Below are 288,358 nucleotides of genomic sequence, written 5' to 3' on the forward strand. Positions count from 1 at the left end.
CGATCGCTTTTTGTATCGATCGTTTATTCGCGACGAATCCAACAAAGAGGGTTTGACTCTCTGTGGAAACCCTCAGTTGTGGATTCTTCTGCTCGTTCTTACCATGTTCACTTTTCGCAACGATCGCTTTTTGTATCGATCGTTTATTCGCCACGAATCCAACAAAGAGGGTTTGACTCTCTGTGGAAACCCTCAGTTGTGGTTCCTGCTCCTCGTTCTTACCCTGTTCACTTTTCGCTACAATCGCTTTTTTTGTATCGATCGTTTATTCGCGATGAGTCCAACAAAGAGGGTTTGACTCTCCGTGGAAACTTTCAGTTGTGGTTCCTGCTGCTCATTCTTACCCTGTTCACTTTTCGCTGCCATCGCTTTTTTCTCTCGATCTTTTATTCGCGATGAATCCCACAAAGAGGGTTTGACTCTTATTGGAAACTTTCAATTGTGGTTCCTGCTCCTCGTTCTTACCCTGTTCACTTTTCGCAACGATCGCTTTTTGTATCGATCGTTTATTCGCTATGAGTCCAACAAGGAGGGTTTGACTTTCTGTGGAAACTTTCAGTTGTGGTTCCTGCTGCTCGTTGTTACCCTGTTCACTTTTCGCTACGATCGTTTTTTTCTATCGATCTTTTATTCGCGATGAGTCCAACAGAGAGGGTTACACTCTCCGTGGAAACTTTCAGTTGTGGTTCCTGCTGCTCGTTCTTACCCTGTTCACTTTTCGCAACGATCGCTTTTTGTATCGATCGTTTATTCGCGACGAATCCAACAAAGAGGGTTTGACTCTCTGTGGAAACCCTCAGTTGTGGATTCTTCTGCTCGTTCTTACCCTGTTCACTTTTCGCAACGATCGCTTTTTGTATCGATCGTTTATTCGCGATGAATCCAACAAAGAGGGTTTGACTCTCTGTGGAAACCCTCAGTTGTGGTTCCTGCTGCTCGTTCTTACCCTGTTCACTTTTCGCTACGATCGCTTTTTTTGTATCGATCGTTTATTCGCGATGAGTCCAACAAAGAGGGTTTGACTCTCCGTGGAAACTTTCAGTTGTGGTTCGTGCTGCTCGTTCTTACCCTGTTCACTTTTCGCTATGGTCGCTTTTTCTATCGATATTTTATTCGCGATGAGTCCAACAAAGAGGGTTTGACTCTCCGTGGAAACTTTCAGTTGTCGTTCCTGGTGCTCTTTCATAGCCTGTTCACTTTTCGCTAGGGTCGCTTTCTTCTATCGATCTTTTATTCGCGATGAATCCAATAAAGAGGGTTTGACTCTCTGTGGAAACTTTCAGTTGTGGTTCCTGCTGCTCGTTCTTACCCTGTTCACTTTTCGCTACGATCGCTTTTTTTCTATCGATCTTTTATTCGCGATGAATCCCACAAAGAGGGTTTGACTCTCCGTGGAAACTTTCAGTTGCGGTTCCTGCTGCTCGTCCTGACCCTGTTCACTTTTCGCAACGATCGCTTTTTGTATCGATCGTTTATTCGCGATGAATCCAACAAAGAGGGTTTGACTCTTCGTGGAAACTTTCACTTGTACTTCCTGCTGCCCGTTCTTACCCTCTTCACTTTTCGCTACGATCACTTTTTTCTATCGATCGTTTATTCGCGATTAATCCCACAAAGAGGGTTTGACTCTTAGTGGAAACTTTCAGTTGTGGTTCCTGCTGCTCGTTCTCACCCTGTTCACTTTTCGCAACGATCGCTTTTTGTATCGATCGTTTATTCGCCACGAATCCAACAAAGAGGGTTTGACTCTCTGTGGAAACCCTCAGTTGTGGTTCCTGCTCCTCGTTCTTACCCTGTTCACTTTTCGCTACAATCGCTTTTTTTGTATCGATCGTTTATTCGCGATGAGTCCAACAAAGAGGGTTTGACTCTCTGTGGAAACTTTCAGTTGTGGTTCCTGCTGCTCATTCTTACCCTGTTCACTTTTCGCTGCGATCGCTTTTTTCTATCGATCTTTTATTCGCGATGAATCCCACAAAGAGGGTTTGACTCTTAGTGGAAACTTTCAGTTGTGGTTCCTGCTCCTCGTTCTTACCCTGTTCACTTTTCGCAACGATCGCTTTTTGTATCGATCGTTTATTCGCTATGAGTCCAACAAGGAGGGTTTGACTTTCTGTGGAAACTTTCAGTTGTGGTTCCTGCTGCTCGTTGTTACCCTGTTCACTTTTCGCTACGATCGTTTTTTTCTATCGATCTTTTATTCGCGATGAGTCCAACAAAGAGGGTTACACTCTCCGTGGAAACTTTCAGTTGTGGTTCCTGCTGCTCGTTCTTACCCTGTTCACTTTTCGCAACGATCGCTTTTTGTATCGATCGTTTATTCGCGACGAATCCAACAAAGAGGGTTTGACTCTCTGTGGAAACCCTCAGTTGTGGTTCCTGCTCCTCGTTCTTACCCTGTTCACTTTTCGCTACAATCGCTTTTTTTGTATCGATCGTTTATTCGCGATGAGTCCAACAAAGAGGGTTTGACTCTCTGTGGAAACTTTCAGTTGTGGTTCCTGCTGCTCATTCTTACCCTGTTCAGTTTTCGCTGCGATCGCTTTTTTCTATCGATCTTTTATTCGCGATGAATCCCACAAAGAGGGTTTGACTCTTAGTGGAAACTTTCAGTTGTGGTTCCTGCTGCCCGTTCTTACCCTCTTCACTTTTCGCTACGATCACTTTTTTCTATCGATCGTTTATTCGCGATGAATCCCACAAAGACGGTTTGACTCTTAGTGGAAACTTTCAGTTGTGGTTCCTGCTGCTCGTTCTCACCCTGTTCACTTTTCGCAACGATCGCTTTTTGTATCGATCGTTTATTCGCCACGAATCCAACAAAGAGGGTTTGACTCTCTGTGGAAACCCTCAGTTGTGGTTCCTGCTCCTCGTTCTTACCCTGTTCACTTTTCGCTACAATCGCTTTTTTTGTATCGATCGTTTATTCGCGATGAGTCCAACAAAGAGGGTTTGACTCTCCGTGGAAACTTTCAGTTGTGGTTCCTGCTGCTCGTTCTTACCCTGTTCACTTTTCGCTATGGTCGCTTTTTCTATCGATATTTTATTCGCGATCAGTCCAACAAAGAGGGTTTGACTCTCCGTGGAAACTTTCAGTTGTCGTTCCTGGTGCTCTTTCATAGCCTGTTCACTTTTCGCTAGGGTCGCTTTTTGTATCGATCGTTTATTCGCGATGAGTCCAACAAAGAGGGTTTGACTCTCCGTGGAAACTTTCAGTTGTGGTTCCTGCTGCTCGTTCTTACAGTGTTCACTTTTCGCTATGGTCGCTTTTTCTATCGATATTTTATTCGCGATGAGTCCAACAAAGAGGGTTTAACTCTCCGTGGAAACTTTCAGTTGTCGTTCCTGGTGCTCTTTCATAGCCTGTTCACTTTTCGCTAGGGTCGCTTTCTTCTATCGATCTTTTATTCGCGATGAATCCAACAAAGAGGGTTTGACTCTCTGTTGAAACTTTCAGTTGTGGTTCCTGCTGCTCGTTCTTACCCTGTTCACTTTTCGCTACGATCGCTTTTTTCTATCGATCTTTTATTCGCGATGAATCCCACAAACAGGGTTTCACTCTCCGTGGAAACTTTCAGTTGCGGTTCCTGCTGCTCATCCTGACCCTGTTCACTTTTCGCTACGATCGCTTTTTTGTATCGATCTTTTATTCGCGATGAATCCAACAAAGAGCGTTTGACCCTCCGTGGAAACTTTCAGTTGTACTTCCTGCTGCCCGTTCTTACCCTCTTCACTTTTCGCTACGATCACTTTTTTCTATCGATCGTTTATTCGCGATGAATCCCACAAAGAGGGTTTGACTCTTAGTGGAAACTTTCAGTTGTGGTTCCTGCTGCTCGTTCTTACCCTGTTCACTTTTCGCAACGATCGCTTTTTGTATCGATCGTTTATTCGCGACGAATCCAACAAAGAGGGCTTGACTCTCTGTGGAAACCCTCAGTTGTGGTTGCTGCTGCTCGTTCTTACCCTGTTCACTTTTCGCTACAATTGCTTTTTTTGTATCGATCGTTTATTCGCGATGAGTCCAACAAAGAGGGTTTGACTCTCCGTGGAAACTTTCAGTTGTGGTTCCTGCTGCTCGTTCTTACCCTGTTCACTTTTCGCAACGATCGCTTTTTGTATCGATCGTTTATTCGCGACGAATCCAACAAAGAGGGTTTCACTCTCTGTGGAAACCCTCAGTTGTGGTTCCTGCTGCTCGTTCTTACCCTGTTCACTTTTCGCTACAATCGCTTTTTTTGTATCGATCGTTTATTCGCGATGAGTCCAACAAAGAGGGTTTGACTCTCCGTGGAAACTTTCAGTTGTGGTTCCTGCTGCTCGTTCTTACCCTGTTCACTTTTCGCTATGGTCGCTTTTTCTATCGATATTTTATTCGCGATGAGTCCAACAAAGAGGGTTTGACTCTCCGTGGAAACTTTCAGTTGTCGTTCCTGGTGCTCTTTCATAGCCTGTTCACTTTTCGCTAGGGTCGCTTTCTTCTATCGATCTTTTATTCGCGATGAATCCAACAAAGAGGGTTTGACTCTCTGTGGAAACTTGCAGTTGTGGTTCCTGCTGCTCGTTCTTACCCTGTTCACTTTTCGCAACGATCGCTTTTTGTATCGATCGTTTATTCGCGATGAATCCAACAAAGAGGGTTTGACTCTTCGTGGAAACTTTCAGGTGTACTTCCTGCTGCCCGTTCTTACCCTCTTCACTTTTCGCTACGATAACTTTTTTCTATCGATCGTTTATTCGCGATGAATCCCACAAAGAGGGTTTGACTCTTAGTGGAAACTTTCAGTTGTGGTTCCTGCTGCTCGTTCTCACCCTGTTCACTTTTCGCTGCGATCGCTTTTTCCTATCGATCTTTTATTCGCGATGAATCCCACAAAGAGGGTTTGACTCTTAGTGGAAACTTTCAGTGGTGGTTCCTGCTCCTCGTTCTTACCCTGTTCACTTTTCGCAACGATCGCTTTTTGTATCGATCGTTTATTCGCTATGAGTCCAACAAGGAGGGTTTGACTTTCTGTGGAAACTTTCAGTTGTGGTTCCTGTGGCTCGTTCTTACCCTGTTCATTTTTCGCTATGGTCGCTTTTTTCTATCGATCTTTTGTTCGCGATGAATGCAACAAAGAGTGTTTGACTCTCCGTGGAAACTTTCAGTTGTGCTTCCTGCTGCTCGTTGTTACCCTGTTCACTTTTCGCTACGATCGTTTTTTTCTATCGATCTTTTATTCGCGATGAGTCCAACAAAGAGGGTTACACTCTCCGTGGAAACTTTCAGTTGTGGTTCCTGCTGCTCGTTCTTACCCTGTTCACTTTTCGCAACGACCGCTTTTTGTATCGATCGTTTATTCGCGACGAATCCAACAAAGAGGGTTTGACTCTCTGTGGAGACCCTCAGTTGTGGATTCTTCTGCTCGTTCTTACCCTGTTCACTTTTCGCAACGATCGCTTTTTGTATCGATCGTTTATTCGCGATGAATCCAACAAAGAGGGTTTGACTCTTCGTGGAAACTTTCAGTTGTACTTCTTGCTGCCCGTTCTTACCCTCTTCACTTTTCGCTACAATCACTTTTTTCTATCGATCGTTTATTCGCGATGAATCCCACAAAGAGGGTTTGACTCTTAGTGGAAACTTTCAGTTGTGGTTCCTGCTGCTCGTTCTCACCCTGTTCACTTTTCGCAACGATCGCTTTTTGTATCGATCGTTTATTCGCCACGAATCCAACAAAGAGGGTTTGACTCTCTGTGGAAACCCTCAGTTGTGGTTCCTGCTCCTCGTTCTTACCCTGTTCACTTTTCGCTACAATCGCTTTTTTTATCGATCGTTTATTCGCGATGAGTCCAACAAAGAGGGTTTGACTCTCCGTGGAAACTTTCAGTTGTGGTTCCTGCTGCTCGTTCTTACCCTGTTCACTTTTCGCTATGGTCGCTTTTTCTATCGATATTTTATTCGCGATGAGTCCAACAAAGAGGGTTTGACTCTCCGTGGAAACTTTCAGTTGTCGTTCCTTGTGCTCTTTCTTAGCCTGTTCACTTTTCGCTAGGGTCGCTTTTTTTATCGATCGTTTATTCGCGACGAATCCAACAAAGAGGGTTTGATTCTCTGTGGAAACCCTCAGTTGTGGTTTCTTCTGCTCGTTCTTACCCTGTTCACTTTTCGCTACGATCGCTTTTTTTCTATCGATCTTTTATTCGCGATGAATCCCACAAAGAGGGTTTGACTCTCCGTGGAAACTTTCAGTTGCGGTTCCTGCTGCTCGTCCTGACCCTGTTCACTTTTCGCAACGATCGCTTTTTGTATCGATCGTTTATTCGCGATGAATCCAACAAAGAGGGTTTGACTCTTCGTGGAAACTTTCAGTTGTACTTCCTGCTGCCCGTTCTTACCCTCTTCACTTTTCGCTACGATCACTTTTTTCTATCGATCGTTTATTCGCGATGAATCCCACAAAGAGGGTTTGACTCTTAGTGGAAACTTTCAGTTGTGGTTCCTGCTGCTCGTTCTCACCCTGTTCACTTTTCGCAACGATCGCTTTTTGTATCGATCGTTTATTCGCCACGAATCCAACAAAGAGGGTTTGACTCTCTGTGGAAACCCTCAGTTGTGGTTCCTGCTGCTCATTCTTACCCTCTTCACTTTTCGCTGCGATCGCTTTTTTCTATCGATCTTTTATTCGCGATGAATCCCACAAAGAGGGTTTGACTCTTAGTGGAAACTTTCAGTTGTGGTTCCTGCTCCTCGTTCTTACCCTGTTCACTTTTCGCAACGATCGCTTTTTGTATCGATCGTTTATTCGCTATGAGTCCAACAAGGAGGGTTTGACTTTCTGTGGAAACTTTCAGTTGTGGTTCCTGCTGCTCGTTCTTAGCCTGTTCACTTTTCGCTAGGGTCGCTTTCTTCTATCGATCTTTTATTCGCGATGAATCCAACAAAGAGGGTTTGACTCTCTGTGGAAACTTTCAGTTGTGGTTCCTGCTGCTCGTTCTTACCCTGTTCACTTTTCGCTACGATCGCTTTTTTTCTATCGATCTTTTATTCGCGATGAATCCCACAAAGAGGGTTTGACTCTCCGTGGAAACTTTCAGTTGCGGTTCCTGCTGCTCGTCCTGACCCTGTTCACTTTTCGCAACGATCGCTTTTTGTATCGATCGTTTATTCGCGATGAATCCAACAAAGAAGGTTTGACTCTTCGTGGAAACTTTCAGTTGTACTTCCTGCTGCCCGTTCTTACCCTCTTCACTTTTCGCTACGATCACTTTTTCTATCGATCGTTTATTCGCGATGAATCCCACAAAGAGGGTTTGACTCTTAGTGGAAACTTTCAGTTGTGGTTCCTGCTGCTCGTTCTCACCCTGTTCACTTTTCGCAACGATCGCTTTTTGTATCGATCGTTTATTCGCCACGAATCCAACAAAGAGGGTTTGACTCTCTGTGGAAACCCTCAGTTGTGGTTCCTGCTGCTCATTCTTACCCTGTTCACTTTTCGCTGCGATCGCTTTTTTCTATCGATCTTTTATTCGCGATGAATCCCACAAAGAGGGTTTGACTCTTAGTGGAAACTTTCAGTTGTGGTTCCTGCTCCTCGTTCTTACCCTGTTCACTTTTCGCAACGATCGCTTTTTGTATCGATCGTTTATTCGCTATGATTCCAACAAGGAGGGTTTGACTTTCTGTGGAAACTTTCAGTTGTGGTTCCTGCTGCTCGTTCTTACCCTGTTCACTTTTCGCTATGGTCGCTTTTTTCTGTCGATCTTTTGTTCGCGATGAAACCAACAAAGAGCGTTTGACTCTCCGTGGAAACTTTCAGTTGTGGTTCCTGCTGCTCGTTGTTACCCTGTTCACTTTTCGCTACGATCGTTTTTTTCTATCGATCTTTTATTCGCGATGAGTCCAACAAAGAGGGTTACACTCTCCGTGGAAACTTTCAGTTGTGGTTCCTGCTGCTCGTTCTTACCCTGTTCACTTTTCGCAACGATCGCTTTTTGTATCGATCGTTTATTCGCGACGAATCCAACAAAGAGGGTTTGGCTCTCTGTGGAAACCCTCAGTTGTGGATTCTTCTGCTCGTTCTTACCCTGTTCACTTTTCGCAACGATCGCTTTTTGTATCGATCGTTTATTCGCGATGAATCCAACAAAGAGGGTTTGACTCTTCGTGGAAACTTTCAGTTGTACTTCCTGCTGCCCGTTCTTACCCTCTTCACTTTTCGCTACGATCACTTTTTTCTATCGATCGTTTATTCGCGATGAATCCCACAAAGAGGGTTTGACTCTTAGTGGAAACTTTCAGTTGTGGTTCCTGCTGCTCGTTCTCACCCTGTTCACTTTTCGCAACGATCACTTTTTGTATCGATCGTTTATTCGCCACGAATCCAACAAAGAGGGTTTGACTCTCTGTGGAAACCCTCAGTTGTGGTTCCTGCTCCTCGTTCTTACCCTGTTCACTTTTCGCAACGATCGCTTTTGGTATCGATCGTTTATTCGCGATGAATCCAACAAAGAGGGTTTGACTCTTCGTGGAAACTTTCAGTTGTACTTCCTGCTGCCCGTTCTTACCCTCTTCACTTTTCGCTACGATCACTTTTTTCTATCGATCGTTTATTCGCGATGAATCCCACAAAGAGGGTTTGACTCTTAGTGGAAACTTTCAGTTGTGGTTCCTGCTGCTCGTTCTCACCCTGTTCACTTTTCGCAACGATCACTTTTTGTATCGATCGTTTATTCGCCACGAATCCAACAAAGAGGGTTTGACTCTCTGTGGAAACCCTCAGTTGTGGTTCCTGCTCCTCGTTCTTACCCTGTTCACTTTTCGCAACGATCGCTTTTGGTATCGATCGTTTATTCGCGATGAATCCAACAAAGAGGGTTTGACTCTTCGTGGAAACTTTCAGTTGTACTTCCTGCTGCCCGTTCTTACCCTCTTCACTTTTCGCTACGATCACTTTTTTCTATCGATCGTTTATTCGCGACGAATCCAACAAAGAGGGTTTGACTCTGTGTGGAAACCCTCAGTTGTGGTTCCTGCTGCTCGTTCTTACCCTGTTCACTTTTCGCTACAATCGCTTTTTGTATCGATCGTTTATTCGCGATGAGTCCAACAAAGAGGGTTTGACTCTCCGTGGAAACTTTCAGTTGTGGTTCCTGCTGCTCGTTCTTACACTGTTCACTTTTCGCTAGGGTCGCTTTCTTCTATCGATCTTTTATTCGCGATGAATCCAACAAAGAGGGTTTGACTCTCTGTTGAAACTTTCAGTTGTGGTTCCTGCTGCTCGTTCTTACCCTGTTCACTTTTCGCTACGATCGCTTTTTTCTATCGATATTTTATTCGCGATGAATCCCACAAACAGGGTTTCACTCTCCGTGGAAACTTTCAGTTGCGGTTCCTGCTGCTCGTCCTGACCCTGTTCACTTTTCGCTACGATCGCTTTTTTGTATCGATCTTTTATTCGCGATGAATCCAACAAAGAGCGTTTGACCCTCCGTGGAAACTTTCAGTTGTACTTCCTGCTGCCCGTTCTTACCCTCTTCACTTTTCGCTACGATAACTTTTTTCTATCGATCGTTTATTCGCGATGAATCCCACAAAGAGGGTTTGACTCTTAGTGGAAACTTTCAGTTGTGGTTCCTGCTGCTCGTTCTTACCCTGTTCACTTTTCGCAACGATCGCTTTTTGTATCGATCGTTTATTCGCGACGAATCCAACAAAGAGGGTTTGACTCTCTGTGGAAACCCTCAGTTGTGGTTGCTGCTGCTCGTTCTTACCCTGTTCACTTTTCGCTACAATTGCTTTGTTTGTATCGATCGTTTATTCGCGATGAGTCCAACAAAGAGGGTTTGACTCTCCGTGGAAACTTTCAGTTGTGGTTCCCGCTGCTCGTTCTTACCCTGTTCACTTTTCGCTATGGTCGCTTTTTCTATCGATATTTTATTCGCGATGAGTCCAACAAAGAGGGTTTGACTCTGCGTGGAAACTTTCAGTTGTCGTTCCTGATGCTCTTTCATAGCCTGTTCACTTTTCGCTAGGGTCGCTTTCTTCTATCGATCTTTTATTCGCGATGAATCCAACAAAGAGGGTTTGACTCTCTGTGGAAACTTTCAGTTGTGGTTCCTGCTGCTCGTTCTTACCCTGTTCACTTTACGCTACGATCGCTTTTTTTCTACCGATCTTTTATTCGCGATGAATCCCACAAAGAGGGTTTGACTCTCCGTGGAAACTTTCAGTTGCGGTTCCTGCTGCTCGTTCTTACCCTGTTCACTTTTCGCTACGATCGCTTTTTTGTATCGATCTTTTATTCGCGATGAATCCCACAAAGAGGGTTTGACTCTCCGTGGAAACTTTCGGTTGTGGTTCCTGCTGCTCGTTCTTACCCTGTTCACTTTTCGCTACGATCGCTTTTTTCTATCGATCTTTTATTCGCGATGAATCCAACAAAGAGGGTTTGACTCTCCGTGGAAAGTTTCAGTTGTGGTTCCTGCTGCTCGTTCTTACCCTGTTCACTTTCCGCTACGATCGCTTTTTTCTATCGATCTTTTATTCGCGATATATCCAACAAAGAGGGTTTGAATCTCCCTGGAAACTTTCAGTTGTGGTTCCTGCTGCTCGTTCTTACCCTGTTCACCTTTCGCTACGATCGCTTTTTTCTATCGATCTTTTATTCGAGATACCGAGTGTGTACATGCGTGATGACACCAACTTTAAATTAATCTTAAATTTAAATAACGGCATACAGGAGCGTATCGCCACAGGAAGAGCGGCAGGAACTGCTCTTAACTTATGGCCCTTTCTTACCAACGGTGGTTAACTTTGGACTGAGATCTAGCGTTGCGTGATCTGATGAATATTACAGTGACAGTAACTTCTTCTAGTGTAGCATAGTTAAGCGTTAAATCCAAGTTAAGGGACCGTTGTTCTCGGTTCAAATGCTAATTGGTGATGGTGAAACCGGGCCTTAGTCTATCACTGAAGGACTGGAACCGAAGCGGATATCGGTTCGGTTACGGTTCAGTGTCAGAACTCTGAAAGCGGTTACAGTTAGGAGGCCCGCCGTTTTAACGCTTGTGGTTACCGGTAACCAAGAAGTTGAACCGGTACTTTTTCGGTTTTCTCTAGGATGTATCTGCTGGCTGCGTGGATGTCGCAGAAGCACGTTGAACGCCACTAATCAGAGTTGTAAAGAAATATATATCGCATCCAAAGCTGATCGCGTTCACGGGTGAGCATATTCTTATGAACCGGTAACCGAAATCACATAATTCGGTTCAGGTTGCGGCGTTGGTTAGTTGCGAATGGTGGATTGCAGATGTGGATATGGAAGAAATTTGGGTTCCAAGTCGTCTTCGGTTTCGCCACGGTTTCAGTCCCTGCGCCCACTTCCACGTGCCAGAGCATGATTGTCTCCACTGCTGGATCGCCAATGAGTTGATTGGTTTTTTACAGCGATATGGTGGTGGTGGGGGGGGGGGGGTGAAAGGGCTCACTGTTGTCTGCCTCACAGATGTGGGCAACGTCACGACTGAAGCCCTGGAGGAAAACGCGTCCTGGGGCAACTTCAAGGGAATTGTGCGGAGATTTGTCTAAAAGTGTCTGATGAAAACCCAGGAAAAAATCCACACTGCACATCCAGCTCCGGGACTCGAACCCGGGTACCTCCCAAGTTCTCCCAGGTATGGGAGAACTTGCTTTTCAAGGACGGCGTGGTATCAAATGAAGTATCTTGTACTGTATACCAATATGTGATGCGCTCGCGTCACGCACTGCATATGCTTATGACTACTTCTACCATCGCACGAGAAAACAAAATAAACGGCGTCCATGTAAAGTATACCCCTACAAAACGGGTACAGGAGTCGATGTTGTACACTACAAATCAATATGGACGTCGAAAAGATGTACACGAGTCAATACGAACACCATCTCGTCAACCGGGCGTTTCACCTGTGAGAGGAGGAAATGGCGAGGAGGCCCCGCGGACAGCCGCTCCATAGGGATTTGGGAAAGTGATCTGGTCGCACTCTTATTAAGTAGGTCGTGGCGTCGACGCCTTTGAATCGCCCATTCTCTTCACTACCGCCAAGGCCGCAAAAAGAGTGGCGAAGAACAAGGAATGCCACGTGCGAGTGTGAGGACGTGAGCACGTGCAGGAAGGACGAGGAGGAGTGGAGCCCGTGCCTGGTGTCGGCTGGGGAACCTCGACGGGTTGCTGCAGCTTCTCACGCGCACGGAGGATCGCTAGTGTCGTCGCGCCCTTCGCGCCACCTCCTGCTTGGCGACGGTGTTTCGTCGTTTTTACTCAAAAAAATGCTCAAAAAGACAGATACAAGTTACTGAAAAAAGTAACTAAGTTACAGTTAGATGTGTGTGGTTGAAAATGCATCTAATATTTCCTCAAGATACACAAAAAGTATCTAAGTACACATACTCAGATACTTTTAACTAAGTTACTTAACAACCCTGCCAACTAACACGTGACGTAACATGCATTCGATCTTATCCGCCATTTAGAAATCAACTAAAGCACGTGTTATTTCGTAATGCATCTCGTTTGTAACCATGTCTTCGTTTTTATGCATCATTCATCTCCGTTCCGCTTGCTTTTGTTGACGGTGTACAAGTGTATAATCTTAAATTGTTTTGGTGCGCATGACTTCGATTACATTATCGTTGTGCTCTGTTAAAATACGTTCATTTAGCTATTGACGAGGAACCTTTAACCGGGAGTACTCCCTCTGGTTCCTCTATGTTTATATTCCTGTATGTATATTCATTGTTTTGGCGAAATAAATAAATGTCAAACGGCAATGTTATTCCTCCCAGAATGTATGTTGTTCACACCTTACGTGAACAAACATGTACCCTTACAGTATATTTATTCAAAACCCCGCGGTATAATTTCGGAAAGCGGGAAACATTCAATTTTTGGTGTAATATCCGATTCTACTTTCAAGTCTGCAACACATATAAAAGGAAGAGTTAATCAAGAGTAATACGCTTAAACAACAACACCTGCTACGAGAGGGAAGTAGTGGAAGAACATATTTCGACAGACGTTGAAACGCAGAAACACGCAAAAACCTACATTCACAAAGCAACTGTGTGAGGCGGAGAGGAATTACCTGTAACGTAATAAGGAATTTTGATGTACTGTCATCAAGTCGGAGCACTATCTGCGGAGGTAGTCCCCTTTCACCAGCAGACACCCCGTCTTACATGCTGTGTGTACCTAGCAGATAATAGGTCCGTGCTGTGCACCTGGCAGGTGACAACTGACCGGCGCGTTTATTACGTCGTCGTCATTGTGATGGCGTCCACAGAGGGCGCTACAATGCCATATAACATCGCTGCAAGGGGAGAATGCTTGTTTCAAGTGCAAAAAATCCTGAAGCTCCGGACGAGTCGATACGAAGGACAATAGAGTCCCAGGACAGCTACTGACAGAATTTATGCGGATGTAATGTACCAGAAATTACTGGGGTACAATGTATTGATCATGTACAGGAACACAAAACGCTCTAAAAGTACACATGTGATACGTAAGTTCCTTCTTATATGTCGTGTATGATACTTTCTTTTTCTTAATAAACATATCCCCCCCCCCCTTCTTATACCTACGGCTCATGCAGGGGATATAGCGTCTTGCAGTGCAAACGGAGAAAATAATGTCCTATGTTAAATAAAACACAAGGGTGTAAGTACGAGACAACTGATATCATGAGCGACACCACAGCGGTTGGTCTGTGGATCGCCTTTTGCACACCTGAAGGTTCTTTAGCCTGCGATGAAACCTCATCACACGGCACCCCGTACACACTAAGAATATTTACGCCCATTTAGGTGTTGAAGGGGTGTATTTTGCAATTTACACTCTAGAGCCAAGAGCCGAACACCTATCCAGGTGCAAAGATGGTGTACTGTACAGTTTACACCCCACAGTCCAAATAGCAACACCCATCTTGGTATAAAAATGGTGTACCGGCTGAGACAAAAGTTTGGGAAACGCACGAGCGGCGTCAACCCTCTACGGAGCGACATCCTGCGAAACAGGGACGTCCACTTGATCAGAGGGGGGCCAGTGGCTGTTATCACTTGCGATAAGTCTGTATATGCAACCTGCAATGCGGCATATCAACCGAACTGTGTTTAGCATATGCGTAACTGCACTTGCTGTTTTCCTTTTTATCAAGTGGATTTTTTATCATATCCCAGCTGATTGCTGCGTTTAACTTTTAGCTCATACAAAGTGATTTTTGATGAAAAAATGACCCATGGTTCCTGCACAAGCTGTGTCTAGTCAGATACTCAGTGTGATGTCTAGTCGGAAAGTCTGTTTAAACTTTGTGTCCATGCCTGAATAGTCACGAATAATATATTCAAAATGCATGCCAGCATTTTACTTCCACCACACGCATGGTTGTGGGTCCTCTGGTGGATGCACGCCTAATGGTAGCCTACTATGCAACAGAGCTTCCGCTGATGGCTCTTGATTGTACCCATCCTTGCAGTTGAAGCACAGATCACCATCGGCCATGCATCTAAAGGGTGTAATTTCTTACACCCTACTGACTTTACACCGAATTTGGTGTGAGTTATCAAACTCCAACTTTACACTCAAAAAGGTGTGATATGTTTTAGTGTGTACTTAACGGAGTGTTTCCCAAACTTTTGGCGGTGACGGACCCCCGGAAGCGATGAGAACCAATTCACGGACGCCCCCCCCCCACGCACACACACACACACACCATCACAGCCAGTGCATAACCAGCAACCTCGTCAGCTGCTGCGTGCTTTCGATACAGCTTCAGAAACGATTCCGGGCTGGTTTCTTCCTCTTGTTTGTATATGTATGACGCGGACAAACGTGCATTGCAGGACTTTTCTATCAGAAATTAGAAGCTAGCCGTTGAAGCATGCTTGCAGCAATTTTGGAAGTTCTGGGTGTTTGGAAATCGGGCAGCATGTACGAGCGCGTGTTTGTGGGGACGAAAATCCTCACTGAAATGTGAGAGACGGTCGCGGACCCCCACGGACACTCTCGCGGACCCCCAGGGGTCCGCGGACCACACTTTGGGAGACACTGACTTAACGTCCCTCGCGGAAGACGGCGTGTCTATGCTGCTTGTACCCTGCCCCCAAGATGCAGGCGTCCTCGGCCGGGTTTGAACCCGTGATTTCGGAATCACAAGGCGAACACGCTGCCAACTGAGCCACCGAGGCTGGTACGTAAGGGATAGCGTTTTTAGCCCTACGCACCCGCAATCATAAAGAGAGCTTCGCTCACTGCGCAGAACCACCAAGCTATTACTTACGTGCGTAGAGGCGATAGCGTACGATGTGCTAAAGCTTTTATTTCTGTCGTGCCGAAAGACGACGACCAGGGACTGTGTACTCAGTCGTGTCCGAACCGAGCTCTTTTACATGAAAGCTTGACGATCTCCGATTCCTTTGCTCCTTTGCGGGATTTTAGTGAAAGAAATACAAGTTTTCATTCATTTATTCATTCCATCCAACCCGTATTTACTATTAGAGGGTAAGGGTACGCTGTACGTGCCGGCAGTCGAATTTACCCCCGCTGCTATTCGAGCATTTTAGCGCATCGTACGCTATCCCCTTTGCGCACGGAAGAGATAACATAGTAGTTCTGCGCAATGTGCGAAGGTATTTATGCTTTTCGTGTGCGCAGAACCACTAACTCGAGCCGTCTTCATCTCCTCACCCGTCTTTGGAGTGACGTTTCAGAGTGGAGGAAGGAAGTGCGTACTCCTCTGTTTCCATGACGACACAGGCGCTTGTAAAACGAGAAGCCACCGCAATACGGGACACTTGATGGCGACCTCCGGGTACTTCGGGCAACCGCGCAAAGCTAAAACCTCACTTCCCGTCTGTCCACCGACCCCTCTCCATAGGGAGCCTCCATGGGTTGGTGCGGCTTCTCCGCTGAAAATGGGACGCACTTTGAGGCTCCCTATCTCTCCACTGTTCGGCGCGACTTTCAGCGGTGACTTGAAAAAAAAAATTGTAGACTTAAATACACGAGAGACCAGAAATCCGTTCAGTGAAGAATTGCGTGTCGAACCCGTGAACTGCAGCGTATGAAACGCAGCTATGCACGTGGGTTGCACATGATTTATGAGTCAATTCAACGAGACCGCCTTTTTGTAACCTCATCTAATTCCATCTGGAAGTAGGGCCACAAGTACATCAACCTTAGAAAACCGTTTTCCGCCATTAGACGCTCCCAGTAGGTCTCCAAGCTTAGGGAGTGAATACTGTGCGACAATCAACTGAGACGTCACAGTGTCACAGTTGCATTGAAGTCGCCGCGGGCCCATTCGGCTGCGGCACAACGACGATTGGAGCAGCTCTCTCCGGTAGCGCACGCATCTCTCTTTGCTAACTGTATCGGGCGTGGTTTAAACAACCTGGGTCTGCATTCACATTGAAATAAAGGTGTGCCTTGGCTTTCGAACACTTCCCTGTTCCCGCCTATAGAGCAAATCGGGGAAAGTTCGACAATATCATTTCCAATGACTAATCCGTCTGTCTTCGAAAGGCTTCAGACAAAGAGGTCGTTAAGGCCCCCACTCAACCGTCGAATCCAGCGTATGTCCAGCAAGTTGGTACAATGTCCCATGTACGTAGCGACATCTAGCTTCACCATTGATCGCCATAGCATACCTCCATGTTTGCTTAGTAGGATCTTCGAGTGGTCAGCCATTAAAGAGGCTTGATACCTTGATAACAGGCCCAGCAATACCTGCGCGTAGTAAACATCGAACCGCAAAAACTAAAAGAAAGACAGAGCGCAGTCAGGAACTAGTCGCCTATTGTTGTCGTTTGCCAAGTCAAAAGTTAAGGTGCAACGAAATTATGTCGAATTTCATGACGCGATAATTCGGAGAGGATAAATTGATAGCAACCATCGGACTAGATCCGGATAGCTAGATAAGAATGTCATTGGGGCGGCTGACACAATCCCTGGCTGTGGCAGGCGCGTGCGAGAGATACGAAAATGTAGCGGTACGCGTACCTTGCGGGCAGTCTATCTCGCCAACTCGTGAAGCTAGGACGCCGATCGAGGTATCGTTGGAAAGTGAGTGAGAAGTTCTATCTGAACCGTAAGCGATAATAACGATAATAATCCTAATTTTATAAATTAGCATATTTAAAATATGAAATTTTTGCCAGAATGTCGCGATACATCAAACTAAAGTACGATAAGAATACAAGGAAACCGTAATCGCAAGAAAGGGAACCTCGAGAGACCCCCCTCCCCCCCCCCAAAAAAAAAAGAAAAAAAAGCAGCAGTCCAGCAGTGAGCGATCCGGAGAGTTACGGGTGCACCGAAGAAGAATAGCAAGTTATAGTGCATCCTTCACTGTCGCCTTAGCGTACATGAGGTGAGAGCAAAGGAGGAGCTCGCCCAGAGTGCAAATTTCAGAGCGGAATACCTTCGTAACGCAGGATCCCAAAAACATAGTAGTAGTCGTATTAGAAATAAAATGGAGGCGATATTTTTGAACGACAGCGAAGATGAGGTGTATTACGTGAACTCCAAGGCAAATTTGTCAAACATCTGGCAAGGAATACATGTAAAAAAAGCGTCTGTAAGCTAGGCATATCAGTACCTACTCGCAAAACGTGCGCGGCTTATTTGCTGCTCGTCCGTTCCTTGCAGCGCGCAACAGAGCAAGCACGACAGAGCGGGACAAAAAAATTTCCACAAAAGTTTCACGATCGTGCTGAAATGCCCCCGACCTGCAAGGTGACACGACAGAAACCACAAAGTGGATATCCCCGAGAAGTATACCTAAAACCATGAGCAGTAATATGACGGAACTCAAACCTTCGGATTCTCATGGTCATGTGGCCTCTGAGGAGGAGGTGGACCAGATAAATATTGGGTTAGGGTTTCGGCTGTCCTGCACCCTCGATTCTCTCTTTTTATACTTCCATGCTTCAATAGCTGTATGCGGTTTGTACACTTCTGTGATGGGAGATATGCGTCTAACGCAAATGGAACCCTAGGCCAAACAGCTGTACTCCCTTCAGCTGATTTTATAACTCGAACGTCGCCATAAAAGCACTGGACAGCTGTTTCGGTCTTTCGACTGCTTAGGCCTCAGAGGTGGCATGGATTCGTTTAACTTATTAGCTCGTGCAATTCGCGCAGACTTCATCAGCTGAAGCCTCTTCAACTGTCTGTACAGGTCTGTTTGGCACGTTCAGCGAGTAATGGATTCAACTATAGGCCGGTTTCACGTAAGTTCAGACAGGAAGGTTCCATCGACCTCTTGGATTTTCATTATCTTTTTTTTATATTTAGAAGCTCATGGTACATGGTGACCAACAGCGGTAAAATGAATAATTTCTACGGAATAGTTTTCGCACAAACAAATCCAGGAAATCCGGCCCTGAATTCCAGTGTTTCAGTTTTGCCGTGTTTGCACCCGTATATCTCCCGAGTCTTAAAAGATACTCCAGTGAAATTTTTTTATGCTTTAGTATGCCTACAGGCCAGCAGTCCGAGCGCAAATTTTGGCGCGCAAGACCAACGCTTTGTAATATAAAAAATGGCGAACATGCTCTCTCGTGCGGTTTTGTTCCAACTTCGACGCGTGATTTCTCTGACTGTAAATATTCCTCACCAGTCTATTTGATATCACTTCATTCAGCTTTTAGTGCTCTTTCATCTGGTACACAGGTATCTGCTGAAACAGGCAAATATCAAGGTATATTTCGAAAAAACAAGGATTTTGAGCGTCCGTTTCTTGAAAAGGCCCCTTTTTATTTCTTTGATACTTTTCCAGGAGATGGCCCGATGTTAGACCTTTCATCTTACGTAAAAAAATTCTGCTTCAAAAGGCGTACACTGGCGATTAGCACCTTAAAACGCGGCCCTAGTCTGCGTGCGTACGTGTCGGAGCCCGGCTGTCTGTACCGCGAGATGGCGGGCATCGTGTCGATGCTCCCTATGTTTGAGCGAGGTTGTCTGGCCTCAGCCTTACCTGAGCTATTCGTTGGCAAACTTTTGACGTCCTTCTGAAGAAATAATTCACTTCTAGGAGTTAGTGATTTCCAACAAAGCATCAGAATGAGATCCTACGTTGCCGTAAAGCCGTATTTCAAAGGCTAGGTCAAAAATGGTCAGCGAAGGTAAATCTTCACTCTTGCAAGCTCCGTACACGGTGATACCAATACTGTACAAATAAATATCGAGTTAAGAATTGCTTTTTCCAGGGCTCCCGCAAGTTCCTGCGAAGCTTGCTTTACTTCATTTTACGAGGTGTGTTCAAGTCAAACTGGGACTTTCTGTCTCCTGGGTGTACACATGTCTCGCGCTACTTCTTTTTCGTCATTTTCACATGCGACAGGCTTCCGCGTTCACCACATGGTGGTACAAAGTTTGTGCAAAACAAAAGACACGTGCTGGACCAGATGGCCGACAACGAGGTGAGCGCACATATAGAACAGAGAATTGCCATGAAGTTTCTCGTGAATGAAGGCGTAAAGTCATCTGAAGTTCAGAGAAGACTCCAGGCTCAGTATGGCCACGATACACTTAGCCGCAGCAAAGTGTTTGAGTGGTGCAAACGGTTCCGAGACGGCCGTACATCGGTGCAGAACGATCCCGGCCGGGACGGCTCAGAGCCCAGTGTTAGAGTTCCTGAGAACATCCAACTTGTGGAGCGCCCGACCCTTGAGAACCGACAAATAACATGCCTCGAACTGGCTCGAAAGACGGACCTTTCTGTGGGAACGTTGAACACTATCATTCATGAACACCTCCAGTTTCGGAAAGTCGGGCCTCATCACCAAAGGAGTCCTCCTCCTACAGGACAATGCACGCCCGCATACCGCACATCTCACGACAGGCACCTTACAGGAACTTGGCTGGGAGTTGCTGCTACATCGCCCTTACAGTCCAGACCTTGCCCCCGGTCATTTCCATCTCTTCGGTCCATTGAACGCGTTCCTTGGGGGCTGCCACTTCGGCTGCGACGACGAGGTCAAGAATGCGGTCCGATCATGGCTGCTACCCGCCGGTAAGGATTTCTACGCTGCTAGCATCCAAGCCCTCGTGAAACGTTGGGACAAGTGCATTAGTGCCAGCTGGAGATTGCGTTGAAAAATAAAACTAATTTCTCGCCTCCAAGTTCATTTTACTTTTGCGAAAAATGAAAAGTCCCGGGCTGACTTGAACACCTGTCGTACAGAGGGCTTTTAGCACAAAATGCGTGTCTGTGCTGAACTTGCAGCAGTACATTTCTTCTTAGAGCTAGGGAAGTGGGCGGGTTCTCGCATTTGTCATAGTTACATTAGATACGTTCAGGGCAGAGCCATACGGGAGACGCACCTAATGGACTTCGATTTCGCTCAAAACCGGACCAGTAGCCATGCCTAGCGAAATACAAGCGTGCCACTGCGGAAAACAGATTTCCATATTCACATGTGTGGTAACAGCTGGCACGGAAACGCACAGTTTCGGTGTCGTGAGCGAAGACTTCTGTCACGATTCAGCACAGTCACTGTTAGCTTCCATAGCTATTGAAGAATGTCTTGACGAGAGTGTTCCTCTTGCAGCTAATGATTTACGTGTCAGATGGAGCGGCGAGCCATTTTAAGAATCGGCATAGGCTCTATGAGCTCTCCAAATCTACTTTTGCGAGCGCGACATGGCTGTTCAGGAACAGGCCACGACAAAAGTGCGTGTGACAGGATCGGTGCACAGGATCGGTGTGACAGGAATCAAGCACCATGCCACGACACCTAACTTGCGTTCACGCGAGCAAGACGTCATCTTGGAGTCACAAGATAAGATAACGTGCTTGCCAAAACACCTAACGCGCGTCCATTTACTCCATGCACGGGCTGAGGACGTGGCTTCTTTTAGAATGCAAAAGAAAAAGCAATGGGTTACCTATACCGCATCATAGTTGCATACAGGGTTCGCATGCGTGGCAAAGCAAGACACCGGAGAGTCTAGGCCCAGAAACATTTATAGCTAGTACGGTGGACAGTGAGTGCAGAAGAGTGACGTTTTCATAGAAAGTGAGTGAAATAATTTGTCGCTGTTATTGCAAAATACTGCTTTTTCGCAGCCTTGTAGATATATCGACATAAACTAGCACTTTTGATTACACAAAGTTGTCCCTTTCTTGTACGACATCGACAGGAGGCCCGCCACCCCGCGGTACCGGCAGCCGGGCTCCGACAAGTACGCACGCAGACTAGGGTCGCATTTTAACGTGCTAATCGCCAGTGTACGTCTTTTGAAGCAGAACTTTTTTTACGTACGATGAAAGGTCTAACATCGGGCCGTATCCTTGAAAAATATAAATGAAATAAAAAGGGGCCTTTTCGAGAAACGGACGCTCAAAATCCTTGATTTTTCGAAATATACCTTAACATTTGCCTGTTTCAGCAGATACATGTGGGGGGTATACGCACGATATACATACCAGATGAAAGACCATTAAAAGCTGAATGAAGTGATATCAAATAGGCTTCTGAGGAATATTTACAGTCAGAGACATCACGCGTCGAAGTTGGAACAAAACCGCACGAGAGAGCACGTTCGCCATTTTTTATATTACAGAGCGTTGCTCTTGTGCGCTAAAATTTGCGCTCGGGCTGCTGGCCTGTAGGCATTCTAAAGCATAAAAAAATTAATTCACTGCAGTATCTTTTAAGACTCGGGAGGTATACGCGTGGAAACACGGCAAAACTGAAACACTCGAATTCAGGGCCGGATTTCCTGGATTTTTTTGCGCGAACACTATTCCGTAGAAATTATTTATTTTACCGCTGTTGGTCATCATGTATGATAAGCTTCTAAATATAAAAAATAATGAAAATTCAAGAGGTCGATGGGACCTCCCTGCCTGAACTGACGTGAAACCGACCTATGGCTGCGTTAACACTCCGAATATGTTTTGTGTGATCTTTGTGTCAGCCCCACTGTGGTGCCGATACTGACCACATATGGCTGACGATGAAAAGCCACCAAATATATATTATCCTATATGAGACATAGGCTGCTCGGCGCAGCTTCCCATATCCGGCTATAGAGGCGGCATTGTCATCTGGATGTTTATCACGGCGTGATCAATTGATTCATTGAAATAATTGAAGAGTCATTTTAGGAATGTTTGAGCCACTCGACATATGCTTAGCATTGTACTGCGCAGTAGATGGTTAATGCTACGACGCATTTCAACATTTTTCGTTGTTGCCTTCACTCGTATATTTCCATGGGCTTCATTCGACTGCAATTATTGTTCACGTCAACCCTTGTCCTTTTGCATGTGGTACATTTCGGCTATTTTCGATGCATTCTATGACCTACCGCGCTTACCACCGACTATTCAAAAAATGAGGTCGGGATGCTCTTTGAGCAGTTAACCCAGATTTCTTACCACATCTAGATCAACTTCGTCTCGCTCCATGCACTCGATGTAGATGCGTTGCATGTGGTTCCTGTACTGTTCAGCACTCTGAAATAGTTGTCATGTGAAAGGCTCATTAAACTGAGGCATGCAGAACACGGTGATTATCCAAGGGGTAACTGGTATCACACCAGTAACTGATCATATTTAGAAGAATATTAAAGAACTCTTGTGGTAGAAGACCGGCTCTCTGTGGAATAAATAAGTGAGGCACGTTTTTGGGTTCAGGTATGCCTACGCGTCAACACTTCTATTTATGTTTTTATTTTACCCCAAGGGCCTTTACGGGCATTACATTGAGGGTGGCAGTTACAATTTCAGTATAGTTACATAAATACAGTTACAGTAAAGTAAATACAGTGTATAAAATACAAATGAAGTACAGTGCACATTTGCATGATGAGAGCACAAAACAAAGAAATGAAATAAAAGAGGACATAATACACAAGAGTTAGTGCACCATTGAATAACACGAACATACTTAGTACACTTTGCAAGTAATCTAAAAGACAAAAGCAAAAACAAACAAAGATCACTTTAGCGGGCGTATAATGTTCAAAAATTGCTGGTGGTGGTGAGCGGTGGCTATATGTTCTGGGAGATCATTCCAAATTACTATGATGGAACAAATGAATGAATTCGAGAAAGAATGCGTTTGTGTTACAGTGAAGCGCGTGATTTTACTAGTATGGTCTAGACGGGGGAATGTGATATCGGCACGAACGATTGGCGATTGATCTGTCAGAATGGTATGGAAGAATCGGTGAAAGAGGGATAACTTTGAAATGGTACGACGATGTGCTAAGGTTACCAGATGCACCCTGGAAGTCGCTGAGAAGGCGTGCTAACTTAGCTCAATTGGTAGAACCCTGGACCGGCAATCCAGATGATGTGGATTCGAGGGGGATTGGGGCGATTGGATTTGGGGTTTTTCCTGGGTTTTCCTCAGACGCTTTCAGACATATGTCGGCACAGTTCCCCTAGAAGTCGGCACAGGACGCACATTTCCCCAGGGCGTCAGTCGTGACGTTGTCCACATACGTGAGGCCGACAACGGCAAGCCCTTTCAACATCACCACCACCACCACCACCACCTGTGGATTCGAGTCCTACAGCTGGCTAACCTTTTCAGTGACTTTCATCTTTAACTTCTTAGGCAATTTGAGGCCTTGTATGTATTCGTCCCTTCTATGTTGTTCCAGCCTCAGAACATTAGTTCTTTCATGTTCAACAGTTGCCGCCTGCATCGATCCCGTCGTATAAAGTATTTTACGTGCCGGTTGTTTTCGCAAGCTATGTGTTGTGTCTGGTGACAAATAATAGACAAATCTTTGAGAAAAAAAAAACGAAGAAAGAAAGAAAACTGCCTTCTCTGCTTTCCGCATTCGTAGAGCTCAAAGCACGAAACAATGTGCTGTAATTGACTGTAATTCCGTCTTTAGTGCCTTAACAGAGGTTTGTCTAGCCTTATTCTGTACGCCTAAAACATTTTTTTTTGTTTGTGTATAAGCATCTAGGCTCTAGTCATCACAGTTGTTGCACTGCCGTTTGCGTAGTCCCTCGAACTTCTCCACTGCCAAAGAAAAAAATGGCTAGTAAGCAAGCGAGCTGGTGAAGATGATGCACAATGTAAAACCTCGTGACTAGTGAACACTAAGACTCCGTGCTGTGTCTGTGCCTTTGTGTTCCCTAGTCTCAGGGTTTGAATTCCCTCAATTCCTCCCAATTCCCTCAGCGCCTGAGGGAATTGGGACGGGGGAATCGTGCTACAATCTCCGCTTTCGCCACTTTGTGCACCGATATCAAGATGGGCAGCGTCGGCATTTTAACCTGTGGCGTCGCGCTGAAATTCTTGTGTGTTCCTAATGAATGCGGCTTTGTTTTACGGTGTGATTTCTAATAAAGTGTTCATTTTTTGTCAAATATCATCAACTTCGTTTAGTTTATCGTTTATTCGTTGTCTGCAGTAATACATACCATACAATGCTTTATGTGAGACTGCCCATGTCATCGTCGTCGCTTTATATGTGTGTGCGTGTTGGGACGAGGCTGGGACGAGCAATTCGGGGCATTGCTTTGATACTTACAACAAGGAAAACATTGCATAAGTATACTCTTTTTTTTTTTGCATATTCCTATGATTTTTAGTGTTTTGCTGCATGCATATTGCTTATTGCATGCATGCTGTACGCGCGTAAGATATTTTTAGCGGATATTTATCCGTCAGGGTTCGTTCTACCAGCAGAACGCGAGCCATTGTGGCACACGGTTGGTGGCCCTGAAAAGGGCCGTTTGTTTGCTTCCCTCTGGGTCTTCCGTTTCCTCTCCTACTGTATCCTGAAGCCACTGCAGCATACCTCACCGTGGCCGCATGTACTCTTCCAGGAACCATAGTCCCCTACGGTAGCACAACATCGGCACTTGAGAATCCGCGGGGTAATGTATCGCCGTGGAGCTGGTGCCAACGGAATGCCCTGGACGGCATTCAGGCTTCGCTGAATGCAGAAGAACAATGCGTTGATCCCATGAGAGCGACTCACGTGATAACCACTGCTGCCAGAAGCCTCCTGTTGGGTCGACCGTGTTTGAAGAACTTGAACTGAAAGTAAAACATGATTGTCAGTGGTGTGAAATTGCTGAGAACCATGAACAGGGAGTGTTTAGTTACATACCTCTGCGCTGATAATATGTATACGGCCATCAGCTTTCTTCTTCAGGAGTCGATTTAAGTGCTTGTGTTTTCGACACAACGTTTCATCTGTTCGTGCCATGAGCTGGCAAACAAAAACTGCCCTAAACTGGCCCAGCAGCCCATAGGCGAGGACCTGAAAAGGAAAAATAATGAGCGACACGAGCCCAATGGGTGGCCACTGGAACTAGAAAACTGTAGGTAATCACTCCTTTCTTTGACCCCCATTTTTCAGGGAAATCAAATAAATACAAATACAAAATGAGTAAATATAGGTAATAATAATAATAAGTGCATATGAAATAAGCAGATGTCCACTTGCCAAGAGTTCGTTTGCAACCTCGTAAGGTTCCCTTCCACTATCTATGTCATTTCCACCAAGGTAGACAACGACGCAACTCATGTTCTGTAGTTGTAGCTGGCTTAGTCGCGCTGGCGCGTCCTGCAGCCTCAACCCAGGTATTGCAAAAGTACAAATTTGAACTTCGTCGTCCAGAAGTAAGCGCTCCTGAGACAGGAACTTAAACTGAGACGATCCGAACAAAATCCCTTTCATTTTGCTAGCAGCTCTGACTGGCTCAAGACTGTCTTTATAGGCCCAGGGATGCCCCCTAAAAATCATGCTGTTGTTAATGGCCCCTGGAGTACTGAAAGGCCATCGCTCCTTATCTTGTTTCTTTTCCGTTTCTTCTTGTCCCGAATTCGTTCAAGACCAGAACAGTTTCGATTCCTTCCTTCACAGTCGTTCTAGCGACATCACAGTTTTGAGGATGTCTGGCAGGCGACCGAGAGGCGACGGTGTGTATAGCTGATATCACTTTCCAAAGGATACTTGCATGGAAACAATGCCCGACGAACAAACAGTCACACAAAAAAGGAGAGCAGAACGCCGCGTGACCTGGGCATCCTTTGTCTCTATGTTCCTTGAGAGGTGCCAAGAAGGAAATCGGTTGAAGTTCAATAAAGGTTCCAGACCCCTCTCCCGAATCACTTTAACAGTGGGCGCGCCACGCTTGCTTCGTGCATTTTTGCTGTGGCCTTCACCATGATCTGTGATTTCCTCGAATTATTCGTCGTTCTTGGAGACGATCGTCGGAGTGTTCCTGTGCCTCTAGCAAGACCCTACTGAACATCCGGAAACCAGGTTGTATACATTCATTACTTTTCCATTGTTTGTGAGTCGATAGTTCGAAACCGCGGTTTTGAGTGCCGCAGGTTTCACACATTGTCGAACGTCGGTGACAACGTCCAAAACAGCGCCTTTGAAAGTTTTCAGGTGTTCGCATTGTCCCAGCACATTTACGATAGTAAAAAACTTATATCGTCATAACCGGACAAAAGCACAACCTTGTCGCTAAAGGAGCATCATCGAATTTTTTTCTGCGATGCGAAGAACCAGCATGCGAGTTTTTCACCAGAAAGAAGGATTAGCTCCGGAACCATCTTGCAAATCAGCACAGCATTGATCTCATCGTCGTAAAGATCACGCATGGTTCCATGGAAAAGTTCCGCACCTGGCTCGATGATTTGACATCCAGCAAAAGTTCCCAGTTTTGCTTGCGAAGGGGGGCTCGGACTGAGGGTGCCTGCAAGGTCTACTCCTACCTGTGCAATCGCTCTGGCACGTACAATTGTAAATTGACTGAGGAAGATAGGTCGAGACAAATCAAATCTCAAAGCTCATGCAAAATTGGCGGCATGTGCACTTCCTACATTACAGCGAGGGTATGCTTGAGTACCGGTCAAGTTGCTGTGAGCGGATGTCTCACACACTACTACCATGAAAACGAAGTTCAACACCTTCGAATGCAACAAGCCGACAGGGCGGCTATAATTGACGACTACGTTCGGGTGTCCCAAACAAAAGGATCGTCAGGAACGTGTGAGGCAACATGCCTACACGTGTTGAAGACCTCAGACGCTCTCATCTGATAAAGACAGCGGGCGTGCGAAATATTGCCGACTCAGAAGGGCTCATGGATTGGAAGCTCGACAATGATGATGGAATCAGCGTAAAAAAATTGTTGATTTGTTCCGAGGAGACCCACAAAATTGTGTGCTGATGTACAAACAGAAAACGTGCCTCATGATGTTCCTGATGAACCCCTGCCTACAAGAGACTTCATGCTAGTGTTGCAGACGGAATTTCAGAAGCAAATGCTCACTTCATTCGGGGCGAAAGTCGTGTGCCTAGATGCCACACATGGCACAAACGGATACAATTTTTATCTTATAACTATGCTTGTGCTAGATTCGGGTGAAGGCGTTCCAATTGCATGGTGCCTTAGTAGCACAGAGACAAAGACTGCTATTTACCATTTCCTCAAATCGGTCAAACAAAATGTCGGTGAAATAGTTCCCAACTTTTTAATGACTGATGATGCAAAGCAGTACCACCAAGCGTGGTGTGAAACGTTCCAGAGCCGGCCAAGAAAACTACTGTGTAAATGGCACGTTCGCAGAGCCTGGTCAAACAAGTTGCACAGCACTGTGAAGGACGAGGGAAAAAGGAAAGAAATCGAAAGTGCCATTGACCTTCTGCTGAAACAAAAGACAGAAAATGCCTTTCGTGAGCAGATGACGAGTTTCACAGAAATGCTTCAAAGCGATGAGTCCAACCATTCGTTCCTCCACAACTTTGTATCGTACTATACCGGTCGTGCCGAAGAATGGGCGAGTTGTTTCAGGGCGGAATGTGACATCTCAACAAATATGAAGTTGGAGTCGTTTCATAAAGTTTTGAAGTACTTGTTCCTCAACAGGAAGGCTAACAAGCGCGTGGACAAATTGATTAACACGTTGTTGGCTTACTCCAACTGGAAACAATTCGACGTGTTGATAGCATCCTGCAAGGGCAAAACGAAAGGCGATGACCACAATCTATCATGCCCACATGAAGGGCAAGGACATACCGGCACATAACATAACCTGACTTGAGGGTGAGAAGTGGCGAGTTCGCGGTACGAAAGAGTACGAAGTACTTGCAAGGAATAACTGCAATGCGCCCTGCCAGCTCCGATGTAGGGAGTGTAACGTCTGCGTTCATGCCTATATTTATTCGTGCCCTTGTACACTCATGTGCAAGCATATCCATGCAGTGCACCTATATTTTGGATCCAAAGAACTGCACCCTCTCGAAACCATGCCATAAAATGTGCTGTTTGCTGCAGCAACTGACTATCCTTTAATTCCTAACTCATTGTCACTTGAACCACAGGACAGCCCCGACGAACAATCTGGTAAGTATTCCCCATCACTTATGGGTCCGCGGCTAGCCAAGACATTAAAATTAAAGTCTCTTGGCAAAATTTCTCTCAACGTAGCTCGACTTGTTTCTTCAACGACTGATGCATTGCCCAGTTCGGCTGAGGACGTATTTGCAGCAGCTAATGAAGGGATCAAAGCGGCATTGGCCCTCAGGCGAGTATTGGCCCCAGCGTCTATGCCGATGCGTCCGGATCACGACTATACATCAGCAAACAAAGGAATTGCCCCGCAACGAAAAGCGAAGAGACGCAGAAAAGCTTCAAATCGACCGAGAGAAGGAAGGTAACAATCCTCGCTTCTGAGACTGGAGAACCTGAAGTACATCCACGCGAGGAAGAAGTTGGCGAAACGGACGGAGAGGCGGAAGTAGTGGAAGTTGCGGATGAGGATTTACGACTCTTTTTCCACTTCACTGGCACGCGCATTAAGGAGAGGATACTGCTAGAGGATACGGGGAAAAGGCAGATGAAGAAGATGTTGAGTGTGTCCCAGAAAGAGTTCCTGATGAGGTAATCGACGCCGACATTTCTCGCATACAGCGTTATTTCACTCACGAAGGATGGGAGTGCGTTATGCAAGTGCTTAACGCTAAGCGCAAGCATTGGGCTTGCAACGCCTGCACCACGACCACGACAAAACTTCGAATGATCTAATGCGACTCCTGCAAGAGATGGTATCATTACAGATGCGTCCATGTGAAACGTGCTCCTCGAGGTAATTGGCACTGCAGTGCTTGTTAGGCTCACAAACTCTGTGAGGTCCTATCGAGACGCAGTGCGGCAATCGGGCGATGCTATCTGATTCTTAATCCTAGCGATTATCAATCAGTTACAGTTAATCACGAGACCACATACACGGAGGGCATATATATGTTGCTTTGTGCACTTTTGACTATGAACGCGAAAAGAAAGGTCTGGATGGACACGGGGAAAGCGTTCATTGAACACTGGTCTCTGTTGTCCATCCTATAATCCTTCTAATCCGCGTTCATTCAAAATGCAAACACGAGACGCAGCTTGACGCCGGTGGGCCTTCGGGCCACCGATTATCAATCAGTTAGTTAACCACGAGACCACAATAACAGGTAGGCATATATATATGTTGGTTATGTGTGCACGTTTGATTATATGAACGCGAAGAGAAAGTTTTAGATGGACGCAGGAACAGTATTAATTGAACACTGTTTATCCGCTTTCATTCAAAATTTAAAGGGACAGTCGCATCGACCACAGATCGATTCCGAAACCACAGTGAAATCAGATTCCCCGTCCTTCACTGACCATGACTCCAAAAGTCCCATCCCGATCGACGGAATACTTTTTGCATAATTCGTGTGTAAACGGCGCTACAGCAGACGACGGATGCGGGCGCCGAGCGGAACTCCCTGCTGAGACTCTTTAGCAACGTCACGAGGAATCTGACCAATAAGAACGCGGCGAGCCAGAGGAGTCCCCGCGGCTTGCTGCTTGCACGAGCAAGGTCAGGGAGACGAAGGCGAAGGCACATACGGAGATGGCGGACTCGGACCGCGGAAGTGGCGAATCGTGCTGTTCAAATGCCTTTAATAATAGCTCCCGTGACGAATATACATGTTTGATGACGGCCCATATTCGACGGATCCGCTCCCTCTGCAAGTCGCTGGTGATGTACGTGCCGCAGCTGCGTTAGCGCAACAGAACGAGCCTCAGGACCACTGCTTTAGGTACGTTCATGATTAGAGTGCTCAATACTTGATCCCGTGACATTCACTACGACGCAGGAAACAATCCAAGTGTTTGTGCGGCGTCTGTGCTCCCCAGGAACCCGATGAGTAGCTATATGCTGCAGTGCTGGTGAAGTGGCAGAGTTGTGCAATGACGGCGAAGTACAGTGTGTGTAAGCACGCATCACACTTTGTTCCCAGCTCTTTGTCTTCGGCCAGAACTTCTGGTGGTGTATCCACCGCAGTATTGCAGCGACAATCACAGTCTTCGCCAACTGTACCCACAATAGATCGGCACGTTGAGCCATCCTTATTTTCGTAGTTGTCGTCGTCGTTTGCACACACGACGAATGCCCAATGAAAGTTACGAAGGCTCTAACCAGCTGTGCAACTCAAGGGCCTGGTTAGAATTAGAATGATTGTCAGGAGATTAACTGTGCTACGTGTTTAGGAAAGTGTCCTTTCTTTTTACAGCTACGTCAGGTTCACTGCTTATTGTGTGTTTACAAGCTGAGTTTGGAGACCGAGAAACAGACGAGAGATACCTGGGTGTGTCGTCCGCATGATTCGCCAACGTTTTTCCATCCCGGTCGTATCAGGGCAATCATCTTTAGTGTGCCTCATTTCCTCAAACAAATTTTGATACCTGTCATTGATCCCATTTTTTTTGCACCACTGTTTTGAAAACATTTTTCAATGCTGTAACTTCAGAGATCCTTGGCAGAGCATTACCTCTTGTCTATGTATTATAATAATTATTATAATGACAGGCGGTAAGTTATGTAAATTGAATAAATCTTTGTGTTGACTGAGTGTTGACCATTCAAGAGCCATTGCACAAGTCCACATTCAACTCTCCATGCACAGATATTCATTATTTGCTATGCACAGACAGTTATCAGCGTGCACCACACTGGCAATGTCACTCGGGACCTGAAGCGAGGACTCACAAAAAAACAAAACAAACAAAAAAAAACTGCTTCGTAAGTACTTCAATTGCAATGAAAATCTGGAATTGTGTGTTCTTTACATTTCTGGACGGTTTCATGAACTTCGGGTAATTAACATGGGGTATACGAGTTCCACCTTGACTTACCTTTTCCAAACGCACAATCTTCACCGAGAACCTCAATCTTGGGGTGGTGTTGCAAAAAAAAATTGGGGCTGCGGTTAGATTATAACAGTGGTACACAGGAAAAAGAACTCGGGGTGTTGTGGGGGACCTGGATCGATCTTTGGGCACAACCAAGTGTAAAATTGTGGAAGGGTTAGTACATCCTGAAATGACCCCATTGCCTCAGACCCCACTACTGGAATAATGCACCTCTCTTTTACGGGTAGAGTTTGTGTCAATCCAAGTTGCACTTGCATGATGTTCTCATCCAGGTACACATTATCGGTGAAATGCGAGGAGCATACACGGACAGCATGAACACTCCTTGCTTCACCTGGATACCCGCTAATGATGTAGCCGCTTCCAACTTTTGCTTCGTCTGGGGTCTGCCTGTAGCTGTACCCTAGGCGTGCGAAATCAAACATTGAGATTTTCGAAGGAAGCTTTCCTGGAGTCAGGAACGCTGCGTCGGTTTCCAAACGACATCTCACGCGAAGGATGCAAGCGTAGAGATTCTCCCGATTCACAAAGAGCATCCGCTTCACTTGAAAGTGTCACATGTGAATTCGGGCGACGTGCAGGAAAAAAACCAAGCTGCCCCAGACGACAGCGGCCTTCACCGCGGATTAGCCAGATTCCACCTTGCGTCACGCGATGTTGTTGGCACTGGCGCTTTCGAGGATGAAAACGAAACCGGATCTTTTAAATTCGATTCCTCATCACCCGGGCGGTTTTGGAAAAAGAAAATTTGGCAAATAGCTCGTGGTAGTGTACCGAACACATTGGTATTGGATTCGTAACCATGGTTCCGGATGCGACAGTCCCTTTAAACAAGAGACGCAGCGTGGCGCCGGCGGGTTCTTGCAATAGGGCGCCATATATGCTGTCTGATTAACTAATTCCACAGATTACCAATCAGTTATTTAATCACGAGGCGACTAAAGGAGGGCGTATGGGTTATATACATGTGCAATTTTGATTATGAACGCGAAGAGAAAGGTCTGGATGGGCACGGGGACAGCGTTCTTCGAACATTGCTCTCCGTTGTCCATCCTATCTAAATCCTTCTAATCCGTGTCCATTCAAAATGCAATCACGAGAAGCAGCCTGGTGCCGGCGGGCCTTTGGGTTCTTGCAATAGGGCGCCATATGCTGTCTGATTATTAATCCTAGCGATTACCAATCAGTTATTTAATCACGAGGCGACTAAAGGAGGGCGTGTGGGTTACATACATGTGCAATTTTGATTATGAACGCGAAGAGAAAGGTCTAGATGGGCACGGGACAGCGGGTTCATAATTTCAAACTGACCAATGAGCGCTCGCATACCGGGGGGCGGCCGCAGGAGCGAATGGGCTGGCGGTAGAGAGTGACGGCAGAGAACTCGCGCTTCGACGTAAAAATTTTGACGTTTCATGAGCTTTGGTGACGCAAAAAGCTCGCAGACCCTCACTTTAGTCCGCAAAGGAACTCGCGAGTTTCATCCCCTTGGCGGAACTAACACCGAAATGTAAATACATAAATATGTTTCATAAACCCGGAACGACAACTGTTGGACACAAGCACTACTACTCAACGTTCTCAAGCACACAAGGAGGAATTGAGTGATATATAAGATCGAGAGATGGATTCACATACTTTTATTTTCGCAAAAGTGACCGGCCACGCCTCTCCTTTACCCTGCATGCGCGCTCCAAGCAAGAGGGCGTGGAAACTCGCTCAGTCACTTCTTGGAACTATAGGTTCCCTTAGGCGGACACAAAAAGGCGTGCTTGCATCCCACAGGGAAGGGTACGAGTATACAAGTGTACAAGTGTGAATGTACAGGTATACTAAAAACAGCGTGGCAGCAACAACTACACAACTTGGAGTTGTTCCTAGTGCAAGCATGGTGGCTGCCAGGCCACTGCATGCGCCACTGGTACACCGGAAAGCATCGCTGTGACAGATATGTCCTTGCCGAAAAGCACGTGGTCGCACTTCAATTCAATGAGTCACTCCCGTGACATCGTGCACGTAATTGTAATCGAAAAATATTTTGACACTACGCAGAAAAAATGAAAAAAGGTAAAGAAAACGTAAAAAAATGGTTTTACGAGACTACAAGCTATGCAACCTTGGCTTTTTATAACAAGGGGTGTCAGGAGTAATGTCTCCAAGTAATCGATTACTTTGAGACCAAACAACCCACATGGTTGGGGAAGACAAAACTAACTGCCCTCTGCAAATTCCACGACAGCTGTCTTATCTCTAGGATTTGTTCCGCAACGCCTGTAGCGTATTTTCGACTCCACAGTCCTCTCTCCATTCATGTGGACTATATTTCCTTAATCCGTCCTGTATATACAGTATGTCGAACTGTAGGAAGTGCCATGAACGTGAGAAGTCATGTGTGGAAGCCCCAACTGGGATTCATTTCTCTTTGTCACCAGACGACATAGGCAGAGAACACAGAACTCTTGACCCTGATAACCTATTGCAACTCTTGGGCACTGATGAGCTCCTGTTAGTATTGTACGGAGTACTGTCGATGTCACAATGATGTCGACGATTTACAATGACTTGTCGCCGTGGTCTGAGTTATCTGGCGTGCTCAGAACAGTCGAGAGAAAGGACAGCAACAACACCTTGTTCAAATGCCTGATGTGCCTTCCCAAAAACAACAACAAAAAATCATTATCGCCTTATCTGTACTTTGCAGCTTGAAGTGCGCTTCTGTTTGTACTTTTCCTCTCAGATATCAAAAGTACGTCTCAAAGTAACGAATTACTTTAATGTGACGGTAATTTGATTTTGTAACGGTAAAAATTACTGTTCTCGAAAAACGTACACAAGTTTGCTTGATTGGGTGACGCACTTCCCGTGCACTGTAGAGTCTGCACCGAAAGCTTCTTCTTTTATGTGGTGAACGTGCCCAGACTCGAAAATCTTCTACCCTTTGGCAATGTTGCTGGCATGGACGTGCTATTCAATGTCACGAACTTTCTCAAAGCCGCAACAAAGAACGACAGATATCATTTCTCTACTTCGCTACGCGACGCACTCAATGGTGACACGCTTCATTTCTGGACGCTAAAGGTAGCAACGCCAAGATTTCCCCGAGTGGGCACAACATGCTGAATACACTGACGCGCCTGGGAAGCGCATTTCGCCTCTTCGTGGGTGTTTAGTATTACGAATTTCATTTCATTTCATTTATTTCACCTTAAATGCCCTTGCGGGTTTTACATAAGGGAGTGGAGTCAATTGCACTCACTCAATTCCACTCACTAACTCGCGTGATGTTTATGTATTATTTCATCGCTACCCGTTACTCGCGCGCTGTTTCTTTTTTTCTCTTTTTTTAGGTGTGTGTGTGTACCAGTAGTTCCATCTCAAATCGAAAAATCCAGTACACTTTATGTCTCGAATGAAGGGGAAAAATATATATGTTGAAGTCATCGGTGGGTTAGGAGAAATAAACGTTTTAGAATTATCTGCCCTGTGCGGTTCGGGAAATAGGAGAGGAGGAAAAAACTGCTTCTTAGAGGACGATGTCGTCGCGCGCAGGTTTGAGCCTTCCTACAAGGCTATTTCTCGTGGAATTGTAGTAATTTCTTGATCTGGCTTTAGACCACCTAGGGCACAATAGGCTCTGCCGACACAGCACTGTCAATTCAGGAGCCTATTGTGCCCTAGGTGGTCTAAAGCCAGATCAAAAAATTACTGCAATGCGACAATAACTAGCCTTGTAGGGAGCGCTGAAACCAGCGCGCGACGTTTTCCCCCCTTTTCTATTTCCCGAATCGCGCTGCTCCCCCACGGCGTCAGTCGTGCGTTGTCCACCTCAGTGAAGCCGACAACGGTGAGCCCTTTCGCCATCATCACCACCACCACCCACCAACAGCGCAGCGCAGATAATTCCGAAAGCGTTTATTTCTCCGAACTCACCGATGGCTTCAACATATATTTTTTCCCGTTCATTCGAGACATCAAGTGTATCGGATTGTTCGATTTTAGATGGAACTAGCATATGCTCGTGTTCGTGAGGGATGAGCATGCCTTGAGTGATTTCTTCTTTCTGCCAGGTACAAGGGACGACAGTCTGATCAGTTGTGGAACGATCGACATGGAGGACAAGCAAAGTGGTGAGTGTTCCACATCACTTAAAACCAAAGCAGAAGACATCCTTGTGTACCTTCTTTGTATATCCCCAATCCAACGAAGCAATCTCACCAATGTGCGGGACGACTGCAAGAAGCTGTACAGGCACAGCTTCTTTGCGTACATAACTTGTTTAGGTCCACTGCGTCAGTATAAGTACGACGTATCTGCTTCTTTTTTCGGTGTCTCGCTTGATTCTTGTGTGCACTCTTACACATGCTTGTGGGTTTTCTTCGTGTCTTTTTCCTCTGACACATGGGCGCCGCTAGGATTTTACCCAGGGGGAGGGGGGGGGGCTATGGGTGCCGCGAGTGCAGGGCGGGAGCAGAGGTGTTCCGGCTGGTGCTCAAGGTAGGGGATATTCCTCTAGTTCTGGGTGTCGAATGCGCCCGCAACTATATTGTTTTGGCTCAGTAACCCTATGCTTCGGAATTTTTATGTTTTGCCGTTTCTCGGTAACGCAATCCCTTGTCCGTGCCAAGGCTCGCTCCTGGTTTTTTGTTTCATACTACGTTTGCCGTCGCCACTCTTGCTGCCCTTTCCGTCAGCGATGATCTCATTTCTGTTGATTTTGCAAAAACGAGAAGACACGGTGAAACAGCAGTGCCCAGTTATCACAAATTGACAATACCAAGTGGTGGTTTATTTTCAGCAGATATGAACTTCAGTATCAGTATAGACGATAATTATCTACCCTCACTCCCTAAGTCCTACACTCTTTAAACATAAACTGTAGGCGCCTTTGCTTTTCTCGCGCAAAAGAGTTGACAACGTTTTTCCCAAATGCGTTGTCGCCACTCACTTTTTCGCGATGAACCGTTAATCATACAGAAGGCGTTTAGCCGGTCCTCCGTCATTGTGGAACCGAGCCAGGTTTTTACCTTCCGCAGAGTGCTGAAAAACCGTACCACGGTACATGTTGTTGCAGGCCAACACCATGAAAGAAAAGTGTGTTGCTCCCAATACGAGCTGACCCCAGATGGACATTGTTCATCGTCGTTAAATGTGCTGGGGAATAAGGGATGAAATGCTTTGTTTGCAAGGTGCTGAACCGTGTTTACGCTGTCTGGCGAATTAGATATCGACGTTCCCACGACAGGATTTATCTGGTGCGTCCTTGGCGGCCGGAATCGTCATAATAATCCGAGACGGACATAGCGTCTGAAGAGACAAGAGACAAGGAGGCTAATCATTGTACTAATTGGATAATTGTACTAATACTGGATACTGCGTACTCAGGAAGATGAATATCCTCAGTCAGCATAATGTACAGCAGGTCATGCCACTCACCTGTAACTGCTCACATGAAAAGCCAGTCATATTAACGAGGAACAGAAAGTTCGTTACCCACCGCACTGAGCTAACCACGTAAAAAAAGAAACGAAAGAAAACGTGATGGTGTTCAAACGACCATGTTAGATGGGCCAGGGAGCCTAGGGCCAGGGGGGGGGGCAACTGCCCCCTTGCCCCCCCTCCCCCTGACGGCGCCCCTGCTCTGAGGCCTAATTTTTTTTTCATGGCGGTTCTTGTTCCCCTGACGCTATGGTGTCTCAAGTACGCGTTGTTTCCACTTTGGTCACTGGAGAAGCTGCAAAAGATTACCCAAATACGCTCGACGAATGCAGCGCATGGCAGCTAGAAGGCGATGAAATAAGGGTGAGCAGGCAAGCGAGCTGGTGAAGGTTCGACGAAGGCATACCTTGTGCTTGAGGGACGATAACGCACGAAGAAGCAGACAAGACGAGGCTCAAAGAGCCTCGTCTTGTCTACTTTTTCGTGTGTTATCGTCCCTCAAGCTCAAGGTATGCCTTCGTCGAGCTAGAAAGTGTTGGATGCGAGCGGTTGAGTAGTTCAATGATAAAGCCCGTAGCATTGAGCGACGCCTCTACGTAAAATCTGATATCCTACTGGGAATCACCATCAGATTATCTACGAGAGCTGTTTTTATGACAAAAATATCTTCCAGAGGCAAACTCTCACCTTGTTGAAGACAGTACGCCTCTAAAGTGTCACGGCAAGACGGCGATATCGAACTTGAGATATAAATGGAGCGTAAACACTCGCGCAGGACTGCCGTAATCATGCAATGAACGCCTCCTCAAATGTATTCTTTTCTAGGTGACCTTCTTCAGGCGTGCAGAGCCCTGGAGAATTAGCCGAAGTTAGAGTGCTCCGCTATTTAAGCAGGTGTGCTGGTCCAACCGTAGCATAATATCCATGGGAACCTGCAGTATGCGGACAAGGCAGGGCGATCTGTGAATATCTGGCTCGCCACGAATATTTGTACGAGGCTTTCTTGCGACAAGAGTAACAACATCAAAAAGATTAGTAACATTAAGCGATGCATCAGCATTATGCTGAATAGTTTAAGAGTCGAACTGAGATTTGTTAATTTGACAGTTAAAAACGCATATTTTAATACTAATACAGTAACACCTTGAAACCGCGTATTATAACACGTAATACAATACATATATATAATACATTGCCAATACGGAAATGTATATTCCTTTAGAGCTTACCTTTAGAAAACACCATGCACATGCAACAATTATATAAGTACCTAAATTTCCTAATACACAATTCCACAATACAAGTGGGAATTGCACAATAGGTGTTAGGTGCTTCCACACAAATTGTCTTTAAAGAAGGTAAGAACTCCTACATGCAGCTATTTGGACACGGTTGTAATATTATAATGATGATGATGATGATGATGATTGAATTTTATTAGACCAGCTGTCGTGGCATAGTGGTCAGGATGATCGCTTTCCACGCCGAGACTGGGAGGTGACACGGGTTCGAATCCTGTCACCGGCTGTGTTGCCTGAGGTTTTCTCTGGGTTTCCCGAAGACATTCCAGACGAAATTCTACACAGCTCCTCTTGAAGTCGGCCCAGGACGCTTACTAATCCCCATTGTCCCCTACCCTTTCCTGCTGTCCTCTCCCTCCATCTGTCCACGTCTCTACGCCGCTCATAGCCACAGTTTCTACACGGCGTAGGCACGGAATAAAAAAAAAAAGAATTTTATTGGTGCAAAAGCAACTCAGGCTACGGGTGTAACATCGTTCTTCCAAACCGCATAATTATATTTACACGTTCTTGTTACAATACGTTTCCTTCCTAGCGGGTGCGCGCGTTAATAGAAAAAACGCATTTTTCTCGGGATACGGGCCACAAAAAGGTACTGCCATTCACATCCTCTACCCATTCCTACGTCATTTGAAGAATTGTAGCACACAGTCATAGCGAACGCGAAGATGCAGATAACGTCATCTGCTCTAGGTCAGTGAGTAGTGTAGGACCAGTGAGAGAATGTGACGAGATCACGCGAAGTGGTAATGCAGCCTAAAATGCTGGACAGAAAATCTTGGACCGTGCAATGCACATGTGCTCGTCATCGGTTTGACACGCCTTGTTTTTTTACGATGTGGTGCAGTTCACTTTCTTCTGCCTCTGACGATGACGACAACACATATTTAGGGCATAGTAGGCATTTCATCCACAAAGAACGCGGACACCTTTCTTTATGCACACGGTTTTTGCGATAAAGCCTGGAGTATGAATATAAGAAGATAAGTGCTTACGTTGAAAAACAGTGGCGGAGCGACCGAACGGGGAACCGACAAGGTATATATATAAACAGGTAGCGAAACTCCCATAGGGCCATGCGTCTTCAGATGGCGTCATGATAGAGACTGTTAGCGCCATCCATCCGTTGCGCGGACTACTACTCTTGTAAATAAATGACGTCTCATATGACGTCAGCAGCATGAATAATAAGTAGTGCATAATTAGCCATGGCACGTTTGCATTCGCGTACTTCGTTTGCGTTGTATACCCTTCCCCTTTTCCTTACCGAACCATACTAGTCACCCAGGACAGCAATACCAGACGAGAACAGAGAGGAATAAATCACATCAGGTTTAATGATACATATCAGTTCGAAATACATAGAGTTATTACAGGTTTTGACGAAGGGTACGTGATAACCACAAATAAACAAGAAGTTTCACTTAATGTCCATTCCTAACCTAGACTTACACGTTCACGTAGTGATTAGCTGTTTGTATTTCTTCAACGAGTGGTCATAATGGGTCCGTTGCAAAAAACATGGCATTGTTGGTGCACAGCTGATTCGCTAACACTCACGCTATCATGGCCGGTCTTGCATGACGAAGCCTTTTTTTTCTCGGGGCCACGAACACGGGATCCATAGCACTTATCTGTTCACACGCGTTAATCTTGGCCTACAGCTTCGAAATGTGAACGTCGCTTCCTGTTTAATCCAAAAAGTGTACGAACTCCGCATTAGAATGCACGGGTACACGCCACGGATAAAAGAATGCACGGACAAACGAGCGTACTGCTGCACATGCGCAGTGGAGCAGGATACGGAAACGTACTCAGGTGGTAGATGATTTCGTATATGTGTACTAGTGGTGCAACAGATAGCTTTTCCTATACTTAAATTATGAATAAACTATTAGTTTATACAAGACCCATGCGCGCGTCGCAAATATTTTTTGTTTACGACCGTACCTGTGCTACCAACAGCCAGGATCGCTCGTGTCACGGAGACGACAGTGTTGCCGGGTCAGATTTGTTTTTTTTTTTTCCTGGCTTTCGCTACCTGGGTAAATTTACCTTGGAACCTAGTCGAGGTAACTGGATTGCATTGGTTGGATACGGACCTATGGGATTCATCTACACAAAAGGTGTCACAGCCAACAAGTTAAAATCGCCATTCCTACCGACACAGTCGGCGTGCCAGGTTGGTAGAGTTCATAGCCCCTTTAACACGATTTTCTCCAAAAAAGAAATATTCAAGTTCTAGTGTGTTCGGTCTAAGCCCCTGTTTTGTTCTGTTCCACTGTTCTGTTCCAAATCTGTTCCACTAGAGCAGGTGAATACAAGTTGCTGTTTACCTTGAGCGGGCACTCTTCGCGATATGAAAGAGTCCGTCATCCATAAAATAGTGCAAAAGGAACGAAATTTCCCCGTTTCGCCGTTTGTAATTAAAACGTGTATAAACGTGCCAATTTCGAGGTTCCTCTTTCCTTCCTCCGAAACGTGGAAAAAAGTCAAGGGCACGTCACCCCCAGCGCATCGAATTGTCGAAGGAAATTTGCGGGAACTGCTCCCTTCCGCAATAGTTTGTCCAGTCAACGCAGTACGGGGGGAGCTCCGACTTGGCTGTGACGCGTAGCGATACACCTCGCCGGGGCGCATGTCATATGCGTATTCTGCTGGAGTCCTGCACGGGCCCGCGTCCCCGACCTGGGTCGGCAAAAGACGCCAGCACAGAGGGCCGAGACGACAAACATGTTTCCGAGAGTCAGGACTGACGGGGTCCCTCAGCTAATTGCAGACAATTAGTCGAGATCATCGCGTGCTTGCGTTCTTCCTGTCCATATATTTGCAAAAACAAGCAAGGGATACCGCATTATGTGCATCATTCGATCCTGTGTAACATCCTCAAAGCCATTTACATTGTTTCTGACTCGTCACGTACTTCACGAACACGTTCGCAAAACTTGGCGAGAGGGGTAAAGACTGGAAGGAGTTTGTCGACAGCATCCTCTACCCCGTAAAAACTTGTAGTGTAACGGTAACGCGCTTCCCCGTGTGCGTTCTGGATTTGTCAACAACAATAAATGAAGAAGTGGTGATGACATGGGATCTTTCCCCGTGGTACCAACAGGACCCTACCTCACTTCACAGTGGTTAATATGAGAGGATGAATTATGGTGAAAGTGGCTTGAATGTAAGCAAAAAGAGAGCGAAGAGCCCGGCACTGATGCGCAGGGGAGTTCCATGGGCCAAGTACTTTGGACAAGCTGAATGGCCTATGGTCAAGAAGTGTTGGCGTCGAAGCACCCGGCGTTCACACGTCTACCGGTCGCAGTCCTCGATGATATGGATGGTCGTAACTGGGGTGTGGCAAGCTAGGCACAGTGCCATGTTACTGTAATCCAGCTTAACACGGAACACAGGGGTGAAGGGACGTTGAGTCGTAGACGGCGCAGGAGTGTCATAAAGCTGCGAGGGAAGCCACCTGGCATCCTAAATGATCATGACGGGCCCACTGCATGGAGGAGAGACCATTGAGTAATGTCATGGGGGCCATTGCTGGCGGGCCAAGGGTAACACCAACGCAGACAAATAGAAGCGCCTGTCTCCGTTGGAGAGGATAATGGGGATGGCTTTGCAGATACGGTGGGCCGCAGCCGCCGCCGAATATGCCTCTTCGTTACCCTGAATGCCAGTGTGGCCGGGGACCCACAGTAGGCCTGTTCGCCGAGAACCTTGAGCAACGTCAGGATACTAACTACCACAGGGGCCAACGAGCCGCGGATGCACACACATGCAAACACACACATCGTCCGTATATATGGAGAGATTTACTCTACTCGGTACATTCCTTGAGGTCAACCATGACAATATTTAGTACCCATGACTTGAAAACCAGAGACGAGGCAGGGACGATAACAGACAAACACAAACACGGTCTCAAAGTCTGTTATCGTCCCTACCTCGTCTCGGGTTTTCAAGTCATGGATCGTCACCACTAGCTCGCTTGCTACCTAACTTTCCTTCCTTTAACATTTAATAATAACAGGCTTGGGACACTTCATTTAGGGACACCCTGCAGTACAGCGGTCTTCTCTGTGCCACCCTCGCCTCTTCTGTCAAATAATTTCCTTTGGCTCAGGAAGTCGAATATCCATGCAAGCGCTTTCGCAGGCACTTGAGACCGGAGCAACGCATGAAGAACACCGGGGTGACTTACGGTGTTATACGCCCGCTTGACGTCCATGAAGATAGCCATCACGATTTGCTCCGGGCTTTCGCTTCCTCAACAGCAGAGACGAAATCCATCAACGACTCCCTCCATAGAACTACGATGCCTTCTTCTCTCTGATCTTCAGATCTGATCTGATGAAACAGATCTTCTCTCAAGCCTGTGCAACACCATGCGCTCTAGGACTTTGCCTAGGCAGCTGGTAAGGCTGACATGTCGAAAAGACGTCAGATCGAAGGGCTGTTTTCCCGGTTTCAGTATGGGGACCACTAGCGCCTCCTTCCACTGAGCAGAGACTTGTCCATCCCTCCATGATTTGTTGTAGATCTCTAAGAGGATCAAAAGGCAGGTGTCATTCAGGTTACGGAGCGTAGCATAGGTGACCAAGTCCGGACCAGGTGACGACTTCTTCCAAGAAAACGCATCCGTCTTGATCTCTGCAAACGGGAAGTCTGCATCCATGTCGGGGTCAGATGATGGAGGAGCTTGGTTAATAGCGCGCTGTAGCTGCAAAACGTGTTCCTGCAAGCCTGAACATTTCGCTGCCTCGGAACTCGCTGCTATGGTCTTGCAAAATTGGCATGCGACTTCCTTCTCGAGAGAGACAGAGATCGTAGGGGGGGGGGGGATTCTTCGCTGGAGGAACCTCCCTGAAACTTTGAGCAACGCGCCATACCGTCCCAGTACTGGTAAAAGGGGTCAGAGACGCACAGAACTGACGCCATCTACGTACATCCACGGCCTTCAGGGCCTTTTGTACCGTTACGTTCGCACGACGTGCATCCTGAACATCCATGAGTTGGCCAGATTGCCGAGCCTTTCGCTCCGCCCGTCTCCTATAAGCACGCCAAAGCTCCACCACTGGATCAGTACCTGCATGAGCAGCAGCGACCTTAGCAGCCATGGCGGGCGACGTTAGGCACCGCACAATGAGATCAGTAATTTCGTCTGCTGACATTCCCACCTGCGCATCTTTCTTGCTCAGGTTGCGAAAGACTGTCAATTGGTCAACCGAGCGATCCTGTGGCCTGCACCGGGAGCATACCTGGAATACGAAAGGAATATGGGGAGATGTCGCTGCCTCTGCCATCCAAATCCGTACTCCAAGTGACATGTGGAAAAACATCTCTGGAGCAGAGCGACACGTCTTGTGCGGCCGTCGAGAAGTCTCGACGCAGGAATGTTGGAGACCCATCATTCAAGACACAGAGGTCAAGATGTTCAATGACGTCGCACCACCCCTTGCCATACCATCGCGATAACGGCTTCCCCACATGGGATGGTGCGCGTTTATCTCCCCAACTACAGGCTGGGGATCACCCAATCCACCAAGAGCCGACCGCAAGTCATGCATTGTCACCGGGCCTGACGGCGGGGCATACCTACTAAGAACAGACAATGAACAGCTGACAGACAGCTGAACTCTGCAATGCACAAGGTCGAACGTTAGTGGCCCCACCGGGTGTATCTGCGTTGCAGTCAAATATCACCGCACACAGAGCACTGTTCTCCACACTGACACCCCGGGTTGACCAAAAACATTGTAGCCACTAAGACGAAAGTCCGACTTCACACATGCTTCCCTGATGGCCATAAAGGGAGTCTGATATTTCAACAGAAACAACTTGAGGTCCGGTAGCTTCGTGCGCAGACCACGCGCATTCCATAGAAGGAGAGTAGCCCGCCTATACAGATGTCCTATGCCTCGCTGTCAGCAGCCTTTCAGTCGCAAGCACGGCCTGCACCTCTGGGAGACCCGCAGCACCCGGAAAAGCTGCCAAAAGTCTCTTTAGAACCGTTATGACCAAGGGAAGTAGCACCGCTGTCGAGTCATCACGACTCGTTGCCATTCGGCTTGGTTGTTGTAGCTGGGCCGGCGTCACTCGGCTCCTACGTGTACACATCTGGGGTACCGCGGCCCGCTCTGCGACCGCAGCATAGGACTCGCGCAAAGGAGACGACGACGGGAAAGGAGTCCGAGCATCCAGCTCCAGCATGGGCTCTAGTTTGCGGTGCAGAGACCGCTGAGTCTGACCTGGGGTAGGTTTTCTCTTGCGCCGCTGCACCGCAGCAGTCGTTTGCTGTTTACACAGCGCTGCTGCAACCGGGTCATCGTTGCTACTGCTGACCACAGGACGGCCTACGCTGGGGAGTACACCCGCCTGGAAGCGCTGGATCGCCGATCTCTTCCAAGGACACCGAGAATGTGAGGCCGTATGTGATCCATCACAGTTTGAGCACTTTGGCTCACGCCGCGCAGTACAATCCAGAAGGGTGTGCGAACCTGAGCAGATCTTGCATCGTGTGGGCCAGCGACAATTGCGCGCGAAATGACCGAAACGCTGGCAGTTATAGCATTGGACTGGGCCATCCACGTATTCGTAAACGTCATGTGCGCCAAATCCCAAGTGCACCTTGTCGGGAAGCTTCAGGGTGGGGTTAAACGTAAGGATAACGCTCCGAATAGGAATGTAACTGTGGATACCGTCTTCTTGCTAAACATGACGGACTGCCGGCGAGCAGAGATGACGCCTTCTTGCTCCAGGTATAAGGCAAGGTCGGCGTTGTCATAGTCGAGAGGGACATCACAGATCTTCCCCATATTCGTCACGTAGGAAGACGGGATTGAGACAGATACCGCAATCCCCGCTACAAGCTGAAGCGCCAAAAGGTTCGATACAGCTCCCTCAGACTTCACAAAAACACACAAGCTGCCATCCTTGATTATGCGATGCGATGGTGGGGGATTGCCTCTTGCGCAGCAGTTCAGACGTCTCTAGCCACATCGTTTGGGCTTACTTTCCAGAAGGAACGGCTGACGTCGACGGGTTTGGACAGCACGGGTATTCCTTTTGGCCGATTCTTTCTACATGTGACCAACGTAAAGCGGTGCGCCGTCGCATCATCTTCCCGGGGTTGTACGGGATCGTGGTCTCCGACCAGTCATGGTGCGAAAACTCAGGATTAAGAGAACCACTTGCCTCTGCCATCTGACAATCAGTACAAGTTGCGCCGAGCGAACTTGCAGCAGGTGGATTTGCACAAGTTGGACTTACAGGGGGATGACGCCTAACAGGGGATCGACTTCTGGATCTCCATAAGTCTCTTACCTGCCTTGCCGTAGCTCCCCAGTCAACCACGAAATGTAGAATCAACGTTGAAATAACATTGCAAATCTACAACGCCATTGTAGAATCTGCGATAGCGTGCAACGTAGATTCTACGTAGAAAACGTCCGGTCAAAAACACGTAGAATCAACTATAATTTTATAACCCTATTTCTACGTTAACTATCGTTTTTTCTACGTTGATAGAACGTTCATGAAATGTTGTGAATTACTGTTTATTCTACGTTGTCTATTGCTACTTTTTCCTACTATGCGACTTTAGTGCTCCACTTCTGCTGGCAAAAAGCGCAGGTATCCGCAAACCTAATTTTGTCCAAACACAATAGTACAAATGTGTAATAGTGAGTATTCAATAAGATAATGAGGGGCATGACCGTTTATGTGCTCGTTTATTAATATCTTTGATCAATTAGTGAAACATGCACAAAAAAGATAATAACTGATAATGGTCATAGTAATAATAATCACATGAATGGTCGCTATGCCTCTTCGGAACGGTCATCCCTGAAAGATAACCAATAGCACATTGTCATTCCATCTAGTGGGACGCCAGCTCAAACACTGCCCTAAACAGAGGTCAAAAACAGACACTCTGCAACGAGTAGGAACACATGCATGACAGTGTCTTACCGCAGCTCCTTTCGGAGTATAGATGGTGTGATGCCGAGGCAGCTTCATCACTGGCAGGTCCAAGAGATGTCTTCGTCTTCTGGTTTATGCCCTGCTCTTCATTGTTGTAGAGACACCAGGTCCATTACACATGTGTGAGGCTGTCAATGGACGAAATCAGACGCAGTTCAAGCCTTCTGACAACTGTCACTGAAGCTATTAGTTAATAAAAAACTACAAAAGCGACACTAGCTCACTGAAAAACCAGGTTAACGGTTATACAAAAAACAAGGAACCTTGGAGAACAGCGCGGTCAGATGTAAAAACGTAACTCATTTCCTTTGCCAAACTTATCTATACTTACCAGACTGTTCATAGAATAGGCCACCGCTGCTTTCATCACACCCAGTTCCTGATATCACAAGCTCCTATAAAATAGCACATATGAATCGAAGAGATCTGAAGAAATATATCTGCATTTTACAACTTGTAACATCTGAAAAAACTGCGTTACGTGCTGTCTGAACGCGCGACTTCAACAATGGAGTAAAGCTCCGTTGCAGACTGACGTCGACACTGGGACGGCATTTCTGCAACCATATCGTACTAAACACAGAGAGCATTAAACGTTACCCCAGTAGAATCTCATCAGAATATATTTAATAACCACCCGGATACACCAAACTACATATCACACACGCACATCACACACAGTCCCACAGTTCGCATAAATTCGTCAGTGATATGCAACCAGATTCTGCAGGCAAGGAAAACGCAAACAAATAAGGCTGCTTTCTTCGGATACTAATATGTGTGCTCCACACCTCTACCACATGTGATCGTTGAGAAAACAAGAATGCACAAATCTTAAATAAGGCAAAAGGAAGAAAGAACACTCACCCGTGAAACTTGAAAGCCGGAGAACAAAGGAAGCTGCCTCTCGCGCACTATGGCATTCGCTGTTACGCTCAACATAGTTGTTCACCGCATTGGCCAGTACTGCCTCGATGCTCCAGAGATGGCACAACAAAATACGCATGATGCTGAAGCTCTAAAGACCTTTCCGTGTGACAAAATGCAATGTCCATCCTGCCCAACTGCCACGGCGACGCGATCCGATGTGCCTCACCACTCGCCAGCATAGACTGTTTGAAACGGCGGTTGGAGAATGGCGATGGCGATGAGGCAGACGTGGTTGCGCTCGGCTCGCGCTTGTTGGGAAATTGATTTCTTGTTATATTCCTCTACCTCCGTGACCGATCATTATATGGCGTGGAAAAGGAAAAATATGTTTTTGTCATTGTTCACTGAATACGTGCGATTGGTGACGAGTCGTTTACAAATATGGTTAAAAAATTTATGGCTATGAGGGTATAAAATAAATAAATATTATTATTAATAACAGCATGTGTGATAAAAATACCACGTCTTACAGGTCTTACTCTACACGCCAACGGCAGAATAGAATGTAGGAATAAAATACAATGAGAAACAACTGGATGCGCACTGAAGAAGCAACGACGTTTCCACTCCTGATAAAGGTTGACAATATGTTGAAGGTACAATGTAGAATCAGCGAAAATATTTGCTCCGTATATCTACAGTTGAGTGGCTCATGGAAAATCAACGTTTTGCTTTACGTTCACAATTCACCATTGACCAGGTACTCTTGAAACAGCGTTGATTCAGTGGTATGATTCTACATTCAACATTGTTCAACATTAGTCAACATTAGACAATGTAGATTCTACGTCCCACCAACAGTCGGTGTTGACTGGGTCGCGGGGTGTCTCGCCTGCGCTTCATAGGAGGCTGAAGAATCCGCAGGTCAAGGGTGGACCGAAGGAACGCGTTAACGGTGCAGTAGGAATATTTCAGAACTAAGCCTAGTTTACAGCTTGAGCGATAGAAAGCGACATCCGTGCTTAGCGCGAGCAAGCACGCATTTGATTTGGTCTCGTACTGTTCTGATGTTAAACTGACAGTTCTGGTATATCTGCGGCTGTGTCTTCTCTTCTTATACATTTACGTTTAAATTTGTTTGATAAGCGCTATAGAAACACGTACGTCACGGTTCGAAATAGTAGGCTGGGATCTACGCGCTGAGTCATCGGCCCGAGCATGACTCTATTCACTGGGCCATCGGGCCGTGCCGAATGAGAACATGACGGTCTCTGCCCGGGCCGTGCCATTCTTCGATGCGCCCGGACCGGGTCGGGCCCGGAAATGTCGGTATGTGCAGGGCCCTCTATTCTGCGGCCGAAGCTTTCGGTAATATCGCCATGCATGGTAACAGGAACAGAATCGGCCAGTCAACATGACCAAACGCACAAATTATACACAACTCTCGACAAACGAAACTTTACAAAGCGGCTACGAAGTCACCGCAGGAAGCTGTAGCAGCTGCGAGAAGAGCAGCGTAGATCAGATTTCAGATCCGTGCGCAACAGAAGCTAGAACAGTGCTGGGACGGTTATAATAGCACTGTTATGTGACTTTGAACTCCATCTCTTGTATTATGTGTTCCACAATGCTATTAATGCAAAAAATCCGGTTCCTAGCGAGACATATTAAAAAAAAATCCATACGTCATCTCCATTGGCAGATGATATCTTGTCATTACGGCTTATCCATTCGTCATTTTGACGTGAAACTCCTCATTACACGCACCTCACAACTAGGGCATATAGCGAAATAGCGCGAACGTTCTGTTCTCCCTGCGTTGCATTGCGAGTGTATTCGAAATAATGAGCATTGAGTGCAGAATATACCTGCTTCGAGTAGCCTATGACACTTCCTTAGAGCCGCCCTTGAAAAGTTCAGATTCCACTTCGAATCACGACAAAAAAGTAGTGTTTAGGATTGTGGGGAATAATGAGACCTTCCTCCTCCCTTTTCAGCGGTTCAAACTGGAGAGAAATGGCAAAAAATGGGCAGGTTCATAACTCATATCTAAAATTGATAAACCGACAAATATTCGACAACCGATCAGTCGATATCAACCTACAGACTTGATATGTTAGCAAAGACCATAGCATCCTTCAGACCTAAAAATTCGTACAAAAAGAAAAGAAAAATAACATGGTTGATCCATCGGTGGATCCGAAGCAAAAGCGTTAGCATTAAAACTTAAAAACTATTTGCGAACTCCTTCACAACGCTATACAGACCGTCACAAACGCACACAACCTTTCACACGACCCTACACAAAGCTAGCTCAAGACAGCATTTGCAGCCGAACGAGCCTTTCGAGTCACTCCGATTGAGTTTGGCGCGCCATCTCGCAGCCTTCTTTCGCCGCCGCTCGTTCGCGCAGCTTTCACCCAAGGCAGACCCACGCAAGGACTTCTGAACCTGTCGACGCCCACAACTGCACTGCGGAGTGCCGACGCCAGGGGAAGAAAGTGTAGTATATTTCTATGGTTGGGAAAAACTCACGTGACTTCCAGCGTTGGCCCTATCGTTGGGCGACAGCAGAGTAGCTTTTTGCTTTGCTTTTTTTAATCTCCCTTGGTGACCTGTGACGCTGCCGATGCTTTCACTTTCTCATTCTCTTCTATCCCTCTCCCACGCTTTTGGGGTTAAGGACGGTTGTGGATTTTCGTTCGCGTGGAGTGAAATAAATAACAAAACGCGGAAGGCGTTGGCTGTTTCCGTTACACAAGGTGCTTTATTCTTTGGGATAGGTATTTCCAAATCATATATATGCACTCTGCGTTCCTGATGTGTCCTCATAAGTTGTGCCGGTGCCTCCCGATAACGTTTAGCGAACAATATGACGGATCCCCCACGTCAATCAAGGTATAAGACGCATAATTTACTGTGCTTTACTAAGTCATCTTTGGTAAAGACGTCTTATTCGTGCTGTGTCATGAAAGCACACGTACTTCCTGCTCCGATGCCTGAAATAATCGTGAAACACATCATCGTCAATTGCAAGTGAACTCGCAGTTCCATCTTGACGACCCTTTGCCATGTTGACGGGATATAGTGCGTGATGGTGCAGTTCCCAGAGGATGTCTGAAAGCTCTGTAAAAATGGGGCCCCCATTGTCGTATATTTAAAGGGAACTTTCCCACTAAGAGAGGCCTAAAAAAGTGTCTCGACATGCCAATCAAACTTTAACGTTTTTCCTTCGCTGCTTTTTTTCATGGAGACCACCATGACTCCAGAATTTTCGCAAAAAATGTCGCCGTAGCTTCGAACGGCGAAGTGAGAATTTTGTGACAACATTGTTTCATAAATCACATATATTTTTATCCGTAAGTGCATATGATCTTGTAGTTATCTTGTAATTTGCCTTGAGACTACGCTTCACCATCGATGTTTACGTGAAAAAAAGTGTGTTCTGTAAGGCCTAGTATAGACAAAGATCGGTAGGAAATAGGAAGAATGGCCCTGCGTATGCCTAAAAGCTTGCAGTGTATGGCAGACTTTTATCCGTATGCACATCATTTCCCGTTCATGGTTTCTGTTATGTTTCATAATTAAAACATAGCACTGACTATACATGGTGTTTCACTTAAGAGTGACCCTTAATTAGTATAGAATGTACTTGAGATCAAAATTAGAAAGTTCCTGCGTCATACCTGTGTTTTTTGCCGCACGAGCAGGTGGTTTCCATCAGTGCACCTCATTAACTTATCTAAGTAGCTTAAATGAAGCAAAAAAAATTCTCAAGGAAAGGCAACTTTTTTGCGCTAATTAGAAAGGCCATGGTCACAACACCCCATTTCAGTCACAATTACAGTATCTTTCACAATCTTTCCACAAATATTCGACATCCGAAACCTTGTCATCTCTGCAAGCGCGCTTTCGGATTTCGCAGCGCCGGGACTATCGTCTCTGCCCAAAGACACTCCCACTGCGCATGGAAACAGCATGAGAAAACAGAAGAAAAAAGGGAGGGCGGGGACCGGATGAAATCACTTATTTGGCCTTCACAAGCTTATCTCTTTGCAGCCATGAGTAACTGATAGTCAGCGAAGTCATAAAGCATGATCGACAGAAGCGAATTGCGATGACAAGCTCGTGGTGCGTAAGACCCAAGGCAAGGAGAGCATTTGCCTGCTGTCCTTGTCTCGGGTTTTACTTCCCAGTCATAAAGCATAACGGATTGGACCTGGCTTCAGGGTAATTTCTCCGGACGAGGCCCCTTGACGAGCGACGGTTATTCAGGCAGTTTTTACGTGTTATCGGGTGTCAAAATTTTATGGGAAGATCGTGAAAGACTCTGTAATTGTGACTGAAATTGGGTGTTGTGGCAGGAGCTTTCTAATTGGCGCAAAAAAGTTTCATTGAGATTTTTTAGTTTAATTAAGCTAATTAGACAAATTAATGAGATACATTGATGGAAACCACCTGTTTAGGCGGCAAAAACTTTCACAAGTATGACGCAGAGCTTTCTAATCTTTATCTCAAAGTACATTTCTATAATAAATAGGGGTTCACTCTTAGTTGAAACACCCTGTATGTTCCATCAAGCGGGTCCAGTAGCCGATCAGTTCTGCTGTTCTGCATCCCTCCTATCTAACCCTCTAAATCCAGGTAGCGTCGACAAAACTGACCACAAAATCGGAGCCTCATTAGGTTGGCAAGTCGCTAGAGAATATCCGTTCCGATCTAATCCACTTCAGTTTCCCGTCAGTGGTGGTGCTCAGTAAAAACAAGTGAAATATAGTTTCGGATGCAAGTAATAATACGGAACCGTATTTCAGCTCCTCATGGGCAGAGAGCCAAAAAGTGTGCTGAGCTACAGGTATAGACAGGTCTCATTAATGGCGAGACACCCAGTTTCTTACAGACGTCCCTGGAGGCACAGGGGGTAGAGTCTCCGTGGTGCCCGGGAAAGCACCCACCGGAAATTGCTTAAAGTGACTGTTACATCCGTCGCAGTAGATTCCGAAACGATAGTGCCTCTTTACTTCACGTTCGTCAGTGACAATAACGCCGAAAAATCCGACGCGGGTTACTGGAGTTGTTCCTGTGCAGGTTTATGTAACACATAGGAAGAGCAGGCATATATTGAGAATATTCCGGCATTACCGCTCTGGAAATAGGAGAAAACGTCACTTGAACAAGGCCAATCAGTGGCGGCCTTTGGCAAGAACAAATCCAGTCAGAGAGTGGCTGTACGGCTCTTGGCAACCGACCGGTGCGGGAGGAACGGCGTCTGCTGGTCGCAGGAATCTGTGATCGGCTTGTGCAGTGTGTCTCTGTTTAGCGTCGGACGTTCTCGTACAGCCAGGAGCGTAACATGTGCTCAACGCGACATGGTCGCCTCAGAGCTCACACTAGTAGGCGAAGGTCGGCGTATTTACCGTTCAATTTTCACTTAGTATGCGAAGACGAAGCAGACGACGTCGGAGACAATCGCCAGCGCTGCAATTCCATTCGTGTGACTGGGTGACGTCATCATTGGGTTACTCTTGCTGGGCTTCCTTAGCTTCAGAGGCAGTTCCAATCTCGCAAACTCCTCTATGTAATATGTAAGCCTTTTCCAGAAGAGAAACTTGCCCAACTTGACTGCGAAGCAGCGGCGAATGTTACCGTATATCTCGCATACACGCGTGTACGGTTGCCATAGACTCTATCGAAGGCGTCGTTTCGCAACTTACATTTACGAAAGTCACATAGCGTTAGTGCATAGCTGTGTTGTTATTGCGCTCAGCGTCGTGGACACGTTGAGCTCTTCGTAGATATGCCATTTTGGTGCATCGTCCCATCACTGTGTCTCACGTCGCTCCTTCTTTTTGGTTTCAGATTTGTCATCTCCTCTTCTGATGACGTGTTTTCTGCTTCAGAAGTTCATTGTTGACGTCAGTCTTATGTCGTTCGCTTCTTTCCTGTTGGATTATTCAGATATCAGCCAAGGTTGCCCCACAATACGCCAGCTCTTTTAAACGTTTTTAGTTTGTTCCTCAATGCATTAAGTTTATTATAGAGCATTGCCCTCGTTGTGATTCTATTCTTTCAAAGCCTCACGACAGAATTCGTTTCGACAATGTTAGAAATACTGCATACTTCATTGGCCTCAGTATGGAACCAGCAATTACCTACAAAATAAGAATAGCAAGAAAATAAGGTCGCAGTGGTCTTCCAGTTTCCTTTGGAGGTAAAGTGAATGGGCATATGAAGACCATCTCTGGAGCGAGGCGGACACAACCAGCTCCAGCTAATCAAATCATCATTTAATATTATGCATAATCAGTTTTGGCCAGTGAATAGTTTCAAGAAATATATTAATTTTACTGAAGAAAAGACGGTTGAGGTGGTCGGTCTCCACTGGCGCGCGGAGTAGCAAACAGGACTTCGGTGAGGTTATGGTGGCGTTGAATTTCCGAGCGACCTGCCTGCCGTCGTGGCGGTGTTTTGAAGACGCACCGGCGGACAAACCTCCATCAATTTTAATTATGGATGATTGGGAACAGAAAGTGTGTACTTATTGGAATTGTGAGTCATACTACTGTTAATAAAAAAAAAACGCAAAGCAAAAGACGAAATGGTCGGATTTGAAATTACCGAACACCGACCTAAGCCAGCGAGACACTGTTAGGTGCAGATAGGGTCCAAAGGAAATGAGGTTTCATGTTTATGATATTATATCACGCAGTATATCGTGTCCATTTGGTAATCATTTGTATTACAACGGTTGCAGAATGTCATGCGGACGAAATTCCCAGAGGAGAAAGAGGAAGCCGTCCCGAAAGGTGAGTGAAGATCAATTAACCCAGAACAACGTTTTAACGAAGCAAGAGCGCCAAGTTAACGAAAGGGCAAGTAAGCTGTTGTAGGGGCACAGTAAGCCCTAGCAGTAGTCGACATGACGCTAGGCACAAATGCTGCTCCGCCACGAAAATACAAGTCGAAACACGCAATCGTACATTCATTTCCCAAAATTTGTCAACGACGTGCGCTGTCTGGACAGTTATATCAGTAAGTGATGCTGTCCCACCACCCGCTGTGAGGGACTGATCTTTTTAGCAGTCGTGTCGTATGATAAGGGCGCAAGTGCATTTTACTAATTTATTTTCTGCGTATGACAACTAATACACGTAGCGGTGGTTTAGCTTTCTTGTGTTAAGGGAATGTAGCACAATTGCGTCCCCACAATCACCAACATTCATGTAGTGAGAAACTGGTAGCTTTCCAGTTGTATCTGTTTTGTTTTTCAGTATGTACCTCCCCCCATTTTTTGTGGGGTCTGCTTATTGTAAACTTTCTCTCTCTCTGTATATATATATTTATATACTTGTATACGCGAACTTTACACCTTGTACCTGATGAAGAGTGGTCCCCCACGCGAAATCTTGTATATATTAAACTAAGAAAGCTTCAGTGTTGCTTTTTGTCGACATTTCTTATCGGACTTTACTTCCCCTGTTTTCACCGAGATTCTGTGTTAAGGGAACAAATACTTTACTAAACCTGAGTTCTTGAACACTGAACCTGATCTAAACACTGAACACTGAACTGATCTACCAACATGTTAAGAATAGCTGACGCATGGCACGGTGCAAAAATCCTAGGCATAGTAAATTGCGGTCCTGTGCAGTATGAAACGTCAATGAATACACAAGATAAGAATCCAAGTGATCACCTACAAATTAGCAATGTACATGACTAGGTATGATGTACAAAGTGATACATGATCACTCTCAAATTCTCAACACCCTGTTCGGTGCAAATGCGGTGTAATTTGGGTCTAAACGTTACACCCTGTGCGGGAAAAAGTTTGCATGGTGGTTGTTGGATGGGTGTAATATTTACAGAGATCGACCTTGCGGATGCATGTACTGCTACTGGTGCGAAAAGGGTGCAATTGAGCAAAATGTTTATCTTTGGCGTACATAGTAAATGAATGTCCTGTACGCCGAGTCTTAGTTTTCCCTCATAGCCTGTAAGAAACGCATATGATATTTTGATTACTTCAGTGTTTTGTGCATGTGTGCAAATTAAACTGAGACACCTCACCTTCGTTTTCACTTGAAAGCGAGCAGGGGTGTCTACTTTGCAGAACAACAACACCTTTACTTTTAAGGTGAGGAATGGGGAGTTTCCCAATCCCTGGTAGTGATGAGGGGATTGAAATAATGCGCGCCATCACAATAAAGATCGCAGTCCGACTGTGTCAAAAAATGACGCAAGAGCTTTGAGGGCAGAGCGTTGGTGGGCTGTATTTGGCCAGGGGCCAAGCAATTTTGTAAGAGGGAGGGAGCGAGAGTTCAGGTGATTCAGAGACCCGACAGTGCTGTTCAGGAACGCTGGTAACAATGTTGTGGTAGCAATGTAGCAGGGCTGTGGGCAATGAAAAAGAACGTGCTCGAGATCCTCTAGAGCTGCGTCTCCCAAACTTCTCATTGTGTCGGATCGCCCAAAACCACTGAGAATTCATTCGAGGACCTCTGTTAAGTTCGGTAGATACAGGCAAGAGACGTGAAGAAATAAAGAAGGAAAAACAAACAAACACAAGGGAAGGCAGTATATTTCTGCCTTCTCATATATCGTCATATATATATATTATCTTCTTCAGAGATGGCGTGACCAGCACTGGCCTAGATGGTCTTCTTGCTGTCTGCGATCGACACCAACCCCCGCGAACACTCTCAGGGACCCCCGCGGGTCCGGGGACCACACATTATGAACCACTGCTCTAGAGCACCGCAGTGACCGTATCTGGGAGAGTCAACTTGTCTCAAGCGGTAACGCAAATGAGCTGTAAAAGCCACATCGGGCACTTGGACAAGGACAACACAGGGAAGCGTTCATCTAGCGGCTGATTTATTGGGACGAATTGCTCTTGTTCACGCTGGGACTTTCAGCTGTTCGGGCTTTCGGCTTTGGGACGGAAAGGTTCCATGTATGTCGTCCTTGTCTGTGTGCGTTCTGTGCCGTATTCATGTTCGATGTATATTATATTCGTTTTCTCTGAGAAAGGAAATGTCACTGCCTTTCTAAATGAGCTTTTGGTTCATTAACCCATTTATGTGAAAACCTACCACTAACTTTAAGCTCGTATATCCTTATCCAAACGTATATCTGTATGTCAGACGCTAATTTGGTCCAATATGGCACCAGTTTCGAATTGCCATATTGGGGAACGTTTTCACGCTATGCATTTACTTTGGCTAATATGCATAATACGACCGCCATAGAAACAAATCACAACTTACGCCATTTTTTGACGGTGCTGATTTACACTAAAACTGGAATCTGTAGGTATAATTGAATTACTACCCACACGCGTTGAGTGAGCACCTCCCGCGGGGTGTGTTTCCATTTTAGGGTGTTGATTTACACGTAAAATACACTAATATACACTGAATACACTTACACTAAGGGTGTGAAAAGGGAGTGAGCATCTTTAGAGGTCGTTCTGCACATCCTACAAAAGGGTGTTTGTGTCGGCACCCATTCAAAACGCTTGTTTTCACATTGGGTTCTTTTGACGTGCACATCCGACACACGGTACTGGAAGCAGAGTCTACCTTCCCCAATTGCTGCCCTACTCAACAAGAATTGAACCTGCGACCTTACGCTCAGCAAGCCAACACGTTACCGACTGAGCTACCGGCGGGGACGACACCTCTGGCGGGGACGATATCCCGAAGGAATATCGTCGGGGGGGGGGGGGGGGGTATCTGTTGAAGATATACCACCCAAACGAAGGTATGAACACCGTCAAGTGTTTGCTTTCTTCGCTTAGCAGTACCTGCCAAAAAACCGAGCTTGCGTCGAGTTTACTGAGGACCTTTGCACTTTTGAGTATTCCGATTGAATGTTCGACAGAAGGGATAAGGTGAAATTCACGCAGTGACAACAAGGACTGAGACTTGCCATTTCGATGCTCCACCATGAGCTACAACTCCTAGAAATGCAGTAGGTAAGTCGGGGGCAGATTGGGTCTGCTTAGCCGAAAGGCAAACTGATGAGAAGTGCCCATTCTTCTTGTATTTGAAGCATATCTTGTCTTTTGCGTGGCAGTCCTGTCTTGCGTGCCTGTCACGGCCGCACCACCGGCAGGGCTTTTGGGAACCTGACTTTGAAGAAGGACGGGTCGTGCCTGCGTGAATCTTCCTGGTTGCCAGTCTCCTTGATTCGGACCCCGCTGACACTTTGTGCGTCGTTAGTCGATGTACTGTAGCGTCATTGCCTTTGTGAAGTTCAGCTTGCTGCAGCCGGACAGTTTCTCGCTGGCGAGCCGCTGCGGTAGCCTCTTGTAGAGTGAGTTCGGGGTCGAGCTGTAGTTGTTCCGAAACTTTCTTGCCTCGAATGCCTGCAACCAGTCTGTCCCGGATCAGTTCTTCGCGCAGCGCCCTATAGTTTCATAAGTCTGCCATTGAATGCAAGACAGTCACGAATAACTGCACAGATTCGAAATCCCGTTGTACTTTGCACGCTCAAAGATGATGTTGCGGCACGGAGCGAAGTAGGCATGGAATGCTTCTAGCACCTTGTCGAACTTCTGTTCGTCTTTGGGACTAAGCTTTAGCGTGGCGTATATGTCCTCCGCTTGTTCACCCATAATGTAGATCAGTGCATCTACTTGGCTTAACCTAGCCTTGTCGTTGAGGCCAGAGGTAGCGCGGAAACGTAGAAAGCGATTCCTCCAAGTGGTCCACTCATTCGGCGTCTTGAACGTGAAAGGTTCCGGTGGCGTTACATTGAATGTAGCCAACGATGCCGTAAATGTCGAACGCTCTTGGTGAAGGGTGACCCGGCCCAGTGTAGCAGGCTGTAAAAGTTGCGCATAGATCACTAACAGAGGTGTAACACAGGGTCTAGCGTTACGTAAGCCAGGCAATGTATGGTCCCGGCCGATTTAAAGCTCAGGCTATTGGATAAGCCAGCGCCGTGCTCTTGTCACTCTTGCATGTTTTCTCAGTGACACATTCGTACACGAAGCATGGCGGCGGCTGAGAACACATCGGCAAATGAGCCGTCGTGAGTTCTATCTAGGGACAAACACAACACATACAGTCCCCAAGAGCCTGAGGGACAAAGTCAACAATTCACTAGTTAATGTTGCTGAATGGTTCAGTTAGTACACGATTACAACTAACTTGGAGCGAACAAGACAGACACAGAGAAGGGCGACCATACTGGCCCCACTACTAACTCGTCAATGTGACAAAATATTCCCAGGAGTACGGTCAAAGAAAGAAGAGGAGGTTAAAAACACGAAATGATGACGTCACAACATGAAAGGCGGTGACAGTCGCACCGATAAACCCACGCTTCCTTCACATTTTAGGTTGATCCTCTGTATTCTTTAAGTCAAAGCAATTAAGTTTTCGTTGATTCATCTATTTTCCCCCCAACTCCCTTTATGAGAAACCCGTCAAATGTCATCCTCGCTGTTTTTGTTTTGAAATAACCTTTTATCTCTGTTCGTTGAAAAACCGACATACACCCATACTCTTTAACATGACCTCAATGACTGACAAAAACTCTTTCGCACGATAACGGTAACTGGTAAACGATTGTGAATTCACATTTGACAGAAGGAGTTTTGTGCCTCTTGTCTCATCCTTTTTGATGCGCTAGCACTATAGAAGTGTCAAGCTGGAAAAGGCTGTATTTGTGTGCTTGTGTCATCATATGAGATGCTGAAGTCTCAGCGAGTCAGAAGTATAAGTGGACATGTAAAGGGATATAAGAGGGTGAATCTAAATGGAGGTACATGATTTAGAATTGAAGTAGTCGAAGGTAATTAAGACGAGGAGGTATGAGTAACTGAAGGTAACTAGAGGTAATGAAAGGCAATTAAAGCAAGAAAGGTGAGTTTAAATGCAATGAATATAAGACATATGTAAGTAAGAGAAAGATTAAATGGAATTAAAGATTACCAAAGGTAACTACAGGTTACTAAAATGGTTAACGACAAAAACAATAAACAGGTTAACTAAATTTAATTCAAGGTAATTAAACGTCAGTTATAAGGGAATTGAGAGTAATAAATCAAGTACGTGTAATTATAGTCAATTGAATAGCATGCAAAATTATGTCAGGTAGCCTGCGCTTACCCTCGATAATCAAAGGATAATTACAAGGTAATTGAAAGTAATTCAGGCTAATTAAAGGTTCATTAAAATGACCTACATATAGTAATTGAAAGTGTCGAACAGGAAGTCAAGTTGTAGGTGTATAAGTTTCTCAAGTTGTCGGAGTACTGAAGACAACCGAAAGTCGGGTTTAGGTGATCATTGAATAACGGAAGTGGATACCAGAGTGAATTATGGACGAGAAGTTGACAACCGAAAGTCGGGCTTAGACCGGAAAACGTGCTTAATGGAAAATCGCCGCTGTTTCTTTTTTACATTCGTTTTTGGATCCCCTTGATTACCGTAGCAGTAGGGTTCATGTTCAACCCGCTGGCACGCATTGGCTTTTTCGTGAATTGCCTGTTTACTTTGTCCCTTAAACTATTGGAGCCTGTATGTATTCTGTGAGTCCTTAGCAGGGTGTCGGAACGAACCGAAAACCGGAACTGAAAACCGAAAAAACCGCTATTTTGGTGCGAACCGGAACGGAATCGAAACCGTATACGTTTTTTTCGCTCAGGAGGGAAACCGAAAAATATATTTAACGGTTTTCGGTCCAAGAAAAAACTTCGCCAGTTTGGAATACGGATAGGCGAATGAAACAGACGTCGTGTGCTCTGAAGTCATGTCATGGATACTATACGAGGGTTACGGTTACGGTGGAATGTATGTCGGTATACTATGACCCTTAGGCTCCCTTTGTAATGGTTTATCGTTCGCGCACGCACACAGACTTGGAGGTACATGTGACTCTCTAGCAATGTGCCGTAGTGTTCGTTTTAATTTGATCCCCGCAAACTCTCCTCAACTAAACAGCGACCCAAGGGGGCTGCATAACGGCTTCTTTATCGGTAATGTCGCGCAACGCGTCCCTTGTTTGAGAGCAGCTAAGTTGAATACATTTACGTATACGCGAGGGCAAGCCCGTGCAACTCTTTGTGGACAGGACACGAAGAAAATAAAACGAAGCCGTCGAGCGCGTTTCTGAGTGAAGGTGTTCCTCGATTTGCGTCGTACTTGTGCAGTGGTGCTTGCTGGCTAGACAGTAGCAACAGACATTCGGATGGGACGCGATTGCTCCAATCCAGCAAGAAAGTACTTTACGTATGACATCACGACAAACAAGTCCGTTTGTAGCACTCACCGTAGTTTTGGCGCTCTATGGCCTTTGTTGCCTTTGTGCCATTAAACCTCCACCAAGATCCACTCAAACGTTGCCTGCCTGCGTACTGTTGATGAGGCCCAACAAGGACGAAACAGCTGTCCAGTACTGGCATGGCGACGTTTGAGCTACAAACATATGCTATACGTGCAGCCAAAGAGCTCCTATTTTTTTATTTTATACTTCACTGGCTTTGCACTGGGCTTTCAGTGAGTGAGTTATCTCACCCTGACGAGAGGAATCACGTGTTACATGACCTTCTGACGCCATCCACTCAAACGTTGCCTGCCTGCGTACTGTTAATGAGGCCCAACAAGGACGAAACAGCTGTCCAGTACTGGCATGGCGACGTTTGAGCTACAAACATATGCTATACGTGCAGCCAAAGAGCTCCTTCTATTTTTTTTCGTTTTATACTTCACTGGCTTTGCACTGGGCTTTCAGTGAGTGAGTTATCTCACCTGACGAGAGGAATCACGTGTTACATGACCATCTGACGCCATCCACTCAAACGTTGCCTGCCTGCGTACTGTTGATGAGGCCCAACAAGGACGAAACAGCTGTCCAGTACTGGCATGGCGACGTTTGAGCTACAAACATATGCTATACGTGCAGCCAAAGAGCTCCTTCTATTTTTTTTATTTTATACTTCACTGGCTTTGCACTGGGCTTTCAGTGAGTGAGTTATCTCACCCTGACGAGAGGAATCACGTGTTACATGACCTTCTGACGCCAACCACTCAAACGTTGCCGGCCTGCGTACTGTTGATGAGGCCCAACAAGGCCGAAACAGCTGTCCAGTACTGGCATGGCGACGTTTGAGCTACAAACATATGCTATACGTGCAGCCAAACAGCTCCGGCTATTTTTTCATTTGATGGAGGGAATGGTTTCGCATCATCGTCTCTACTGGTGACTTGAAAAGCAAGGTGTTTCCCCTCGTGAAATGGCTGGAGCTCTTCCAGAGCACACACGAGTCTCCCTCTCAAGAGCGGCTGTTTTTCTGTGCATATCATACAAGACACATCATTTCTCGTTCTGCGAATAGGCAGCTCAGAAACACTAGAGTTCCACATGCAGTTACATTCAAACCAACTAGAATTTGGGGAATTAATTGAATTTGTATTGACTTGTCAGAAACGCGCAGGATTCATTGCATAGTAACCTTTGGGAAATGTTTTACTTTGCTACAAGTGTTAGTGAACACGAAGTGTGCCTTTCGAACTGCTTGTGACACCTACACTCGCTTCGATGCATTCTGGTCGAAAATTATTTTAATTGCGATGTTTTATTCCTCTGCAGCTTGTCACCTGTGTACGCTGACGAGGGAGAAGTCAAGTTGCGAGGCATCAGCATACCCGAACATTATTCTCATGACGACATCTGGTACAAGATGGAGAATCTGAACGCAGGAAAAAAGTGTGGAATATGTGCCATCATAAAAGTTGTGAGTTACGTGTTTGGAACATAAATATTTTCTTACATTATGTGTCTACAGAGTCGTGAAAAATGAGAAAGAGAACGATGTGGAGGCTGTCGTAGTGACATAGTGCAGTGATGTCCTATTCGGAATTTTGTCTAATCTTGTGTGCTAAGTCATTTGGACTCCTGTGTGCTAAGTCAGTGGTTCCGAAACTGTGAAACATTCAAAAATTAAAAAAAAATGCGACGGATGTGTTCGCTATTCTGCGTTACCAGGAAGCCCGTGGCTGCAGACGCGGAGGTTTCTCATAAACGCACTTACATGCAGGGTATGCAACGCTTTCGAGGCGTCACAAGAAACTCGCTTTCAAGCCTTATTGGACACGCAACAAGGCGAAAATCGATGTCCTGAGGTCCACTCCCTCCCTCAAAACACCACGGCGTCTGCGTCTATCGTGACATACACGGACGCCCTGCCTTCACGATGCACCGCGCAGTCGTGGCGCAGAGTGCAGAATCGTGTGACGCTGCTGCAGTCCTCAGTTATATTAAAGGACATATCCCGGCTCTCAAGATTCAGTTTGAGAAGTACTTTCTGCAGGGCGAGGACAATAAACACGACTGGACCCATTTCGCACGATTTCTCTTCCCGGCGGCTTTATTACAGCAGACGAAGAGCAGTTCATGGGCCTGAGTTCAGATTCAAGTTTGAGGTGCGAGTTTCCACAACAATCACTTCCCGAATTTTGTGTAGGTTTGGCCACGGAATGCCCGCTATTGACAAGAAAAGTCATTAAAATATTCCTTCCGTTCGTGACAACGTACTTACGCGTGTTTGGCTTCTCCGCTGTGGACACAAAACAAAGTGGAGGTCACACCTCAATATCATGCACGGGGTGAGAGTTGCGGTGCCGAAACGCTGTCCTCGTTTCGAGAAACTATGCCCCAAAAAACAGGCTCACTTTCATAAGCAAGTATGCTTTCATGGCCGCGCAATCCTGCAGTTGCGCAAGACTTTTTTGCTCAGTGAACTCGCTCTAAATATAGCCCAAAGAACACGTCATAGTACCGTTTTCGGCTGACGTTCATGGGCGGAGATGGGAATACGCCCGGCATCGTGACGGGGGAGGGAGGTCACCTCTATTTTAATGGGCTGCGGGATGGCAAAGTTTCGGAACCATTGTGCTAACTATTTCCATATGCATACGTTTTCTTGCTATGCTCATTGGCTCTGTACCTATAATGTCATAATATGTGGAGTTGAGAATTCGTCAAGAGAGCTGCACGTTATGCATTACCTACCTATCGTGTCATCACCTATTGCACATATGCATATTTTTAATGACATGTGGGATAAGTATTTTGCTCCAGCTATTTGTAGTTCTTTAGAAAACATATTTCTAGGTTTCCCGGCCATGCTGTTAAATCGTCGGCCAACCGCAGTCACTGCTCTAGGTTTTAACTGTCTTAGATGGGCATGTGTAGTATAGTCTACCTAGACTCACAGAGAGCTAGAGCCACAAAGAACATAACCGTTTATTCCTCGTCTCTCGCCTTCATCATCTTCATCAGCTTGCTCGTGCTCAGTCCACTACTTTCCTGCCTTCAAGATGGACGTATCGCGACGGAGGTTTGCGGTTTCTTTTAGGGTACCGCGGCGACCTGGGAGGGTCCTGTTCTTGCACTGGCTTCTCTGACGTAGCTGTCGTTGTGTCCGTTTGTGGCCAGGGCAAGAGTTGAATCGACTCAGAGGGGGCTGAGGTTGATCTGAGTTTCAGATGGTCAGCATGTACTCCGCGTTGCCTGGCGTTGGTTCGTCTTCATCAGCTTCATCAGCTTCCTCGTGCTCAGTTTAATACAGCATCGGCTGGGCCTCTTGGCTTCTTTCGTTTCCTTCTATGTGCATTGTGCATTAGCAAACAGCCGTTATGCATTGCTAACACCGGAAACAAGTGACAAGTGAACATTTCTTTGGCATGACATCGTTTGGAAGTTGCACTTCCTTGTGCTGACCTTGGCTTTTATGAGCTGCAGCGATTTGTGATTAGCCAGAGCGAAGTTGTCGGGAATGCGATGGGGCTACACTCTCGACTGTTAGAAGAATTCATCTGAGCATTCAAGTGTTACCACTTAGAAGTTACCAATAGTGCAAATTGTGCGAAGCTCTTGACTCGCAGCGATGGCATGGCAGTGCCATCAGGCGATTGCCGTGCGGAGTAAGTTCCACACGCGAAGGCAACGATTTACTCCAGGGATTTTGTCCATGAATATTACCATAGGCAAAGCGCGACTCCAGAGGCAATCTGGAGTCGCTGCACTGTCTAGACTTTAATGCGGGCTTCCGGTATGTAATCGTCTGAAGCTTGATGCCGTACACACAAATTTTCAAAGTGCTCCCGAGGACCAAGGCAAAAAAAAAAGAAAAAAAAGAAAGAGAGCAATATGGAGGTTAGCCGAGGTCTAAGGTCATGCTTATGAAAAATATAGCCCCTGCAGCAGAACAGTGGCGCTAAGACTATTGCGATATGAAAATAGGAGGCTTCATGAATCCATTGTGCAGCTGTCTGTTAGTTGCTCCGTATCCACGAGTGACAACACAATTGTATTAAGAATCTAACTTGAGAATCACCACAGGCGGACGCTGAAGGTTGAATGAAGCTGGGTCTACCTGGCATCAGGTGCATGAAGAAATTGCGGACACCTCACATGCAGTCCAGCTGCCATGTACGCTAAATGCGTACAATCTACAATATTTGTCTTGCACTTGGTGCATTACTGTCGCGACTAAAGCCACATTATTTACGTTGTATAGGGTTTACTGCACAAATATCGTGGGCGTACTACATCTTCACTAGGAAAAATACCTAAGTGGTATAGTGTTGTCTTTCTATCAGAATGACATAATCTTACTGCGAAAAAATTAGTTTAATTAAGTTTAAAAATTAGTTAAGTAATTATGGCTATCCATTTCCTAAACTCTAAATCTTTACTGCAGTGGTGAACAACCTTGAGGATACATGCAACACAGGGGGCCATCTCATCTTCTCATGACGAATCAGTTGTTCATAAATGGTTCATGTACTCAGGTTCATAGAGGCTTCAAGAAGTAATTCACGAAAAAGCCAATCCTTCGGTGCCAGCGCCAGAGGGGGGGGGGGGATATGTTTATTAGACGAAAAGGAAAAAAAAACGGGGAAAGGTCAGCCAAACGGGACGTCGGCTTGCTACTCCAGAAATAAGAAATATTAATAAACAAATAAAAAGAAAAGATAAGAATTAAAGAAAGAAAGAAATAGGAAGGAATAAGAAAGAAATAAGGAAGAAAATTAAGAAATAAGAAATAAAGAAAAAGAATTTGGAAATAACGAAAAACTAACAGATGATCAAAGAAGGATGAGGTAGATTAATGACAAAGATGACAAAAAAGGTGACTAACAAACGGTGAAGGAATGATGAGATGAATCACAGAAGAAGAATGAGATTTCACGACTTTCACATGGATCCCCCTATTACCGGTCAGCGATGTTACATTTTAGGCACTCATTGACTTTTCGTGAATTACTGCTTGACTTAGTCCCTTAGACTGTTGGAGGCTGTATGTGTATGTTTGTCCGTAGATGGAGCCCGGCACAGCTCATTTGTCTGTGGATTACTGTTCAGGCTTGTGTCGTGTTTGTCTCTTTGTGTGTCATGCCCATGATTTGCGAACACGTCTTCCTAAAGTGTACTTAGCCTAATAGCATAGTGGTGCGAAAGTGAGGCAAGGTTACGTTTGTACACGTGTATAGGCGAAAGAAGGCATCAAACTCGAAAGGAAGAAGAGAAGAGAATGGGTCACTTCCTTTAGATTGGTGATATCGGGTACTGCGTGACCAGCTTGATGAGCATTATTCATACTGCTCCATCGCGTTCACATGCCATTTTTCTTTTTACACGAGTATCGCTCGTACAAATGGCATTCTAAATGCCGTTATACCTCCGACGTATGAGTCTCCGAATTATGAGTATAAAAGGAGTCATTTTTTTTATAAATATGGTACGCTGCACTGAAAGAAGACTTGGCGCATAATGTTTGTAAGGGTCCAAGACAATAAGCCCATTTTTGTTTCCTCGTTAATTAATTCGTTAACTGAAATTAATGAATGCTTTAAACTGCAGGGACTATAGCAAAACTGCCAATGGCGTAGTTGTAGAGGGGGTCTTCGATTCTCTTATCCGTCAATATGTACCGCCTCTGAGTTCGCTTTCTTTTTTCCCCGGTCTAAAAAAAAAATAGGAAATGGAAAACAAAGAAAACGCGCCTGAGTTTTGCCGAACGACGGCAGCACAAACGTAGGGTTGTCAATCGGGATATCCCGGATCTGAAAATCCCGGGATCCCGGCCAATTTTTGACGTCCCGAAGCCCCGTGATTTCTTCCGGGAAATCCCGGGATTTCGTGAGAGCAAATATTACAAGCAAATCAGACCCGTGTAAGCCATCAGGTATAGACTCACTTCTTCGTAACGAAATTACATTTTTTTATGACTGGAGGTGGCAGAGGACCGCTGCCTACACGTGCGTACAGGTATTTGCTGAACGGCCCTTCCCAAGCAGCACAATGCACTGAAAGTCGGGTGCAATAGGGGTGGACGGGTAGGTGGAAGGCCTTGAACAGACTCGTGAAACTAAAGAACATTGATAAGACACATACCGTCCACCCCTATTGCACTCGACTTTCGGTACATTGTGCTGCTTGGGTTCAGTTCCGCAGCCAGTATTTGCACAATAGTTCGTTCCGAAATGGGGGACGCCACCCTCACCGTTCTGTGCTTTCTCACGTCGTGTTTCAATCATTGTACAACGTGATAAGCAAGCTGCGGCTGTGTTGTAAACCATTTAATGCTTCGTTCCTTTCCATTCGTTTTTTTTTTTTTTCATTTTGTTGTTGCTGTTCTTCATTCAAGTGGAATGTTACACCTGTGTGAGGGAATGATAAAGTAATATTTCCTATTACCCAAGTAGAACAATGTACTGAAAGTCCAGTGCAGCAGAGGTGGCTGGTATGTGTCTTATCAATGTTCTTCAGTTTCACAAATCTGTTCAAGGCCTCCCACCTACCCGTCCACCCCTGTTGCACTCGACTTTCAGTACATTGTGCTGCTTGGGACTTCAATTGTAGCGGGACTCGCCTTCTTTTCACGTGAAGCAGTAGAATTGAGATGACTAAAAAAGGAGCGGCATTATTATAGAAAAAAAAAAATAAGCATTTCGCCGTCACTATTTTACCAATGTGGTTACACTGCGAATTCTCGAGCGTTTTCCTTCAGGAAAAGGTTGAATTAACAAAACACACATGAACTTCACAGAATGCGGCGATATAGTCACAGTAGAGTCCTGCACGGCCCGCGGCACCTGCGGGCACCCGCGGGTGGCCCGCACGTTGCTGCCGGTGTAGGTTTCTCGTGTAGCGGCGGGTCGGGGTGAGGAGTCATTGTTGAGTGCGGAGCAGGGCAGCGGTCCGGTGCCGTCGATGCATTTTACCAAAACACTATTAGAAAGTCACACTGAGTCCCTCAATTTGTTCGGCGTCTGTACTGCAGCGCTCGAAACATGAAGGAAAACGTCGCTGACAAGGGCGGATCAAACGCTCACACAGTTAGTGTACAACAGCTCCTGTGTGTCCCTTTTTGTCCATGTCGCGTTCCGTAGCACCATGCCTGAAGCCAGAAACCAACACACATTTGCGCCTTTTCCTCCCTACAAGAAACCATACACAGAGACATATATAATCATCACCAGGGAGTACTTTCAGTTTACTCATCAACGTTCATCGGGCAGCGGGCCGGGTGCGGGTGAGCCTTTGGAAAAAAATATGCGAGCTGCGTGAGAACCCGGGTCTCAGTTTGTAACGGGACGTGATTTGCGTGTGGGCTGCAGATTTGAACCTGCGGGTAGGGTCGGATGCGGGTCAGATAATGCTCACCCGCGGAGGACTATACTTGGAAGCGCCATCTGAACTCGCCACAATCCCGAAATCCTGTCCCGGGGCCCGGGAATGAACCTCATCATGAGCGACATCGGCTGTGTTGTACTGCTACACCACTCTCGACTGTGTCCTTCCACAATACCCGAATAATTTAGAGCTATGAAGGAATCAACCAAGACCAAATTGTTTATGAACGACATTCAGCATGTTGGTCTTTTTGTCCTACACATCGACAGCTGAACAGCCCAGCCACAAAACATGTCGCCATTCACAATCGCATTGTAGTTTATCTAATATTTTCGCCGAGCCATTTCACTGCTGATATTGTGCAAACGTACACACTGGAAGACTCTGGAAGCACACAGAAGTCCTGTAGAAGCACTGTCTCCACTTCTGATCCTTATTGAATATCTTTATTTTTCGTCGTCAACCGCATTCCTTTACTTCAACTTCTATATATATATATGTATACTTGGTGAATGGGGTTCGGACAACCGCGAATATATGTAGCTGAAATGAAAATTGAAACACAGACTACGAAGGTACGGGAAGTAAGAAAAAAGGGATAATTTATTTACATTTAAGATACTTGGAATGCTAAAACGGTTGTCTACGTTACGGCGGAAGCTTCGCCTTCGTCAGGACAAAAATATGTCAGTGATACACAGAGCTTATAAAGGCTCGCGTAGTGACGTATATATATATATAGTTGAACTAAATGGGAGACAGAAGACGAAAGTAGGGGAAGTAACAAAAAAGGGGTTTATTAAAACTTTAAAATTATAAAAGTTAGGGAGGATGTCTACGTTAGGGCGGAAGCTCCGCCTTCTTCGGGACAAAAGAGCTAAATGTGGCCACGAGGCTGATAAGGGGCTTGAGAATGACGTGGCCGGTTGGGGGAAATTCCCGCCACCTGGCGTTTGTCAATTGGGGAAATTCCAGAGCGCTTTTGTGTCAGGTCCAGGAGTGGGGTCATCGTCCTTGTGGGTCAGTGGGGATTTTGATCTGGCTGAAACGAGAAAAGGCAACAGGGTCTTATCTAGGTTGTTAAACTTCTTATTGTTGACAGCATGCCAGGGTCCTCGTTAATGGCCGATCGGAATTTGTAAATTAGGTGAGATTTCCGTTGTTCCCGGGAGCGGTCGGAGATAAAGTTTGACTGGAGAATAAAAACTGAGGCTTCGTTGATTGAATGTTCTGGTTGTTTGAAATGGCGTGAGACTGGAAGATTAGGTTTCTTGGTAACATCCTATCGGTGATTGTTGAATCTAATTCGGAAAGAAGTTTTTGTCTGACCCACGCATTGGGCCCGGCATGTGTTGCATTGGATTACATAGATAACGTTGCATGAGTTACATGAGTTACGTCTGCGTTGATCTTGACGGTAAAGTTGGAATTCGTACTTCTGACCGTTTGTGCGGTCTGCATTACCTTGCAAATCTGGCATCTCCTGCCATTACATGGATGACAGCCCGCCGGAGGGCTAGTGGGTTCGCCTACTTTAGAGCGGACCAAGCTATCTTGTAAGTTACGTGTACGTCTGTAAGCGACACGTGGTGGATTAGGAAATGTTTTTCGTGCGTTCTGACTGGAGAAGGATACTGTGGTGGCGGCTAAGTATGTTGTTAATGTTTGGGATATTTCCGCCGAATGTTACAGTTAAGTTCACAGCATTACTTTCTGATTTGTTTTGTCTTTTCTCGAGTAAGCTTAGACGGTTTGCCTTGCGAGCTCTGTTGAGAGCATCTTGAACTAGATCGGGTGGATACTGACGACCGACAAAGGTTTGTTGCAGCTGTTCTAAATTTCTGTCCAGATCGTCGTCATTCGAGCAGATTCTCCTATACCGAAGAGCTTGACTGTAGGGAATGGCCAGTTTCGTGTGGCGAGGATGACAACTATGGAATGACAAGTACTGCTGAGAGTCTGTGGGTTTACGGAACAGATCAGACGTTAAAACTCCATTGGTTAGCTTAATTTGAACATCAAGAAAGCTAACAGTGACGGGAGAATACGTGTGAGCGAAGTTAATAGAAGTAATGAACTCATTCAAATCGCGTATAAATTCCAATAGGCTGTCTTCCGAATGTGGCCAGATCATAAATATGTCATCAAGGTAGCGCTTGTATAAAGTGGGTTTGTCCTCACGCGTGCTCAAGAATGCTTCTTCTAGTGAACCCATGAATAGATTTGCATAGTTTGGTGCCATTTTAGTGCCCATAGCGGTGCCGTTGACTTGTAAATAGTGGCCATCGTTAAATTCAAAGTTGTTGTTCTTTAGGATCAGTTCTAGTAGAGTAGATACGACAGATGGATCACAAGAAGAATCAGAGTACTTGGAAAAAGCCGCCTCGGCTGCAGCTATGCCATCATCGTGGGGAATATTGGTATACAGGGAAGAAACATCTAACGTAACTAGGAGACTAGATGGGGGTGGCTGATATTGATTTAGTATTTGCAGGAAGTGATTAGTGTCCCTGATGTACGATGGTAGTCGCGGGGGTATGTCCTTAAGAAGATGATCTACGAAACTGGAGAGTTTTTCGGTGGCTGTCCCATTGCAGGAGACGATTGGACGTCCGGGGTTCCCCGGTTTATGAATCTTTGGGAGCATGTAGAATCTACCTGGCTTTGAGTTACGGGGAAGAAGGTATTCATATAACGCCGAATCGATCTTCTTTGCGGCCTTTAATGCCTTTAGATGTTTTGTGATATCTGAAACAATCTGTTCCGTGGGATCAGTGTCTAAAGTTTTGTAAAACGTGGCACAACCCAATTGTCGCAGTCCCTCATCGATATAATCCTGCATATTCATTACGACAATTGCACCACCTTTATCTGCCCTTTTGATTATTAGGTTTTTCGATTTTTTAAGATGCGACAGACTACTTTTCTCGGCTTGACTCAAACTTGGTTTGGTTTTGCGGGAAGAGGGATTATATGAAGTAATTATATCGTTTTGAACTGCCTTTATATATATATATCAAGAGCTTTTTCTCGATTGGGCTCTGGCGTAAATTCACACGGTGGCTTGAAAAGTTTGGGTGTTGTATCAGGCTTATCATGAAAATACTCTTTCAGACGCATACGTCGGGCAAAATTATCTAAATCGAGATGGAGTTGGTATTCGTCTACCTTGTTATTATTTGGGCAGAATGAAAGCCCACGGCTAAGAAGTGATAGTTCAGAATCGCTGAGGGGGTGGGACGACAAATTAACAACATTTTGAGGTGACGTATTGGTTGTGTTGTCATGAGCGTTAGGATTTTGATTGTCACAGTGTTCGGCTTCACCTTGGGAATCTAACGAGGGAGTAATTATGTTACTTCTACCTGCGAGATTCGCGTCATATTTAGACATACGGTCAGGATCTATCTGGTCCCTTGTCATTTATTTACGTTCGGTGTTATTCACAGTTTCTTCCAAGTTCCTAGTGAACTGTGCCAATTCTGACTCATGCGCGTCCGTAAGGGTCACAGTATCGCGGATAGTTTTAGCTTGCTGAGATATTTCTGCAGTTGTTTCCTCACAGTGGGCTATTAGTAGAGGCGTTGCTAAGGGTTTCATTCCATTTCTTTTGAAGGGTGTGGTTCAGAGGGAAGGTTGGCTGGAGCTTAATCGCAAGTCCTTTAGGAATTTTGTTATGATCGCTGTAGACTTGCAGTGCGGTACGGTGGGAATTGTAGCGTATATATTTGTCGTTTAATTGTCGGATTTTGAAAAATGTGTTGGTACTCGGGCATGGCTCATTCGGATTAGAAAAGGTACGCTCACCAGCGGTTAGTCAGTCCTGTTTACGTGCCCTCGATGTCTGTTCGGAGTCTCTTCGTCGCAGCATGGCTGCTTCTTTTGGGGTGGGCCACACTGGATCCGGGATGACCGGGGCGTCAGCTCTGCGTGGTGGAAGTTGTCGAAGCAGGTGTGGGATCAGGTCCTGGAGGTGGCGGCTCATCATCCGCACTCCTTCTAAGTTCGGGTGAAGGCCATCCGCCGCAAGCACCTGGGTTGGACGTCGTCGGTATTTTCCCATTTATTTCAACTATAATTACGTAGCCGTCCGAATTGCTCCGAAGCGCTCTGGAATTTCCCCAACTGACAACCGCCAGGTGGCGGGAATTTCCCCCAACCGACCACGTCATTCTCAAGCCCCGTATCAGCCTCGTGGCCACATTTAGCTCTTTTGTCCCGAAGAAGGCGGAGCTTCCGCCGTAACGTAGACATCCTCCCTAACTTTTATAATTTTTAAGTTTTAATAAACCCCGTTTCTGTTACTTTCCCTACTTTCGTCTTCTGTCTCTAGAACTAGATCCAATACTAGATCTAATACTAGAAATTTAAGAAAAAAGTTACATCAACTTCTAAAGTGTCACTTTCCATTCGCGAGATATTCAAGCATAATTTTTCATTGGAAACAACACACACATACACGCACGCACACACACACACATACAGCAAAAACTATATACAAGAAAATTTCCTTCACGTACCTTCCAGAAGGAAGCTTCCACGGGTTTCCTCGCCCTCCCTCCGGAAAATAGCGTGCACTGGATATTCCGTGTTCCGATTGAAAATATCTGCGCTCGTTGTCTTCAGAAAAAATTACTCACGTCGTCCACAGAAGTAACAATTCGAATGTCGTCAAGAAACTCACGTATACACACGTCATCATGGCACGTTATTAATAAGCGGCACATAGGATGAAGCAAATACAGACGCATGCTATGGAAGCTGGCGCGTAACTGCTCAAAGCAGGGGCAGGCGATTCCGAGAACTCGTTACAAAACCGGAAACTTAGTGTACGGCCCCCGAGCAAAAAAGAAAAAAAAGAAAAAGAGGGAGAAGGAGGGATGCGTGGCTGGCGCGAAGCCACTCAGTGGAGCAGTAAAAATAACACTGACGCATGTTTCCCGCGTTGTTGTTTTCTCTCTCTCTCTCTCTTTTTTTTTCAGAACCAAACGAAACGAAATATTCCGTCTTTTGTAGATTCTTTGCACAACATTTCATTGTGGCGTACGCCAGCCTGTGTGAAGCTTATAGAAGCAGAAAGTATCGCAGCAACTCCTGTTTGCAATTTTATCATTACATTATCCATTACAGCCTCTAATAGATATACACGTGAGAATCTACCGTTTAGCCTATATTACCCTCATTGTGTTTTCAGACGACTGGTCATGCAAAAATGTGTAGTGTATTTTTCACACGAGTAATGTGATTTCTGTTTGCATATTACCAACACCCTCGAGACTAGGGAGCTACGCAAACAGACGCACGCGGACAGTGTCCGGCTGTTTTCGTAGTTCCCTACCTCGGGTTTTAGTAATATAAATTATAATCTCCAGCTCGCTTACTCTTTAGCAATTCTTTCATTGTGATTTTTGTGTAACGTTCGTTGTGGGCTCTTTGTGCTAGCAGAGCATTAATTTATAACCGAATATAATTGACTTTATGCCTTCCTAATGGTTTATGTGGATGACACTTACGAAATTTCACGTTTTGGCGTTACGGTTTGGTGTATGCTTAATTCACGTTGCCAATTTAATGAAGGTAACATATTTAAATTACAAGTCATCAAACTAAATTCTACTCCAAAACACCTTGTGAACCTCCCAACAAAAAAGGCCCCCTGAGAAATTCCCACAGAAATTCCCAAGGCTGTAAGGCGTACCAAGGTGTGAGGCCCTATGTTGAATCTCGATTCGCCGAGGTAACCGCAGGAGAGCTACGGCCTGGTCTGAGGTCTCGCGGCGGAACCTTAAAAGAACCACAGCCTGGTCTGCGGTTCTGAGGTAGAACCTCAGAATTTCTTGAGGTTACCTCAAAAGAGCGAAAGCGATGTCTGAGGTCCTGAGGCAGAACCTCAGAATTTCTTGAGGTAACCTTAGAAGAACCACAGCCGGGTCTGAGGTCCTGAGGTAGAGCCTCAGGATTTCTTGAGGTAACCTCAGAAGAACCACAGGCAGTTCTGAGGTAACCTCAGACAACCTCAAGATATTCTGAGTTAACCTCAGGATTTCTGGGGTAACATCAAGACGTTTTTCCAATAGGGAAATGACATATTGTTTGCCTAGGAATATGTTTCACGCGAGAATTTGTGTTCTATAAAGTACTCAGTGTGAGCACGTCGTAAATGTGTAACAGAAACCATGCCTACGGAAACTAAACTGCAGTGTATTCTGTAGGAGTATTCCGAACATCATATTTATTTATGATAACTGTTGTTTAACACATTTATTGCTCAACCAGGTTTCCAATACTATGCAATACATCCATGGTTAACCCTGATGCTGAGGTACGATAAACTAACGACATCAGCTCGACTGCTTCATTGCCACCTTATACCACCGCCTGCCACCAGTTGAGGTACCTGGAAAGAGGCAAAAGCACAGTAGTCACGTTACATGACCTATGTATTGGATATTAAAAAAAGAAAGCGTAGTATTTGGTACTAGTTCAAATAAACTACTTTTTGGTCTTCTGCAAGAAATCTGCCTTCTTCGTAAATGAACTTATCCAACTTGCAACCTGGACTGAGACGACTCCCTGTACAGGTTGCAAGCTGCACCGAGGATCTGCGCCCATTTGTATATGTGTCAAGGACGATGGCACCAAGCTCAAACAGCTGAAATGTTACCATTTAGCTAAAATGGTACGTTTACTAGAATACACAAGAGCTGATAACTGAAACATCTACACATACACATTATATGGCATGCATAATTTTTATGCGTATGAGAGCACAGGATGTATTCTATTTTACACTGTCACACAGCTCATCTAACAACTCTTTTGGCGCCAAACTTATCAGCAAGTAGGGGCTGAAATACTGGTACTTTGCGTGTCAATATGGCTGAGAAGGACAGTGATGTATGTCTGTCATGTATGCAACCTATTAACAAAGAGGGAATCACGTGTGCGGAATGTGCGAATACGTATCATTTTGGCAGATGCTCCGGCATCACGAAAAACTCATTCAAAACCATGCCTGGTAAAGAACGTGAGACCTGGATCTGTCAAACATGTAAAGTTCATGACACAAGGAGTCACAATACTGAGACTCGGGATCCAATGCTCACGGCGATCTTGCAAGAAGTCCATTCGATCGGGCAAAAAGTTTCGGCGGTCCTTGAAAGAATGGACACGTTGGAAAGTAAGGTGGAATCACTATCCCGAAAGCACGAGGATATCGATCATCGTGTCAACGATAATTCAGGCACATTAAGAGAGATGTCAACTTGCACTTCAAATCTTCAGAATATCGTATGACAGAAGGATGAAGAAATCGCCACACTAAAATCACAGGTCAATGATATCGAGCAGTACACGAGGCGGAACAACCTTGAGATTCGCGGGGTTCCTGCGAACGCAAAGGAAGACATGCTCGAAGTCCTGAATCATGTCGCGTCTAAACTGAAAGTTGCCCCACTAGCATCGTCGGATGTTGAAGCCGCGCACCGACTCCCGTCCAATAATGACACACACCCCACTATCATTGTACGCTTCAAGGAGAGGCGTACTAGAGACACGTGGCTTGGTAACCGACACATGCTTAAGATATTGGGGGACGACACTGACTTAAATCTTTCGTCTGCCTTGTGGGAACCTCGGCCCACAAACCCGGGGTGGTTGCGTATTCGACCCCGCCGTAACCCCGAAGAACACTGACACAGCAGTTGAACAAAAGAAACAGAGTTTATTGCCTTACATCAGAGCTGCTGGCCGTCTGCCCGCTTCGTCGCTCCTTGCTTCTGTGACAGTCTGCCAGCCTGCCTGCCGCACGAATCACTCTTTTCCCGAGCGCTCGCTCTTTTATCTCTTGCGCTATCTGCGCTATCGCGCGGAAGTTGCCGGGTGATCAGCGCCCCTCACACTCTCCCCCCCCTTGAGGCAAATGTCCGGAAGTTCGGGGAGATCGAGGATTATATCCTCAGGGTCCGGTGAGAAGGATGGCCGAGCGATAACTTGGGGGGCCAGCTGCCGAAGTAGGTTCACTGCAGCGACTATGTCCCGACGTGTAGGAGCGGAGGCCACGTTGTTAGCTGCTGCCCTCGGCTGTGCGGCTTGTTGGATACGATGCAGGTGAAGGGCTCCCGCATTATGGGTCGGAGGGTGGATCAGTGGAACACCGCAGAAGGGGCAGAGGGCGCTTCTTTCTTGTTCCGTGTACACCGCTGGAGGCTCGGTGGGGTGTCTGTTTGATCTGTTTGGGGATCGGGGTGACGGGGAAGGCCTCCGAGCAGGAGAGTTCCCAGGGAATCGCCGAGGTCGGTGCCGTTGTTGGGGTCGAGAACGGCTTCTCGCTGCAGGTGATCGTGGCATCTGCAGGGAAAAAAAAAATGAAAAAACATCACCTTGGAGGTCTACGAGGGCGGAGGTTATAACGAGGAGACCCCGGTAACCCGCCCCGAACTGTCCCATCTTCAGCGGGCTGCGACTCCGTGTCGATGGGGCCGTGGAAGGGTTGGGATTGCGACGAACTTGTGCCGGAGTCCTCTTGCCCTTCATCTTGCTCCAAGATGCGATCGATGAACTCCTTGAGGTCTGTGATGTGAACTGGGCCGGACTCCTCGCTTGTACTGCAACGTTCAAGTCTATAAGTTACGGGTGTAAGTTGCGCCCTTACCCGGTAAGGCCCGTCCCATCGGTCCGCGAGAGAAGCTGCGAAGCCCTTCGCCGCGTCGCTAAGTGGATGCGTCCGCCTCAGGACTAAGTCTCCTACGCGGCATGTTACCTGGCGTCGACCCTTGTTGTACTGGGATGCTTGCTCCAGTCGTGCGACCTCAAGATTCTCACGTGCACAACGAACTGCAGTTGAGAGACGGTTGCGAATGTCTTCCGCATATCGTGCATACGGGCGACGGGGTTGTTCCCTCAGTGTTCGTAGCGTGTTTTCGAGTGGGAATACTATTTCCCGTCCAAAACTCAAATAGGCAGGGGTGAACCCAGTAGACCTATTTGCAGTCGTACGAGTGGCGAAGCCAATCTCCGTTAGACGCGCGTCCCAATCCTTATGCCTGCTGGTAAGTGTTACCATCATCATTTTGATATTCCTATTGACCCGCTCAGTTATGTTTGCCTGAGGGTGATAGGGGGACGTCTTCTTGTGTCGGGTACTCAATGCCGAGCATGTGTTGACAAACACCTTACTTGTAAAGTACGAGGCGTTATCCGTGATAAGCTGGTCCGGGAATCCAAACCGCGAAAAGACATCCAGCAGTCGATCCCAGATCCGAGCTGACACCAATTTCCGCAGGGGATAGAGCTCAACCCACTTCGTGAAGTGATCTGTAATGACTAACAGGTATTGGTTACCACGGGGACTTCTGGGGTATGGCCCCATTACGTCACATGCGGCTATCTGCCAAGGCCCTTGACTGACAATCGGTTGCAGCAATCCTGGCGGCTGTCCGCCCCTAGGATTCGACTTCGGACACACTGGACAGCTGCGAGTAAACCGCAAAACATCCTGTCTCATGCCTGGCCACGTCGCGATACGACATAACTTAGAATAAGTCTTGCTGCCGCTACCGTGACCTGCCAAAGCAGAGTCATGGAAATATCTGAGGAATAACTTACGTAGCTTTCGTGGTACTACGATCCTGAAAGGGTTGCCGCCGACCTCCTCGTCGTCCGCCTGGGGGATGTACCTCACCAGAAGACCATCCTCGCTCAGCTGATAGGAGTCGAACCTCTCTTCAGCGTCACCGGCTTCCGCTGGGCCCGTTGTCTCCAGCCACCTTACTACACGCTGACAGAGTCCGTCCGTCCTCTGGGCTTCCACGATGTCCTTCCGGCTCACGATGTGTCCCCACGCTAGCTCTCTGTCCGTTCCGGCTTGTCCAACCGCGGCTACGAGCTCCTGCGTGGTAACGACGTCCTCCAGGGGCAGAGGTGCTCGAGACAGCGCATCTGCCACTTTGTTAGAGGTTCCCCTCCGATATTCGATCAAGAAGTCGTACCGTTGCAACGTCAGACTCCAAAGTGCAAGTCTTCCGGCGGGATTTTTCAATCTACTCAGCCAGGCGAGTGCCTGATGGTCAGTCTGGATTGCAAATTTCGCACCATCCAGGTACATGCCAAACTTATTCAGTGCGAACATGATAGCCAGGCACTCTTTCTATGTCACGGTGTAATTTCGTTCAGGTGATGTCAGCGTGCGGCTTGCAAATGCCACCGGCCGAAGTTCACCTTCGTGCTGTTGTAACAACACTGCGCCCAGTCCATAATCGCTCGCGTCTGTCTGCATTACAAATGGGCGATTAAGATCTGGGAGATACAGACCGGTGATCTGCGCTGTCGCTTCCGTCAGGGCGGAGAATGCATTCTCCTGTGCTTCTCCCCATGACCAGCGCGCACCTTTCCGCAGTAGCCAGGTTAGTGGCTGCGTCATGTCCGAACACCGCGGTATGAATTGTCTATAAAATCCAATCATACCGAGGAAGCGCTGCAAGCTCTTTATATCCTGCGGGCGAGGGTAGTCTAGGATAGCCTTCAGCTTGTCCTCGTTCGGCCTGACCGTGCCGGACTCCACTGTAAACCCGAGCAGGTCGATGCGGTTAGTCGCCAACTGCATCTTTCGAGGATTGACAGTCAACCCAGCAGCTTGCATACGTCCCAACACCACTTTCAGGTGTGAAAGGTGTTCCTGGAATGAACGTGAAAAAATTACTACGTCATCCATATAAGCCATGGCGAAGTTGTACTTCGCATCGCCGAGCACCTCGTCCATCATACGCTGAAAACTAGCCGGGGAATTGGACAGTCCGAAGGGAAGCCGGACGAACTCAAACAGTCCCCTATGCCAGGTGAAGGCTGTCTTTACGACATCATGAGGTGCTATCGGTATCTGCAGGCATCCTCGACTGCAGTCCAAGATTGTAAACACACGGGCTGATCCCAACGTGTACATGATCGAGTCTATAGAGGGAAATGGATACGAATCTCTCACCGTCACCTCGTTCAACCGGCGGTAGTCCACGCACAACCTTGCGGTTCCATCTTTCTTCGGAGCGAGTACCACCGGAAAGGCCCACGGGCTGCGCGAGGGTCTCACAGCACCCGTCTCGATCATTTCGTTCAGCGCAGCATCGAGCAACTTGCGCTTGTGGACGCTAAGCGGCCAAAGGTTGCATCTCCAAGGCCTTGCGTCGCCGGTGTCTATGCCGTGTTCCAAGACTTCGGTCAAACCTGGTTTTTCCGTAAACATCCGGGAAAAGGGTAGCAATGCTTGCTCCAGCATTTCTCGTTGCTCTGAGGTTCCTGGAAATCCTTGCAGACCCCCATGCAAGGCAGCAGTTGCAACTACAGGCGTTCGGTATTCTGTTCCGTGATGATCTCCAACGGGCAGTGATGGTCCAGCACCGCGAAGTACTCCAGCGGCTTGCTGCTTAGGTTCATCGCTGTTGCCAGTCGGTTCCCGGTTTCGCTTTGAGCAGTCGTCCTGGGTTCCCTCGCCAGTCCGGCGTTGGTCCGCTCCAGGGGTTGTCCACTCCAGGAATGGGTAGAAGGCACTGCTGCATGCATGCTGGTAACCTCCGCGACGCAAGTCCAGGACAAGTCCCATCCGGATAATGAAGTCGCGTCCCAGGATCATTGCTCCTGCCAGTCCAGGAAGGTAAACAAAGCGTTGTCTGACCCGATGTCCATCGACAGTCAAGGTAAGGCGCACCGCACCACCGGCAGGTACAACCGCATCAGAGGCGAGCCTTAGGAGAGTCCTGGTCGTCCGTACCGAGATGTTCCGCTCCCAGCACCAGTCGTGGATGGTGTCGCCGATCAGGGAAACAGCTGCTCCGGTGTCCACCAAACCTGCAACGTCTTTGCCCAGAACGCGCACCACGATGAAAGGTCCAATGTTGCAGATGTCATCTTGCAATCGGCACGCAAGCGGGACCAAGGCCACTGTATTATCAGAAAAGATAGCACGGTTAGCAGTAACTTGCCTCTGATCAATGTTCGCTCCGGCCGACGACGGGAATTCGTAATCTGCGGTTACCGCCGTCGGCGTTCCGAGTTTCCCTGGGGGATTCTGTCGGGGGTGGCCGAAGTACGATGTGGGCAGTCCCGACGGATGTGTCCGTGTTGCCCGCAACCGTAACAACGCGGTCTCCCAACGTTTAGTCCATTAGAGCGCGGTGGGGTTGATCCCTCAATCCTGTCGTTACGCCAGTATCCTGACGTTCGGCGACGTTCGCTACCGGTCTGTCCTGCGCTCCTCGAAGTCTCCTCAACAAGCCTCGCTCGGTTCCTTTGCTCGTGCGCAAAAGGATCGAGTGAGCGGTGTGAAGGACCTGCCGACGCTCCGCTATTCGGTCCTGCAGGCCAACGGGGATGCAGCTCCGTTGCCTGTACCGATCCGCCCCATGCACAACTAGGCTCAAGAGTCTCCTCCGGTCTAGGAGGTGGGCGGTAACGCAGTTCAGCTAGCAAGTCGGCCTGAATGCTGCGCGCTTCTGTAGCTAACTCCGACAGGGAAGTAAAACTTCGACCCCGTAAATATGGCTTGAACCGAGGGTGGCACTGTCGGATAACGCGCGCCACCTCCTCTTTTTCGTCTACGAGAGGGTCCGCTCTCCGATACAGTTCCTGAATCGCCCGGATGTATTCCAAAAGGCTCTCATCACTATGCTGCGTTCGGGCTGCAAGCTCTTCGCGCATACGCATCACGTAGTCTGGGGGGAGGAACTCGTCCCGAAACTGCTACTTGAATATGCTCATCGAGAGAAATGGGGGCTGGGACCTACGCCACAAAGCAGCTGAGCTTACCAGCGCTGCGGGAAGTACTCGACGCAGAATGACGTCGTCGGTGGCTCCAACGGCAGTTTGGTAAGCACTCAAGTCGGCGAGGAAATCTTCAGCAGACTTGGAGTCGCTGTAGCCCGAAAATGTCGGTACCGGCAAGTTCAGGCGCAGCTGCGTGTCCGGGGACGGCTGGGCGGCGGGCGTGCTGCTACCAAGCTGCTGCGTCAGTACAGAGGGATGCCATCTGTCGAAGCAAGTCCTCAGCCACTGGCGCAGGCTCCTCCTCGTCACTGTCTGGTTCGTGCTTCTTCCTGGGAGGCATCTCCGGTCGAAGAACCTGCGTTGCAACGCAGACGGCGGCAGAACGAATAAAAACAAACAAAAATGCACACTAACTGCAACTATGCCGTGCCCTCCGGGGAAAACGGTACGACGGGTCGAAAACACCAACGTTGGGCGCCAATTTTGTGGGAACCTCGGCCCACAAACCCGGGGTGGTTCCGTATTCGACCCCGCCGTAACCCCGAAGAACACTGACACAGCAGTCGAACAAAAGAAACAGAGTTTATTGCCTTACATCAGAGCTGCTGGCCGTCTGCCCGCTTCGTCGCTTCTCGCTTCTGTGACCGTCTGCCAGCCTGCCTGCCGCACGAATCACTCTTTTCCCGAGCGCTCGTTCTTTTATCTCTTGCGCTATCTGCGCTATCGCGCAAAAGTTGCCGGGTGATCAGCGCCCCCCACAGCCTTTATCTGTGAAAACTTGACCGTGTACAACAGGTTGCTTCTTCGACAAGCGAAAGACGTGGCTAAGGAAAAGAACTACCGCTTTGTTTGGTTACGAAATGGGCACGTTCTCATGCGCAAAGATGCTGATGCCAAGGTTGTACGCATTAAACAAACAATTGATCTCGCTCGATTGTGATGTGTCGCAGTGATGTAGCTTCTCATGATTAATAGATGGACCTGATTTCACTCGAATGTCTGAATAAAGCATGTCTTAGCTCCCCGTCGGTACTGCATCTTAATACACGTAGTTTGGGGAAGCACTTTGATGATATAAAAGCTGTATTTCAAATCTTGCAAAGAAAAGTCACTTTCTTTGCTTTAACCGAAACCTGGTTACAAAGTGACCGTGATATGTATTTCCATGTAGATAATTATAATGTAGAGTTTGCACATAGGATGGGTGTTGCTCTGTATATTCACTCAGGGGTACCATATTCTGTCAGAAACGACATTCGGTTCCACTGTCAGCTTGTCGAGTCCTTGTTTCTTGATATCCCAGATTGTCCATCATCGTTGTCCACATTTAGTGGCCGCCCCCTCACAATAGCAGTATTGTACAGATCACCAAGCTCTCATCTACCAGATTTCTTGAATGAACTTGATGGCCTATTACATTCTTCATGCCAACAAAAGCTCAACCTCATTCTCGTTGGTGACTTCAATATAGATCTCCTAGGAAGCGATACCAGTGTTTCATTATATCAGGAGATTCTTGCCGATCATGGATTTAAGCAGTTAATTAGCTCGCCAACTCGATTTGGAGGAGCCGTTAATGGCTCACTTCTCGACCATGTTGTGACTAATCTTTGTGATCATAACCTGATCTATGGGGTTGCCGGGTGTGACATCTCGGATCATGAGCTCCCATATGTTGGCCGTAAGGGGACGCCTTCACGTGATTTGGGCTGTCGCACACGCACGCACGTTAACCCTGTTTCACTCGAGAATCGCCTTCGTCAGCTCACATGGGATTTTTCCTCATATACTGACACATCGGAAAAGGTGAATTACTTTCTTGCAACACTCTCTGGGTTGATTAAGGAATCGACCGTAACCTCAGTTTTGAGCAAGCGTAGCGCGATTAGACAACCATGGATCACAAATGCAATTCTTAAAAGCATTAAGCATAAAATAATCTATATACTAAAATGCGCCGCTCTTCATTGAACCACCACCTTCGTTCTCGTTATACTACTTATAACAATACCGTCAGAAATGTCCTGCGCGCCGCGAAATGTAACTATTTTTCTGAGGTTATCAGCGAGACCAACGGTACTCCCAAAACGATGTGGAACACAATCAATCGCATTTTGGGTAAAAGTAATGGACAGACACATACTGACATTTCACTCCAAAATAACGATGAACTGGTGAGTGTTCCTGATAAAGTGGCAAACATGCTAAATGACCATTTTACTAATATAACGAAGAGCGTACCTTTATTGAATGGTACAGGTTTGGAAGTTCCACTGCCGACATCAAACCCGCATTCTTTCTTTCTTGACCCAACCACACCAAATGAAGTGCTTTCCACTATAAGATCTCTCAAAAGTTCAAAGTCATCTGGCCATGACGGTTTATCTTCATCTCTTCTTAAAAAAGTGGGACACCTCTTGGCCCAACCACTGTCAGTGCTAGCAAATAGCATGTTTTTACAAGGGACATTCCCTGACGAACTTAAACTGGCGAAGGTTGTACCTGTCCATAAAAAAGGGACCAGAGTGGATGTAGGAAATTATCGTCCCATATCGATACTTCCTGCGGTCAAAAATTAATACTTAACCGACTAGAAAGATTCTTTAACAGACATAAGGTAATACATCCGCTTCAGTTCGGCTTTCGCCAAGGTAAATCCACAACTTTAGCACTAATAAACGCGACCGAACAGATAAAGAAGAATATCGAACAAAAACTGCTTACAATGGGCATTTTTGTGGACCTGACAAAGGCCTTTGATTTAATTGATCACAAAATACTTCTACAAAAGGCATACAGGTATGGAATTCGAGGGCTTCCGCTCACTTTGCTAGAGAGCTACTTGCAAAATAGAATGCAGTATGTTCATGTCTCGGGCTACGATTCTTCTGTTAAGGCTTTATCAACTGGCGTTCCTCAGGGGTCAATTTTGGGTCCCTTTCTTTTTCTTATGTATATCAAAGACCTTCATCTCTGTCTGTCTGAGAAGTGTTTCTTATATGCCGACGACACCAATATTTTTGTTGAAGACCCCACTATTGCAGGGCTGTTCGTGAAGGCTGATAACGTTTTAACTAAGTTTTCCGCATGCTTGATAGCTAACAAACTCGTTCCTAACATAGGTAAGACTTCATATGTGATCTTTCGCCCACGCCAAAAATTACTTGACCTAAGCCAATACACGTTGCATTTTTGTGGGCATTCCCTGTCAAGAACGACATCCGTGAAATTCTTGGGGGTTATCTCGGATGAACATTTATCGTGGACTAACCATATCCAGTTTGTGCGTTCCAAGGTCACCAGCGGGCTCTGTGCTCTTTCAAGGATTCGATACCTGGTCCCCGTCACTTGTCTCCTAATGGTTTTCCATGCTCTAGTCCAATCGCATATTTCTTATGCCCTGGAAGTTTATGGGCTCACTTATTCATCCAGCCTGCTTCCTCTACTCCACGCTCATAAGAGAGCAATGCGCATAATGATGTTCGCACATCCCCGCGATAGCATCTCATTTGCATTCCAGTGTCTGTCTATCCTATCCAGAGCATATACAATTTACTGAAATATAAGGTTGCCATCCTAATCTACAGATTATGCAACGGCATGATCTCAGATCATCTTATTTCAATCACACATCTTCAAAAACCTTATTCGCTGCGGTGCGAACCTGGTATGCTACGGGTACCTCAACCTCGAACGAATTACGGGATTCATTCAATGAGTTATTTCGGATCCAATGTCTGGAATTCATTGCCGTCTCATATACGGTCCCTAACCTCTTTTCCCCATTTTAAGTATCAGTTACGCAGTTTGTTACACTCCCAGCATAATACCCCATCATCACTGTAGATGTAACCATGTGATGAATTACATGATAACATATGATGTTTTGGTTAAAATTGTTTTTCTCAACAACTGTATAAGGCTCCTGTGCCCGCAAGGCTGCTCAATAACTTACCAGTCTGTTTATTGTCGGGTAACTCCCCGTGTGTTCTGTAGTAACTTATGAGTGTATTAGTTGTTGGGTAACTCCCCGTGTGTACTTTAGTTACTTATTAGTGTTTTAGTTGTCGGGTAACTCCCCATGTACTTTTTTAAGTCTTATATCGATTTAACAATATCTTAATCACAACTAAACTGTATCTTTTAGCTGTTAATTCTTGAACTGTGCTGGGACTGTACTACAGGGCTTGCCCTCACAGTCCCGCTTTCTGTACATTTTACAATACTGACTAAATAAAGATTACGATTACGAAATAGCTGCACAGGCCTCACAGGAAGCCAGTGCAAGCTGAACTGGTTGAACTGCACCACTGCACCACTGATATAGTAATGGTTGGTAAGGTTCTTTTTGGTATTGTAAAATAAAGACCCGAGTTTTAGCAGTTGAACTGCACCACTGCACCACTGATATAGTAATGGTTGGTAAGGTTCTTTTTGATATTGTAAAATAAAGACCCGAGTTTTAGCAGGAACAAAATCTTCTGACGACATGGTGCATCAAAGTAGGTTTCTTTATTTTAGAGGATAACCGCAGAGCACTTGCTGGAGTTGTTCTGCCATGTTACCCCCGTGAAAGACTTTAGCTGCCATACACTTGGGCCGCCCTTGACTGAGAGAAGAATAACACAGTATGCAACTCCAGTTCAGGTGAATGCAAATGGATGTAATCCACCTGAGTAATGATTATAAGATAAGGAACAAATGTCAGCACCTCTTAAAAGCGACCTAGTTTATTCAGGTGTGTTTATTCATGCTCAGCAGTGCATGTAACACTGCTGCCATAGTGCTATTATTCGTGCTACTCACCGTATTTGTGCAGTGATGTCCAACATATACAATTTTTCAAAACGATCAATGTATTTTGCTTTGAGCACAGGTTGTTCTTCGTCATGCACTCCTTTGTTCTTTGTTTCTCACGAATCGATCCGCATGTGCATGAATTCCTCTTATCTGTGACATGTAAAAAAAACAAATACAGTAATGCACCTTGTGCTGTACGCCACAGATAATTTCAACTTGTGTTTCAAAGCTTTGTTCATGGCAATTTTTTGTGTGGCGTGATCCCTTCTTGACTTGAGCAGCAACTTAGTGAACGTATTAGAAGGGGCGCCATATTCGCCCTCTGGTTACGCCGTTTTTATTGTGTGTATGAAAGTAGCTGCTAGCTGAATAAACGAGGATCGCAAGTTGTTTAGAAGAATACATGTGGCACCTACCCAGCAGGTAACAACTACAACTACCACGGTCAGACCGTGTCCATTAAAAACTATATATATACTATATACGTATATATACGTATACTAAAAACTATATACGTATATATACGTGTATATATATATATATATATATGTGTGTGTGTGTGTGTGTGTGTGTTTGTAACTGCGTACTGTTGATGAGGCCCAACAAGGCCGAAACAGCTGTCCAGTACTGGCATGGCGACGTTTGAGTTACAAACACATGCTATACGTGCAGCCAAAGAGCTCTGGCTATTCTTTTTTCCTTTTATACTTCACTGGCTTTGCACTGGGCTTTCAGTGAGTGAGTTATCTCACCCTAATGGGAGGAATCACGTGTTACGTGACCTTCTGACGCCATCCACTCAAACGTTGCCTGCCTGCGTACTGTTGATGAGGCCCAACAAGGCCGAAACAGCTGTCCAGTACTGGCATGGCGATGTTTGAGTTACAAACACATGCTATACATGCAGCCAAAGAGCTCCGGCTATTTTTTTTTTTTCCTTTTATACTTCACTGGCTTTGCACTGGCCTTTCAGTGAGTGAGTTATCTCACCCTGATGGGAGGAATCACTTGTTACGTGACCTTCTGACGCCATCCACTCAAACGTTGCCTGCCTGCGTACTGTTGATGAGGCCCAACAAGGCCGAAACAGCTGTCCAGTACTGGCATGGCGACGTTTGAGTTACAAACACATGCTATATGTGCAGCCAAAGAGCTCTGGCTATTTTTGTTCTTTATATATATATATATATATATATATATATATCGCATTAACGGGCCACTCAGGTGCAAAAATTTCTCTTCGCTGCATGAAAGATGCCATAGAAACACCAACAGAGAAGGAACGAGATTGATCACTTCCGTCGTTTGTGAATTTTCTGAGAAAGAAAGCGCAATTCATGCTTTCGAGGGGATATGTTTGCACTTGAGTTCCGCTTGAATGAATCGTTGACGGCGTCTGAGGTAAAAGATGTGCAATGCGAATACTGTCAGTAGCTTGTTAATACGGCGGTAACAACTAACGTATTTGCGGGTAGGTCTTCTAAGGGTACATTTATGCTGCAGCATCGCTGCTGGCACATGGCACATCGCTGTTTGGCGATGACGAAACAAACACATGTATCTCTGTGGGCGCGTTCATGCTGCAGCATCGCTGCTTGCCAAAGATGCACGCAATGATCATCGCCACAACAATGCTGCCAAACATGTTTGAACATGCCCGGGGACTACCTGACTTCTGGCGATGACAGGTCAAACACAGAGCTTTCTGTTGGTGCATTTACCCTGCAGCCTGGCTGCTCGCTTATCCTCGCCGCTGCTTGCCGCTCTGCTCGCTGCACCTAGGAATGTAAACATGTTTGTCTTCCTGGTATCATTGATGACTGGCGTCTTGAAATCCGACCTGCGATTGGTTGTGATGAAGTCGGTTTCCTCCTTCCCACTTTTCCTCGTTTCCATCCTTCCACAGTGAACGCTGCTAGGCGACTGATATAGCGAAAGCGAGCAGCATCTTGAGCAATCTGCAGGGTAAACGCACCCTAGCGGTTATGCGAGCAGCGATGTGCTTGAAGCTGCAGCGAGCAGCGAGCAGCGATGCTGCAGCATAAATGTACCCTAAGAATGAGACGTAGAAGATTCGCCTTATCCCAGTACATCACTTGTGGCAGCACTCGTTCACAATATCTTAGGCTGCCGCTTATTTGCAGAAGAGTGCTGACACGCAAGAACAATTGGGAGCTGAAGCAGACGCCAAGACCATAGAAAGTGTATTTGATGGCGTCATTGGCTTTGACCTTAAAGTTTACGAGGCTTCCACACGAGCAGATGTCCGCGAAAAGCTCAAAACGTGTAAGACATGTTTTTTTACTTCTAGCATCCCAAACCAACGTTTCCCTTTGAGGAACCCGAATAATAATTTAATTTTCTTTGTTTCTGAACAGGTAAAGACGATATTGACAAGGATTCATCGAGAGCATCAGATTGCTTCGCCTGCTTTGTGCTGGGTCACGGCAAGGAAGATATCACGTTCCCTTTCGGCGGCGAACTGATTGACCTGGAATACATCTACGAACAGTTCAGTAACAAAGTCTGCACGAAGCTTCTTGGGAAACCCAAATTGTTCTTCTTACACGTAAGCTTTTCTATCGTAGCCTCGGGTAATGCGACAAGCATGCCGAGCAAATGTGTATTTATACCATAGAATACAAGGGAATTATATTTATTCGAACAAGAAAAAAAAAGGGAGGAATGGTAAGCGAAACGCGACGTCGTCTTGCCATTCCGAAGTAAATAAAAAAAAGAAAACTGAAATAAAAAGAAAATAATTAGGAAATAAAGGATAAGCTAACAAACGATGAAGGGGGAGTGATGTAAATTAAAGAAAATATTGTCTTTAAAAAGATGGCTATCAAACGGTGAAAGAAGGGTGAGATTGATTAAAGCTAAAGATAACTTAAAAAAGATGAAGTTCTTCGTTGAGGGTGAGGGTGGGATACTGTAGAATGAGACCTGTGCAGCTCAGGAACATCAAAACTGTTGTCACAGAGCGCTGTGTGGGGTGTCGTACTGGGCCGAGCAAAGTGGGCAGAAAAAAGCCTGTGCATCGTAGTTCGAGTAGGCGTCGTCTGAGCGTGACTCGAGGGGTGTCGAATCTCTCATTGTCGGCGGGACTTGGAATATCAGCTTCAACCGTGCTAGTGGAGCATTCGTGCGAGTGACTCGTTTTATAGAAAAGCAGAGGTGTCCTGGAGACGAAGTCGTAGTCGTTGTTGAATGGACGCTAACGCGAGCAGTGGTGTGTAGCAACGAAACCAATCGACGGGTCGATGGACCGGAGATGATCGTTCAATCGGACAGCGTTTTCTTGAAACTGCCGGGTGCCGCTGTGGCGGATTCGGCGTATCTGTAATCGACAGGCAGAGGCTGAAAGTTGTAGTGAACAGTTACGGAAGTTGACATCCCCCTGTGCATGACGTGCTAAGGCGTCTATGCGAGCATATCTGTGCAAGCAGGTGTGACTGGGTACCCACTGGGAAAACAGGTCATGACCTTAGAATAGAAGTCGGTTGTTGATGACTATCATTGTGTCCAGGCAGCCGATTTTTCTGGCACAATAATTTGCCCGAATTTCTAGGGCTGCCTTACTGTCCCCGTTCAGATTTCACGCGCTGGGCGCTGATCCCACTATGCGGTTCAACGCGGTCAGTTTCGCGGAGAGCTTGGACTTGTTTCATAGGGGAGTTTCTGTGCCACTTCAAGGTCTTCACGTGCAATATAAAAGGCAGCTGTTGATCCACCTTGAAGCACTGATCTATCGATGTACACAAGGAGTCATTGAGACTAAGCTGAGCTGACGTGTTCCAGGGTAAGTTGATGAGCAACAACGGGAGAAACAGAGTTTTTCTTCAGAAGACCAGGAATGTGGGCACATACAGGGGACCTACGAAGAGCCCATATGTTGGGGCATAGGAACGTACTGATTGTGGGGAGGCACATTTTCAGGTTGTCAACAGCAGGTGGGTCAAAGTCGCCATATTCCCATGCATTTCAGCCTATTCCCCGCGTCAAACGTCGGGAGCTGCCCTTCTGTTGAACTCTGTTGCCAGCATGAAGAAATCGGCCCCGCGAAGCAAGAGCAATCTGGGTACATTGTTCGCAAAACGGGCTATTTCCCGAAAATAGCCAATGTTATTCAAGCCAAGCACGTTTGAAGTGATGGCTGTGATGGCTATAGTGAAAGCAAATGTGTTGTGTGCTTCTCTGTCTAGTCTCGGGGCTTCACGGAATTATGAATGGCTGTAGTGCTCGGACGTCCCACCAGTTCCACCTTGCCAGCTCGAAAGAGTGATCCTTTCCGCAGTAGTAACGTAGCGAGGTCGCGAAGACACGGTGATGTGCTACTGTTCTCACAAGTCGTTCTGTTCTGCACAATCAGAGACAGACCGTACATTTAACTTTAGCCCGAAAATTGCTGCAGGAACTGCACAGTGCTCTTCGTGGCAGTGCTGATTACGTGCACGTCCATGCGTTACGTGCCCCGTATCGCGCTGTGGGCCAAAGTGTGGTGAACCCCTTCGTTCACCAGCAACATTTTGTGCCACCAGTCCGCCATGGATGAAATGTAATCCTAAAAATACGATCTGTGTCTTGACTTCTAGAGAAAAAAGATTGCGGCAACTAACGTATGACCGCACAAAAGCTCTCTCTGCACTCGGTTGGAACAGTTGCAACGAATGCCGGCTAAGTTCTACTGGTCTGTTTTGAGACTTTCTTCCCCCTGAACGTGAGATATGTGTGAGTTTCAGCCTGCAATGACATGACTACAATAATGACTGGCACTGGCACACTGAGGAAGTCCCCCCTCCCCCACCAGAATGGAACCAATTTATTCCCTAATTATCTTGTACGATCTGGAACTTGTAGAATTTTGTTACATGCAAGAAACTGGCCAGAAGGCGGGCTCTTCAGCAGGTACGGAGCAATTGGAACCAGAATTCGTAATTACCCCAACCTAGTGAAGTCCCCACCTTCTAGCCTGCAGTTGCCACGACACAGGGGTACACTCCTTGAGACCACTGTCTGAACAGTCTAGGCTTCTTAATAGGTAAACTTTTTCATAACAACACTTACAATGCAAGGAGAATTTGGCATGTGTATCATAAGAACGCACTGTGCTGTTTGTGCACGAGAAATTACACATTGGCCGCACAATTGCCACAAAATTTGGTTCCCAAATACACAAACATGGTATTTAATAATCAAGTAATATAGCTCACCTGACGGTAGATGAAATAATATGTACAGAGGATAATATATACAGTGGATACAGTGGATACCATATAGGCTCCTAATTTCCAAACAACATCTGAGCATTATAATTCTGTCACTGACTAGTATAATGCCTCCATTGGTATGTGCTACACGTCACCTGCATCACAAGGTTATCAAAAAGGGTACAGTGAGCAGTACCTGACAAGACATGGGTTTCGACAGAATAGACATGCACCGACCCACACAAGAAAGCTGAGGGCCGACTGATGCAGTGTCTCTCATGGCCAGCTGTTTTGCAACATAACGCCACCAGTCAGAAAACTAGCAAGCTCAAAACAGGCAGAAATGTTGTTTTATGTTGCTCTGCTTATGTGTTTTCTGTTCACGATCATGATCGATAAAGCCATGGATTTCATAAGCTAGTTTTCCCTCTGTTTACGCTATCTTTGAGTGAGCAGATGCACCACTATAGTTAATGCTTACTACCGGCCTCGGTGGCTCAGTCGGTAGCGTGCTCGCCTTCCCCGGCCGAACCCGGCCGAGGACGCCAGCAACTTGGTGGCACGGTACAAGTTGCTTAGACACGCCGTCTTCCGCGAGGGACGTTAAATACGGGGTGCCGTGTGATGAGCTTTCATCGCACGTTAAATAACCCCCAGGTGGGCAAAAGTAATCCACAGACCGACCGCTGTGGCGTCGCTCATGATCTCAGATGTCTCGCGACGTAAAACCCCCATTTATTAACCAATTATAATATAAGTTAATGCTTACGGAACACTTGTTAGGTGACTAGATAGGCAACTTCAAATGGAACATATGGGTGATACACAATTACTGCATAAGTGCAGTTCGCCTAGGCCGCAACGCAGTGCAGTTGGTGCAACTTGTGACACTGTGGTCAGTGGTTTCTGGTTCATTGTCTGAAGATGTTGTGCGAACTCTGGAATTGTTGGCCGAGAAAAAGTACCAAGAAATGGATGCATCGGACTTTGTTACACCTATTCACTACTGCTTTTCGGGAGCAGCACTTACTGGAACTTGTGGACCAGCATTAGTCCATGGATTGGAGATCACTAAAGAGTGGATAATATATACTAATTATTCTGAGTATATGCGCAATTTCTTTAGGGTCTCCCACATGAAAACACTACCAAAGTCGTGTCCTGCATGTTTCAAGCATATTGAATGGGATATCAACACACAAAGTAACAATTCCTCGCTTCTCAGGCACTCAGGAATTAAGAGGCAAGCCTATGTAACAAGTACAATAGCTGCATTACGTATATAGTTATTATGTGAGGCATAGAAATGGCTCCGGGCACTGAGAACCTGCACACTCAGCTAAAATAAACAAGTCATTGACAAGTATTCTCCAGCATTTTTGGGTGTCAACACTGCACCGCCTTTTTTGTGATCGTTATGATGCACTGGTCTATACTCCTTGCAGAACGCGGACAAGAGCATTTCACATGAAACATCTATCATAAATTCCAACGCTTTGGGACCTCTCGCTTCTGCCGTCCTGTGTAACAGACTGTAAATATGCCAGAATATGCACTAGTGTTCAGTATAGAGGGTATCTCGCTAAAGTGTCAATAAATTTTATTTGAAGAGAGCAATAAAAGAAAAACGTCCGCTACTTTTCTGCTACTTGAGTTGCAAACAGGTGCTACATCAAAAGTATCACCTGTTTGTAAATCAACTAGCGGAAAAGTAACCGGTCGTTTTTTTCTTCTTCTATTTCTCTCTTTCAATAAAATTTATTGACACGTTACATGAGACACCCTGTATGCGTATGCAATATAAAATCATCGTAACCTGCCTGTAACAAAGACCAAAATACGTTTCTCATTGCCCAGATACAGGACCATATCAAGGAAAAGAAAACACTTGTATGAAAATCTGCGTTCTAGAAATCACAGACAAGTGCATCAGAAGCAGTATGTGTCGCACGAGAATGGTGGGACCACTGACTGACAGATAAAGAAAAGAGAAGCTGTCGTCCTATTCTTTTGCACGTTCCTGCCACTGTGAGCTGGCGCTATTCTTCACTGTCACATGCAGGCTGTGTTGCAGTTATCGCTGGTTCTGAAACAACATTTCTTTTGTTAAAACATGCCGTACGTAGGATCCTTGCACTTGTTCTGAAATTGTTCGAGATTGTTGCCCAAGCCTGATGTATTGTCATCAAACCTGAGCATTGCATACTCCTCAGAAGGACCTTCGTCAAAATACGAGGGGCGTTCAAGTCAAACCGGGACTTTTCATTTTTCGCAAAAGTGAAATGACCTTACAGGCGAGAAATTAGTTTTACTTTTCAACATAATCTCCAGCTGCACTAATGCACTTGCCCCCGGCGTTTCACGAGGGCTTGGATGTCACAACGTAGAAATCCTTACCGGCGCGTAGCAGCCATGATCGGACCGCATTCTTGACCTCGTCGTCGCAGCTGAAGTGGCGGCCCCCAAGGAACGCCTTCAGTGACCCGAAGAGATGGAAATCGCTGGTGCCGTGGTCTGGACTGTAAGGGAGATGTGGCAGCAACTCCGAGCCAAGTTCCTGTAAGGTGCGTGTCGTGAGATGCGCGGTATGCGGGCGTGCATTGTCCTGTAGGAGGAGGACTCCTTTGGTGATGAGGCCCTTTTGCTTCAGCGCCTTATGAACCCCTGAGAACCTGGCAGTAATATGCAGTATTGATGGTGGTACCACTGGGCAGAAAATAAACATGAACAACGGCAGCCTTGTCCCAGAAACCCGTGGAAAAACGTTGGATGTTCTCAGGAACTCTGACCCTGGGCTCTGAGCCACCCCAGCCGGGATGATCCTGCACTGATGTACGGCCGTCTCGGAACCGTTTGCACCACTGAAACGCTTTGCTGCGGCAAAAGTGTATCGTGGCCATACTGAGCCTGAAGTCTTCTGTGAATTTCAGATGACTTTACGCCTTCATTCACGAGAAACTTCATGACAATTCGCTGTTCGATGTGCGCGCTCACCTCGTTGTCGGCCATCTTGTCCAGCAGGTTTCTTCTGTTTTGCACAAACTTTGGACCACCACGTGCTGAACGCGGAGGACTGTCGGGTGTGAAAATGACGAAAAAGAAGTAGCGCGAGCCATTTGTACACTCAGGACACAGAAAGTCCCGGTTTGACGTGAACATCTCTCGTAATAACATGCTCTGGGGTTTCGTCAAAGCGCTTCTTCCATGCACTCACTTGACGGTGTCTTTCTGCAAACGTTTTAAATGCTGACATAATAAGTACTTGCATATCACCCTTTTTCCTTTGCCTCATGATACGTTCCCCACAGCGAAGAGCATTTTGTACAAACATAGACGGGCAGACCGTGCTTTCATTTTCCCCCAGAAACAGAAGAATGCTGCTTCCACTAAAGTGTACCATAATGTCAATGCAACCGGAGCAAGTGATCCGACTTGTCACGAATGCGACAAGGTGCCCATCAATTTTTTGCCCACCTACTTTAGGATCTCATCACAGTTCAGTCAGCCCCTCGACATATGAATAATCATGGTCAAGGAAGTACGCAGCTGTGTCAAGTGCACTAGACTGTGGAACATCCTCATCCGGGTCTACATTTCGCTGTTGTTCATTCTGCCTCTGCGTGCCTTAATGTCCCAGCATGAGAATGCCTTCTAAGCTGGGAGCGACATTCCCTGCTTTTGACCCTGCTCTACAAGCATAGCGGAACTGAAGTGCAGATGGGTTGTCGTTCCATCCTACCCTCTGACGAATACAACCAAAGAAGTCTCCAAGTCGTCTTGGCTTAGTCTGTAGGTGTAGATGTGCCTGCAGGGAAGAAACGCAACTTTGCAATTAGTTCTCAAAAGGAGCTTACGCACACCATGAGATGCAGCATACTATGCAAATACAGACATTACATCAGATATTAAACATTTGCACTTAAATATCGCAGATCACGCTGCTTATTTTAGCGCTATTAAACTAAAAACAAGAAACCATCACAATATTGTACAGCTTGGGAATTGTGGGTTAATAGAAACTTACCTGCACAACCTTTGTGAGAAAAGGTAGCTGGCTAGTTCAGCAACACTTTTCAGGGAGAAGGCGAGGCTGACTGTTGACATCGGACGGCAGCCTCAGTGTCATTAATTTCTTAGAGATGGACAACATCCTCTCTTCATGGGCACTAAACGTTGCCGGTTGCAGCGGCGCCTTGTACTCTTTGGCATGCGGGGCATGCGCATTTAGCAGGTCAAAAGCACTACAAGGAAAAATTGAATATGGTTAGGTATGGCACAGCAAGAGCATTCACAATTCCTCATTGACATCTGTAAGGAACCTCTCTGTTCCCTCAGTATTCTGAAATTGTGGAAGGCCCACAGATAGGCTGAATGTTTGTTCTGAAGACGCACCTTCGTTATTTGGCTTTTATACTCGATATGAGCCCGAACGAGCCGGTTAGCTGCGCGAAGCTCTTCTTCATCTTGTAGCGTGTGCAGTCTAACGATTGAGTCCCACTCCACTACCTACAACATTTTGAGCATAAGGATAACTAAATTCTAGATAATGGCATGATAACTTACTCCATATTCAGAACTGTAAAATGTGCCCTTGTCGCCGAGAAGGTTCCTGAGCAGCTTCAGTGCATGCGCGACATCGAAGATGAGGAAGATAGGCTCTACTGGTCTCACTGGGCGAGGAAAGAATGTGTGAAAGTCCTCAGGCTGCCGTTGATAGATCCTACAGCCAAGAATCTTCCCTATTGTTACATTGGAGGACAAGTAATCGCACACAAGTGTGACTGCATGCATATTGCATTCTTGCAGGACTTTAACAGCATCTGTGACGATCTTTCGAAGAACATCTCCGGAGAAACTATTGTTCAGAAAACGTCCTATGGGCAGTTTCCAGTGGGTTACGACGCCAATACAAAAGAATCCGTCGCGAAGGGGACATCATCGGAGTCTTCGGGTGTTTTGGACTGGCCAAAGTTTATATACCCAATCAGTCGGCTTCTCTTTTGATCGTCCTAATACTCGTGCCGTCCAGCATTACTGGACAGCCGTTCCTCCTCTGCGGCACCACTGTACTTTTTCCTTCAGGTGTTGCAAAGACTCCATGGTGAATCCTGGCCACACATCAACAACCTGCAGTCGTTTCTTATGGTAGCTGGTGTCGGCATTGGAAACCTTGTTGACAGGTACTTGCATACACGTGGAGAATAGTACTGAAGCATTGTGTCAAATTTCCTGAAGTTCTCACTGTAACGCCGTCCAGATGGCACCCTCTTATAGTTTTGTACCACTCCTTTAGAATTTCATCTGGCAGCTCACCAAATGGCTGTAGCTGTATTTCGGCCTCTTGAGGTATTAGTTTCTTTTCCTTCATGTCATCGATGAGCTTCTTCAGATATTGAATTTTCTTCTCTCTCCGTCGAATAACTTGCTTGGTGGCATAATGTCTTCGCCTTACTTTCCCCAGGTGCTGGTAGACCGTCTTTAATTTTGAACCCGGTGTTGTTTTCGAACCGTATGAATGTTCTTGTAGAATTTGCTGCGCACACTGCCTGGTGTCTTTTTCTGACTTTACTTCACCGGTGTTGTTGCGCTGATGTAGCCTTTTACCAATGAACAGCATGTCATTTTGGGCCATGAGACACGCTTGTTTGTGCAGTTTAACTGCGCTCTGTAGAAACACTTACAGGAGGTCTCCTCTTGGTTAAGGGTGTACCAGTGTTTGATCACCTGGCATAGTTCCCGACACCGATGGGGTTGCCATGTCCTCGAGGTCTATTCACCATGCAAGATATAATTCGCATTTTTACTTCTTTATCCTTCAAATTGACACCAAATTTATGTTTGTGTATGAGAGGACAAGAACGATAATAGGAAAAGAGAACTGCAGATTGACTAACATGTTTTTTTTTTAATATGAATGTGGTGATCGACTTTAAAACACCAACACTACGTCCCATAACCTCTGGTGCGGAGCTCGTCATAGGCTGTGCAGACGTTCTGGGAGTACTGTGGTGCTCTTCCACTTCTACGTCCTATGGCAATGTAAAGCAAAAGCCTGTAATTAGTTACTGGGCTGCAATGCATTCATGCTCTAGTCATGAGGCAACTGGTGGTTATGGTACCGCTTTTTCTCCACCTGATGTGTGTAGGTAGAAAGCTTGCCTGTATGTGGCGTTCTGGGACTACTTGAGGGGAGTCAAAGCCAGTTGTTTTCCGTGCGAAGTGACGACAGTGTGACAACGTGTTGGTCCCCCTGCTCCTGCTATTCTTGGTTCTGCATTTTGCAAACATCGTGAGACTCTTTTAAAACTTTGACTATGTGTTTTTGTTACTTCTGCAGCTTGGGCAGGAATTGTAGGGCATGCATAAGGCTTGAGTCTTTGTCTTTGAGTGTGCCCAGTAAAAAAGCAGCCTGGCTCAAAGTGCAGCGAGCACACACGGCGGAGTGCACGATAGGGATGTGGCTGCCCTTGAACGCTTTTCAGCCACTGTACCCACCTTGTGTGCCCGCCTGTGTTCTGTTGAGGCACCCTGTTGAAATACATAAATCAAATATTACATTTTTGTGGGAAAAAGTAACTTAATGAAGGAAGTTAGGTATAAAGTGGTATCCCCATAGCGGGTGTCACAATTTTATGGTGTGTACCTGATGAAATCTCCGATAGTGACACGCACTCCTTCAACACGCTGTATACCACGACGATTAAGATAACTTTTCAGCAGTTCATCCTACCATGCCTAGCTTTCCAGATTTTTAGCCTACCGTGCTTCGCGCAACTTCAGCACCCCGCTATTCTCAGTGCTACACGCTGGTACCTCACGAGATGCCGATATTGCAACGACTCCTGCATAGTTCAGGTGCAGCACGGGCAGCGCTTCGTGCGCGCTACGGCTCTACGACATAGGAAGCTCTTATCGTGGGTGCCTCGTCCGAGCTATCGTGTCCCAGCAGCCCGTACAGCACGACGGCAAAGTAGCTATACATGTAAACAATACTTTCTACTTACATCAGGGTGGGAGCAGCCTATAAAAATGTGAAAAGCGGCGCTACGTGCCGCGGCAGGCCTGGATCCAGAAACAAATAGCCCCTGCCAGCCTGAAAGACTTCCATTTATAACTCGATGGCACATCTTTTACGCCCCAAACTCGCTCCTTATTTCCCTGATAAGGTAAAGAAGGCAAAACAGACATGACAGGGGAAAGGTGTATCAAACAGCAACGAAACAATTAAGCAATCAGTATTGATGGCGGTTGGCCCGAGGTTTTCAAGCGATTTATACGTAATTTTGTCATGTCCTGGGGTTGTTTTCTTTCTTGATGCTTTTGCAAGTGCACGCTGTAGTTCACCCATGGCAAATTTTGAATCCATTTCTGGTGTTCCTTTATGTTTCGACACGAGTACATTTACGTAGGCAGTTCGGTCTGATTGTACAGGGTGGGTGCAGATAAAGTAGCCCCACATTTTCGTGCATAGCGCGTTTCCCTCATACCGTAGGAACTTCCGGCGGAGCACCACGGTGCATTTATGCGCTGCACGTCGAGAAGAAAATCGTGGAAACCAAACTTTGGGCAATGATATCGTTAGCAACGCGAGCTTCGCTCTCTGTATTTCCAATGGGCCATAGCAGTGTAGCAGAGTTGTGTCGCACTACCGCTCGGGGTGCCGCTCACAGAGAAACAAAACGAGATCTGGTATGCCTAGCGGTAGCTAGACGCAACTGTCCCGTGACCGCCATATTGACTTCTGCATAGGAAAATCGGGATGCACGGAGAGCAACGTTTGCATGGGCAACTTTTTTCTTACGTGGAGTTTGGTTACTAAGATTTCTTTGTTCGGTTTCATCCGATAAATGCGTCATCCCACGCCACCGGAAGTTCATGGGGTAAGCAGGGAATGCCATACGTGCATAAATGGTCGGATACTTTATATGCACCCACCCTGTATATGCATGGGGCTTGAAGAGGCCTCAGATGGTCTTGTTATTGTCGTAAGGAATTCTTCAGCAATCATTTTTTCTGAGGTCCCAGTTTTCAGAGCAATGGCACGGAAAGGGATGTTTTGCTTGGGAAGTGATTTCAAGCTCTTTATTATGCGCCGCGTCTTGGTGCTACTTCTTGATGGATCAAATGAGGCACAAGTCTCGGTCCATTTTTTTTATGGTTAATCGTTTGAGATGTTTCTTGTTTTTTTCTTTGAGTGCAGTGGCCTCCTTCGGATGCCTTAGGTCCCCTGAGCGTCTGAATCGTCGTTCAGCCCTTCTGCGCCGAGCCCTCAGTTGCTGGAAATTAGCATCAATATTTGTATATGCACTAGGTACTCTAACTGTCTTGCTTGCTTCCTGGAGGTTTCCTTGTATTTTTGAATTTGTAATTTTAACTTGTAATTTTAACTTTTTAATTAACTTGTAATTTTTCCTTGTATTCTCGGAGATATACAGCCAGAGAGAGATGCCGTGTTTTCATGCTGGAAATCATGCCAGTTGTAGACTGTAAGGGACCTTCTGGGTTTTTGTTGCGTGCAGCTTTCTTCAATAATATAGATTGGAATGTGGCCACTTCCTCTTTTAGCAATATCCACAGCTCATATAAGCTCTTGTTCAATATCATTTGTGCACAGTGTGACATCAATGCAGCTGCTGTAGGTTTGGCCGCGTAAAAACGTTGTTGAGCCATCGTTTAGAACTGTAAGATCAAGGCCCATAATCAGGTTCTCTAGCTGTCGTCCTCTTGCGTCCGTTTTCTTTCTTTCCCGTAGAAGGGAATGTGCATTTACATCAGCACATATTATTGCGGGTTGACGTAGCAGTGAGATAAATGTCCGTAATTGCTTACTATCAACTGCATTTTTGGAGGTATATATGCTGCAACAATGGTAACTGTGTTTGTAGATAGGCGTGCTTTTCCAATAACATATTCCGCAGAGCCGACGCTAGATGACTGCACAAAAGCCGACGGAATACCTCTCCGGATTGCTAACAGTACATGCACTGTAAACTTTTTCACACCTTATAGGGCGTAAAAAAAAATGTGCAGGGCGCGCACCTTTTAGGGTGTGACATCAACTCCTTTAAGCCTAATATGGTGTAAATGAGTTAAAGGGTGTAACATGCAAACAGTCCCATATTTCATGCATAATTCTGGAAAAAAAGATTATAACAGCCGTAAACATATGACCATGCCTCTGCACATCATGCTTACCAGCCTTATCTTTAAAAACAGGCAAATTTCAATGTTACTTGGTGCACAGCAGCTGAAACAAATGTGGTGGAGGTTTTCCACCCAACCTCTGCATCAGTGCTGTGCATCAAGAAACCCTGAAATGTGCACTGTTCTGCAAAAAAGGTTGGGGATCACAATATACTGAGTAATGATCATATACGGCTATTATAACCTTTCTTCCGGAATTATACATGAAATATGGGACAATTAATACCCAGGAGATGGCACAAAGTGTAAAATAAAAAATAAGGCAGAAAAGCAGCAAGGCCAGATATACTTCAAAATGGGGAGGCCCCTTTCTCCATTTATTGCTGTGCACTTACTGTTACATGACAATCTAATGTGGGCACAGACAAGGATGACTATGCTTATGACTAGAATAACATCCACCTGGCACACAGTGGTGTCTAAATGATAGCAAAAAGGGAAAGCGAAAAATTGAACTTTTTAGACTGAAGAACAAGTCACATATTTATACTAAATGTCACACGCGTTTGTGGCCTGCCCTGTCAGAGGTACGGGTTGCACAGGATGGTGACTGGTAAATCTTGACACCAATTGGTGTCGCATGCTCAGGAATTGCTTAACTTGTGTGAACCACTGCACTATGCTCATATGTAGAGCATATGTGTCCATTTTAACCGATGAAAATTTCAGCTAGATTCAATGTTGCAATAAAAGATACTAAGAGTTACCAAAAGCTAATAAAACATGTGGACCCAACAATAAGATCTCAACTGAATGCACTGTAGACGACATGGCAGTGCAGCGGCACTCTGTGACCGTCAATGCCAGCTGGAAACTCTGCCTAGATGGCACAGGGTCGAGCACCTGGACTGCCCCCATGGGGAATCCGCACCTGCTATGGAGTGAGCTTTCAACTGGTGTCCACGGTCAAAGAAGACCGCTACACTTACCTAAAATTTTTGTGGCCTAAAGAGACATATATGCTCTGCATATGGGTAGCGCAGTGGTTCACACAAGTTGAATAATTACTGAGGATGTGGTATCAGTCGATGTCAAGACTTATAAGTTTCCACCAGATAAAAATGAATATGCAAATAACAGGAAACATGTACAGGAACAAGTGCAGCCAACATAAAGCAAGATGTGCAAGCTAACTGGCCTGAGTACCTTGCATAAGAAAGCTCCCAGCAGCTTTGTTACACAACCACAATAAGAAGCACTGTTTGCTTAGTCAAGGTGTTACAGTGGCAACCATCTGCTGGGGAACACCAGCAATGTGTGTAAGCTGGCTCATCGCTAACATGCGTAAACAAGGCTATGGCAGCGATCTCTTGTGCTTCTTAATAAATGACGAGACAGGGGGTTGCAGTGGCGTTACCTGCAAGCCTACCATGCGCTCAAAAAAAGTCATGACCCGAATGTGTTCTGCGCAGTAGACTGCATCAAACACCCAATAAGCAGCAAGCACTGCTGCCAGTCCGTCCATTGCTTCTACAACGTGGAACAGGGGTGTGCTGTCCACCACAAGCTTCAGTATCTCAGCATCTTCCAGGGAGGTTCCACTGTAGCTGATGTGAGGAGTGCCTGGGCGGGACTCACGCTGCAGGAACAAAATATGACATTTACTAAGAGGCAAACAGCAATCTGAACTGGTGGCAGGCACATGTCCATTTCCAGTTTTCTTCTACATGTTATATGTAAACCACATGCACTGAAAATCTGGCCAAAACAGTTGAGCCTACAAACAACCATCATACTATATACAGGGCATGCACTGAAAATCTGACCAAAACAGTTGAGCCTACAAACAACTGTCATTCTATATACGGGGCGTGCCACCGAAAGTGGGTGAATAAACAAGTAAAATGTAAACATAGTAGAAGGTGAGGCTAAGAAACACAGAGGACAACACAACACACAACCTCATCAACGCCCAAAGAAACACTTATAAAATGTGACACCAATCGGCATCTTGTGCTCAGTTACTACTCAACTTATGCGAACCACTGCTGTATGCATATGTAGAGCACATAGGTGGGTTTAACAGATATAAATTACAGATTGGTTCAACGCCGCAATAAAAAGTTACAGCAAAAGATTTACAAACCCAATGGCAAGATCAAAACGAAGGTGTTGCAGACGACAGGTAACGCAGCGGTCGTCTGCGACTGCTGGAAACTCACTCCCGAGATGGCGAAGTGTCGCGATACCTTGACTGCCACGCTAAGGAAACTTGCACCATGTGTGGGGCGAGTTTTCAACTGGCGTCAACAGTCCCAGACGACCGCCGCATTACCTATCGTCTGCAATGTCTTCGGTTGAGATCTTGTCATTGGGTTCACAGATTTTGTGCTGTAACTTTTTATTGCGCCGTTGAATCAATCTGAAATTTATACTGATTAAACCCACCTATGTGCTCTGCATATGGATAGCGCAGTGGTTTGCATAAGTTGAGTAGTTACTGAGATGCCCATTGGTGTCACGTTGTATAAGTCACCACCCTGTACAATAAAGCCAGATTCCTCCACAAATTCAGTGTGATGGAAATTTTTCCACCCAAATTTGCACGACTTTTTAGCATCAAGTTATTGACCTGATTTTTACCCCCAAATTTAGAAAAAAATAAAACCCGAAAACTTCAGGGTCTATTAATTGGCTGTCTTTAATTTTTCATCTACGGAGTGCAGCATTTGTGTGTGCTGCATTTTGATAAAGTGAGAAAATACAAGGCGAGGAGCACCGTGGGGCAAGCCCCAGTTGCGGCCATGGGGTGGGGAGGGACAGCAGCCATAAGGGACAATGACTCTTCTACTCCCCCCTCCCACCCACCCCCACCACAACGCCCATGGATACGAGCCAGACAACACCGGTAACTCAACATCGGTCACCTACCGACTGATGAACGAAGATGCTGTCCATTGCCTCCTTTTCTTTGAAAACTTCACACAGGGTCCTTAGGGCAAGTACAGCACTCATGTCTGGGGAGACAAAATTGCAAAAATGTCTCATAAATGAGGTCAACTACCATGGGCTGACACCGCACTTTGCTGTTCCTATAACAGAACTCTGTGGCCAGGGGCCGCCTGGAACAGGAATCCTTAGTAGGAAAAACTTTGTTGGACCTGTCCTGTCCATAGGTTGGCACGATCAAAACTGGGACGCCTTGTGAAGGCCTGGTGAGCACGATCATGAGTGCGCTCACAAAGCACTGACAAGGCTGCTGCGAACATGATCGCACTGCCCTATGGTCCCATCACTGTAATAACCAGCTATAGGGGTGAACTTCCAAGCGGCCCATGTTTATCCAGTCGTGGCAGTGTACCGAGAAGTCTCGCTGTTAGTGGTAACTACCAGTCCACCCTTCCCAGCACCAAGTTTTCTAGCTGCTCACAATAGGCTGGTGAATACAGCACTGTTAAGCACTGAACAGCAGTTTCGCGGATAAGGTCAGAGGTTAAATGAATTCTACACTTACGTCTCTTTCGTCTTGCACAAACGGTGAGCTTTGGCAAATCAGCAATGCCTGCCTGAATTTCTTGTTTGCTGTACATTTCCTTTTTTCCCGCTAGCTCTATCACTGTGTACATTGCTGCTTGTACCCCTTGGACTGCATCCTTGTCGGTTAGCAACTCGAACTCCAACATGAACTTTAGAACGAAAGAAAAAAATCTTGGGTAAATTTGCTCAGCTTGTGACAACTGAGCCACTTACGGCCTTAAAATCCATCACATATGGGAATTCCTTTTGACAAACAGAGATGACCGTTGATTTCATTCTCTTTGATCTTTCTCTGAATGTTGATTTCTGTCTCTCTCTTATTTCAGCAAAGTCCGGTTTCTGCTTCCTGTATTCATTTCGAAGCCATGCCTCATCTTCCTCAGCATTTGTTGTTTGGGACGATGGCCCACCATCCTATGATAAAAGCCCAGAAACTTAGCAAACAGAAATGAGTGTTTACACTGCGTACAGGAAGCCTTGGAGTTTTGTTGCGCTCCAATCTTGATTCGCTGGCCTTTTCTATCTTGCGCTTGGTACCAAATTTTGACCTTGATTCAGTCACACTCTCGTTGTCTGAGATCTTGCGTCGTTCATTTTTGAACTTATTGCGGAGACTTATTATCCAGGAATCCTGGAAAGGCAGACAGCGTCACAGTGCTGCACTAATACACCTGTGAATAAATGTGCCATGTTGAATAAGATATTCACAAACTCACGTAGCCGCTGCCTTTCAGGTCTGTTAAATGCTGGTACTTTTCCACAAGAGAGCTGGCCACTTTAGCATAGAACTTTGCAGAGGGGTAGCTGGAATAACAGTGAGTGGCAATAATGGCCAATATGACACCACAAATATTTTCTTCAGAGCTCTGTTACTCTGCATTCTTCATAAAATTCCAATAAACACATACAGCGTGCATCTGATCATGGACTGGTACAGTCGTTCGACGATTTTTCTGTGGAGGCTGCCCGTAAGCTTTCCATCTTCAATTTGCTCCTGTATGCTGCTGAAATCTGGCATATCAAAGTCTCGCCCATCACGACTGTTTGCGTGGTTGTCTGTACAGCTGCACAGGTATGGTGGAGGCATGTATGCAAGTCAGATACAACTGTGTTCTTTCAGTTTCAGAAATTTAGTTTGTATCACTTACCTCTGTGCAACACTGGATGCACAAAGACTGCCTTCTGTCTGTGACGGCACTGGACGTTCCTAATTAAATGACAAAAAGAGCAATTGAGGATAGATGTGGACAGCCCCTGTACGTCGTGTGTGCCTTCAACTGTACAGTCATCAAATCTGTAGCAAGATTCCTCCTATGACAGGACTGTCCGACCCATGCAATGGTATGGGGGTAAAGCATTTGTCTCACACAAACTTGCCAAACAATCGCAAAAAGGAAACCAAACAGATAAACAATTATAACTTGAAACGTGAACTAAAATGTATGGTCTCGCTAGTCTCGGTGTTAAGCAGTTCGTAAGTAGGAAGAAGAGGGAAAAGGTGCCTGAGATTGCGCAAGCTCCTGTGGTGAAATTCCTGGGCGCACAGTGATGTCCATTTTCTGATAACTCTCTGCATTATGCAAGAATTTCTCACAGCACTTTTATGGACCCACCTCTTTCCATGACTAAGAAATGGATTGGCAACGTTGGCCCATTGTCTCAAAGTGCACTAACTTTGAGACAATGCGGCCTATCTACTGAATGGATTGCAGTTTTCAAACAGTACCTAATTTGCTGCTGTGTCCAGTCTGCGACTAAAAATGTATTCCTAAATGATGCCAAGCAAAAGGTGAACAAGTGTCAATTTCAACCACCTTATCCCCCAGCAAAATATGTCCTGATATATTTATATGTTCTCGATAAATGCATGAACTTTGTACAAATTGGAGTTTGTTGGTACAGCAGTTATGATTTTTTCCCTTCACACACCATGCGAGAGTTCGTGGTGCAGTGCCCTGCAGCCAGTCCCAACGTCATCATGCTACAGATGATTAAGTTGTGCAGTGCTTCACTGTGTGAAGGTCATTTTGTGATGAGCCTTGTTCTAGTGAACACCTGGCACCGTGCAGCCACAGCGGTATAGATGTGGGCAGGCCCAAAGTGAAACCTTTATGGGATCAGTAGGATTAGAGCCCATCATATTTCCTTGGACGCTACCATCGCGGGTCAGCTCACCTTTCCATTCTTCTTCTTCTTCACCCCAGGAGGATGGCCGCAGCTCAGAAGTCGCTGTTTCTTTTTCTCTCTTTTATTTTGCATTTATTCTACTAGCCGCCACGATAGACTCGTGTGCGGTGACCATCACAGCAGAGTGGCATGGACTGCTTGCTTATGGTGGCGCCTTCACATTCCGCAGTGACCATATTTAGAGTCTTGTGAACACCTTTCGGATGGAGCTGGCATTTCAGTTGGTCGGAACTCACAAACCTTGCAAGCGAAATGAGTGAAACAGCCTCTGCACAGAACTATCCCCAGTACATTTCCTTATTAGTCGAGCGTTATGCATTCAGTCAGTTACTAATTCTGCGATAATCAGCACAATACACAGGGTCACCGCCGAGCAGAGAAGATGCCGTCATAATAAGTAAGTGTTACTCTCAGTCGGTGCACAAGCGTTTATCCTTGAGCACCCAGTAGAAAAAAAGTAACAAAAGCGTCCTAAGCTAGCATGGGAATGAAAAGCTGGATAGTGGTAACAATAAAGGAAATACGAAGCGTTCTAAACCATGCTTCAAACCTTGGGCCTGCCCATGACTTCACCGGAACCCCAGATGTACCTGTGTGGCACCAGACATAAGGTGCTTCACTAGAACAAGGCCCATCACACAACCACACAGTAAAGCAGTGGACAACTTATTTGTGTGTACCATGATTGCATTGTGGCTGGCTCCGGGGCACAGCACTGCAGCCTCCCTTGTGCTGGGTGATGGCAAAAAATCATAACTGCTGTACGAAGAAAACACCGATTTAACTCCTAGAATAATTTTGGGAATACAGATTAGCGTTATCTCTGATCAAAAGTGATGGAAGATATGACGTTTAAATAACTTCACTAATTCTCACTCCTTGTTTAAGTGTTGGTGAAAGTGGCCCAACTGATGGCCTGATATTCACTGACTGAGAGCCTCATATAAATGAGATCAAATATTCACTTCTTTTTCCTTTCGCTTCACGCTTTCAAAATATTCACCTGGTCCCGTCAAACCACTGAAAGGACAGAATCACTTGTGCCAACCCAATTCACAAACTAGATCCCAACCATGCGCGTAAGCTCCAATGAAAGCCAATACTTCATCATTCACTCTATCAAATTAATCAAAGCTAGGCATTTTTTCAGTTGACCAGCAGCTCAATCTGGCAATCAAACTACCTAAATCAAAGCAGTCAAGAAGGAAAAGGGCTTTCCAAAACTTACGGCTGTCAACACGAACACTTCTGTTTTGTCGGCAATGACGTCGTCGTTCGCAAGATCAACCCTTCTTTGAAAGACTTCATCGAAAACCTGTTGCGTGGACAATACGACAAACACAATTTGAAGCATTTTGAAACATTTTCTCGGACAAACTGATTTCTCTTCGACAACCTGAAGTTGTTTTATTTGCAGCAGTTATGGACAGGGCAACGCTAGCAACGAAATACCACCTCTGCGTGTCCACAACAAAGGGCGACAGCAATTTAATCGTGCACCTATGCATGCAATAAATCGTTGGTAGAAGAAAGGAATTACCTGAAACTTGTCTTTTTTGACGTCGACAACCGGTGACAGCAAACTGCATGACTGTATGGCGTCTTTCAACGCGGTGAGACGCGGCTCTGTTAGCGTAACCTTCCGTGTAATATCGACACTGGGTACGATCACCAAGCACGACAGTGATGCCATTTGGCAGCATACTCGTCAAGGAGCCGGAATACAGCCCGAAAGTTGATTGACACAACTTATCTCTACCTCAAACTCGCGTTTAACTTACTTCCCAAATCACAAACGCCGCCACAAACATAGCCGCGCCAACCTTGTGCGAGGACTGTCATGTATGATTCATAAGGATTCTTAGCAGGTGGCGCTTAAAGCCTGCTCCAAAAAAGCTGCGACGAAACTACATGATATTCATGAATACTGAATTTTTACTCATTACTCCCGAATATTTATGAAACGTGAAATATTGCAGCCGAGAAAAGAAAACACCAGGTATGAGTGAGGACACCAGCACCAAGTATCATTGAAGTGTGAAACCGAAACTTTACTACGGGTCATTTTTCACCTGGCGCTCTACATTGGTGACTGCGTACCACATGAAGATGAAGCGTGGCATTTGTATATTTCATTCCGCCATGTTGCTGATATCATCATGAGCAGACGCGTACCGCTTTCTTATGTTTCATATCTCGAGCGCTGTATTACGTTCGCTCTTCAGGATTTTGCAAGGTTGTTCCCGCAAGTGCGTGCTCCATGTAAATTACACTACCTTGTTCACTATCCGAGATATCTCGAGATGTACGGACCCCTTGTAGGCGTGTGGTGCATGCGTTACGAAGCTAAGCACCAATATTTTAAGGACATTGCGCGAAAAATTCACAACTGCAAGAACATTGCCCTATCACTTGCAAAACGCCATCAGTTGTATCAAATGTACGTGTGGTCACACCGTAATGCAGGACATGTCATCTCCACCAATGGTGCAAGGGACATTTTAGTTGAAGATGCTCCACATCACATCAGGGACTATCTCATCAACAATCGCATTGTTACTGAAACTTTGCAGTCAGTGGAGAGCGCTACGATCGAAAGCCAGACATTCAGAGTTGGATGTATTATTGTGAAAGACACACGTGATGATGACCTTCCAGTGTTTGCTGAAATTTTGGGAATTTATGGTGTGAACTCTAACATATTTTTGAATGCTCGGGTGGTGCCCACACTTGAATATGACGAGCACTTCCACGTTTTCAGAGTGTTAAGAACTGATGAAACCTGCATTTTGAACACTGCTTATTTCACTTCATGTGATTTGCTGTGTCTCCACAAACTGTCGGACGGTGCATGTGCCGTAAACCCGCGGAACTTGCTTTTGTAGTTTGCTACACTTCGCAGCTTTGTAAGAATTGAAAAGTCGCTCTCCATGTCAATACTTATGCTTCTCAACCACAAGCCTGTCTCAATTATTGCCATGTACTTACACCCCTCATTTACACCCTGTGTGAGAGAAAGGTGTATTCAATATTGCGATGAACGAACTCAGGGCATTTACACCCTCTGAACTCAGTAAGGAAAATCTTGGGGGTGTAGACTAGGGTGTATAGCATCCAATACACCTTTTTTACACCTTTAAGGGAGTGAAAACTTTTACAGTGTGGCTCTTGTGTCCCGGGCACATGTAACAAACATACGAGGGGTGTTCAAGTCAACACGGGATTTGTCATTTTTCGCGAAAGTAAAATGAACTTACAGGCGGGAAATTATTTTTATTTTGCAACGTAATCTCCAGCTACACTAATGCTCTTGTATCAGGGTATCACGAGGGTTTGGATGGCAGCAGCGTGGAAATCCTTATCGGCGCATAGCAGCCATGATCGGACTGCATTCTTGTCCTCGTCGTCGCAGCTGAAGTGGCGGCCCCCAAGGAACGCATTCAATGGCCCGAAGATATGGTAACCGCTGGGGGCGAGGTCTAGACTGTAATGGGAATGTGGCAGCAACTCTCAGCCCAGTTCCTGTAAGGGGCCTGTCGTGAGATGCGCGGTATGCGGGCGTGCATTGTCCTGTAGGAGGAGGAGTCCTTTGGTGATGGGGCCCGGCCGCTTTTGCTTCAGCGCCTTATGCACATCCCTGAGAGCCTGGCAGTAATAAGCTGTATTGATGGTGGTACCACTGGACAGAAAACCAACATGAACAACGCCAGCCTTATCCCAGAAAACCGTGACTATGACTTTACCCGCAGACGGGGTGATTCGGAACTTCTTGGGAGCTGGCGAACCCGGATGCTTCCACTGTTTTGATGCGCGTGTAGACTCAGGAGCGAAATGGCGCACCCAAGTTTCATCGCACGTGATGATCCGATCAAGGAACGGCTGTCCTTCAGTAGCGAAGCGGTACCTTAGCTATTGGGAGATTCTCAGTCTTCTCTGCCGGTGAAACTCAGAGAGCCGCCTCGGGACCCAACGGGCACGAACTTTCCGAAACTGGAGGTGTTCATGAATGATAGTGTTCAACGTTCCCACAGTAAGGTCCTTGTTTCGAGCAAGTTCGAGACATGTTATCCATCGGTCCTTGAGGATCAGGCGCTCCACAAGTTAGATGTTCTCAGGAACTGAGACACTGGACTCTGAGCCGTCCCGGCGGGGAACGTCCTGGACTCATGTACGGACGTCTCGGAACCTTTTGCACCACTCAAACCCTTCGTTGCGGCTAAGCGTATCGTAACCATACTGAGCCTGAAGTCTTCTGTGAAATTCGGATGACCTTACGTCTTCATTCACGAGAAACTTCATGACAATTCGCTGTTCGATATGCGCGCTCACCTCGTCGTCGGCCATCTTGTTCAGAAACGTGTCTTCTGTTTTGCACAAACTTTGCACCATCACGTGGTGAAGGCGGAGGCCTGTCGCGTGTCAAAATGAAGAAAAAGAAGTAGCGCGAGCCATTTGTTCGCTCAGGAGACAGAAAGTCCCGGTTTGACTTGAACAGCCCTCGTAGTTTGAGATCATGAAAGTACTGCTGATTCCAGTTTCTATGTACGCTAGCACTAGGATAGGATAACGTAACAAAAATTTTCTCACGTTATTGATTCGTCCCTGAAGTCCATTGCAGTTCCACTGCATAACCGTTGCACAACTGTAAATTTTATCCATGACTGGCTTGCGTAATGATCGTCAGCAGTTGAGATTCGAAGGCAAGAACCTGCTTTACCTCGGGAAGTTGTTGGGTTTGTGGGAGAGACACGACAGTAGCCTTAAATGCTGCCAGAACAACAGGAATTATCTGGAGGACCAAGGAGACTTCTGTTCTGGGTAACCCTTCTGTCTGGTCGATGGATGAGTTTCCTTGGGGGCGCTGGTGGCGGGGTAGGCTTGTCGCCTTCGGCAGACTCTTCAGTAGACCAGACACTTGGAGGCGGTGGAGGCTTTTCTGCTGGTGGTTGGCCTGTGGTCTTTCGTGCTATCCCTGTTTTAGCTGGCCTTTGTGGTAGCCGAGGGAAATTTTCAAACGTTGGCGGTGGTGGCAGAGCTTGGTATTTCTTTTGTTGAGCCTTTTGTTTTGTTTTGCGACTTGCAGCTTGTAAATAACGCTTTACTTCTTCATTACCATAGGCATCGGCCTTGACTGCTCTCATGGCGGCTAGGCGTCGGGAACACTTGCCATAGAAAGCTGCGTGGGGGCCATTACAGTTGGCACACTTATTTTGCCTTCTCGCAACACAGTCACGATAGTTGTGCGGCCCTGCACGTACCTTACAGCGCGTTCTGCAATTCTTTGGCGAACCGCATGCAGTTGTAACATTGGGTTGGCGTAAAATACCCATGCACTGTGTACGTGTCAAATCCCAGTTTTATAGAGTGCGACATTTGAACATAAGACTTGAAGGCAATGATCACACTAGTGTAGTTCCTGACGCGTATGTCTCGCGTTGACATGCATCTTGAATCCTTTTTGACGACGACCATCCACAGCACCGTAGGGTTGCAAGAATTCCAGCAGTTGTTCATCACTGTATGCAATCCTGAGCCCAACTATTTTCCCTGTGTTTGTTGTGTATGAATCTGCAACTCGTGATGTCACAGCAATATTGGAAAGCGTTGTTAGCGCAAGCAAGGCTTTGACAGCAGGCAGAGACGCAACCGATATCACAATACTGCCGTCCTTTGCGAAACTGTGGCTTTTAATTTCCTCTTGAGTTGCTTGCAGGACTTCTTTAGCAGTGTTGTTTGGGTTTACGTGAAAGAAAGATTCCTTACGATTGACAGGTCTCATAATAACAGGTATTTCTGCTTTCCTTTGCTTTCTGTGCACCACAGTGATGAATCCCTCATCATCTTCCATTGTATCTGAGAGATCGTTTATCCAGGACTGGTTCAGAGCACTATCTGCCGCCACATCATTGCTTCGTTTGTTAAGTGCAGTTCTAAGACTATCACTTTCGGTGGATTTCTCATCAGAACCGCTTATCTCACCCAGGCAAAAATCTGGAGTGGGACCACTTCAAAGTGGTTTATTCGACAGGTCCCACTTTGAGTGTGGGACCACTTAGTGAATGGGACCAGTTGAAAGTGGAACCAGCTTCACGATGGTCCCACTTGAAGTGGAACCAGTGGAATTGATCCAGTAATCCCCTCTGCTAAGTGGTCCGGGATCCGGCCACTTAGCAGCTGAGACCACTGAATGCATGACCGAAAATAATGCGTAGAAATGCACATATTGCTCAAGTAATTACCTTTTATTCTGCTAAAAGCATACACTGAGCAGAAAGAAATAATCAATACATCTCTACATGTACATACCGCGTAGTATAAGTCTGATCACTCACTGTGTCTAGACAAAGCATATGCCTGACTGTGCGATGCACTCACGGACCACTGGGAGCTTTCGTTCGTTGGCCACCTCACATCTTGTATTTTCTTAGAGAAGATGACACAACACTCCTGTTTTCCATGCAGGTCGCGACATACACCGCATTCCTCTTCACCGTACGTTCAGAATCATCTTATCCTGTTTCTCTTCAAGTTCCTCCCAAGTTTCTAAAATGAAACATCCAATTAATAGTAATCAAAACATCACGGTCATCACTCATATCTGCAAACATTCGCGACGTGCAGTCCGATTGGCGTTTCACAGTGCGTTCTTGCCCCTACGCCGTTTACGTCTTCTTGGCGTCAAAACTCTTCCGGGAAATCGACAATGTGTTGCACAGGAACCATTGTCATCCCATTGTCTTACAAAGCGCACTGAAACACACGTAAATACTGCACAGGAGATACACCATCCTTGTGACGGGTACTGAAGACAAAACCAACTTGCTGCGACGCGTACAACGTACAAGTTCCAACTAACTTCCAACTGCCACCTGCCACTCTCGCCTCTCGCCCTCTCCTCTCTCTCTCGGCTCTCGCCGTTTGAAGTTTGAATTGCCGTGGCGTCTTCACTTCACATTGTATCAGCCTCTGCAATTACCTTTTCTTTTTTTGTTGTTGTCTTTCTTCTAGTATTTAACTTAATTTTTGTTGTTGTTGAGTAGTATTTTTTGACATTTCTCTGGTACTTAATATGTTATGATATTCACCTCGGATGAGAATGTGCACGAATTGGAGTTACAGGAATACAGCATATATATTTGATCGCAGACGCGCGCACCTGGATAAACAGCAATAAAAAGAGCATACCTCTGCTAAAATAGATCAGAGTAATAGATGAAACAAAACATGGCAAGTGTGGACAAGATGAAATCTCAAAGGGGGAAGCTGCCCAACTTGGAGTCTCAGCGACCATTCTGGGAACAAAATGGTACCTGTGAGGCTCCAGCTGGAACTTCTGGAACCATCTGAGACCAGAGTGGTACCACTGATGTCACCAAAGTGGAACCAGCCACCCCACTTGGGAATCCAGCTGGGACCTTCCATATTCAACTGGAACCATTCCGGGACCATCAAACATCCAACTGGAACCAGTCCAGATTCAACTGGAACCATTCTGGGACCAGTCCAGATTTTCGCCTGGGCACCCTTGTCTGATGTCTCAATACAGGGCGTTTCTTCTGACTGGGCTTACTTCGCATTTGCGAAGTTGCCATGGGGTCCTTAGCCAGCCCTTTTGGCGGGCATCGTTCTCCATGCCCTTTCTGCCGCGGTTGATAACTGCGACGTTAACTGATGCACTTGGTACTGTACCTTACAGCTACCTGAAAGGCGGACGATTTGTCCCCATTGGACGGAACGTCGGCGATCAGGGTAGCCTTGTAAGTAACGGTGTCAGAAAAAGGGGAACAAAATAGGCTTAGCGAAAGCTCTTCACTTTATCCCGCAAATGAGATCGTGAGTCTCAGGGAACTGCTTCTAGCCGGCTCTACGACTTGCTGTCGTCTGTTTGAGGCTCGCAAAAATTTGAAAACGGCCAATCATTGCTCATAAAACGAATTCATTCCATGGGAACCAATCTGTACGAACTAGCCACCGGATGTCATTCTAACGTTCATTTTATGATGTTTCGGACGACGTGAAACGCATGAAGTGCCTGACTTCATTCCGCAAAGGTACTCGCGAGTTTCGAGGAAAAGGTTTCAGCCGCTTCTACCGACGCGCTGTCGGCTGTTTGACCGCTCGCGCACAAATTTGAAAACGGCCAATCATTGTTCATCAAACGAGTTCATTCCATGGGAACCAATCAGTAAGAACTAGCCACCGCATGTCGTCCTGACGTTCAATTTATGATGTTTTCGGACGTCCGATGACGTGAAACGCATGAAGCGCCTCACTCTGTCCTACAAAGGAATCCGAGAGTTTCAGTCTGTTTTACCGACGAGCTACTTGTGAGTCTCCATGTTACCTCGTTCTACACCAATCTCCACCCACGACAACGGCAGTCATGCGACCATAGTTGCATGTGAAAAACTATCATAAAATCCTTATGACTCTGCTCTCGAAGAAACACTAATTTCGCTAATACTCACATGTTAATTTTGGATTCAACAACAGACATTACATTTAAATTAGCGGCACAGCTATGGGCACAAAAATACACTCAAATTGCGCAAATATTCTAGAATTGTACAAAACTCAGCACAGCCCGAACGCCCCAAACGGGTTAATCTCACAGTCAACTTCAATGGCGGGATCCTTCACCTTCAAAACATACTGAAACGTCATCACAGCAGCTTCCAAGTAAAAATTAGAAAGTGCTTCCTTCTGCAACTCCTTCGTCGTAGTATATCTATTGGAATGCAATTCATGCAAAGCACAATATGTGGGCCTAACTACAACGTCATTCCAAATTCGTTTTAATAATTACACATTCGATATTAGAAACCAACCAAATATCCCTGTGTCGCGTCATTTCAATTAAGCCAGCCACTCGTTCAACAATATTAGCGTGTACATATGTCTCTACGCCAAGCCATATGGCCTTTTTGCATTGATTTCCGACACCTTGAGTGTGAAGTCCGTCCATCCATCCATCCGTCTATCCATCCATTCGTCCGTCCGTCCAGTTTTACCTGAGACCACAGCGGACAACAGCGTGAATCATTCCTAATTCAAAAATTCCAGTTCACGATAAAGGAAGACACCGGCATATTGTCTGCAGTTCGCAGCCTTACCTCATAGAGCAAATCTCCTGACCCTACTCTATTCTTTCTGACGTCTCTTTTTATCGTTTGACATTTTTAGAACGACCAGGATGAATCTTTCATAGTTAATTTCTTCGGCAAATTGAAGTTTTGTATGTATATGTCCCTTCTATGTTGTTCCAGCCTCAGAACATCAGTTCTCTCATGACCAGGATGAACTCTCCTGGAGCATAGCCCCTGCAAGTGTTCAATGGACGACCAGGAACGATGCTCCTGGAACATCACCAAAGCCGCTCTACGTCTACTGTTCACCTCTTCCCTTCCCCCTTTCCCTTGTATATAAACACTTGTCACCTATTTTCAAGTTCAGTCCTGTTGAGGGCATCGCTGACTGCCGAAACGTCGACCACTAACTGTACTGTAAATCTATCTCTAGTATCTCCCATATAATTTTAATGTAATCAAAGTAGTCATTCTTTTTCATCATTATGGGGCTTCCAAAGTTCCTCCGTTGCTTGTACTTGTATAGTCTGTATCTTTTTCGGCGCCCATCTGCACAAAGTTTTCAATACACGCACACACGCACACACGCACACACACACGCACACACACACACACACACACACACACACACACACACAGCAGATAAAAGTTCAGAAGGCCACGTTGCAAACACAGTTATGAAGGAATTAAAGTGGAACAACCAAGGGGTAGGGGAAGCAAAAAGGGGTGATCTATTACAATTTAATCTATTAGAAATGTATCTAGGGGTGTTGGAAACCCGGCTTCGATTGTGCATTTGCATGCATTGCAGGATGGGTCCTGCATGGTAGGCAAATGAAACAGGTTTCGAGCCATGTCGCTTCATTGCTCCATTTAAACGAAGAAGCTATGCGTGCATATCGAAACATCGAGAAAATAACAAAAACGACAACTTTATTTCGAGGGAGCTACTCTCTACTACTCTGTACTACTCCCGAAGAGGTCGAGAAAACAACGGTTACAAACTGACGTGCCCCTTACAATACCACAAGGTATTTCAGCCCATACACATTCATCGTACCGTAAAATAAGCCGTTGTAGAAATCGGAGGTGATGGAAAAGTCAGATATGTCTTGACAACCGATAAATCTATTGCTAGTGCTGTTGGTTGAGTCTGGCGTACCATGTCAATCGCCATACTCGAGGCTCATTACGTTCGGCCTAACTAAGTACCCTTTTATTTATTTATAGATGGGCGACTTACCACCACACGCAAATGTTCCTGAATGTGCGATTTTACACAACGCTATTCATAGCCATATAAAAATGAAAGAGAAGATTTATGACAGCATTAGTGCCTCAAAGGTTGGATTTCACTTACCTACGTATTACCTTACTTTCCAGACTTTACGTGGCGGGAAACAGGAAGGCAAATCTGACTTTGCTGACGGTCCGAGCAAGACTACAAGTGTGCCTTCACATGCTGATTTCTTTATCTTCCAGAGTACCTCGGCAGGTATTTCTTATCCTATCTTCTACACTGCTGGTGAAAAGTAAATTGAAGAGCGAGCGAAAGAAGTAGAGAAAACTTCCTTTAAAATAAGCACTTTACACAGCGAGGATTTCCGTTTCCGCACATTCTAGCTACCCTGTAGCGTTCGTACTAGGCGTTTCGAGCCTCCTGTGGAAAACTTTAACGCTCTCGCTAGTTTCACCTTCCAATACTGAGAGACACATCCACAGGTCTTGTCTTATTCTAAAGTATGCAACCACACATCTTATGACGTAATCAAGACCTTAAAAGACTATCTTAGAAGCACTTCACTTGCACAGTTTTCCTTCACCCTCTCCCATCGTTGTTTCTATGTAACATTGACACAGCCGCTTTCTCACATATCCCTCCAGCTCCATACTCCCGAATAATGTCACTAATAACTTTCAGCACTTTTTGTCTTCGTATAATATCCGTCTTTCAAGTTTTGTTGCATGGCCGCATTTTTTCATATCCTAATATCCTCTCTTTTTCTTTTACTTGCACTTCTGACGCTCCAAGAAACTATCCAGAAAACACCTTGCAAAGCCGTCCAAATCCCATAATTCCGAAGGAGGGAGTCCGAGTTACTTCCTACAGTATTGTGCGCGATCAAATTTTTGTACTTTTCTTGACTCGTGAATAGTGATGAGCAACGGCTGGTGATTGTGAACGCCCCAGTATATCAACGCGTCACAAAAAGTTTGCTGTGCAATGATAACAATATGTGTATTATACCTTGCAGGTTATCTTTCGTCTCCGGGTTCAGCTGGTGGTTCTTTATTCGTCCAGGCGCTCTGTCAAGTCATCAAAAGAGACTATCTCACCAAGAATTTCCCAGAAATGATGACACTGGTCCAGTATTATGTAACACTGGAAAAGAAACCTGATGTGACGCTGTACACACTCTCCACGCTCAGGAAAAATATTCGGTTTGCAGCTGAAGTAAGTTAAGTCTCAATCATTATTCGCATTTCGTGTGTGTTATTGCTCCTACAGACCCTTTAGAAAAAAATGAGGAAATAGGGAAGAGTCTCTTTGCGTCTTTAAAAAACGGCTCCAGTTCTCATGCCTTGCTACAAGGGCACCCAGAAATCATTCGTCAAGATGTGTGTCAAGTGTATTTCGCGATTCTGTTTCTGCCTCTTGTACACCCGTCTTTACGGAGCTTTCTGGTGTACCTTCAGACATCAACACAGGAAACCGAGGAGAGACGCAGCTCATAACAAGTACACACTGATTTAATGAACGGAGGCAGCAAGCAAACACCAGGGGGCAGGGGAGACGATGACTAGGGGCTGACTAAATACAGCATGGACGTGACATAGTAAAACAGTTTCCACCAGAATGCGAGTTGAATCGCGTGATAACGATGGACTGGCATCGGTATACCGGGCCGCAATGTCGACGCAACTGAGCACATGGTTTCATATGCCAGACGTTGTCGACACATTAGTTATTTAATTGAAGTGCTCACGCAATCTTTTATTTATGCACTGTTGAGTTTGCTGAATGTATGGCGCATATCAAAATAAAATGATGCAGCAGGCGTAATATAAAAAGGAATGAACATCCGCGCGTTGCCAACCCTACAGACAGGTCTTTCGTGCACACTAAACTTTTACACCATTTTGTGTGTGGGGCAGGTGTCGCATATCTCACTCCCTTTTACGTGTAAAAGTTTTCAGGTGTAATGAAATACATTTACCTCTCAGGGTGTATTTCACAACACTTCAAACCTCTACACTTCAAGGGGTCTGAGTTACGGCACACCCACATAACCTCAGGGAAGATGTAACACCTAGTGTAGCGAGTGTGCGGTTTCTTAGCCTGACTCTTAAAATGCATACACTTTTTAGGGTGTAATTGGATAATTGGATGGAACCCTAACTGATTAAACTTAGCTTTTGTTGTCAATCGACACCCTTAAGCAACCACGTAACGTGTGCACCATTGTTTACACAGTGAGTGAGTGTATCATACGTATCAGCCAAAGTATATGCGTAACATGAGCATGTAATGCATTGTGTTCTTCCTACATAGGAATTCCGAAGTGGTGGCCATGTTGGATCAATATACGTTCTGACATATTTAGAGATGAATTTGAAACATGACATAATTGGGAAGACGAACCAAAGCTCACAAAGAACGGCACTTCCTTTCTAAGAGAAAAACAAATACTATATACATAGCTTGTCTTACGAAACATCTGGAAATTGAATAGCCCTACTCGAATTCCAGTCAAAATAAAGAGCGAAGTGTCTAAGTTTAACTTGAGTATACCAAAAACACTGAAGTGAGGAATCGCTTGGTGTATCAAGTCGCCATCACGATGACATGAGAGAACTGATGTTCTGAGGCTGGAACAACATAGAAGGGAAAATCACATACAAGGCCTCAAGTTGGCGCGTTAGCTTAGCTCAGTTGGTAGAGCCCTGGACCGGTAATCCAGAAGGTGTGGGTTCGAGTCCTACAGCTGGCTAACCTTTTCAGTGACTTTCATCTTTCATCACGATGACGTTTGTGTTTATTGTTTGTTTTGGTATGAGGAAAAATTAAGACTCAGTGTACATGTCATTCTTTTCCACGAAAACGTTAAACACTTTACAATGAGGTAAAACACCCTTAAACCATCCAACCCTGATACACCCTTCGTACACCATTAACACACTAATGTAGATGTGCACCCTATTCACGCCCATTGATGAGAGGACCAGCCTCGAAGGGTAGAACATGAGTGTGAACTGGGTGTATATCGCAAAATACACCCCTCTTACACTATAAAAATACTGTGTGATCTTGACTAGAAGGTGTGTGTAGGCAATCCAATAGAGCCAAACATCGAAGCAAACTTCCCTAAGTGACTCCGCCATGGTAGAAGGGGATTATCAACCCACATCTAATCACATTCGCGGTTCAGGAACCGGATTTAAAGTGCGCTTTTTAGCTGATTGGCCTCCAGGAAATATCAGACATTGTTAGGAAATGGAAGGGACGACCTAATGATAGCAAGATTTTTTTGGAGCTGTCTTTAATGCTGATTTTGCTTATATTTGATGCCATTTATGTTGATTTATGTTGAGAAGGGACTGAGGATCACTTCTCCCGTACCTTCAACACTGGCCTAGGTACATACAGAAGGTGGTATCTAGAACTCTCATTTCCTTGCTGCGGTTTTCATGTGTGAAAACTAGTTCAGGGAAGAAGCGATAGCAATATGTAAGTCTTGCATAGCTGTGTTTGAATCGCCTGCCACAACGATAGTATTATTTACATACGTTAGTACTTTCTCAAACTTCCATGGCCCTGTCCCGAACATATAAACAAATTTCACATAAAAGAGGGGCTACGGAGCCTATAGAAATTACATATTTTTGGTTGCAAGTTTGATCGGCAAGACATGCTACCATGGAATTTAAGTACGATACTGTGAGTTCCAAAATTGAAGAATCACGAAGCCCTGCGTTAGATTGGAAGAAAACAGGGTCGTTTTCTATAGCGTCCCTTTCAAGCAGAACAGAGGTCTGGATTTCTCGAGTCAGAAACACACATATTTGTTGACGTGAAACGTCATTCTATTCGGTAAGTAGGGGTGCTAATGAAAGATGCGTGAAAGAGACAAATAACGTGTTGTTGGACAAAAGGTTGAGGAGGACCTTTCAATGTTTCTCTTCGTTCTTCCGTGCTTTGTGTGTACTAGAACTGTGCACGTTCCTGTATCTTAAGGCCTCTGATCAGTTCACTGGCTATGTGTTCCAAATCGACACGGGTGGCTTACTTGAATGCAGATGGCCTCAACTGTAGGTTACATCTAGTGTAGTCGGTTAGGAATTTTACTACATCATCTTTTTGTGCCGAAACCCGGGAACACATCTACAGCGTCTACCGTCACTGTGTCTGGAACGACAAACCGACCAACTATCTACCGACTGAAGGCGGAGCGTGCTACCATACGGACCCAGCTAACAAAAATCCTGAAGTCATAATGAACTTCAAACTCCGAACGCGGCGATAGATTCCATTGTGCCTGATGACGACTATGAGTACAACACGGTAATTGAGTATGAGGACTGAGTCACGGAAGTCATGGCAAACATGAACTCGAAGTTATCTCAGTGACAACTGACTGATCAAAGAACCGCAAAGTTCCGGTTCAGTGCTATTACAACGGCACACTGGAGTAAAAGCGCCGAAATTGCAGCTTCCCAAATTCAGCGGAAATTTATGGGGATGGAACGGCTTTCCGGAGGAATTCAGTGTGTGGGTACATAAAAACGGAGGTCTGGCCACGATATAGATGTTTCAGCATAGGCGTAGCAGGCCAATTCTACCGGGGGAGGGGGGGCGAGCCTGGCACACGAGAGGGGACGGGAGGAGTCCAGCGGTGCCCGAGCCGGAAACGAAGTGACGACTATGTGCAACGTGTAATATTTATTATTTGGTTGCCAAATTCTCGGCTGGTACTTGATGGCAGGTGCGCACCGGCACATTGGATAATACGGTAAACAGACACGGGTATCAGAGAACGAACACATGGCTTTAGAAGCCGTGAAAAAATAGCATTCTTCTACCCAACAAATTGAAACGTGTTTTCCTTAGGAGTTGTTCGTTTGATGAACTTGTTTGCTACAGCGTTCAGCTAGATATCATGAGCTAACTCTTTGTGGCAATGGAGCAAGGTAATATGGTTTAACCGGGCTTGTCCAATCGTGGAACGCAAGTAAGTTTTCACCCGCCGTAGGCACTAGAAGGACTTTTCTGATGTGCAGGACGTCACAGGTATGGTCAATACAATTCGAAGAAGTTAAACAACTTCTGGAAGTATCGTCCACACTTCACAACTTCTGCAAGTATCATCCAAACACAGTCCACACTTTCCTTTCCTGAGAGCAGCTCTTTTACGTCCTGAAACGAAGCAAGGCTTACGGAATGCTGCTTTGCAATGTCCAGCAACATATCTCGATGAAGCTGAAGGCGACGTGCATCAAGATCTCCTTTATAGAATTCGCACAGATAACCGCTGTCAGTTTTTCCCATCAAGAACTCTTCGATTTTGGTCACGTGGTCCCACATTCCGGCAGGAAACCGAGTGCACAGAGACGCATGAACCGTGTCAATTACCATGTAGAACCTCTGCCGATAATAGGCTTCCGTGGATTTAAACTCACGTGCTTGAGATCCTTCGTCGTAACGACGTGGGACTTATCGCTGGCTTATCGGTAGGCTGGGGCTTTTTGAGCTCCTCAGCCGTGACTTTCACCATGCTACAAAAGCCAGGGAATTTGTCGCGGAGTTCAGCAGCACATTCTTTAGCGGTCTTCACTATTTGCTCGGTATGCCCAATAAGCAAGCTCTTCTTCTCCAGAGCAGAATTTGCGCTCTCGAATCTCTCAAATACCGGGATCATCAGTCCGAGCATGAAATATGAATCGAGTTTTCCGAGCGCTTTTGCATAGCCACGGGCTTTTGCTCCTTTGTCATTCTTTTCATCCGATGACAGAGCGAGAGGGAATTGCATCGACTCAGAGTAGTTACTTGACACTGACCGCAGTCAGGATGACTTCAGCGTCCACCGGGCTTTACAGAATTGTCTGAGGTCCGGTGTTCCCTCCTTTTGGAACTGTTCGAACCAGCTGAAGCGCCTTGGAAATGTCACAAAATTTACCAAGTCGGCGAACAAGGTGACAGAGTCGCGACACACATCAATTTGCTTACACAAGTCTTGCAACACTATAGGTTGAGAGTGTGCGCAAGGCAGTGTACATATATCGCTCTTGGTTCAATATCCTGAACTAGGGCTTGAAGTCCACCGCTTTTGCCGGTCACATTTGCAGCCCCGTCGCAGCATTGTGATCGGCATCTCTCAGTTTGAAGATTCAGTCGACACAACACGTGTTTCGGCATTGAGAAGAGCGTGCGTGTTCTCTATCAGCCGTCACGTAAGATCCAATAAAGACTTCTTCCACTTCAAGACCATCTTTGACGTACGTGAGGCAAAAGGATATCTGCTCGTGCGTGCTAATATCAGAGGTCTCGTCAGCAATCACCGCGCAAAACAACGCGTCCCGCACTTCTCTGATTACGGAACAGAGCATGCTGTGGGTAATGAGTTCAAGCCTCTCATTTTGCAAGTCCGGCGAATTCCACTTACACCTATTTTTGTTGAGCCACGACCCGAGACCTGGCACATCCGCTTCCCGCAACGTAAGAAGCTGCCTCAGGTTACCTTCGTCTTCATTGTGACCGCGAAGTAACTCTACGAAGTGGGCCTTGACATGCCAGAAAGCGAACAGACGACAGTACTGTTCGCTTTGAGCGAACTGTACAGCGGACTGAGCTTGACGACTTTGATTCATTTGGCTGAGCTTCGGTTCAGAGAGCACAGTCGCTACGTTAGCTCCTGTGCTTGCGCTTATGAGCGCCGTGGAAGCTTCACGATGAAGCCTTTACTTCTCATGACTTCTAAATCGTTGAAGAGCTTTCTCTCAATTCTAGAAACCTCGTTCAACGAATGCAGCGTATGAGTCTTTGTCTCACGATGTGCATGCAAGTGGATTTTTTTTTGTCACTGGCAGTGACGCAAATGGCGCAGTACACTTTACCAATTTCAGAGTTTAACTGCAGGTTAAGTGCAACTGCGTGCCCTGTAGTATGGTGTTCGGTCATGTCCGTTGCACTTAGCTGCAACTTTAGCAAGCAAAAACTGTCCATCATAAGAAAAAAGTGTCCACATTATCAAATACAAAAAAAATGAAGAAAGCAAAACAAATGACATTTTACAGTCGATGTTCATTTGAACTCTTATTTAATTTACTGGACACATCCATCAGGTGGACCCTGTTTGTTTTTCGTTTGTTTGTTTTGCATGGTTTTTCTTCTTTGTCTCTTCGTCATCTTGAGGTTGATTTTTCTACTGTTTTCTATTCACGAGTTCTGCAGTAGCTGACCGGAACACCGCCATATTTTTTTAAAATCTCAATCAATCAAACAACATTTTACAACACTATGACAGCATATTTATTGCGGGCAAGTACATTCCTCTAAAGTGAATAATTTTACTGTCATGTTTCCTTATATGTACATTTTATAACTACAGTAATACGCCTATGTTTTGTTGTTGTAAGTTTTTTTTTTTTCATGCAATGACCGTTTTTCAGCTTAAGTAACAAAAGCGAGAATCGCTGACATAATACATTACACATATACACTTAAAGGGGCCGTAAACAGGTACAAAAGGTGCACATTTTTTGTGTTATATTATTGGAGCTTAGGCCGTGAAAACTCCTTGCAATTACTAACGCTCAAAAACAAAAGGCGCTTGCATACGGATGAAATATTCACTGCACTCTTTCGCATTTTAGCTCCGCCCCACGCTCTAACTTTACGTCATTTTGACGTAGCGCTTTCCCCACCAATTATGATTGAGTGTTCCACGTACGATTTTATTTCAAATGCGGAATTGGACTAGATGAACGTGAATCCTCTTCTATTCAAAGTCTAAACAGTTAGAGCCTCAAACTGAGAAAGAAATGTGTTTAATTTAGGTATCATACGCGCACTACGTTTTCTGGGCAGTAGCACGCAGCACACCACGAGCGCGAATGAATATCCGGGACTACAGTTCCGGAATCTTAGGTAGGTGCGCTATGGAACATCTTCGTCATCTTCGAATGGTTCCGACAACTGGGCTGCAGTACTTTGGTTTGAGCCACGCGGCATCGCGTCACCAGCTCGCGTGGTACAGTGGATAGCGTGCTGGCCATGTCACGTCGTGACTGGGAGGAACCCGGGTTCGAATCGCGTCATGTGATAGCAGCCCAGCTGTTGACGTTTGCGCCAGCCGGAGATGTTGAAGATGTCATGACGTTGAATTTCGGAACCACGGAACGCATAACGTCATTTCACACAAACAAACTGAGCGCTCCGACTCACAGCTGATAACGAAGTATGTTTATCGGCTGGTAATTTGAAACGTTATGTGCGCAGCTCGGGCCCCCGATTGGACGGCAAAACGCTACGTAGCCATGTGACGTATGCGTTGTGGAGAGAGGCTCGCTAGTTACTCATCTTTGAAAGCAGTTATACGGGTCAATGAGCTGGCACGAGCCGAACGAAATGTATATTTGGGTATTATGAGCTGTGTTCTTTCATGGGGTATCATTATTTCAGAAATGTTTGGTGGCCTGTTTACGGCCCCTTTAATGAGGTTTTGCAAGGACAATGCACTGTTATAAAGCTAAAAAAACAAACTATGCCAGCTTTCTCTGTTATGGAAAAAAGAAAATTATTGTGGTGGCGATGATTAAAAATAAGTCTGCATCGAATTAAACATTTCTTTGAAGGAGGAAACATTTCCTCGAGTTTGAGGAACATACAATATGAACTGTGTGTTCCTCAAACTGAAGGAAATGTTAGGTCTTTCCACAGTACACCATCTTGCTTGCACCATTTTAATTTGCTTATGGAAGCATTTCTTGTTGCATTCTGTTAACTCCTTCCTGCAGCCTCAGTACTTTTCTTTGAAACCTTCGTTCCTTTTTTCTGCTTTTGTAGCTCTCATTTCACAGCTGTTTAGAGCTCTAGGACCTGCATCATCGCAGTCTGGTTTTTGCGCTAATTTCTCTGTGAGGTCTGTGCAGGTTCCAAACTTGTCTCTTGTTGCTCAGTTGTTTGTTCTTCAGGCTAGGATGCTGCAGCAATGGTTTCCATCTGGCTGTTCGTGTACAATTGGAACCTTGAAGATACACAAGAATGTGTGAAGCATGCAGTGAGTCGACACATTACTAAGGAAGATGCCTCGATGTTTCCTGTGCAGTTGCTTGCAACTTTTTTGTTTGTTTTGTCGCTCCTTCGAAGTTTGTCAGGACTACTTCTAACATAGCATGCTTATAGTGCATCACATGCACATACACAAGGGATAAACAGCATGCATAACGAATGACATAGAATACGCACAAGCTACTGTTATTGTCTTTTCTTGTTGCGCATGAATCTCCTGACTATGGATCCCCACCCACTAGTTGCCTTGCTATGCTTAGTAGTAATAGGCGTATGATTACACGCAACTTTGCCAGCACTGGCCCTCATTTCCAGCTTAGTAAGTGCTTATCCATATTTATCATTTATTGACTTCACAGTTGTTGCTCTTTTATTTTTTACCTCCTAATAATGCTTTTACAAACTATTACATGTTTTAAGCACATGATTGGTTCACATGAGTCAAGTACAAGCTGTGATATACTAGCTGCAACACATATTCCAGCGAAGAAGACTTACAACACCCCATTTCCATATCCCCTCATCATCCTGAAGCAGATCAGTCAGATGCAGAGTTCCACACATTATATCAGCACACAGATTCAGATTGCAACTGTGGGTATGCTCACCAATCATGACATCACTCTTTCTGAAGTAGTCGTCTTGTAGCAGTGCGAAACCGTGCAGTGTGGCTGTAGTGTTCATAGGTGTAGTTTCATAGGTCAAGCTGGAAATTGAAGTATGACATGTCATGAGTTGTACCAAATAGTATGAAACATCGAAAAGGACACTAAACAGCATGTACATCATACGCGCTCGCGGGAATGCGACGAAAGCGCCACTGATCGCACGGAATCATCTACCAGCATGTTGTGGTAGCTGGATAAAATAGTCGTAAGTAGCTGTGACATACACAACAAGCAAGCAGAAACAAGAACTGAACTACTACAAACTGCGTTTCCTATATTCCGTCGTCATGTTTTCTATCTTAACTCGCACTTGCTTCCCGACGAAAACCGCAGTAGCTGTCTCGACGCGGTCGTAATCGGCGGCGTTTCTTTACTGGCCTCTTTGGTCCCCGATACGGCTACACTGTCTTCACAGGGGTTTATCAAGTGCATCGTCATGGCATATGACCAAACGAAGTGTTTTTTACTGCACGGCAGCTCACTTATTGCTTCCGACGACACTAAAGTAGCTGAAGTGGAGTCCGCCATCTTGCTTTTCAGTGGACCCGACCGTGGTTGAGGAGCTCAGTCGAAGCTCAACCGTGGTTGTGCAGTCAACCACGTTTGGCGCTGCAGTGTAACACTCTCAACCACGGTTGAGTTCGACCGCGGTCGACTCAACCGTGGTTGAAAGCGCTAGTGTAACAAGGGTATTACTCTGCGATGTTGTCTGTGTTTTGCTCCCCTGGTGTAGCTTCGCACCCTCAGTACAACGTACACATTGTGGAGCCCATGCCACCTGTAACCCTGTCGAAAAATGGTATTTTTAGTCACTTTGCAAAATTGAATGTTAAGAAGAGTAGCGGACCTGACGGGATTTCCCCGATTGTCTTTAAAAAATGCTCTCATGCTGTTGTTGATTATTTATTAATGCTTTTCTCACGCTCGCTTGAATCTGGTAGGATTCCATCAGACTGGAAATCCGCCAATGTTGTGCCAGTTTTCAAATCTGGCGACAAAGAGAATTACCGTCCAGTCTCTTTGCTGAGTATGTCTGGCAAGATATTGGAGCATATGATATATTCAAATATCATGAGTCACTTGTCACACAATCACTTTCTTTCGAAGGCCCAGCATGATTTTCGTAGTAATTAAGTATTCATGCACTTCTCAGCTAACCTGCTTTTATCTCGACCTGGCTTATAACTTTGACAAACAAATTCGGACTGATTGTGTATTTATTGATTTTAGGAAAGCGTTCGACACAGTAGATCATAATTTATTGTTGTTTAAACTGTCTTCTTTAAGCTGACACCCAAAAGTTTTCAACTGGCTTACCGATCATTTTGAATGCCGGAGACAATGTGTAGTTATTAACGGAGTGAGTTCGCCTTCGACTGTTGTTACGTCGGGTGTTCCGCAATGATCCGTGCTAGGTCCTCATTTATTTTTTATTTTTATAAACGATCTTGTCGGAGTTGTTGGTTCTTCCATCAGGTTATTTGCAGATGACTGTGTAATTTATCGGTCCATAGACACGGTTCATGACGCTAATCACAACGAAATCATAACCAAAATGGCGCTGTGCTGTACGTTCTTATATTTAATTGCTGGATTTCATGGATATAAACATTCTTGCCGCTTATATTCCAACTATTTATGTTAAAGATATGTTATATTATAGATTTGTTAAAAATCATACCGACAACAGAATGTGTTCCAGCAGGTGGTTCTGCCGGCAGAGGTACAACGACGGAAGCAGACGACAATTCCCGACGTGTCTTACACTCCCTAGGTGACGCTCATCAAATTTGCACCAACAATCTACTACTTTTGCAGATTGCGTGAGGTATCCATTTCAATCCCATCCAATCCATTTGCCACCCAAAATGGCGTTGCCTATGCTGGATAAGGGGGCAAATAGTGAGGGTAGGCTGATTGATAGCGCCCCATATTTCAAGACTTCATTGGTCGGAAAGCTGAAAAAGTGGATGGAGCTTCATGTATAGGCATGACTCATTAATGCATGACCCATTAATGTGTGGGAGCTAACTTGCAGTCAGCCACACAGGAGGAAGGCCAGAGATCAACTGTTTATTCTGCGGGCACGTAGCGAGTGCCCGCTGCTGTGGTAGTCGTCTTCTTCTCCGGTAGGTGGCCGTCACAGAAACTCCCCCGCCCAGACACAGCGGCAGCTGTGGAATGCGAGCAAGAGAGCAGGTTGCAGCCGTACCAGGAGCTGTGCAGGGCGCTTGTGCAGGCGGGTGGGAGGCTCCGAAAGGTGGTGTCGCAGAAAGGTGATGATGACGCAGCATGATGTGGTCCAGGAAGGCAGGTGCGGGGCTGAGGGAGTGGTGAAAAGTTCCTCTTTGAGTCGCTTTGAGTCGCTGCATGACCCATTCAGGCATGACCCAACGTTCAGGACATGCAAGGAATTAATCTGCTTCTGAAGGCAGATCAGACGTAGAAATAGTAACGGGAAAAATTTTGCGTTGCAGTCATAAGGAATGCCTTATCGCAGTTAAAACAAAATGGGATAGACATTTCAAAGTCCCACCTCAACATCTGGTACTGAATGTGCAACGTTGAATGCTGTGATCTGCGTACTCAGAGCCGAGTGCAGCTCTAACGACGACATGGTCAACTCACTGCGGAAATTGCGGAAATTGGATCACACCGGCGTTGTGGATAATTTATCAGGGAAGAACGAAAACGACGGAATCAAAAAAAAAGAAAAGAAATTCAAACATGGTCAAAAAAGCGAACGGAGCTGCTCGGTTGCCCTGCCTCTGGAAGGTTTCAGGAGAGAGCTTATCTAATAACCGATAAATGGCGGAATGTTGTTTGAAGGGCTTACTTACCGTACATAATGAGACGAAAATGCATGCATTACATATGTTTTGTACTTGTATCCTACTGGACTGTCCATTGTCCGAAAAGCGAGTTTCCACATTACCGTGACGAAAATGCATCGAAAAAGTTTGATCCTCAGAAAAATCGTCCATAATTTCAGTTGTCCATATTAACGAGGCACGACCGTAGTCGATATAAGTAAATTATTATCGAAAATTTCCGGCTTCTTCGGCTATGGTGAATATGGATCAGAAACAGAGGGAAGATGTCGAAAGGAAAATAGGGAAGGCCGAGGGACGGCCGGTGTCCCGGAAAAAGGAAGAACTCGCCTCATTGAGGCATGCGCAGGAGCCGCAGCAGTACACGAGTGCTGCGGGACCCAGCGGCTTAACACAGCCCTGAACTCAGCCTTCCGAGTCGCGTGTACCCTCAATGAATGTACGCGAGCTCTCCAGCCCATCAATGGCCACCCTGATGGTGCTTGCTCTCACAATATTATTATATTATCTCTAGCGTAGCTAGTTTAGCGTTAACATTTCTGGACACTGTGGGAAGGAGGGCGAGGTAGGGAGATAACCTTCAGGAGAGGTCCTCCTCTCTGTCTCCTTCCCATTGCAAGTAGTTCATCATGCGATGTCGAATTGGCGTCATTGAATATAGGAAACCAGATCGGGAGGACGGTGTCGCTTCCAATTAAAGTGAGATAGATGTACGGACGACCGTGGAGAGCTCTCACAAGGGTCAGCTGTCACACCAACTACGTAAAGCTACGTAGCTATTTTTTAAGCGACACCAGTAAATACTAGCTGAATAGACTTTTATTGTCTTGGAAAGCATGGCAAGGTGCACACAGCAAGATACTTTTTTTTTAATTTAAGAGCACGTAAAATAGCTCGTTCTTGCAAATTTTCAAATGTTAAACGACGTATTCTAAAGCTCTGAAGAATGCACGTGTTCATAGTGTGTATTCAACGCTGGGAAATATTCTCACGGATTTTCAGCGGAACGCGTTGCACAGTTAAGTCCAACGCTGAGCTAAAGTCACTGCTGTCATCATAGGGGTCAGTTGTCCCATATGAGGTATGGAAATAGCCACGTCCCTCAACGGGTGCAGCGACTGACAGCGCAATCTATATGGGCAAGAAGGTGTTTCAGTAGCTTTTTAACAACATGTTAGAGATGGTGTAATAACGTAAAGCTACTTTTTACATTTAACATGGCGGTCAATCAGCCAGAAAAGGCTAGCTTGCACGTATCCTACACAGCTAGGACAGACGTGAAAATATAAAATGTAAAGCTTAAGATAATAGGTTCTTCACTGCTCTGTTTCTTTGTTTTGCATACGCACTTCCAGTGGTATTCCATTCGGTACCCCTCCACAATAACGATTACGAGAAAATGCAGTTGAGACAAGCTGCCCCTGCCAGTATGGCAGCCTGCCCTGTTACTGGGGCGTAATGACACACTTGACGACCTCCTGGCACATGTTTTTTTTAAACTGTTTTTGAAATACGGCTTTATTTTAATATGTGCGTGGTGTAGCCAAAATATCGTACTAAGATCAAGCGTTGGTCTCATCAGCCTGACGAAAGTAATTTCCTCACAGCAAAATACTCGTAAATATTGTGACAACTCTCCCCCCGACCTCCCCTAATAGGGGCAGACTGCAGACACGTCGTCGTCGTCAAAGTACATCCCTCTCTCTCCAGTGCTCCATGTCCGCATGTACTGCGCCATAGCAGACGGCCCGGCCGTTCTCATGATAACGTGAAGCTTCGAAAGTATTATTGCCAATTTCTACATACACCATGTCTTTTCAAGCACGGCAAATTGGTTTGGACGGCTCCCGTGTGCGTTTGCCAGCAGCGGCGGCGATGCGTCTTGGGTGAGGTGACTGATAGATGTGAGTATTATCCATATGACGTATATTTACACACGTTTATTTTGCTGGTGAAATAGAAGACGACGTAATTACCCGCCCATTACAAGAAAATATATAAATAGCGGCTCTAGGAACACCAAGAAGAGCGCGGAAGTAAGACTGTCAGGCAGCGCTGAGAGTTTTAAATTACAGGCGGAAAATTGCAGTAGACTGGAAGGTTTCACGATTTACCACAATTGTTTACGATGCAGCGAGTTCCGCAATGTTAGATTGCCTCTGGGAGATTAGTATCCTTGCAACATCACCATTTACTGACGTTAATCCTCAGACTACCGCTCAGGATGTTCCGTATTCATCAATTCTGCTCCACTTATGCGGCTTGCGTGAGGGACTTACATTTTAGAGAAATACATATATGTCTTGTGTGGTTGAAACCAGCCGGTCTTCTCAAGGTAGCTCGTAATCGTCATCATCAGGCTGAACTGATTGATTTGCTTGGTGTGCGGATTCTTTGGCTGTGCTGTACGATGCCGAATAAACACGGTTTCTTCCGGTCCGAATCCTTCTCAACAGTTTGGTGGACGTTCGCTTCGCATATCGAGTCCCGAGTTTCTACTAGCTCCACCTTCGTCCATATCTCCGTCTCCCGTTCTCGCATTTCTTCATGACGCACCTTCGTTCTCGAAGGCTCGTACTCAGGATGCCGGAGTCAGCGTGATCGTCCGGTTTTCTTGGGGACTGGAAACCAAGATATTGAAGACCGGCTCGCGTCCTACGACCGCGTGAGCTCACGCAAGAAATGGGACGATACTGCTAAACTGAATAACATCGTACTCTGCCTCACCGACCTCGCGAGCATTTGGTTAGAAAATCACGAAGCGAAGTTCGAGACGTGGGCTCTCTTTTACACACTCTAAGAAAAAAAGGAGTACTTTTACTCCTTTTGGGGAGTAATTGCATTGCCACAAAAAAAAAGTCCCTTTCGGGAGTAAATGCACCGGAGTAAATGAATGTCACAGAGTGAAGACCGCATTTCACGCGCTGTTGTAAGAGTCCAAGGTACATAATTGGTGCGCATGCATGAAAATACTTTGAAGCAAACCGTCAACCGTGATATATCGAGTGATATAAAACCTTGCGCCATACATATGGCACAATCTGCGAAAAAAAGATGCTCTAACTGTTTCTAACTCTGTGTGGCTGGAAAATTGCTACGTTGGCTGAGTTAAACAGCCTTATGTCGTTCAAATTGACCAAGGGCACATATTTACGTAGACTGTTGTATTCACGAGACCATTCGCGAAGTTTAGGGACAATTTGCAGTCCTGGGGAGTAAATGTCGGGACTAAATGTATGGGTTAGGGGACTAAAATGGGGAGCAATTGCAATCTAGGGGAGTAGAAGCTGCAATTACTCCCCGTTTTACTCCTTTTTTTCTTAGAGTGCAGTTGTGTTCGCGAATTGTTTGGCGCCGCGGCGGTTAGGAAGATGGACGCTGCTCCGATCCTTTCGGTACGTTACCAACAACACGATGAATGTTACACAGCGTACGTATATCGAGGACGCCCTGGCTGTTTGTACTCGGGCGGATCTTGCCATGCCTGAGCTCGAGATGATCAACCATATAACCAAAAGCATCGCTGAAGAGGCCTTCCAGTACATTGTTCTGAAAGAACCTTCCACCGCCGCCAGTGTGACCGAAACGTGCAGATCGCTTCAAGAGGAACGGAGCTCGCGCGGCCCGCGTAGCGCGTCACATCACGCTGCCCAACCTTCCGTGCCTTGTACCTCGAGCCTTCCGGACGTGGGAGCACTACGAATGCTTGTTCGTCAACTAATTCGCGAGGAGTTGTCTTACGTAGTGCAGCGACCAACTCACCTTGAAGCCTGTCCACCAACTGCGCAACCTGAGTCTTACCGCCTGCAGCCTTTGATACGAGACGAGGTGGCGGGTGTGCTGAGGCCGGACTGCACTACGACACTTCGTCCGTCCTACGCTGATGAACTGCGCTCGTGATCCGGCTGGACTCCGTCGCAGCCAGTCTCGCCGCAGCATATAGAGCCTATAACTTCTCTCTTTACTTCCCTACCGTCACCACCACCTGTCTGTTACCGACCGCAATGGCTGTGCCCTGAAACACGCATACGCATACACATACACATAGGCGGCCATACTGCCCGATTTTGTCGGAGACGCCCGCGGGGCATCAAAACTCGAGGTACAGTCTTTGCTTACGACTCTCGTGCACGTGCAACAGCGGATGACATGCTGTTGGACCGCAATGACTACGTCGGCTCCAGAGCGAACTTTTCCCGCGACCCACCATGTTATCCGCCTCCTCAGCGACACCGTTCAGTCTCACCTTCCTTGGCCGGTCCCCTGCACGTTCCGCACTTCGTCAGGGGACGCCTTCAGCGCGGGAAAAACGCTAGTTGCGGTCTGGGGAGGAGGGCGCACTCCACTGTTCCAAGAGCCACAAACTCCTCCGTGTTCTCCCCACAATGTCGTGGATGTTGTTCTCGGTGGGATATCTGTACAGGCTCTGATAGACACTGGTCCTGCTTCATCCGTGATCACGTTGGACATGACTCGGCGCCTGCCCAAAGTGATGGCCCGCTTTTCTGGACCGTTAATGACTTGTGCTATTGGGGATCCAATTTTGCCCAGCGCTCGTTGTACAACTCACGTACAGCTCGAATGCGGTTGCTGCCCCGTCGATTTTTTGGTCTTTGCTTCCTGCTGTGGTGACATGATTATTGGCTGGGACTTTTTAGGTGCGATCTGAGCCGTCATAATTTGCGCGCAGCAAAACATTTCGTTGTCTCCTTTCTCAACGTATGATGTTGACGACTCGCCCCCTCCGGGTCATCAAGTTTCTCTTCGTGAAGAGGTTGTCCTACCCAGGCGGACAACTTGCATCATTCACGTACTGTTGATCCCGTCGTCATGGCTCGCTGAAGTCATCATCACGCACGAAAGTCCCTGTCTTGCCAAGAAATTTGGTTTTGCGTCTTATAGCCTTTGTCGTGTGGAAGACGGCTGTATACCTCTCTCGCTGACAAAGGAAACCGCCTTACTACGCGCTGTCTTCGTTTTGGTGGCTTGTGAAGTGGTGACGCCGTCCGCGTTGCTCTTGCCAGTGTGAAGGTAGATACAGGCATCTTCGAGAACGAGCCCATCTCAGCAACTGATATCGCCGAACTTGAAGCAAAGACCGTTGTCTCCTTGCCTCAGGAGCATGGAATGAAGCTACTGAACATTCTCTTCCGTTACGCTTCCTTTTTTTTTTTTTTTGGTTTGGGCGACTCTCCTCTTGAATCAGCCACGCACGTGAAGCCCCGTACAGACACTGTAACGACCCCACCTACTGAGACAACGACCGTTCCGTGTTCTGACAGCTGAATGGGATGTCATTGAGAAAGAGGTACAGAACATTCGATCACGAAAGATTACCCTTACCAACCCTTCAGCAGTCCCTGGGCGCCTCCGGTTGTTTTGGTCCGAAGAAAGATGGCAGTGTCAGCTTTTGCGTTGACTAGCGAAGACTCAACAAGGTAACAAGGCGGGACGTGTACCCTATGCCCGCATCGATGATATCATGAACCGCTTTCACGAGGCAATCTACTTCTCTTCACTCGACCTGCGGTCCGGGTATTGCAAAATCTTTGGCTTCTGGAACATAAAAGTCCTTGGCCACCAAGTTTCACGAGAAGGCATATCTGCAGACCCAGACAAAGACCGCGCGGTTTTGGACTTCCTAGTTCCAAAGAACATCAAACAACTGCGAAGCTTCTTGGGGCTTTGTTCTTACTTTCGCCGTTTCATTCGAAAGTTCTACGACCTTGATGCACCACTTAACAAGTTTCTACGCGGTGACACTCCCTTTGTTTGGGCTCCTCAGTGTGAAACGGCTTTCGACAGCATGAAGATTGCTTTGCCTTCGGCGATTCATACTGACGCTAGTGGATATAGTATCGGTACAGTTCTCGCGGAGCGTTGTCCCTCGGCGTCTCATACCTCTATGGCAGACCCTTCACAATCATCACGGATAACCATGCGTTCTGCTGGCTCTGGATCCTGAAAGACCCCCCTGGCCGTCTGGGTGGCTGGGCTCTCCGCTCGCAAGAATACGACTTCGTCGTCAAATACAAATGTGGGAGGAAACACACTGATACTGACGCACTATCTCGGTGCCCTCGACCTCCAGATCCTACTCCCTCGTGCAGCGCTTCGCTACTAACGATATGTCCCCTGAGTTCCGTCGACCCGGCTTCGCTCCGCTTAGCTCAAATCCGGGATCCGTATTACTCGACGTTTATACGTCAGCTGTATGGCACAGAGCCTTTCACTAACAAGAAATTCCAACCCAAAGTCCGGCAGTGCGCATTATTCGATGGCCTCCTGTGGAAGCGTAATTATTCCTTTACGGGTCAACGTTTCCTCCTCACTGTGCCTGACCCCTACCGGTTCCAAGTTGTTCATGCCCTATACGACGATCAGACGTCAGGACATCTTGGATTCTTCAAGACACGTGAATGGGTTCGGCATAAATATTTGTGGTCGCGGTTATACTGATCGGTCTTGAAGTACGTCACCGCGTGCCGACCCTGTCAGCAACGGATCCCTTCCCCTCCCCCACATACGGGTCTGCTGCACCCCTTGCTGCTCCTGAAGCTCCCTTTCAGCGAGTCGGCATTGATCTATTCGGCCCTCTACCGCAGCCGTTGGGTCATCGTGGCCATAGACCATTTAACTCGTTACGTCGAGATGGCCCCGCTTCCCACCCTGAGGAAATAGCTGATTTCTCCACCAACAATATTTCACTCTGTCATAGGGTCCCTCGTTACCTGGTGAACGACCGCGGCCGCCCATTTCTCGTTAAGCTATCCAAGACATAATCTCTGCCTGTTCAGTGATACACGCGCCATCCTCGGGCTGCCTTCCGCAGACAAAGAGCCTCAATGAGCGCTTCCACCACACGCTGGCCGATTTGCTGTCGTTCTACGTCTCGGCTGACCACACCAACTGGGACTGCCTATTGCCATTCGTGGCGTTTGCCTACAACGCCGCTGTACAATCGACTACGAACTTACGTCCTTTTCATCTGGTGTTTGCCTGTGACCTGTTCTCTATGTTCGGCACCATCTTCCCCTACGTCCCCGACACGGGGGTCAACCTCACATTGGCTGAAGCAGTATCGCGCGCCGAAGAGTATCGGCGCGCGATAGGAAACGCAAGAGGTAATAATTGGGTTCCTTTCTAACTTTTTTCTGCAAAGTCACAAGAGTTCCAAGAGAGTCACAAGAGCACCAGTGCTTCGTCTGTGTTTTGTTTGTCTTTGTCCGCTGCACTGGGGTTTTATCGCTTTTGGAATGTAGCACCAAACAGCCCGGTCTTTATCGCTTTTTAAGTCACAAGGCCATAGCATTTGAAAAAAAAAAAGAATAAAACATCAAGCAAATGACTATCAGTCTGCAAAGTTTGAAGCACCAAGGGTGTGATCTCGCATTTTTGCGACTCGATCGAAATGTGTAGCGATTGCTAAATTCACACTGTAGTTGACCATGCCCTGCGGATACCATTGATGTTAGACACTCGTATTTATGGCCGTGGTCTCACTATGCTCCTTTGGCCTGGTGCTTAAAAATCAGTCACCAAGGGGCGACACCACTCTATCTAAATGTTGTTCAGCAGCAGCACAGCTATCTCTAAAGAGGTTCCCTGCAAAATTCGTACTCCCAAAATAGCCATTTGGACTTGTGTTTCCCCACAAGCCTATTATTGATTCACAAAGGTGAAGGTGAAATGTTTTCAGGAGGGATGAATCGTTTCCATTCCTTCGAGATCCATGCAATACGAAGTAGCTGAGTACTACACTGTGAGTCAGTATCAGGTGATGCACCAAGAATCATTTTAGAAAATTGACGTCATCAGCAACGTTAACGTTAGTTTCTTCTCTCTTGTTTTGATTTTCTTCTTCTTTTTGCAAGAAGCAAAAAGCAAGAGAAAATGTTGTGCTGATATGGCGTATTTAGAGCTTCAACTCATGATAACAAATTTCCTCGCCGTGCTTTTTCTGGTGATTTTTTCTCGTTTTTGACATTTTTATTGTAACGCTCTGTATGCGTGGCGCACTCTAGCCTCATACGAATCTGGTACGGGGATTCGAACCGGCGTTACCTCCCATTCTCGGCGTCGACCTGTTTTTTTAGCAGCTGTCGGACGATGCATTCGTTTCTAGAAGGTTCGCAAAATAAGATCAGTATTTGTAGAATACAAGGCTTATTATCAGTCACAATTAGGGTTGGCAATCGGGATATTCGAAGTCCCGCGATTCCTATTGGAAAATCCCGGGATATCGTGAGAAGAAATATGACAGGAAAATAAAATACTTGTAGGCCTTCAGTCACAGACTGGCTCCTGTGTAGGGAAACGACACTTTTTATGACTGGAGGTGGCAGAGGACCGCTACCTATACGTGCGTACGGATATTTGCTGAGTGTCGTTTCTTCTTGCGCAGAAGCTGAACGAGACTTCAGTTTGGCAGCCTGTATTTTCACAAAAGTTGGTTCCGAACAGCGGAACACCACCCTCGACGCTCTGTGCTTTCTCATGTCGTGTGTTAATCATTGTAGAATGTGATAACCACGCAGCGACGGTGTTGTAAACTGCTTGGTGTTCCGTTTCTTCCCATTCGTCTTTTTTGTTGCTGTTCGTCATTAAAGTCAAACGTTACACTGTTTGAGGATATTATAAAGTAATATAACCTGTTACTTGAAGTGTAGCGGGACGCGCCTTCTTTCCACGTGCAACAGTAAAATGTGCATGAATAGAAAAGGAGTGGCATTTTCCCAGCGGGAAAAAAAATAACATGTAAGAATTTCGCCGTCACTATTTTACATATGTGGCTACACTGCGAATCTTCGAATGCTTTCCTTCAGGAAAAGGTTTAATTGACAAAGCGCGCCTGAACTGCGCACAGCGCGCCGAAATAGTCACTTGAGGTTGGAAGTAAAGTCCTGCACGGCTCGCGGGACCTGCAGGCACCCGCTGGTGACCCGCACGTTGTTACGGGTAGCCAGTCTAGGTTTCCAGTGTGATGCGGGCGTGTTAACAGTGGAGTGGGCAGCGGGTCAGGTGAAGTGGACACGTTTTACCTAATCACTATCAGAAATCACACCGAGCTGCTTAACTTCTTATGCATATGTACTGCAGTCGCTCGAAATATGATGTAAAACGTCTCTGACAAGCGCTGTACATACGCTCACACCGTTAGGGTGCAACACTTCTCGTGTGGCCCTTTTTGTCCATGTCGCGTTTCGTATCATCATGCCTGAAGTCACAGCAGCATTTCCCCGTTCGCCCCCCTCCCTGCCCTGAAGACGTACAAGAAACCATGCACGCAGACATATCTAATCATCAGGCGTAGACCAGGGAGTACGCTCAGTTTACTCTTCAACGTTCACCGCGTTGCGGATAGCGGGTTTTTAAAAAAGAAGGCTGGGGGGAACGTATGAGGGGGGGGGGGCTGGTCTCAATTGGTAACGGGACGCGGGTTGCGTGTCGGGCGGGGATTTAAACGTGCGGGTACAAGTCGGATGCGGGCGAAATAATTGTGACCCGCGCCGGACTGTACTTGGAAGCACCGTCTGAACTAGTCGCAATACAGAAATCCCGTCGCGGGATCCTGTACTGACCACAAAGAATCCCGAAATCCCGGCAGTGCAAAAATGGCCCGGGATGAAAACCCTCATTCTAATGTAACTTTCATATATTTTTCATATATTAGTTCATATATTATTTAATTTTCATATATTTTCAAAGTCACCATGGTGACTTTGACTATAATTCATCCAACGTCATTTATGCCATTCAGTGCAACGCGTGTCAAGCACAATACGTAGGTCAAACCAAAACATCTTTTCGGATCAGGTTCAACAACCACCGGTCGGACGTTAATAAAAAGCCAAATCTTCCTGTTTCTCGTCACTTCAACCAGCCTGGTCATTCAATAAATGACGTCGCCCTTTTTATTCTTCAATCTAACTTTAGCTCCGATAGAGGCAGGGATCAACGCGAGTCTTACCTTATTTGGAAATTTCAATAAATCATTAACGAAGATCCCGGTGTACTTTCAACAGTAAGGAATCTGGTCGTCTAGATGGGATATACTTTCCTTTTTTTTCTTTTTTTCGTCTTTTTTTTTTCTTGTCAGCTACGGCCTCAGTACATCTCACCCTGAGCTGGCTCCCCAAGACAAATGACATCACCACCCGGACTTGACCTTGCGGAATGTTCCAGAATATGACTCACGGACAACTGCCACTTGGCATACTTGCACCGATTGTGACGTCACTTACCGGACCTATTTAAGCAATGTGCAACCCTTGTACAGTGCTGGACAAAAGTTCACGGAAGGCGCAACCGGCGTATTTTCTCTGGGCAGAGACACTCTAGCGGCGAGCGGAAGCGGGCGAGTTCACTCGTTCAGAGAGTTGGTGCTTGTGGCGACCCACCGTGGTAGTAGTGGTAACTTTGCTTTTGAAATGGTCTTGTTTTCGCTGTACTGTACAGAGCGCGAGTCGTAATCAAATTGTTTCGTGGCACATATCATGAAAATAGTCATGGAATGTCATAATGACTGCCGGTGGTCATAAAACACTGTATGACACTGTCTGAAGCAGCAATAGCCCCATAAAATTCATCCATGGCGCATATCATGAAAATAGTCATGAAATGTCACATTGACCGTCGGTAGTCACAAACAACCTGTGTGACCCGGTCTGAAGGAGCGGTAGTCCCATAAAATGGATTCATGGCAGATAACATGAAAATAGTCATGGAATGTCATAATGATTGTTGTTAGTTATAAAACACTGTATGACACTGTTTGAATCAGCATTAGTTCCATAAAATGGGTTCAATGCACATATCATGAAAATAGTCATGGAATGGAATGTCTTAATGACCATCTGTAGTCAAAAGACACCGCATGACACTGTTTGCAGCAGCGGTACTCCCATAAAATTGATTCGTGGCGCATACCATGAAAATAGTCATGGAATGTCATAATGACTGTCGGTGGTCATAAAACACTGTATGACACTGTTTGAAACAGCAATAGACCCATAAAATTGATTCATGGTGAATACCATGAAAATCATCATGAAGTGTCATAATGCCAAAAAGCAGTCATAAAACATCGCATGACACTGCAAAATCCAAGGGTTGTTGAACCAGTCATGATACATTGGTGAAATCATGAGTCTCAGTCATGGCATGACTGAATACACACTGAATACATTTACACGTGTTACTTGGATTAAATTGGGTAGCGCTTGGATTAAATTGAGTGACCATTGGAATAAAATGAGCGGGAAAACCTGTAGTATTACAAACGGACTATGCAGGGTTTGCTCAGCAATTCGGTAGAAATGTACTAGTAATCCTAATAGAATAAAAATCTGACGCAGAGACAGGTTTAGAGTCATCATCCGAGATGTCCTGGAACAAGCAACACAGAGGCCGACAGGAAATGTCGAACTGTCAACTTTTTATCATATTATTAGAGGCTGAAATCACCTTTCATAAGTTTCTGCGCAACGCAGAATGAAGAACTCGTTCGATTGTGAATCATTTTTGAGCGTTCGAATCGTTTTGATCAGGCAAACGGAAAGATTCCCTGACATCGCATTTGTGAGATTCCCTCAGGATAACTGTGTACAAATAAACGGTTCTAACATGAACCGGCGCACCGTAGCAAATCAGTGATGTCTTCAGACATGTCCCGATCAAACAGCTCGCCTACGCTGAACTAATTGTGTGTTTCCAGTGGCCTGTACGCTTGCACAATATCAGCAGTGAACTGGCTGGGCGAACATACTAGATAAACTACAACGCAATTGTGATCGGCGGCATGTTTTGCGACATATCGACAACTGGACAGCTGTCCAGTTGTCGATATGTAGCGCAAAGATATCGTCATGTTGTACACTGTTCACAAACAACTTAGTCGTGTAGCGATACTTGTTTGATTCCTTCATAGCTCTAAATTATTTGGGTATTGTGGAAGGAAAGAATCAAGAGCGGTGTTGCAGTGGCAACGCAACCGATGTCACACTTGCGAAAAGCGTTCGCACGGCTGCGTTCAGTGTGATTTGTCCCCAGCAACTCCGCGCAGATGGCGTCTCTTTTTTGTGAGCAGTAAAGTGGTCTACACACTTTGAACGAACGAAGAGATCACTGCTTTCCGTGCGCGTTTGTGCTGCTCTCGGGTAGTATATCAAAGCTTCAGGCGCGCTTTTTTTGAAACCGGGGGGGGGGGGGGGGGCGGAGAAAAAGAACTGAGAGGAGGTACATAATCATGGCTAAGAGAATCGTAGACCCCCTTCCCCCTCTACAACTCCGCCATTGAACGCGGGGAACTCGCCCACCGCTTTAACGACTTTCGCGACCCTCTCGTTTACACTGTGCTCCGAAAGGCGGGAATGCCGGCACCACTGGCATTACCTTCCTCCAATTCAACAACCGGTCCGTTTCATTCTCCGAACCGTACTCACGCCCCACACCTGTAGTACGAGTACTGTCATTGTGATAAATCACGCGAGCAATTGCAAAACGCTTATTTATTGCGTTTTATACAGCAGCCTGAAAAGCGATGCCCGCTGCGAGTATCACACTGCATGCATCTACACACGTCGCAACATAGTCGACACACTTAAAGGGACCGAAAAGTGAATATAAACCTATCGAAACTTTACGTTCAGCAAAAAGCTTGAACCTTCAAAAGTTCAAATATCAAAATACTCCGCTAAAATCGCTGTAGTTTTTCTGTAATCGAATATTCCATAATTGCATGTCCAGGGACCTAGTAGAAAACCGGGCAGTCTGTCAACAATTGCATAACCCTGCGCCATCTGTCGAGGGCGCATGTAATACGCGCACTTCCGGGCGCTAATCCGGCGAAAACGAAAATGGCAGTGGGCATTTGTGACCAATTTCTACGTCGAGAATGTCGAGCCTCCTGAGCTTGAGTGCGCTGGAATTCCACATTCGAGAACTGTCGCTCACACAGAACTGTGGTTTGTGCGTTAGCGTGCTGGAAAGTGTGTTCTTCGCAGCAGAAGATTCCTCGTCCAGAGATTAATCGGAGTCACATTCGTCCTCAGCAGTAGCTCACCGTGCCGTGAACATGGACTGCTTTGTGAAATTTCCATGTATCAGAGAGAAGCACTTGTGTAAGCCGAAGCAAGCGCTGTTTTTTCGTCGTGCAGGTGTTCATGTGTGAAATGCAAACCGACGGATACTACGGATGGATACTACGGTTTTTGCTGCCGAGAGGTAGAGAATGCGTGTGAAAAGCAGACAGACAGTTGCATCAGAACTAACAAATATTTCGAAATACTGTGCCTTGACACCGAAGTACTGCAAGTGTGTTTTACACACATCCGAGAAACCGAAGAGCATGACAACATACACGGCAGCGCCTTGTGGTCTTTACCCACTACTTGAACGGCAAACTGGACGGAAAACCCTTATTTCTGCAGGAAATTCCGTTATACCACCTGTCGGCCATTCACAAGATGGATATGGGGTGCTCCGAGAAAATACAATAGAAAGTACTCCACTGGATCTCGATCTGCGTCATGCATGCTATTAGGGATGCTTTCCCATCAGTGCGCTGACTTGTAGAAATGTTGATGTCAGCATATTTTCATTTCTTGTTTGCTGCAGGTTTTTCTCCTTGCTTTTTCTTTGCTGTCACAGCATATTATAATTACTAGTTTGTTCCTGGAGGGTTAAGTAACCTGTGGGCATAGATGTATTTGTAGGTTATACTGAATTGTATATGTGAGGAGTAAGTAAGATAATTTTCATCAGTGTCACTCAGCTGAACTGTGTTCGTAACCTTTTAGTACTTCTTATAGTGACTACGTTTCCAAGTGCCAATTAATATTTGAACCAAGATTGGGATTTAACACTAATTGAACTCTGTTTGCTAAACGGAGTACTTGTAGATGATTCATTATCACGTCACCAACTAATATTTGTAAAGAAGGACTTGAAGGCTGACTTCAAGTATTATTAACCCTTGATCTGGGTTCAAAGTTAACAATGCACCATTGGTGTGCATAGTACTCCAAAATGGCTAAATAATTTATTGCATAAGTTCTCTGTTACTGTAATTGAGATGTACTTTTGTAAAGTACTTTTGACAGCCCTGCAAATTGAAACTGGCTTCAGTGTACATCGTAACATTTAATTGAAATATAATATAAGAGCAGAAGCAACGTTTTGTCCCAATTCAAACTACGTATATCTTTCTTTTTTATTGTCCAGGGATTTAGGAAATAGAGTAGGACTTCCTGCCCTCTGATGTTTTGACGTACTTGAACGTACAGTTGTAAAACCTACAACAAAATAAACAAGAGAAGTATAAACAGTTTCGTCTTTCCCTTTTGAATTTAACAAGCTAGTTATATTTTACCATTTGTTCACTTTTGAATTCTCTGTTGGTGAAAAGATTACAGGAAAAATGATGCTGCAGATCAAACAATGACCTGTCATCTTGATGAAGATCAGGACATTTCTTCAGGCATGCTAAGTGAGACAAAAGAAATGTACAATGAAGGTTGCACAAAAACAGCAAATCTCCGTCGACTAAAACTTTATATATGTGGATGTTACCACATCGTGTAGTTTCCACCCAAAAGTAGGACTAGGCAAGGTTGTTGAGATGTTGATGTGCTATACCGTTAGAGCACATCAATATAGATGAGGGGCAAACACAGTAGACAGCGTAATGGCTGCAAACTCAAGTGAAGATTTATTCAACAGAATAAGAAACCGAAAGCATGAGCAGAGAAAGGCAGTGCCCATGCAGTATATGGTGAACCATATTCATTTCTGAGAAGGTAGGATCGGAAGACCAATAAAGAGAAATGACAGTTGCGTCCGAGATAGGGGAACTCTACAAATTTTGGGACCAATATGATGTGGTAACCTTGCATGGCTCACTGCAGCTCTGACACACATTGAACAATTCCAGTAGTTGCGGCTTCAAAGACAATGAACGTTTGCTGTTGCACTGGGTATTCAAGTGTAGAGGATGCATCTCTAGAAAATTAATTGGTGTTCCTTAGTCATAAAGTCATAACTCCATCTCAACAGGAACTATTCTCGTACCCTTCAAACAAGCTAGTAGTTCTCATCGGTTTCTTCTCCTCTTGTTGACGTCATACTAATGTTCTGCACCTGTCCAAAGACTAAAAAAAAATGTCACAAAGTCTGCAACACGTAACAAATCTAGTGCTTCCATCTGTGGACTTTGCATACCTGCTTTCAGTTATTTCTGTCATGTCAACTTGAGTGCCTGGATCACACATACGAAGCAGTCTTGCGCCACTTCAACACTGGAAGGCCCCTAAAATTAAATTTGTTGATGTTGACAAAGTTGAGTACGGGACAAGTAGGATACCATAAGTTAAATGGAATACGTCGTCGCTATATTATAACTTATACGTGTGTGACGCCTGTACATACCTAAGACGTTGTATTGAACTCGTCACCCCGGTGAAGCAAAATCACTGGGTACTGAGCATCAGTGTGCTTCGGACGTCTTCGCAATTCGCCTTCTACGGCATCTTCGTAGTCATCGGCAGCAAAATGAGCTCAGCACATACCACACGACTGCTACATCTAATAACCGAGTGCTTTGAACCACATTCGTTTTCGCGCACTCTCCTGTTGAATCTTGTGGTAGAAACGCCTGTCGCCGATGGTGAACGAACATGATTTTTGCGTCCCCGAACACCAAAACCACACCACTCATATGTAGGTCTCTCGAATAATTGGCACAACAACCACGAACATGTCATTCACTTCTCTTCGCGCGACCAACACGACCGCCCACGACGTAAACAATAAACGCGATAACACAGACGACCTTGCAGATGGCGCGGCGGATCGTAGCTCATAGCGGCGAAGTAGCTGAATGCTTTATTAACGTAAAAGCTATGGAAGTGAGCGTCATTTTTAAAATAGTGTTTTGCTGTAAGATAATGTGCGCCAGATTCGTTATCTACAAAATTAGCTCTCACGTGGTAAGGGTTGACCAATCCCTGGGAGCCCTGGACCTGAAACCCAAGTTGCTCTTTTTCGCCGTTCGCTGGCAGCACCGTCCATGTTCCGGCAATCCTCAAAATATCTATACGTAAAAAATATGCCGAATTGAGAAGTAATGCTTTCTGTGTCTTATCAAACAACGATGTTCTGCACGACAGTGGGCAAAAATATGGGGGTTATTTTTCACTTTTCGGTCCCTTTAAAAGACAATAAACTTTCACTGTTTCAATGGTCATTCAAGTGTAGAGGATGCATCTCTAGAAAATTAATTAGCGTTCCTTAGTCATAACTACACCTCTTCACACAGGAAGTATTGTTCTAGCATTCAAACAAGGTAGCAGTTATCGTCGGTTTCTTCTCCTACTGTTGACGTCGTACTAATGTTCTGCACCTGTCCAAAGACTCCATAAATGTCACAAAGTCTGCAATACTTAACAAACCTACTGCTTCCATATCTGGACTTTGCATACCTGCTTTCAGCTATTTCTGTCATGTCAACTTGAGTGCCTGGATCACACAACACGTAGTAGTCTTGCGCCACTTCAACACTGGAAGGCCCCTAAAATTAAATTTGTTGATGTTGACAATATTGAGTACGGGACAAGTAGGATAACATAAGTTAAATGGAATACGTCATCGTTATATTGTAATTTATACATGTGTGACGCCTGTACATACCTAAGAGATGTGTTGAACTCGTCACCTCGGTGAAGCAAAATCACTGGTTACTGAACGGCAGTACTACGTAGTAAACAATAAACGCGATAACACAGACGGCCTTGCAGATGGCGCGGTGGATCGTAGCTCGTAGCGGCGAAGTAGCTGAATGCTTTATTAACGTACAGCTATGAAAGTGAGCGTCATTTTTAAAATGTCGTTTAGCTGTAAGATCCTGTGCGTCAACTTTGCTCTCTATAAAATTAGCTCTCACGTGGTAAGGATTGACCAATCCCTGGGAGCCCTGGACCGGAAACCGCTGAAACCCAAGTTTCTCTTTTTCGCCGTTGGTTCGCAGCACCGTCCATGTTCTGGCAATGTTCAAAATATTTATACGTAAAAAATATGCCGAATTGAGAAGTAATGCTTTCTGTGTCTTATCAAACAATGATGTTGTGCACGACAATGGGCAAAAATATGGGGGTTATTTTTCACTTTTCGGTCCCTTTAAAGGTCAGCTATGCCGATATCCCAAATAGTCGAAACGGTTGTGATATTCTGAAAGCTCACATCCAGCTCTCCCCAAAATGCACCTTCATTCTCTCAGTCCGGTACAGTGCCATCTAAAAAAAATAGATAATTCATTCCGAAACACACATGGGCGCAGCCATTTTTATGACGTAGATGCACCCGAACGGCCATTGTGACGTGTACGCGCCTTCGCACTTGTCAGTGGATTTCAGCTACAGCTTCTCGCGGCTTCACGTATCTGTGCTTGAAGATGGCGGACTGCCGGGTTCCACCGTTCCGCGATAAGTAAACAGTCCAGCAGCTGCGAACTCATTCGCGAACCAACCTCTGTGCGATGTTGTGACTGGAATTCGTCGTTTGTGTTTTGTGAGCACGTACAATTTATATCAAGTCGCGTCTGCGTTAGCCTCTTTACAGCACTTGCACATTGTCGAGACTGACGTTTCGACAGCCGTGTTAGCAAGAAAATGCCGACAGCGTTTTATTCCTGCAGGAAAAAATTGTGCTATGTATTTGAGGAACCGCGTACTGCTATGGCACAAGTTTTACGTACGATTTATCAATGTGCAACAGCGTCGACGATGGTATGTAACGATGAGAGACGTAAAACGAAATACAAATCACATTTTCAACTTTTTGTGGGATTATGTGCATTTTCCAGAAGCTTTCTTTGAATCACACACTCCCATGTCACGCTGCGTTGTGTGGCACGCTACAAACTACTGCATTTTATGTCTAACATCTGGATATTGTTTGTAATGAGCACCGTCGCACAAAAACATGCACACGAAAGCTCCAGTAGTCATGTGGTTGCACACTATGCAGACGCAAAAGAAGTACCAGAGCACATATTGCCACTTAGAAATGGTGTTTTTAGAAATGTGGGGTCTGAAGAGTTAGGGCATAGCATAGATCCTAGAAATCAGGTGCACCTTATCCTTCTGTAGAGTGCTCTTTCAATTCACAACTCAGCCCATGGGGTGTGAAAGTGTTAGAGGCAATTATGTGACTTGTCGTCCTGGGTGACATCACTGGCCAGCCTTGGAATTAATTCTGTGCTCAGGAATTATTGTACAAATCACTTTGTATGTAGGACATGGTAAGCAATATGTAAGTTGCAACCTTGTCTGCAGCATTCTCGATTGCCTCTTACCTTTACAGTTAGAGACACGTAACCAAACCATTTGCAAAGGGCACTCTTACAGGGGCCGTGTACCTTGAGTTTTTAATTTATAAAATTTATAAAAATATAAGTATACAATATGTAATATGACAATTATATTAAATAAAAAATAACATTTATAAAAAATAATTTATAAAAAAAATAAAAAGGCTTCATGGAAGCAATCCGTTAGCATACCCATTGCACATGAAGCACAATTATATATGCTTGGACATCATCTAATTAATCTTCTGAACCATATGTGTGGCTGGATACGAAATTTTTTATGCGCATGCTCTACCCTTCCTATTCCTACATGTGCACACGAATAACAGTGAATATATGTGAAGTGGCAAAAAGCAACGCTAGACTCTACCATCATTGTGCCCCTTTAACTTTTCCACATTCATGTCTGGTAAACAGGGAATATCTCACTAGAAAAGAAGACATTTGTGCATTGTTTGGCAAGCAGATAAATATATTTATTTACATTTTCCATCAATCAACAATGTTGTGACCTGGTGCAAATATTAATGTCAACAAGGAAAGTACTTACAAATTATTCCTATGTGCTCAAATGTAGATATGACAATTATGTTTTTCTACCTCAGCACAGTACAGTTTCAAAATTAACAAACTGCACAGCATCAGCAATCTTAAAGTATCTCAAGAGGGGAATCACATAAACCTCCAATAATAGACTGTGCAAACAATGCTCCAGAAAACAAAGTACTTCAAGAAAAATCTGAATAATCGGTTGCCGTTGTGATATCTACTACTATGCACAGTTCATGAATGGAACATGTTACCTCAGTGCATTACCTCCATGTGAGCACTGGAACAGGCAGCTTTTTAGGTCGCTCTTTTCGTGTTTTTCTATTGTCTTTTTTGTTTTCTGTTTTTGCAATAGCAAGCATGGCCATAGTGAAACACAGGCAGCCAAGGACAGGATGAGACATCTACAGTGCGACTGCTAGCTCTAAACTGATATATTTATTAGCAGACTCTGGAATATACACATATATGCTGCTCAGCACAATTTAACAAATAGAATAACAGACAAGGAAAAGGGTTATATATCTCCCCCTCTCCTCATTCTATTTCACAGGCTGCCCTAGTATCATTCTGAGTGTGCCCGTGCGTTCCCTTTGAGATAACGTATCTCGGACAGAAGCAAATCCAACAGCGGACTGCTTACACATGCAACCGTCTTGGATTTCTCTAACCACTTGTTATTTAACCGCTGCCTTGAGCTGTGTGTTCTGGAAATTTAGGCAGCATCCAGAGTCCCTGCAATGTGTTGCCATGTTTCTAGAGGGCATCAAAAGTCTGTCCTTGGCTGCCTGTGTTTCACTATGGCTCTCAGATACAAACTACCCCATTTCAACACAGTAGAAAACACAGATTTGTAAATAGCATCTGTTGATTGCACTGTACATAGTACATACCCCCCCCCCCCATATAAAGGATCATAGTGGATACTACATCTTGTGCGATAATGTCAGGAACACAAAAAAGCTAGATTTGAAACCGCTCTTACGTCGTAGTAGTAGTATTTGTGTGAAGCTACGCAATGCCTGTCCTGCAAACAATTTAAACCATATGTTTCATCTGCCAGCGTGATGATCCCCTGAAAAGCAATTCACACTTGGCGGGAACTACCGGTTCTGAAACCTATCCCTGACATGTGTAGCCATCAGGGAGGAAACCCAAGGGCTGCGGTGGAAAAGCCAAACACATACGGGCTATGTTCTCACTGTGTATCAGCTGCTCTGGCTACTAAGAAGAACATGTTCCAAATTAATATAACATGGCTTGACATGACACGCCGGCAAAAGCTAACCAATAAAATTAGTAGTTAAATGTACAATACGTAAACACTTGCGATAACATGACAGTTTCCTTCCTGCATTCATGCGCTACCATTCAACCCACATAAACAGTGTACTGATTTTTTTATAGCATTACATGTCGTTTGACAGAACTCGAACAAGATTATATAGCACACGATAAAAGTAGAGTGAACATAATGTGCAGAAAAAATGGCTAGGAAGCAAGCGAGCTGGTGAAGATGATGCATATGTAAAACCCCGAGACTAGGGAAAACAAAGGGACGTGTCTGTGTCTGTCCCTTCGTGTTCCCTAGTCTTGGGTTTTACATCATGCATAATGTGCAGCTTTCCATTCACGCTTAATGGCCGTAGCAGTAACGCATGAAGGCCACTGCTAAGTTGTAGTGAGAAACACCGCTTTACGCTTGCCATGTCTAAATGAAACGTACCTGACCTGATCCAAATTAATCGTTCTGAGTCTGGAACACACAAAGAGAAAAACGCAACACACGCCACAACATTAACAGATAGGCAAATGAGCTGTGGCGAGCTCCACCTTGGGACAAAGTCAACAAGTAATTCACCAAAAGTCAATGAGCGCCTGAAATGTAACACCTCTGACTGGTAGCAGGACGGTCCACGTTCAATTCCTGGTGCTAGCACTGACTGGCTTTTTCATGAATTATTTGTTGAAGTTTCGATGTGCTTGAGAACCATTCGTCAACCATTGTATCCTCATGAGGTGATGAGGGTTTGTCATCCCGAAGAGACTCCCTTTCTGGCATGTGTCCTTATGGATGCTCATCACTGCAGAAAAAAAAAAAAGAAAAAGCATTTAATGACAAGAAATGGATATTCGTATTTACTGTATAATGATTGTGCACAACAGAAAGAAGACTTTCGCACAGAAGTCTGTGCTTCTTCAGGTCTAACATCAAGGTACAAAATTCCAGAATATATGCCATGTTGTAAGGTAGAGAATAAGTAGAGTAATTGCGTTGTCGAGTTGAGTTGAAGGGGAAGTTGTACCCCTTTTTATTTTATTATATATGATTGTATAATTATTTTTATATCTGTACCAACCCTCGCTCTCTACATTACAACATGTTTTATATATTCTGGGATTTTGTAACCTCATGTTAGACATTAACAAGAGCAGCCTTGTGCACGAAAGTCTCATCTCATTAAAATTTAGGTGCTCTTAACGGTTTTCTTTCTGTTCTGAATCTCTATCGCAGCATACCTGCACATTGCAGTTCTACGTACTGTGACTTTGCAGTAAGAGTATGGACTTTGGGTAAAAATACTACACAGCACTGCTCAGACATTTTTTCCTATCGAACAGTATGTATGCATGCAGTATGCACACAGTATTTGTGCACCGGACCCACTAAAAATGTAGTGAATGTGGCATTGCCCACGGTAATGCACCAAGTTGAACACAACTATTGTAGAATCCAGGTACATGTCAAGCCAGTACCACATCCAGTGTGAAGTTGTGACAAATAAATAGTTTCCATTTTTCTTAGCTCTCAGAACACAGCCAGTGAATTAATAAGAGCAGACAATGTTAACATGAATTCTGGGCTATTCTTCAATTAAAGATTCACAGATAGTAAAGACACCTTCCTCAATGGACGTTGATGACACTGAAAATTCTAAAACGTTATCAGAGGTGACATCAGCTTCGGTGTGCCAAAGGATTGTATGTCCAACAGTAATCCAGTTAACAGTAACAAAAATGTGCAAAAGACAAATTAACTGAACTAATGTAGCGTACCTCCTATATCAGACAGTGAAGCTTGTAACACCCCATCCACAGGAACCAATGTCCAGACAGCAAAAGTGCTTGAACTGGGAGATAGCAGCTAACCGGAATGGTGACCTTCGTTTTCCACCCTGAAAGCACAGGTTGTAACTTTGAGGGCAGATTTAAAAGTGGTGTCAAGATGTCTGCATGCGAGCGCACATGAAAAGTTGAACATAGGTGAATACTCAAATTTTAACATCACATTGTCATACCTATTGGTGGAGGTAGACTGCAACTAACGTGTCAGCAATCTCTTCATGCACCAGATGCAAGCCAGATCCGTGGTTATATCAGGGTAAGCGCAGTAGGGCAGCTGCGCAATCGATTCATTAAGCTTGCTATTTTTTATATCTGAACCTCGACTTACCTTTTTTGCTCTCGTTTTTTGCCTTGATCCTTCGTGGCACGTTCAAAACGTTGTGCGTCGGGCACCTGAGATTTTCATCAGACGATTTCGTGCCGAGATTCCAAAGTGCCTGTGGAGTCGCGCGTAACCTATGATAACATTCGTGGACAAAATCCTTGCAGTGGAAATTAGCAGGCACCGCTGTCAGCCAAGAGCTTCGCACTGCTTGGTCTTTTGGCAGCTTATAATAGGTAACACTTGAATGTTCCGATGAATTGTTCTAACAGCGTAGCACCGCCGCATCTTCGACAACTTCGCCGTGGCATATCACGTATCATATCGCTTCAGCCCGTAAAAGGCCAGGTCAGAACAAGGAAGTGCACTTTCCAAACGACGCCGTGCCCCCCCCCCCCAAATATTCACATGCTTTGTTTCCGGCTTAGCAACAACATAACAGCTGTTCGCTTATGTACGATGCACACAGGACGAAACGAAAGAAGCCAAGCGGCCAAGCCAAGAGCCCATGCCAAACCAAAGACAGATAAACCGAGAGCAGTGACGTCGGTGCGGTCTCACGGCCGGGTGTAGGAACTAAAAAAAACTGTTCTCTAAAAAACTACGAACAGTTGGAGCAAGATATTTCGCACACATATTCAGTGTTCGGTAATGAACACACAGCGCGAGTATCGCTCAGTTCTGCGGCACTTCAAAATCGGCATATCTGACCTTTAAGGGTGGTTCCATAAGTTTCCGGCCCGACTAACTTTTAATAGTCATAGAGACGAAACAAGTGTATAAATTCTCGACATAGTCACCCTTATCTTCGATGCACTTTTGACACCTTTCAACGAGCATTCTTATACCCTTGAAAAAAATAGTCCGAAGTCTTGTCCGCAAAATGATGGAAAACTGCCTCTTGCACCTCACTATCGTTTTGAAATCTCCGTCCTCTGAGATCCCTCTTCAAGTTTGAGAACAGGAAGTAGTCACTCGGTGCCAAGTCTGGACTGCAGGGTGGGTGGTGGATTTCTTCGAAGCCGCACTCATTCAGTGCAGCCTCGGCAACAGTAGCCGGGTGGACAGGGGCATTGTCCTGGAGCAACCTTACACCTCGACTCAACCTACCGCGCCTCTTTTCCTTGATGGCGTCTCGCAGTCGGTGCGGGAGTGAAGCATAATAAGTTGCATTCACTGTGGTGTTCATATCTTTGAAGTCGATGAGGAGGATCCCGTGACAATCCCAAAATATTTTTGCCATGATCTTCTTTGTGGATTGTGTGACCTTGGCTTTTCTTGGGGGTGCTTCTCCTGGTTTGCGCCATTCCATCGACTCCTTTTTCGAAAGGGGATCATAGTAGAGCACCATAGTCTCATCCTCTGTGACCAATTGACTCCAATATTTCTTCCTCGTTCTCTTGACAGAGCTCCAAAAACTCTTTGGCACAGACGACGCGTTGTTGCTTTTGAACTGACGAGAGAAGTCGTGGCACCCATCTCGCACTGATCTTTTTCATGTGAAGGCCCTCGCCGATGATGCGAGAAACGGTTGATTTGGAAAGCCCCAGCCTTTCTGAGATTTCCTTCACCTTCAGACGCCTGTCGCTCAGCCCTTCTTCCTCGACTACAGACAAATTTTCTTTTGTCACCACTTCCACTGGACGACCATCGCGTGGACCATCTTCAATGGACTCTCGCCCCAGTCGAAACTGCTTAGCCCAGCCTTTTACCGTTGTGTACGACGGAGAGGCTTCCCTGTACATGTTGTCCAGTCGCGCTTTAATTTCTTTAGGCGAAAGTCTTTCTTTTGTCAAGTATTTTATCACAGCGCAGTACTCGATTTTTTTTTTCATTTTAACTGAAGAGTGCACACTACCTGTTTGAAATGCCACTCTCCAGCCGGCAAAAGCATAGAGAGGATTGAGGGCGGTGCTCCGGCCCTCCAACAGATAGCGCCACGCGTCCTTAATCGCATTTTCAAATTCGCGCGCATTTTCTACCTCGGGCCGGAAACTTATGGAACCACCCTTACTTCCTCGTCTCCTCTCAGCAGCTGCTATGATGTGCGAAAGTCGGCGTACTTCTCGAGGTCTTTTCACTTGGTATATTGCTGTGCGAACGCGAAGCAGACAACCTCGGAGACAATCGTCACCGCTGCGCTGCCGTTTGTGTGCCTGGGTGACGCCATAATAGTGTTGCGATCGCTGGGGCTTCTTTTGCCGCACAGGGAGTGTCAATCTTTAAAACTCGTTTATTAAATATCTAAGATGTTTCCGGCAGATAAACTTTGCCAAGCTAGCTGTGAACCGGAGACGAACGTCAACGTTTCTGTCTCATAAACACTTTTTTTTTCGCATGGAATGGTCTCTTTAAAGGAAGTCTCGGAGAACATGACGCATTTTATACTGATGGGTCGAAAACAAACACCGGTTTCCCTTGTACTATGCTAACACAATCCTGTACACAGTCACATCGTCTAACAAACATCCTATCCATCTTCAGTGTTGAAATATAAAGGATAATCCTTGCACTTTATTACATACTACAACACCATATAAAGTCGTCAATCGCTGCAGCGATTTCCTACGCTGCACACCAGCACATGCAACTTGAGAAAACCGAACAGTCTTCTTGCCTTGAGTGCATAATGCCTAACCAGTATAATAATTAGGAAAACTCGTAGATTTTCCTCTTGGTGAGTGCAAAGCCATGTCCTGGTAATGCAGTCACCGCTGCTGCAGCTTCACGTTTTATGGGTATAATATCATTTGATGTTAGTATTGAAGGCCCCCTTGAGATAGTCGCCTTGAGGAGGATACGCAATTCGAAATGGCAACTTTTTCGGAACATGAAATATAAGTCCTTCGACTGGTTAAAAGTAGGTAATAGGTCAATACGAAATTGTCAAAATCGTATGCACGAAGTTTTTTTTATAACGTTTGAGGGTTGAAGATAGACCAGAAGCCAGGGGACATCATGAGGAAAACTTACACACACTGGCTTAAAGGGACCATCGCATCCATCCAGGTCGATTCCGAAACTTTAGTACCACGATATTTCTCAAATACAATATATATATAAATACAAAATACATTGTTGAAAGGGGTGTTCAAATACTCTTCGTAAATACTTTTCGGTATGAGTATTTAAATACCGCAACTACCATAAATACTGTGAGGAAGCTGTCGCCTGGATTTGCAGAAATAACGATGATCATAACAAATCAGAAAGGGAAAATAGCATTATTTGTTAGATTATCATGGGAATTTTAATGGTAGATAGAAGCTTTTTGAAGACTTCATCACTTAGGCGTCTTGTGTTCGGCCGTATAATCAGATTCGCAAAGGAGAACAGCGTGTCCACAGGTGCTGATGAACAAAAGCTTGCATTAAATTTGATGAAGATGCTTCGTACAACAAGGTAATGAGTCGCGACCATTCTCTCCAACAACAGCGAAAAGCTTGCCATCTAAAATCGTTTTTCGCCTGCATGCTAGCTCAAACACTGTGCCCTAAACTCGCCCTTCTTCCGAAAGGGTAAAATGCACGGCATATTTAAGACATGAATCAGTATATTTTTAGGAGTATATATTTTTAGTTTTTATTTATTATCAATATTTGTAAGTAGTAGAAGGGCAAAGAGCCTGGTAACCAAAGAGCCTGGTGACCATCGGTCCCCTACCGCTCTAGATAGGAAGGTATTTGGAGCAAGATCGTTCGCGCCAAGGAGGAGCACGCACCAAGACCGCCCCGTGCGTTTCGCGGCCGCGCGTCGCGTAGAGAGGGGTTTCCTTCTCGCGTTTGAACATACATGAACATGCAAAGTAGATCTTATTCCCTTTCCACATCTTTTATTACATCCCCGACCGGGTAGTTTCAATCGTCATTTACCAACGATCAACTCACCTATCAACTTTCTACACAAAATGGGAGCTGCATGGAAGCTTTTGACTCGATGTTTTGGAAAGGAATATGATGAGAGGGAGACGCCGGACGAGAAAAAATGGCGACTTAAACAAGAAATATATGAAGCAAAAGCAGAAGCTGTGAGGAGGTTCCTCGCACACGAGCGTCTTATAGAAATGAAGCGTCGTTCCGCAAAAAGTCAAGATGATCAAATCGATTGGTGAGATGTACAATAAATCCATTTCTCACACCATCACTTATTCATTGTCTCGTTTACTTTTGCATCGTGATGTCTGACGCAGGTCGATTTGCTTCTATCCACCCTGCAAGGGTTATTATTTGCGGTCCTTCCATGTCGGGTAAAACCTATCTCGTTCGTAACATTCTAAGAAATCTTACAGTATTCACTGTAGTCCCAGAGCAAATCTTTTACGTTAGGAAATATGATGCGACCTGGCAAAATGAATTCGCAAATGATGTTACATTTCAGAAAGAGCTACCAAAGACATGGGATGAGAGCGTGCCTACTTTGATTATAGTCGACGATCTCATGACTGAGAAGAATGTGATGCAAGAAATGGTTCATCTCTATACGAGAGCATCACATCATAAGAACGCATCCATTATTTTTCTTTGTCAGTACTTATTTCACAACGACGTCAACTATAGAACATTATCTCACAATAGCACATATATAATATTATTTAATAATTTAAGGTCATGCACGCAGCTGGAACTTTTAGGACGCCACATCTTCTGCAAAGCTCAATTACCATACTTTATCAGTGCGTTTGAGCAGGCAACAGAGAAACCATTTGGTTATCTAGTGATTGACCTACACCCTCTGACGCAGTCTCAATTTCGACTGCGAACAGGCATTACTGGAAACGTTCGACAGTTTGCTTTTTTTGCCAAAATGAAAAGTCCGCGTCATCATTTAACTTTTCTAAAAGTCCTTGCAACATGTACTCCTAAAGAGCGCGATGAGATTTTAAAGGAGGCGCCACCTCATAGCATAGAAGCTCTTTCTGAAATCTGTAAGAATATATTGAACGGTAATATTAAGCTACCACCCAGATTGTTCAAAGAGCTGGAAAAGTATAAACACACCATTCGATACATTGCATATAAAATGCTGCACAAATCCCCAAAAAGACTAAGATCCTTCCTCTGTCGTCAGAGGGGTGGATTAGTGCCACTAATCCCCTTATTACTCACGGGATTAACCAGTGTGCTCGGTGGTGTCGCAGGTCGTGCTCTAGCAAAGACGGTAGGTGTCTAAAAAATGGCTACAAAGGTTGAGGTATTGACTCCTATCGAATCAATTCTGGAATCTAACGAAAGCGATGATCTTAAAGTAAAACGAATGTTAACTGCTATGTACTACATTATAAAAAAATCATCAGAAACCATCTAATGAAACAGAGCCAGCACCCACAGTACAGGAAGAAAAAACGATGAGTCACTTCCAATGGGACGCTCATTTGATTACAATTCGCTTCCTTCTATTGTCAACATTAAAAAAGTAAGACGTGTAGTCTCAGTGCTACCTAGGAGCTTGACTTGGAATGATAAGGGAGAAATCATTCATAACAACCAAACAATCACTGGTTCTAATATAAAAGAATTGGTGTTGCATCTGTCCGGACACAAGAAAGGGAAGCCTGCTTGGTACCGAAAAGTGGCAAAGTTCTTGCAGCCACAAAAAATACGTCAGAAGAGGAAAGCAAGGAAACATATACTCTGGGAAACGTATAAATCACCCCAAAGAACAAAGTTGCTTTCATCATCATCATCAGATGAATATATCACAGAAGAAGAATGAATTATAGGGATCCAAACGCTGGTTTGGGTGGGGTTGCTCGATACTGCAGAGGTCGAAACATCTCTAAGAAACAGGCAATCGAAGAACTACAGCGAGATGACGTCTACACACTTTACAGAGAAGGAAGACGTAGATTTAAGAGTTAAGAAAGATCATCTCACTGCACATCAACGATCTTCATCAAGCAGACCTGATTTCATTCCTGCAGTACAAGAAACAAAATAAAGGATTTTCCTTCATACTCATTGTGATAGACTGCTTATCAAGACGACTCATGGCTACGCCCATTAAGACCAAGCGTGGTGAAGATGTGAAGAAAGGATTGATCAAGATGTATAGGAGCCATAAATCCTATCCACATCTTCTACAGGTAGATAAGGGAGAGAGTTCTATAACAAACACGTGAAATCATGGTGTAAACGTCACTCAATACACATGTATAGCTCTTTTTCTCCATTCAATGCCGCGGTCATCGAGAGAGCTATCAAGACTATTAAAGCTAGACTTTATCGTTATTTCGCCAGTAAAGGTCATCACAAGTACATTGCTGTTCTCCCAAAGATCATCGCCGACTACAATTCGTCATATCACTCGACTATCAAGATGGCCCCGAACGACGTCGATAAAAATAACGAGATTGAACTATTCAATAGACTTCACAGTAAAAATGACAACAAACCAAAAAAGATTCCATTGAATATTGGTGATCAGGTGCGCGTACTCACAAGTAGATCAATTTTTGACAAGGCGTACATTGGGCACTGGTCCTTAGTTGTCTACACGATCACACGATACAAGAACTCGGATCCACCAGTGTTTTACATAGCTGGACCAGATGGGGTCGAAGACGATGCAACTTACTATGCCAATTAATTGCAACGTGTAGTGAAATCTCAAGACGACCCATACCCAATTGAACGCATAGTAAGTCGAAAGAAAATAAACGGTGTCACACATTATAAAGTGAAATGGCTAGGTTATGATGACTCATTTAATTCCTGGGTTCCAGCCCAAGATGTCGCGAAGTTCTGATTTTTACATGTGTCTCCTACCCAATAATTGCATGGATATGCACCCGAACAACAGTCTCAATGACTTTACAATCACTCTGAGTGCACCACTGCAAGTGAACGAAGAATATGAAGTTGGCCTGCATGAACTTTCCATCTCTAATGTATTCTACAACGTTCCACGGACTAACGATGCTACTATACATATTACTTCCAGAAGCATTATTGAGCTGCGTAAGGAAGTTGTTGTGATATCGACTTTGGAACACACGCTGCAAGATTTTTTAAAAGAATTCAACATCGCATTTGGTTATCTTGATGGAAGGTACACATTCCAACTACCTCAAATAACTTGTTCTATTAAGTTTTTGGATAAAGAACTGCAACAAGCCATGGGTGTGTCCACTATACAGGGTTTGAAAGTTGCAGGTGCTAAAGTTCCACATCAGAACATGTACATGGGAGAGGAAGCTATCTCAAAGATGCTTTTAAAGGAAGAGGTGACTATCATTACACAATATGCTCCAATCATATTCATACCAGGTCGCCCTATCACTGTCACACTAAATCGCTTCTTTAAAAGGTATGAAATCGATGGAAAGATACTATTTCAAAACAATACCTATACATTATTGGTCCCACGTCTCTTTGTTATTCCTGAACAACTCAAGAGACTCCTCAAATTAAACTCCAGTAAACTGTTAGAAAATACAACACAATACATTGGAGATCCATTTACATTCAGTTTTGGTGTTGTTCTAGAAAAAGTAATACTTGCAAGGGAAGAAGTCAAAACTCCACCAAATTATTACGAGACACCACGTTCGCTTCTACAAGCTATCAGAGGTGTGATAGGCAGCAATTCTATACTAATGTACAATGAAGATACACAGCTGTTTACTTTCACTCCAGTTGATGGAGTAACTATAGATCTTTCTGAATATTTGAGTAATATGTTGGGTTTCGCACCAATTCAGTCTATTGCAAACACCACTACCGGAACCACACCACTCAATCTTAAACCATTGTTTCATAATTTCATGACTTATTGTGACATTATCGAATCACCTCATATAGGTGCAAAAAAGTTTCCCATTTTGAAACTCGTCCCATATTTACATAAAGATGATCCCCAGATTCATTACAGCTTCCATAACGTGCAATATTTGAAGCTGTTGCAGAACGAAATCACGTCAATTTCGATTAAGGTGTATGATGAGACAGGTCGTCCACTTCATTTTAGAGGACCAGGTAGTACAGCTCTAGTTCTACACTTCAAAAATGTATCTTAAAGAAGTGCCAGAGATCCATTATGGATCAGGACTTGGTGATCTAGTGCCATACAAAGGGCCTCTCTTTCAAACTGGGAATGGCTTCTTTAGTTCTTTGCGTAAGCTAGCATTGCCACTATTGCATCGTGCAAAGCCTTACATAGCCCGTACTGCGATGAGCGCAGCGAAAAATTTGGCGAAAAAGTTATCTGAAGAGCAAAACATCAAGCAAGCACTGAGAGCAAGCTCAAATGAATTAGGCACACAGATTTTGAAGGACATTGCAGGCAGCGCACATCGAAGGAAAAAGAGGAAGAGAAGAGACATTTTCGATTAATCATCTGTAACCATGAAATAAAGAAGACACTTTTTTCACACATTGATGTTTCTTCTTTATAAAGAAAAAAGGTTTTTCTATGGAAAAGGGTCGCACTCCGAAAATGGCGCCCAAGAGGGGTTAGAAGTCGGGACAATGGGTCGCCCCCTTTCACATGTAGAAAGTGTAGCGGACAATGCTTCGAAGCGGGTTCGTATTCTGAAAACAGCTGGTCAGCGGGGGGTTAGAGGAGTGGAGCGGCTGGTGGTTAGCAAAAACGAACCATGCTCGCCTGAGGACAATGTGAAATGGTAAGGGGACTGGAGGACAATGATTCCAATCATGAACGGGATCGCATTCTGAAAACAGCGGGTCAGCGGGGGGTTAAAAGTGTGCATCAGCATCGAAGCTGGTTAGAAGTCGAACAATGGGTCGCATTTCACTTGTAGAAAGTGTGGCGGACAATGCTTCGAGTCGGCCATCGGATTCCGAAAAACAGGTGGATCCCAGATAGGGAGGTAAGGGGGTTGGAAGAAAAAAAGAGGCTTTTTGCTCGGGTAAGATGCTAACAAATAAAGCTCTGAGGAAAACATTGTATCCTTTCATTTGCAAAGATGTCGCAGGTCAACGTTGTACACGCACAGTCCCAGCTGGCTTTGAAGGGGGAGTGTGAGTTATTCAACATACCTCCTACCCAAGTTTCAATAGAATCATGCGAGGCGCAAGTTTATTATCCTGTTTCTACAATCAGCGGAGGAGAATCGACGATCGAATGGAACATAACAAATCTCTCAGACTTGTATCTCGATTTATCATCTCTGTATTTTAATATAACTATGCAGTTATTGAGGTCGGACGGGAGTGAACCAATTACCCGAAGAGCAGACGGTATCACTGAGGACATTGTATTCCCAGTCAACAACTTGGGTGCCGCTTTATTTAAATATGTAACTATTCACTTGAATCAACGTCTTGCGCGGCACTTGTAGCACGCAAAGTCAAAATTAGCAACTCAAGTTTTATTGCACACTAGAAAGCCCTTAGATCATCCCCGGCATGTTACATCATGCGTGGACTAGAAAGCAAAGTCCGCTCGCTTTCGCCGGGCCTTCATGATGCAATCTTTGAAAACTTATTCCCTGATAGAATTCCTGATCAACTTACTGTATGTCTAGTTCGCACCGAGGCTCATCAGGGTGATTACTGTAGTAACGGGAATGCCTTTGGACGACCCAAAAATCACCGTTAGAGGCTTGTGGTCTGTGAAAAGCGTAAACCTCCTCCCCCAAAGATATTGGTGAAATTTCTTGACACCAAAAATTATGGCGAGACCTTCCCGTTCTATCTGAGCATACCTTGATTCGGCGGGTGTCAGAGTCTTTGAAGCATGTGCGATCGGACGATCTGCGCCGTTAATACGGTGGTAAATGACGGCCCCAAGTCCTTTCGAGGACGCATCCACGGCCAGAAATATTTCCTTGCGCGGGTCATAATGTGTCAGTACTTCGACTGAAGTCAATTTCTTCTTAATCGTCTCGAAAGCTTCAACACACGACGCCGACCATTGCCATGGCACAGATTTCTTAAGCAAGTTGTTCAGCGGAGCACACACGTCTGCCAAAGAGGGTATGTATTTGCCGTAGTGCTGAACCATGCCCAGAAACGAACGTAATTCGGATACTTGCGTGGGAGGCGGCATGTTCAGTATCGCGGATACCCTTTTCGGAGATGGTCGAAATCCCTCCGCTGTAACAACATGACCAAGGTACTCAACCTGTTGCTGCATGAACGCACACTTCTCTTTTTTCAGTGTGAAGCCAAATTCACGTAGTCGCAATAAAACTTGCTTCAAGTTTTCCAAGTGTTGGTGGTCGTTCTCGCCAGTCACAATAATATCGTCCAGATAACAAGCCACTGAGGGTATTCCAGCGATCACCTGTTCCATGATACGTTGAAACACCGCTGGGGCAGACGCGATTCCGAACGGCATTCGGTTGAACTGATAGAGACCCTTATGAGTGTTGATGACCAAGATTCTCTTCGCATCTTCGTCCAGCTCCATCTGGAGATACGCCTCGGATTCATTAGAAGTCAACATCATGATTGCCATGTCGGGCAAACAAAGATGAAAATGCTTGCCCGCTCATACATGTGGTGGCCAGGCCTCGATAAAGATATCGAAGCCACTGTGAGACGTTGTCATCAGTGTGCAGCCATCGCAGCCCAGCAGTCCCCTGTTCCACTTCATCAATGGGAGCCGCCAGAGAAACCGTGGTTTCGGCTACACGCGGACTTCGCAGAGTTGCATGGGAAACATTACCTCATAATAATTGACGCATTCAGTAAGTGGCCAGAGGTGGTGCCTATGGCAGCAACTACAGCGACGAAGACAATGGATGCCATGAAAGACATTTTCGTGCAGCATGGGCTTCCACAGGTTCTGGTGACAGATAATGGACCTCCCTTCACCAGTCAGCAGTTTACGACCTTCCTTGCGGAACTTGGAGTTCATTACGTTCGTACGCCTCCATATCATCCGAAGTCTAACGGACAAGCTGAAAACTTCGTACGAACGTTTAAAACAGCGCTATCTCGCTCCGCTATGGAGGGGAGAGAAAATATCAGAGCGTTCCTGTTCAAATATCGCGTAACGCCACATGCATCTACAGGTCGTCCACCGTGCAAGCGGCTCAACAGCAGGCACTATCGGTCTGTGTTGGACCTTGTTAGACCCTCTGATTTTTCTCCGATTCCTACGTCAACGGATGCGGGTGCCCGAGAGCGACAAAGGCGTTGTCATGATAAACGGGCACGGGACCGATCTTTCGAAAAAGACGCATGCGTGTGGATGCTTGACCCGCAGAGGTAAAGGTCACTGGAAGACCGGAAAAATTGTGGAAAAAGAAGGGAGAGTGATCTTCCATGTGCGAGATGCTGATGGGAAGATTCATCGAGTACATAAGGACCATCTTAAGCTCAGGGAATCTTTGGAATCGTGGGAAAGCGGATTTTCGAAGACAACGGCAGATCAAGATCTTGTGCTCGAGGGACCGGGATTTCCTTTACCGTTCCCCGAAGTGGAGGACCCACCATTGAGTGACGGAAATCGTCATACGTCCTTAAGTGTTCAACCACCGAGGGATGGACAGGCTGTCGCACCTTCAAGTGAAGCGGCTCCTACGGGCGACAATACACGCCGATACCCCTTGAGGATCCGTCGTTCAGTAGACCGCTATGGCTCTACTTATTAAAGGGGGAGGTATTGTAGTGGCGCTAGTGGGTTGGGTTGTGGACACTGAAGACGATGCGCGAGAGCTCGGCCTGTATCATTCTTCTGGCTGATTTGTCTGGAGACATAGGCTCCAACATGTATCGTCTCGTCCCTAGTTACTCGTATTAAATCGTTGTTATTCCCACGCATACCGACTATCTCAACTAGCGACGAGGATGAATGATTGCCATTGCCGAGCTCTCGCGCATCGTCTTCAGTGTCCACAACCCAACCCACTAGCGCCACTACAATAATTACAAGTCGAGCCCCTTTTGTTTCGAGCATTTTAATATTAGTTCTGTAACACTATCAGTTGATGGATACAGGAAGCAACTATCCTATGACTGGGAAAATGATCTGGGTAGAGCAAGCTACTACGAATTCTTGTATCAACTGAATGAAAAACATGTCGAGTTAAGTTATGAAAAATATAAAAAAAAATTCCTTTATCATGCATTGGAACTTGAGTGCTGACGAAAGTTTTGGTTCCTACTTTAATCCATTGCGGAAGGGCAATTGCAGGATTGAAATGAAGTTTGCTAAGCCATTACCTTGCGCAGTGTCGGTTATACTTATTAGTGAAGCACCCAAGATTTTATCAGTCGATGGTGATCTTGTTGTTCGAGTGGACTAAGTATGAATGTGTTTGATCTGGAATTATTGTTTTCTGTGAACCATGAAACTTTGAATATGTATCGCGGGACCTTCGCAATTGATATGGTACCAAGTTTAACGACAGAAGGGTTTATAGTTATCAGTACACACCCACACGATGGTCCCGGAGAACACTGGCTATTGTACGTGAGAGACAGGAATGACAAGTACATCTATGTGGACAGCTTTGGTCTACCACCGATTGAAGAAGAGCTGCTAGATCTACCTGTTGATCAGTATTGCGAGAAATGCATTCAAAGCATTTACAGCTCACACTGTGGACTTTTTGTTTGTTTCTTTGCTTCCCGCCTTTGTAAGAATTACCAACTCAAGAGCATTGTGTCCTTATTTGACAATAACCTTGTACACAATGACCTCAAGATAATACAAATTATTGAAGAGGAATACCTCATTTAAAGAAAAATGTCTCATTTTATTTCTTCAATGTACAGACTTCTTTAAGATAGTCCTCCAGACTCGACACCTTGCGACAACCATCTTTCTTGCGACGCACGATGTATTCCGAGTGTTGGATGTAAAAGTTTCGAATTATTGGTCGCTTGAGTCCAGCATTAAGTGTGGTTGGAGAGATATTGTCACCCTGACGATACCGTCGCAACAAGTCACACTTGATGGCGACGAAGCGTTGGAGCCTCCGACTAATCTTTCCTCGTTTCGTCCTCATCGGTAACGGGAGAATTTGCATAATGAGACGAAAATCAGCCTCTGGCCCGTTGCAGTTCAGATAGGACTTTAATTTCATCAAATCCTTGTACATCAGCCATTGTACCGTCAAAGCAAATCGTTCACTGGGCTTCATGGTTGATCCGAGCTTGGATGGCAACCGAGATAAGGTCGGATGTTATTGTCTAGCCAATGAGATGGATTCGATGACCACAATCCACCACAAGGACAGCGTCGCAGATGCTCATCATATTGTATAAAGAAAGTTCTGGGTGGTGGCTTCAATGTCTTCACAAGAGGAAGATCCACCGTCAGGAGACAATCAGAATCTTAACAAAGAATCACATTTTTTCGAGAGGGAAAAAAACGGGAAAACCTTCTATACATACAATCGTCCTCGGAGACCGCGTAGCACTTCTGCGCTTCCATCGTCGACTGTGAGGGGGGTGTTGAAAAGGAATCCGATGGAGAGGATGTGCATACTTTCCCTATTGGTTGCGTTTTTCCTTAGTTTGCAATTGGTTGTTTACTACAAAGACTTTTGCTACATGTGGATTTCTCTAGCCCGCCATCTTGTTGCTAAAAGTCGTTTATACAAAGTAGGAGAGGATGTGATATGATAATGAGGATACGTCAGCTTTAAAAAACGAAGATTTGGTTCCTAGAGCATCACTTCGAAGCAACATGGCCAACGATGGTGGTAAGTTTTGATGGTTTTTACCTTAAAGTTAGGTTTCTTATGAAAGTTGTCTTTCTCACTTTTCTCGAGTTTTGAAGATGATGATGATGATAGTGGTGAGTTTTGGTGGTTTTTCTTATCAAGTTCATTTTCTTAAGAATATTATCTTTCTCAGTATTCACATCGAGCCCTGTGTTTCACTTCGAAGATGGTAAGGAAATGGTGAATATGGAAAGCGAGAAGTATCTAAAGTTCCATTCTTTTCAGCACCTGAGTCGCCACCACCAAGCTGTATGTATTAGCGACATTTCATAGATTTCATGTTAATATATGAGTTTCATTTCAGATGAATCAGTTTGCGTGGTAGTGAATGAAAGTATGTACCAGCATATGACTTTGATTAGTTGATCTTAATAGCAAATATCTTTTTAGATAATCACAGGGTACTACCACCAGACAGTGAGTATAGTTATAGATCCTGTTTCCATGTTTGATCTTAATTGCAAATATCTTTTAGACGATCACCGGGCACCACCACCAGATAGTGAGTATAGTTATAGATCTCGTTACCATGCTTGATCTGAATTGCAAATATCTTTTTAGATACTCACTGGATGCCACCTCCTGACAGTTAGTATAGTTATAGGTCTTGTTACCATGCTTGATATTAATAGTTGTTGTCTTTGTTTTCAGACTACCCGGGCCCCTCTATGCAGTGTATGTATTAGTGAACATTCTCTTTCAGGATATAGTGTTCCAATGGCATATCATTTTATGTAGATGATGATATTCATAGTTGTTGTATTTGTTTTCAGACTACCCTGCCCCCCCTATGCAGCGTACGTATATGTGAATGCTCTCTTTGAGGATATAGTGTTCCAATGACATATCATTTTATGTAGATGATGATATTAATAGTTGTATTTGTTTTCAGATTACCCTGGCCCCCCTATGCAGCGTATGTATAAGTGAATGGAAGTGTGGATGTTGTTCTTAATATTTAGGTTCTCTTTCAGATCATTGCTGCTACTGCTGCAGTGAGTCATCTAGTTGGGTAAGCAATGTGGCGAATGCTGATTATATGTTATCTTTCAGATCCGGACGCCATTAGGGGCATTATTCGAGAAAGTTTATTGCAATCATTAATTGATTTACTAAATATGCAATAAAATATTTTCTGTTGTAGAAAATGTGTACTGTCTTGTATGTTTCTTCTGTTTCAGGTGTGAAGGTTTTTCCGCTGGGGTTTTCTCCTTCACACAGATTGGCAACATAATTGGCAGTCCCCAGCACCATTGGCTTTAATTGGCATTACTAAGCATCATTGGCTTTAATTGGCATTAATAAAATATTTTTCACTTGTACAAATGTGTATGTCTATTGCTTGCATGTCTTCAGGAGGAAAGTATGCTATGTTAAGTGCGGTAGGAAAACTACCAGCTCGGGGATGTAATAAAAGATGTGGAAAGGGAATAAGATCTACTTTGCATGTTCATGTATGTTCAAACGCGAGAAGGAAACCCCTCTCTACGCGACGCGCGGCCGCGAAACACACGGGGCGGTCTTGGTGCGTGGTCCTCCTTGGCGCGAACGATCTTGCTCCAAATACCTTCCTATCTAGAGCGGTGGGGGACCGATGGTCACCAGGCTCTTTGGTTACCAGGCTCTTTGCCCTTCGACTACTTTTGTATATTTTTATTTAGGGGTAACACGGAACACCTCTCACGCGAAACCTAAATTCTGAACGCGATTGCGTCTCAATACAATCATAAACGCATGATAACTTGCCCAACACACAAGGTGCTGCCGCCAAGGTTAAATGTACGGTGTACGGCATATAGCACGAGAGTTTCACACTTTTACATGCCACCTTACGGTTCAGAGCACAGCCCATTTCTGAGTATTTAGTTTCATAACTGTTAGCTCTACGTGCACAGAGAACTCTCGACAATAGACAAACATGTACGCACGAAGAATTAACCACAAGGGCCACTCATATCGCACACAGCTGAGCTACAAAAGCGCTCTTTTGGGTACGGCAGGTGGCACCCCTGGCGGGCGCTCCGCGCGTAAATACGGCACTTCCGCTCCTCGAGCCGCGGACGGAAGTCCCATAGGCGAACTTTTTTCTTATTGGTGTTTATTGTGAATTTATTTTTGGAGGCCCACGACTGGAGGTGTTCAAGAATGGCGTTGCCCTTTTGTATTAATCCATTTGCTTTACACCCTGATAGGAGAATACTCACATCCTCAGCATAAATAACGAAACGCGCTACACTATCGATATTAACAATATCGTTAAGGCATATAAATTAAATAAAAGGGGGCCTAAGATGCTACCCTGAGGCACACCAACAGTTACCCTTTGGAGGTCCGAAGTTGCACAGTCAATTTGCACTTTTCGATTGCTTAGACATGTTCGAAAAAGTTCAAGTGCATTTCCTCTCACGCCGTATAAATACAAGTCTTCTTTAGTAATATATCATAGTCAATACGGTGAAATACCTTCGAGAAATCAATAAACCTTCCCAGCACGACGCGTTTTCTCTCAAAATTACCTAAAATGGTTTCTTTTAGATTCAGTATGGCTAACTCGGTTGACATACATTTCCTACAGCCATGCTGGGCGTCAGACAGCAACTTATGTTTGTCCAAAAACCCATTAGCCGTTTATGAATTATCTTCTCTAAACCTTTTGAGAAAAAGGGAAGTATAAGGACCTGTCTGTAATCGGTCATATTATCCTTCTCTCCGCCTTTGTGTATTAGGGACGCTCTCGCAATTTGCATGCTTTCAGGAAATACACCTGTTACTAATATCATGTTAAAAATGTGTAAGATATGGAGCTAAAATATCAATGACGTACTTTAGCGGTTTCACTTGGAGCCCATCAAAATAGTCATAGCGTCCCTGCCCTTGGGCTCGTGAAATGTCATTTGTGGGTTCGCTCCAGACGATTTTTGCCCTCAGGAACACCACGACTTTAATCTTTGTTAAGATTCTGATTGTCTCCAGACGGGGGATCTTCCTCTTGTGAAGACATTGAAGCCACCACCCAGAACTTTCTTTATACAATATGATGAGCATCTGCGACGCTGTCGTTGTGGTGGATTGTGGTCATCGAATCCATCTCATTGGCTAGACAATAACATCCGACCTTATCTCGGTTGCCATCCAAGCTCGGATCAACCATGAAGCCCAGTGAACGATTTGCTTTGACGGTACAATGGCTGATGTACAAGGATTTGATGAAATTAAACTCCTATCTGAACTGCAACGGGCCAGAGGCTGATTTTCGTCTCATTATGCAAATTCTCCCGTTTCCGATGAGGACGAAACGAGGAAAGATTAGTCGGAGGCTCCAACGCTTCGTCGCCATCAAGTGTGACTTGTTGCGACGGTATCGTCAGGGTGACAATATCTCTCCAACCACACTTAATGCTGGACTCAAGCGACCAATAATTCGAAACTTTTACATCCAACACTAGGAATACATCGTGCGTCGCAAGAAAGATGGTTGTCGCAAGGTGTCTCGAAACAAAATGGGCTCGACTTGTAATCACCCTGATAAGCCTCGGTGCGAACTAGACATACAGTAAGTTGATCAGGAATTCTATCAGGGAATAAGTTTTCAAAGATTGCATCATGAAGGCCCGGCGAAAGCGAGCGGACTTTGCTTTCTAGTCCACGCATGATGTAACATGCCGGGGATGATCTAAGGGCTTTCTGGTGTGCAATAAAACTTGAGTTGCTAACTTTGACTTTGCGTGCTACAAGCGCCGCGCTGTGGATTTTCAATTGACGCTTATGAGTTTCATTGGTGCCAGTTAGCAATCTAAAGCTATCCGTATTATGTAGAGCAGTCACGCGAACCCCCACACCGAGTAACAAAAGCCTCCCTTGTTTGTGAGGTCGGTGTTAACTTTCATGACAATTTCAAATAGTTTCCCCCATGGCTCAATTTCAATTCACTCTCGCAATTTGCATGCTTTCAGGAAATACACCTCACTCTTAAAAAAAAGGGTGTACTTTAACTCCTTTCCTTGCCACATATATAACACCCTTTTGGAGAGTACAATTACGCTCAAAAGGGTGTCTCCTCACTCCCTCGAGGGGGTAGCATAACACCTTCTCCCTGCCGGGGAGTAATATTACTCTCCAGTAGGGAGAAAGGTGTTATTCTACTCCCTTGAGGGAGTGAGGAGACACCCTTTTGAGCGTAATTGTACTCTCCAAAAGGGTGTTATATATGTGGCAAAAAAAAGGAGTTAAAGTACACCCTTTTTTTAAGAGTGCTGTTACTAATGTCATGTTAAAAAATGTGTAAGATATGGAGCTAAAATATCAATGACGTACTTTAGCGGTTTCACTTGGAGCCCATCAAAATAGTCATAGCGTCCCTGCCCTTGGGGTCGTGAAATGTCATTTCTGGGTTCGCCCCAGACGATTTTTGCCCTCAGGAACACCACGACGCGTTCCCGAACTCAACGACATCTTGCAATTTCACCACCGAGCGAAATTCACAGCACTTTCGAAGAAATATGTTGTTTCATACACGTAGCCATGCACGACGCCGTCTCCAAAGCAGACGATGTCTCCGAGAGAAAATAGGGGAACGGCGCCGGCGGCGAGCTGCGCTCGCATTGGTCCTCTTGGCTCTTACGGCACAATGATGTCATCAGTTCCGAGTTCTACTTATAGCTTGGTCATGACCTTGCTGACACTGCTGAGCGAGAGGAGCTAGCGCAGCGTTGCAGCCGAGCTATCGCTGTACCCGGAACAAGGACATACCACAGCTTTATACCCGTGAGCAGGTTCGAAGTGTTGGCCGCACAGACATCTTTTGGCTACGGCACGAAGCGATTTCATGTCCTCAAGGAATAGTTGGACAGCCACTGTACGCGTTAGAAAACGCTGGATAAGTCTTTACCGGTGCTGCACCTGCAGTGTACCTGCTGCAAAGTGACTCTAACTAAGGTTTTCTCTTGTATGCAGAAGAACACACTCGATATTTTTGTATATGTTGTACAAGAAAGCTGGATCTAGAAAACTGCATTGGTTCCACACATTTCTTCTGACCTCTTCAATGCGTATTTTACGCTTGATTGTAGCGAATTTTGCAAAAAGCGCATACTTTCCCTATCTTACCGGCAACAAAAACGAAAGTTTCGTGTCTTGCGATTTTTCCCGTTCAAGTATTCCAAGAGAAACTTCAGGCCTGTGTACACCGGTGCCTATTAGCGTGACAACCGGGATTTGGACACTGTGTAGACCATGACATCCTCTATATGCAAAAGAAACAGCGCACTTCTAGCTGCTTTCTCTGAGCCGCGGCTACCGTTCACGCGAGGCACGGTTTTCGCCAGCGCTGCGACCTTCGCGTGTGTCTAGCACTCGCCACATTGAGATCTGGGAAGTAACGTTTCGTGTGTGTGGGGGGGGGGGGGGTATGTCGAATTGCACTATTATGAACTGCCAAAAAATATTCGTAAGATTCCGTGATGGTTTTGTGAGGGCCGAGCAGGTCCGTTGGATCGTTTCCCGGGGAATCGCGCAGCTGTATCCACTGCCATGAGGGTGTAACACCAAATTATGCAAAGGATAAATACAATAATACAAACATAACACAAATGCTATATTCCACCTGGTGATATTATATAGGCTCCATGCGCGACCTATTGGGGGCGCTATAACTTTACCTGTGGCGCCCTCTGCAACGGCGACTGTGTTCGTTCGGGGGAGCGTCTAGCACCGTCTCGCAATGGATCGTGCGGGAAATCACATTATAAAACATGTGGGATTTGACAGCATCGACGCGATGGGCCATTTCAGACTGAAGACGGAAAAGAAAGACGAAGTGTTGTGCAGAAGCAACCATGTCCAGAAAGTCCTTGAGGAGGAGACGGCGACGTCGTGCTCGGTCATTGGAAAGTGCGTGTGACGAACAAGCGTGCGGAAAAAGCCGTACGATGTGAAAATACAGGTGGTCAAATAAATTTCTCATCTTCTAGAAACTCCTTGGTATCAACTTTATCCTAGTCGATAATGTGCTGCTAGCTTCACGTCCAGGCGATGAGATTCAAGTGATGATTTGTTATCCGCTCCAATGAGCGTTCCCTCGATATTTTCTGAACTGGGGGCTTCTAGGTAGGACAAAGCGTGCAACCCCCCTCTCGTCCTGAAGACTGACGCTGCGCGGATGTTCAGAGGTTCATATTATGATACTTGAAAATAATCATGCCAACCTAGCTATGACAGCACAACGCGCAATTTTCACAAGTGACGTTGGCCCATGCGCCCACCTTGTTAACCTTGTTTTCTGTCTCTGAAGTTGTCCATTTGCTAGTAAACACCTAGCTGCGTTTGGGACTTTGTGTGTGTTTGTTTCTCGTCGCTCCCCTCGTCTCAGGTTTTCATCATGTCTAATAAATAGTCACCAGCTCGCTTACCTCAATGCAATTCTATCGATATTGCGGTGATGATGTTGTCGACTTTGAAACTTTCAGCTTACCCAAGAGCGATACATCGATACCGCGCACTGCACCTGTAAAGCTGGAGAGCGTGAGTCCTGCAAGCACGTCGCAGCAGTTGTTGCTAACATCAACACAGAACTGTCGCTAACAAAGACGTCATGCCCGAACGGTTGGAAAGCACCGTCAGGAGGACAAGCCAAGCTGTACACGAAAGGGGTGTTGTTCGCAGAGATGTTCCCTCCAAAGACAGATCTCCAGATAGAAACTTGTGACATTCCTCAAGAGGTTGCTTCACTGAATTGTTCTTTGGGAGCAGCGATGAGGGCGGAAAAATCCCTCACTGACAACTTGACATCCCTAAAACGCGTACTGCCTCGAATTCGAACACCGTCATCTGATTTCGGCGCAGCACAGTGCCATTTGGGTGCAATTGATGACTTTTCTCTCATTATGATGGACGAAGAGGAATGCGACACTGTGGCTGTGCAAACATGCAACAAAGCGCGTGTCCTGAGTGGCATTCGGTAAAGAAATTTAGATTGTCAGCAAGTTCTCAAGCACAGCGCATAAGAATTCGTCAGAAAGATTTCGAACGCCTGGCAAAAACTCTTGCACAGAAGAAATGTTCTTTCAGTAGGGCATGTGCATATGGCATCAGACAGGAAACAACAGCACGGAAAGAGTACGAGGACCTATACAACTGCACTATTATCCGCGTGGGTGCAGTTGTCTGTAAGGTCCAGCCATGGCTCTGCTGTTGCCCAGGTGGTATAATAGAAGACGACACAGACATTTGCCTGCTCGAGATCAAAGCTCCACTCCGCTGCTGTGATAAACCAGTCACTAATACTAATGGCACTACTATTAATGTAGATTACTTAGAAATGAGGGATCGTAAGCTTGAACTAAAAGAAAGCCATGTTTATTATACTCAGGTGCAATTATGCATGTACGTCCTGAATGCTCCTTTATGTCACCTCTTCGTTTACTCTCCACTTAAGTCCGAAACTGTGACTGTGCAAAAGAACAACGAGTTTCTACGAGAGTTAATCCCCAAAATGGAGTAGTTCTACTTCAACTATTTCATGAGAGAGATAGACATCTGAGGAGCGCTTATTATACCCACAGTTCTTCGTTTCTGTAGCAAACTTAGTAGGACGGCAGATGCAAGAATTGCTTTCCCATGCAAAGTATTTCAAATGTGCAGTAATGACTTCTTCAACGTAGACTTATGCTATATTTGTCGGGACCGGTTACATGTGCAGTGCTATATATGAGTAGTGCATCACTGTGATATATTTATGAATAAGACAGGACACGTAGCCTTGTGGAACTGCGGTTCTATGTACGTAACAATGTGGTTTCATATTTTACATCCCATCTATACACTGTATTATATATTTTACAGTACAAAAATTTCAAAGGGTTAGCACGAAGCTCTCATGATATTTTTCAACGTATGCGAGACATACTGGATGAGTAAGAAACAACTTTGAAAGAAACGACATTCAGGAGAAGTAACTATAACTTATGGCTAGGATTTCCAGTTGTCAGCTGATATAATTCCCGAAAGTCTCAGAAAAAGGGCTGATTTTGCCGACACATAGAACATGTTGCACATTTGAGCAAGTCTGTTAAGTGAGAACAGGATGGCCTTCTGCAACTGGAACTTCTAAACCGTCCTGCGTACATCCTCAAATGTCCCATTTCGATATCTCACCACTTCTGGTTTATAACTGTGACGCTGCCTCTAATGCAGGTTATTGAATGTGATGCTCCTCAGAAGGACTCGTACAGATCGGACGATTCCGAAACTTAGCAAGGATCATATCCACCAGAAGTATACCGATAAATTTTTATTAACATAATCAGTTTATTTAATTACAATTACGGTATTTGTTGAGTAAATACATAGTAAGCCATTTTCTGCAACGGGCACCTTATGAATGGGTCGGGGCTGGGGGTATGAAACCGTCCCTTTAAAGGTTATGTTCGTATTGTCCCACTTTCCATGTTTTTTTTGTTTTTTTTTGTAGCGTCCATTTCCCTGGAAAATTATGAAATTCTTGAACATATCACGCAAATTTGCTCAGCCTACTGACGGCAGTTATCTGCGGTAATTCGTTTTCATCTAAAGAATTATAAATTTATCGTCGGAGGGCTTTCAATAAATACCGGGAACTGGAAACCCTATTTATGACCGATAAAAAAACAGAAGTGCCAGAGATCTGACCTCTAGAAAAGTATAAACGTTAGGTGTTTAGAATGGGGTTTTGTAAGGTAACAAGAACGCAGGACATGCGTACAATTTTGTCAACATGAAACCTCAGCTCTGGTGTTAAGCGGCCCTCAAGATAGAAAACATTTTAATTCGTTGTACGCACCGCTCAACGTGGATGCGGTGAGATGCTATTCTGTAGGTCCTCTCTACCTGAGCTGCTGTAAACTGCTGCCCCATTCTTCTGAAAGGAGGCATTCCAAGGGTGACACGTTTTTCTAGGAGACTCGAATGAATATGTGGGAAGCCCTTGTCCGCCATGACCATGTCACCTGGTTCAAGAAGGTTCCTGAATACCACAGTTTCCAGCTATGTATGTATCACTAGCCCTTTCACCATATGCAGAAGATACAAATGACACTAGCCCACTTGGACTAATACCAACCAGAAATTGTTTGTAATTACTGCAGGTGTTTACCTGTTCAGTGGGCACCTCAGTGCAGTCAATAATGACCCTGCAGTTAGGATAGGTAGCACGGAATGTTCCTGGCATTGTTTCTTGAACGACATCCCTTGAGACCCACCTCACCCATCCCCATGTCTTAGGAGATAATGAGTCCAGTACATAGTAAAACGTACGTGATGCTGTCGTTCTGTGCACACTGAAAAGCACTCCAAGTGCAGAAAAGGTCAAGCCATGTTTTAGCTTCATTACAAACAGAAGCAGCTTGTCTCCCATGCTGAGGTCCATGCACCGGGCATCTCTGGTCTGAAAATAATTGTGGTACTGAATATAGAAACACCCTGAAACAGAGGTATATTTGAAGTCGCAGCCACAGCATGAAACAGTAAATGTTGAGATAGCATTGGAGTAGAAAAAAAATTGTTACTGAATTATGGGGATGAACACGTAGATCCAAGCAGGGGGCTTGCACAGAATCAACTATCTCGTGGACATGAAAAAGAAAGAAAAAAATGGAGACTCTGCCGTGCACCAGTCACTGCTGACAATGAAACCATGGTTCCAAGTTCCAATAATACAGGAAGGAAACGGTGTGGATCACAACCATAAGATCACAAAATGTGTCTATTGATTAAAGGTACAAAAATTGCGCAAAATGGCACAGTAAAGTAGATGTCATACTGGTGAAATGGACCAAAAATGGCATTAATTGGGAACAGTAAGAAGGATGTAAACACAAAGCAATAAACAGAATGATGGGTGCAATAAGATCAACCGGAGTCAGAAATTTGAGGACCAGCATGAACACAGCAAACGGGGCTCCTCCAAGGTCCCTCAAGATGTGTAGCCATGAAATCCCCTTGGTTGTACTTCTGGAAGACTTTGAGTCTTCCCCACCCACATCACGTTTATCAGGGGCAGCCAGATCCTCTACATCAGCCATGTATGACACCTGTGTCGATATGGCATCCCCCATCACAGCACAACACATGAGAAGTATGCCATTGTGTGGCTGGACGGTTGACTCCTCAATGGTCTGGGTAGACATCTATAGCAATATACCGACAATGCGACTAGATTATATATCAATAACTTATATCTCGAATAGTAATATATATATCGAGCATTAACTCTTATCAATGTCGACTCGACAACGCGGTGACCTTGGCTCGCGAACAAAGATGGGGACCCAGCAAGCCTCTACACTCTTGGCACATACGTGGTGACCCCTCGGTTTGTAACATAAATCGTGGCCCCCTTCCCGAACAATAGTCCCATCTCCTTAAATAGCGACCGGGTGTATAATTTCTTGTTCAGTTTAGCATTGATGATGTCCGTCGCATGACGGACGAAACGTCTGAGTAAAACTTGTTATTTTGTTAAGTCGGATTTCTCGACTTTTTTGTACAGGCAGACAAGCACATTCGAAAAACGGGGGGAAGAAAAAACAACTGATTTGTATGTTCAATGACACAGCAACATGCAGGCAGAGGCGACACTGTTTCAAGATATTGTAAGCCTGTGCGTTTGTACAGGGTCGGCCACACTTAAAAGTATCGCGGGAGCGCATGACCTGCAAGTATGCCAGCGCCGCGCAACGGATGCTCCTGGGTTTGAGACCACGCCCCTGACGAACGTTCGCCACCTCTCGGTTGGGTGCGTCATTGCTCTCATAATACGGCCAGGCGGGGGGTGACCCACTTGCTGTTGATATTCTATCGATGTTTCGATCAGTGCGTGGCTCGACATAATCTCTGTCTTATCGGAATCGAGAAGTAAAAGTAAAAGATTACGCCGCGCCACGCACTGATCAAAACATCGCCAGCAGAGATTGAATAGCAACAGCAGGTGGATCTCCCCTCGCTGGGTCTCCCCGCCCGCCTGTGTTACGAGAGCAATGACGGACCCAACCGGGACGTGGCAAACATTCGCTAGGCGCGAGCTCTCAAACCCAGGAGCATCCGTTACGTGGCGCTGGCGTACTTGTAGGTCATGCGCTCCCGCGATACTTTTAAGGGCAACCTCCATGGAGCGAATTTTCGCAACGAAGTTCGCGCGGCAGACTGCCACGCGCGTTCCGCCGCCAGTTGTTCGCCGGCACCAGCTCCATGGAGCGAAAAACCAGCGGACGGCGTCGGGAAGTCATGCTGTGATGTCACTGTTGCCAGTGTATAAGGTGAAAGCTTAGTGAAATCAATTGCTCGAAAACGTGCATTTAATGTCACAAATTTTGCAACTAAATCTAACATCAGTCTGGAAAGATGCGCCCAGTAACGTACCGAAAAGCATATTCACTACTGTGAAAAGAAAACATGTTTCTTGGCAGAGAATGCCTCACGTTCTAACGATACAGTTGGCGAAACAGCGAGCAGACGACAGCATCCAGTTGCAAGAAGAGGACGATGACGATGATTCACGAGAGCAGACTACCACGTGCAGGCGATCTGGCGTAGATTCTTAGCGGAAAAGCACTTTGATTGGTTCATCTGCAGTTGACGCTTCCGGAATCGCGGACGCTGGGCGAAAATATCTGGCATGGGCAGATCGGCGGCGGACGCTCACATTTTTGACGCCTCGCGCAGGGCGTCCGACGCTGAGCGAAGTTCGCAGCTTTTTCGCTGTACATTCGCTCCATGGAGGTTGCCCTTTAAGTGTGGCCGACCCTGTGCGACCGACGTGCATGTGCACTTTTGTGCGGGTGGCGAACGCCACACAGCACGTTATCACGTATCTTCAACGACAAAGCATTCCGAAAGCACATCAAGCATAAAGCGTATACCCTTAGACACACACCGTTCCTGACTCAGCAGAACTGTCCCTGTGTTCATTGTGCAAAGAAGCGCAGAAAACGTATGCAATACAACGAAATCACAGATCCATTTACCTGCATCAGCAGTTTGTCCGTTATGGCATCGAAAGCTTGAGTCCCGTAATGCCTCCTTCACGTCATCTGCACGGTGATCGCTTCCGACTGCGATTTTGCTTCGTCAACGACTTGTATTTCACAAACAGAGTGGCACTCGTGCTATCCTCACGCAAACGTCCAGCGAAAATGATGAACGAAAAGCTACAAAACTAGCAAGACCATGTGCAAGCACCCTCGCGAGTTTCAAATCCGTTGACAGGACCGAAAATGTGGAGCGGCAAATCCCGGAGCCTCGAATATGAGTTGGGAGGCGCATTATGCGTGTATCTGTATGTTTTCACTTTTCCGTTTTACTTTCTAATTATCAAAGCGGTGCACAATCATTGTTTGTACATGGCACATTAGCAGAGCAAACTTTTCACCTATGCGTCTTATTGCATGCGAGCTGCCGTTTCACGCAGACTCACGTTTTGAGGGCACTGTTGGCGGCAGGTGGGAGTAATTCGCCATCTTCCCATGCATTTCTCCCTATTCAGCGCGTCAAATGGCGGCAGCAGCCATCAGACGTCCCACAGTTATTAGCACAGAAATATCTCTCCCCATACTTGGCGCAAAGTATAAAGTGTCTGGGCACACTGTGGCTAAAGTTGGATGATTGTTTGGATCCAAGTGGATTACAGACTCAATCCAAGCCATCCAACTGGCAACTTGTCCAAGCCAAGCCTAAATGCTCCTAATGTCAACAAGAAGCACAGCGAAGGCGAAGATAATGCGAAATCGTCGGTTTGTGAATTGAGGAAACGTATTTTTCGAAGTTCTTGATCTACAGTATGCTGCACAGTTTTGTGAAATTGGTGATTTGTGGCTTCCGGGCTTCAAGCCTTGTTTACGTCGTCGCGTTTGTTGGAGTAGTGTTGTCGGTGCTTTGGCCTTTACATTTGCGTGCCATTTACCACTTCTACCATGAACGATGACCTTCGTTCGTTTTCGTGAATTCGTTTCAAGTTTAGCGAAGTGAAGAACGCAGCATATGGATCATCGTGCTAGCTGCATCATTCAATTGAACTATTAACAGATGCGTCAGGTTGTTTGCATCGAATGAACTGCGCATGTTGACGGTACTTCGCACAGAGCTCTGTAGGTCGATGTGCGATATCACACCGTGATTCAGGCAGAATAGCTATTCGAATGCACGAAGTAGAGGGAAATGTGTAGGTGAATGAGAGAGCAACACACAACTTTGTTGCAACAAAGAAAATCTGTTTACTAATGCGAGTCACAACTTCATTAGAGAACAGTACAGTAAAATTAAGCTGTTTCACGAGGTAGTCGACAGACATGTAGCTGCTGCTGCCAAGGAGCATGTAAAAACGTAGTTGGATGGGATGCTGTTCTACAGCGCTACGTCTGAGCAAACTATACTTGCGTCAATCTTTTTTTAAAGTATGCTTCCTAGAAAAGGGAAGAAAAATGTGGAGGTACAGTCTTTCAGTTTCCCATCTGTAAATCAGGATGACATCAGGTGCTTCTGATGCATTTGGGTGTGATAAGCTTCGTAATTTTTCTCTTTTCTCAGTGCAACTGGACCTCAGGTAAAGGAAGTCAAATATACAGTTCTCGCAGTTAATGGTCACAAATGCTGAATGTTGTCAAACGTGCCTTGCATAGTTTATTTTTGCACTAAAATAATTTTACGTCATACATACGCATTGATATTGCCACTAATTAGTAGATATGATACATGATTGGAGTTCAGACAGTGATCATGTTCAACCAAAATTGGGGCTCAACTGATTCAGGGTAATAATCAGTAGGAGATGAGTTTAACTCAAAATAGTCAGACCGTAAATATAATGTTGTAGGTACACAGGCTGTTCGACACGGGTACACCTCTATATTAAAGGAATGGATGGTGATCATGAGTGGTCTACTTTATTGTATCGAATACAATTAACACAGAATTTATGAATGGTCAATATTCCTGCATAACGTTATTATTAATTGAGATTCATAATGCGAGGCTTATAATTTTGCAATAAATAAGGAAATGGGCTTTGTTTGAGAGGGCATTGTTAATAAAATAAGGGAATTTGTGAATTTCATCAATCAAGAGATGATTCTATTTTGTTTCAGTGAAAATAAAATTGCATTGACTTTCTCTGTAACAAGCTGTGACTGTATTACACAGAAGCATTCACCACACCACACCACACTGCACTGTCAGTGTCGGTACTCCCCATATAAAAGAGATGATCGACTGAGCAGCCACGATGTAGAACATGTTGTAGCACAAACCTGCTTGATGTAGTCAGTCGTAGTGTCCGCGCACTTTGCTGGAGATTCTTCCTTGGTTTTGGTATAATTGCACAAAGATTTAAGCCATAGTTTTGTGGTTAGTACATGAATTTTAGTCATGTAACATGTGCTAGATGAATATGCCTCACACAAACTATCTGGCCACCCTTTTTTGGCTTTTCTGGCTTTTAAAAATTACATTTATGCAGCATCATGTATTTTTAATTAGTACTTTACTTTTTAAAGGATTTGAAAACCCTTGCTCAAGCAAAAAGTACGCTGCAAGCAGACTTTCAACTGAATGGCCCAAGTGATGCCGTTCCTGTGTCATGGCTTCATGGCAAATGCTTGAAGAGGTTTGCATCTGAGACACACTTTGCTGTTGGATACTCTTCCATGACCTGCACACAAGCACAAGCAGGATAAAAATGAGAAAATTCTCAAATAAGTACAGAGGCACACTGACACTAAAAGGAATGAAACAGTGTAAGCTCCATCACCTGAACATGTATACTTTGTTGACCTGGTGCCGGAACGCTAGGGCATGCACCAGGCTTCAGTACAGCTCGGCTGTGTCCACTATCAAAGAAGCATTGCTGAAAATGAGTGGAGCACATGAGGTCGTGTTTGCAGTCAGTGTAGGATTCCACATTCACTTCCTCAAGTCGCTGAACCACCCATTTCGAATATCTTTCTTTATGTTGTTGTGGGAGCCTGTGAGGGCGACAAATTTTCATTAGCAATGTTACAGAAACAACAGAAGTAGTGCCCTTTTTATCTTTATGTAGCATACGCATAATACACCTTCAAATGTGTCGGAAAAAGCTATAGGATCTCCAGCTGCAGGTGCATGCATCCCCATCGCAACAGAGCCTTCTCGAGTGGAGCTGTTAATGGAATGGTGCAGCATCTGCTTGCCATATTCCCAGAGTGAAAATATCTGAGTGCTTGTATTACCTTGAGGAAAATAAAAGGTGCTCCTATAATGTGTGTGTACTGGTATCTAAAATACAGTTTTTCCTTAGTAACAAATCAACAATAGTATAAATAAAGTAATAAGGTAAATAATAAATAAATATAAAATATAAATATAAATAAAGTAAATAAATAATAAAGTAATCAAACAAATATAAGTAACTGGGATAAGGTGGGTGCTAAGCGGCATGCTACCTTGCGGCATGTACCCTCTAGTGAATACTGTGTTAGTAAAATACTTCTGATGTTGAAATTTATAGGTTTGTGTGAATATTACAAATATAAAGCTATGTTTGTACATATTGGCACTCTGATGTACAAAGCTGCACGGCCAGGGAAAATACAAACTTATTTTACTCAAAAACACAGTGGAAGAATTTCACACACATGAAAGTAGGAAAAGCAGGCTACTTACTTTAGGAAAGATGCTCCTGATCCACCCTCTCTGCACTGGTTGCAGTTCTCTTTTATGCATTTATTGGGCAACAACAATGACAACTTTATTTTAAGATAGGGGAGTTCCATCGCCAGAGGTGAATGGGGAGTTTCATGTTTATGTTGCTGACTTCCGAAACAGAGCGTCGAAGCTCTCGAATTTCGGCTCCATTTACAGGCATCGGTAACCACGATATCTTTGAAATCGCCAATAAACTCACTAATTAAAGACACGTTCACGCGTTTTATGGCTTGACAGGTTTGACAACCGCGGAATAGAAACCGAAATCTAAGTAGGCTCGAGCTAGAAAGCTCAGAGGTGGAGGCCAGTCTAAAAGAACACATCGGAACAATAAAACACACAAGATATGACCCCACTCTATATTTAATCGCTTTTTATCACGTTTCACACGTCTTTGTTTGGTACACACAATGAGAAAACGACAAACATGAACCAAAACCATTGTTCAGATTTCCTCCGCCAAAACTAGCGCGCTCCGCCAGTTCTGGCCTGGCAACACGGGGACGCCTAACGGCGGCTTCCTTAGTTTGACGGCAGTGTCGGATGAGCTCCGGTGACCTGGTTGGCGGCTCCACGGGTGCACTCTCCTCCCGTTCTCGCACGCAATAGCTTCCGCTCGAAGGAGTGCGAGAAGGAACGGGGAAGTTATTGCCGGAGGAACGACGAATGGGGGTAAAGCGCGCATTTGACACCTCGCGACTCCCTTTTTTTCTTAGAGTGAGTTCTCACAGGATTGTGCCATATTCATTCAATTAGTCAATCAAATCAATCATCTTTTTTTATTCCATTCCTTCAGACAATGCACACAATTATCATAGAACTGAAGGAACCAGAGGGCAATCCCGTTTAAAGGATCCTTCGTGATTTTTTTAAGAATTAGTCGGTCAAGCACTAGTTTGGAGCTAAGTAAGGCTACAAGGTATACAATACAATAAGACAATAAACAAACAAACGAAATCAGGACAGATGAATGGAATTCAAGAGATAACAACAAACAACCAGAGAAATAAAACTGCATTATGACTTAACACATGCCTCAGTCGATTTATACGCAAAGAAAAATGACGAATGTAAATTTATTATACCTCGAGACAATTGCTTCCACTCACAGGCTCTTCAAAACAAAAATCACAGCCTCCCATAGTTTGTTTTCACCAAAGGTAATCTCAACCTGCCACCTGCACAAGTCCTCGCGCTTTGGTTCGAACTGAGGTGACTAAAATTAATTTTTGGCAAGATGAGATTAAGGTTTAAGGTGCGATGTGTGAGGTTTACTACACTGTAAGAAATTATATCATGAACTCTAAGGATATTAATGTCATTATATGAGACATGAGAGAAAAATGGCAAGTCAAACAAGATCCTAACAGTACGGTTCTGTATTATGTGAGCAGCACGAAGATATGTTTTGTAAGTTTAGCCCCAGACAAGAGCACAGTTAGATATGTGGGAATGTACAAAGGCATTATATAAATTGAGTAAGATAGACAATGGGAAAAACTTTCGGGTTCTCACAAGGACACGTACACCATACGAGATCCTGCTGACAATATGTTTAATGTGCAATGTAAAACGAACAGGTCTGTCAAACACGACTCCTAAAGATTTGATTTCATGATGAAATTGTGACGAACTTCCCAGAATGGATACTGAAGTCGGCGTGACAACATTATGCTTATGAGAATAAAAAAAAATAATTGACACTGTTTTATTTGCGTTTAACTGTCATTTATTAGAATGACACCAATGAATGAGATTACCAATGTCTATATTTAATTTTAACGATAGATCATCGATATCGTCACCTGGAGTTGGACGGACTAAAAATAATACGGATATATCCTACCTGCTAGTAGCAAAGTAGTGTCACTTGCATACAAAAGTACTTCAGAAAATTCAATGTGCTCAGGGAGGTCGTTAATATACAGCAGGGGTGCCGAACTCATTCGTGTACACGGGTCGCATACCACGGGTTTGGGGCAGCCTGTTCCTGATATAGATGACGCAACACAGGCGTACCACAACATGAGACGTATATTTGCGTTGCTGAATCACATGGTCAACAATCCTTTTTATTTGATGTGTGCTGATGAAACTTGGCACTTCTTGCTTTTAGCTATTGCGTCAACATCGTGTGAAGTGTGACTACTCAGTTGGAATCTGAAGGACTGCGTTGAGGTGTTCGTTTGTGAGTTGTGAGTGCAACTTTGACTTCTTCAGATTCATCACAGCGGAAAACACCAGCTCGCAGACCTATGTTGACACAGCTGTCTTGCTACGTTTCGGGCCATGAAATATTATTATTAGGCGTCTGTTGTACCGAACACGGACAGGCTTCTCCGCGACAACATACGTATCTTCGAATACTTTCGTCCAAGGTAAGAATAAAACAAAGCCGCACCAACTTAAGCGAATTTGTTCGATATCGGTACGTCGCACTGCAGGTCAATCAGTTCCATTTGTAAGTGGTCATCGGGAGCGTTGTCCACAGCTGCAGAAAACGGCGACCAAAAAACTCCCGTTTCAAGTATCCTGAAATCGAAGAATTTTTCGCTCGGGAGATCACCAAGCCTGCGACTGAACCGGTTCCTTTCTGGTGGCATTGAATCCACCAAATTTACAAATGGGCTATGTAGGGTTTCCTAAGAAATTTTGGTAGGAATGTACTAGGAATATCAATCGAGTAAAAATAAGCCATGCAGGGGCAGCTTTAGATAGTCGTCAGCGGGGACGACGAGAGTAACAAAGCCCCAGACAGGGAAGGGCGTACTTTCAACCTATAATCATACAATTAAAGGTGGATTATGATTAAAAGTTCGGCGTTCCCTGTCTGTCTGTTACTTTCGTCGTCTTCGCTGTTGTCATGTACCAACCGGCCAAGTTCGTCCCTTATTTAGAGAATCATCGGCTGTTACAGGTAAATGGCAACAGCTTTCTATGACTAACCAATGCAAGATAAACTGCACGAGTACAGAGCCCAGACAACGCCCAGTAAACGCCACGAGCATTCATGAAGCTTGAGATTATTTTTATATTTTTTTTGCTCGTGGGGCCACGCGGGCCGCCCCTTCGGCACCCCTGATATACAGCAAAGAGAGAAGCGGACCTGGTATACAGATCACTGTTGTACGCCAATGTTAGAAACTCGATATGAGATATAGCGTATCGAGTTTTCGAACGGGCGCTTTTTCTTAACGGTAAAACGCGTGTAAATTTTACCACAAAACTCGCGTGACTTTGTTGGAATTCAGGAAAACCGCCTCAATGGCGTGACATACAGCGGGTTGCATCTCGCCCGTTGACAAAACTCCTTAACCCGTGAAAAACTGTTTTTATTTTAACATCACACCACGGCCTTCGTGGTTGTCCTGATTACTGAGTTCAGCTTCTTCTTTCTTTCTGATTTTTTTTTTTTTTTCACATCGGGGGCACACTGGTTGTTGGGACAGCCGTGACTACTGCAAAATGAAAAAGTTACTTCTTTGTCTCTTTTCCCAATATCCCATTGATACTTGATAAACTAGAAACAATATGCGAGGCGTGTTCAAAAGAAAAACGAACTTCTCAAGCTGTGCGTCCACAGGAATTCAGAGTACGCTCGCAATGTTTTGCATGGCAACCGGTGTTACTATTCAACGGGCTGCTGTTCGTTTGAATTTACTGTGACCGTTTGTTGTCGAGCTTCAGTCAGAAGACTACGCGCACCCCGAAGACCTTCGTTGAGGTTGTGACTGATGTGGAGTGAGATAGCTTGAAAAGCAGGGCGTGTGCGTGAAATTCTGTTTCAAACCTTGCACGAACTTCACGCAGACGTTTCAGATGATTCGCCACGCCTACCGAGAGGACTGCATGAGCAGAACGCAGTGCCAGGAAGGCAGGGCGTCGGTCACTGAAGATCCGAGGCCTGGACGACCATCCACCTCAACGGATGACGAAACTGTGCAAATAATTAATGTCGTGATTCGCGGAAATCGCCGGTTAACGGAGCGAGAGGTCGCTGATGTAGTGGGCATCAGCGTCGGATCGTGTCGTCAAGTTTTGTAAAAAAAAAAAATCATATGAGATGGGTAAGTGCGAAATTCGTCCCACGGTTGTTAACCGGTGACCAAAAGGAGGCTCGTGTTGAAATCAGGCAGGAGCTGCTTGCCAGAGGGAACGGGAGACGAGACGTGTGTCCATTGCTATGATGCCGAAAATAAGGTGCAGTCATCGGCTTTATAAAGACGTTAAATAAATCCACATACAATAAGAACCACTATCAGTTATATGTCTATTGGTTTTGTTATCAACGTTTTTCTAATCCTAGATACCTCTTACCGGATCGCATCAGCAGATCAGAGCTCTTCTCAAGAACTCAATCTATTTTCCCAGGAGAGCAATAGAACGTCGGCTTATACACACTTCCTCCCCCGTCCTGGCTATCCCACACATTCCATTAACATTGACACGTGTTAATGCACTCGCGGAAGAACCCAGATGAGCAGTCTGCTGAAAACGATAATGCACACCAGCACACGTTGCAGTGGATAGCCAGGTGAACACTGACAGCATTTTGCTCTGATGCTCATGTTCTCTGAGTCTTGTATTGAGACACCTGCCAGTGTGCCCGATATATTTTCTTCGGCAGGACAGAGGGATACAGTAAACCACATTCTACTTACAAGGGTGAACTGTAATTTGTGTTTCAGTTCTCAGGTAGACCGAGAAGACACCCTTTTACGCACGAAATGAGAGCCAAGCAGACTCGCAAGACGAAAAGAGCGGGGGGGAGGGGTGAAAGGTCAAGACGAGATGGTCGAGCACACGGCAAACCTGGACCGGTCGCTCTGAGGACTGAAAGACAACTGCATATGATGATAGCAAGATATTTTGAATAAAAGTGTGTCGACTATTTGCACATTGTGCTTGTTGTACATATTTTGCATTGCGCAATTATGTTCACATTTTGCAGGTTTTAAGCAGAACACGGCTAAACCTTAACATATGTCATCCTGTCGCACATTTTGAGGTTCTTTAGATATAAACAGTTTGCATCTCAATAGTTTTAGATATAAAAAAATTGAGCAACCTTCATTGGGTAACTGTTGTTTGAACACCGGGCACTAACAACCACATCGAGGTCAACATTGCAAAAACTAACATTGCTTCGTTTACGTGTAAGACAAACTTTCCACTCTTCCGCTATATGTGAAGTGCTGAAATACCTCGGGTTAGTTGTGTCCGTGATCTTCGAGGCAGCTCCGAAGCCACACTGATGTGCCATGATCATGTCGCCGCAGTATGTCGTTCTGCTCTTCGGGCACTGGGTTACTTAACTGACACGTGTCAAGTTTTTGGAACTCCCTCGGTTTTTGTTAAACTCTAAAAGGCGCTCGTTTTACCACAACTAGAGTATGCATCTGTTGCATGGAACGCTTCGTGCCTTAGTGTGAGAAATAGCCTCGAAGCTGTTCAGAAACGTGCGCTTCACTTTGTTCCTAACTTTAGCTCCGGAGTATCCCTGTCTTTGATTCGTTCGACTACCCGACTCTCTGAATACACTTTCGACTCCTCCCCCTAACATCGTGGCGTCAAATTGCTGCCTTTACATGTGTGCATTTTTAGCTCCCCATTCTTGCTAGGCCGCATAAATTTCCGCTAGTCTTGTGGTGCCCCTCGCAATCCTCCGTCATTTTATGTACAGAAAACCAGACCATATGATCCACTCACACGCTGCCAAATTTCGGAAAATACACGTTCGTCCTTATATCCTATTTTTTTCCTCATACGCTGAATTTAAAAGTGATATGCATATTATTTACCTCAACTTTTGGTGCCTTCATCTCCTTCTTTGCTCTTGCTGCTTTCACTATTATTGTTTAGTAACCTTTGCTTCTCACCATTCCACTGTCTCATGTTTTGTTTCAAATATTGCGCCTCTTCCCCAATTGCCGTTTTCCTCTATTATGTCCCTCATATGTACATCCTTTGTATGCATGCTCATTCTTTCCCACCTTCATCCGTTTGCATATTGAATTTTTGCATTTGCATTTCACATATAACATCGTTCTTTGTATCTTTGTCAGGTGCCGTCCCCAAGTCCGCGTATTGAAGATAACCGAAACCCTATTGCGGATAGGAACCTGGGGGTTGTGTCACATACAGAGATAAAATGCGTTGCTGGTGATCAGCTGTGTGGGAAACCCGAACCGGCAACAGGTGTCGAGTAGTCTTTCCTACACTCCCTGGGAAGTCAGTGTCCTGAGAGGAAACAGCTTAACCCATTTCGTGAAATGATCAGTAACCACAAACAAATACTGGTTGCCTTTAGGACTACGGGGAAATGGTCCCATCACATCACAAGCAACTATCTGCCAGGGTCTATTACTCTGAACAGGCTGTAAGCGCCCAGGGAGTAAACCACCACGAGGTATTGCTCTCTGGTATACGGGACAAGTACGAACATACTTTGTTACATCCTACCTCATTCCTGGCCATGTTGCAACACGACACAACTTTTCATAAGTCTTCTTGCCGCTGCTGTGACCTGCCAAGGCCGAGCCATGAAAGTAACGTATGAAGGACTTACGCAACTTCCGTGGCACCACGACTCTGAACGGGGATGAGCCGTCGTCCTCGTGCGCCTGGGGTATGTATCTGAACAGGATGCCATCCTCGCCCAGCAGATAGGAGTCGTGCCGTCCGTCAGTCGTACCGGTGTCCGCCGAGTCTTGCTCAGCTATGCACTGCTGCACCCGCTGACAAAGGCCGTCCGCTCTCTGAGCCTCTAGGAGCTGTTCTCTGCTCACGACCGTGCCCCAAGACGAAGGTACATCTCGTGCCACTTGTGCTGCTGCCAGAAATTGACAAGGCGCCTCGGTGCTTCCTCTTCCCCCTCCGGAAGAGGTGCGCGGGACAGCGCGTCTGCTACCACGTTCGTCGAGCCCTGCCTGTACTCCACGTTGAAGGAGTTGCCTTGTAGCGTCAGTGCCCACCTGACAAGTCACCCAGACGGGCAATGGAGCCGCTGGTGTTCAGTCTGGACAGTGAAGGTACTCTCGTGCAGGTAGAAGTCGAGTTTCCTGAAAGCGAAGATGATCGCCAAGCACTCCTTTTCCGTGACGGAGTAGTTCTGTTCTACCGGATTTAGCGTGCGACTTGCAAAAGCTACAGGACAAAGAGCAGCGTCATGCTCCTGCAATAGAACTGCGCCAACACCATAATCGCTTGCATCTGTTCGCACAACAAATGGTTTGTTAAGGTCTGGCAGATAAAGCCTAGCCGCATCAGCGATTTCTTGTGGTAGAGCTCGAAATGATCGTTCCTGCTCTTTTCTCCAATTCCAGCGTGTGTCCTTGCGCAACAACTGGTTAAGCGGCTGCGCTAGCTGGACACAATTAGGAATGAATTGTCTGTAAAAACCAACCATACCTAGGAAGCGCTGCAAGGCTTTGACGTTACCGGGAACCGGAAACTCCGTGATCGCCTTTAGCTTGTCGTTGTGAGGATGGATGGTTACTCCGTCCACCACAAAGCCGAGAAGGCTGATCCTAGACGATGCCAGCTGCACCTTGCAGGGGGTTGATCGTTATGCCCGCTTCATTCATCCTTGCAAGGACGATTGACAGGTGTTCCAAGTCTTTCTGAAAATTTCAAGCGAACACTACGACATGTATGCCATTGCGAAATTGTACTTCGCATCTCCCAACATTGTATCCATCAACCGCTGGAAACTAGCGGGTGAATTAGACAGACCAAAAGGCATTCGTACAAATTCGAACAAACCTCTATGACACGTGAAGGCTGTTTTTGGGACTTCCTCCGGGGCAACTTAGGTTTGCGAAAATCCTCTACTACAATCAAGCGTTGAAAACACAGTTGCGTTGTCCAGGGAATACAAGTGGGGAATGCTAGTCGACGCATGGCCTAGCCGTACCATCACGTGTCGAGCCAGAACAACAGGAAATGCCCAAGGCGTCTGAGACCTTTGAACTGCACCGGTTTGGAGCATTTCGTCAAGAGCAGCGTCTAACAAAGCACGCTTATGCACACTCAATGGTCTCGGGCCTAGCGTTAACGGTGTCTACGCTATGCTGTAACACAGACGACTTGCCCGGTTTTTCCGTGAAGATTTCGTCAAACTGCCGCAGTACTTGTTCAAGCTGACGGCGTTGCACCTCTGGACCATGGAATGACCCCAAGACAGTCGGCAGCCCAGACGTTTCAACGGACGCTACCACAGCTTGCTGTGCAGTGTTCCCGTCCTGCGACGAAGCGCAGAAATTCCGATGAGCCGTGGTACACGTATAAAGATGCTCGATTACTTGTGCCAGTGTGTTGAAGTGTCATTTCTGCTAAATTTGACAGGACAATAATTTGTCGCAACTTTTAGTAATAAATGTCAGAGATAAAATTACACGGTTACAAACATCTGATAGTAAAAACAAAAAGCTTGTGCAGTAGGCTCCGTATCACACTTTTTAAAAGTATATAAATGCTTGTGAGCTCCTTATGTTTTGAACAGTAATAATTCAGACCGCACGTGTTCAGAGTTTCAGAAATGTGAAATCGACAAAAAAAGTTTCTTACAAGTAGTTCGCCGGGGCTAAAGCGTCATGTACTGTCAAGTCCAATTATGCTTTCTATTAACTAGGAAGTACTTTGACAGATTCCGATAAGACCTGTTTTAGCACCTCTTCACTCTCAGTCTCTCTAGCAGCCATGACAAAAACGGTACTAGATGATTGAAATGTCCTCACATTTTTATAATTTTGTGTATTGTCAAGGTCTAGCTTTTTTCCTAGTTTGCATGCATATAATCGCATATGAAACATATACGAATATGACGTTTAACAAATGCTGTCATATTATGACACTGATATAGACTCTTTTTTTTTTCGTACAGGCTACAAGAGGCCCCATACATCCTGCTACAGTAAACAGTGCATGTATGAGTTTTGTAAGTGTACAGACAATAAATAGATGCACTGTTCTTCATACACAGGTTCTCCCTCATCTTGCACGTTTGATGCAATTATACATAGTCGACACTTGTTACTGCAGATGCTGGATGTAAATTGCACAACAACACGACAAGATTCATACAACATAACAAAGTACACCAGACGACAGAACAACACACGAGAGGCGTCTACAACAGACGACAGAACGACACACGACAAACATCTACGACAGTCGCACACGACAGGAATCTACAACAGGACGACACACGACAGACATCTACAACAAAACTGCACACGACAGGCATCTACGACAAAACTGCACACGACAGGAATCTACGACAGACGACAAGGTCCCAATATACGGCAGCTTTGTTGTTTCTCGTATTTTTCTGTCGTTTTTTTCGACTGGGTGACAACTTCGTCATCAACCAGGAGGTTGTGTCGTACGACAGGATTGTGCCGAAGCTTCGTGCCGGCGCGGTGCCGCGCATGTTCCCGAACTGCCCTTCTACTTCACGACACCGAAGCCACAAAGCCGTGTGCGCAAGACTCGTGTGCCACCTACCCAGTCTGGACCCAGCAATACCGCGACGAAACGCAAGCAAGCCCCGTGTGCGTCCCCCGTGGAGGGCGGACACCCAGTATGTGTACCGCCGCATAAAATACTGAGGCTCCATTCCAAGGAAAACGCGTCCTTTCCTAGACGTGGAAGAAGAAGACGGCGAAGCAGCGCGTAGACATGACAAGTCGTGCTAGACAGAAGAAGGTGCTGTCTGTTCAAAGATAGAACTGCAAAGAGTGAAAGCGAAACTTTTGCAAGCACAACATGCACTCCGTGGCCTGCTGCGAAGACTTGCACACAAGGTCGTTGAGTGCCGGACATCACACGTGGCCCGTGGGAAACAATCAAAGCAGGAGAAGCTACCTCAGCGCCAAAGGATCATCTTCAACCAGTGCCTGAAAAAGGCAGTCGCGAAGTCTGCAAAAGGAATGACGTCCGTCCCAAAGCCAAACAGCTGTTCAAAAAGATGCAGAACCCTTCCAACGTCACCAAGTTTACATCATATTCAGACACCGTAGAATGAAGCATTTGTATTTGTTTCAGGTACAGCATGGAATGGATTAACGACTCCCTTGTTCTGAAAATTAAGTCCACTGCAGCATACACATTCCATATGGAGAACGAATGCCTGCCTCCGCCAGACCCTCGAACTATTCAGTCCTACATCTCAAGCCTTGACGCAAACTTTGGATTTAATCCTGACCTCTTCACTCTTCTGAAGGATAAACAGAAGGAGGTGCCAGAAAGAGAGCGCCGTGGCAAGTATTTGTCTGTGTGGTATGTGGTCACACAACAACAAACAAATGTGCCGATCATTTACAGGGGTGCTCATGTTTGACGACATGAGCGTACGGAAAGGCCTCCACCTCCGTCACGCAGACATGGGGCGGATTACTGGCCATTGCATCGGTGCGTCGGCCTAACGTGGCAACGCCCACCGTCGGGCAAGCGCGCGCTGCCGACGCACGATCTGAAGTGGTCAGTAAGGCCACCGTCGTCCGCTGGATAGGCGAGCCTCGCCGGCGCGAGGAGCAATGACGCTACTCTCGGTGGCAGACTCGAGTCTGTCAAGCAAAAAGCCTAAATTTGACGACTTTAACTTACTTTGTATTTACCTCTAACAAATATAAATTTTGTTACCGCGTGGAAAGAAACCTTCTTGCACATACTTCGCTAGATGAGCACGTAATACACGAATCAGCCAATGCGAATGCAGTACGGTATCGTCTGCTGCCGTCGCTGGCTCGAAGGGAATCCTTCGGCGCTCGGAGGTGTCTCTTTTTCTTTTCACTCTACACATGTGTTGAGAATTAGTTTCGTATTTTATTTTTTTGCATCACATTCGTAGAAGACGAGGACGGTGATCTGTGCACTATACGCCGCGTGGAAGATTGCTATACTGACGAGGATAAAGTTATTTGGTGGACTTACGGTGTGCTTGCTGAGCTTGTCGAGTGATCTCGTCCTCCTTTTTAGTTCTACAACGAAACTAAGCAGTGATTCGGGTAACAGCTCAGAACTACACAGCCTGCTGGGGCTTCCAGAGAAATGCCGGCTACAACAAGCAGCCAAGCTCAAAATGTGCGGAGCGGAGGCAGATGTCGACGGAGGAAGAGGCAGGTGACACCATCAATGTCCACCAACTCCTTGAAGAACGAAGAAGAATCGTGGAACAACAACGGCGGATCGCAGGAAGCATTGATCGCCTATGCCAAGTATGCCCAATGAAAGAGTTACTAACAATACGGATAATAAAATATGTGCTGGCTCATTCCCGCAGGCACTGGCTCCAATATCACAATATTTTGCGCACAAGCTTCTGCAGAAAAGGCATACAAATGAATAGCGCTAGTATTGCTAGTTTTTTTTTTACTGCTGTGTCCAAATATTTCATAAATAAAGAAATGTCATGCTTGTGCAGGACGGAGTTAATTTCACAACGGTGTGTTACATACACACGAACTCAGCTAATGCGGGTATATAACATTCCCTATATGGGGAACACTCGATGTCAAGTCAATGTTTCCATATATATCCTGTATGTATATACACGAGGCTTTGGACAGTCGGAAGAAGGAAACAAACTGCTCTTCCGACAACGACGTGAAGACATCCTTGTGAGCACAAAATGTCCTCGTTGACTGCACTGAAGTGGCTACTTGGTCTTCTAGAAACCCGTACACAAGCGCCATTTTCAACGACGAACATCGCGGTGCGGTGCGGTGGTGGTGAAAGGGCTTGCCGTTGTCGGCCTCACGTATGTGGGCAACGTCACGACTGACGCCCTGGAGAAATCGCAGCGTTTTGCGTCGGCTGACCTCCTCGCCCAATGGCTACGAACGCCACACACCCGGCGATGGTGGCAGGCTGCGAGTAAGGTCACTTCTTCCTTCTCACGACGAAGCGGGTCACGTGCAGCACGCGTTACTATGGAGACGACGCTGCGCTACGCACCGACAAGTGGCCAGTAATCCGCCCATGGTCGTTCTCGGAAAGGTGGATCATGGTGATCACACACGGCCACAGGACGAAGTAAAAGACGGAGACCATGGGCTCGTTTTCCTGTTCCGGCCGTTCCTTGGAGGGTGGTCCCAAACAATGGGAACGTTCTGTACAGCAGGAGCAGCACCCGGCTCTGTCCTGGCAAAGCTCATCCTTCAGTACATCATACCCCTCACCAACGCAACAGTTCTTGTGCAAGCCATCACATGCGAGAACTCCACAACAAACCAGGCTCCACTGAGGGCTCTAGGTATGCACTAGCTCTTTGTATGCATCTCCACCTCCCGTAGAGTTAGTATTTCCAGCAGAGGAGGCTATAGCGCAGCTTGACACATTCATCGAGAACCATATATTTCCAGGCATATCAGCTGAAGGAGACCCAGTCACGTCCTTTGAGCACCCTACTGTCCCAGACATGAAAGTCACCTGCATCATAGATGTTCCACACATTTTTAAATGCATCCGGAACAACCTCCTGAAAGTAGGAAAATTCATTGTAAGTTGGTTGATCGCTTAGTGTGTGTAACATGTTCAAAAACATTACGTTTAATGCTGTAGCTTCCTGGTGGTAAAGAAGTCTACCATCGCCATTACCAAGCTCTTCTTGAGTACGAAGAACAACAGTGTGCTTTGTGAGCTGTGGCGAAGCTCACAAAGGCACACATCTACCCAAATGCATTTCAAAAGATGAACGTGAAGCTCGCAGTGCAGGTGAGCCTCCGTCCATATTTTGCTATTCTTGTGCTAGCGTTGATGCAGCAGCATGATGATCATCTCAAAATTTTTCAGCTGTTCAGTGAATCCGTGGCGACATCCATGGAGTTTTATAGCACACGACAAGAATGCAAAAAAGCTGCATGGCTGTGAAGAAACACTTTCTTTCACTCGAAGGCTGAATGCACTCTTCGACAGCCTGAACCTTCAGCGGCCAGATGACTTGGCAAACGCTGGGCCAGGACAACTAAATGTAGGTCTTCACATCGTATTAATCGTTCATATGTTTCTAAAAGTTAAGATGTTTCAGGTCATAAAAGAGAGCATTGCATGGCTGGAGGAATGGTGTGCATTTAGGAAGACACTGACTCAGCAGCAGCAGGCATGCTTTCTAAGCAAAAAGACTTGTTCTGCTTTAAAGGGACTATCGCATCCGTCCCGGTCGATTCCGAAACTGTAGTGCCTTTTTACTCCGCGTTCATCACTGATAATAACGCCGAAAACCCGACGCGAATTGGCAGCGTCGTTCCTGTGTAGTTTGATATAAAACTTGGCAAGAGCAGACGACGCATTCCTGGATTCCCTCTCTGGAAACGTCACACGGACGAGGCCAATCACTGCGCGCCCTTTGACATGGAGAATACCAATCACGGAACGGCCGGAGGGACCTTGGTAGCCTTGGCAACCGACCGACAGGCGGGCGGGCGAGGCGGAATGGGAACGGCGTCTTCTCTGTTACCGGCTCGCGGAATGTTGTTTCTGGTTAACGTTGAACGTGTTCGTACAGCCAGGAGCGTAACGCCGTGTTTCACGTAACATGGTTACGTCTGCACTCACACTGGTAAGCGAAAGTCAGCCCCCGTATTTACCGAGGACTTTTCACTTAGTATAGTGCGATGCGAACGCCAAGCAGACGATCTCGGAGACAATCGCCAGCGCTGCGCTCCCATTCGTGCGCCTGGCTTACGTCATCATCCTGTTGGCTGCAGATGGAATGCGGACCTTTAAAACTCGTTTACTTAATATGTAAGCTGTTTTCGGAAGAGAAATTTGGCAAAGTTGACTCTGAAGCGGTGAGGAACATTACCCTATCGGTATCATACATACGTTCCCGGATGCAATAGTCCCTTTAAGGGTGACTTTACGCAGCACTGTTGCACTCGTTGAAAACATGAGAGCTTTGGGATACAAGTATGTTCTCACCGAAAAGCTCGGTCAGGATCCATTGGAGGTAAATATCTACCAATGTACCTGCTGCGACAGATAACGTTTTCTTACAAGGAGTCACCTAATCCGTTCTTCCAGAAATTCTTCGGCATCGTCAGGCATATTGCTGGTGATGGAGGACGATCAACAGCGGTTCAGTTTTTGTACATATACCGCATGCTGTCCGTAAACAACCTGGTGAAGCCACCTGAAAGAACCAATGTCCAGTCGCAAGGTCCGCAGCTGCTGTTAACAGTTCAGAGCCTTTTCGGAAGGAAGTCACCTCCGATTAACCATGTAAGCAAATCCCTGTGTGATGTTTTACATGATGGAAAGTTTCCCTTTGCAAACTGACACCATGTCACAGGTAGAACGCCTTATCGAGAAGCTGGACAGTATCCTGCTCGATCCAGCTACTACATGTGACACCCAACTTCACCAGGCAATCAGTGTGACCACCAATGATGCTATTTTGGAATACCTTGGTGGTTATATTGTTCACAAGCTTCGTGGAGGGTACTGTGCTTCCTGTGCTGACACCCTGGAATGCGCAACAAGTCAGCCGACCACGACAGATCTCATCTCGATTAGCACCCATGGTGGCTTGAAGAGACCATCACGACAGCTAATGAAACTGCTGAAGCTGGCAGAGTCACACTTCAGGGACTGCACAAACAACAGCGTGAGGTGCACCGCTTACGGGGAATTTATTGAAGCAACCCTCATCAATGAAGAATTGGCGACAGCAACAGTTGGCTGCAAGGAGCACTACGTCTAGAAGACTGAAGTGTTGCACTTTTTTGTACGATGCCGACTACATTTCCTCTCAAGGGATAAAAATAAGAAGTGGAATGAGGCAACACGAAGACCTATCCCTGCTGGTGGTGGAAAGAAATGAAACCATCGCGGAGATACAGTGCACGAGTAGTGCATCTGTTTCTTGCACTCCACAAAACGGCCCCTCTCAGGGCAAACCCCAATGATGCAGCAAAGGGCTGGCGACTGCGTTGAGAGACCCGCGAAAGTTAATTAAAATGATACCTCAAACGGCGTGGCAAATATGCTAACGACAGGCGCAGTGAATAATGTTAAAAGCAAATGAACATATGAACATAACTGAGGACCTTCAAAAGGCCCCACGGGTTCTACAACGGTTCCGACATCCTGACGGTAATTGTTTTGTTTGAACCACGGACTGTTGTTACAGCGCACTGCATGACACTCTTCCACGTCTCAATGAGCTGGCAGGTATTCACAGACTTAGAATGCTTTAACGTAATCTAACGAACGTATTCTATGTGCAAAGTGACATCGATCACTCAGTAAATTAATACACAACCTCTTTCCTCCGTGCGAAGAACGTAAGTAATGTCAGCTGCTTCTTAACTCATATCACAGCCGCCGCGCTTGACACGGGCTCGGCATTCGCGGCATTCAGTTTTACCAAATCGGACGAAAACTTGTCTGGTGAAGTTCGTACATCCCCCATTTCAGATTCCCCGATAAAAAAGAACCTCTGAAAAAGGCCGTAATAAAAAATCCGGAGCAAAAACACCAGCACTGAAGAACAGTGGCGGGCGCGAGGTCTTCCTTCCGAACTATTGGCGCTCCACCATGCGTCGGCGGCGCGCCCTAAGGAGTCTTTCGCCGGAGTTTCTTGACCAGAAGGAGTATCAAGGGACCGTGACCCAGCGTTCGGTTTCCGCCCAGTCAACACACATTGTTGGTAGAATGCAGAATTAACGTTGAATATTGCTGAACAATGTAGAACGCAAAATGCGAACATTGATTCCGCGCTGACATTACGTAGTCAATTCAGCATGTCAAATCTTTTACGTGAATATAACGTGGATTTGTTGCACACAAATTAACAGTAGATTGTCATACGTGAAAACAGCGTCGATAACTGTAATGGAAAGTCACAGAAGGACAGACGTCGAACATACAACGCTGCTTTTGCGAAAATTTTGCCTTATGCCTTTAGCATAAAGCATGCTCAAACAATGGATCTGCCGCGCAGGCCGTTCAACAGCGCTTTACCATGGTTGCTTTTGCGTGACTCTGCTACTGTTAACATTGCAAAAGATCGTACAAAGAAAATATTAATATGGTAGTAATTCGATACGTCGGAAACCTACAGGTGATGGACAGCCAGTAAGTGCTCACCCAGTAAAAACCGAAGAAAAATAAAAGTTTGGGCGTTTGAGCCCCCGTTTCTCCGCCATCCGCCTTCACCCCATCTTCTTAACCCTGCCCCCCTGCCAGCTGAGACCCCCACACCACCGTACCACCGCCATCCGCCGGAAGCTGCCGTTTACGCAATGGTCCAGGGAAAATGGCGGGCGCCCAAACCACGTGATCTCGAGGAGCCACTCACAGCGTCCCCGAGCTGCAGCGCGGGAAAAAAGCTGGGGCCCAGTGCGCATGCGCATATCGACCTCCTTTCCCAACCTCCTTCCCCTTCTCTCCTCGGGTTTTTTTGTCTCTCCTCTCGTCCCCCCTACCCCCCCCTCCAGACTCGTCCGTTTGTCTTCGGCGCTTGTTGTCTTGCTGTAGAGCAACGATCATGCTGTCCCGAAGCAGACAATCAAAAAGCAATGGTGTATGACAAATCAACTTTATTTGTCCTCGGGAACAGCCTCGAAAAAGCTACAGTACATATCTTTTTACGTCTTGTAACAGGCTTCACTGGAGCTTTAGGTACTTCGACATCCAAGGGCCGTTCAAAAGCCAATGCTGAGCTATGTGCGTCGTTGTTGCCAATGGTTGCGGGAGAACTAAAACAAAACAAAAAATATATTGATGATCAGTAACTCTGCACGAAAATCACTGCTATGATAGGCAATCTATCTTGATTTCGTATTTGAACACCAAGGCATTTGTCACGAATGTTCGTAGATCACAGTGAATGAACGGCTGAGACGCGCATGAGGGGCAACTAGCATAACCACACATATTTTGATTAACGGCATATCAGAAACGTACAAGTTACGGCAATGCACTGCACAATGAAACGCCGCTAACGTACCGAGTGACTCGTAAATGCTGTACGTAATACACTTAGCGTGATAAACCTGCATTACTTCCTTCAGTCACAAAAAAGTAATCAAACTTGTCTTACCGTTCACCTGCAGTACGTCGGAAAGAGTGCAGACTTCCTCTCTGACGATTTCTGCGTCCTTTGGAGGTGCAGACGGATTCCATGTCATGTTCGTCTTCCCGCTGTTGTGATGATGGGGTGGATGTGCCATTCCGTTCTCACATTAGCAGTTCGCCACAATCTAAATCTAAAGCATTCAATGCGCAAGCCCTCAAACTACCCCGTAGCGTCTGCGTGCACAACGGTTGCAGTCCAAGAGAACACGCATGGCCGGACAGACGCGATGTCTCCTCTGTCGTTCTTCTTTCTCCTCCGTTCGACTGCTTCCGTTGCTTCCGTTGAGCGGTTCGCGCGTTCGGATGCTCGCTCCTCAGTCAAATGACTCTCGCCCAATCAGCGCGAAGGAAACTGACGCCAGTTTTTTAGACCAATGAGCATCCCAATATTTATACATATAATGCGCAGCCAATGAGAGATCTCCCGAGCTGGCACGCCGGTGGCGACAATATTTTCGAGGCGGTGCGTTTCGCTTTAGAGCCGGCGGCTGCCACCGCCATGGCGCCCGGCCAGCCGGTCACAGGAGAAATCTGCGCAGAAGGCGGATTTTTTCGTCAGGCGCAGAAGAGAGAATCACGTGATGCCCTCGCCCGTTGTGCTGTTGCAGCGGTTAATTTCAAACTGTTCGAGACGCCGCTGGAGGAAGGAGCTGAGGAACATGTCGGCGTCCTGATAGGAGTGCGGTAATTTCCAGCGCGGACAGCTCAAGCACAGGTTGAGTGAGTATCCCTCGTAGGTAACGGATGCACCACATGCGGCCACAGTCTATACAGGTAAACGGGCGTGGTGTCTTTGTTTATTAGCGTTCGTTTGAGACTCTATTGTTCTTCCAGTCGATTCAGCCCACCGAGTTCATGAAAATGAAAACGATCCTGGCTATGCTTGTAGGCACATTAGCGTGGTGTGCTACTTTTAGTTTGTGGTCGATTCACTGTAGTTTTCATCTTACATATCCTTTTAGGACTCGGAAAGTGTCTCTTTCAGCAAGCTTGGAATCATTTACCGTCTAATGAGCTACAGTAAGAATGCTGCGTAAATCGGAAAATTATCTAACTTCGAAATGTCTGTATCATGTGTCGTTTTTCTCAGTGTTCTTTGACGGCGGAACTTCTACTTGGCCGGTGAGTTCCAGCGATTGGAAAACACGAAGGAACAATGAAATCGGTAGCCGTTCATAAGGCAACAAGGGACCAGAGGCTACAGTTGCGTCGCTAGCAGGCAGGACCCGAGCTAATTATACTGGTGAGTAACATCGACGATCCTTCTTATTTACATAAGGTGGTGATATTGTGATCGTGATCTATATAAACGGACGCTCTGTGATTTGCAAACATAAATAACCAAAAAGTGGTCTTGACACAGGCATGAACAGCTCATCAGTTGACACTTCACGATTTTTTACAGATGCAACATCCAAGTGCCTACGTGTACAGATAAGCAGAGGTCCCAGCACAACCACAAGCCAATAGTGCAGAAGATAAACACGAGGGCTACAGCAAATTCAAGTCAAGTCAACGCTTATGCCATATGTGCTTTGGGTAATAAAGTGATTCTATTCCCCACTTTCCTGCGAAATTATTTTTATACCAGACTTGGGATGTCTAAATGAACATTCAAAGTGTTAAGGGGATATACTAAAATAAATGTAAAATTACACTGAACGTGTAATTTTTATCGTCATGGCAGCGTTGGAGAAACGTTGTAAAGCGCTGTTTATTTTATTCTCTCATGTCGTACAGTCTGGTACGTTGTATTCACATATAAACTGCATTTCATATACGTTAAATTTACGTTGATCGGCACTTGTTAAATTAACATGTTTTCGAGCGGACATTTGACATCATGATTTCACGTTTGCTTCCCATCGTCGATTCAACATTCATTTCGTTGATATACAACGTTTTTTCTACGTCGAATTTACAATAGTGTGTTGACTGGGCGCATGCCAGCACATATCTCTCGTCTAGACGCCGCATTAGTTCATCGAATGCGCCTCGACGTGGCCTTAACAGCACAGTGGCGCTACCGCTTGAGACATGTTTACTCTCTCCACTGCAGCCATTGCGGTGTTGTTGAAGATCTCGAGCATATTCTTTTCCCCCCAATGCCCACACTACAACCCTTCCCACTCCGTACTCTCCACCCCCCCTCAACGAGCTAGACTCACGTCTCCTCTCCCTCACAAAATTGCTTCGCCCCTGGACGCATCCAGCTCACGAACGCTCTGCCCTAAATGCTCTCTTCGCCTGTTTGGACGCAAGAGGACTTCGATCCTCATTGTAATGGGACGCATTACTTCAATGCCCACTTCACCTCTAGCAATGGGGTAGAGGGACACTCCATACCCATCATCCTGAAGTCAAGTTGTTGTTGTTGTCTAATTTTTTGCTACTTTGGTGTACATGGCTGAAATTGGCGTATGCCAGTTTTCACAGGATAAAGTAGGGTTTCTCTTTAAAAAAAATATGCGTACAGTCAGCTGGAACGTCTTGTAGAGTGCATAGGCAAAGTATGCAGTGAGGTTCCTTGACAATGACACTTCACACATTGCCTAAAGCAATCAGACATTCTGAAGAATTTCAGCATTTCATTTGTTGAAAAAAATCTAATGTCTCAAATCGAATGTCTCAAAATTAATACGTTAATTTCTTGTCCCTTTGCCGATCGAGACTACTTTGCAGTTGGTGTCCGGCGTTCTGCCGTTGCTGCTGAAGGAGCAGCCCGACTACTTGAAAAGCTCTGTAAGTACCCCTGTTATGCAAACAATTGTTAGTTATGTCTTTTGTAACGATATTTTTCACACATTTTCATTTTTCCATCAAGCACATTTTTCCTCTCTCCACAGACTTTCTCTCGTATTTCATCCTCATTCTTCATAATTCCAGATAATTCAAGCCTACAGTCACAGTTCCTTTACCTCGTGGTACATTCTCCGTCTCCTGTTACTCTGACAAGTGGACAATTAAACAAGCTGTTTCGTGTATAATCTTGTGTGCCATACTCACTAAAAGCCACCACCTTGCTTGACTATTGTTGTGTTCCTTGGCTCTGAGCTTCTGAATACATGTGCCTATTTAATGCAGTTTTTTATTTACAGGATATGTAACCGTCACTGGTGTATGATGGAAAGCTTCACGAGACCAACGACATCCGCGTAAAATTTGAACACTTTGACATGGAGATGTCTGACGCGATAAGGGCCGTTGCAACATCGTTGGAACTTTACTGGATCCTCGACGTGAAGTACAGCCCGAAAGATAGGAATACATGGACTGTTGGAAGTATCAGATCGGAGTACGCCAGAGCGTTCTGCCTCCACTGGCCATCCAACTTCTGAGATCTCTGGAGAGAGAATAAAAGCCATTACCCCCACTGTTTGTGCTCCTCCTCCTTTCCTACAGAGAACACAATAAGACCTCACATACTGGCCAAAAGTGACAGTCCGGTTGAAAACATGGGTGTTGGAAACACCGTCTTATGTTTCCGAATACTCCTCACAGCCACCGTGCAAAATATTTCAGAAGAAATCGTATCCCGCGATTTGTTATCGATTTTCTTCTACGCCATTGTTGGCCCCGACTAAAAGCCGCAGCGAGCTCTCGCGTCACGTGCAAAAGAGCAAAGCTGCACGTGACTGGCGCATGCCTGTTTGCGCGATATTTAGTTGTTGCGTGCTAGAATTTGCCCATTGCTACGATTTTGAGTAGCACTCACACGTTATGCAGAGTAAAATGCAGAGTAGCGTCAACATAAACACAGGTATCAGGACGGAGCCTACGGTTCAGTACCCTCATAGGAAAAGACACCTCTCTGTACTCCCAGGAATTCCTCAGTCATGCGGCCCGCTTTGTCCTTTGGGGACCTCATGCTCACGTGACAGACGACGTACATAAAGGATCCTTGGGGAAAGAGTTTGCGAGGTTGAAGAAACAAATCCGGGTGTCTTCAGAGGAGTAGTTTTTATTCAATGTCTCCAAAACCACACCGTTTTATGAGCTGAAACTTTCCAGACAGCATGTAAGCCTCCGTGGCAGTTGGAAAAAAATCAACTTCCAGCTTTTCCCGGACTGTCCCTTTAAGCACCACGAAGCACAGCCTCGTGCTGTACATACTGCCTGCACACCCAGGGCATAGTAAATGTATGAGTAGCAATGGCTACTACTCTTCTTATTACTACCTGCGGATACCGCTTGAGCAGTAAAATTTTGCGAAAGCTGTTAAACCTTTAGAGGCTAAAGCGGAATTTTCATTTCATTTTTTTTTTTGCCGTTGCGATACTGTGCATAGTTTTGTTGTATCTGCGTTTATCCGTGGAGGACCTCGTATTTCTGCAAAACAAAAATCACGGTTGCTTGGCAATTTCCAATGTTCAATTGAAAAAAAAAAGCCACAATTAAAGGCTGTGCAAAGCGTACCTCAATGGAGGCAAAACTTTCCAGAACGTAATTGCCGAAAATCTCATCTTCCTGCGAGTACGTCGCCAGTTAGAAATTTTTATCACCTGTGGAAACCTAAGTTCCCACAACTGCCGCCCAATGTGGGGGGTCCGTCCCGCGGTACAGGTCCCGTGGAGTGACTTCGAACGCTTACTTGGTTCTCTGGAAGCCCCGGCGCTTGTGCTAGGGGACTTCAGTGCACATCACTCGGCCTGGGGAAGCCGAAGGACGGACAGTAGGGGAAGGAGGTTGTTGGAGGCAATGGAGAATAATAACATGTGCCTGCTGAACAACCGCGAGCCCACTTACATGCGATCCCCAACGTCACTTGATGTATTGGACCTCTCGTGGTGCTCAAGCGACATAATTCGCCACTTGTCGTGCGCTACGGACGTCGACACTAGAGGTAGCGATCATTTTCCTCTATATATTTCACACGACAGACTGCCCCTCTTAGCCACTGCTGGACTGATTTCTTTCACAAACTGGAGACGTTTTCGTGCGGGCCTCAGAACATCTGTGCACACCGGTATGTCCCCAGAGGCTCTCTCTCAAGCAGCTACCCGCGGTATTCAGGACGCGGTGGTCATGTCTAAAAGGGTAACAGGCCATGTCGGCCATTCCCCAGCCATTAATCACCTTAGAGCATTACGTCGCCGAGCAGAAAGAACGGCTCGTCGGACAGGGCAACTTACGGACATTGTGGAATGTCGCCGGATGAAAGCTAAAGTAACACGAGAACTTAAAAACGAGGACAGGAAGCGTTGGCGTAAGTTTTGCCACCACCTTTCACCGTTTGATCCGGCCACGAAGATCTGGCGGACAATCCGATCTCTGAAGGAGGCGCCCCCTCAAAAGAATCCTCTCGCGGCCTTGGCTATCGTTCAGCGTGTAGACGAAAACACGCTTGCGACGGACTTCTGTGTGGAACTAACGACTCCGGCGGCTGCCTCGACCACGCCCCTGCACCGCAGTTCTGTCCACAGTTTGACGGCTGAACTTCACCACGACTGGCCCCGTCCCCCGGAAGTTATGGACCGCGACTTCACACTAATCGAGCTAAAACGGCGAGCGTAGCTGCCAGTAGCTCCATCGCTAAGCACAGTGCTTTTGATTTAGTCCTTTATTAGAGTGATTTCTGTTCCACAATTTTCCGCTATGTCTGTTTTAGGACGGCGCCTTCTCAAGCACCCGCGGTTTGAGGCCGCCTTCTTACAGTTTCCCTTTTCTCCTCTTCGCAGATGCATCGGCAACAGGCGTCTTCTCCTTCCCGTCGAACTTGGGAGGCATCTGGACCCCACAGTTGCTCGGGCAGCCCGTTCTCCCGATCCCGCTCATGCGGAGGTCTACCTCGGGTCTCTGGACGCAGGGACCAGGCTGGTCGCTCTACCCGTCCCCAATCTCATTCGGTGGCCACCTGGACAGTGGTGGCCAACGGCTTGCCTGTATCGTGGACCTCACGCTCACGTTGGAGCCGTCAGCGCCTGCCTCTTCGTGGAGAAGACCCGTCCCAGGTCCCTGCCCCGTTTAGGGGTCTCACACTAGCCGACAGGCACCCTTGAGATCCTCTCCAGCCTTTGACCACTGAGGAGAAGCGGATCCTGTGCCCGACGTGCCAGGTCCCTGAGGTGCAGCGGGCCACCCACCGCAGTGGCTCTCTGCATCAGTCTCGCCTGGATGCAGCCCGAACGACGTCCGACGTCACCTCTGGCCTGTCCACATTACGCCGGCTTCGCCCTGAACTTTTGGCAGAGTCACTGCCCCCTAGGCCACCGCCCATTCCTCGACCAGTTCCCTCAACCGCGGATGAAGCCATCCTAGACCTCAGTGACGACCTAATGACTCTGTAAGAGGGGGAAGGGGGATGTCGCACCGCTGCCACTTCCCTACGGCAGAGGGAGCATCAGAGCGACATACCGTATGTCAGAGGGAGCGTAACCGGGACGGTGGTTTAGAAAGGAGCGCAACGCTCCTGAAGGTCTGTTTTGTTGTTAGGTTCCGCTGCGCGGGCTGGATAGCATATCTTGAAAGCTGATAAAAGCTTGTATGTTCGTTTGAATTTCTGGTTGTGCTCCTTGTTCCTTCGCGGACGGAACGGACGGCCTGACGCCCCGAGGTTTTGGGAACGCAGGTTTCCACACACCTTAGGTAAAACACCCTGTTTTTTGCCACAGCAGTGTCATTTATCAGGAAATCTCAACTGGGGAGTTGAGACCCCCATACATCGACAATCATATCTTATGCAAGGAGATTGTAAGCTACACCTACCTGATCGTACAGTAGGAGCGACACTCTCATTCTAGCAACTACGCTATCAATTTCATCTTATCGCTCACGGATGGCTACCGAAGAAAGTTTCATGTATGATAATTCATTGAAACTCGGCACAGATATCAATTGCGGCTTAACGGGCTTCATTTTATTATCCAGCTTTTGCCGTGCAAAATACACAATGAAAATTGACAACTTAGTAACAGACTGAGAACTTTTGTGATATTATACAGGACCACAAATATCTCCAGTGGTGATCAATGTAATCTTTAAGCGACAGATCATCAGAAATTTCTACATACAGATGAAGGAAGAACGGATAGAGAAATATATTATTATTATTATTAATAATTGGGGGAGTGCGTCGCGAGACAACCGAGGTCAAATACATTAGTAAATGAACGTATGGGGCAATAACGTGCTGTCCGCTATATCATCGAGTTAGAATGTCATAAGCATGATACAGACAGATTGGGAACACGTTTTATTAAGCAGCAGCGACAGGTACCGACAATTAGCAGCTCGATGCAAAATAAATGAAAATTTCACACTTCTACGCTGAGCTTTTTCCATAAAACTTGAACAGTGATTTGCCTTGGGCTACACTCCAGGAAAAAAGGGTGTGAAAATAGTTACCATCTAGGCCAACATAGTGTGTCATCAGGGTCTAAAACGATGATAAAAGCAATTATTGACAGAATGGCGTAAATGCAGGCTAGCTGGTGGATAAATTTCATGATAGGCAAGCCTGAGCGATGGGCAAGACACGTAAACAAGCACAAACACGAAGGCTCAAGCACTGAGCCTCCGTGTTTGTGTTTGTTTACGTGTCTTGCCCATCGCTCGGGCTTGCCTATCATGGAAAAGCAATTATCATACATAAAAATTGCAACAAGAAGGCATACTCCCCCTCACTCGCCGAATCAAAAGCGGTAGCCCTATCATTCGTAAGTAGCAGGTAGAACTGTGAAACCTTTTAGGCACAACATATGCGATGACCATTATCTCCTAAAATGTGTAACTGTTCCACCCATTTTTCTAACAGTGCAGTTGGTGAGGTGGTGTAGTTGGTTCAGACTGCAGTGCAAGATGATTATCTAGACATTTTCACAGCTCTGAAACTCCTGTTACCCACATGGGACAAGCTAGAGGGGCAATACCATGTACATTGAACATGTGTACTTCTAAATTTTTATCTTATTTTTCAGTTACTCATTATGTACACACAACGAGCATTAACCATCACGTGTTTGCTTGCACTTGCCAGAAACGGAAAGCGTAAAAAAATGGAGTAGTGTTTTACGTGAAAACGTCACAATCTGGGATTCCTTTACTACTTTGCGGGATCTTAGTGAAATAAATGCAAGTGTTTATTTATTTATTCATTCCATTAGTTTTGTGATATTATTTGACAGTACGGACTCACTATGAGCGCCGGCTGCCGAATTTGCCTCTATCTTCGTCGCTCTCTCAGCTCTCTCGATGGCTCGGTGCTGGACTCTGGGAAATTTGGGCTTTTTTGTTTGTTCCTCTCGAACCGCACTTTCTGCAGATTGCCGTTTCCCCCAGCTCTGATCATATTTTAGGTTTCTATACGCCGTCATTCTGGCGAAAATTTGATTCTCAAATTTGCAAATTTACTAAATATTGGTTCTTCTCGTTGAATCGGACATCGCTTAAGGTCCGGGTAGAACTTCTCTGGCACTTCCGAAAGATACCTCTATCGACATCCTAGTTTTACGCTTTCGCGAGATAGAATGCCGGCAAGGTGCACGTACCCCTACATTTCCGTACCTCTCGCACGCACCCGCCAGAATGCGCCAGCCGCTGCAGTGACCTGTTAGCTAGAGCCTTACACGTGTACGCTATGCTAGCCAGTTGATTGCCAATGGTTTCTTAATCACAGATTTATCGCGTCAGGAATCGTCATGAAATACTGCATAATTTCACCGTAAATTGTTGACCTGGCGACCAAACCGAAATTAGAAAAATTTTCACGTCATAAAAGAAAAGAGAAAAGGTGGATGAGCTGATCATGATAATTCTTGAACTTTCTCTTGTGTCGCCGTGACCTTCGCATGGACCGAACAGTTGGCATGATAGACACCTTTATCACCCTTATTTCCTAGCTCTTAGCAAAAAGCGCCAAGTCTTTCGTGGTATGTGTGCGACCTTGTTCTGGCGCAGAGGAGCCTGAAGGGCGTGTTACGGCTGTGGAGGTAATAAAGCCCCGGACCACTTTGGTATTTGAGGAGCCTACAGCATAGCATGGTTGATGGAGCCGCATTTTCCCCAAAAAATTATTTTTTAAGGGCCGCAATGGGAGCTACCTCTAACTACCAGGATGCGTCCTTAACCTTTGGCACATTTGGCTTCTTTTCGAGTTTAGCATGTCTGCTAGCGCGGTGTCCCACGGCAATTCCTCGCCAAGAGCCCGAAACCATGGCCCCTGAAGTACTGCGCGCACGGGGTACTTATTGAAGCATAGCGTCTCCTCTTCAGGCAGTCAGACATCAAAATTATGATAACACTGTGAGGTGTCCCCATTAAGAACATGATCACATATTATTCCTTGGCGAACGCCCTGCATCGAAAAAGAAATTGGGGTCACCTCAGTGCTCCTTTAAAGGGATATCCTCCACTTCATAACCTATAACCGGTGACAAGTACGTAGTAAAAAAATGATGTGTCCAATACATTGCAATATCTAATTACGTAGTGCCTTTCTACCTGTATTGCACGATATTGGCTAGAAATGTGCCGTTCAAATGCCTAGCCAGGCCTTCAAGTTACTGCATGTATACCTCTTGACATTTTGTAAGGAAATTAGCTTCTAATGTTCCAAGTGCTGTGTAGCAGCTCATTTGTTCCGGCTTGGCAACGGTGATTGATATTCGCTGTGGAACTCTAAGCGTGTCTCTTTCCATCTCTACTGCTCTGCGTCAACTACATAAGCGACTTCTGTGCAGTCTATGCACTCTAAAAACAGAACTTCACCGCATAGCACGCTGTGCGCCAACCATTGCCACGAATTATTGGACTATCGCTTGTGATCCGAAGAGAGATGGATGCGTATGCCTCTTTGTGGCAATCATATATCCAAATTGCCGCGCCCTGGTTTACTTTCGAATCAAAAGCGATAACGCTATCATTCGTGGAAATGGTCGGCGTACGGCGTGCTATGCGGTGAAGTACTGTTTGTAGAGTGTGTCATCAGGGTTTACTTTCCAGATTTTCACAGGAGTGGTGTTCGTAGTCCAAACCAAATGCCTGCTCAAAAGTTGATTTAGATCAAATAAATCAAAGTCAATCGAGTGAATCAAACTTTCTCGATATTGTCATAACAATCGTGATTCTTTTTCAAGGCTGGTTGTAGACAATTACCTACTAGGCTTCGAAGCCCAGGACCACAGGGTCCTGAAATCCCGGGATTTGAGCATAATTTGAGCATTTGGCAAGTCCAAATCGCGGGAGTTCGAGATTATAAATTTCGGCTTTTTTGACAACAAATATTCCGGGGTACGAGTGAAAGGGAAAGAAGGGTTCCAATCGACGTTTTGTTTTCGAAATCCCGGGAATGTGAAACGGCTCGGGATTCCGAACGTTACTGCCTGCCTTTCCATCGGTTGCCCATGTACCGTCATTGTGGATTACCCAAATGTGAGACTTCGTGTTGTGTCTGTCCCTTCGTGTTCCCTAGTCTCGGGGTTTTACATTATGCATCATCCTCACCAGCTCGCTTGCTTCCTAGCCATTTTTTCATTGTCACACCCAAATGTGTTCTGTTTATGCGTTTCTATATGTCTGCAACGCTGGTGTAGCACAGACCACACGTGCGTTCTGCAACATTGGAAAACATTACAATAAAAGTGTCGTACTCAGCATATCATATAGCGGGTTTCTGACGCATTATCGTATAGTGTATTATTCAACTGGAGCGTACAACTTCAATGACAAGCAAAGGGCATCGTCGATTACATAGTGGCGCCCTTTAAATGCTTCAAGCGGTATGAAGAAGAACGTAACACCAGGATTACGGCCACCCTGTGGTCTCACATAGGAAGTACGGGTATGGGTGCCGAATACAGCAGGTACCGGGATGGTATAGTCTTCGTCATGAGGGTGGCAGAGGGTTATCGTGTATGGCGTATTGAATGGCCATTCCAGGTTATCGTCATTGCAACCGGGGCACAGGCGTAGCACAGCCACCAGATGCGGCTTTCCATCCTTGTCCTCGGCAGTAACCTCTAGCTCGAAGGTGTAACCTTTCAACATGAACGTCGTACTGACTATTCTGTAATTTCCTCCGACTTCACCAAGTTTCACCAGCTTTCTTATTCCTTTCGGCCTCCATTTTATCTCTGTATGTGACACAACCTCGAGGTTCCTATCCGCAATAGGGTTTCGGTTATCTTCAATACGCGGACTTGGTGGCCGCACCTGACAAAGATACAAAGAACGACGTTATATGTGAAATGCAAATGCAAAAATGCAATATGCAAACGGATGAAGGTGGGAAAGAATGAGATGCATACAAAGGATGTATATATGAGGGACATAATAGAGGAAAACGGCAATTGGGGAAGAGGCGCAATATTTGAAACAAAACATGAGACAGTGGAATGGTGAGAAGCAAAGGTTACTAAACAATAATAGTGAAAGCAGCAAGAGCAAAGAAGCAGATGAAGGCACCGAAAGTTAATGTAAATAATATGCATATCACTTTTAAATTCAGCGTATGAGGAAAAAAATAGTATATAAGGACGAACGTGTATTTTCCGAAATTTGGCAGCGTGTCAGTGGATCATATGGTCTGGTTTTCTGTACATAAAATGACGGAGGATTGCGAGGGGCACCACAAGACTAGCGGAAATTTATGCGGCCTAGCAAGATGGGGAGCTAACAATGCACACATGTAAAGGCAGCAATTTGACGCCACGATGTTAGGGGGAGGAGTCGAAAGTGTTTTCAGAGAGTCGGGTAGTCGAACGAATCAAAGACAGGGATACTCCGGAGCTAAAGTTAGGAACAAAGTGAAGCGCACGTTTCTGAAGAGCTTCGAGGCGATTTCTCACACTAAGGCACGAAGCGTTCCATGCAACAGATGCATACTCTAGTTGTGGTAAAACGAGCGCCTTTTAGAGTTTAACAAAAACCGAGGGAGTTCCAAAAACTTCACACGTGTCAGTTAAGTAACCCAGTGCCCGAAGAGCAGAACGACATACTGCGGCGACATGATCATGGCACATCAGTGTGGCTTCGGAGCTGCCTCGAAGATCACGGACACAACTAACCCGAGGTATTTCAGCACTTCACATGTAGCGGAAGAGTGGAAAGTTTGTCTTACACGTAAACGAAGCAATGTTACTTTTTGCAATGTTGACCTCGATGTGGTTGTTAGTGCCCGGTGTTCAAACAACAGTTACCCAATGAAGGTTGCTCAATTTTTTATATATAAAACTATTGAGATGCAAACTGTTTATATCTAAAGAACCTAAAAAATGTGCGACAGGATGACATATGTTAAGGTTTAGCCGTGTTCTGCTTAAAACCTGCAAAATGTGAACATAATTGCGCAATGCAAAATATGTACAACAAGCACAATGTGCAAATAGTCGACACACTTTTATTCAAAATATCTTGCTATCATCATATCCAGTTGTCTTTCAGTCCTCAGAGCGACCGGCCCAGGTTTGCCGTGTGCTCGACCATCTCGTCCTGACCTTTCACCCCCCCCCCCCCTGCTCTTTTCGTCTTGCGAGTCTGCTTGGCTCTCATTGCGTGCGTTAAAGGGGATGCACACAAGCACACTGCAACGTGTGCTGGTCTGCATTATCGTTTTCAGCAGACTGCTCATCTAGGTTCTTCCGCGAGTGCATTAACACGTGTCAATGTTAATGGCATGTGTGGGATAGCCAGGACGGGGGAGGAACTGTGTATAAGCCAACGTTCTATTGCTCTTCTGGGAAAAGAGATTGAGTTCTTGAGAAGAGCTCTGATCTGCTGATGCGACCCGGTAAGAGGTATCTACGATTAGAAAAACGTTGATAACAAAACCAATAGACATATAACTGATAGTGCTTCTTATCGTATGTGGATTTATTTAACGTCTTTGTAAAGCCGATGACTGCACCTTATTTTCGGCGTCATAGCAATGGACACAAGTCTCGTCTCCCGTTCCCTCTGGCAAGCAGCTCCTGGCTGATTTCAACACGAGCCTCCTTTTGGTCGCCGGTTAACAACCGTGGGACAAATTTTGCACTGACCCATCTCATATGATTTTTTTTTCTGACAAAACCTGACGACACGATTCGACGCTGATGCCCACTACATCAGCGACCTCTCGCTCCGTTAACCGACGATTTCCGCGAATCACGGCATTAATTATTTGCACAGTTTCGTCATCCGCTGAGGTGGATGGTCGTCCAGGCCTCGGATCTTCAGTGACCGACGTCCTGCCTTCCTGGCACTGCGTTCTGCTCATGCAGTCCTCTCGTTAGGCGTGGCGAATCATCTGAAACGTCTGCGTGAAGTTTGTGCCAAGTTTGAAACAGAATTTCACGCATACGCCCTGCTTTTCAAGCTATCTCACTCCTAATCAGTCACAAACACAACGAAGGGCTTCGGGGTGCGCGTAGTCTACTGACTGTAGCTCGACAACAAACGGTCACAGGAAATTCAAACGAACAGCAGCCCGTTGAATAGGAACACCGGTTGCCATGCAAAGCATTGCGAGCGTACTCTGAATTCCTGTGGACGCACAGCTTGAGAAGTTCGTTTTTCTTTTGAACACGCCTCGCATATTGTTTCTAGTTTATCAAGTATCAATGGGATATAGGCAAAAGAGACAAAGAAGTATTTTTTTTTTTTCATTTTGCAATAGTCACGGCTGTCCCAACAACCAGTGTGCCCCCAATGTGAAAAAAAAAAAGAAAAGAAAGAAGAAGCTGAACTCAGTAATCAGGTGTTAAAATAAAAACAGTTTTTCACGGGTTAAGGAGTGTTGTCAACTGGAGAAACATCGGGCGAGATGCAACCAGCTGTATGTCACGCTATTGAGGCGGTTTTTCTGAATCCCAACAAAGTTACGTGAGTTTTGTGGTAAAATTTAAACGCGTTTTACCGTTATGAAAAAGCGCCCGTTCGAAAACTCGATACCCTATATATCTCATATCGAGTTTCTAACATTGGCGCACAACAGTGATCTGTATACCAGGTCCGCTTCTCTCTTTGCTGTATATCAGGGGTGCCGAAGGGGCGGCCCGCGTGGCCCACGAGCAAAAAAATAAAAAAAATCATCTCAAGCTTCATGAACGCTCGTGGCGTTTACTGGGCGTTGTCTGGGCTCTGTACTCGTGCAGTTTATCTTGCATTGGTTAGTCATAGAAAGCTGTTGCCATTTGCCTGTAACAGCCGATGATTCTCTAAGTAAGGGACGAACGTGGCCGGTTGGTACATGGCAACAGCCGAGACGACGAAAGTAACAGACAGACAGGGAACACCGAACTTTTCATGATAATCCACCTTTAATCGTATGATTATAGGTTGAAAGTACCACGTTCCCTGTCTGGGTCTTTGTGTTACTCTCGTCGTCCTCGCTGACGACTCTCTAAACCTGCCCCTGCATGGCTTATTTTTACTCGATTGATATTCCTAGTACATTCCTACCAAAATTTCTTAGGAAACCCTCCATAGCCCATTTGTAAATTTGGTGGATTCAATGCCACCAGAAAGGAACCGGTTCAGTCGCAGGCTTGGTGATCTCCCGAGAGAAAAATTCTTCGATTTCAGGATACTTGAAACGGGAATTTTTTGGTCGCCGTTTTCTGCAGGTGTGGATAACGTTCCCCATGACCACTTACAAATGGAACTGATTGACCTGCAGTGCAACGTACCGATATCGAACAAATTCGCTGAAGTTGGTGCGGCTTTGTTTTATTCTTACGCTGGACGAAAGTATCCGAAGATACGTATGTTGTCGCGGAGAAGCCTGTCCGTGTTCGGTACAACAGACGCCTAGTAATAATATTTCATGGCTCGAAACGTAGCAAGACAGCTGTGTCAACATAGGTCTGCGAGCAGGTGTTTTCCGCTGTGATGAATCTGAATAAGTGAAAGTTGCACTCACAACTCACAAACGAACACCTCAACGCAGTCCTTCAGATTGCAACTCAGCAGTCACACTTCACACTATGTTGACGCAATAGTTAAAAACAAGGAGTGCCAAGTTTCATCAGCAGACATCAAATAAAAAGGATTGTTGACCATGTGATTCAGCAACGCAAATATACATGTCTCATGTCATGGTACGCCTGTGTTGCGTCATCTATATCAGGAACAGGCTACCCCAAACCCGTGGTATGCGACCCGTGTACACGAATGAGTTCTGCACCCCTGCTGTATATTAACGACCTCCCTGAGCACATCGAATTTTCTGAAGTACTTTTGTATGCAAGTGACACTACTTTGCTACTAACAGGTAAGGATATCTCCGTATTATTTTTAGTCCGTCCAACTCCAGGTAAGGATATCGATGATCTATCGTTAAAATTAAATATAGACATTGGTAATCTCATTCATTGGTGTCATACTAATAAATGACAGTTAAACGCGAATAAAACAGTGTCAATAATTTTTTTTTTAATTCTCATCAGCATAATGTTGTCACGCCGACTTCAGTATCCATTCTGGAAAGTTCATCACAATTTCTTCATGAAATCAAACTTTTAGGAGTCATATTTAACAGACCTCCTCGTTTTACATTGCACATTAAACATATTGCCCGCAGGATCTACGTGTTCTTGTGAGAACCCGCAAGTTTTCCCCACTGTCTATCTTACTCAATTTATATAATGCCTTTGTACATTCCCACATATCTAACTGTGCTCTTGTCTGGGGCTAAACTTACAAAACACATCTTCGTGCTGCTCACATAATACAGAACCGTACTGTTAGGATCTTGTTTGATTTGACATTTTTCTCTCATGTCTCATATCATGACATTCATATCCTTAGAGTTCATGCTATAATTTCTTACAGTGTAGGAAACCTCACACATCGCATCTTAAACCTTAATCTCATCTAGCCAAAAATTAATTTTAGTCATCTCAGTTCGAACCAAAGCCCGAAGGCTTGTGCAGGTGGCAGGTTGAGCTTACCTTTGGTGAGAACAAACTATGGGAGGCTGTGATTTTTGTTTTGAGGAGCCTGTGAGTGGAAGCAATTGTCTCGAGGTATAATAAATTTACATTCGTCATTTTTCTTTGTTTATAAATCGATTGCGGCATGTGTTAATTCATAATGCAGTTTTATTTCTTGGTTGTTTGTTGTTATCTCTTGAATTCCATTTATCTGTCCTGATTTTGTTTATTGTTTTATTGTATTGTATACCTTGTAGCCTTACTTAGCTCCAAACTAGTGCTTTACTGACTAATTTAAAAAATCACGAAGGGTCCTTTAAACGGGATTGCCCTCTGGTTCCTTCAGTTCTATGATAATTGTGTGCATTGTCTGAAGGAATGGAATAAGAAAAGATGATTGATTTGATTGACTAATTGGATGAATATCGGGCAATCCTGTGAGAAAGCACTCTAAGAAAAAAATGGAGTCGCGAGGCGTCAAATGCGCGCTTTACCCCCATTCGTCGTTTCACCGACAATGACTCCCCCGTTCCTTCTCGCATTCCTTCGAGAGGAAGCTGTTGCGTGCGAGAACGGGAGGAGAGTGCACCCGTGGAGCAGCCAACAGTGTCCTCAAGACGTGAGTCTGCGTGAAACGGCTGCTCGCATGCAATAAAACGCATAGTTGAAAAGTTTGCTCTGCTAATGTGTCGTGTACAAACAATGATTGTGCACCACTTTGACAATTAAAACGTAAAACGGAAAAGTGAAAACTTACACATACACGCATAATGCCCCTCCCAACTCATATTCGAGGCTCCGGGATTTGCCGCTCCACATTTTCGGTCCCGTCAACGGATTTGAAACTCGCGAGGGTGCTTGCACATGGTCTTGCTAGCTTTGTAGCTTTTCGTTCATAATTTTCGCGGGACGTTTGCGTGAGGATAGCACAAGTGTCACTCTGTTTGTGAAATACAAGTCGTTGACGAAGCAAAATCACAGTGGGAAGTGATCACCGTGCAGATGACGTGAAGGAGGCATTACGGGACTCAAGCTTTCGATACCGTAACGGACAAACTGCTGATGCAAGTAAATGGATCTCTGATTTCGTTGTATTGCATGCGTTTTCTAGTAGGAAGGGAGTTGCCTCAGGACAGAAGCCGCCGATATTTCGAATAGAGACTGTTCTTCTTCTGGGCACCGTCCTCATCATTGGCATGGTATTTAATGGGTTAGGTGTGACGTGTTTAAAGGTTCATGCGAATTGTGGGTCAACAGCCCGGAGGGAAGAAAGGGTCCGTACGGCCTTCTACGGCCGGAGTGAATGGCTCCTTTGTTAGAGTGTGGAGGGGATTATGTGAACATAGTGATCTAGGCTACAGACCGGTTACAGAAAAATGGAAGGTTCACGAACACGTGGACGAAACGGGACAACAGGCAAGAATTGGCAAGCATAGCGAAAGATAAGGAGGTAGTGGTTACGTGGGGAAAATTCCAGAACGAGCAAAGGTTTTTTTTTTAATATCTATTTGTAATACAAAGTTGTGGCATGCAATAAAGAGAGCAGAAAGCAGTGGCTATGCAGAACATAACAGATGATAATGGAGGTAGAAGGGAAAAGCATATTTTATTTGTGAAGTGTTTCTAGGGTGCCTTGTGATTTGTTGATACAGGACGGGTGAAGAGCGTTGAACTTGTATATGAGATAAGACCCCCTATCACGTCTGTCACGTGTGGATCTAAACCCGGTTTCTAGAATATATAGTTTGATGTTGTCAAAATTGTAGACCAGGAACGTTAAAGTGTTCGGCGACTGCTTTGGTGAGTTTGTTGGACGTGTCGGTTCTGTGTCCGGTAAGGCGGTTGTTCATTTGTTGGCCGGTTTCACCAATGTATTGCATAGAGCAGTCGCCGCATTCAATGCAGTATATGACATTGGAACTTCTACATGTGAATGCGTGGTTAACGGGGTGGGTGTAATTGCTCGCAGTGCTTTTGATGGAGTTAGCGTGTTGAACGTGCTTGCATGTTTTGCAGCGCGGGAGGTTGCAGGGTCGTGTTCCCGTGTACGGGGTGCTCGTTTTGCTGATTTTGGCATTGACCAAAGAGTCTGCCAGGTTTCTTGCGCGTCGGTATGTCACCTGTATGGGATTTGTGAATATGTTGCTAAGTCGGTCACTGCTTTGGAGGAGGGGCTCGTGCTTCTGTAGAATGGCTTTGATGTTTGGAAGTGCGTTAAAATATCTTGTGATGAAGCTTATTTGGCACGCGTCGGGATTTTTTCGGTTTTCCAGAACCTCGTTTCTATCGAGTGTGAGTGCCTTACGACTGAATTCGGTTAGCAGGGAGTCTGGATAGTCCCTTTGGGCAAGTGTACTACAGAGTTCGTCAAGCTTCTCAGCGTAATCTGTGTCGTTTGAACAAACTCTGCGTAGTCTTACACTCTGCCCATTAGGAATTACAACCTTACAGTGACGCGGGTGGTGACTCTTGAAGTGAAGGTGTTACAGGAAGGAAACTCGGAGACCCGCTGTCATGAATATGGTCCCACTTTATTCCAGAGGGGCGGAACCAAACTGCCTGAACGAAGGTACAGGCCCGAGTGCCTGGCTCGCGATCCCTCCTTCTCTTTCGGTACTCGCGTGGGCAGAAACGTCCTCGTCGATTCCCAACAGAAGGTATTGTTGTATTATTGTGGTATTATTGTGGTATTGTTGTGTTGTATTATTGCTTGTCAGTTGGCTTTTTGTAGAGGGTTGTGATGAGGTTGCCGTTGTCTAGTGATGTCGTGGTGTCTAGGAAGTTAATTAAGTGAGTTGACTGTTGTGATGTGAACTTTATGTTGCTATGCGCGGTGTTCAGTAGATCTACGAACTTCTGAAATTCATGTTCCCCGTGTTCCCATATTATCAGTATATCATCGATGTATCGAAGGTACACCGTGGGTTTTAATGAGAGGGCGCTGAGAACTTTGTTTTCTAAGAACCCCATGAAGATATTTGCGTATGTGGGTGCAACAGGTGTGCCCATACTTGTGCCGTGTACTTGTAGGTAGTATTCGCCATTGAACTCGAAGTAGTTCAGTTTAAGGACCAAGTCCATTAGAGCGAGTATGGTTTCCGTGTCTTTTCTGGAGTTTCTTGTAGAAAGGGTATTGCAGAGGGCTGTGATTCCGTCGTTGTGTGGGATGTTAATATACAGTGATGTCACATCCAGCGTGGCTAGTATTGTGTCCCTACCAAATGTACGAGTGTTGTTTATATCTCTGATTATTCTGAGGAGGTGGGGTGTGTCTTGTACATGCGATGGCAGTGTTGTCGGAATATGGTTTAAATGGTGGTCCAGGAACTTCGAGAGTCTTTCTGTTGGTGTGTTGTTATTAGATACAATTGGCCTGCCTGGGATGTCAGCCGTATAGAGCTCGTTGGCGTGTACCTTGTGGATTTTGGGCAGTAAATAGAAACGACCTGCGCCTGTGTTTGATGGGGTGAGATATCTGAGGTCATCACGTGTGATGAGCTTTCGTTCGTGGAGGTCCTGTATGGTATGGGTTATTAGCTCCGTGTACTCCTTTGTTGGGTCATGGTCTAGTTTGAGGTAGTGTTGCGTATTGTTGAGTTGCCGATGAGCTTCCTAAAAATATATTTATCTGTGGGCCAGATGACGATACTCCCACCCTTATCTGCGGGCTTGATAATGATATCATCTCTGTCAGCTAGCGCTTTGATGATGTCGCGCTGTGTTTTAGTGAGGTTGTGACCACGCGAGCTTTGGGAAATACCGCGAAGGATGTCGTTGCTTACTTGTTTAATGTACAGGTCTAACGCGGGTTCTCGGCCGTGATTTGGTGTCCAGGTTGATGGTAGTCGCAGGTCGTTGTTGTTTTCTTGTGTTGTATGAGCGAATAATTCTCTAAGGCGTAGCCGTCTCGCAAAGTCGATGTCGTTGCTTAAAGGTCGTCGTTTGCTTAAAGGCTCGTCGTTCTAAAAAGGATGTCGTTGCTTACTTGTTTAATGTACAGGTCTAATGCGGGTTCTCTGCAATACCCTTTCTACAACAAACACCAGAAAAGACACGGAAACCATACTCTCTCTAATGGACTTGGTCCTTAAACTGAACTACTTCGAGTTCAATGGCGAATACTACCTACAAGTACACGGTACAAGTATGAGCACACCTGTGGTACCCACATACGCAAATATCTTTATGGGGTTCTTAGAAAACAAAGTTCTCAGCGCCCTCTCAGTAAAACCCACGGTGTACCTTCGATACATCGATGATATACTGATAATATGGGAACACGTGGAACATGAATTTCAAAAGTTCGTAGATCTACTGAACACCGCGCATAGCAACATAAAGTTCACATCACAACAGTCAACTCACTTAATTAACTTCATCGACACCACGATATCACTAGACAACGGCAACCTCATCACAACCCTGTACAAAAAGCCAACTGACAAACAACAATACCTTCACTTCAAGAGTCACCACCCGCGTCACTGTAAGGTTGGAATTCCTAATGGGCAGAGTGTAAGACTACGCAGAGTTTGTTCAAACGATACAGATTACGCTGAGAAGCTTGACGAACTCTGCAGTACACTTGCCCAAAGGGACTATCCAGACTCCCTCCTAACCGAATTCCGTCGTAAGGCATTCACACTCGATCGAAACGAGGTTCTGGAAATCGAAAAAATCCCGACGCGTGCCAAATAAGCGTCATCACAAGATATTCCAGCGCACTTCCAAACATCAAAGCCATTCTACAGAAGCACGAGCCGTTCCTCCAAAGCAGTGACCGACTTAGGAACATATTCACAAATCCAATACAGGTGACATACCGACGCGCAAGAAACCTGGCAGACTCCTTGGTCAATGCCAAAATCAGCAAAACGAGCACCCCGTACACGGGAACACGACCCTGCAACCTCCCGCGCTGCAAAACATGCAAGCACGTTCAACACGCTAACTCCATCAAAAGCACTGCGAGCAATTACACCCACCCCGTTAACCACGCATTCACATGTACAAGCTCCAATCTCATATACTGCACTGAATGCTGCGACTGCTCTATGCTATACATTGGTGAAACCGGCCAACAAATGAACAACTGCCTTACCGGACACAGAACCGACACGTCCAACAAACTCCCCAAAGCAGTCGCCGAACACTTTAACGTTCCTGGTCACAATTTTGACAACATTAAACTATATATTCTAGAAACCGGGTTTAGATCCACACGTGACAGACGTTATAGGGAGTCTTATCTCATATACAAGTTCAACGCTCTTCACCCGTCCGGTATCAACAAATCACAAGGCACCCTAGAAACACTTCACAAATAAAATATGATTTCCCTTCTACCTCCATTATCACCTGTTATGTTCTGCATGGCCACTGCTTTCTGCTCTCTTTATTGCATGCCACAACTTTGTATTACAAATATATATATTAAAAAAAACCTTTGCTCGTTCTGGAATTTTCCCCCCGTAACCACTAACCTCCTTATCTTTCGCTATGCTTGCCAATTCTTGCCTGTTGTCCCGTTTCGTCCACGTGTTCGTGAACCTTCTATTTTTCTGTAACCGGTCTGTAGCCTAGATCACTACGTTCACATAACCCCCTCCACACTCTAACAAAGCGGCCATTTACTCCGGCCGTAGAAGCCCGTACGGACCCTTTCTTCCCTCCGGGCTGTTGAGCCACAATTCGCATGAACCTTTAAACACGTCACACCTAACCCTTTAAATACCATGCCCATGATGAGGACGGTGCCCAGAAGAAGAACAGTCTCTGTTCGAAATATCGGCGGCTTCTGTCCTGAGGCAACTCCCTTCCTACATCTCTCCCGGTTCGCTGGATTTCTACCGATCTACGTTCGCTACTGACGATCCGATGGCCTCAGGAGGTAAGCAAACCGCCCTCTCTTTCTCACATGTCGCACTCCTAGGAGATAGCTGTTACAAGTACATACACGAACACATCCCGCACGGAGAACACGGACCTCACATACACTTCTCAAGCGGCGCAAGAATACGAGACATCATGACACATGTAACCGCCGCCCCACCGAACATCACGCACTTCATACTCCACGTAGGGACCAACGACATCGCACTCTCGACAGCACAACATGTCATCCAGGAATTCGAAACACTAGTTTCCTTCATCACAAACAACAGACCAGGCGCTGAAATAGTACTGACAACGATACTTCCCCGAAGACAGAACAAACACCGAGGATACATATACCAGGACACATGGCTACACGAGTTCGACAGGAAGGCGCACGCTGTCAACGAACACCTCATCCACATGCGTCAGGTACACACCAACGTTATGGTTATCACACACGCAGCTTTCGAATACCACGCTGAAGGACATCTCGCTCGGGACGGCATCCACCCAAACCACGCAGGCGTACGAGCTATGACACACAACATCAAACACCTAATGGTCCATAGATGCCGTCCTGCACTGACAAACGCTCAAACACAACATCCTCAACCAGCTTACACTTTAAGTGCCAGCACCGCAAAACGCCAGAACGCACGATGGCATCAAAGGGGACCACAACGACCACTGCACCCACGCATACACACGCGGCAAACGACAACACTCCAAACACAACCCGCGCACACACAAAGTTCACGCAAACTGTGACACGGAAAACCACAAGCACGCAAACACAGACAGATGACATCGAGGAACACACCGAGTCTCCACAGCCACTGACCCCACAGCCACCGACCACACAGACACGACGCACGCGCACATCACGCAGAAAACACCGTTGAATATCTAATCACCAGCCTACCATGCAATCAATGAACTTTCTACGAATGCGAAAACTCATGGAGAAACGTAGCCGATACCTACATCATCTACGGATCTACACCCACCACCTGGCTCACAACACAGTACCTAAAGGCGTCACCCCCAAAACAGTTCCTGCATTAGAAAAACTGACACCTGTACTAGAGCTAGAGTGGGCACCAGCCCTTAACAACACAGCCCGTACGTTTCTTGAAATGTTAAAGAAACAGTGCCACGCGCAACTCGCTACGATCCAGGCCCATATGAACAATATCAGTCTCACCGACGCGGAGGCAAATACTCTCGAACTACACATTCAACAACTCAACCGCGAGCTAGCTAACAAGGAACACTCAAAACTCGGAAAACCTAATTCCAACAACGACACGGATACCGGACCCACTAACACAACACACGCAGCAGCCGAACAAATCATTTCCAGCACCACAACCACAACTCTCCGCAACATCGCTGTGCCACCCCGAGAAAACGCTGACGCAAGCACCGTAATAGATATATCACGCTCACTAACCAGCGACGAACTAAAAGTCCTCTCTAGGGGGTTAACATTCTGCCCTACACTCAATTCTGTTAACGAATACGAAATCCACAAAGACATATCAGACTTTGCGAGACGGCTACGCCTTAGAGAATTATTCGCTCATACAACACAAGAAAACAACAACGACCTCCGACTACCATCAACCTGGACACCAAATCACGGCCGAGAACCCGCGTTAGACCTGTACATTGAACAAGTAACCAACGACATCCTTCGCGGTATTTCCCAAAGCTCGCGTGGTCACAACCTCACTAAAACACAGCGCGACATCATCAAAGCGCTAGCTGACAGAGATGATATCATTATCAAGCCCGCAGATAAGGGTGGGAGTATCGTCATCTCTCCCACAGATAAATATATTTCTGAAGCTCATAGGCAACTCAACAATACGCAACACTACCTCAGACTGGACCATGACCCGAAAAAGGAGTACACGGCGCTAATAACCCATACCATACAGGACCTCTACGAACGAAAGCTCATCACACGTGATGACCTCAAATATCTCACCCCACCAAACACAGGCGCAGGTCGTTTCTATTTACTGCCCAAAATCCACAAGGTACATGCCAACGAGCTCTATACGGCTGACATCCCCGGCAGGCCAATTGTATCTAATAACAACACACCAACAGAAAGACTCTCGAAATTCCTGGACCACCATTTAAACCATATTCCGACAACACTGCCATCGCATGTACAAGACACACCCCACCTCCTCAGAATAATCAGAGATATAAACAACACTCGTACATTTGGTAGGGACACAATACTAGCCACGCTGGATGTGACATCACTGTATACTAACATCCCAACAAACGACGGAATCACAGCCCTCTGCAATACCCTTTCTACAAGTAGTAATAGGGGGTATCGAGGGAGACCAGATGTCAGTACGTTCCATAGGTGTCTGGTTCGAACCCCACAGCGTCTGGGACACCGTCGCGTGTGCGGAGGGCGCGGCGCCAGTGCGGAGGGTTGTCCGAGCGCTTATCGGCGGGGGGAGGGCTGCGTGCGCGCTTACTAGCTCACATTTTTCAGCCTGGGCCAACTTCTTTCGTCATTTTTCAATCTGCGCCGAATTTTTTCGCGACTTTTTCCCGTGCGCGACAGGCAGCGCTCGGATGGAGGTCTGCTGCGGTGGGCGGAGCGTGGCCGGAGGGTTGCGTGAGCGCTTACTTGCTCACATTTTTCAGCCTGGGCCGACTTCTTTCATCATTTTTCAATCTGTGTCGACTTCAATCGCAATTTATTTCCCGCTACAGCAGGTGTGCAGTAGGCGATTTACATGCAAAAGATAGCCATACACAAAAGTACAAGTGAAAATATATTTATTAAAGTCATTAGTGTCAGGAATTATGTTATGACTCCATGTGAAGGAGAAAAACTCAGCCAAAAAATCTGATGCAATAGCATTGATGTAGTATTTTATTAGTGATAATCACGCAAGTTTTCAATTAAACAGAAGGAGTAGCACATTTTAATAAAAGAAGATATTTTTAATCAATATGATTACAATCAAAATTAAAAGTTTTATTATAAAAAGTCTAACATGACCACCATAGCGGAGTTTTAATTACATAGTTCTAATATGTAACTTCATGCACAACAGCTAATATTCCATTATGATACATTTAATCAAACAATATATTTTTAATCAATATAATTACAATCAAAATTAAAAGTTTTATTATAAAAAGTCTAACATTATTATACGTGACCACCATAGTGGAGCTTTAATTACAAGTGCCGATAGATGTGTGTGAACAGCAGAGAACCTGGAAGACCATGGGACACGAACACAAGAGGAAATGAAATCTATAACACTACAAAGAAGATATTCTTAATCAAAACAACAGAGGAGGAGGATAATCTATCATTTTAACTATCATAAAATCATCCTCGTGACTTCCCCATAGAATTTTCGTTCTAAGAGACACTACAAACCTTACTTTGTTTTATGAATTCAACACATAAAATATATTAAAAAAATGAACTTCAACACATAGCACGCTCCTAGCCAACAATCAGCTCTAATAATATCTGCCCTGATTTGTTGAAGACGGGAGGCGTACACCTGACAGCTACGAACATTTTCGAGCACAATAGGGAAGATTATTCCAACGTTACACAATTGATCAATTTCTTATTAAGTAAACAACATAGACATACGGAAATAATGAGAAAAACGATCAACAGCTAATAGAGAAGCAAAACACATCACATAAACAACAGACACATGCAGGAAAATAAATGAAAAATAATCTATCAAAACGATCAACATGCACGGATGAATGGCAGAGAAACACTTTGAACAGTACATGATGAATAATTTAATACAGCACAGAGCTCACGCTGAATAGCAGAGAAACAATCTAAACGGCACATCAACATGCACGGATGAATTGCAGAGAAACACTTTGAACAGTACATGATGAATAATTTAATACAGCACAGAGTTCACGCTGAATAGCAGAGAAACAATCTAAACGGCACATCTGCCAACATGTAAACAACAGACAGGAAAATATTACTGAAACAAGATCAACAGCTAATAGAGAGCCAAAATCCAACACGTAAACAAGAGGTACACAAAGGATAAATAGTTGAAGAACAATCTAACAAAACAAGAAACATGCACGGATGAATAGCAGAGAAACACTCTAAACGATGCATCTACCAACGGTAAACAACAGACACATGCAGGAAAATAATTGAAAAAGAATCAATCAAAACGATAAACATGCACGGATGAATAGCAGAGAAACGCTTTGAACGATGCATCTGCCAACATGTAAACAACACACCGGAAAATAATAGCGAAACAAACTATCAAACATTACAATTTGAAATAATATATCTTTTGAACTATCATAAAATCAACCTTGCGAGCTAACAATACAGAATTTTCATCCTACTCAGGCACTATAAACATTACCTTGACAGAGCTATCCAAACATGCACCACAGCTATGCTTTACAATAATTACAACCAGACTTGAGACCAGCGGGGTCACTCTCTCCCTCTATGCAGCCCGGTGGGGTCACTCTCTCCATCTATACAGCCCAAGCATGGAACCTGTTGTCAATCTGTGGGGGTGGGGAAATCCTCTCTCTTTTTCACATTCTTTTCTCCAAAAGGAAATATTCTTAGGATCGGTGCACAGAGACGAATTTTTTATTGATCGCAAATAGACATTGGAATTATTCGACTCTCAAGAACACAATAAGAATTCTATCAAAAACAATAGAACGCAAAAAATTCAAGAATAGACTTTCTAAGCAAACGAGAAAATATTATTGGTGCAAACAATACTCAACGAGAAACGTTGCATTTAATGTATTTCAGATCAGACACAACTATTAGGCAATCATTATTCTCAACTCACAAAATATCAATCGAGTGAAAGTCAAGTTTATTCAATGACAGAAACAATACTCATTCGAAAACGAGAATCAAATTTAATTTCGTCGTTTTATGTTAACTTTGCAATACATGCAGAAGCCACAAACAACTCATCTGAAATGCAAATTATTGTGTTTGCTATAGCGGAAATCAAAGCACACAACATTCCAATCTAATAGAATATTTTTATTAATATCAATCGAGTGATCATCTGAAACATAGTCAAAGCAGTAATTAATTTAGGCAAACATTTTTCGTAATTACGCAGCGCAAATATACATCACAGAAACACGTCTTTTTCATTCAGGACCCACTAGTGTAAACGAAGTGAGAGAGGGAAGCTGAGTTCCCGTACACTTTCGTTAAGGTTACACCCGCAGGGAGTAGGGTAATCCAACAACGGTCTTGGTATACAAAGCCATAAACCGACTCCAGCAAGTCAAGTTAGGGAAGGATGGGCTCTAGCGCTGTCTTGTACATAGAATCATTGAAAGCAAACATTTTTTCCTTACACATCACAACTTTTTGTAAATTGAATTTCATAATTCTCACGGCAGGTGGACCATTCTAAACGAGATAATAAATTTTTAATAAATAAAATTACCACCAATATGATTTAATTAAATGTCGAGGCGCACTACAAAACAGAACAGACAATTGCTATACATTGAAGAGATGGACGGATTTCGTACTCGTTACCATACGTCATGGGAGGACCTGATAAAAAGCTGCTTCGAAAAGGAGGAGCCGCGAAACGATTCATTTATCGCTGCATTTCAATACGTCCAAGACATGGTCGTATTCGGAGATATGGCACAAATTATGGAATTCAAGATGCGAGAACTTGTATGTCGAATCTACAATAGTTATAATAATATTTGCACGTCAACATCGGAAGGACCGTTTGGATTGATGGTGGAGTTTTTGAGGTTTGCTAACGAAGAATTGAAATACACTAGACCAAACGTAATTGTAATCATTGCAATGGGCATTGCATTAATCAAGAAAGCAATCAGATCAAATTATCATATACAAGCAATCTATATCGCACGATTCATTACGGATTTGTTGAAATTACACCTAACGGTTGAAATGGAAAGTACATAAAAAATCTTATCACGTGGTATATTCCACCCTAAGCCTCTATACATTTATTTCATTCTACCAGTCAAGGATGTGGAATGAACAGAAGTTCAATATTGTCGTGCAAGGTCTGGTGTATCATCACTTATTGAAACTCAACAAGCATATCAATTGCGGTGGGCCACTGGACGATTTTCATCTAATACTCTCTTGTACGCCATTCATGAATCTTCATACAAAGAAACGAAGCATCAATAAGAGACTGTGCAAGTTCGTCGCTACAAAGTGCAAGTTGTTGAAGCAATACAAACACGGCGACAACATATCACCTGTGTTAATCAACGCTGGATTCAAGCGCCCAATAATCAGAATAAATTACTTGATGTCTTCGGAATTCATCAATCAAGACAACAAACGAAAACTTCGGAGTTTGGAATAGAATTGTAATTTATCGAAATAGACAAGTGTATAATTGAAATAATAATTGTATTCTTTGTCATTATCGTAATGTATTCTACACAGCGCAACGAAAACAGCTTATGACCAGGTTGAAGATTGCTAAGGAGACACTACGTACAAGGATCTTCGCATGGAATCAGCGCTGGCAATCAAATAGATTTTTACACGACCACACTCTATACAACACCGACACCCGAAGGAAAGAATTGTAGAAGAATCGATAATAGAAATTTAGAGGCATGTTACATCAAGCTTTGTTTACAAAGAGGATCACTAATATTTTGCGAAAGCTTATTTTACGAATTAAATTGCACAGTGTATATATTTTCTCAAACTATTGGACAGTTGACAATACTATATTGAAAGGAATCTATTATCAAATGACGCGAAGGTGGAGTCTACAATTCTAATCATCATAACATGCGGCACACAATTCCAATAAGATTTTGGGAGAATCGAATCACACAACTGTCATCAGAAATGTTTAACCAATGAAGATGAGCACTATGCATAAGATATGTAATTATAATAAGTAAATATTCCTTTTGCAAACTTAACCAAAGCAGCACACATAAACGTAGCTTCAATTCACAGAATGTACCCGAGGTTTTTAATTAGCCATACTGAAAAACTACGAGTCTTATCATTATGTCACGGCATATGAGGCACTACAAATGGAAGGACATACATTAATTTTAGAAGATTTTAGCTCATAATGAATCAAAACGTAATCTTCAACACCAAAGGTTCGTGTTTAAATTTTCAAAGTCAAAACTGTACACTCTTTCTTACAATTTTTTTTAAGATGTAGATTAAAAAGCTGTCTATATAGTCACATATTGTATACAAGATATTTGTTTGTAGATTAACTGATAAAATTTATCAGATCACATTCCGGAGCAGTGGAGACTATCAGTAAGTGTTTAATTAAAATTTGAACTGCTACCGCAATTTACGAACTGAGTTGTAGAAAGCGTAATTTCACAGCTTTAGCTGGCTCACTTTGATACGCGAAGGTTTTAAGAACTCTTTTGCGATGACAAAGAATTTAATCGAGTGTATTGATGTTTTCTATATACTCTATAACGTAATGTGAATTCTCCACGACGTGGATAGTAAAAGTTACGAATATTTTTCGAACAAAATTTACTTAAAACTCGGAGAAAGGGTCACCCGCGTCACTCGCGTCGTCGAATGCGTTTCGGCAACACACCGGGCAGCGTTTCCCGGACACCCTTCCGAAACCGAACGCGATTCGGCGCCCAACGCGTTAACGCGGCACCCCACGCGAGCGTGTTGCTTTCTTCCGGAAACGGGTTCGTCGACGCGGGTGACCCTTTCTTCGAGTTTTAAGTAAATTTTGTTCGAAAAATATTCGTAACTTTTACTATCCACGTCGTGGAGAATTCACATTACGTTATAGAGTATATAGAAAACATCAATACACTCGATTAAATTCTTTGTCATCGAAGGTTTTAAGAACTCTTTTACGATGACAAAGAATTTAATCGAGTGTATTGATGTTTTCTATATACTCTATAACGTAATGTGAATTCTCCACGACGTGGATAGTAAAAGTTACGAATATTTTTCGAACAAAATTTACTTAAAACTCGAAGAAAGGGTCACCCGCGTCGACGAACCCGTTTCCGGAAGAAAGCAACACGCTCGCGTGGGGTGCCGCGTTAACGCGTTGGGCGCCGAATCGCGTTCGGTTTCGGAAGGGTGTCCGGGAAACGCTGCCCGGTGTGTTGCCGAAACGCATTCGACGACGCGAGTGACGCGGGTGACCCTTTCTCCGAGTTTTAAGTAAATTTTGTTCGAAAAATATTCGTAACTTTTACTATCCACGTCGTGGAGAATTCACATTACGTTATAGAGTATATAGAAAACATCAATACACTCGATTAAATTCTTTGTCATCGCAAAAGAGTTCTTAAAACCTTCGCGTATCAAAGTTAGCCAGCTAAAGCTGTGAAATTACGCTTTCTACAACTCAGTTCGTAAATTGCGGTAGCAGTTCAAATTTTAATTAAACACTTACTGATAGTCTCCACTGCTCCGGAATGTGATCTGATAAATTTTATCAGTTAATCTACAAACAAATATCTTGTATACAATATGTGACTATATAGACAGCTTTTTAATCTACATCTTAAAAAAAATTGTAAGAAAGAGTGTACAGTTTTGACTTTGAAAATTTAAACACGAACCTTTGGTGTTGAAGATTACGTTTTGATTCATTATGAGCTAAAATCTTCTAAAATTAATGTATGTCCTTCCATTTGTAGTACCTCATATGCCGTGACATAATGATAAGACTCGTAGTTTTTCAGTATGGCTAATTAAAAACCTCGGGTACATTCTGTGAATTGAAGCTACGTTTATGTGTGCTGCTTTGGTTAAGTTTGCAAAAGGAATATTTACTTATTATAATTACATATCTTATGCATAGTGCTCATCTTCATTGGTTAAACATTTCTGATGACAGTTGTGTGATTCGATTCTCCCAAAATCTTATTGGAATTGTGTGCCTCATGTTATGATGATTAGAATTGTAGACTCCACCTTCGCGTCATTTGATAATAGATTCCTTTCAATATAGTATTGTCAACTGTCCAATAGTTTGAGAAAATGAGAATGTGGATATCACTAAACCACTTCCTGCTCTTCACACAGGTGAGAAATAACTACTCCTTGTTTGCGAGGAAGTCTAGTAATTTGTTTTTGTTGGAGCTGCCTTGCCCACTTGTCGTATGCTCAATATGTGATTACCTTGTTGCCATGTACAATGCCTTAGCTTGCCTGTTGAATACACCATATGACTACATGCGCACAACACTTCTGGTTTCTGGTGATGTAGAACTTAATCCAGGACCCAATAAGCATGACCCGCAGTCTAAGCTTGACTCTATCTTTGATGTGTTAAAAGATCTTAGCTCACGGTCGAGCGCTTTTGAGTCTGGTCAAGCTCAACTCTTAGGAGCAGTGTCGACCATTCAAAAAACGCAAACTGAAATAAGCACCCAGATCAGCGATCTAAGCGTTAGGTTGTCTACTGTTGAGAAGACGGCATCCTGTCTTAATAATATTCAGGATGAATTCCACGTGTTGAAACAGCAAAACGCACAACTACGCTCACGTCTCAATGACCTTGAGGATCGTTCGAGGCGGGAAAATCTTATTTTCCACGGTATTGTTGATATGGAATCGGAAACATGGAAGCAAACTGAAGATAAATTGATCGCGGTGCTAAACGAAAAGATAGGTCTATCGCTTACTCCCGAGGCCTTCGAACGCGTACACAGACTTGGCTCCTTTCACTCAGCGAAATCGCGCCCCATTATAGCAAAGTTTTCAACATTTAAAAGTCGCGAACTTGTTTTTCAAGCCAGAGCAACAATTAGAACGAGTGGCTTTACGGTTTCTGAAGATTTCTGTGAGTCTACACGGCTCGCGAGAAAGAAGTTAATAGAATACGGTAAACAGACTGGTCTACCATTCAGACTTCGTTACAATAGGCTATACGTTAATAACAAGTGTTACCAATATGATGTCCATGCGAGTGCCGTTCGTGAGGTCAGTACCCATGTGTTTGCCTCGACCTCTAGTGGTTCTAATACAAACCACACGCCACATTCTTGTACTCACTCCAACCCACAATACTCGCCACCCACCACCCGTTCTGCAACGAACGCCAGTGCCTCTTCTGCATAGCAATTTTTGCCACCTTTGAGCACCTCTGTTCCTAAAAAATTTTCTGTTATGTACACTAACATTAGATCACTTTGGAAACATCGCGGTGAATTGTGTTCCTTTATAGATTCCTGTGAAGCTGACATTGTTTTGCTCACTGAAACTTGGCTTTCAGCAAAAGTGTCCAACCATGAGTTGTTTCAATGTTGTAAAAATTTTATAGTGTATCGTGCAGACCGAGGTCACAGGGCAGGTGGAGGCGTCCTAATCGCGATATCTTATAAAATCTCATCCTCTGTTGTGAACATCCCTACCAATCTTGAAATATTATGGGTATGTGTAACTTCCAATTTCAAGCGTCTCATCCTTGGCATCTGTTATCGGTCTCCTTCATCTTGCTCATCATTTGTGGATGATTTGCATGACGCTCTCAACATTGTTGTAAACAGATTTCCTACATATGCAGTTTTGTTAGTGGGCGATTTTAACTATCCCTATATTACCTGGCATCCAAATATAGAAATTTCCCCAATGTCTCGCGAATGTGACGCGTTTGTGAATGTTTGCAGAGATTTCAATCTTTATCAGCTGATTGATGGCCCAACAAGGATTACAACTTCTTGTGCAAATACACTAGACCTTGTTCTGACCACAGAGCCCGACATCGTTTCAGATATAACCATTGTACCTGGGCTAAGTGATCATTCAATCATTCACTTCTACCTTAATTTCCCAGCGCCACAGTCGCAGAAAAGAATTAAATATATAAGGAATTACAAGAAAGCGGATTTCACCACAATTAATAGCGAGTTATGCTCTTTTTTGGACACCTTTGTGCACGACTTTTACTCTCGTTCTGTGGAATGTAATTGGACACTTTTTAAAAACAAAGTTGCTGTACTCGTCGAGAGGTACATACCTCGCGTGAGACTATCCTGTCAGTCACGCTCCCCTTGGTACAATACAGCGCTCCGAAGGCTTTGCAGTAAAAAGAAGCGACTTTTCCGCGCCGCAAAATTTACTCAGGACGCCCTCAAGTGGGATAGATACCATGCGGCTGCCTCAGAATATAAGAAGGCTGTGGAAGAAGTTAAATCCCGTTTTTACAGCTTGTCTCTTCCCCACATGCTTAGGACTAATCCACGTCAATTTTGGAATCTTGTCAATAAAGACAAAAATCGGGACTCTTTCATTGCTCTGCGTAACTCATCCGGCGATGACTTAACTAATTCTCAGTGTGCTGAGGCATTCAATAATGCTTTTGTAAGCTCCTTCTCTAGCTCCACTGTATTTTCTTATCCCCCCCTGCTACCTACCAATTACATTCCTATGGACCCAATTGTATTTGACTGTCGTGGTGTTGAAAGTATTATTGACTCTCTGAAGATCTCATCCAGTTGTGGTACTGACTTCATAACATCTAAATTCTTAAAGAATACGTCATGTTATTCATCGCTTATTCTGTCAATGATTTTCAAGCAGTCTCTTGAACAAGGATTGTTGCCTAACGACTGGAAAGTTGGGAAGGTAGTTCCCCTTCATAAGCACGGTGATAAAAGCTCTCCACTTAACTACCGTCCCATCTCATTAACTAGCATTCCTTGCAAGGTTATGGAGCATATCATATGTACACATTTATTTCAGTTTCTTGATTCTAACTCTTTTTTTCATGACAGCCAACATGGGTTTCGTAAATCATTTTCCTGTGAAACTCAGCTCGTATGTTTTGTACACGACTTGAGTTCGAACCTTGACAGTGGATTCCAGACTGACTGTATTTTTCTTGATTTCTCTAAAGCATTCGACAAGGTTTCTCACAGATTACTACTTCATAAACTAAGTACACTCAATATTGACACATACGTCCTATCTTGGATTCATTCTTTTTTGCTTGACCGCAGCCAATATGTCACAGTTAACGACACGAATTCTAGCTTAACATCTGTACTATCCGGTGTGCCACAAGGTTCAGTCCTCGGTCCCCTTCTCTTCCTAATCTATATTAACGACATGCCGCAATCTGTACTGTCTTCATCTGTTCGCTTATTCGCAGACGACTGTGTCGTTTACAGGAAAGTTTCTCACATCTCAGATATTACCCTATTACAATCAGATCTAGATAACATAATAACATGGTGCAAGACATGGCATATGGAACTTAATATCGGTAAGTGCAAGCACATGCGAATTTCTCGGAACTTCGAACGTCATCCTCTGTATTTACTAGAGAACGTCCCACTTGAGCAAGTTCAGTGTTATAAGTACTTGGGGGTCCTTATCACTAGTGACCTCTCATGGCATGCTCACATTAATTATATAACAAATAATGCCCATCGTACTCTTGGTTACGTCAGACGTAATTTTAGTCAAGCACCACTGGACCTCAAGCTAACGCTCTATAAATCTGTCGTTAGGCCCAAACTTGAATACGCAGCCTCGGTCTGGGATCCAGGTCTGAGCGTACTTGTAGATTCTATTGAAAACATACAGAGGAGAGCAGTTCGCTTTATCTGCGGTAACTATCATCAACGGTCCAGTGTATCTTCTATGAAATCCACACTCCATCTTCCCGACCTCGCCATACGTCGTAAAATTGCCCGCATATGCCTCTTTCACAAAATATATTATCACAACGGTCGGCTACGTAACCACTTTTTACTTTCTCCCACATATATTTCCCATCGCACTAGCCATCAACAAAAAGTAGGAATTCCTAGATGTTCTACTAAAGGCTTCTCAGACTCATTTTTTCCACGCACATCGATCGACTGGAACTGCCTTCCCGGCTCCCTGACTGCTACCTCTTCGTCTCAGTTGTTTAAAAATACGGTATGTGTGCACTATTCGAATGATTGACTGCTGTGTGAAATGCCAACCTTTAGTGTCTTTCATTTATGTGCTATGCTCAATAACCATTCTGTACACCACTCCCCTCTGAAATGCGTATGCCCTGAGGGTAAAATAAATAAATAAATAAATAAATAAATAAATAAATAAAATATATACACTGTGCAATTTAATTCGTAAAATAAGCTTTCGCAAAATATTAGTGATCATCTTTGTAAACAAAGATTGATGTAACATGCCTCTAAATTTCTATTATCGATTCTTCTACAATTCTTTCCTTCGGGTGTCGGTTTTGTATAGAGTGTGGTCGTGTAAAAATCTATTTGATTGCCAGCGCCGATTCCATGCGAAGATCCTTGTACGTAGTGTCTCCTTAGCAATCTTCAACCTGGTCATAAGCTGTTTTCGTTGCGCTGTGTAGAATACATTACAATAATGACAAAGAATACAATTATTATTTCAATTATACACTTGTTTATTTCGATAAATTACAATTCTATTCCAAACTCCGAAGTTTTCGTTTGTTGTCTTGATTGATGAATTCCGAAGACATCAAGTAATTTATTCTGATTATTGGGCGCTTGAATCCAGCGTTGATTAACACAGGTGATATGGTGTCGCCGTGTTTGTATTGCTTCAACAACTTGCACTTTGTTGCGACGAACTTGCACAGTCTCTTATTAATGCTTCCTTTCTTTGTATGAAGATTCATGAATGGCGTACAAGAGAGTATTAGATGAAAATCGTCCAGTGGCCCACCGCAATTGATATGTTTGTTGAGTTTCAATAAGTGATGATATATCAGACCTTGCACGACAATATTTAACTTCTGTTCATTCGACATCCTCGACTGGTAGAATAAAATAAATGTATAGAGGTTCTAGGGTGGAATATCCCACGTGATAAGATTTTTTATGTACTTTCCATTTCAACCGTTAGGTGTAATTTCAACAAATCCGTAATGAATCGTGCGATATAGATTGCGTGTATATGATAATTTGATCTGATTGCTTTCTTGATTAATGCAATGCCCATTGCAATGATTACAATTACGTTTGGTCTAGTGTATTTCAATTCTTCGTTAGCAAACCTCAAAAACTCCACCATCAATCCAAACGGTCCTTCCGATGTTGACGTGCAAATATTTTTATAACTATTGTAGATTCGACATACAAGTTCCCGCATCTTGAATTCCATAATTTGTGCCATATCTCCGAATACGACCATGTCTAGGACGTATTGAATGCAGCGATAAATGAATCGTTTCGCGGCTCCTCCTTTTCGAAGCAGCTTTTTATCAGGTCCTCCCATGACGTATGGTAACGAGTACAAAATCCGTCCATCTCTTCAATGTATAGCAATTGTCTGTTCTGTTTTGTAGTGCGTCTCGACATTTAATTAAATCATATTGGTGGTAATTTTATTTATTAAAAATTTATTATCTCGTTTAGAATGTTCCACCTGCCGTGAGAATTATGAAATTCAATTTACAAAAAGATGTGATGTGTAAGGAAAAAAATGTTTGCTTTCAATGATTCTATGTACAAGACAGCGCTAGAGCCCATCCTTCCCTAACTTGACTTGCTGGAGTCGGTTTATGGCTTTGTATACCAAGACCGTTGTTGGATTACCCTACTCCCTGCGGGTGTAATCTTAACGAAAGTGTACGGGAACTCAGCTTCCCTCTCTCACTTCGTTTACACTAGTGGGTCCTGAATGAAAAAGACGTGTTTCTGTGATGTATATTTGCGCTGCGTAATCATGAAAAATGTTTGCCTAAATTAATTACTGCTTTGACTATGTTTCAGATGATCACTCGATTGATATTAATAAAAATATTCTATTAGATTGGAATGTTGTGTGCGTTGATTTCCGCTATAGCAAACACAATAATTTGCATTTCAGATGAGTTGTTTGTGGCTTCTGCATGTATTGCAAAGTTAACATAAAACGACGAAATTAAATTTGATTCTCGTTTTCGAATGAGTATTGTTTCTGTCATTGAATAAACTTGACTTTCACGCGATTGATATTTTGTGAGTTGAGAATAATGATTGCCTAATAGTTGTGTCTGATCTGAAATACATTAAATGCAACGTTTCTCGTTGAGTATTGTTTGTACCGATAATATTTTCTCGTTTGCTTAGAAAGTCTATTCTTGAATTTTTTGCGTTCTATTGTTTTTGATAGAATTCTTATTGTGTTCTTGAGAGTCGAATAATTCCAATGTCTATTTGCGATCAATAAAAAATTCGTCTCTGTACACCGATCCTAAGAATATTTCCTTTTGGAGAAAAGAATGTGAAAAAGAGAGAGGATTTCCCCACCCCCACAGATTGACAACAGGTTCCATGCTTGGGCTGTATAGATGGAGAGAGTGACCCCACCGGGCTGCATAGAGGGAGAGAGTGACCCCGCTGGTCTCAAGTCTGGTTGTAATTATTGTAAAGCATAGCTGTGGTGCATGTTTGGATAGCTCTGTCAAGGTAATGTTTATAGTGCCTGAGTAGGATGAAAATTCTATATTGTTAGCTCGCAAGGTTGATTTTATGACAGTTCAAAAGATATATTATTTCAAATTGTAATGTTTGATAGTTTGTTTCGCTATTATTTTCCGGTGTGTTGTTTACATGTTGGCAGATGCATCGTTCAAAGCGTTTCTCTGCTATTCATCCGTGCATGTTTATCGTTTTGATTGATTCTTTTTCAATTATTTTCCTGCATGTGTCTGTTGTTTACCGTTGGTAGATGCATCGTTTAGAGTGTTTCTCTGCTATTCATCCGTGCATGTTTCTTGTTTTGTTAGATTGTTCTTCAACTATTTATCCTTTGTGTACCTCTTGTTTACGTGTTGGATTTTGGCTCTCTATTAGCTGTTGATCTTGTTTCAGTAATATTTTCCTGTCTGTTGTTTACATGTTGGCAGATGTGCCGTTTAGATTGTTCCTCTGCTATTCAGCGTGAACTCTGTGCTGTATTAAATTATTCATCATGTACTGTTCAAAGTGTTTCTCTGCAATTCATCCGTGCATGTTGATGTGCCGTTTAGATTGTTTCTCTGCTATTCAGCGTGAGCTCTGTGCTGTATTAAATTATTCATCATGTACTGTTCAAAGTGTTTCTCTGCCATTCATCCGTGCATGTTGATCGTTTTGATAGATTATTTTTCATTTATTTTCCTGCATGTGTCTGTTGTTTATGTGATGTGTTTTGCTTCTCTATTAGCTGTTGATCGTTTTTCTCATTATTTCCGTATGTCTATGTTGTTTACTTAATAAGAAATTGATCAATTGTGTAATGTTGGAATAATCTTCCCTATTGTGCTCGAAAACGTTCATAGCTGTCAGGTGTACGCCTCCCGTCTTCAACAAATCAGGGCAGATATTATTAGAGCTGATTGTTGGCTAGGAGCGTGCTATGTGTTGAAGTTCATTTTTTTAATATATTTTATGTGTTGAATTCATAAAACAAAGTAAGGTTTGTAGTGTCTCTTAGAACGAAAATTCTATGGGGAAGTCACGAGGATGATTTTATGATAATTAAAATGATAGATTATCCTCCTCCTCTGTTGTTTTGATTAAGAATATCTTCTTTGTAGTGTTATAGATTTCATTTCCTCTTGTGTTCGTGTCCCATGGTCTTCCAGGTTCTCTGCTGTTCACACACATCTATCGGCACTTGTAATTAAAGCTCCACTATGGTGGTCACGTATAATAATGTTAGACTTTTTATAATAAAACTTTTAATTTTGATTGTAATTATATTGATTAAAAATATATTGTTTGATTAAATGTATCATAATGGAATATTAGCTGTTGTGCATGAAGTTACATATTAGAACTATGTAATTAAAACTCCACTATGGTGGTCATGTTAGACTTTTTATAATAAAACTTTTAATTTTGATTGTAATCATATTGATTAAAAATATCTTCTTTTATTAAAATGTGCTACTCCTTCTGTTTAATTGAAAACTTGCGTGATTATCACTAATAAAATACTACATCAATGCTATTGCATCAGATTTTTTGGCTGAGTTTTTCTCCTTCACATGGAGTCATAACATAATTCCTGACACTAATGACTTTAATAAATATATTTTCACTTGTACTTTTGTGTATGGCTATCTTTTGCATGTAAATCGCCTACTGCACACCTGCTGTAGCGGGAAATAAATTGCGATTGAAGTCGACACAGATTGAAAAATGATGAAAGAAGTCGGCCCAGGCTGAAAAATGTGAGCAAGTAAGCGCTCACGCAACCCTCCGGCCACGCTCCGCCCACCGCAGCAGACCTCCACCCGAGCGCTGCCTGTCGCGCACGGGAAAAAGTCGCGAAAAAATTCGGCGCAGATTGAAAAATGACGAAAGAAGTTGGCCCAGGCTGAAAAATGTGAGCTAGTAAGCGCGCACGCAGCCCTCCTCCCGCCGATAAGCGCTCGGACAACCCTCCGCACTGGCGCCGCGCCCTCCGCACACGCGACGGTGTGCCAGACGCTGTGGGGTTCGAAACAGACACCTATGGAACGTACTGACATCTGGTCTCCCTCGATACCCCCTATTACTACTTCTACAACAAACACCAGAAAAGACACGGAAACCATACTCGCTCTAATGGACTTGGTCCTTAAACTGAACTACTTCGAGTTCAATGGCGAATACTACCTACAAGTACACGGTACAAGTATGGGCACACCTGTTGCACCCACATACGCAAATATCTTCGTTGGGTTCTTAGAAAACAAAGTTCTCAGCGCCCTCTCATTAAAACCCACGGTGTACCTTCGATACATCGATGATATACTGCTAATATGGGAACACGGGGAACATGAATTTCAAAAGTTCGTAGATCTACTGAACACCGCGCATAGCACCATAAAGTTCACATCACAACAGTCAACTCACTTAATTAACTTCCTCGACACCACAATATCACTAGACAACGGCAACCTCATCACAACCCTGTACAAAAAGCCAACTGACAAACAACAATACCTTCACTTCAAGAGTCACCACCCGCGCCACTGTAAGGTTGGAATTCCTAATGGGCAGAGTGTAAGACTACGCAGAATTTGTTCAAACGACACAGATTACGCTGAGAAGCTTGACGAACTCTGCAGTACACTTGCCCAAAGGGACTATCCAGACTCCCTCCTAACCGAATTCCGTCGTAAGGCACTCACACTCGATAGAAACGAGGTTCTGGAAAACCGAAAAAATCCCGACGCGTGCCAAATAAGCTTCATCACAAGATACTCCAACGCACTTCCAAACATCAAAGCCATTCTACAGAAGCACGAGCCCCTCCTCCAAAGCAGTGACCGACTTAGCAACATATTCACAAATCCCATACAGGTGACATACCGACGCGCAAGAAACCTGGCAGACTCCTTGGTCAATGCCAAAATCAGCAAAACGAGCACCCCGTACACGGGAACACGACCCTGCAACCTCCCGCGCTGCAAAACATGCAAGCACGTTCAACACGCTAACTCCATCAAAAGCACTGCGAGCAATTACACCCACCCCGTTAACCACGCATTCACATGTACAAGCTCCAGTGTCATATACTGCATTGAATGCGGCGACTGCTCTACGCAATACATTGGTGAAACCGGCCAACAAACGAACAACCGCGTTACCGGACACAGAACCGACACGTCCAACAAACGCCCCAAAGCAGTCGCCGAACACTTTAACGTTCCCGGTCACAATTTTGACAACATTAAACTATATATTCTAGAAACCGGGTTTATATCCACACGTGACAGACGTGATAGGGAGTCTTATCTTATATACAAGTTCAACGCTCTTCACCCGTCCGGTATCAACAAATCACAAGGCACCCTAGAAATCCTTCACAAATAAAATATGCTTTTCCCTTCTACCTCCATTATCATCTGTTATGTTCTGCATGGCCACTGCTTTCTGCTCTCTTTATTCCATGCCACAACTTTGTATTACAAATATATATTTAAAAAAAAAAGAACCCTTTGCTCGCTCTGGAATTTTCCCCACGTAACCACCAACCTCCTTATCTTTCGCTATGCTTGCCAATTCTTGCCTGTTGTCCCGTTTCGTCCACGTGTTCGTGAACCTTCCATTTTTCTGTAACCGGTCTGTAGCCTAGATCACTACGTTCACATAATCCCCTCCACACTCTAACAAAAGCCATTCACTCCGGCCGTAGAAGCCCGTACGGATCCTTTCTTCCCTCCGGGCTGTTGACCCACAATTCGCATGAACCTTTAAACACGTCACACCTAACCCTTTACACACCATGCCAATGATGAGGACGGTGCCCAGAAGAAGAACAGTCTCTGTTCGAAATATCGGCGGCTTCTGTCCTGAGGCAACTCCCTTCCTACATCTCTACCGGTTCGCTGGATTTCTACCCATCCAAGTACTCAAGTAGTACTTCAAGTACATTTCTGTGTACTTGTACTTTAAATCAAAGAGTGATATTAAACGGTAGGAACAACTTATTTATTTACACATGGTAAACAAGACTTTCGTGCACGAGACTGCACTTCTTCAGGTTACAAAAATGTAAACATGGTACAGGCACATATATACAGTTGAAGGGGGAGTTCTGGCATGAGAGGGTAACAGGTTGATGGAAAGGATGCAAACAACAGATAAAAATCACAAGAACATAAATACAAAAGCAGGGGTATCAGAAGCGAAACAACGCGAGCCCAAGGGCTTATACACAGGAAACGAGAACACTTGTTGGTGACGTTCGAGGAATTAAGGATAAAAAGGGGGGGTTACCCCCCCCCTTTTTATCCTTAATTCCTCGAACGTCACCAACAAGTGTTCTCGTTTCCTGTGTATAAGCCCTTGGGCTCGCGTTGTTTCGCTTCTGATACCCCTGCTTTTGTATTTATGTTCTTGTGATTTTTATCTGTTGTTTGCATCCTTTCCATCAACCTGTTACCCTCTCATGCCAGAACTCCCCCTTCAACTGTATATATGTGCCTGTACCATGTTTACATTTTTGTAACCTGAAGAAGTGCAGTCTCGTGCACGAAAGTCTTGTTTACCATGTGTAAATAAATAAGTTGTTCCTACCGTTTAATATCACTCTTTGATTTACTCACCACCGGCAACTTGACATCGCCTATTTTTTCTGCCTTCGTATCTACTTGTACTTTACTTTAAGTACATTTTAAATCGTGTACCTTTTACTGTACTTAAAGTACTTCTTTCCGAGTACTTTCCCATCAAGTACTCAAGTACCCAAAATTGGGCCCCAGACAAAAAATCACAATAGATTATAAAAAATGCACCCTACTAAAAGCGCTAAAATGACAACAAGAAAAGGAAAACACACAGATAGCGCTATCTGTGTGTTTTCGTCTTCTTGCCATCACTATAGCGGTTTTCCTGGGACGGTACCAACAGTCCCAGTCTGACACTATACCAAACAAGGATTTTGGTGCTTTTAAAGAGCATATTTGTTGAAGCAAATCTATTGTTGAGATGCTTGAAATGTTGAAAAAGTATTATCGCTTCTATGATTATGTAAAACGAATGGAATGCAAAGACAGGCACACATTATGACACTGCAACCGGCAGCACAATGACTTGGTCTGTTGTCATTTCCGTTCTCCTAATGCAAGGTTCTACTCGTTTTTTATATTATTTCCTTCATTGGCAATTAATAATCATTCTATATCACAATGTGTGATTGGATTACGTGGTGAACATTCGACGTTGTGTAAAAATGAAGGCTTAGATTGTGCTTCATCATTTTTTACTTTCTTCATATTCTTTTTTTAAACATGGTATTTCAAAAAGCGGCTAGGAATGCCCAGAAATATATAATCGCTGTTGGCTCGTACTTTTTTCCCCTTGAAATTTCCTAGCCTGTTATAGGAGAGGATTACTACCGCAACACCACACTAGGCGGGGGATCTTGGATCACTCGGGTATAGTACTATTTTGCATAATCACAGCACAGCTGATTGGTTACCTCTCTACATGTTACTGCAAATTATGCCATCTGATTAAGTCCATATTCGCAAGATAGCACTTAAACTAGGACTTTATGGCTTCTGAGTATTTGTCAAGAATGCTCGCTAAGGTTTTGCCAAAAAAGCAAGACACAGATACTAAACAGTGAAATGCAAAGTGATACAAATTAAATTGTCAATGTACTTGATGAGTACTTAAGTACGTTGCGTAGTATTTTGTACATTGCTTGAGGTACATTTTGAATTGGGTACTTTGTACTGTACTTGAAGTACTAGTGATGCCAGGTACTTAGTACTTTACTTTAAGTATAATTTTGATGTACTTTGCAATTCACTGGTCTAAGGGTATACGCTTTATGCTTGATGTGCTTTCGGAATGCTTTGTCGTTGAAGATACGTGATAACGTGCTGTGTGGCGTTCGCCACCCGCACAAAAGTGCACATGCGCGTCGGTCGTACAGGGTCGGCCACACTTAAAAGTATCGCGGGAGCGCATGACCTGCAAGAACGCCAGCGCCACGTAACCACGTAACGGATGCTCCTGGGTTTGAGACCTCGTGCCCAGGTCCCCCAAGGTCGCCATTTTCCCATGTATTTGTTCCTATCCCGATGCGTGCAATGCCGGAGGCCGCCCTTAGATACCCCATTGTTACCAGACGTTGGCTTGCGTGGATTGTAGCGCGCTAAAGATCCAGTTGAAGCACAATCCAAGCCAGGCCAAGTCACCGAAGGAGAAATGGACGACTGCAGCGCCTGCGGCGCCTGGTACGACAGGTACGCTATGTGATGCACGCAGCCGTGCACTAGATCCTTCCGATCGCTCAACACGTTTAAAAACGGGACCAAAAAGTGAAACACGACAGAGAAAGTTGTTATACGCGTTTTATTTGGACATATAAAGACTAGATTCATTTGCAGAAACAACAAAAACATTTTGCCGCTAAACTTAGCGCGCTGAAGTGATCCGGAACGGCAACAGTGGGGTATCTAGTGGCGGCCTTCTTCGTTGCACGCTTTTCCGAGGTGAGTTTGGGGGACCTGCTCGTGCCTAGCGAATGTTCGCCACCTCCCGGTTGGGTCCGTCATTGCTCTCGTAACACTGGCGGACGTGGAGACCCAGCGAGGGGAGATCCACCTGCTGTTGCTATTCAATCTCTGCTGGCGATGTTTTGATCAGTGCGTGGCGCGGTGTAATATTTTACTTTTACTCCTCGGTTCCGATAAGACAGAGATTACGGTGAGCCACGCACTGATCAAAACATCGATAGAATAGCAACAGCAGGTGGGTCACCCCGCCTGCCAGTGTTACGAGAGCAATGACGGACCCAACCGAGAGGTGGCGAACGTTCGTCAGGCGCGTGGTCTCAAACCTAGGAGCATCGGCTGTGCGGCGCTGGCATACTTGCAGGTCATGCGCTCCCGCGATACTTTTAAGTGTGGCCGACCCTGTACAAACGCACAGGCTTAGAATATCTTGAAACAGTGTCGCCTCTGCCTGCATGTTGCTGTGTCATTGAACATATAAATCTGTTTTTTCTTCCCCCCGTTTTTCGAATGTGCTTGTCTGCTTGTACAAAAAAGTAGAGAACTCCGTGACATAATAACTCCATAACAAAATAACAAGTTTTACTCAGACGTTTCGTCCGTCATGCGACGGACATCATCAGTGCCAAACTGAATGAGAGATTTAAGGAGTCGCTATTTAAGGAGATGGGAGTATTGTTCGGGAAGGGGGCCACGGTTTATGTTACAAACCGAGGGGTCACCACGTATGTGCCAAGAGCCTAGCAGCTTCCTGGGTCCCCATCTTTGTTCGTGAGCCAAGGTCACCGCGTTGTCGAAGTCGAAACAATGTCCCGTGTCCCAACAATGCTCTGTAAGCGCCGTCTTGAACGGTGTGGCGTTGGTAGCGCTCCTTATGTCCCGTTTATGTTCTGTTCTGTTATGTTATGTTCTGTCCCGTTTATGTTCCGTTTTCTGCCTGCCTCGCCAATGTAGCACGTGTCAGAGTCTTGGCAGTGTACTTTGTAGACTGCTCCAGATTGGTCTTCCGGGGGGACGGGGTCCTTCGGTTTCGATATAACACTTCGAAGTTTAACATGCGGTTTGAACGTAGTCCTGATATCCAACGGAAGTAAAGCCCGGCGGATAGATTCAGAAACGCCTTTGACATAGGGGATGACAACGCGTGTCTGGCGAGTGCGGTTCCCGTCGCGCGCATATCATCGTCATCATGTATTTCTCTCTCTCTCGTCGCGCACAAGTAAAATTTGTTATTTTGTTATGTTAAGTCAGATTTCTCTTTTTTGTCCAGTAAAGTCATCTCCCGTCTTTTGGAGTATTTTTGCGTCTGCCTGTGGCCAGCCTTTCCATTATTCAGGTGAGAGGCAGAGTGGTTGAAGGAATTTGCGCAGTCCAACGCTGGACGGAATTTTCACATCATGTCTGATTTTTGAATAATACGGTTGCTAGAATAGCAAAATATTAATGTGAAGATTGAGTGATTCATCATGTTGACAGGTTCGCGCCCAGAATACAAGATTTGGGAGTTATGTGCTACTACAAACTCGATCAGAGTATCTCAACGTATAGAATATCACCAGGTAGAATATAGAGATAGATAGAACAGAGATAAAGATAGAATATATCTCCAATATTGAATACCTGTCGAGAAAATGCAGGCAAGCTTCCCCCTCGAATTCACAGGATGTGTGTATTTCACTCTGGTGTATTTCATGGAAGCCATACATGACAGTACTACTTGACTACTACTTGGAATGGCGCCTGCATCCCTGCAGCCCCCGTACATCTCTACCCGTATCCGTGCACCTCTTTTTCCTGAGGTGGTTGAATCCCCTGATGTTCCCCACACGGTCAGCATTTTATGTTTGTATTATTGCATTTGTGTTGTATTTGTATTTTATTGATTCGTTTGAGCACTTCGCTGTAGAGCCAGGACTGCTCCTGGTATTTAAGACTATAACGTCTGCTTGTTCGTTATCAGGTTAATGTCGTCTGAACGGAACCTATCGTCGTTGTCTTCCTACGGTGCACGGAGCGTGTCTGCATATCGTATACACCATAGGCACGTGCGATTAGAAGTCAGCTATAACATCAGACGTCGCTGCGAACAGTCATCGTTGCATATAAGCTTGTCAGCCTGCTTCTGAGATCCATTCTTTGAGCACTTCACTGTAGAGCCAGGACTGCTCCTGGTATTCAGGACTATAACGTCTGCTTGTTTGTTATCAGGTTGGGTAATTGCTGTTCCTGTTTCTCCTTGCTAAGTCCTGGCTCTTGCGACTGTGTCATGACAATGCCTACTAACATCGAGCTTGAAAAAGAAATTAAAAACATGAAGGCCCAGTTAATGCAAGCTATTCGGGAATCAACGGAAACTTTCATGACGGTAAACTCAACTGTGTTAGCTCAGATGGAAGACGTGACGAAGGGTATAGTTTTCATGAATGAGAAATTTAACGAGACACAAAAAAAGTTGGAAGCGGTACTCAGTGAAAACTTGAAATTGAAGAAGGCAAATGCTGAGTTATCTCGGCGGGTTGGCGAGCTCGAGCAGTATTCGATATTATACAACATTGAAATCAAGGGGATGCCTGTGACAGAGGGTGAGGATTGTCTAAAGATTGTTCAGACCATTGGCGAAAAAATTAATGTCCAGATTCTTGAATCTGACATTGATGCTGTCCATCGTGTCCCAGTTTTTACAAAGCGAATGAAAGAAACATTATCGTACGTTTTACGTGGATTACGTCAGATGTCCTATCTACTTTAATGACCATCTTACCCCAGATAATAAGTTGTTTGCTAAAGCAAGAGATGCAGCGATGTCACACAGTTGGAGGTTCGTTTGGACGGATCTGTGATATCAAAGTGCGGCACTCAACAGATAGCCCTGTTATACGCGTGAAATGTGATGCGGATCTTGCTAAGATCGTATCGATGTGATTGGTCACTTTTGGTGTGTATAGTGCTGTCGCGGGCAATTAAAACTTCTACCATGGATTTTCTTTAATTTATTTCAATGCTAGAAGCCCGAGAAAGAATTTTGATGACATAAATTCGTTTCTGCGTGCTAACATTCACAAGTACTCTTTGATTGCTTTGAGCGAAACTTGGTTAAGGAGTGATGAGAGTAGTTGGAGGGGGGTGAGAAGGACCATGGGGGCGAAACTACGGCACCCCTGCCCCTGAGCCTTGCGCGTATTTTTCCCCGCGCGGCGCGTGTGCGGAGGGTTGTCGACGTGCTTATCTGCGGGGGGAGAGCTGCGTGCGCGCTTACCCTCTCACATTTTTCAGCCTGGGCCGACTTCTTTCGACATTTTTGAGTCTTGGCCGACTTGGGTCGCGTATTTTTTCCCGCACCCGCCGGGCGGCGCTCGAGTGGAGGCGCTTACCGATGGGTGGCGCGGCGACGGAGGGCTGCGTGCGCGCTTACCAGCTCACATTTTTCAGCTGGGTCGACTTCTTTGGCCATACGTGGGCCGACTTCAATCGTATTTTTTTAGCTACAACAGGTGTGCAGTAGGCTGTTTACAAGCAAAGGATAGCCATACACAAAAGTACAAGTTAAAATATATTTATTAAAGTCATTAGTGTCAGAAATTATGTTATGACTCTGTGTGAAGGAGAAAAACCCAGCCAAGAAACCTGATGCAGAAGAAACACAATACACGTAACAAAGAATATCCTTATTACAGTACGATACAATAGCACTGAATAGGTATCACAGATCAAACACAATATTTATTATTAACTGTAATCATACACACAAATTTTCAATGACTCAGAAGGGATAGCACATTTATTCAAAGAAGAAAATACGATTACAATCAAAATTACAAGTTTTGTTATAAAAAGTCTGAGATGTGAGAACCTGATAGATGTTAAGTAATTTCGAGCACAATATGGAAGCTAAGTATAATATTGTAATATGACACAAATTTAATTAATCAATTTCTATTGAAGTGAATAGCGCAGACTTAAGGAAATAATTCGAATCAACACATAGCATTAATATCGAACCAATCATCAAACATGTAGGGAAATAATAGCTACACCATATCAAAACGAGAAACGATCACCACATTTAATCAAAGAAGATATTCTGAATCAATATGATTATAAACGAAATTATAAGTTGTGTTATAAAAAGTCTAATATTCCTATATGTGAGAACCATCAGTGCAATAACGGGAAGTTCTGATAGTTGTATGTAATTAACTGTGAACAGCAGAGACCCTGGAAGACTATCGAACACGAACACAAGAAGAAATAAAATCGATACCACTACAAAGAATATATTCCTAATCAAAACAACAGAGTAATTTATCATTCAGAAAATCAGAAGAAAAAATCAAACTCATCAGAAAATAGACATGTTAAAAATGAACTTCACCATATAGCACGCTCCTAGCCAACAAACAGAACTAATGATATCTGCCCTGATTTGTTGAAGGCGGGTGCCAATAGATGTATGGAAGACCACGGAACACGAACGACAAAGAATGACACGAACACAAGAGGAAATAAAATCTACAGCACTACAAAGAAGATATTCCTAATCAAAACAACAGAGTAATCTATCATTCAGAAAATCAGAAGAAAACATCCAACTCATCAGAAAATAGACATGTTAAAAATGAACTTCACCACATAGCACGCTCCTAGCCAACAACCAGATCTAATGATATCTGCCCTGATTTGTTGAAGACGGGTGCCGATAGATGTATGGAAGACCACGGAACACGAACGACAGGAACACAAGAGGAAATAAAAGCTATACCACTACAAAGAAGATATTCTTAATCAATATGATGACAATCAAATTACAAATTGTATTATAAAAAGTCTAATATTCCTATACGTGAGAACCATCATTGCAATAGCATCAATATCTATTTATTATTTTTATTTGGTCATACGTTAAAGACCCAAAGGGTACAACATAACGGAGGAGGGAACGGCACCACAGGTGCGCAAGTAAAGAAGAGGAGCAAGCACAACGTGACATGAATTGTAATGGTCAATACACAAAGATTATAAAAATATTAACTTGGTAACAATAATACAAGAATACAAGATACACAAGGGCAACTAGCCATCAACAAATCGGCTTACAGCAGCTTTAAAATCCTGAGGGTCACGGAGATCAACATTGGACTGGGGAAGAGCATTCCAGGCCTTAGCCGCCCGAGGGCAATATGAGTAGAGAAAGAAATCGTGATTGCAGTGAGTCATCCCTACCTTGTAGAAATGATCCACCCTGGGAGAAATAAATGACGCTCTCGACAGTAGCTCAGAATGTAACATGTGGTTATGAAAAATCTTATGAAATAGGCACATACTGGAACCCATTCGACGCCTGCTGAGATTAATGATAGAAAGCTGAGTTTTCATGCTGGATATACTATTCTGGGAACTGAACTCGTTATAAATGAAGCGGACAGCTCGATTCTGTACTGCTTCGAGAGCATGCACATATGTGACTTGGTATGGATCCCATATTGGAGAGGCGTACTCAAGCTTAGGCCTTATAAGAGTGGTATAAGCAAGTTTTTTTACTGACAGTGGGCTCAAGTGAAGATTGCGACGTATGAATCCTAGAGATCGGTTGGCGCTAGCAATGATATGAGATGAATGTTCTGACCATGACAAATTACAAGACAGATGAAGGCCAATGTACTTGTAAGAGGAAACACGTTCTATTTCATAACAACCCAGAAGATATCTATCTATATCTGTCATAACATTTCGAGCGCAAAAAGGAATCTCAGTTTCATATTCCAACATTACTTAACTTTTAATTTCTTATTAAGTGAACAGCATAGACGTAAGGAAATAACGAGAAACAACACAATCAACAGCATTAGGGGGAACAACAACATTAATAGGGAGCCAAACCTGCGCACCATTCAACACATAGAGAAATAATAGCTAATCAATCTATTAAAAGGCGAAATATTACAATATAGCACAGGCTTAGCGCTGAAGAACAGAGGAACACGCCGCGAAACGTAAACATCAACAGAGGAAAATAATCTACCATTGAACCATCATAAAATCGACCAATATACAATTTTCATTCTAACAAACACTACGAACCTTGATGGAGGTATCCAAGACGTAGAAAATATGCACTGTTTTCATCTCGGTTTTAACTCTTTTCCTCAAAGCCGGGAGACTTTATGTCTCTATCTATATGACCAAGCTCTCATGCTTTATCACTCAAAGGGTTAGGGGCTATATTACTTCGTCCAGCAAACGGGGCGCTCTAGAGGTCAGATGAGAGAGTTCAAAGGCGATATATTTTATTGTGCAGAGCAAATAGATGTCGATACGACTCGCGGGGATCACTGTCTTTTCGCATCCGGAAACCTTTCGTCAAAGTTGTTGACAAGTCGACTAAGTTTGTACAGATGCGATATTGTTATTGAACATGTAGAGAAAGTCCAGTGTTATTAAATGGTAGCAACAATACTCAATCAAAAACGAGAAACAAATTTAATTACATCAATTTTTGCAATATCTTGCAACAGAAATTTCTAATGAACCACACAGAAAAATCAAATGTGAAACACAACTCAGAAATATGAGGCATTCCCAACTCAGAGATTATTTTTACTTATCTCAATCGAGTGAACAATTGAAACAAATACGACACAATTAATACATCATGCATACATAATGTCCAACTCATAGAATATCAGTCGAACCTGAAACAAAACAATATTTTATTCAGACAAATCATTTCTAAGCAAGCAGCGTGATTACACCGTAGAATCTGTACAGAAACTTGTCATTTTCAATGAATAAACATGATCAAGTGGATTCAAGCGATAAAGTGTGATGAATCCCGACGACCCCCACAACACCAACATCAAGTTATGGAGGGACGGGCTCTAGTATGGCCTTGTACATAGAATCATTGAAAGCGCACATTTTTTCTTACTCATCACATCTTTTTGTAAATGAATTTCCATAATTCTCATGGCATGTGGATATTAATAACATTCTAAAAAATTTAATCAATAAAATGGGCATAGATATGCTTTTAATTAAGTGTAGACGCGCACTTGAAAACAGAAGAGACAATTGTTCTACATTGAAAAGATGAACAGATTTTGTGCTCGCTACCATAAGTCATGGGAAGATGTGATAAGACACTGCTTCGAAAATGAAGAGCCGCGAAACGATTCCATTATCGCTGCATTTCAATACGTCATAGACATGGTCGTATTCGGAGATATGGTACAAACTACAGAACTGAAGATGCAAGAATTTATATGCCGAATCTACAATACTTATAAAAATATCTGCACATCAACGTCGGAAGGGCCACTGGGATTCATGGCGGAGTTTTTGAGATTTGCTAACGAAGAATTGAAATACACTAGACCAGATGTAATTGTAATCATTGCACTGGGCATTGCGTTCATCAAGAAAGCAGTCAGATCAAATTATCATGTACAAGCGGTCTATATCGCACGGTTCTTTACGGATTTGTTGAAATTACACATATCTGAGATGGAAAGTACATAAAATCTTATCACATGATATGTTCCACTACCACGGCAACGCAATTATTTTATTCTACCAGCCAGTGATGTCGAATGAACAGAAGTTCAACATTGTCGTGCAAGGTCTGAGTATCATCACTTATTGAAACTCAACAATCATCAATTGCGGTGGACTACCGGACGATTTTCATCTAATACTCTCTTGTACGCCATTCAAGAATCTTCATACAAAGAAAGGAAACATCAATAAGAGACTGTGCAAGTTCATCGCGGCAAAGTGCAAGTTGTTGAAGCAATACAAACACGGCGACAACATATTACCTGCGTTAATCAACGCTGGATTCAATCGCCCAATAATCTGAATAAACTACTTGATGTCTTCGGAATTCATGAATCAAGACAACAAACGAAAACTTCAGAGTTTGGAATAGAATTGTAATTTATCGGAATAAACAAGCATATAATTGAAATAATAATTGTGTTCTTTGTCATCATTGTAATGTATTCTACACATCGCAACGAAAACAGCTTATGATTAGATTGAAGATTGCTAAGGAGACGAATATTCCCCACTGTATGTAAGAATTATCATATGGAATGAGACCTGACCATCAAATAGGTTTTACCCGACTACACTCTGTACAAGTTCACCATCCGAAAGATAGAATTTAGAGGCATGATACATCAGTCTATGATTACAAAAAAGGATCACTAATCTCTTGTGAGAACTAATCATATTTCATGAATTAAATTCCACAGTGCATGTATATTTCTCAACCAATTGCACTAGCCCAGACGTATAGTAAAAGAAGAAGAAAAGGCGTCTTTGACAAGCAACCCGATTGGAGTGCGGAATAGATAAATAAATATTATCGTCAACACAGTTGTCCGTTTGTATGACTGGATAGGAAAAATGAGTCGTCCAAGATAGGGCAAAACGGGAAATAAGGCAAGATAACTGATTGCGGCGGGATAAGTCAAAGCGTTCGCGACACAGTGTCATCGACTTTTACAATCGCATTCGCGTTCAGTGCCTGCGAGATAATACGAAGCCTTCGCGAAAAGCGAATCTATTATCAAATGCCGCGATGCAAATGGAGGATTTTACAAGCATGATGTGCAGGCGAAGACTTCATTTCTAATCACGTAATCTTCCTAACACACGACACACAAACGTAAACGAAATAATTTCCAAGTGGCAATCAGATTTTGGGAGAAACGGATCACACAACCATCATCAGAAATGATTAACCAGTATACAATGAATATGAGCGTTATGCATAAACACAATGGAAGATATGTTATATTAATTATAATAAGCAGATCAGTGCAAGTCACACATAAACGTCACAAAATATACTCGAGATTTCCCGTAGCCATACAGAAAAACTATCACATTATTTTAGTGTCATAGCATCCGGGCACTACAAATGGAAAGGCCATACTTTAATTTGATAAGTCTTTAGCTCATCACGTTGTAAAACGCAAATTCCACTCGAAAGATCACTTTCTTCCTTAAATTTTCAAAGTCAAAACTGCACGCCATTTCTTGCATTTTTTAAAGATATAGATTTAATTAGATATAGAATTTAATCGAATGGATTGATATTTTCTATATACACTAAAACATAATCCGAATTCTTTATGTCGTGGATATTAAAAGTTACGAATATTTTCCGAACGAAATTTACTTAAAACTCGAAGAAAGGGTCAGTCATACAAACGGACAACTGTGTTGACGAAAATATTTATTTATTTATTCCGCACTCCAATCGGGTTGCTTGTCAAAGACGCCTTTTCTTCTTGTTTTACTATACGTTTGGGCTAGTGCAATTGATTGAGAAATATACATGCACTGTTGAATTTAATTAATGAAGTATGATAAGTTTTCACAAGAGATTAGTGATCCTTTTTTGTAATCATAGACTGATGTATCATGCCTCTAAATTCTATCCATCGGATGTTGAACTTGTACAGAGTGTAGTCGGGTAAAACCTATTTGATGGTCAGCTGTCATTCCATATGAGAATTCTTACACACAGTGTGGAATATTCGTCTCCTTAGCAATCTTCAATCTAATCATAAGCTGTTTTCGTTGTGATGTGTAGAATACATTACAATGATGACAAAGAACACAATTATTATTTCAATTATATGCTTGTTTATTCCGATAAATTACAATTCTATTCCAAACTCTGAAGTTTTCGTTTGTTGTCTTGATTCATGAATTCCGAAGACATCAAGTAGTTTATTCTGATTATTGGGCGCTTGAATCCAGCGTTGATTAACGCAGGTAATATGTTGTCGCCGTGTTTGTATTGCTTTAACAACTTGCACTTTGTCGCGATGAACTTGCACAGTCTCTTATTGATGTTTCCTTTCTTTGTATGAAGATTCTTGAATGGCGTACAAGAGAGTATTAGATGAAAATCGTCCGGTAGACCACCGCAATTGATGATTGTTGAGTTTCAATAAGTGATGATACATCAGACCTTGCACGACAATGTTGAACTTCTGTTCATTCGACATCACTGGCTGGTAGAATAAAATAATTGCGTTGCCGTGGTAGTGGAACATATCATGTGATAAGATTTTATGTACTTTCCATCTCAGATATGTGTAATTTCAACAAATCCGTAATGAACCGTGCGATATAGACCGCTTGTATATGATAATTTGATCTGACTGCTTTCTTGATGAACGCAATGCCTATTGCAATGATTGCAATTACATCTGGTCTAGTGTATTTCAACTCTTCGTTAGCAAATCTCAAAAACTCCGCCATGAATCCCAGTGGCCCTTCCGACGTTGATGTGCAGATATTTTTATAAGTATTGTAGATTCGGCATATAAATTCTTGCATCTTCAGTTCTGTAGTTTGTACCATATCTCCGAATACGACCATGTCTAGGACGTATTGAAATGCAGCGATAATGGAATCGTTTCGCGGCTCTTCATTTTCGAAGCAGTGTCTTATCACATCTTCCCATGACTTATGGTAGCGAGCACAAAATCTGTCCATCTTTTCAATGTAGAACAATTGTCTCTTCTGTTTTCAAGTGCGCGTCTACACTTAATTAAAAGCATATCTATGCCCATTTTATTGATTAATTTTTTTAGAATGTTATTAATATCCACATGCCATGAGAATTATGGAAATTGATTTACAAAAAGATGTGATGAGTAAGAAAAAATGTGCGCTTTCAATGATTCTATGTACAAGGCCATACTAGAGCCCGTCCCTCCATAACTTGATGTTGGTGTTGTGGGGGTCGTCGGGATTCATCACACTTTATCGCTTGAATCCACTAGTTGATCATGTTTATTCATTGAAAATGACAAGTTTCTGTACAGATTCTACGGTGTAATCACGCTGCTTGCTTAGAAATGATTTGTCTGAATAAAATATTGTTTTGTTTCAGGTTCGACTGATATTCTATGAGTTGGACATTATGTATGCATGATGTATTAATTGTGTCGTATTTGTTTCAATTGTTCACTCGATTGAGATAAGTAAAAATAAACTCTGAGTTGGGAATGCCTCATATTTCTGAGTTGTGTTTCACATTTGATTTTTCTGTGTGGTTCATTAGAAATTTCTGTTGCAAGATATTACAAAAATTGATGTAATTAAATTTGTTTCTCGTTTTTGATTGAGTATTGTTGCTACCATTTAATAATTTGGACTTTCTCTACATGTTCAATAACAATATCGCATCTGTACAAACTTAGTCGACTTGTCAACCACTTTGACGAAAGTAGATGGGTAGAAATCCAGCGAACCGGTTGGAAAACCGTACGGAACCTTTCTTCCCTCCGGGCTGTTGACCCACAATTCGCATGAACCTTTAAACACGTCACACCTAACCCTTTAAATACCATGCCAATAATGAGGACGGTGCCCAGAAGAAGAACAGTCTCTGTTCGAAATATCGGCGGCTTCTGTCCTGAGGCAACTCCCTTCCTACTTTGACGAAAGGTTTCCCGATGCGAAAAGATAGTGATCCCCGCGAGTCATATCGACATCTATTTGCGCTGCACAATAAAATATATCGCCTTTGAACTCTCTTATCTGACCTCTAGAGCGCCCCGTTTGCTGGACGAAGTAATATAGCCCCTAACCCTTTGAGTGATAAAGCATGAGAGCTTGGTCATATAGATAGAGACATAAAGTCTCCCGGCTTTGAGGAAAAGAGTGAAAACCGAGATGAAAACAGTGCATATTTTCTACGTCTTGGATACCTCCATCAAGGTTCGTAGTGTTTGTTAGAACGAAAATTGCATATTGGTCGATTTTATGATGATTCAATGATAGATTATTTTCCTCTGTTGTTGTTTACGTGTCGCCGCGCGTTCCTCTGTTCTTCAGCGTTAAGCCTGTCCTATATTGTAATATTTCGCCTTTTGATAGATTGATTAGCTATTATTTCTCTATGTGTTGAATGGTGCGCAGGTTTGGCTCCCTATTAATTGTAGCTGTTGATTGTGTTGTTTCTCGTTATTTCCTTACGTCTATGCTGTTCACTTAATAAGAAATTAAAAGTTGAGTAATGTTGGAATATGAAACTGAGATTCCTTTTTGCGCTCGAAATGTTATTACAGATATAGATAGATATCTTCTGGGTTGCGAGATATATTTCCGGTTGCGAAACAAAACATACCAAATTATCTACCAGTTATCAATTAAATATATTAATGTTTAAGAAAAAGTTTATCCCATCTTTCTTTGCTCACGTAACCCAGCATGCACTCACCATCATTTTTGTGAGCAAGAGAGAGCCACGGAGGCAGCTTTCCAACAGAATAGCCCCATTCGGCATTACACTTTTATGCATCATATTGTCCAACATAAAATGCTCAATTTCTATCACAGGTAGAGAGAAGCAGCTTGATGGTAATCGTAGCAACAATCTGCTTCAGCTGGTGAGTATGACAAGCTTCTATTTATTAGGAAGGTTTAATATCTGTGTCGTACACTGGAGGAATTCAATTCTGAGTCAGAGTGAACGTTCATGTTGTGAAACCGGCAACTCATGCAGAGTATCAGCCACTACTAGTGATATATATTGTTCACATACTGTGAAAGCTTGATGTTGTTATATAGTGAATTTTTATTTTTAGGTTCTAGAAGTGAGGCTTCCACCTGCGTCATACACTGAACGAGCCAGTGAAACTAAAGTAAAAAAGGCCCTTTCCAGGGCCACCACATGTTTTATGCAGAGACAAACACTGCGTTATATGAACCCTCCAATACGCACATTATCGTTTTTGGTTCATCTGCAAACACTTTTCTGAATTGTGTTTGTGATTTTAATGAACTTCTTTAAAATGCAATTTTAGTAACTGGCTACGAACGGCGTCTAATGAACCATATGCGCACCTGTGACTTTTAGTACAATTTCAGTTAATGTTGCAGTGAGCAGAGGACACCCCAAGGGTTCAAGAATATGGTGGTATTGGGCACTGATATGTGCATGATAGTAAGTTTTTTTTTGCTTAGTCTTCATTTTTTTCTTGTTTCAGCACATCAAGCTTCAAGTACCAGTGCTTGTCCTCGTCGTGTGATAACGTTGGTTTGTATTCAAGAATGATTTGCAATGAAAATTATTTACACATTCCACTGTACCTGCAATATCTGACTACAAGTCTGCACTGCTTGTGAGACATACTTGTTGGACTGTTACAAAGGATTGAAACTTCCGAAACGGTCAGTGCATGCACATATGACTAACACTATGACCAGTATAACCGCTCAATAATTTGTGACTTCACACTGCAACATTTCTTCACCACATCTGGTTATGAAAAGCAGGAATCATTAAATAAATTTTAATAAGTTTTTGTTAAACAAACCTGACATGATATAGAAAAACATCAAACGCATCACCGGTACAACCAAGGAGAAGGAATCAATAGGTTGCATGTACGTTGACGGCAAAGTAGTGTCTGGCAAGTCGCTAGCTGACGCATTTAATTCATTTTTCGTTAATCAGCCTGAGCGTGAGCGTGGGTCGGCTCCAACCTCACGCTCGCCTTATAAGATGATCGTGATCGTGAGTTCTTTGGTTTCGGTTTTTTGCAGCAGCTTCCAGAAGGCGCGCACCTCACTATAGTGAGGTTAGGTCAGTTTAAGTTTCACAGATTGGGGGGGGGGGTCTGGGGGGAGCGCCCCCCCCCCCCAGGCACGCACTAGGCGGTGCGGGCGTGAGACTGTGCCGCCGGTTAGGTCAGAAATGCCGACCTCTGGTGGTCACAAACCACTGTAAGACACTGTTTGAAGCAGCCGTAGTCCCATAAAATCGATTAATGGCACATGCCACGAAAATAGTCATGAAATGTCACAATGACCATCGGTAGTCGCAAAACACTGTATGACACTGTTTAAAGCAGCGGTAGTGCCATAAAATCGATTCATGGCACATACCATGAAAATAGTCATCAAATGTCACAATGACCATCGGTAGTCATAAAACACTGTATGGCACTGTTTGAAGCAGCGGTAGTCCTATAAAATCGATTCATGGCATATGGCATGAAAATAGTCATGAAATGTAATAATGACCTTCGGTAGTCCCAAAGCTCTGTATGACACTGTTTGAAGTAGCGGCAGTCCCATTCAATGGATTCATGGCACATATGAAAATAGTCATGAAATGTCATAATGACCATCGGTGGTCTCAAACCACTGTAAGACACTGTTTAAAGCAGCGTTAGTGCATAAAATCGATTCATGGCACATATCATGAAAATAGTCATGAAATGTCACAATGACCATCGGTGGTCATAAAACACTGTGTGACACTGTTTGAAGCACTGGTGGTCCCGTACAATCGATTCATGGCATTTAGCACAAAATAGTCATGGAATGTTATAATGACCCACGGTAGTCACAAATCACTGTATGACACCGTTTGAAGCACCGGTAGTCCCATAAAATCGATTCATGGCACATGTCATGAAAATAGTCATGAAATTTCATAATGACAAAAGGCAGTCATAAAAGACGGCATGACACTGCAAAATCCAGGGGTTGTTGAATCAGTAGTCATGCATGAACTCATGATATTATGGCGAAATCATGAAAGTCGCAGTCACGACATGACTTAATACACAGTCGTACACAGTTGGATTACATTGGGTAGCGCTTGGATTAAATTGAGCGACCAATGGATTAAAATGAGCGGGAAAACCTGTGGTGCCTTCAAAGCTACTAGAAACGGACCAGTAGGCTTGGTGAACTCCCGAGTGAATCCGAGCGTCTGTATCAGAAGCAGGCTAGCCCAAAGCAGCCATATGCGGCTCGCGTAGTTCCTCCATGGCTCAATGCGGCACGCGGACACGAATCAGTTCGGCACCCCTTGTGTACACCATAAAAACAAAAAGGGATTATCGATACCGCCATGGTGGTGGAAATAATGGGGGAACGTTATCTTAGGCTACTGACCCCACTTTATCGAAGGCGAGTACAACACCACTTGGAGTGTTTGCAAAAATAGCCCAGGGTGCACTATTTCATGCGCAACGCATGCCGCTAAAATAAGCAGGCAGTTGCACAGAACGATGCATATCTGCGAGCATTTGTTTAAAAGAAGGATCAGAAAGCGCCGTTCGGGCAATGTATTGTCAAGTTATGCACAGACACGTCGCCATGGTCGGCTCGGCTTGAAGTCAAGAAAACATTGACGCAACACGATTATACACGCCAGATCCCAATTGTATTCGATGCACTTAAGTGAGTTGAACATAGAGGCATATATCTTACTTGATGACATTTACATTTTGTTTGGGAATGACGCTGCCGGGCAGCGCAGGCGGAACGGCTCGACCATGAGCAAACTTAAGCATGCTGTCGCCGAGACACGTGTACGCATGAAGACAAGAAAAAGAAAAGCTGTCTTCTCCTAAATAGAGGTATATAACGCAGAGAGTCGAACTGAAACGTTTATCGGTTCGGTTCGGGTTTAGGGTCGACGGTAAGGGTTCGGTTCCCGTTCAGCTCCAGAAGGCAACTATAATGGTTCAAACCGGTTCCTTCCAAATGGTTCGGGTCACGAACCGGTTTAGGGGCCACGGGTGCGAATGGAGCACAACAGGTAGGCTAAAGCAAACTTCCGTTTGTGTGGTACAGTGCTTGAAGTGTACAGGAAGGCGTCAATGGTCGTTCAGGATTTTGAAAGACCTTGGGGCCTATTCCGATCTATGTCGGTAGCGCGAACGTGTCGTTCGAGAGCGAGAACACGTGGTATGTGACGCAACGTAACGCTATCGAAGATAATTTGGTATTCCCTGCGCTCCAAACGCGTCGCCCGTAAGCGACGGTGTCGCTCACGGGAACGACAGCCTCCACCCTGTCGATATGGTGGATGATACTGTCGATAAGCGGAGCGAGAGCTGTCAAGACGGCTGCAAGTCGCGTGGCTAAACACGATCACGGTTGGCGCCGGTGTTTAGATTGGGCGACAACGGGTTTGTATCAGATGAAACGCCTTTATTGAAACCACTTTGCCACAGAGACAATTCTCTACTATACTCTTATCTCGGTACCGTTTAGTAAAGGGTAAAAAATCGCAATATTTTACCCTCTATTTCAGAAGCTACCAGGTACCCTCTGAGCAGTACCTTTTATAAAAGTTACAAGGAAACCCACTAATTAGAGGTTACGGCCTTCAATCCAGCACCTGCCCGTATAGGTTACGCCAACGTGCGGCTTTTTGTACAGGATGTTCATTTTTGTTCGCAACAGAGTAGCGCTCATTTGGCAGGTGGGTTATGTGAATTTTTGCTAATTAATCGATCCGTAGTTACAAACACATGCGTCAGGAAATGTCGAAAAGGTTTGTAACTACGGATGGGTTAATTTGCGAAAATTAACATAACCCACCTGTCGAATGAGGGCTGGTGTGATGCGAATAAAAACAAACACCTTGTGCGTGGGATATGGACAGACATTTACAGAACACACCAAGGTACCAAAATGAACCAGCAGAAAAGGAGATCTTGAACATATGTATATTACAAAAACAGAAGTATGTCGAGAGGTGACACATTGTGCACAAGTGCGATTCTGATGTGAGGAGAAACCATGGTCGCTTTACCATGTATGTGGAAAAAAGAACTATCTTCTAAGTGAGAAGCAATGCATAAAAGTGCGAGGAAGCCAGCGAGTCAAAACAACTGACCTATGTTTGCTAAGCTGAACAGACCCAACGAAATGAAGAATTGCAGCAGAAAAAAATTTATCCCACATTCGTGTTGCAGAGGCGAGCGCAAATGACAATACATTATTACATAAAACGCACACGACCTTGAGGAATATGAGTGTACAGTAACGCAGGAGACACTACATTACTCCGTTACCAGCGTTGGAAGCGCTCTGGGACGAGTTTGTGAGGTACTGCATTGCGCAGGTGACGGTATGTGAACCTGCATGCGGGATCCTGGGAACAAAAGTTTGGGCAATGAGAGTAACATTTACGGAACCATTCAAATCCGTACAAAGCACAAGGTACAAAGCAGCATAAATGCGGGAAGGCGTTCACTCCGCGATTGAGTCTTAGAATATCGTAAGAATACAACAAGTAGGAAGCTGCGAATTATATATCTCGATGCATATGTCCGCAGCTCGCAAAATGCACGCCGGTGTATTGACTTGCGACCAACTAAGAGCAGAAAAGTAGCAAGCGTAAGTGGCGTTCATATGCAGGACCGCAAAACGCTTGCCATAATCACAACAAACATGCGCTAAGAGCTCTTGCTATCAAAATAACGCACGTACCTAGCACAAAATGTACACTTACCCAGTGTATGAAATGTGTGAATTAGGGCTGCGGTGGTGACGTTCGTTTTCGGTTATATATTCTTTGCAATCTTCGCACTCACTACACTTTCCCGAGAACACCGAAAATATCCTTGTTTGCCAGCGACATCTAGCTTTTCCGTTGTTCCTGACGATACTATGATAAACGCGAGGAAAACCACTGATTAAAACAGATTACACTTGTTAACGGGCGGACGACGAGCGTTAAGCGTTTCAAGGAAACCGCTCTCAGTATGGATAGACCTAGACCAGGCTCGGCTACGCAGCGAAATCGGAAATCTTGGTGGTTGCGGCATTGACAATGGTTTTCCACCCTTTAGAAAGAAACATACTATCAGTATTCCAGACTGCGAACTTATAATCTGTGTTCATACAGCATTGATAACATGTAGTCGACGTATAAATGACGCTGAAACAGATAAAAAATAACAGCGTAGATTCGCAACTGTCGTCTCGAATGGGAGGCTGAAACGCGGCATTATGCTGTAAAACAGAAGGAAAACAAACGATAAGAAACTAACAAACAAATTATCGTTGGAGATTTCGCTTAGAAGTTACAGTGTCGGAGTACAGGGTACATTTATAAGTTACAACAAGCTGTTTTTGCTTTTTCCGAGATGTAACTTCTATTCGTGTTGTAAAGACATGACTTTGGTCGCTTTTAACCTCTAAATATACGTTACAGTGGTGTAACCTATAAGAAATCTCGAAATCTACGTCTATATAGAAGTTACACGTTTCTAAAAGTTACAATAAAAGGTACGGGTTTAAGAGAGTATCATACATATCAAACAATACACAAAGGTCTGCCTAAAGCTTACATTTCTCCACTTGTTAACTGTTCTGACAGCTCCTTCTCTGGGAATTTAATATCGCGACTGATTCTAATTGCGTGTAGGTCGTCAGCAAAATGTCCGTGACTAAACTGCGGTGCTCTATCACGAACTGCAACACAATTTCATATTATTCGTGCGTTGAGCGAGAAGCGCGAGACTTCTCCATCGTCAACGCGTCGTCGTCGTAGTCTGCTTCCAAAATAAGGCATTCCGCGTGATTCTCCTCCTGCTACACTATTGGCTCAGAGTGCGACGTCTCGTTCCCAGACGTCTTAACCTCTACCGACAGTCAACAAACCAAGCGCACTGTCGTTAAAAGCTACATGGGAATGCCAAACGTGGCAGGTGTCGTTCCCGGTGCTCGTTATCGTCTTTTACCGATACTCCTCTATCGACACCGTCGCTGCCGCTTCTGCGACAGCGGCTCGGAATAGGGCCCCTTGTGCGATATCAAAGACAAGATTAGTAGTGGTTAAAAGAGGAGCATAACCATGAATTACCGCCTTGGGTTGACTGTCCCCGCACGTGCTCCTGTCGCGGGGGTTAACTCACCCACCGGGTTGTTCGCAGAATCTCGCCAGGAACAGGCGCCAGGAACATCTCACCAGTCAACCAAGCCAGCTACCTTGGCCTAAGTCATTTAAGTGATAATTCATCACCGATCGGAGTCGCGAATAGACGTTAATCACCAAAACGACGCTTCATGGTAGTTGGATTGCAATGGTGCGATCCTGAGCTCGGCGTCTCTATGTAATAGGCTCGTTATTGTGTCAACACTGACCGCCGCCGTGCTACCATGTCGCGTTAGAGTGAAGTGCCTGTGGAACAAAGACAAAGCAAGTACAAACAGAGGGTTCGACTAATTTTCGACCCATTGCCGATTTTTAAATACGATGTCAATATGGTTGTTTTTGCTTCTTTTATTTCAAATCCACAAAGAAACCCAGCTTGGCATGTTCTTTTCATTCTGACCAGCATGAGGGTGTCTGGCGCTTTTCTTTCTAATACCCTAGTCACGCGGCAAACTTAATACATTAAACGGAATGACAGTAACTTCACCTCCTAGCCAACCATAATCTCGAATGACACCATTCTCTCCCTTGATTTGTTGAAAACAGTAGGCGTACGCCTCTTCTGTTACAATTATGTCCTGCATAATTGTGACAGAAAAGGTTGTGACAAAAACTTGTGACAAAAAAAATATATGGATTCATGTGTATGTCTTAGACATTAGTAGTCCTAACAGTTTTCAGTTACTCTCTTTGTTTTCGTTACTTCGTGACTCGAGAAAATCCAGATCATTGTTGCTGGGCACTACTTTTTCGGCAAGCAAAAGGAAGTCTACGAAGCTAATAAATGAAGAAAAAAGAGGAAAAATTGTTTTTACGTTCATGCACAACATGCAAAATTCCGCACTTAATTCCGTGTGACCCGTTATTTGAACCGGTAACCGGTATTCTTTACCGGTTTAGTTCCGGTTCAGCTCCCAGATGGCGTCGACTATTTTGGTTCGGTTCAGTTCCGGTTCGGCCAAAAATAACGGTTAATAACGGTTTTCGGTTCGGGTTCAGGTTGACTCTCTGATAGAACGTCACTAGACGAAATATACATACTCACAGTCAACCCTCCAAATTTCATACTGGTGGCAACCAAGCTTCCCCGTGGTGCTTCGAGGAAAAATTAAGAAAAGTGTGAAACATAAAAATAAGCATACATTATACGAGGGGTGTTCAAGTCCAATCGAGACTTTTGATTTTTCGCAAAAGTAAAATGAACTTACAGGCGAGAAATTAGTTATATTTTTCAACGTAATCTCCAGTTGCACTAATGCACTTGCCCCAGCGTTTCACGAGGGCTTGGACTTCAGCAGCGTAGAAATCCTTACCGGCGCGTAGCAGCCATGATCGGACCGTATTCTTGACCTCGTCCTCGCAGCTGAAGTGGCGACCCCAAGGAACGCCTTCAGTGGCCCGAAGAGATGGAAACCGCTGGGGGCGAGGTCTACACTGTAAGGGGGATGTGGCAACAACTCCCAGCCAAGTTCATGTAAGGTGCGTGTCGTGGGATGTGCGGTATGCGGGCGCGCATTGTCCTGTAGGAGGAGGACTCCTTTGGTGACGAGGCCCGACCGCTATTTGCTTCAGCGCCTTATGGACATCGCTGAGAACCTGGCAGTAATATGCACTATTGATGGTGATACCGCTGGGAAGAAAATCAACATGACGAACGTCAGTCTTGTCCCAGAAAACCGTGGCTATGGCCTTACCCGCAGACGCGGTGCTTCGGGACTTCTTGGGAGTTGGCGAGCGCGGATGCTTCCACTGTTTTGATGTGCGTTTAGACATCGCACGTGATGATCAGATCAAGGAACGGCCGTCCTTGAGTGTCGAAACGGTACCTTAGCAATTGGGAAATTTCCAGTCTTCTCTGCCGGTCAAACACGGAGAGCTGCCTCGGGACCCAACAGGCACTAAATTTCCCAAACTGGAGGTGTTCATGAATGATAGTGTTCAACGTTCCCAGAGAAAGGTCCGTCTTTCGAGCCAGTTCGAGACATGTTATCCGTCGGTCCTTGTGGATCAGGCGCTCCACAAGTTGTTTTTTTCTATGAACTCTGACACTGGGCTCTGAGCCGCCCCGGCTGAGATTGTCCTTCTTTGATATACGGCCGTCTCGGAATCGTTTCCACCACTCAAACGCTTTGCTGCGGTTAAGTGTACCGTGGAACCTGAGCCTGAAGTCTTCTGTGAATTTCAGATGACTTTACGCCTTCATTCACGAGAAACTTCATGACAATTCGCTGTTCGATGTGCGCGCACATCTCGTTGTTGGCCATCTTGTTCAGCACGTGTCTTGTGTTTGGTGTTTGCGCGTGGTGAACGTGGAGGCTTGTCGCGTGAAAATGACGAAAAAGAAGTAGTGCGAGCCATTTGTACACTCAGGAGAGAGAGAAAGTCCCGATTTGACTTGAAAACCCCTCGTGCATGCAAAAAACGTGACGTGACAGTCACAGCTCTGAAAAATCCTACAAACTTTCTTACAAGATTAGCGCTTTCTTTTAGGAATTTTCCCAGAGGATGTAGATTCCTACAGACATTCTTACAGAGAACATATTTTCTCACACAAAATCCATTAAATGAACTCCTGACGGTACATCATAAAAGAAATTTCAAGGATGTTTTTTGTGAGGAAGATATGCAATATCTCTCACGGCTTCTAAGATCTGTAAGATAATTCTTTCTCATAGAATTTCTCACAGCAACCCCATCTGAGTCATGTGACAGACTGCCCGCCGTGTTTCTCTCTCTACTAGTACTCTCTACTGTGTTTCACTCTCTCAGACTGGCGCTGTGTCTCAACGAAAGATGATCTAGTAATTGATGTTAACATTGCCTTAAGTTTGAGGGGAAAACACAGGCCGAACACAGGCCGAGGTGAACAGATAGACTCACGAACCAGCAATGAAGCTTTAATACACAAAGGGCAAGGGAGACAGGGTAAAAAGAAAGTGTACACTCCGGCGTCTCAGCGTAAGTGAATATGAGGCGCGTAATATGAACCTCTTAACGGTCGGTGGTAGCATCGATAACTGCACAAGGGAACGTGTGTGCTTGCAAAGAATGGAAAGGTATTCCAAAGCCGTACAAATTGCAAAAAGGACGATAAAAAGTTAAAAAAAACATTGGTAACAGTAACAGTAAAATATATAAAAATACAAACATACAAGTAAAACCCAGAAGTAAATAAAGTACGGAATAAAATGTGTTTGAGTCTCTCCCATGAAGTTAGTCAAGATTAAGGAAATTATCCGGGGCTAACGGGGCTAAGGTGAGTAACCAAGCCTTCTGGGAGACAATGCTAGGTTGGCTCACACACGTTTGTAGTTGCTATTAGAGAGGATTCTAGTAGAGTGCGGGACAGTTTATCATTACAGGAGATTAAACAGGTGGTTCCGGGAAGGTCTGCCGAACAACCGGACAATCTTTCCGGGAGAACATCAATATATCTATGCTCCGAAATGAACCTCCGCCCTCACCTCACTTTACTCAAAGTACTCTCCACTCTATCTCCTCCGCGCCGTCGCGACGTCTTGAGACGTTCTTCTTCGTCCAACATGAAACACCTCTCCGAAATTTGCCTCAATGTATTGAACGGAAAGGTGGCTCTAGCTCCAGACACGTTCGTGCGTTTCAAGAAGCACAAATGCTTCTTACGACGGCTCGCCTACAAAAAGATTCACAAGAATCCGCAACGTTTGAAGCGCTATCTGTCTCAGCAGCGACGACAGGGCGTTCTTTCGTCGGTGGTTCCTCTCCTGCTTCCCGTCGTGTTGAACTTCTTCGCCAATGACCAAGAGAATTGAAGTGATGGGCTCCTCCATCGGAAACATTCTTTCCTCGAAGGAAAATGACGTCAAAATGACGTGAAACTCACACTGCAAGCACTGTATCGCATACTCAAGCAGTACGGAGTTAACCCCTACGACAATAAAAATAAGGCGTCCGACGCTACAAATGACTTTGACTACTCGCTCCTCTCTCCAGAGGTGGACGAAGAGGAGGCGGAAAGGGTAGTCTCGGAATTAAAGAAGGTTCTTTCCTGGAATCGCGAGGGTTGTGTCTGCGTGTCGGGCAAGCCCATCAGGCACTCCCCCGTTTACGAACTCGTCAATCATTTGTTGCAACGTAAGACGGGAAAGAAACCTTCCTGGTTCCCCAAAGTCTCGAAACTATTGCACCCGATTTCTCTGCCCAAATCTCGCGAGCCTCAACAGCAGCAGCAGCAAGCCTCCATTGCGTGGACGACTTATGGAGGGATATGAGAAACCAGCGGGTGGTTTGAGGGGTGTGGACCGCTATAGAAAAGCACATCACTTGAGCAAAAAGAAGGCTCTCGCCATTTTCAGAGAGTACATGTTACACCATATGGTCAGATGAAAGTTTAATTGGAGACACATCATCGCGCTCAAGATCAACGACGTGTGGCAAATGGACCTCGCCAACTTTTCAAAATACAAGAGATTCAACGGCGGCTACCGCTACATTCTCGTGGCGATCGATTCCCTCTCCCGCTTTCTGCGCACCCTCCCGCTAAAGACCAAACGCCCCGCCGAAATGAAAAGGGCCATGATATGACTTTTTCGGGGAGGTAACGCACCTACACGCATCTTTTGCGACAGAGGAGGGGAATTCTACAACAAGATTGTCAAGGAGTACCTGTAGCGAAAGAAGGTCCACATGTATTCCACCTTCTCTCCAGTAATCAAGGCATCGCAGGCAGAACAGGTGATACGCACTTTACGCGACAGAATATTCCGCTATTTTAGAGTAACCGGAAAATACCACTTCGTTTCCGTGCTTCCCGAGATCGTGCGCGACTACAACAACACCAAACACAGGACTTTGGGCATCAGCTCGTTCGAAGTCACACCCGAAAACGAATTGGAGCTGTTCAATAAGATAAATGGGAAGGCCGTCGTACCCTCCGTGAAAAAGAAGCTCAATGTGGGGGATAAAGTGAGGGTCCTACTACACAGAAAAGGTTTTCATAAGAGCTCGGAAGGGAGTTGGTCGCCTCAGATTTTCACCGTCTCTCGCCTGAGAGACACCTCCCCTCCCGTCGTGCACCTGGAAGATTACCGGGGTAAGGAAGCGGACGGATCTTTCTACCCGGAGGAGGTAATCGTCGTAACCCGAGACGCCAATCAGCCTTGGCCAGTAACGAAAGTGCTGACAAAGAAGCAGGTGAACGGTCAGAGCTTCTCCTAGGTTCGCTGGCTCGGTTACGACAAAGAACACGACAGTTGGGTTCCGAGCAGCGACGTGGTCAAGATTGGGAAATGACGTCAGACATCTACGTCCATCTGCTCCCGAACGCCAGCATGGATAAGTTTCCGCCGAATAAACTCGACGCCTTCACGGTAGCTTTCGATAGTACGTTTCAGCTCTCGAATCGCTATAAAGTCGGTGTGATGGATCTCAGCATAAGCAACGATTTTTTTAAATATCGTGTACGAAAGGCAAGATGCGAAAATCGAGGTTTCTTTCGAGGACACGGTCGAAGCCGGGAGAACGTTACGGGTCACCTCGGATCTCGAGAGGGATTTGAGAAAAGCCCTCTCGGCATTTAACGTTTCTTTCGCGTACAATAAATCGCGATACGACTTCGTCTCACCCGTGGACGTGAAAGCCGTGGAATTGGACCGTCGGCTCGCACAGGCACTCGACGCTTTGGTAGCGTCCCGTGAAGCACGTCATGCGGTGAAACCTCCCAAATTGAGCGAACGCGAAACCACCTCCATCTTATTGAAGCACGCCGCACGCGTCGCTTTCGGCGGCGTCACTTTGAATTCGGAAACCACGTCCCTACGTAACACACTCAACAAGTATTTCCAGACGCACAAGCTGAAGCTGCTACATCTCCCACCCGTCGAGGGACACGGAGAAACGCTACGCATCTGTCTCCCCGTAGCGCGCCAATTTTCTTTCACGAGCAAGACGAAAATTCCCCGATCTTTGCAAGTACATCTGCCTCCCGGCTATTATGCGACGCCGCAAGCACTTCTGGATGCGATTAACCAGCGCGTAGGCGAACGCGCGCGCATCAGCTTCGAAGGAACCGAACAGAAATGTTAAATTTGGCTTTCCGAGGGCACCTTCACCTTAGGACTTTCCGAGTACCTGGCCGTGCTTTTGGGCTTCGAATCGCGTACCGTGTTCACGGGGGAGGAGGAGGATGCCACGGGCTCCGTCGAGGTAATTCCTGGAACCCCCTTTTCACAATATAATCGTCTACATGGATATCGTGGAACCCATGTACGTGGGGAGCGGGAAAAAAACGATGCTAAAAATACTACCCTTTTATTACGAGAAAGACAAGCACGTCGTCACCTACACGTTAGACAACATCCAGTATTTTAACCTGTCTCAATTCGAAATTCCCTCAGTGACGATCGTTCTCGCGGACGAAACGCGGAGACGTTTGCCGTTGCGGTCCAAAGGCAGAACCAATCTAACGTCGCATTTCAAATATGCACCGTAATTCCCTAAAATAATTCCGGTGTACACAGGATCCCTTTTCCAACGAGGGGGCGGTGTGTTGAGCAACATATCCAAGTTTATCGTTCCCTTCTGGCAACAAATCAAACCGATCGCCAAGAGAACGTTGAAGCGCTTGGCGCGGAATTTGGCAGACGGCGAAGGAATATCGCGCGCAGTAAAAAAGACGGCCATAGCAAAGGGGAGAGACGTGCTGGATTCCATGGAGGGCTCTGGAAACAACAACAATGGAAAGAAACGTCGCAAAAGACAACAAAAGGCGCCGACACACAACGCACCTGCAGATATCTTTGTTACGCTGTGAAGGTCGCACATCCGCTGCGCGCTCCGTCCATCATGACGTCAACGAAATGAAAAATACAGAGGCAACAGTCACCGCATTGTCTTACGAGTGACGTGATGATATTCGAACCCCCTTCCATTCAATACGGTGTGGAAGATACTTCGTACCAACTCTTTTATCCTGTCAATGGGGTAAATAATTCCGTGATCGAATTTTCTATTCAAAATTTACAAAGGGCACACTTGGATCTGTACGGTAGCTTCGTGCCTTTGACCGCGCGCATTGTTCGCGACGACGGGGAAGAAATAGACGAGAAAGATTTCGTTTTCACAATGAACCATCTGTTGAGCGGCATGTTTTAGTCGGTCACCGTTTATGCGAACAACAAGCTCGTCTGTTCCAACGAGTTGTACGCCTACAGGAGTATTTTGGACGTCGTGCTTCATTCCACGCCCCTGGCTCAAGAAAACCGTGCACGCGGTTGGACGCTTCATCGAGGACGACGAACATTTAAAGAACGATTACGACGTCTCGTCTCGCGGTCCGAAACAACGTTACGAGGCGACGAACGGTGGAAAATACTTTAACCTGGTCGGACAGATCCATACCGACTTGTTTCAACAGCCGCGCCTTATGGTACCTGCCGTCGAAATTCGAGTCATTTTCCTGTTAAACAACGACGAATTGAAACTCATAGCGGTCCCCAACGAGAACGAAATGTACGATTACGAGGTGGACATTAAAGAAATGACGTTACACTTGAAAAGGTGACGCTGGCACTGTCCCTGTTTTTGGAATACGAGCGGTGGCTTCAGACCACGCCGGCCATCTACGTGTTACGCGGATTGGAAACCAAAGTGCGGAGTTTGAGTGCCGGGAGCTTGGACACTGACTTTGACAACGTTTACCCCGAAAGGGTACCTTCCAAATTATGCGTCGCCTGCTCGCCACGTCCGACTTTCTCGGCTACATCCAATCGAACCCCTACAAATTCCGCCATTACGACCTGTGTCATTCGATGCTCTCCGTGTACGGCCAGCAAGTGCGATCCGAGTACGACTTTAAGAGCGACCTCGTCAAAATTCTCTACTTTAACTTCTTGCAAGAACTGGGTGAAAAACATTTCAAGTACAGCTACGAGCGATTTCAAACGAACGGGTTCCTTCTCTACTTCAACTTGGACGTGGACAAGTGTTCTTCTCCTTCGCATTTGAACGAGTGGCGAAAAGGAAACGTTCGCCTGCAATTACGCTTCGCTAAAGCCCTTGCACACGCGGTCACCGTCCTCCTGATTTCCAAGTGTCCCATGCTCATGTGCGTCGACAAGGACCGTACGGTCACCTTCCCATAGAAAAGATGTACGACAGCGACATCTTGGAACTCGTGTCCCTGAACCCACTCGCTTCCTCCATGCTGAGAGGCATTTGCGCTTCGGACGAAGACTACGTCTTACGCAAGCCCGGCTATTTAATCGTCAATACGAAAGAGCGAAGAAAGCGCGGCCAGCACTGGGTGCTCTACCTGAAAAACTACGACGGGTCTACCGTGTTTTTCGACAGCTCCGGACTTCCCCCCATCGAAGCAAACCTTCGAAGGACTTTACCTGCAGTGGACGAGTATAACGACCAGTGTATTCAATCGCCTTTTTCGCCTTACTGCGGGGTTTTTTGTATCTACGTAGCCACGCGCATGTCGAAACGCTACAACTTGAAAAATTGTGTATCCATGTTTTCCTGTAACCTCGAAGAGAATGACGAAACAATAAAACGTCTCCTCGTGAGCGAACTCGTTTCGTAAAGTAGTTTATTTATTTTTCACGACATGCACAAGACGATTGCGAGACGATCTTCCAACGTGCTGACCCGACGCTCGTCGTCGCCGGTCACCGTGACTTCGAGGGATGTGTGGAGAAGCCAGTAGCGACGGACGATAGGTCGGTTGAAACCCGCGTTGATGAGACACGGGTCGACTGTCTCTCCTCGTCTATACTTTTATGGCGGGCCCGCCATAATACTTTTCCAACAGCTCGAGCATGTAATCTACAAAACGCTTCATTTTCTTTGCAATCTTCCCACTGACGGTGAACAGACGTAAGGGTATCGTCTTGAGAATCGAGCGAAAGTCTCCCTCGAAGCTATCGCATTGAATATAATCGCGTAATCGCAGCAAGTCCCGATACATTCGCGTTTGCACACAGGTTGCACACCTCTGCTCGGGCGTCATGACTGAGACGGAATGAGAGTATATACACAACATTTTTTTATTGAGCGTGAGAGGTTATACATGAATCAGGCTCCAGCTTTGGTTTCGTAGCCGGGAAGACAGCCCAAATACGGACGAAGGCTTGAGTCTAACCAATGGCTGGGGTTTCTCGACCAGAGTCCACCGCAACGACAGGTGGTCGGCTGATCGCCGATCCGCAAAAAGAAGGTCTTCGGAGGAGGCTTGAAGGTTAGGACCAGGGGTAGATCTCCCGTCAGTAGCCATTCGTAATCTGCACGAAAGGAGCAGAAGAAACACGTGTTTTTTATCTTAAACACACGTACAACCTTCTTCAGTCACAGAGTGACACTGATGGTCCATCTTCTCGATCGTCCTTCAATAGTCAGAATCATTCGCAACGTACGTCGAACGGTACCGTCCGACAGCCGAAAAACGGGCGTATCAATCGGTCTGTCCAATGCTTTTGCTCTGAAAAAAAAAGTGATCGATTATAGAACGTATTAAAAATAACGAGGAAGCGTACCTTTGGACCACAATCCACCGCAGTTGGTGCAGAAGAAGCGGGCGCTGCCGATCTCCCGAAATATGTGAATCGGGAAAAAACCGACTTCACGCGCAGCAAAAATGTTCTAACTGGAAACGAAACTCTTCAAATATTTCGACGATGATGACGACATGGGTATTACTTACGAGGATCTACCAAGCTGAGCATGATGGCGCGAGAATGACGATCAAACGTTCGCTTCGGCATCTATAGTAAAGCTTTTCCTCTCACTCTCTATGACGTCATTGAACGTGTTTCAACTAGTTAAGACGTGTTTGAACATGTTTTTACGTGTTCAGGCACGGGCAAACCGTCGAAGTCGTCCCTGCACACACTAGTTCCTCTCTTTCCCTCTCTATGACGTCATTTAACGAGTTTGAACATGTTTGGACGTGTTTAGACACGAACCCCGCGATAAGAAAAACATCACGCAGCACGAATTAGACTGGTGGTTAGTGTATCGCGTCCAGTGTCGGAGGAGGATCCTGAGTTCAAATCCCACTCTGGGTCTTCTCGTCGCCATATAGAAGTCGGCCCAGAGTGTTAGCTTGGCATTAGTGTAACGTTTTATTCAACGACGATGGTATCATTGTCATATGCGACATCGCAAAAAGGCGCGAAAGACGGAAGGCGGGGTGGGCAAAGTACAGACGACACCGTCGCAATGCGAGGAGGAGGAGAGCGGTGTAGCGATTTTAAAAGGTGCGCTGGTTCTACGGCGATTGATCGAAAGGCCATGAGGGGCATCCATCCACGACTTTAGTCGTTTCGTGGACCAAAATGTAAGTTGACCGGTTCTGCTGTGAGTGTATTCTGTGTATGGCATTGTTTTTTCAGGAACCAATAGCCGCTGTCATCGCATGTCACTAAACACACAGGGACTCATCCCAACCTCTCTCATCATCATTAATCTCAAGCGTTCCTCAACTGAAGGGAAAAGTTAGCATTGTTTCATGAGGGGGAATCTCGTACTGATTTTGTTCGACCGCAGTGCCACGCTGTCTCGTATGCCAGTACGACCCCATCGATGTCATGCTCGTGGCCGTAGAAAGAGAGCACGAAGCTAAATAGAGAATCCCGGTAACAGCCCAGTCGTCCTTTTAGATGATGACGACGACAGAGTTAGTAGTCCGCCTTTCGTATTAAGTGAAACGGACGACGACGAACCCCTAGATGGGCATGACAATGCAGACGAATTGCTCATGTGGAAAGGGGATCAGTCGAATGCAGATATCATTCCTCTGTCTGGTAGGGTTAGAGATGAAACAGCAGATGCAAGCCCAGAATTTGGAAACGAAGATGGGCCTGTCCAGGGTTGCAGAATCGTTGAATTACGAGAACACGTCGTAGAGAATCATCCCTCCGTCACGGAGAGACGATTCCTTCCTTTTTTTGTCACAGATGAGGCATTTGACGGAACGGCTATTAGGTACAGGCTTCTCAGTTCACCGCACGACGACAACGTCAACGATTTGCGACTCTATCCATCGAGCATAGTTCCAGTAATCACGCGCGTCCTCGAAGCTTATTTCATGACTTTCAAATTTTGTCTGTGCTCGAAAGCGCTCATGATTAAGGACGGAGCCGACGGATTGACTTCTCATCTCCTTCACGTGAACCTTCACATGAGAGTGGTTCATACTCGCCAAGAAATCGAAGGCGCGATAAATGCTGCCATCGCAGAGTCCTCGCAACGGGTAGAAAACTATGCGAGAGAAGGATCTGGTTTCACCTCGAACGACGTCCAATGTGTCGACTTAAAACTAACGCGCTTAAAACCGAAGTGGATTGGGTCACGATCGAGCTTCCCAAAGTGGGAAATTAAAGGGAAAAACAAAGACTCTCACAAACGTCAAACTTCCACAGAATCACGAAAACGAATGTTTCAAGTATAGCGTGCTGGCACTCTTGCATCCTTTGAGGAACAACCCAAACGATTATGCCAGATACCGCGAATACATGAATCCTTTGAATCCGGAGATGCGTGTAACGTACTGGCCGTCCTGCTTCCCAGTCACTTACGAAGACATTTCCCTGTGGGACTGAAAAAACAAGATCTCCGTGTACATCTACGTGTTCGACGAGCAGACGAGTTCGATATCTACCGGGCGGATTCCCTGCACGCTCTATCTGGATAAAGACTCTGGACATGTACATACGTGCGGTTCAGAAGGATATCATTAACGCCTACAATGACTCATCCAATCGGAAATCGAAACCAAATCTAACGCCAGCTGAACAGCGCAGCCTTTCTGATCTTCAGAATCGTAGCGACTTAGTCATCAAAAAAAAGCTGATAAAGGCGGTGCAGTCGTGGTAATGGACAAAAACAATTATGTTAACGAAGGTCTTCGACAACTATCGTGCACATCATTTTACAAACTCCTCGACGCTGACCCTATGGAGCAAATTACAGCAGGTGTTATCCGCAGTCTAAAGGCAAGAAAAATGATAGATACCACCCTGTACGACTATCTACTCCCCAAAAACCCCATAGCGGGCAGGTTTTACGTGCTCCCTAAAATCCATAAACCTGGAAATCCAGGGCGCCCCATAGTTTCATGCCACGGTACAGCTAGTGAGAACATCTCAAGCTTTGTAGAACACCTTCTCAAAGATATACCTCCGCAACTACCATCCTACATTAAGGATACCAATCACTTTCTTCAAATATTAAGTAAATGTGACGCTCCTCCTTCCAGTCTGCTAGTCACGCTAGACGTTTCATCTCTGTATACCAACATCCCCCACGAAGATGGCATTGCTGCAGCTGAAAGGGCGTTTTCAAAATATTCAGATACCCGCTACGACCCGTGTGTCCTATCCATATTTCTCAATCTTATTCTCAAAAATAACAAATTTGAATTCGACGGTAAGCACTACTTGCAAGTCAATGGCACGTCCATGGGTACAAAAATGGCACCAAACTACGCAAATATTTTATGGGAGCTCTAGAGGAGGAATTTCTGTCCAAGTGCGTAAAGAAGCCCACGCTTTACAAGCGTTTCCTCGACGACATCTTCATGGTGTGGCCACACTCAGAAGATGACCTAATCACATTTATCGGCGACTTTAACCAAGCACATCTTGGTTAAAGTCGTTAACGTCGTCTTAGTTAAATGGAAAAAAGGGAAAAAAGAATGTTTGTACCAGTTACAGGGCTATATCGATACTGCCTGTACTTGCAAAGATTATAGAAAAATATGTTGCACGGATTGCAATGCAGTTCCTTGTGACACACAGTTTGCTTGCACCGACACAGTATGGTTTTATGGAAGGTATAAGCACCATAAATGCACTAGAGGATTTTAATGACTTAGTTTCAGCTGCTCTTGATGATGGCAGGATTGCCACTGCGTTATGTTTAGATTTGATGAAGGCCTTTGATACAGTTAATCATTCAATACTGTTATACAAATTGGTAAAACTAGGCTTTAGAGGACGTTTTCTCTCATTTTTTTCAAATTATTTATCAGATAGGCAACAGCTGGTGTCTGTGTGTGGTTTTCAAAGTACATTGACTCGGGTTAACACTGGTGTTCCGCAGGGTTCAATACTTGGACCGTTGCTTTTTAATGTATTTGTGAATGATATTAGTGGGATCGGTTTGCATAGCAAGATCTTCCAGATCTTCCCTTATAATCGTAAGCGAGACGTTTGAGGAGGCGGCGCGTGATATTCAATCAGATATTATTAAGATTATCAAATGGTATAAAGGCAACAAAATTTTCGTAAACGAAAGCAAGACCAATCTAGTGTGCTTTGGAAGCTCGCGCAAGAAGAGAGGTGTATTTCCAATATTTATGCATGATGAGAGTTGCAACCAATGCGTTTGTAAACCGTTACAGTTTTCGCCAAGTATAAAGTACCTGGGTATGTTTTTTGACCAACATCATAACTGGTCTACACATGTCCTTTACATGTGTAAAAAGCTTCGGCTCGTGTCATTGTATTTGTTTAGAATGAGAAGTTGTTCCTCCCCATATATTAGGAAAATGGTGTACATGGCATTAGGTGAAAGTGTTTTGAGGTATGGCATTACACTGTATGGAAGTGCGCCTAGAACGTGGATAGCAAATATCGACAAGATTCTTAAGGGCATCTCTCAAAACATCGCCTACGGTACGTCTGGTGTAAACGGCAATTTCACTATTCTTTCGCTTCGTAATCTCTTTCGGTATTCTGTAATAACCAGGCATTACTATAGTACAGATTATAAAAAAAGTAATTGTTCGGAAAAGGTCTCAAAGAAGTTTATTGCCTATATATCAAGAGCCCCGTGTTCGAACCAATTATGGGAGAGGTCAAAGGAGGTTCTATATTCCCAATACATTTCATGCCATACCTAACCAATTTTTGGTAGCATCATCCAGACGTAAGGCTTTTAAACAGATAAAGCGTTTTCTGTTGGCATCTTTATAATTTCGGTCACTAAGTGATGTGACTACCTTTAGATTTTCTTTCTTGTAGTGTTTGTACAACATCGAGTTTAGCTGCTGTCTGACTGGTGTGACCCACAAGCCTTAGAGGCTTAGGTCACCCACGATATAAAACTGTACATACAACTTGAATAAAAAATGTTATGTTATGTTATGTTATCCGGCCATCAAGTTCACCAATTCGTATTCCGCTTTCACTGTCAACTTCTTAGATGTACAGGTAAAGTTAACCAACGGAGTCTTGTCCACAAACCTGTTCCGTAAACCTACGGACTCTCAACAGTACCTAGCATTTAACAGTTGTCACCCGCGTCATACTAAACTTGCCATCCCTTACAGCCAGGCACTTCGGTACAGGCGTATCTGTTTCAGTGACGACGACCTGAGCAGCAATCTAGCTGAACTGAAACAAACATTCATCGATCGCCAATTTCCACCTAATTTGGTTGACGACGCACTAAACAGAGATCGCAAAGTAGATCGCAAAGCCCTGTTCCAAAACCACAAACGCATGATTGATAATAGTTCCGTAAACCTCATTTTAACATTTAGCAGCAATATTCCAAGCGTTAACAGTATACTAAACCGTCACCACAGCATCCTTCTCCAATCAGAGCGCATGGGACAAATTTTCCCTCAGCCACCGCGGGTTACGTATAGGCGCGCACGCAACCTGCACGATAATGTAGTTAGCTCTAATGTTGGCAAGCCAGCACATCCAGGAACCGGTTGCCGCCCGTGCGATGGTCGCAGGTGTCAAATATACATATTAATGCAAAGCGCCCAAGTACTTAAAAGCACAAATTCTAATTTTTCCGTCAAAATTAATGGTGACTTTGACTGTAATTCATCTAACGTCATTTATGTCATTCAGTGCGACATGTGCCAAGCACAATACGTAGGTCAGAATAAAACATCATTTCGGATCAGGTTCAACAACCACCGGTCTGACGTTACAAAAAAGCCAAACCTCCCGGTCTCGTCATTTCAAACAACCAGGTCATTCCCTAAATAATGTGTCACTTTTAATTCTCCAGTCAAATTTTAGCTCAGATCGGTGCAGAGAACAACGCGAATCCTATCTCATTCACAAATTCAAATCAACCATTAACGAAGATCTCGGAGCACTGTCAACGGTAAGAAATCTGGCCGCCTAGTTGAGCTTCTTTCTTTCCGTTCCTTTCTTTCCATTCTTTTTTTCTTTTTTTGTTCAGCAAAGTCCGAAGCAGCACACACCCTGCCTAGGAATGTTTTTTCCCAAATACGGAGAGGGACCAAAGGAGAATGACCTCACCACCCGGACTTGACCTTCTGGAATATTCCCGTAGCTGACTCACCGACAACCGCGTGTGGCGTGCCTTGTACCGATGATGACGTCACACACCAAACCTATTTAAGCAATCTATAACCCCCAGCGCATCTTTTGTCCTGACGAAGACAGTGCCAGTGTCGAAACGTTGACCCTGTTTCTCATTCAACTTTTAATTTTTGTCCATTAAATGAACTAGTGTTTCTAACTTACCTAAAATCTGTTGTCCGCGTCTTTTTCCTTCCACAACTGTAAAACTTCGTGGCCGTTTGACTTTTGTACTTCCCTCGACCTATATATATATATATATATCGCATTTCATGGAGGCCGTCTCCACGGACAGCGCTGACAGAAGCGGTGTCGTTGACGTAACGCCACAGAAGTTTGAGGTGTTCGAGATCGACCTTTACCTCCTAGGAGTAGATTAGTGGTGCTATCTGTGCATACTAAGTGACAAGTTCTACTTTTGTTTTAGTGCTGTCGCTAAAGGCTTCTCGAAAAAGACGGGATCTTCTGGATAGCTGATGTTTAATTTTTCTGTTACTTTGACTCTCAAGACGCATTTTTCGTATTTTCCCTTGGCAGAGTAAGATCGGTGGTCAGAGGAACGGTTTACACGGAGGTCTGACCCTTTGCATTCTTTAGTCTCATGGCTTGCCGCACTGTGTGCAACAGGCAGAGCCACGAGACGCATCATGCAGAATGTCCGGACTTGTTGCGTCGAAAACAACAAAACGGTTTCGGCATATACAGTCGAACACCTACCGAGAGGTCGCCTACTTTGAGTTTTCCTGGAAGTGTGCGCCTCTGAGATGTCAGTACTCCATTCGGTGTAGGAACGTATTCCCCATTTTTACGTATATTAATCTTACGTGAGTCCACGAGGTCCTGATAATTTGGGATCACTCTGGTTTACACTTCGAAAAATAAACTTCGAGAATAAACTCCTCGAAATAAATCACGAAAAAATCCACGGTGTAAAGATAAAGCTGTAAAAATCAACTTTTGTGATACAAACGCTTCAGATTCAAACTTTCAAAATAAATCGTCTCTGATTGGTCGACAGGCACGACAGCCTCAGAGCACCGAAGGCTTTTGGCTCCCGCGTCTCAAAATAGTTCCCCCCAGGGTGAGGCTTTTTGCGGTGGGCTGGGAACGAGAGTACTGAGTCTGGACGAATCGTTTACTGTATTCTCCGCCGGCTATCAGGATTCTGTTGACACTGCAGTTAATGATTTGTTCTGCTGCTCGCCTGTCAAATTTGAGTATGTCGAACTCTGAATTCGTGTCGTGTCACCAAATGAGTTCCCGGTGTTGGTCCCAGCCACGGTGGACACCTGCTATTTTATGAACATTGTCGCGAACATCGCCATTGTGTTGATGTGTTGTGTTTATCCGTCTGTATCTGTTTGTGTGTTTTCCAGCCTCAGAACCGTAGAATCGTGAAATCGGAACCTGCCTGTGGTTTTCGTTGTGAGCCTACGTTCTGATAAACGCAGGGAACAGGTACTGGACAGACTCTCGAAATGCATTTCTGCAAATACGTTGCATATGAATGTGAAGAAATTGTGTGTTTGTTTGCAAGAAAAAACTATTTTCTCTCGGATGAATAACTTGAGTCAGCAGAGGTCCTAATTTTTTGTAACCAGCATACGGTAATCTCAAAGTGTAACGAAATAAGATTCTAATTTCAGGAACATCCACATTGATTCGCGCACCTTCCTAGACAACGATTTGCCATGCAAAAGCTGCAAAAGATGTATCTAGACGTAATACTTCAAGCACTTTGTTTTCACTGGTCTTTGAATACCCTGGAACCTAAGAATGCCATTTTCTTATATACCGTGAAATTTTCTCACAGAAATTTTTGCATCTTTTTTATTCACGTGGATATACAGTGCAAATTCTGGTTATCAAATGTTGGAACTGAAGAAAACCAAGCGCAATAAGTAACTGAAATCAGAAGTGCGAGAAATGAATGGCACCCTCTGTTGTATTTGTTTGCCTTCCTTTCTCTGCTACGATCTTCACATTCAGAAATCCTGAAGTACGTTTATTAGCAGGTCACTCTTTATGCCAAGCACCCACGCCAAGAAGAGGTCTAAAATTTACGGTACCAGCTACTTCATTGTATGGTACCCTTGCACCTATTTTTACAGCTTATAAATATTGTGCTGAAATATGAAACCGCTATAAAACTTGCATCCTGCGGGACATTACATTAAATGTGCTGCTTGCAGTTCTGCAGCGTTGTTTCTTCCTCACGTTCAAGTGAAAAGTCAAAAAGAACGCTCCGAGACTTACTCTCACACAACCATTATTTCGGGGACATGTCCTCGCACTAAATGGTCACGAGCATACTTTTGAAAACTATAGCGGCACATAAGGAAACCGACGTTGCATTTGCACCAACCTTCTATTTCCAATAATTAAACGAGACCTAATTAGTACATCCACTTCGGTGTAGAACATGTTGTCATCCCTTGTAACTGCAAAAATATGATTTCTCTAAGAATAAAAAAAGTCGGTCTTCAGTGTCGGTTTCTGTATTTTGTTTATGTAACATATAGTTATCAGAGTGGTTTAAACCTCCTCGCAGAAGTTGCAGGTGTTCATCAGCTTTATTTTGAGATGGACAGGGAGTTTCATTGCCTGGGGCGATACTCTACCCCATAGCTGCTTGTGGTGTGAGGAAGGAAATAATGTCCCATGGAGTCCAAAATTGCTATAAGAGCTTTGAGACCAGGCATTCGTGGGCTCGATTTAGCCATAAGCCAGGCAATTTTATCTGAAAATGGCAGTTTGGAAAGCTTGGTAGTGTGGGCAGTGACACTGAATATACTCTGAGTCTTCTACAGCACTGCAGTGACAGTATGTGAAAGAGTCAACTTGCCTCAGATGGTAATGGCACTGAGCTGTAAATGCCCCATTGAGTCACAGTCCATGAGTCACAGTGCACCATCTTGGCGAGAAGTGTTTTGTGGCATCCAAAAACCAAGCTGTGGGTCAACATTGCTCAGTATAGACGGGAGGAGAATGTCAGTTGTCCATTGACAGGAAGACTATTTATACAATCCATTGATGTGTTGGTGAACGACATCTGCTGTCTACATGACCACTAACAGTCCTTTGCTATCTTTCACTGTGATTTAATTAAACACCTCCCTCATGTGACGATGTTCCCGGCACAGTTTTACCTTGCTGAACCACTTTTCGCGGCTCTTATCAAACATAACATTAGCGGTTCTTCGTAGGCTGAGGCCGATGAACGCAAGAGACGTTTACATGATGTTTGCGTCGATTACCGTCGTGACAAATGGTCGACACAGCAGTTTTGCGGTACGTTTTATATGTTGCTCATCCTGGACATTTTTCGCTACCCGATTTCCTGTCCAAAACAGCTACGACTGCATCAATGTCATTTCACGCATGAATTCCTTCATGAGTTGCACGCGCGTGTTAGCACACCAAGTCGTTACACGTCTGAAGAATAAATACCTGAGGAAATCGGCAGAAGAAACATATGCTTTATTAGAGCTTGCAGTGATTATCCTTTTTATGCAGCCGATCCCGCAACACAATACGGCTCGATACTCCATTTTCTCAAATAGCCTCGTCCTCAATGGTAGCCGAACGGCGGAACCGCTGAAGCATTGTTTTCCTAGTATTCATACGCGTAGTTATTTACGCCTGTAACTTAATTAAATTAATGAATAATTGAGAGATACATGCTGAATACGACCAAGTATTGCATAAAGACTCCTTATTCTGGAGTGTGACCCTCTTAAACACTGATTTTCTCACGTAAAACACTGGACTGCATAGACCCATTGTGATTTATTTTGACAGCTTGGATGTCAAAGGATTGGAATTTGAAGGGTGGATTTCTTAGCGTGGATTTCAAAAGTTTTAATATTAAGAGTGGGTAACAGGGTACACCCGATAATTTAGGCCCATATGAAGATCTCCTCAGCCGGCACATCAATCAGCTGTGAAACTGGGATGACGCTTCTGCAAGTGTTCAGTACCGTGTACAATAAATCTGAAATGCCTTTCCCATCATTTCTTGCGCGTTCAGGATACGTCTGCGGACTTTTTGTTTGCTCATTTTAAAAGGAAGTCTCCAGATCTTATGCTTGATTTGATTTGATTTGGGCTTTTCTGGCGCATTAGCTACTAAGGCCATACTGCGCCAAATACCAGTGTAAGTTTATCTGGGTAAAATTTGTGTATTTACTAAAACAGTGTTGAGTGCTGGGTTAGTAATTAAAATCACGGATCCTTTAAAAACCCGGTATCTCTAAAAAAAACATATAGATCTTTTCAAAGGGTATGATACTTTGATCGCCCAGCAAAAGCGCCGGGTGGAGCGGTAAGAAGTTTCTATAGAATAAAAAAAAAATGACGTTCACGAAGATGCTGACATGCTGGGCATACAATTAGGATATGGAGGATTGAGAGTTGTTCCCCACAGTGATTGCACCCGGGAGGGTCTTCTTCCCGTAAGATATATCCATGTGTTAAGTATGTGTGTCCCAAACCGAGCCGACAAGATAGCACCCCATACAGTCGATTGGATGCAGATGGAGAAGGGCCTATCTTTGGTTTTGTAGTGTGTAATTTGTTGCTTGTCTGTTGGTCCCAAAAGCTCTGCCAGTGTCTGTTAATGCTGCTTTTTAAACATAGCCTGAGATATTTTGATGGAATGTCGAAAGTCGTAATGTCGTCTGTTAGGGCAGCAGCAGCTGCTCGATCGGCCTTTTCATTTCCGGGTATCCCAACATGGCTGGGTACCCAGCAGAGCAGTAACCGATAGGCCCTGTTAGCTATAGTGCTTGCAATGCGCCTTGCACGATGGACAATGGGGTCTTTTGTGCAATGAATGCTACAGATAGTCTGTAAAGAACTCAAAGAATCTGTGTATATGACTGATGATTTGATACGATTTTGTAAGATATAATTGAGGGCTAAAATTATGGCATACACTTCCGCTGTGAAGGCAGACACGGTGACCTTCAAACGATGTGACCTCGTAACTGTGCCAGTAATCATAGCGCACGATACCCCGGAAATAGTTTTTGAGCCATCAGTGTACAACTCTACATGGCTGCCAAAGCTATCCTTCAGCACTTCAAATTCGTGTTGCAGGACAGTGTTAGCAGTTTCACGTTTGTTGTATCTGGAAAGGGACATGTTGCATTTTGGAGGGGGCTGCCATGAGGGGATTTTCTTAGTTGCCTCAAGGATCATAGAGTTGTGCTCTGGAAACCCATAGTGTTCGACTGCTTGTGACATTCTAATACTAAAAGAAGGCACAGCTGAAGGCCTGTTCAAGAAGTGCTGTCTGAATTGTGTATCTGTCACACATTGATATGCTGGGTTCTCAGGGTGACCTCTGATTCTGAGTGCATATGAAGTAATGAGGTAAAACCTGCGTCTCTCTAAGGACCATTGATCCGGTACTATGTAAAGACTTTGTATCGGAGAAGTTCTGAAAGCTCCAAGAATTAAACACAGTCCTTGGTGGTGTACTGGATTAAGAATTTTGAGTGTAGATGGCCGTGCTGAGCCGTACACAGCACATCCATAATCCAATTTGGAAAGAACAGTGAAGACATAAATATTCTTGAGTGTGTCACGATCTGCTCCCCAGGACAGCTGAGAAAGCACCTTTGATGACCTTTACCTTGAGGTGTTTGAGGTGAGGAAGGAAAGTCAATTTCCGGTCAAATATAAGCCCAAGGAATTTATGCTCAGGCTTTACAATAATGTTGTGGCTGCCCATTTTAAGTGTTGGTTCGGGAAACAGTCCCCGTACCCTAGAAAAGGAGACACAAACAGTCTTCTCCGGGGAAAACTTAAGACCGTTTTCATGCGACCATTTGACCAACTTGTTTACTGTGAGTTGAAGTTGACGTTCGCACCTAGCAATGCTGGAAGAGGAACAAGATTTTTGTACGTCATCCACATACAGTGAATACCTGACTGAAAGAGGAATGGCACTTGCTATGGAGTTACAATGAAAAGCGTCACACTTAGGACGGATCTTTGCGGTACACCGTTCTCTTGTATGAATGGGCGACAAAGTGTCGATCCAACCTGGACCCGAAATAACCGTCCTTGAAGGAAATTGGCAATGCTGCGAAACATGCGGCCGCTTATTCCCAGAGCGTGCAGGTCCTGCAGAATACCATACCGCCATGCAGTGTCGTAAACCTTTTCGATGTCGAAAAATACGGACACACAATGCTGCCTTTGGACAAATGCTTCTCTGATGGCAGTCTCTAGCCGCAGCAGGTGATCTGTTGTCGAGCACGCAGCTCTGAAGGCACTCTGGAATTGATCGAGACATTTATTTTCTTCAAGGAAATACATCAGGCGATCATTCACCATGTGTTCAAAAGTTTTCCCTAGACAACTTGTGAGCGCTAAGGGTCGATAACTGGAAGGGTTTGAGGAGTCTTTTCCATGTTTTAGCTATGGAACAACGGTTGCCACCTTCCAGCCAGACGGAAGACAACCCTCTCGCCAGACAAGATTAAAGAAATCAAGAAGGGATCTTAAAAATGTGGAAGATAAGTGCTGGATCATGGAGTAGGTAACACGATCGGGACCTGGTACTGTAACTTTACTGGATGACAGAGCCCTTTGTAGCTCAGTCATTGTAAAGAGTGAATTGTATGCATACTTGTCACCGCCCTCGCTTGGAATCGTCTGTTTCTCAGCAGATGATTTTATTTTCAAAAAATCGCTGCTGTAGTGAGCTGAGCTGGATACATGTCGCATTTGCTCCCCAAGGGCATTGGTCTGCTCTTCCAAACTCTCACAAACTGCGCCATTTACCTGCAGTAATGGGACAGAGAAACTTGTGTAATCTCCTTTGATTTTCTTTAGCCTGTCCCATATAAGTTTTGAGAGAGCGTTACAATTTAAAGAAGATACTAAATTTTTCCAAGATTCTTTTTTCGCCTGTCTTCGTGTCCAGCGTGCTTTCCTGAATGCAAGTAAGTTTGGAGTAGTGGGGTGCCTTCGAAAGACACCCCACGCCCCATTTTGTTCTTTGCGTGTAGTTTCACAGTCGCTCGTCCACCAAGGCTTGGAGCACTTAGGGAGTCGACCGGATGTTTGTGGGATTGACTGCTGAGCGGCACTTATAATAGTGTCAGTAACAATACTATTGGCATCTTCTATACTTAAACCTTGGAAAGATGTTAGGATATTGGACTTCTCCTTGAAGAGAGTCCAATCGGCCTGTGACAGTTTCCACCGAGGTGGACGTGTACCTAAGGTATTTGTGGTATTATGCAGTTTCATGACAACCAGAAAGTGGCCGCTACCCCGAGGATCCTGCTCTACTGCCCAGTCAATGGTTTGAAACATTGATGGGCTGCACAAGGAGAGGTCGATGGCAGAGAAATATTGGTTAGCGCTGCTTACATACGAAGGATTTCCTTTGTTTAGAAGGCAGATAGACCTAGAAAGTAATATGTTTTCCAGCAATTTTCATCGCCGGTCGACTATCGAGCTGCCCCATAAACAGTTATGGGCAATAAAATCTCCCAGTAAGAGGAAAGGCGGCGGGAGTTCGTCAATTAAAGTTTCGAGAGTGTTCTGAGCAACCACAGCTGATGGTGGCAGGTACACGGAACATACAGTTATGACCACTTGAAGACAAATTTGAACGGCGACTGCCTCGAGTGCTGTTTTTAGTGGAAGGTGCTTTGCAGGGAGGGTTTTTGATGTTAGGATAGCAACACCTCCAGATGTACGTGTTGCATCAACCCGATCGTTTCGGAACAAGTTCCATCTCCGTAGTGTATGTGTTCGATGTGGATTCAAATAAGTCTCTTGTAGTGCAAAACAGAGTGTGTCATACTTGTCCGAAAGATCATTGACATCATCAATATTAGTGAGAAGCCCTCGACAATTCCACTGAAGGATCGCCATAATATAGAAAATGAGAAACGTGTGCACAAGAGGCGTTTTCGTAATAGGGAAGAGACTACTGTGTAAAGAAACTTTCATTATTTCTTCTTGGGGGGCATTACAGGCTGTCTCGGAGTTTTTTCCCGCGCAGCCGCGAGTTCCTTCGGCGATATATCGGGAAGTGAGCCACTCCCCGAAATACTGCTCTTAGGCTTTCTTTGAGATTGTGAGCTCACGCTCGCGAACGAGCCTTGCGAGCTCGTGTCATCATCGCATTCCATGGAGCTTGCCTCCACGGTTTGCGATGACGGAAGTGGCGCCTGTGAGAGTGACGCCACAGAAGAGGGTTGGGAGGTTGTGGTTACAGTTACAGGAGGTGGTGCTTCAGAAAGAGGCGTACCTGTTTTGTCACTTTGTGTTGCATTCTCTGTCTGTGCTCGAGGTAGACTACCGCACCATATGCCCTTGGGCTGGCGTCTGCGAAAATATGCAACTTGCGCAGCCTGTCGACGAATGAGTTGCTCGCTATCACCCTAGAAACAGATATAAGTTACAGTTCCGCGAAGACGTTGTGATATTCAGAACAGTGGTCCCAACTTCATTCATAAACGCACATTGCTTTCCAAATTTTCATACTCCTTCGTGAGAAATTTGAGAAAAACTACCGGGCGGCGGTTCCACTTGTGACGTCATACTTGGAACTGCGCGGATTGGATAGCCACACCTAGCCAGCTCTGCCTGGCAACCAGTCTGTGTTTACACTCCGTCATGGCCGCTGTATCGTGCTGAAATAGCTGTCACGAGCTATCGGAGACCACCGCACCGTTTTATCATGTTTCTTATAAGAAATACTTCGTCTTCGAGCACGTACTCGTTCTCGTTCTCAATAGCTTTGGTGGTGCTTTCTGCACGCGCAGCAAGTCCGCGCATAGTGCGCTGCCAAAGCTATTGAGAATGCGTACGAGTACGTCACACGTTAGGTGTTCTTGTTGGTCGCATGAAGCACAGTGCGGGCACAGAATGTCCGCTCACGACGGCCGTCGTTGCACAACGAGGCCATCCTGTAAGGCTTGTTAAAGAATACCGGCAAAACTATCTTTGAGGCTATTAACGACAGGAATTATCACGGAACACACCCAAAACATTCACCTTCGCCCATAGGTCTCCGCCATCACATCGACGATTTGGCGTTAGCCAAGCCACGAGCGCGGCTAAGCCAGGACGAAGCCGGGATTGGTCAGGGTTTGCCGACCACAGGACCGCCGTGCCAGGGAAATTTAAAAAAATTGTTTTCTTAAAAACTACAAACAAATGGGTGAACATTTTTCACATGTATGCTCCCTGTGCGGAAACGAACGCACAGCACAAGCATAGCTCCATTCTGTCGCAGTCGAAAATCGGCGGAGCTGAGCTTTAACGACAGATGAAAAGGATTTCTGGAACTGGAACGGAGATGCCTTCTTCCTGGCTTCTGGATAGCTTAGTTTCTGTGTGACTTTGATGTGCATCACCTCTTTCTCAAACTTCCACTTTGGACAAGACCTAGAGTATGAAGGATGGTCACCTGCGCAGTTGACGCAGTGATCCGGCCCTCTGCACTCCTTAGAGTTGTGGTCCTGCTTGCTTCAGCGGGCACAGCATGCAGAACCTCTGCAAGTGTCGGAAGGATGACCAAAGCGGTTACACTTGAAGCATCTGAGAGGGTTAGGGATATATGGCCGCACCTCTGCAGTCAGATACCCTACCTTGAGCCTTTCTGGTAAGGTCGGGTAGTCAAATGTGAGGACTGTGTTGCGTGTCGTTATGTACTCATTGTTCTTCTTGATTTTGATTTTTCTTACGTCGATCATCTTTTGGCTTTTCAGATCTTCAAGAATTTCTTCTGACGGAACATCAATGAGTTCAGCTAACGACACAACACCACGGGAGGTATTCAGAGTCCTATGCAAGGTTGATGATATTTTGATTCCGAGCATCTGCTGTGTGTTCAGAATTCGTTCACAGTCAGCTTCCGAAGTACATTTAAGGAATAAGACACCTCATCTGAGGCGCTTAATTTCAGTCACATTTTTTGACAGCGATGCCACCGCCTCCTCAATGAAAAACGGTGACATTTTTCTAAGTGGAGTGTTCTGTTCATTATCAGTGATTGCACTGCTAATGACAATGTATTTTGCTTGAAAGGCGTCGAACGCCTTTTTGAAGACTTCGGTCCGCGGGCGCTTGCCGCCCGCGATCAAGGAGGAAAAGGAATTTTTAACCATATGAGGGTTAAGAAAATGAATGTTCCCATTGGTCACCCACACTTTACATTCATACATGTGGGAAGGTCCCGTTGCTTTAAGGAAAACCCATCGGCCGGGGCTTGACCAAGACCCCGACCGCCACCGTTCAAGGTTTCTGACCCTTCACCTTGCATCTCCTCGGCACGGTACGGTTAACACCTTGGGACTGGGGCTGGGGTCCGTGGTGGCGCCACTCACGAAACATCAGCCGAAGCCGGTGCACCCTCCGGTGTCCAGATCTTATGCGTTGGATTTTAACGATATTTGTTAGACCGATGCCAGGACTTTTTTTGTGAACAAGAAAAAAAAAGGTGACATCTTTCCCAGCACATTTTTGTCTTTGTGAGTGTCGAACCAGAGAGTACGATGTACTTCGCAGTGAAATCTCTCGATACAGTCCGTAATGGGGTCGGGGCGCTTTGCCCCGATATCGGAAGAAAGAAAAAAATTTGTCCACGTAGAGGTGCTCCTACCCGTCACCCGCACTTCACACCGAGAGATGTGGAAAGGGCTTGGCAGTTTAGCAACCCATCGGCAAGGAATGGACCGATGTCGCGACCGCTACTGTTTAAGGCTCCTGCCCTTCGCCCTGCATCTCCTGAGCGAGGTACTCATAACACCTTGGGACAGGGAACTGGGGTTCGTGGTTGCGCCATCTCAACAAATAGCTGCATGTACAGATGCCCCCTGCTGGGCAGTCTTGCACAGAAGTGCATTACAAAGCGCGGTACCGAAGCTAACTGACTGCATGTTGAGAACATCTTTACAAGTTCATCGTGTCGTCCGAGCAAGGGATAGCCGTTTCCTCTACTTGGGACTTACCATGACGGCGCAGGGAAGTGACACGATCTTGCGTCGGCACAGATAGTGTGTCTACCTTCTGCAACCTAAACATTATGCATGTTTGGCGTACGATATCTGCACTGGCGAAAAAGAAAAAAAAAACTTCCTAATGGACATTATAAAATAAGCTTATCTAGATGTGGATCGTACGAACTAGATGAACAACCGGATCCCGATCTGATACCCAAAAGAGCATGTGTGCGGTCTCAATGCCTATTATGATTCCAAGCAAGCACATGTGAAATGAATTCGTTTTTGTTGTTCTTGATGAACGTTGTATTTGACCTTTGCCAAAGGTTTGGAGGGGGTGGAAGAGGTCTGGATAAATCACTTGTTCCGAATTTTAACACTTTATGATCCGAAACAGTCACTTTGAGGTAACAGTGATTAATTGGGAATAGCACACCTACTCGGAATAGCTTCATCAGGCGCCTCATTATTCCTTCAGAGGGACTATTCAAGGGCAGTAAAGAAACCCAGGGTTAACTGTATCAAAAGATTTCTTTTCTGGCTCATGTCTCTCATCCAGTGTCACTGCCCCCCCCCCCTTTCCCACTCAAGCATGTTCAGTTCCCTGTCACTCAGATGACCATAGCGGGCATCTCGGAGGGGACACATGTTGGAGAAGGTATCTTCCTGGATTGAAATGCTTCCAGTCGTTCGAACACTTCTCTGGTACGTTTTTGTCTTTCTGTGCGGGAAGGAAGACTCTGCGGCCCTACTTTATCGTTCCGCGATAGATAAGAACGCATAAGCGCGGACGCGCGACCACAAATGGGCGGAGTCAAAGCGCTCATTTTCTTGTTATTTTGGTTTCGTCACTGGTCATCCTATCAGAGCCAGTCAGATCTTGCGACCACCTGAAGAGAAAATCTGACCCGGGGCTTAGAGTTGTTGATAGCGCTGCCTCCTGTCGACTTCCATTGTGCTTTTTTTGCAGTTTTTTTTTCATTAGTTACCCACTTGACACAGCAGTACTCGAGCAGATTAACACCGACACTGAGAAGTCATGCAGCAAACGTCTCCCTTTCAACTGTAGACAGTCTTTCTGTGGACAGCACGAGTACTGTTTAGTTGCCATCCGATGCAGCAAGGATAGGAAATGGAGGAATAAAAATAAAAGAAAAACAAGCTCTGCATGCCAGAACACCTAGATAATTACATCATCCTCTATGCCAGCACCAATATATGTACTTGTAAGAGCTGTGTGACATGAATTATGTTTACCTGGCTATGTGTGCGCTGTTCACTGTGCACAACAGCACTGCATGGCTGTGTTCTTGATAGTTCGTCGCTCATCTTGACCTCCTGCAATAGATGATATCTTTACTGTGTGGTTGTTATACTGCGATATTTCTGAGGGTTAGTATTCCAGATAATTGCTTACATTAGACAAAGTTGCTAACTAATCTCATTAAATGGAAAGCACCGTTCACACATGTAGTACATTGGATTGAAAATGCTTTTGTGATGATCGAGCTCCCTTGAACTTATTTATTATATGTTTATTTATTTGATTATACTACAAAGTTCGAGGGCACAGGTAGGAGGGGTGCAATAACAGCGAGTAGGAATTGTCAGAAAAGCGAAGTACTACATTTTTTGAAGGAGTATAGAGATATGAGGCGTGGAATAGATCATGGCTACCGTCTGCCAGTCCAAGAAAGGAACTGCATAATATTCTCTTTTTTTCTTTTTTGTTGCGCTGAACGTTCACGGTGGGATATTGCTCCAGTTGTGTTTGGTGCATGGAAATAAGAAGTATATGTAACACTTGACATGTGAGTAGGCACTTTTGGCCAAGCGGGCTGGAAGGTTCTGGGGAAAAGTTGCAAAATTTATCTTGACTTCCACAGCGCGGGAGACAAAACGTCATAATAAGAGGGACGAGATAGCACGCCTGTAGGCGTTCTATACCATCTCTACTATTCTGACCTTGTATCACCATGTCCTGTGCAGTAGAAAAGTCGATATAAATATGTAGCAACTTCCCTGCTACGCATTCTCGTCCAAAGTTTATCGTTTATGTTCCGTTCAATACGTTGCGTATATATATAACGAGTTGGATCGGACGGTACGTAATTATAGTTGAAATAAATGAGAGACAGAAGACGAAAGTAGGGGAAGTAACAAAAAAGGAGTTACTTCCCTACTTTACTTCCCCTACTTTCGTCTTCTGTCTCCCATTTATTTCAACTATAATTACAATAGCCGTCCGATCCAACTCCAATTTTTCAATATATATATATAGCCTGTAGCCTCCCGGTTTCCCGCCATTTTAGTCGATTCCATTAGTAACGTCGCACTTTTTATTTTAGAGTCAAATTTCACATCCGATCGCTGCAGAGAGCAACGCGAATCGTACTTGTTCCAATTCGTACAAATCGTACAAATTCCAATCTCTAATAAATGAGGATAAAGGAGTGCTATCAACTGTAAGAAGCATATCCGGATAACTTTTTTCCTGTGTGTCCTCGGAGTGGCCGCTGCCTCTTTTCTTCTTTTCTTTACAGCTGGACACAATGACGCTAAGAACACCCCGGACAACAGGTTTTCAACGAGCGCGACCCCAGACCTCTCTGGAAGTCCAAGGCTTTGACACGTAATCTCTCCAGCCGATGACCTAGGAACCTTCCGGAACCTTCCAGAACATGACTCACTGACGACTGCCTTACAGTGGAATTGTACCGGCTGTGACGACACTTTTGTAACTTTGACCTTGTCCATAGATTTTTTGTCTTAGTCCCGAAGAAGGCGGAGCTTCCGCCGAAACGTAGACTTGCCCAGACCCTTAATTTAAATGCCAACTTAATAAACAACTTTCCCCCACTCCCTAC

The 288,358-nt window shown here is 44.9% G+C and overlaps 5 protein-coding genes, 3 long non-coding RNA genes, 1 other non-coding gene and 1 pseudogene across 18 annotated transcripts in view; 4 read left to right on the forward strand and 6 right to left on the reverse strand.

Annotated features, from left to right (window-relative positions):
- The first annotated feature begins 18,115 nt into the window (after positions 1-18,115).
- On the forward strand, positions 18,116-116,689 carry LOC135392813 (caspase-7-like). The gene is made up of 9 exons (XM_064623524.1): positions 18,116-18,195; positions 35,274-35,333; positions 53,551-53,602; positions 61,401-61,545; positions 87,152-87,293; positions 87,386-87,576; positions 115,555-115,666; positions 116,427-116,626; positions 116,681-116,689. Exons 2-9 carry the CDS (start codon positions 35,315-35,317, stop codon positions 116,687-116,689), a joined length of 870 nt encoding a protein of 289 aa, XP_064479594.1. The 5' UTR covers positions 18,116-18,195; positions 35,274-35,314.
- Positions 29,912-30,624, forward strand: LOC135374607 (uncharacterized). The gene is made up of 3 exons (XR_010417026.1): positions 29,912-30,092; positions 30,150-30,261; positions 30,567-30,624. It is a non-coding gene; the product is annotated as an uncharacterized LOC135374607 (long non-coding RNA).
- LOC135378919 (uncharacterized) lies at positions 66,420-72,198 on the reverse strand. Of its 3 annotated transcripts, none has more exons than XR_010418630.1 (3): positions 71,975-72,198; positions 71,262-71,487; positions 66,420-67,258 (listed from the first exon to the last, which is right to left on the reverse strand). XR_010418630.1 is itself a non-coding variant. In XM_064612085.1 (3 exons), exon 3 carries the CDS (start codon positions 70,300-70,302, stop codon positions 69,049-69,051), a length of 1,254 nt encoding a protein of 417 aa, XP_064468155.1. In that variant the 5' UTR covers positions 70,303-71,487; positions 71,975-72,031; positions 72,095-72,198; the 3' UTR covers positions 67,279-69,048. The 3 variants fall into 3 exon arrangements, 2 of the variants coding, with proteins under 2 accessions (XP_064468155.1, XP_064468154.1); XM_064612085.1 differs by lacking the exon at positions 66,420-67,258 and having other exon boundaries at positions 67,279-71,487; positions 71,975-72,031; positions 72,095-72,198; XM_064612084.1 differs by lacking the exon at positions 66,420-67,258 and having other exon boundaries at positions 67,279-71,487.
- On the reverse strand, positions 99,691-106,828 carry LOC135374610 (sterile alpha motif domain-containing protein 3-like). The gene is made up of 9 exons (XM_064607563.1): positions 106,314-106,828; positions 104,047-104,105; positions 103,807-103,962; positions 103,615-103,702; positions 103,368-103,529; positions 103,112-103,312; positions 102,876-103,047; positions 102,293-102,378; positions 99,691-101,000 (listed from the first exon to the last, which is right to left on the reverse strand). Exons 1-9 carry the CDS (start codon positions 106,437-106,439, stop codon positions 100,716-100,718), a joined length of 1,335 nt encoding a protein of 444 aa, XP_064463633.1. The 5' UTR covers positions 106,440-106,828; the 3' UTR covers positions 99,691-100,715.
- Positions 116,690-118,090: 1,401 nt separating the features above from the next.
- Positions 118,091-118,163, forward strand: Trnat-ggu (transfer RNA threonine (anticodon GGU)). The gene has a single exon. It is a non-coding gene; the product is annotated as a tRNA-Thr (tRNA).
- Positions 118,164-122,572: 4,409 nt separating this feature from the next.
- On the reverse strand, positions 122,573-187,889 carry LOC135378920 (uncharacterized). 2 transcript variants are annotated; one of them, XR_010418631.1, is made up of 4 exons: positions 187,428-187,889; positions 186,232-187,285; positions 125,068-125,165; positions 122,573-124,415 (listed from the first exon to the last, which is right to left on the reverse strand). It is a non-coding gene; the product is annotated as an uncharacterized LOC135378920 (long non-coding RNA). The 2 variants fall into 2 exon arrangements; XR_010418632.1 differs by lacking the exons at positions 186,232-187,285; positions 187,428-187,889 and adding an exon at positions 125,824-126,367.
- On the reverse strand, positions 148,582-150,231 carry LOC135374615 (uncharacterized). The gene is made up of 3 exons (XR_010417029.1): positions 150,171-150,231; positions 149,929-150,047; positions 148,582-148,955 (listed from the first exon to the last, which is right to left on the reverse strand). It is a non-coding gene; the product is annotated as an uncharacterized LOC135374615 (long non-coding RNA).
- Positions 172,642-174,118, reverse strand: LOC135379155 (uncharacterized; annotated as a pseudogene).
- Positions 187,890-191,645: 3,756 nt separating the features above from the next.
- Positions 191,646-192,796, forward strand: LOC135392825 (uncharacterized). Its single transcript, XM_064623531.1, has 5 exons — positions 191,646-191,919; positions 192,029-192,165; positions 192,228-192,380; positions 192,459-192,636; positions 192,694-192,796. Exons 1-3 carry the CDS (start codon positions 191,646-191,648, stop codon positions 192,303-192,305), a joined length of 489 nt encoding a protein of 162 aa, XP_064479601.1. The 3' UTR covers positions 192,306-192,380; positions 192,459-192,636; positions 192,694-192,796.
- Positions 192,797-199,944: 7,148 nt separating this feature from the next.
- The window catches only part of LOC135378922 (uncharacterized), a 102,940-nt gene continuing 14,526 nt past the window's right edge, over positions 199,945-288,358 (reverse strand). For 2 of the 7 annotated variants that reach the window (XM_064612086.1, XM_064612088.1), the window contains exons 2-4: positions 286,749-286,829; positions 282,794-282,926; positions 277,975-280,800 (exon numbers count right to left, since the gene is read on the reverse strand). In XM_064612086.1, the coding sequence (XP_064468156.1) occupies positions 278,851-279,762 (912 nt within the window). In that variant the 5' untranslated portion in view covers positions 279,763-280,800; positions 282,794-282,926; positions 286,749-286,829 and the 3' untranslated portion in view covers positions 277,975-278,850. Of the gene's footprint in view, positions 200,089-203,575; positions 207,894-277,974; positions 280,801-281,180; positions 281,311-282,793; positions 282,927-283,957; positions 284,044-286,748; positions 286,830-288,358 lie in introns of those variants that run through there. The other 5 variants (XM_064612087.1, XR_010418634.1, XR_010418635.1 and 2 more) reach the window with 5 other exon arrangements.

The sequence above is a fragment of the Ornithodoros turicata genome, chromosome 1 (genome assembly GCF_037126465.1).
Source record: "Ornithodoros turicata isolate Travis chromosome 1, ASM3712646v1, whole genome shotgun sequence".
In the NCBI taxonomy this organism is placed as follows: domain Eukaryota; kingdom Metazoa; phylum Arthropoda; class Arachnida; order Ixodida; family Argasidae; genus Ornithodoros; species Ornithodoros turicata.

What these genes read in the sequence shown, in the direction of transcription:
- LOC135392813 (XM_064623524.1), top strand. An exon ending in TATGTGCCATCATAAAAGTT is followed by an intron (nt 61,546 to 87,151) that starts GTGAGTTACGTG and finishes GCTTATTTGCAG; the next exon opens with AAGAGTGCTGACACGCAAGA. An exon ending in CCAAATTGTTCTTCTTACAC is followed by an intron (nt 87,577 to 115,554) that starts GTAAGCTTTTCT and finishes CTTACTTTCCAG; the next exon opens with ACTTTACGTGGCGGGAAACA.
- LOC135392825 (XM_064623531.1), top strand. Translation starts at nt 191,646, where the DNA reads ATGGTCGTTCTCGGAAAGGTGGATCATGGTGATCACACACGGCCACAG. An exon ending in GGCTCCACTGAGGGCTCTAG is followed by an intron (nt 191,920 to 192,028) that starts GTATGCACTAGC and finishes ATATATTTCCAG; the next exon opens with GCATATCAGCTGAAGGAGAC. An exon ending in TGAAAGTAGGAAAATTCATT is followed by an intron (nt 192,166 to 192,227) that starts GTAAGTTGGTTG and finishes TTAATGCTGTAG; the next exon opens with CTTCCTGGTGGTAAAGAAGT.
- LOC135378919 (XM_064612085.1), bottom strand. Translation starts at nt 70,302, where the DNA reads ATGAATATGCAGGATTATATCGATGAGGGACTGCGACAATTGGGTTGT.
- LOC135374610 (XM_064607563.1), bottom strand. Translation starts at nt 106,439, where the DNA reads ATGCTTCAAATTGTGTTTGTCGTATTGTCCACGCAACAGGTTTTCGAT. An exon ending in GCATCCAGTGTTGCACAGAG is followed by an intron (nt 103,963 to 104,046) that starts GTAAGTGATACA and finishes ATACCTGTGCAG; the next exon opens with CTGTACAGACAACCACGCAA. An exon ending in TCCATGATCAGATGCACGCT is followed by an intron (nt 103,703 to 103,806) that starts GTATGTGTTTAT and finishes CTGTTATTCCAG; the next exon opens with CTACCCCTCTGCAAAGTTCT.